Source organism: Thamnophis elegans, chromosome 1 (assembly GCF_009769535.1).
Source record: "Thamnophis elegans isolate rThaEle1 chromosome 1, rThaEle1.pri, whole genome shotgun sequence".
Lineage (NCBI taxonomy): Eukaryota > Metazoa > Chordata > Lepidosauria > Squamata > Colubridae > Thamnophis > Thamnophis elegans.
The window spans coordinates 171,559,520-171,847,877 of NC_045541.1; the positions used below are offsets into that span (position 1 = coordinate 171,559,520).

A 288,358-nucleotide genomic window follows, 5' to 3' on the forward strand; every position below is an offset into this window, starting at 1 on the left:
TATCCAGATCCACTACCATGTAGGCTTTATGGGTGATTAACAGCACCTTGAAGCGCATCCGGAAATCGACAGGTAGCCAGCGCAGCTCGCGGAGGATAGGTGTAATGTGGGTGAACCGCGGTGCACCCACAATCGCTCGCGCGGCTGCGTTCTGTACCAGCTGAAGACGCCGGATGCTCTTCAAGGGCAGCCCCATGTAGAGCACATTGCAGTATTCCAGCCTAGAGGTCACGAGGGCCCAGTGACTGTTGTGAGTGCCTCCCGATTCAGGTAGGGTCGCAACTGGCGCACAGGCGAACCTGGGCGAATGCCCCCCTAGCCACAGCCGTCAAATGATGGTCGAACGATAGCTGTGGATCTAGGAGGACTCCCAAGTTGCGAACCCTCTGAGGGGTATAGAATTTGACCCCCCAGCCTGAGAGATGGAATATTGGTGGAATCCTTGGAGGGAAACACAACAGCCACTCGGTCTTTTCTGGGTTGAGCACAAGCTTGTTAGCCCTCATCCAGTCCATAACGCCTCCAGGCCCCGGTTCATCACGTCTGCCGCTTCATTGAGTTGGCACGGGGCGGACAGATACAGTTGAGTATCGTCCGCATATTGATGGTATCTGATCCCTGCCTGCGGATGATCTCTCCCAGCGGTTTCATGTAGATGTTGAATAGTAGGGGGGATAAGACCGAACCCTGAGGCACCCCATATGTTAGGGCCTAGGGGACGATCTCTGCCCCCCACTAACACCGACTGCGACCTGTCTGAGAGGTAGGAAGAGAACCACCTCAGCACGGTGCCTCCCACTCCCACCTCTCACAGTCGTCGCAGAAGGATACCATGGTCGATGGTATCGAAAGCCGCTGAGAGGTCAAGGAGAACCAGGATGGAGGGAAATCCTCCATCTCTGGCTCTCCAGAGATCGTCAGTCAATGCGACCAAAGCGGTTTCTGTGCTGTAACCGGGTCTGAAGCCTGACTGGAAGGGGTCGAGATAGTTTGCTTCCTCCAAGGACGCTGGAGCTGAAAGGCCACCACCTTCTCAACAACCTTCCCAAGGAAGGGAAGGTTGGAGACTGGACGATAGTTATTAAGGACAGCTGGATCCAAAGATGGCTTCTTTAGGAGGGGTCTCACCACCGCCGCTTTCAGTGCGGCGGGGAAGTTCCCCTCCCGAAGAAGGCGGTCACGACCGCCTGGATCCAGCCTCGTGTCACCTCACTGCTGCTGGTAACCAGCCATGAGGGACACGGGTCCAGTACGCAGGTGGAGGCACTCACAGCCCTCATGGCCTTGTCCACATCCCCGGGGGTAACATCCTGAAACTCAACCCAGAGATGTTCCATCTGATCCTCTTGTGCCTCGGCTGGAACTGCAGGGGTGGAGTCCAAGTCCGACCCGAAACCGAGCAATTTTGTCCGCTAAGAATAGGGCATAATCCTCAGCTCTGCCCTGCAAGGGTTCCCCCCCTCCCTTTTATTTAATAGGGAGGGTTATCTTAAACAGGGCGGCTGGGCGGGACTCAGCGGACGCAACCAAGGTGGCTATGTGGATCTTTTCGCTGCCCTAAGCGCTCTGGTGTATTCCTTGGTGCAGGTGGTTACCATTGCTCGGTTCGATTCGGACTTATTGGACCTCCATCGGTGCTCTAGGCATCTCCTCCGGCGCTTCATCTCCGGAGTTCCTCGGTGAACCAAGGGGGTCTCCGGGATCCGCCGCCTCGGAGGGGCCGTAGTGGCGCAATCCGGTCGAGGGCCTCTGATGCTGCCGAATGCCAGGCAGCAGCCAAAGTCTCTACCGGATTGTGGGCGAAAGAATCAGGAATGACCCCAAGTTCCGTCTGGAACCTTAATGGTTCCATGAGTCGCCTGGGGCGGAACCACCTGGTCGGTTCCTCCCCCTACAGTGGGGGTTTGGTCTCTGGAAGTCGAGCCTCAGTAGCAATGGTCTGGACCACGACAGGGGTATGATGTCGTTACCCCTCAGACCAAGATCACAAATCCACTGCTCCGAGAGGAATACGAGGTCGAGCATGTGACCCGCCGATGGGTTGGGCCCCGAATTACTTGGGCCAAGCCCTGGCTGTCATGGAAGCCAGGAACTCCTGCGCCCCATCAGAAGTTTTCATCCGAAGCGAAGGCAAATTGAAGTCCCCCAGGACCATCAACCTAGGGAACTCAATTGCCAGCTCGGCTTACCGACTCGAGGAGCGAGGATGAGGGCTGCTGCAGACGCTGTTGGGAGGCAGGTACTGTTAACCGCAACCCACCTTGACCCTTGAGGTCCAACTTTATCAGCAGAGACTCACACCCGACAAGCTCCGGAGCAAGGGACCCCTACGAGGAACTAACGACTCCCGGATGACAGCGGCCACACCCCCACCCCTTCCCTGGGCTCTCGGCTGGTGCAGCACCTGAAATCCTTCTGGCACAGTTCTACAAGGGGGGACTCCTCCCTCTGGGCCCAGCCAGGTTTCAGTAAATACATGCCAGGTCTGCCTTCTCGTCTAAAATTAAGTCCCGGACGAGAGGAGCCTTATGTACCACAGACCTGGCATTTAGCGACAGCAGCCTGAGTCCAGGGTCCTGATTACTTTGCGCCATCTGGTCTCGGAGTGGGACTCACAGGGCCGGAAGGAGGGATCTCTGTAATGTAGCGAACCCTCCTTCCCCGTAATGGCCTGCCCTGAAGTCCCCGCCGTATCTGCCCCTCCCTGTTACGACCGTAATACCCCGACCCTCTCCCGTGTCTCTAGTTCCCTCAACCACCCCCATGGCCCCCGCTTCTCCCGGCAAGGTCCTCCGAATCAGACATACTCATTCATTCACCCAAGCAGTCCCCACAGAAAGTTAAAACACATAAAAATACAATGATAATGAATAATAAAAGTGGGATCATTCACTCAAGCACATACAATCCCATGCACTCATCATACCAGATAAAAATTGCGCGGTTTAAACGGTTGTGCGAATTGGTGAAGGCAGGATCTTAGGATTGGCCTTTCTCGTTAATAAGGTCTAATGGGAGTCCGATAGAACGCTGTAATGGTCCAGAAAAGTATATGTCCAAAAAGAAATACTAACAACTGGAGAAATACTACTCCAGTGTGTTTATTTATTAAAGTTATCTGCTATTCATCTCACTATCAAAGCTGCCCCATCGGTGATTATTCTCATGAAGCACCCATAAATTTGAAGGCAACTTCTGGTTTGATTGGTTGATTGCTCTCACTGTCAGAAAATTTCTCCTTATTTCTAGTTGAACCTCTCCTTGATCAGTTTTCCATGGGAATGTCTGGTTGCTAGGAGATTGACAGTGCAGACAAATAACAGGGTTAAGATTAAAGATTAAAGAACAGGACTCTATCAAGCTACTATATCTTGCTTTTCCAGGAATAGATCTGCAATGCTTTTCATGTCCCAGTTTTTTTCTTTGTGGTTACCTTGATTTTTTGTATTTATTTTTTTTACATTTTAAAATTACCAAGTTTGAAAGCATTGGTCTGGGTAGCCAAAGTCAGAACTGGGGTCGTGCATTAAAGCTTATACCATTTTAATAAAAATTGATCACCACACTCCAAAATAGATGTTGGGACTCTAGAAAGAGTGCAGAGAAGAGCAACAATGATTAGAGGCCTGGAAGCTAAAATATATGAAGACGGTTGTAGAACTGGGCCTAGATAGTCTAGTGAAGAGAAGGACCAGGGGTGACATAATAGCAGTGTTTTCAATATTTGAGGGGCTGCCACAGAGAGGAGGGGGACAACCTGTTTTCCAAGCACCGAAGGTCAAACAAGGGATAATGGATGGAAACTGATCAAGGGGAGATTCAAGCTAGAATAAGAAAAATTTTCTGACAGTGAGAGCAATCAACCAGTGGACAGAAGTTGCCTTCAAATTTGTGGGTGCTTCATCACTGGACAGCTTTCAAGAAGAGAGTGGACAGCCATCTGTCAGAAATGGCGTAGAGTCTCCTGCTTGAGCAGGGGGTTGGATTAGATGACCTCCAAGGTCCCTTCCAACTCTCTATTCCATTCCATTCGTTTGCCACTTCTGGGTTTTTGTTCTGTACCTTTTAGTCACTAAGCATAAATTGGCACAAGAATAAAAATGCCACTTCTTAAGGAAGGACATCTTTGTCTGTAAGAAACATATGTAGTACTATATTTATGTAAGTAAGTAAACAAGACATTACACAATTGATTCAATCAGAGTTCTCAGCCCCAACCCTCTACAGTCCGGGAGTATGACTCCCCCACCCATGAGGCCTAGGCAACACACGAGTCCAGTTAATAAGATCCATAAGCCATAGGTACAAGGGTGGTTTAAGAAACTACACCATCAGAGGTGGGTTCCTACCAGTTCGCACCTATTCAGTAGAACCGGTTCGTCAAATCTACCGAACCGGTTAGAAGAGATTCCACCAGTGGACCCGGAAAGCAGGCCACACCTACAGAAGAGGTTTCAAAAATTTTTTGAAACCCACCACTGTACCCCATTACTTACTGCCTTCCCCTTTACATATATTAACTATTGACCCAGACTGGGTCTGGTTTTCTCTTCCCATAATGCCAATTAATTCAGAAGCTATTATTGGGATAATATCAAAATCATAGAATTTGTCAGAAAAGTAAAGATGGGAAATGGCGAATCTCTTGCAATTGCAGTGGGGTAGCGGCATCCACAGTCACTGCTTGCTGGCATTTGTTACTCTCTGATTAAAAGGGAAACTGGGTAATCTAACAATCAACAGCTGTAGATGGATACCAAGAAGTTCCATGTGGAAGGAAGGGAGGGAGGGAGGGAGGAAGGAAGGAAGGAAGAGGAAGGAAGGTAGTAAAGAAAGAAAGAAACGAAGGAATAGAAAGAGGAAGAGTAGAGTAGGGTGGAGGGAGGGAGGGAGGAAGGACGGAAGGAAAGAATAGAAAGAGGAAGAATAGGGTAAAGTAGGGAGGAAGGAAGGAAAGAAGGAACTGAAAGGAAGAGTAGGGTAAGGTAGGGAGGGAGGAAGGAAGGACAGAAGAAAGGAAGGAAGGAATAGAAAGAGGAAGAGTAGGGTAAAGTAGGGAGGGAGGAAGGAAGGAAAGAAGGAATTGAAATAGGAAGAGTATGATAAGGTAGGGTACGAGGAAAGGAGGAAGGAGGGAAGGAAGGAAGGAAGGACAGGCGGAAGGAAGAATAGAAAGAGGAACAGTATGGTAGGGTGGGTGGAAGGAGGAAAGAAAGAAGAAGGAACTGAAAAGAAGAGTAGGGTAAGGTAGGAAGGGAGAAGGAAGGAAGGACAGAAGAAAGGAAAGGAAGGAATAGAAAGAGGAAGAGTAGGGTAAGGTAGGGTGGGAGGAAGGAAGGAAAGAAGGAAGGAATAGAAAGAGGAACAGTAGGGTAGGGTGGGTGGGTGGAAGGAAGGAAGGAAGAAGGAATCAAAATAGGAAGAGTAGGGTAAGGTAGGGTAGGGTGGGAGGAAGGAAGGAAGGAATGAAAGAAGAATAGAAAAGGGAAGGGAAGGAGGAAGGGAAGGAGGGAATTTCATATTTAATTTTCAGATTGCAAGTGTCCCACCTGGTTGTTCCTCTGCCTCAAGCCGACCTATTTACATCTGCAAAACTATTTTTGAGACTGCCAGAGAGAGAGAGAAAAGAGAGAGAGAGAGAGAGAGAGAGAGAGAGAGAAAGAGAAAGAGAGAGAGAGAGAGAAGATAAATTTTACTGAGCACAACAAACATTCACATTTTGAAAAGTTACATCCAACTTAGGACTTCTGAAACATTCGGCTATTTTTTAGACATCATATCCCACGTTTTGGAGTCCTTAGGATGGTAAGTAGCTCCTGTTGCTGGATACCAAGAAGACATTTTCACCACTTTGAGATTCCCCAGATGAGCACAGTGTTTCTTCAGGATCTTTTGGAATAGAGTTGGGGGGGGTTTCTGCAAAGACAGGCTGGGGCAATCCAGACTGGAGCAAGTTGTTGCTAAGAAGGCCGACGGTTTGGAAAACACATCCGTATCCTGTCCTTCCCCGGGATCTGAAAGCTTCAGTCCGTACCTGTTCTTTATTGAGCTACAACTGCTTTCCGACAGGTGAGCTTGGCTAACCCCCTGAGCACTGTGGTCCCTCAGGCTGATGTGTCTACAACCTGCCTGCACATTGTCAACATCCCTGTGGAATCGGTGTCCTCCTGGTGGATCCAAATCTCTCTTTGGCTTGGAAGCCAAACCAAACTGGAAGAAAAGGGCCTCTTCCTTGGTCACCTGAGGGCTTTGCCCCAGTGACACAAAGCCGTAGGGAGTGACGATCTTTGGCAAGTGGGGCAGAGACAACGCAGCTCGGGTGACAGAATCGGCAGGTATATCGTTCAGCCCCAGATCCACCTCGACTCTGGAGTAGCAGGTCAGAAAGGACCCGGTGGGAAGCAGCGACAGCCCTTGATGTTGACGTTGTCCCTCGGTGCCTCCAGCTCTTGGGGCATCCCCTGTGCCAAAGCCTTCGCCTTGCCCAAGCGCCGATGCTCTTCCAGAAGACCCAAGGAAGGGATGATGAATTCAGGGATACGGTCTGGAGTCACCATATACCTGAAATAGTCCCCAGACTGTGGCTCTCTGGGAGAGCTGCTGATGGATCGCGCGGGGTGGTTCTGAAAGGCCATTTTTGTTTCCTCTTCAAAAATTACAAATCGCTCCCAGCCATCCCTTTTGAGTCATCAGGCGGCTCCACAGCCCATTTTGGCTATCTCTCTGCGATGCTCAGCCTCTTTTTATACACTTGGCTTCAAATCTCCTCGCTCCAGTGACGTCTGCAGCCAATGGGTGAGAGACACACGGGTGCCGGAGTTGTCATGCTCTTCATTTAGGGATGGTGCACCCTGCAGCCAGCAGCTGAGTCCTATCATCCTATATGCTCCAAACTGCTGAGTTGCAGCGTTCATGCTTTCTCAAGAAAAATCATTTACAAGGGGTGCTATACTGTGAGTTATACAGAGTTTATAGGCCAGCCTATATTCTCCCCTTACTAGAGAGATTGTCAGGGAGGGCAGACAATTTTATGTAGGCTTTCTCCTCCAGGACTCAAACTCATCTACCACACATGCAGTGGGGCAAAATTCTGTGTTGCTGCAATGTCCACGAGAAAAAAAAAATTGGGTACAGAATTATAGCTGTCAGTTTGTACCAAGTTTTTGAAGATATCTTTAACAATTTCTGGAACAGTATATTTACTCACACACTTATTGGCTTTTCACCCACGTAAACTAGGGAGTGACTCTAACAGTTTGTATTTTCCTATCAGGGATGTTATTATCCACTATTAATGTCATTATTATTAGTGGTTAATCTTTGGTGAGATTCACAGCCTTTGGGGCTGGTTGGTAGCTCATCAGCTCGAGTCCTAACCAAGGACCTAGGAACTGTTAAGGTAACGTCGGAGGATATAAGTTGTTCCAAGTAGGGTAGTTTTTTGTAGAGGCAGAATGTTCAAGTCAGGTAAATTTAGAATTTCCAAATAGCGAGGTAGCCCTTTAGGTATTGCTCCAAGGGCTCCAATTACAATTGGGACAACACATGATTTCTTTTTCCACAGTCGTTCAACCTTAATTTGCAAGTCCTGGTATTTTGTGATTTTTTTCTCGCTGTTTATCTTCAATTCATGCATCACCAGGTATTGCAATGTCAATGAACCATACTTTTTTCTTTTCAATTATTGTTATGTCAGGTGTGTTGTGGGCCAGGTTCCTGTCAGTCTGGATTCTGAAGTTCCACAGGATCTTGACTTTCTCAGTCTAAAACCTTCTCAACCTGATGGTCCCAGTGTTTTTTGCTGTACTCAATCCAAACTTTTGGCACAATTTCCAGTGAATAATCTTAGCAACATGGTCATGGCATTGTAGGTAGTCAGTTTGTGAAATTTTGCTGCACCCACTGATCAAGTGGTTGACTGTCTCATCTTTCTCATTACAGAGGCAACATTTGCTGTTGGTGGTAACATGTTGAATTTTTGCCTTCATGCAGTTTATGGCTAAGGCTTGTTCTCGAGCTGTTCATTATTATTATTATACAATTGTATCACAGCGGCCAGTTGTTTTGCCGGATTTGGCATTGGTTACTAGTCGGGCCCCACGTCGTAACGTATTTCGCAATATGCGTGCAGATCCAAGCAGTGCGGCTTTTTGCATTTGACTGATGGTGATTTTGTCAATTTTTAACTGTTTTAAATGTAATTCCAGAGCTTTTGGAATAGCACCAGTGTGCCAATTGCCACTGGAATTGCCAATGCTGGTTTGTGCCATAATCGTTGAATTTCATTTTTAAGTCCTGGTATTTTGTGATTTTTCATATTCCTTCTCATCGACCCTGCTATCACCTGGTATGTCTATGATTGTAACCTTATTTTTCTCAACCAGTGTGATGTCTGGTGTATTATGTGCCAGTATTTTGTCCGTTTGTATGCGAAAATCCCACAAGATCTTGACCATCTGATTTTCAGTGACTTTTTCAGGCTTTTGTTCCCACTAGTTTGTTGCTGTTTTAATATTATAATTTTTGCACAACAGTTAAAAATTGAAAAAATCACCATCAGTCAAATGCAAAAAGCCGCACTGCTTGGATCTGCACGCACATTACAAAAATACGTTATGACGTCCTAGGCCCCTGGGTGGGGCCCGACTAGTAACCAATGCCAAATCCGGCGAAACAACTGGCCGCTGTGATACAATTGTATAATAATATAAAATAATAATAATAAACAAAATAATAATAATAATATAGTGTAATAAGTGATGTCTATTGCTGATCTATGACTAATATATATATGTGTGTGTGTGTTTGTCTGTGTGTCTGTGTGTGTCTGTGTGTGTATAGACACACACACACACACACACACACACACACACATATTACAAGGGGTGCTTAAGCAGTTGGACACTGAGAAGGATGGTGGGAGAAAAAGGTGCGAAGAGACCAACAGTTGCATTGTGAAACATGTGGTAGAGAAACCCGGATGAAACATCGGCAAAGAAAAGATGAGTCAGGCTGAGCCTTTGAAAAGCAGAAAAGATTAGAAAAGGATCGGTGATCCCCCCCCCCCTTGCACCATCAAACTTCTTTTCACCAGGAAATCAACTTGAGCAAATTTGAAGGAGGACATGAAACCATTTTTCAAATACCTAAATGGAAATCACACAAAAGGTCACAAAACACAACCTCTTTTCTATTGTTCCAAAGCTCAAGAAATGGAGGAATTGATTTTATGTAACAAGAAGGTGGATTATTCTTAAAGGTCAGGAAACATTCCTAACCAAAAACCGGTTCCCAGCTAAACTGGACCTTGTGAATGATGGAGGAGGAGGAGGAGGAGGAGGAGGAGGAGGGAGGAGGAGAGGAGGAGAGACAGCTACTCAAATGAGTAAGAATTTGTTCTGGACAAGGAAAAATAAATCCTACAAGGATAAATGGAGAGGTAATGTGAGTCTTTCAAGGGAGCCCAGAAGAAGAAAACCAAAAATGCCAATACGGTTAGTCCTTTACCTATGACCACAATTGAACCCAAAATTTCTGTTGGTAAGCAAGAAAGTAGCTAAGTGAATTTTGCCCCACTTTAGGACCCTTTCTTTCCACAGTTAAGGGAATCACTGCAGTTGTTAGTAACCTAGTATTAAATGAATCTGGCCTCCTCTTTGACTTGTCAGAAGGCTGCAAAATGGGATTATGTGATCTCGGGACATCATATATATGAGTTGCCAAGCAGCCGAATTTGATTATGTGACCATGGAGATGCTACGTGGGTCGTGTGGAAAATGATCATAAGCCACCTTTTTCAGTGCCACTGTAACTTCGAACGGTCACTAAATGAACTATTGTAAACCAAGAACGACCTATATCCATCTCTGTGTTAATATCTTTGGTTGGTTCCACCACAAAACTGCGAAGCCCTTATCCGCGCCGACATAAGTGCAAAGGCAAATCCGCGCCGTCCGAAGCGCTAAGGAAAACGCGACTCTAGCGCGATGACATAACCGCGGAGGGCAAATCTGCGCCTCCCGAAGCACTCAGCACCCTAAACCTAACCCTAAACCTAACCCTACCCTAACCCTAAACCTAACCCTAAACCTAACCCTAACCCTAACCCTAAACCTAACCCTAAACCTAATCCTAACCCTAACCCTAACCCTAACCCTAAACCGGTGATGACGTTGCGGCTTTAGCGACACGGTTTTATCACCACTATTTTGACGAGCACGGTTTTGTCGTGCCATGCCTTTGGTTCACATTGTATGCCCGTTCTAATCTTGCATGCCACTCAAGAGTCGCTGTGAGATTGTTATCCTAGAAATTAGATTTCTAAATAAAAGGATGCTTTTATTGGTTTTTATTTTTGCAAACTGTCCAGAGTCCTGAAGGCTAGACATTCCTTAGATTTATAAATCAGTGTAATGAATGAATAATGAAGAAGTATTTGATTAGGAACAATCTTCAAAACCTATTGTTTCTTTTAATGGGCTCTGTTCCAAGGGTGGGCTGCTGGGGGTTCGCAGGGGTTCGGGAGAACCTCTAGCTAAGATTCTGTGCCGTTCAGAGAACCCCCAAATCCCACTCCTGGCTGGCCCCGCCCACCCTACCCCTCCCAAGAGTCCCTGCACTTACCTGGATGCAGGTAAGTGCAGGGTATGCAGAAGCTCAGAGAGGGTGGAAAACAGGCCTATCAGAAGTTCGGGAGGGCTGAAAATGGACCCGTTTCTGGCCTCCAAAGCCTGGAGTGGCTGTTTTCATCCTCCTGGAGGCTTGATGAAAACCTCCGAAGTCCGGGGAGGGCAAAAACAGCCACCACCACCCATGGTGCAGGAGACTAACTAGGCCACACCCACCATAGCCACACCCACCCAGCCACTGGGCAGAGAACCTCTTGTTAAAATTTTTGAAGCCCACCCCTGCTCTGTTCCTATAAGAACTCAGCAAGTGAAAAGCCCCTGGCTGATTCATGTAGGCCAGTGATGGCAAACCTTTTTTGGCTCCTGTGCCAAAAGTGGAGGGGAGCGCAATGTGGGGGTCATGCATGGGCATGCCATACCCATAATGCTATGCGTGCAACCAGCAACAAACCCCCTCTCCCGCATTTGGTATGGTTTTTTTCGCCCTCCCCAGACTCCAGAGGCTTTCTAGGAGCCTGGGGAGGGCAAAAACAGACTCCTCTGCCTGAACGCCCTCCGAAGGCCTCAGGAACTCCCTGAAGGCTCCGGAGGGCGAAAAACGGATCTACAAGGAACCCGGAAGTTCAGGAATTGTGACTTCTGGTTTGTCCGTAGGGACTCCAGAGGGTGAAAAACGGCCTCAAAGAAGGCCGAAGTCAGCTGACAGGGCAGCACCTCGCGTGCCCTAACAAATGGCTCCATGTGCCATAGATTCACCATCCCGGATCTAGGCTTAGAAATAAAGCAGGATGAGGCTACTAACTGATTAAGTTTCTGAGTGGGATATCAAGCAACTGAGAAGTAGGATTAAAATATGTCCCACAAAAGCTGCAAACGATTGCTTTCCAAAGCAGGAGTTGAGTTCAACCAAAAGGATTCCTCACCTTTTTTTTTTTTTCAAAGAATAATATTCAGTTCTAAATTAGCCAAACTCTTTTAACCCAGTCCATCAATGCAGTTGAGATAGTTAAGGTCTAGAATACTACCTTTGAATTAAGAAGCCTGGATTGAGTAAAGGACAAATAATAAAAGCCAAGCAAACCACAAAATTGTGAGTTCTTGTCCTGCCTTAGACAGAAAGCCAGCTGGGTGATCCTAATTCTTCCCTCTCAGTCCTAGGCAAGAGACAATAGCAAGTCACTTCCAAAACCAAAAAATAAACCTAAAGGAATTTGTCCAGGAGTCAAAAACTGACTGAAATGCACACACAAAATATGTCCATGCAAACATACCCACTGTCTTTAGTCTTTCATGTGAGCAACAGGCAATTACAACAATCTGCATGCAACTACTGCCAACTGCTCCCAGCATGTAATAATCCCACAAAGACTTAGATTCCGTCCCTTTTAAGCCCCTATTTTCTCCTACACCTCGCTCTATCCAAAGGATATCCCACTGCTGCCCAACTCCTAAATGCACCAGTTAGAACAATTAATCAGTGGAACAATTTGCCTCCAGAAGTTGTGAATGCTCCAACACTGGAAGTTTTTAAGAAGATGTTGGATAGCCATTTGTCTGAAGTGGTGTAAGGTGTCAGGCATGCCTCCCTTCAATATCCAAGAAGAAAAAAACACAACTGCGTTTGATAGAGATAAAGTGCTTTTACTAGATATGAATCGATAGCAGTGAAAGAAAAGCAAGATCTGAGCCAAAAAGGAACAAACATGTACATATCAAACATTCCCAGCACCCCCCCCCATTACCCCCAACCCATGTCCAATCTGCAACTCCCTAAGGTGTCATGTGGGGTGCATCTTCAAAGCCCTCATCCAGTTGGTATGCAAAGATGGTTGACCTTGTCCAAGACCAAACACAAGCCATCAGCATGTGCAGAAGATGGTGAGAAACGAAACTCCTTTCTTGATAACTCCTCCAGCACCAGTAATTCCCCCTCCCAAATCCCTCAAACCCCCACCCTCCCCGTTTCTATGGCAGCCGATAGCAAGCAAGCAAAGTAGAGGCTGACATAGGGTTTCCTGCCTAAGGGGGGGGAAGGGGTTGGACTAGAAGACCTCCAAGATCTCTCCTCAATTACACAGTTGCTTAACTAAGCCAGTTCAAGATCTCCCAGCTGCATTCACATATAGCCTGTTGTGGTTGGTGAGTTTAACAAAGGTTAGCATTTCAGAGTTTAGCACCTGGTATACAGCTAAACCCTTATTTGCAGCACCGTTATTACCACCCATCCTTAAGTTTCTGAGGATCAGGATCAAAGGCACCCTTTGGTGAGGAGGGAAGCTGGCTAGTTAAAGCTAGAAGGATTGCAGCTGGGGCTGAGTCTATTTAAACCTAATCGAAAGGTTCAACTTGGCTTATTTCTTTTTTTACTCACCATGGAGCAGAAAGGAGGAAAAATCCGTGCCCCAGGTATTGTTATTGCATTTATACTATTGGGGAGGAGAATAGACTGAAGGAGGGTATGAATCAATATGAATCAATAGTGGCTATTTGCTTTTATTATGAATTGCTTGTGTTACTATATAATGTTACTGATTAAACCAATATTTCCTATTGCTTCTGATATGATATACTGCTAGAAATCATTTACTAAGAATTAAGCTTTGTTATTGGCTTCTACTTATATTATTGTATGCTGTCAGAAATTAGTTGTTTTCTAACAAATTGCAACCTTAATACTGGACTGCAAATGTTATCTCACTGCTGCGTCTCAGCTTCTATTCTTGGCTTCAAACCTAGGCACATTCTTGAAAACATAGAATGAATTGTTACACGGGAATATGAGGCCCCATAGATAAAGGAACCAAACTAGGGAATTTTCCTGGCTCATAAATCCTTAAAGCATTCTGCCCGAAACACAATTTTGACAAAGGGGGCTGCCATCCCCATACAAGGCTATAGGAATACTCCACAGATAAGGTAGACAGAGATAGGAGCTTGAACAAAAAAATGCTTTAAAGATCACATTGGTAATTTGTCTCTGATTGGATAAACTTTGTATTTGCCTAAAATGTATATAATAACTCTGAGCAACTCTTGCAGGGGATGGCTATTTCCTTACATGTATTTGTTTGTATGTTTTTTGGATACAGTTGGTCACCCAGCTTTTGCTATGGCCATAAATAAAAGCTGATATTTTTGCAAGCCTTGTGGAGATCTCAGTGGCTCGGGGAAACTGCTGGAACCTTACAATACAATAGGAACAAGTTTGTAAGAGGCATTTCAGCAAGTAATGATGCTGTTGGTCTATGCTTAGAACTTGAGTTGAAAGGGAAAAGGTTATTTATTGGGAGAAGGGTTTGAGCCAGTCCTTCCCTCTCAACCCCAAAGCCAGGTGTTGTTTGAGTTGGAGGAAGAACGTCTATATTCTCCTCTTTTTTTGGTGGTGGTGGGGAATTCCCTCTCTAAACCAATGTTTCTCAACTTTGGCAATGTTAAGTGGTATGGACTTCATTTCCCAGAGTTCTCCAGCCAGTATGCTGGCTGGGGAATTCTGGGAGTTGAAGTCTATGCATCTTAAGCTGTTGTGGCCCAGGTGGCGGCAGAGCACTGCATCAGAGGGAGTGTTCAAGGAAACAATTGGGAGTTGTTGGGGAAGGAACAACTGAGTACATTTTGGTGTGAGTTATAGGACTTTCTGCCAGAGCTAATTGTCTTTGTTTATTTGGGCTTGCAGCCAACAGAGCTTTGACTGATTAAAAGAAACCTTTTAGGTTTCGGCTTTGGCTTTTGGCTTTCATTCCTGGACGGAGAAGGAGGGTCAGAACATTAAACTATTCAAGAAGAATGGCATCTTTCCTGGGATAATTTGTCTCACAAAGTAGCTTGCAATGGCCCCGTTGACCAGTTAGCGGGTATTCTGCTGTTGAAAGAAATGTCCTTCTGGGTTCAGCTCCAAGTGGGGAAAAGACACTGGAGACATGGAGGCTGCTTGGAAAGATGGTTTATTGGTGGACAGGACCACATGGCTTGAGCCCTGAACAGAAAAGGTGGATCACTTGCTTCAATGTTGGTGGAGAAGAGAAGGGAAGGCAGGAAGAGAAGCCGAGTCCCTGGTTTTATGCCCTCTCTGGCCTTTGATCTGAGCTTGTATTCTGATTGGTTGTCAGACTCCCATGGAGCCATGCAGGGACAACTCTCTAGGCTGTGTTTTGAATCCAGGTTTGGTTGAGTTCTCAGATGCCATATGGCGAGTTGGGTAAAGGGCCAATATTATCATGCCTTAATCCCATCACTCTGGAGCTGAAGGGGAGAACTCTTTATTATGTAAAGTGGACTAGCTCAGGCTTTGATGGCTCAAAGTACATTGAGTACATACTTCAAAGTACATTGAAGTACAAAGTACAATGTCCTTCTGGGTTCAGCTCCAAGTGGGGAAAAGACACTGGAGACATGGAGGCTGCTTGGAAAGATGGTTTATTGGTGGACAGGACCACATGGCTTGAGCCCTGTACAGAAAAGGTGATCACATGTTTCAATGTTGGTGGAGAAGAAGAGAGAAGGGCTGAGGAAGGGGCTGCTAGGCTTTTATACCCTGTTCAGTCCCACCTCTCTGTTTCCTGTTCCTGTGTAAGAAATGTATTCTGATTGGTTGTCAGACTCTCATGGTGCTATGCAGGGGGCTACTCTCTAGGCTGTGATGAGTTCTCAGTTGCCTTGTGGTCAGTTGAGTAATATCCCTTCCCCTACAGCTGCAGTGAGGAGAAGTCTTTATTATGTAAAGTGGGCTAGCCTGGCCATCTTAATGGCCCATTAGCTGGGAATGGGCAGAAAGCTATAGGCAACTATTCTGTCTTTTAAAACATGTTTCTTTTCACATCCAGAGAAATATTCTGCCTTTTCAATATTTCCTAGGATATTTCATTTTTCTGGGAGAGGGCTGGATGATAACTTCCCACACTGCATCATCCTACCTGGTTGCTTGCAAGCTTCTTAAATGGTTTTAAGGTGTTGGAAGCTGATTTCTGTCTTTCTACACCTCCCTTCTAGGAGATTTCTACACTTCCCCTCAAAGAAAGTCCAGAGGTCGCCTGGAAAGTATGTTTTAAAATAATAGACTGGATCTGGCCATTGAGGTTTCTGGTAAGTTGCCCTCCTCCCCTTGGGTTTGATGGCGGGGGGAGTAGAATTGCTCTGGAAAATAGGGAGGGGTTGAAATTTTGGTCAAAAAAACCATCTCCAGTCAGGCTTGTATTTTCAGTCAAGTCTCCTAGGTGGTGATTTGGAAAATGAGTAAAAAATGACTTTAGTTTTATTTCAGGGTTTCCTGCATGTTTGCTTCCGTTACTGGAAGCCAGGCTCCTTGGCAAAAAAAAAAAGGGGGGGGGCTGTCCTACTGTGCCTTTTAGATTATCTTGCTTTCTCCAAGTTGGGCATGTTTTGGGAATGGCTAACATGCATGTGCAAGGGGAAGTTTTACCTTTATGCCAATTGGCTTTCATATTTCCCCACTGCCTTGATCACCACAGCTCACTTGCACTTAAACGCACATACTAGTCCTTACGTTGGATTGCAACTGCTCTTCCCGTTTGCAACTAGGATGGAGATGGTTGGGGAAAGGAGAAATGGGATATTTTTTGAATGGATTGTGCAAAGAAACCAAAACTTGTTTTTTATTGTCCCAAGTGCAGGACACAGAACGATAGGTTTAAATTAGAGAAAGGTCCAGCTGAATTCTGGGGGAAAAGAATTGTAATAGTAATAAACTTTGGTAATGTAACTCTTGTAGAAGTGTCAAGAGAGCCGAGGTGGTGCAGTGGTTAGAGTGCAGTACTGCAGGCCACTTCAGCTGACTGCTATCTGCAGTTCAGCCGGTTCAAATCTCACCGGCTCAAGGTTGACTCAGCTTCCATCCTTCCGAGGTGGGTGAAATGAGGCCCAGACTGTGGGGGCGATATGCTGACTCTGTAAACCGCTTAGAGAGGGCTGAAAGCCCTATGAAGCGGTATATAAGTCTAACTGCTATTGCTATTGCTATGTACTGAATTCTAAGGGAAATGGTAAATCTCCTTCCTTGCCTGTTTTCAAACGAAGTGTTGAAAGAAATGTCCTTCTGGGTTCGGCTCCAAGTGGGGAAAAAGACACTGGAGACATGGAGGCTGCTTGGAAAGATGGTTTTAATGGTGGACAGGACCACATAGCTTGAGCCCTGAACAGAAAAAGGTGGATCACTTGCTTCAATGTTGGTGGAGAAGAGAAGGGAAGGCAGGAAGAGAAGCCGAGTCCCTGGTTTTATGCCCTCTCTGGCCTTTGATCTTGAGCTTGTATTCTGATTGGTTGTCAGACTCCCATGGAGCCATGCAGGGACAACTCTCTAGGCTGTGTTTTGAATCCAGGTTTGGTTGAGTTCTCAGATGCCATGTGGCGAGTTGGGTAAAGGGCCAATATTATCATGCCTTAATCCCATCACTCTGGAGCTGAAGGGGAGAACTCTTATTATGTAAAGTGGACTAGCTCAGGCTTTGATGGCTCATTGAGAAAGGGGGATGGGCAGGTAGCTGCAGGCAGCTATTCTGTCTTTTAAAACATGTTTCTTCCTTTTCACATCCAGAGAAATATTCTGCCTTTTCAATATTTCCTAGGATATTTCGTTTTTCTGGGAAAGAGCTGGGTGATAACTTCCTACAGAAGGTTTCTCAAGATATTTTCATTTATATCTCTGTTCCTTGCAGATGCAGGACAGCTGCTGGAAGAAATAGCTTGGTGTTTTGTTTTTTTTAACACATTAGACAAAAAGGATGGATTGTTTGGGTTTGCACATTTTGCTAAATGATAACATTGCTTTGGCTGGGTGATGGTTTGTGAACACAGCTTCTGCGGCTTATAAAATGTGTTGATCTAGCCTGCTGTGAAGTCAGGCAACAAGGTTTATTTAGTGCAGCCTGAATAAGCAGGGTTTGAACACAGCCATTGATCTCTGAGTGCCAATTAATGGATTTCACAGAGGAACTGTTGCTGTCCCTTTGTAAACTTCCTAGACCTAAGGGTACTTTCTAAAGATGTGCTCGTAATATTTTGCAAATCACCAAAGCTGCATTCACACATCAAACCCTGCTTATTCAGGCTATACTCCTTCACAGGACCATTGGAATTAAGGTTGACAAAATGTCATCTTGCTTATTCAGACACCACAGCTGTGATTCAATGCTCAAGATGAGCCATGGAAAACTGGCTTGGAGAATGTGCAGATATACCTGCTGAACCAAGGAGGCTTCTGGGATCAGAAATTCCCCCTTGGCCTAATTTTGTGTTACTTCTTGTGGTCACCTAGGGAGGAGGACTGGTGTATATTCACACACATGTTTCCTTCTTTACTGTTCCAGCTACAGTGGCTACACAGGGGATGTTCCTGGCTTCGTTGCCTGTTTATAGTGAAACCTCGTGATGGCAACAAGCGCCAGCCTGCCATGAAGCGCCTGGGGACAGTGGCTCAGATCCTCTTCGCCATCATCCCAATCCGACTTCAGTTGGCCCTTGGCTTTTTACATAGCATGTGCCAGAGCATTGAAATTGAAGGTAAGTCAGGGAAAAACCGGTAGGGGGAATGGGATGAAGTTTTTTTCCCCCCCTTCTTGTTTTTCCAAACTCTGGAAATGTTAAAAGTATAACTAATACCATGTTCCCCAAAATAGGATCAAGTTGTATATTAATTTTGCTCCAAAAGACGCATTAGATCTTATTTGGGAGGGGGGAATACAGTACTAAATATTTCTGGCTGATGATCTTAACTGGGGCCTGTTTTTAGGGCAGTGCTTATATTAGGAGCATCCTGAACAGATTGTTGTTGTTTATTAGGTTTATATGCCACCCACATCCCGAAGGACTCCAGGCGGCCTAAAATCATGCTAGGGCTTATTTTCTGGTTAGTTCTTATTTCAGAGAAACACAGTAAGGTATATTTTGTAAGGTACCATATTTTTGGACTATAAGATGCACCGGAGTTAAAGACTCCCCATGATTTGAAGAGGTAAATAAAAAGGGTTTTGCACTCTGCAGGCTTCCCAACCCACTGCACGCCTCATTTTTTCAAAAAAAAAAAGGGGGGGCATGCAAAGCTTTAGGAGGTTTCTAGAGTGTTCTAGGAGCTGGGGGGGGGGGCAAAAACGAGCAAAAAACGGGCTCATTCTTTGCTGGTTTTCCCCCTCCCCAGCCCTCAGAAGCACTTTGCAAGCCTCCCAAACCCTCTGCATATCCTTTTTTGCCAAGGGGCCAAAGGGGTTTTTGGTAGGCCAAAAATGCTGTATTCAATGTATAAGAACTCATCCAGATTTTCACCCCTTTTTTGGGGGGGGGAGGTGTATCTTATAATCCCAAAATACAGTATATTAGGCTGGGATAGTCTGCAACACTACATAAGCAGCTTGTTTTTTCTCCCCTCCTTTGAAGGTACGCACTCCTGGTGTTGCAGAAAATGACAGGCTTTAGACTTCTCAGGATACAGGAAAAGTTTATTTGGCAGCCAGGTTCAGAAAGCTAGCCCATGGCTTAGCATTGCAAGTTCTGAACAACCTTCATATCGACGCACACATCTTATCATTCTCAAAAGCATTGCAACACGGAAATATTTAACATTTCTTAGTGGCTACCTTGAGGAGAAAGCCTTATAAGGAGATGGGGTCTTACCTCTCCTTTTGTTTAGGGAGTACGTGTCATTAACAAACTTTAATTGAACATTGGACTTTTGATATAGGCTTGTGGTTAGGCACTGGCTTCCTGTTTCTTTGCAAGCTCCAACTCTGTCTATGTGGCTTTAATATAGAAGTAAAGGGGCTCTAAGAGGCTGTCCAGCCTGGACCCAGTAGGTTTCATACTTAGTGTCCAAATCTCACTTTACGTCTGCTTTATGGGTGGCTGCTTGGAGTAGGCCTAGCAATTTTATTTATTTATTTAGTTTGTCAAACATGTAAAAGATAACAGGTATATGTATAAACGTAAATATGAACACAGTGAATGGGTACAAATAAATGGAAACATTGGATAGGGGCGGTAGGAACACTGGTGTGTTTAGGCACACCCCCTTACAGACCTCTTAGGAAGGGGTGAGGTCAACAGTAGAGAGTCTTAGGTTAAAATTATGGGGGTTTGGGGGTTCTTGGCAATGTTTTTGGAACTGATTTCCATTGCCTTCCTTCTCCGGACTGAGATAAATGAGTGCCCCAAGGTCATCCAATCTTCTTTCTGCCTAGGCAGGATACTCCAATATTTGAGAGGCTGCCAGAAAGAAGAAGGGGGTCAACCTATTTTCCAAAGCACCTGAAAGGTGGAATGTAATCAAGGAGAGAAACATCCTAGAAAATAAGGAATCCCCCCCCCCCCCAGTACAATTAATCAGTTGAAACAATTGCCTCCAGAAGTTGTGGGTTCTCTAATACTGGAAGTTTTCAAGAGGAGATTAGACAACAATTTTTCCTTTGCTGGACCCCACTCTTCTGAAAGGTGGAGTAACAGAGTCTGTGCCCAATTGTTTTTGACCCAGTGTGACACGCTTTCTGTTTTATCCAGTAGGTTCTTTCCTCAGCTTTCCTTTGGGATAATCAGTGGGTGGCAGAAATCACCCCTGTGTTTTCCAGCCCCACGGCACTCTCTTCTTCCCTTGCAGAGAAATCGCCTGTCACCCCTTCTATGAGAGGGATCAAAAGGAAGAAGGAAGAAGATACTGTTCTGGATGAGCCCCAGTGCTGGATAGAAACACTTCTGAATAAGACCTTCCAGATAATGATGATTCAGAGGATATCACCTATGAGGTACTGTGACCCCAAAAGTCCTCCTGCTACCAACATCCTTTGCTTCTAGGGACCTTCTGAGAGTCTCCAGGAAGGTGGCACTAGTGTTGAAAGCCTCAGCCCTTTTCTCCTCAGACTCCCTGGCAAAATGTGATAGTAGGTAGCCCTTCAGTCCTTCATCAGCCTATCTTACACTTCAGAATTAGATTGCAATAAAAATGTTTGTTTCACAGGTGTAATCATCGGTGGAGGGATGTGGTGGTTCAGTGGCTAAGACACCGAGCTTGTTGATCAGAAAGGTTGGCAGTTCAGCGGTTCGAATCCCTAGCGCCGTTTAATGGAGTGAGCTCCCATTACTTGTCCCAGCTTCTGCCAACCTAGCAGTTCAAAATCACATTAAAAATGCAAGTAGAAATAATAGAGACCACCTTTGGTGGGAAGGTAACAGTGTTCCATGGGCCTTTGGTGTTTAGTCATGCCGGCCACATGACCACCGAGAACATCTTTGGACAAGCGTTGGCTCTTTGGCTTTGTAACAGAGATGAGCACCACCTCCTAGCCTCCAGGAGCACTCTATAAGCCTTCTAAAGGCTCATGCTTGAAAAGGGGGGGGGGTGTTTTTGCAAAAAAACAGGCTGTTTTGGGGAGGCCTGCAGAGTGCAAAAACTTTTTTTTTTAATTTGCCTCTTCAAAACCTTGGTGCTTCTTATACTCCAAAAAATACAGTAATTCATGCCTGGTTTATAAATTGCTCTGAGTGTTTCACATGTTTTTTAATATTTTGGCTTAGCACTGTATACAGAACAGCCAACTCTGATTTCTGAGATAGCAGAATGTTTGAATCCTAACGGAGACACCTTATTTTCTTGAAGAGAAATACCGTATTTTCAGAGTATAAAACACACCTTTCTTCCTCAAAAAAGAGGCTGAAAATTTGGGTGCATCTTATACACTGAAAGCAGCATTTTGGCCTCCTGAAACCCCCCCTCACCAAAATAGTCGTGCATAGCCTTTAGGAGGCTTGTAGAGTGCTCCTGGGAGCTGGGGAGGGCAGAAATGAGCGAAAAATGGACTGTTTTTGCTCATTTTTGCCCCCCCTGGCCCTCAGAAGTACTCTACAAGCCTCCTAAAGGCTATGCATGCCCCCTTTTTTTGACAGAAAAACGGGCCATTTTTGGGAGGTCTGCAGAGTGCAAAACCTTTTTTTTATTTGCCTCTTCAAAATCTTGGTGCGTCTTATACTCCAAAAAATACGGTAGATACATATACAGTTTGGACATTGTGAATTGGTGACAGAAATAGTATGTTGTTACTAAAAGAAGAGAATGTCTGTAGTTCAAGGTTGATGCTATCTAGCTGGGTAATGAAATATCCCCAACCAACCAAGTTCACATAGCACCAAAAATCCCACATGTTCCTACTTAGTTACTACGCTCTGCTTTCTTGTGTAATTGAACGATTTGGACTTTTTTTTAAATTATTCCAGGTCTTATAAATATATTTCTTTTCTTACCAGCCCACCAAATCAGAATCGGACAGTGAGGAGTATAAGTCGCAGAACGACACCGAAGGTGACCTGGAATACGAGGAGAAGGATGGTTTGGTGATGCTGAAGGAATTCCACCCGATTCCACCACAACTTTTTGTAAGCATTTTGTCTTATCTTGTCTTAGCAACATGTGTGATTCGGCTCATATCCTGCACAGCAGGGGTGGCTTCCTGCCAGTTCTAACCTCTTCTATAGAAGAGGTTCCACAAATCTACAGTGCCGTTTAGAACCGGTTCCAGCTCCCTCCCCCCGCCCATCCGCACATCATCAAGATGAAGAGCGAGAGGAGGAATTCTGGGAGTTGAAGTCCACAAGTCTTAAAGCTGTCAAGTTTGAACACCCCTGGGGTTTTTTTTTCCTAAAAGGTTAGGGGTACAAGGGTCTTGTAACTTGACAGCTTTAAGACTTGCGTGCTTCAAATGCCAGAGTTTCTGAGCCAACATTTGGTTGCTAAGCAAGAGCGTTATTAAGTAAGTTTCACCACATTTTACAAGTTGGCCACACCCACCCAGTCACATGTCTGGCAAGCCACTCCCACAAAGCAGGCCACACCTACAGAAGAGGTTCTAAAATAAATTTTAAACCCACCACTGCTGCACAGCACTATTTGTTGTTCTGACCAAGGCTTCCCAAGAGCATGAAACAAACTCCTTGTCCTGGCAAAAAAAAAACCTTGTATTAATTGACTGTGAATTCTGCTCATTCACCTCCAACAAAGTCTTTCGAGGGAGGATTTACAGTCACAGACCTTATCTGGCTTGGAGAGCTGACGTATGACCCCTTATGTGTTTCAATTCTTACAGCAGAGCCAAAGTGAAGAATTCACTGTAGCAGAAACACCCCAAACAACAGATGCTAAGAAGAAATTGATGGCATCACAAACATCTGGGGATGACAACAAATACCCAGAGCGCTGTCTTTTGGCAAGCAGTGGCATCTGCTCCCTAATGAGCTTGCAAAGTCCAGAAATCATAGCCACCTCCATCCAAGGCAGTGACATAGTTGATAGCAATGACTCTGAAGATGATTGGACAGAAGCCGGTTGCCCCGGTAAGGATTTTCTCTTTGCTTACTATATTCAAAGGCCCCCTTCATTCGTGGAGACCGCATGGAGTGACTTTCAGCCAGTCATCGTTTCTCAGCTCAGAGTATGCTTTGGGCACAGAAAACTTGGAAGAGAGAATAATGAAAGTACTTAACAATAGCACTTTGACATATACAGCTTTACAGAAGTTTTACAGCCCTCTCTAAGATTCCTGCTTAAGCAGGGGGTTGGACTAGAAGACCTCAAAGGTTCCTTCCAACCCTTCTGAATTCATTTCCGATCTACAACTCTGATCTCCTGGAGGAAAAGTGGGTTACAAATCTTAACATAAAATCTAACATCTTTCTTTCTGAAATGAAGGCCATATTTTCATGGAAATGATGTATAGGTAGAAGAGAACATTTGTAGCACAGAGTTGAACTGTGGAGTCCTTAGTGCTCTCTGAGCTTAGTGGCTTTCTTGCAGATTTTCATTACCAAACTAGGTAACATAAACATCAGTCCTAACATTGATGATGTTACCTAGTTTGGTAATGAAATGTCTGCAAGAAAACCACCACTAAGATCACAGGACCCCACAATGATGAAAAGCCTTGTTTTAGAAAATCTATTAGCAAAAATAGGCAATATGGCAAAATGCAAAATGCAATAGCAACAGCAGTTAGACTTATATACCGCTTCATAGGGCTTTCAGCCCTCTCTAAGCGGTTTACAGAGTCAGCATATTGCCCCCAACAACAATCCGGGTCCTCATTTTACCCACCTCGGAAGGATGGAAGGCTGAGTCAACCCTGAGCTGGTGAGATTTGAACAGCTGAACTGCAGAACTGCAGTCAGCTGAAGTAACCTGCAGTGCTGCATTTAACCACTGTGCCACCTCGGCTCTTAAAAATGCACCTGCAGAGAAATATGTGATAGAAATGTTAGGGCAAAGTTTGCGGTGTGGGGTAGAGGGAAAATCCTACAATTTGAACTAAAGTTGACAATGCAGAAACAAATAGGATGTTAAGTAAAGGTTCCCCTCACATATATGTGCTAGTCATCCCGACTCTAGGGGGCAGTGCTCATCTCCGTTTCAAAGCTGAAGAGCTAACGCTGTCCGAAGACATCTCCGTGGTCATGTAAAAACAGCATGACTAAACGCCGAAAGTGCACAGAGCACTGTTACCTTCCCACCAAAGGTGGTCCCTATTTTTCTACTTGCATTTTTATATGCTTTCGAACTGCTAGGATGGCAGAAGCTGGGACAAGTAACGGGAGCTTACTCCGTTACATGGATCTAGGGATTCGAACCGCTGAACCGCTGACTTTTCTGATCGATAAGTTCAGCGTCTTAGCCACCGAGCCACCACATCCCTAAGATGTTAAGAGCACCCTAATTTAATATATCCATCCACCCCTTGGCCAATCTTAGACTCCCATAGCATTTTTTTAAAATCCAGCTGTTCCCCTTAGCTCAAGTCAGCCCTCCAATTCTAAGTTAAAAGCAATGTGTTTTTTTCTCTCATTCCTGCATCTGTCTCCTATCCATGTTTTAGAAAATACACTCCTGATCCTACAGGTGTTATCTTTGACACACATCACAGAGTCACCATCAGTGACCTAGAACTAAAAAACTTTCTGTGTGAAATGCCCATGGATGTGACAGATTTGCTTTTCTCCAAATGGGCCAGAGACATATTACCTCCTAATTTGTTTGTCTCTTTATAAAAAAACCTTGAAATGTTATACAATAAATTAATCCACCTATAATTTTTTTCTCTTTCTAGAATAATAACGACTGTCAATGACTGGCTGAAAAATTTCAGCTTCCTTTTCTGTGCTGCTGTTACATGGACAAGCTATTTCATAATTTGTTTGTTTTAGAATTGTTCAATAAAGCTTTGTTTCATATTTGTATATTTGACAATTTGCCTGATTTTTTTTCAAAGATAATTTCATGAAACTTAAGGGCCAGAAATTCTGAACCACATCTTTCTGTCTCTTTGGACCATCTTCTCATATTCCGCCGACTGCAACAAAAGATGATATAAATTATTTTCACAGTTTTTATTCTCCTGATGAAGATTTTCTTTCTGGAAAGAGCCAAAATTTCTCTTAAGGCAACATTACCTGCTCTTTACCTGGTGCAAATTTTGGCATACAAATTGCAGATAGTCCTTGACTTGTGACTGTTCATTTAACGATGTTTTAAAGTTAGGATGATCTCAGAAAAAGGGCTGAATGCCTATGGAAATTCTCAATCATCCAGGTCATAGCAATAGCAATAGCAATAGCAGTTAGACTTATATACCGCTTCATAGGGCTTTCAGCCCTCTCTAAGCGGTTTACAGAGTCAGCATATCGCCCCCACAGTCTGGGTCCTCATTTCACCCACCTCGGAAGGATGGAAGGCTGAGTCAACCTTGAGCCGGTGAGATTGGAACTGCTGAACTGCAGATAACAGTCAGCTGAATTGGCCTGCAAAACTGCACCCTAACCACTTGCGCCACCTCGGCTCTTATCGTCATGGTTATTCCAAAGGTTCTTTCAAAAGGCATCTGGACTTTCTTGGTTTTTTCCTTGAAAATGTTTCACTTCTCATCCAAGAAGCTTCTTCAGTTCTCTTCAAACTGAACTTGCATTTACAACCATCACACTACCCTGCAACCATGTGATTGCAATTCAGGCATTGGCAACTGGCTCACAACTTACATCCAGATGCAGCACCTGCAACCACATGATCATGGTTTGCAACATGCAAACATGTACATGCGAAGCAAAAACACAAATGAAACAACACCTATTTGGCTTAATAAAGTCTTCTGTTCCCCAGCAACTTAGCTGGGAAGTTCTCGGAGTTGAAGTCGATATATCTTAAAATTGCTGAAGTTGGGAAGGACTGTGTTAATCCAAAAGTTGGTGTAAGTAAAGGTAAAGATTCCCCTTGCAGATATGTGCTAGTCGTTCCCGACTCTAGGGGGCGGTGCTCATCTCCGTTTCAAAGCTGAAGAGCCAGCGCTGTCTGAAGACGTCTTGGTGGTTTCTACTTGCATTTTTTATGTGCTTTCAAACTGCTAGGTTGGCAGAAGCTGGGACAAGTAACGGAAGCTCACTCCGTCACGTGGCGCTAGGGATTTAAAACGCTGAACTGCAAGATCTTAAAGCACATGATTGCACTTGTATACTGTGGCTTTTTAATGTTAGTGTAAAAATAGGACAAGCTGAACATATTGGTAGACAATAGAGGTACACCGAAGGGAGGAGTAGAGTGAAAGAAGAGGGAGGGGTGGAGAGGGTGGGGAGAGAGGATTGGAGGCAGGAGGAGAAGGAAGGGAGGGAATGTATTGAGAGAGAGGAGTGATAGAGGGGGAGGGGAAGTAGGAAGTAGAGGGGTATGTTGGAAGGAAGAATGAAAGTTGGAGGGGGGTGAAAGAGGGTGTATGGTGGGTCAAGGTGGTATATTGGGTTCGTATTGTGGGGGGTATTGTCTATAAAAGCGAGGGCTGTGTTTATTATTCAATGTTATATGCCCCGGTTATGCACAGTATACATGTGATTGTATGGAATGAAATGGAAATAAATGTATTTTCAGGAAAAAAAAAAAAACTAAAAAAAAAAACGCTGAACTGCTGAACTTTTCTGATCGACAAGCTCAGCATCTTAGCCACTGAGCCACCGTGTCCCTCTGCCAATTGGCATAGGAAAGGACAAATCTGGTTGGTTTTCCATCTCTCTCGTGACACATTTTGACTTCTCCTTCATATGAAGAAATGTCTAAAGGTTGTAGGAAGTTATCACCCAGCCCTCTCTCGGAAAAATGAAATATTCTAGGAAATATTGAAAAGGCAGAATATTTCTCTGGATGTGAAAAGAAAGAAACATGTTTTAAAAGACAGAATAGCTGCCGGCCCATCCCCACTTTGTCAATGGGCCATTAAGAAGGCCAAGCTAGTCCCTTTACATAATAAAGAGTTCTCCACTTCAGCTCCAGAGTGATGGGATTAAGGCGTAATATTCGCCCTTTACCCAGCTCACCACATGGCATCTGAGAACTCAACCAAACCTGGATTCAAAACGCAGCCTAGAGAGTTGCCCTGCATGGCCCCATGGGAGTCTGACAACCAATCAGAAACAAGCTCAAGATCAAAGGCCAGAGAGGGCATAAAACCAGGGACTTTTAGCATCTCAGCCCTTCTCTCTTCTTCTCCACCAACATGAAGCATGTGATCCCCCTTTTCTGTCCAGGGCTCAAGCCATGTGGTCCTGTCCACCAATAAACTACCTTTCCAAGCAGCCTCCATGTCTCCAGTGTCTTTTCCCCCACTTGGAGCCGAACCCAGAAGGACATTTCTTTCATCAAGGTCTAGAGCTCATTCTGAGCCTGGCCTGCTTGTTTTTCACTCTTTATTGCTGAACGAAGAAGGGTGGTGGGAAGCACAGGGTGGGAGGTCTGACAAACTGTCAGGTTTCTGGCCTTCTGGAGCCTCCAGGAGGTCTGTTTTCCCCCCTCCCCAAGCCTCCGTCCAGGCCCTGCACTTACCTTACATCCAAAATGGGCCACGTGGAGACCCCTGGGAGGGGAGGGGCATGGTGGGCGGGGCAGGGTCAGACAGGAGTGGGATTTGGGGGTTTGCTGAACAGTGCAGAATCTTCATTAGAGGATTGCCCGAACCTGGGCAAACTCGGAGCAGCCCACCCCTGATCCTCAACTTACGACCGCAATTGAGCCCAACATTTACGTATGTTGCTAAGTGAGAAATTTGTTAAGTTTCACCCCCATTTTACGACTTTTCTTGCCACGTTTGTTAAGTGGATCCCTGCGGTTGTTAAATGAGCTATCCAGTTGTTAAGGGAATCTGGCTTCCCCGTCAACTTTGCTTGTCAGGAGGTCTCAAAAGATGATCACTGCAACCGTCATAAATGTGAGTCAGCTGTCAAGCATCTGAATGTCAATCAAGTAACCATGGGGGATGTTGCAACGGTCATAAGTCTGAAAAATTACTTTTTTCAGTACCGTTGTAACTTTGAATGGTCACTAAGTGAACTGTTGTAAGTAGAGGTCTAGCTGTATAGGGTTGTTGGTTGGGAGCTTCTCCCTGGGAGCTAGTACTGGATACTGTGAAAATTGGCCACCCTTGGGGTATCTCTGATGTCCTTAATAACGAGCTCTTGACAGCCTGTAAGAGATTTAGCTATCATGTTGCTTGGTATGCATGCTATTTGTGTTATGCTTTTAAATCTGTTTCTTGAACTAATGGTAAAGTGTAAAATTCTTTCATTCACTGGTGTGTTCCTTGTCTCTAGATCCAGATCCAGATTAACAGAGTTGAAAGGAACCTTGTAGGTCATCTAGTCCAACCCCCGAACAGGAGACCCTATACCAGTGTTTCTCAACCTTGGTGACTTTAAGTCCTTTGGACTTCAGCTCCCAGAATCCCCCAGCCAAGGAATTCTGGGAGTTGATGTCCACAGCAGAGGTGGGTTCCTACCAGTTCGCACCTATTCGGTAGAACCGTTCGTCCAATCTACCGAACCGGTTAGAAGAGGTTCCACCAGTGGACCCGGAAAGCAGGCCACACCTACAGAAGAAGTTCCAAATATTTTTGAAACCCACCACTGGTCCTTGGATATGATTACTCTACACTATCATGCTCCTATTTATAAAACTCAGTGCCTCTGTGAAAGGTAAGGATGACTACTGCGTTTGTGGTGCAATCAGAACATTGCGTGTGTTGAAGTTGTTTTAACGCAAACCAAAGATGCCTTTTAAAAAACAATTTACATCATATTCTTATGCGTGCCAGTGCTGTGTGTGAGGTAATTTAAGGTGGTTCTGACAAGTGTCGTCGGCATCTTCATATCGAGGTGGCGCAGTGGTTAAATGCAGCACTGCAGGCTACTGCTAGATCAGCAGTTCAGCGGTTCAAATCTCACCGGCTCAGGGTTGACTCAGCCTTCCATCCTTCCGAGGTGGGTAAAATGAGGACCCAGATTGTTGGGGGCAATATGCTGACTCTCTGTAAACCGCTTAGAGAGGGCTGAAAGCCCTATGAAGCGGTATATAAGTCTACTGCTATTGCTATTGCTATTGAAACCCACCATTGGCACACAGTCACTAGAAACCAAAATGGTGGCGGCCCAGCAGCAGCTAGGCTAGGGAACCAGTTCAGGGGCGTGGCAAGCCTGGGTTGCTGCCAGTTTTGCGACCCAGGCCTGAATTCTACTACCAGTTCAGCAGAAACAGGAGAAACTCGCCTCTGGTTTTAGTCTCCAGTCCCCTAATCATCCTGGTTGCTCTTCTCTTCAATCTTTCTAGCGTCTCAACATCTTTTTTATAGTGTGATGACCAAAACTGGATGCAGTACTCTAAGTGTGGTCTTACTAAGGTTTTATAGAGTGGTAATTAGTACCTCCCTTGATCTCGATTGTATCCCTCTGAAGAGCCATTTGCCTGGGCATCTCATCATTGCCCTGATATATGGGCAAAACGGTGCTCCAAACGGAGAATATGTAAACACAACAACGGATAGAGTGGATGGAGGGAGGAGTAGAAGGAAAGATAGGAAGGAGAGGAGAAAGGAGAGGAATAGGAGAAAGGGAAAGGCAGAGGAAGAATGGGAGGGAATGTAAGAGTAGGAAAGAGGGGAGGAATGGGAAGAAGAGGGGAAGGGTAAAGGGGAGGAAGGGGAAGGAGAGAAGGGAAAGGAGAGGAGGAAGGAAGGAGAGAAGAAAGAAGAAAGGGGGTAGGAAGGAGGGAGGGAAGGAGGGAGGGAAGCAAGGAGGGAAGGAAGGAGAGAAGGAGAGAAGAAAGGAGGGAAGGAAGGAGGGAAGGAGAGAAGAAAGGAGGGAAGGAAGGAGGGAATGTAGGAGAGAAGGAAGGGGGAAGGAAGGAGGAAAGGAAGGGGGAAAGGAAGGAGAGAAGGAGAAAAGAAAGGAGGGAAGGAAGGAAGGAGGGAAGGAAGGAGGGAAGGGGAGGGAGGGAAGGAAGGAGGGAAGGAAGGGGAATAGGAGAGAAGAAACGAGGGAAGGAAAGAGGGAGGGAGGGAAGAAGTAGGACCGTTGTAAGATAAGATGGATCTATGGGATGTTAAGAAAGCAAACTTCAAGTATATTGTCAACTGTAGGGAAAAATTGTTATAAATACATATTATTAATAACAGTTATGAGATCATATAATTGTGAATGTATATATGAAATTGATAAAATAAACAAAACAAAAAACAAAAAAACGGTGCTTTGCGAAGGATGGGTTGATCAACAGCCACTTTGCTGCAACCGGTTTCGATTCTCCCCAGTTCCTGCCAGGAAGGGACGCCCTTTCCAGACTGTGACTGTCCTTGCTAGCTCCTTCTTGGGGCTTCCGTAACTAACACAAGGAGAGGGTGACAGCTGTTGCAGAAACATCTCGGTGACATTTCTTCCTTTGTATGTGGATGGAACTCTGTCATGGGGTTGGCGTCAGCCTCCTATTTCAAGTGTGCTAGGGGGGACTGGCAGTCCTGCCCTACATCCTGCAAGATAAATAAAGCTGCTTAAAAATATTCCAGAAACACGACGGTGACATTGGGATGTGTGTATTTCAATGCTATGCGTTCCATTCATGTTTCATACTGAATCTCTCCTATGATGTCAGTGAATATCTGCGGACAAACTGCACATCCTCTAATTAGGTTGTTGATGAGACGAGAGATGCGTTTGTAATTCTACTAACCCAATTTTTTTTTTAACAATCTGAACCTTCTGGAAGATTTACAGCTGAGAACTGGAGTCTTCCAATATCTTTTAGGTGACAAAGGAGGGAAGAAATCTTAAATACAGGGGGAGATGCTTATTGGGGGCTGAATTGGAGGAGGGATAATGGGGAAACAACCACTGAGCATTTCCACTTCTCCGGTTAAAGGAAAACTCCATCCTTCAATCAAGTTTAATTCCGTTCCTGTAATTTTCTTGTCAACAGTATAAAGCCAGATAGTTATTGTTGTCTTTTCGGATGTTGTCTCAATGTCCTGGTTCAGTGATCTCCCGTACAAATATTTACCAGGCCTGAAATTGCTTACCTTTTTCAAAATCAATCCAGGAGATGACATGCTGCCATGTCATCGGAGGACAAGAAACGGCCCTGAACTGAACTGAAGGCTCTGAAGGGCTTAAACCGGCCCTATCAGCAAACCGGAAATCTATTCCCAAACTTCCAGAGCTTCCCTGAACTCTCGGAGGTCCTCCGGGAGGGGGCGGCGGCGGAGGCTGATTTCGCCCTCCCCGGGCTCCTATAAAGCCTCCGGAGCCTGGGGAGGGCGAAAAAAGCATGCAAAAAATGGGGGGTCGTGCCTGTCATGCGTGCATGCGCGCTGGGGGTGTGTCACACATTGCATTATGGGTGTGGCACCCCCACGCACCACCACACTGCGCTCCCCCTGCTTGTGGCACGCAAGCCAAAAAAGGTTTGCCATCGCTGGTTTAGGGACTACTCAAAGTTACCACGGCACTGAAAAAAGTTACATATGACCGTTTTTCACACTTATGACCAATGCAGCATCCCCATGGTCACCTGATCAAAATTTGGATACCTTGGTAACTTGCTCATTTTTATGACAGTTGCAGCCTCTTTGGGGGGGGGGGGGTCATGTGATCCTCTTTTGTGACCTTCTGACAAGCAAAGTCCATGGGAAGCGAGATTTACTTACCAATTGTGTTGCTAACCAGAGGTGGATTGCTGCCGATTCGGCCCAGATCGGGCAAGCTAGTAGTAGCGGTGGCAAGAGGCTCCGCCCACCTGCCTAGACACTTCTGCGCACGAGCGCGTGTCCACGAGCAAACCGGTAGTAAAAATAATAGAAACTCATCACTATTACTAACTTAACAACTGCAGTGACTCGCTTAACAAATGCGGCAAGAAAGATTGCAAAATGGGCCAAAACTCACTGAACAAATACCTCGCTTAGCCACATAAATTTTGGCCACAGTTGTGGTTGCAAGTCGAGGACTGCATGAACTATCACAATCCTAAGATTCTGCTAATATTTAATTCGGAGCCCCTGAAATGATGTTTGTTAGCTAGTCATTTCTTCTTCTTTTGTGATACCGTACCAGTCTCTAATCTATGCCTAAAGGAAGACGTTAAGTCTGAGGAAAACCAGATTAGTGTATCAAGGCCTCGGTTCTTAAGCACCGTTCCCTGGGTGTTTACTGGCAGCAGCTGTTCTCTGCTTAGTATGCATTACTCCAGATTCTATTTTGGACAGAGTGAGAGCGAAAGTTATCCTAATTATAAACCCGGCACAGGCCAAAGAAATGAGGCCGACGCTGAAAATCGGGGTTAGGTTGTCTCATGGTACCAGTTTAGATAGCTGAGTAATTGTCATGAAATGCCCAAGGGATGAGTTAAATTCTTTACTGCAGGAAGCATCACATCAAAAATATTCCAGCGAGGTGAGAATAAAAGGGAGCCGAATCCCGGAGGCAGAGCATACAGCAGCTGTCTGCATACAAAGACACACCGGGCTCAGATCATTCAGAAGAGAGACCAAGATGCTGTGCAGACTACACCTTGCAGGCCCTCAAATTCCCCTGCGAAGCCGAGGTTTATGGCCCCGGACCAGTTCGCTCTTTGAAGAGCTGGAGCGCGAGATGGACTCTATGTGGGAGCTCCTGACCAGCAACTGCCGGCCTACGGCGAGCAGCATGGTCAGTCGCGAAACCATCCACAGCTTGGAGACACCCAGCGCCAATGACACCTTTGCAGTGACTCAAGACATGACTGGATTTGACCCCCAGGAACTGGTGGTCAAGCTGGTAGGGGAGAAAGTGGTCCTGACGGGAAGGAAGGCCAGCGAGATGCCCAATGGGCCGTTCCGCTACGAGGTCTTCCGGAGGGCGTGGGACGTGCCTCAGAGCGTGGACCGAGATCGGCTCAGTTGCTCCATCTCCAGCGACGGGCAGCTCCGCATCGAAGGTCCTGTGACGGAATCGGCCATGAGGACGGTGCCCATCGCGGTCAACCGAGTGAGAAACGAGCCTCAACCAGCAGCTGATGAAGAATCCACACGCACAAAAGACAGCCGGGCTCAAGGATGAAGGACGCTTGGATGGGAGAGACTTTTTAAGAACTACATGCTGGAAAGCATGAAGACATGTGCACTGCTAATAAATATTTTAGATATGGAATTATACGCCCTGGTGGGGGATAATTCAGTTTTCAAAGGAACTGGGGGGGGGAAGGGTGGGTAGCAAGCTTGGAGAGAATTATTTCATTTACCAGAATTCTCATGGAAAGAATTTGTGATGTAGAATAGTTAAAGGTGGGATAAAGTGATGTGGCAAGTTGGTCAGTCTTGAAAAAAAGGGTTTGGTTCTCAATCCAATATTTATATTTTTGCTGCTCAGATAAAAGGTTGCCAGCTTTTTTAAAAAAAGTTTTTTATCAGTTTTGTAAGCAGTTTTGCCTCCTGAATCAATCAATCCCAATGTCTATTCAATTCAATTTAATTTGCTATTGTGATAAGAACTTGATAAGAAAGCCTTTTCAGAAAGAGGATGGGAAGAAGTCAAAAAGAGGTTTGCTTTTAGTTAATGAGGGGTGGGAAAATCTGAATTGTCCCATTTCTTCATCCCAACATCCTTCCTTTGCCAACATAGACAATACAGTACTTGGAGCAGTTAGCAATGGATAACATTTCCCTGAAGGGTAAATTGGGAAGTAGATTTATATACCACAAGTTTGCATCCTAGGTCTCAGATGAATATTGGAGAGTGTCTGAATGTGAAGTGGGGGATTCTCTGTTTGTTTAAGCAGGACTTTGCCAAGGGGAATCCATTTCCTGAAAAAGGAAATAAATAAATATCTATATCTATATCTATATATTTCTCGTCTTTGTTCTACTCGTTTCTCAGCCTCAGTGTTCCTCATCTGTAACACGGGAATATCAAATTAAGGCATTTGACTAGGTGTTTCTCCAGGTATTTGGGCCAGTTTTATTTTTAGAATTTGAATTCTTGCCCTGTAGAAACGCAAACATTGAGCACTCTTAAAACTATTAAGATGAGTAATAAAGGTGACTCATTCCTTTATGCAAGAGGTAATCACTACAAGATAAATCGGCCACCTCAAATTCCACAGCCCTTTTCCAAGCACAATAGCTATGGTAACAGGAACTAAAATTATTCAGCACAATTGAGCAACTATTGTTTTTCAGCATAATCTTTTTCTTATATAGCACGCTAGCTCCTTTGCTGATCTTCCACTATACATGTATTTGAATTCTAAAATTCCAGTGAAATATTCCACAGCTTCAGCAAGCATGAAACCTGTCCACATAAATGGCCATTATAAGTTTCAAATTAGCCAGGAACTCATAAACTTTGCTGCTGAAAATTTAAAGGTTTTGTACATTCAGAACAGAATTAGGCTAACAGGATCTTCTCGGTGGTAGCCCCTCTGTGCTTCCAAAATGAGGTAAAAACCTGACTATAAAGGGAATATTTGGGCTATGTTAGGTTTCCTTTCACGATTTACTTCGGCATCCCCATAGTCACATGTTCAAAATTCAGGTGCTTGGCAAGTGACTCGTATTTATGACGGTTGCACAGTCCCCTGGTCATGTCATCACTTTTTGCAACCTTCTAACACTCAAAGTCAGTGGGGAAGTCAGATTCAATTAACAACCCTGTTACTAACTTAACAACTCACTGATTCACTTAACAACCGTGGCAAGAAAGGTTGTTAAATGGGGCAACATTTATTTAACAACTGTCCCGTCTAACAACAGAAATTCTGGGCTCAGTTAAGACCGTAAGAGGAGAACTGCCTGTACCAGTAATTACACAATTCAATTAATAACATTCCACAGTCTTTGACCAGGTGACAATGAAGGGAGTCTGTAATTCAGATATTTGGAGGAATACAAATTGTTTTGCTTACTTCTTGTTTAGAAATCTTCTGCATGGAGAAGCCTGCATGTCTCTATTACAGAAGCTAGGGTTTTAAATGCCTTAAAATAGACCAGTGATGGCTAACCTTTTTGTTGTCACATGCCGAAAAGTGTGCATACACCCACAATGTAGTGGTGGTACCTTGCTCAATGGTAGTAACTTTGAGAGGGATCTTGGAGTCCTAGTGGACAACCATTTAAATAGGAGCCAGCCGTGTGCAGCAGCTGCCAAAAAAGCCAACACGCTTCTAGGCTGTATAAACAGAGGGATAGAATCAAGATCCCGTGAAGTGTTAATACAACTTTACAATTCCTTGGTAAGGCCACACTTGGAATACTGCATTCAATTTTGGTTGCCACAATGTAGAAAAGATGTGGAGACTCTAGAAAGAGTGCAGAGAAGAGCAACAAAGATGATCAGGGGACTGGAGACTAAAACATATGAAGAACGGTTGCAGGAACTGGGTATGTCTAGTTTAATAGAAAGAAGGACTAGGGGAGACATGATAGCAATCTTCCAATATCTCAGGGGTTGCCACAAAGAAGAGGGAGTCAAACTATTCTCCAAGGCACCTGAGGGTAGAACAAGAAGCAATGGGTGGAAACTAATCAAGGAGAGAAGCAACTTAGAACTGAGGAGAAATTTCCTGACAGTTAGAAGAATTAATCAGTGGAACAGCTTGCCTCCAGAAGTTGTGAATGCCCCAACACTGGAAGTCTTTAAGAAGACGTTGGATAGCCATTTGTTTGGAACGGTATAGGGTTTCCTGCCTAGGCAGGGGGTTGGACTAGATGACCTCCAAGGTCCCTTCCAACTCTGCTATTGTATATTGTGCAATGCAGGTGTGACCCCCACATGCACCCACCCCACCCATGTGTGCATGACTACCCTCTTCCATGTATGCATAGAACCCCCTGTGCCTAGTACGCCCCCTGCGCATGCAAGTGTCTCTTGCGTGTGCCCCACACAGCAGAGACCCGAAAACCAGCCGGCTGGCAGGAGGTGCATGTGCAGTGCAACTGAACTGGGGCAATGGCTCGTGTGCCAACAAAGCGGGCTATCCATGCCACCCGTGACCCGTCAAAAGCGCGTTCCACAAAAGCGCGGTCGACGAAATCGCGTATGTGACGTCATCACAACGCGACGAAAAAGATCGAAAAATTGAAATAAAAATTAAATTGCAGCAAGCCGATTCACATAAAGGTAAGGGTTAGGTTAAGGGTTAGGCTAAGGGTTAGGGTTAGGGTTAGAGCGTTAGCGTTACGTTTAGCGTTAGGTTAAGGGTTAGCGTTAGGTTTTTCGTTACGTTAAGGGTTAGGTTTAGGGTTAGGTTTAGGGTTAGGTTTGGGGGGGTTAGGGGAAGGTTTTAGCTTTATTTTTACATTTTTCGATCTTTTTCGATCTTTTTCGTCGCGCTGTGATGATGTCACATATGCGCTTTCGTCGACCGCGATTTTGTCGTCCGCGGTTTTGTGGTAGAACCCATGCCACCTACCATAGGTTAACCATCATGGTAATAGACTGTCTTGCTAGTGATAAATATAGGTGGTCCTTGATTTACAACTGTAATTGACCCCAGAATTACTCTTGTAAGTCCAGGTGGTCATTTAGTGGATCATTGCAGGAGCACCTCTGATGTTACAACCTTTTTTATGGCGGCCATTAAATGAACACTAACTGTATGTGGCGGTTTTTAAACAAACCTGTTTTCTCCAATGGGCGTTTCCCCACCCCCACCCCCCCAAAACCAGAAATAAATGCTGGAAACCCTCAAAAAACACTGAAAATCAGTCATGGAGAACAGCCATAAGTGTGAAAGTAGATATAGTTCATACCTTTTTTAAATGAAAATTATCAGTACTTTTGGTCAGTGACGTCATCAAAGTAAACAAACCCACGTGCTGATTACGTCACCAGATCATGCCCCCTAAGCGGAAGTGACGTGCACAGCCCCCACCCTCCAGATGTGACGTGCATACCCCTCCTCCCCGGCTAGGGTGTGCATAATTGACCCCATGTGGTGCAGGTTTCACAAGATCATAACCCTAGCCGGACATGTGTAATGGCCTAAGCCTATCATGATGAGTAGCCCTAACAGATAAGTTGTTGTGCAATATCCTAACCCTATTTTTCAGATAAGACGTGTTGAAACTTACCCCATCAAGAAAGATGCCAAGACTCTGTGTACATGATTAGTTTAACCCTAGATTAATTCTATGGACATTCAAGGGTGGTGGGAGTGGGGTTGTGAAATAAAAAAATGTTTTTTATTTGTAATCAATCTCCTAAGGGCTGCATTTAAACCCACTTTTTTCCCTAGAAGGGATTTATTTCTAGGCAATGTTGGTTTTAATTTTTGCTGAGACATGGGGGTCTGCATTTAACCATTTTTTCTCTAAAAGGTATTTATTTCTAGGTAGATTGAAGTCCGCCAACAGGAAAAGACAAGGAATATTAACAGGAATTAAAATGTTCACAATAGGCAACCCCGCCAGGTTGCATGCAGTGGATAAGCCTGTTCATTCATGCCTGGGATCCACTGCATGCAACCTGGCGGGGTTGCCTATTGTGAACATTTTAATTCCTGTTAATATTCCTTGTCTTTTCCTGTTGGCGGGCTTCAATTTACCTAGAAATAAATACCTTTTAGAGAAAAAATGGTTAAATGCAGACCCCCATGTCTCAGCAAAAATTAAAACCAACATTGCCTAGAAATAAATTCCTTCTAGGGAAAAAGTGGGTTTAAATGCAGCCCTTAGGAGATTGGTTACAAATAAAAAACATTTTTTTATTTCACAACCCCACTCCCACCACCCTTGAATGTCCATAGAATTAATCTAGGGTTAAATTAATCATGTACACAGAGCCTTGGCATCTTTCTTGATGGGGTAAGTTTCAACACGTCTTATCTGAAAAATAGGGTTAGGATATTGCACAACAACTTATCTGTTAGGGCTACTCATCATGATAGGCTTAGGCCATTATACATATCTGGCTAGGGTTATGATCTTGTGAAACCTGCACCATGTGGGGTCAATTATGCACACCCCAGCCGGGGAGGAGTGGTATGCACATCACATCTGGAGGGTGGGGGCTGTGCACGTTACTTCCGCTTTGGGGGCATGATCTGGTGACGTAATCAGCATGTGGGTTTGTTTACTTTGATGACGTCACTGATCAAAAGTACTGATAATTTTCATTAAAAAAAGGTATGAACTCTATCTACTTGTGAAGCTATTGCCAAGCACCCAAAATGTGATCACGTAACCACGAGGGGAGGGGGAGGCAGCCGTCAGAACTTTGAAATCGGGTCCTAAATAGCTCTGGGAAGGTCCATTGTAATTTAGGAACAACCATTAAGTGAGGATTACCTGTAATTTCAGTATTATCCCCACTGTAAATGGATCGGTTTAAGAATGCTCAGCAGCTGTCTGTGATTGTGTTCAGTTCTATAACTTGTCCTGACTTTAAATTATTTTAAAAAGTTTAGCAACTTTGCCACCTGCTGGAGATTGAGGAAAAAAGACATGCACAAAAATCACTCCTACTGTTATCTGGAAACAGGCCAAGATTCCTGAATGATGCAAGGGAGTGTAAGAGGTTCCAGCACTTTCTCCCTCTGCCTAGCTTTCTCCAGATCATTCAGAACGTGAGGATTTGATGTTAGCCACCTAGAAAACTAGAAAATGGCTATTTAATGCTTGCTATGGGCATGTTTTCCTCACTATGAATAACCAGCCAACTGGAGCTTACGGTAATTAAACCACTACTAGGTAAAGGTTCCCCTCGCACGTATGTACTAGTTGTTCCTGACTCTAGGGGGCGGTGCTCATCTCCATTTCAAAGCCAAAGAGCCAGCACTGTCCAAAGACGTCTCTGTGGTCATGTGGCTGGCATGACTAAAGGCAGAAGACGCACAGAATGCTGTTACTTTCCCACCAAAGATGGTCCCTATTTTTCTACTTGCATTTTTTACGTGCTTTTGAACTGCTAGGTTGGCAGAAGTTGGAACAAGTAACAGGAGCTCACTCCGTTACGCGGCACTAGGGATTCAAACCACCAAACTACCGACCTCTCTGATCAACAAGCTCAGCATCTTAGCCACTGAGCCACTGCGTCCCACCAAGAAAAATAGAAAATGGCTATTTAATGCCTGCTATGGGCATGTTTTCCTCACTATGAAAAGTCAGCCAACTGGGGGTTAATTAAACCACCATTGGCAAATATTAATTAAATTTATATAGCCACGCATCTCACCACTGTGACACTGGGTGACATTCGGAGTTAAATATCCCCCCCCCTCCCAAAATATAAAAAACCAACACAAAATAAACACAAAAATCATTAAAACAACGTTAGGGAAAATAAGCAGCATAAACATTAAATAGATAAATAAAAATTAAAAACTATTAAACCATTAAAAAGTATAATCTGTAGGAGAGTGCCATTCATTTTCTTATATTGGAAGAAAAGTCCTTCTGGGTTCGGTTCCAAGTGATGAAAAAGACACTGGAAACATGGAAAGATGGTTTTAATGGTGGACAGGATCACATGGCTTGAGCTCCTGAACAGAAAAGGGGGATCACATGCTTCCAGATGTTGGGTGAAGAAGAAAAAGAGACTAAGATGCTGAAAGTTCCTGGTTTTATGCCCTCTCTGGCCTTTGATCTTGATCTTGTATTCTGATTGGTTGTCAGACTCCCATGGGGCCATGCAGGGGCAACTCTCTAGGCTGTGTTTTGAGTCCATGTTTGATTGAGCCTTGCTTCTTCCCAGGTGCCCTGTGGTGAGATGGGTAAAGGGCTAATACACGCATGCCTTAATCCCATCACCCTGGAGCTGAATGGGGGAGATCTTTGCTATGTAGAATAGACTGCCCCAAGCTTTTTTAATGGCCCATTGACAAAGGTGGGGGCTATTAAGAGTCAGTCTGCTTCCTGCCTAAAAACATGTTTCTCCATTTCTGATCCAGGGAAATATAATATTCTCCCTTTCCAATATTTCCCAGGATATTTCATTTTTCTAAGAGAGAGAAGGGTTTTAACTCCCTACACTTAAAAATACACCCATTTTAACAGGCCCTCCAACAATGTCACCAGATCCCCAGGCCAGACGGCAAGCCCACGGCTTGGGATTCTTCCCAACGGTTGTTGTTTTGTCTCTGTTGTTTTCCAAGAACACTGTGGGCTTCTGTATCAGAGGCTCAGGAAAATCACCTTTGGGACAATCATGACCTCGATGACTGAGGATCTCCATAAAGGGGGGGGGGGAATTACGTTTGATGTTATTATTGTATTTTGATTAGAAGACATGTTAAGAAGGAAATGAAGAGCATTACAATGTTTTAACTGTTCAATGGTATTATAATTTGTGGAAGGTTGTTGCACAGAAATATTTGTGCTCAGATGATACACTGCTTAAGGAAAGATGGAATGTTTATATTTATAAAATTGGGGGGAAAACTTTATTTTAAAAAAACAGAGTTAAAATTATGGCAGCAAAAATAAGCCTGGATGGTTTTTGTCTTCTTTTTTTGCAGTGATTTTAAAGATGGGGGGGTGCCTCTCTCTCTAAGGCTTTCTAATCCTTAAATCCACCTGCTTCTATGATATTATTGAGAATTTGCTGTCTCTCTCTCCAGAAGTCAAATTATCACTCCAAAGCTTTGCTCACCTCAACTTAGTCTTTGCCTCCCTTCCAGTTACCAACCTTTGTACATATAGTCTTAACTTCTCAGCCCCCTCCCATCTCCCACACTTCCAGGATGAAGGGAAGTTTTTATGCCCCGTTTCCTTCTTAGAATTCCCTCAAAGAAAAGCAACTCTGACTCTCCTTTGCAGGGTTGTTGTACAAAACATCTGGAATGGAAGAAGAGGGGAAAGGGTGGGTTTTGAAACTGAAGCCACTGTGAACGTTTTTTTTTTCCTGGACACCCATTCTCAAAAGCAGGAGGCCAATTCCTGGCAATATGGACACCGTTAGCCTTGGGGAGAGCAGTTGGTAGCTTTGTGGGTATGTGTGAATAGAAAAGGAATAGGAATAGGAATGGAATAGAATAGAATAAGGAATGGGAATGTAATAGGAATATAATGGAATATAATGATAGGGATAGGGATAGGGATAGGAGTGGAATAGGAATATAATATAATATAATATAATATAATATAATATAATATAATATAATATAATATAATATAATATAATATAATATAATATAATATAATATAATAGGAATAGGAATAGAATAGGAATATAATGGAATGGAATAGAATAGAATAGAACAGGAATAGAATGGAATAGGAATATAATATAATATAATATAATATAATATAATATAATATAATATAATATAATATAATATAATTAATATAATATAATATAATATAATATAATATAATATAATATATAATATATAGGAATAGGAATGGAATAGGAATATAATAGAATGGAATGTATGGAATAGAATAGGAATAGGAATGTAATAAGAATGGGATAGGAATATAATATAATATAATGGAATAGGAAAGGAATGGAATAGAATGGAATAGGAATGGAATAGGAATGGAATAGGAATAGAATTGGAATATAATAATATAATATAATATAATATAATGGAATAGGAATGGAATAGGAATATAATGGAATGAAATGGAATAGAATAGGAATAGGAATAGGAATGGAATGGGAATGAGAATGGAATATAATATAATATAATAATATAATATAATATATAGGAATAAGAACGGAATAGGAATAGGAATGGAATAGGAATGGAATAGAAATGGAATAGGAATATAATAGAATGGAATGGGAATAGAATAGAATCAATAGAATAGAATAGGAATGGAATAGAATACAATAGAATGGAATAGGATTGGAACGGAACAGAACAGAATAGAATTCTTTATTGGCCAAGTATGATTGGACACACAAGGAATTTGTCTTTGGTGTGTAGGCTCTCAGTGTACATAAAGAAAAAATAGATTACATTCATCAATCATAAGATAATAAAAGACAATCATAAGATATAACACTTAGTGATAGTGATAAATTACTAATAAGCAATCAAATCGTACTAGGAAACAAATAAAGCAATGCGACTGAGCAGCCTTGTCCCGCGTCTAGGACAAACTGGATTTTTTTCTAGAAGCTGCTGGAGCACAAAAGCGTCTCGCTTGGTTTGCCCTTCAAGGCACATTAAGGAGAAAGCGGTGCTGGCACGAATTTTACTTTTTCCTTCTAGGCGCCTCTGGAGTCGCCGCCGGCTTTCCAGACTTGTTTGGAAACCTCTTACACGCCGTTGCATCATAAAAACAACCCAGGCCATGCTGCTTAACCACTTGAAGGGGCGGGGCCTACGGGGACTATAAAAGGCGGCACCGGGCTGTCAGGCCAGCCAGAAATAGACAGAGCGAGCGCGGGGAAAGTCGCTTTATTTGGGAAGCTCCTGCTGCGCTGCCAACCATGGCGAGCTACTCTCGCGTCCTGCTTCGGATGCTCCCTCTGCGGCGTTGGCCTCTGCCCGGGCTGGGCCCCGTCTGGCTGAGCGAGCCGCAGTCGGCAGGCAGGTCCCTCTGGCCGGCCGGCCCCAGCTTCGTGGACCGCGTGATGGGCGACATGGAGAGGCAATTCCAAGAGATGGAGAAGATGAGCCGCGCCTTCTTCCAGGCGACGCCGCTGCCCTTTATGGGGGAGCGCGAAAGCCACAAGGAAGCCTCGGAGGAGAACGCCGGCCCGGCCGAGGTGGACAGAAGAAAGCATTACCGCGTCTCGGTGGACGTGGCCGGCTTTACCCCCGAGGAGATGACGGTGAACCTGGAGGGGAGGAAAGTGACGGTGACCGCCAAGCGCCAACGGGAGAGCCAGAGCAAAGACAGCGGCTACTGGGTGGAGCACCAAGAGCTGCGCCGGGAGACCCTCCTGCCTCCAGATGTGGACCTTCAGGCCATCGCTTGCTCCCTCAACCCGGATGGGCAGCTGTGCATCGAGGCCCCGCGGCTGGCTTCGGACGAGTCCCCGCAACACACCATCCCCATCGACGTGAAAGCAGCCGATCCGCGTCCCGGCGAGGAGGACAAGCCCAAGGAGCGCTGATCGTGTGGATAACGATGCTCCTGCCGCGCACATAGAATCGCCCTATGAAAATGAGCAGGCTCAGCTTCCTAACTTTAGAAAAGGCTCTGCGGCCTTGACTCTCTCCTCTTTCCTTGTCTACAATAAAGCTTCTTTTCAATGTACCCGTGGACGTATTATTCTGAATGTTGTGTTCTGTGGGTCTGACAGCAACTGGGATAAACTTAAGAGGATCTGCTTGGGGAAAAAAGACTGTGTAAAGGGAAGAAATGGGTGGAGACGGAGGTTGTGGTTCTACTGTACAAGGTTGAATTCTTAAATGATGGTAAAAGTCTGACTAAAATGTGGGTGTTCTGTATGACACCAAAGTGGACATTGTGCTTTTTATTTTAAAAGAATAAAGTTACATTTATTTTTAAAAATATCTGACTGCCTGAAACCAGATTCTTAAGTGGCTTACAGAGTATTAAAAAAAAGGGAACAGGTTAAAAGGTTAAAGCGTTTAAAATAGTAACTAAGAATACGAAACTGGGATTGTAATAAGTGACATCACTGCAATTAATTTGTAAGGACCCTTTGGGGGTGTGGGGCGGGGGGAAACAAATCCATTTTTACCTGGAAGGCTGTGAGGATGGGAAGAAGCTAATACGAAAGTTGTGTTGGCTCTTTGTTTGGAGCCTGGCATTATTCTGAATGGGAAAGTTGGTGACTTGTTCAAACTTCACAAAGGGGTTACTGCAGAGGTAGTACGGGCTATGTTAACAGTTTGGTATGTCAGTGGTATTTTGATACTGTCCATGGGGTTTTCTTGACAAGGATAAAGGAGTAGGTTGCCAGGAAAGGAGGACAGAAGATGAGATGGTTAGATAATGTCATCAACACAATGAATTTGGGGCAAACTCTGAGCCAGTGGAGGATGGTGGGCTGGGGTAAAATAGTCTATGGCATAGGTGTCAAACTCAAATTTAATTGAAGGCCACATCGGGGTTATGTTTGACCTCTGAGGGCCAGGATGGGCGTGAGGATGTCAAACTTGCGGCTGGCAGGCCGGATGCATCACATGATGGCCCTGTCCCAGCCCGGTTTAGCGAAGGGGGGGGAAAGTCCCCATACGTTACATGACCATGCCGGGACGACGTAGGTTTGACACCCCTGACCTAAGAGATACAAATACTGTGTTTTCCCCAAAATAAGACAGGGTCTTATTTCCTTTTTACCCACAAAATACGGCTTGGGCCTTATGAGGGGAGGGTTTATTGTTTTGGGGTTGCCGGGCGGCTGCTCTTTTCCGAGTGGGCTCCCAAAGAGCCGGGCACAACCTCATGGGCAAATGGCTGTGTTGTGCTGTCGCAGCAGCTCAACACAACAGCCATGAAGCGACCACACTCACGAGCAGCCACCTGGCAAACCTTTCCAGCCAGGCACAGAGCCATTCACTGACCTAGGGGTATCACCAAGCCGTGTGAGCGCCTGTTCACCGCCACTCGGCTCCCGCGGCTTGGCGCCTTCAAAATGCCACTGAACGGTGCTCTGCATGACCGAAGAGGGGGGTTGCACGAGCGGCTGTTCTGCTCTTTCCTATTTTCGGGGAAACACGGTAGACTTACTTGACTTACAACCACACTTGGGACCAGAACTTTAATTGCTAAGTAAGATGGTTGCTGAGTGAGTTGCGACTGATTTTGCAACCTCTTGCCACAACCGAGAAGCAAATCGCTGTCATTAAGTGAACCATGCTGTCCCAAAGCAAATCTGGCTCCCCCCATTGGCTTTGTCAGAAACCCAGCTGGGAAAGTCACATGATGATCACGTGACTCCAGGATGCGGCTAGCATTGTAAATTAACAGATTGACAGCATTGGAGGGGACCTTGTAGGTCATCTAGTCCAACACCAACAGGTGTTGGACTAGAAAGGCCCGTGGGCCAGATCCGGCCTGCGGGCCTCGAGTTTAACACCCCAGTTCTAGGTGGTGTGTTTAGCTTAAAGAGCCCTCTGGGAACTTTTGTGTAGGTTTGTTTAATGTTGCGATACTGCCAAGAATAACGGAGCATGGGGGGAATTTATCTTCCACACTGCCTTTAGGTTCCAGTGTTGACCGTCATTTGTGGGGTTCTGATAATATAATTTCCAAGGAATGTTTGCTCTCTTAGCAATGTGAGAATGAGATGGGTGGTATATAAATCTGACAAAAAAAATCTAATAAAATTTAAGAGTATACTGAAAAGAGGGATCCAACGGACTAACACCCCCCCCCCGTTTAAATTGCACACTTTGTATTCTGCTTATTTCAAGAAAAGATTGTAACCCCTTCCCCAAACTGCCCACCAAGATGGGGGTGGGAATGAGTGTAGGCAGGCATGTGAGCACATATATGCCAGTGTGTGTGTGTGTGTGTGTGTGTGTGTGTGTGTGTGTGTGTGTGTGTGTCTGTGTGTGTTCCAGAAAACACATCTTCCCACCCATAGTGGTATTTGAGGGGGCAAAATTGCTTCCGCTTGCTTTGGGCTGCTCTAAATTTATCAGTTGTAACTACTTCATCCCAAAGTGAAACTGAACAACTGTTTCCTTGCTAGTCAGTTTCCTGAGTGGGCTAGAGGCATCTGATCCGGCAGGACACCTATATTTATAGAAATTTTCAGGTGTCTCTGAGGTAGCCTAACTATATTTGTGTATCACCGGATTGAGAAAAGCCTTTATATCTTTTTTTCTGGGGAGGGGGGATGTGTAGTAAAAGTTTGCTATAACCAACAAGGTGATAGCTTCCCTTTATGGAAGGAGTGGGGAACTATGGACCTTTTATGATCCATGGACTTCAACTCCCAGAATTCCTGAGCCAGCCATACTAGCTCAGGAATTATGGGAGTCGAAGTCCACAAGTCATAAAAGGGGCATAGTTCCTCACCTCTGCGGCTTATGGGAACAGGTGCCAATCACTGCTTAGAAGATGGTCTTGTAGGAATTCCAGAAGGACTCCCATTAATCTGTGGGATCCGCTATAAAAATATAGGATAGCGGTTTCATTAAGCTTTCAAGAGGGAGGGGTGGGTTTCTTGAACAACTTCAGAGTTGATCACGTGACATGACATGCGCAATGTTTTTTGCCTTTGTGGAGCTGGGGTGGGCGTGGCCTGCGTCAGTGGTGGGTTTCAAATTTTTTTACAATCTCTTCTGTAGGTGTGGCCTGCTTTGTGGGAGTGGCTTGCTGGCCATGAGACTGGGTGGGTGTGGCCAATTTCTAAAATGTGGTGAAATTCACTTAACAACGCTCTTGCTTAGCAACCAAAATGTTGGCTCAGAAACTGTGGCATTTGAAACATGCGAGTCTTAAAGCTGTCAAGTGTTACAAGACCCTCGCACCCCTAATCCTTTAGAAAAAAAACCCCAGGGGTGTTCAAACTTGACAGCTTTAAGACTTGTGGACTTCAACTCCCAGAATTCCTCTTCCAGTCATGTTGGCTCCGGAACTCTGCCATTGAAGTGTACAAGTCTTAAAGCTGTCAAGTGACAAGACCCTTGCACCCCTAACCCTTCAGGAAAAAAAACCCCAGGGGTCTTCAAACTTGACAGCTTTAAGACTTGTGGACTTCAACTCCCAGAATTCCTCTTCCAGTCATGTTGGCTCAGGAACTCTGGCATTGAAGTGTGCAAGTCTTAAAGCTGTCAAGTGACAAGACACTTGCACCCCTAACCCTTCAGGAAAAAAAAACCCCAGGGGTCTTCAAACTTGACAGCTTTAAGACTTGTGGACTTCAACTCCCAGAATTCCTCCTCTCGCTCTTCATCTTGATGATGTGCGGACGGGCAGGGGGAGGGAGCTGGAACCGGTTCTAAACGGCACTGTAGATTTGTGGAACGTCTTTTATAGAAGAGGTTAGAACTGGCAGGAACCCACCCCTGGCCTGCGTGTGGCGCATCTAGCCTGCCAGTCACCAGTTTGACATTGTGCTATATAAGGCCTTTCACAGATTGTTAAAGCAATATGTTCACTGAGGTGAAGGCCAGAGTTTGGAAAACATAAAAGTGTCAGACCTGGAAGCCATTTTTTACACTGGGTCTTCAGGCCTGCTGCTGTGGGAAAATGGGAGGGGGGAATTATATGGAGTATGGGAGATATATAGTCTAAATAACATTCCTTTCTCAGAGAGTCAAGGACAGCTTGCCCTGCACTTGGAGTGGTGTGACTGGGAGGCATCTCCAGTTGGGACAGTGCCTGGTTGGACCATGTGATGGACATGTGGGTGCTGGGCAGGGTCTTAGACTTTCCTTTGGGTGGGGAAAGCTGGAAACTTTCAGATTCGGGTTTCCCCAGATGTGCCAATATGACATCTCTAATAAAATGGAATTTTTGAGGAAACTCAATCCTCAAGTCTTCTTTCGTTGGGGGTGTTACTTGGAACGCTGACAATAAGACTCTATCATGGGCTTTTTCAAAAGGTCTCCTCAAATTTGTTGGCAAGATAACAACAGAACCTCTGAACCAGTGGCTCTTAATCTTAATTTTGAGATATCTGGACTTCAACTCCCTGGATTTCATTCATTCATTCACATTCCTCCATATTAATATAGCTGCTCATCTCACAATCAAGTGACATGCTAGCTAGGGAATTCTGTTGGAGTTGGAGTCCATAGATAAAAATTGCTGTGATTGAGAAATATTATAGATCCAACAGATCTACCTGGCAGGTATTTACGACTTGGGTTCAAAGTTCAGTGGTTGCCTCCCCAGTCATATGATCACACTTCAAGAGTTTAGCAACCAGGCTTATGGCCATTTGCCATGTCCTGAGATCACATGACTGCATTTTTACGATGGTTTTGCTGAAAACTGGAATTCACTTTTGGTTTTCGGCAAAACTGCAACCACTGGTTTCCTTAACAACTGCAGTGTTTAATCTGTGATTTCACAGATTAACAGAGTTGGAAGGGACCTTGTAGGTCATCTAGTCCAACCCACCCTCCAACAGGAGACCCTACACCAATTCTGACAAATGGCAGTCCAATCTCTTCTTGAAAATCTCAAGTGATGAAGCTCCCACACTTTTTGAAGGCAAACTGTTCTGGTTTGCTCAACCATTACAAAAAAAAAAGGTAAAATTGAGTTGGACACCTTTATAACTGTCATGACTTTTGACTATGATGGATGGGCAAGTTCCATTATGGTCGTTACTCAAGGACTACCTGTACAGGTAGTCCCCGGCTTACAACAGTTCACTTAGTGACTGTTCAAAGTTAACATCACTGAAAAATGTGACTCATGACCATCTTTCACACTTACTACTGTTGCAGCATCCCCATAGTCTTGTGTTCAAAATTCAGAAGCGTGGCAACCGATTCACATTTATGACGATTGCAATGTCACATGATCACCTTTTGCAACTCTCTGACAAGCACAGCCAATGGGGAAGCCAGATTCATTTAACAATCGTGTAACTAACTTAACAATTGCAATGATTCACTTAGCAACAGTGCAAAGGTAGGTCGTAAAATGGGGCAAAGGTCACAAATGTCTCACTTAGCGAGATATATTTTGGGCTCAATTGTGGTTGTCTGTTGAGGGCTACCTGTACTCTAAATCAAATGCGGTGGGGGGGGGATTCTGCAGGTTATACCATAGTAATACAGGCCGGGCTTGGGTAGTTACAGGAAATCTGGTTTTTCAGTGGTAGAATATTTCCCTCTCTCCCTGTAAGACACACGCAGACACACAAACGGGATCCTGATTGTGGAATTTGGGGAGTGGTTATTGCCTGCTTAGTTTGGGAAGGAATATACCAAAAGCTGTTCCTTCCTCACTTTACTTCCCTGTTCTTGTTCCATTACTTTATGGAAGCTTTTTTTCTTCTCAAGCTTTTGGTTCTATGACTTTCCAAAGTTAAATGAAGATAAATGGACTATCTATCTATCTATCTATCTATCTATCTATCTATCTATCTATCTATCTATCTATCTATCTATCTATCTATCTATCTATCTTCTGTGTATGTGTGTGTTTGTGAGTTCCAGCATAACTTTGGAACGCCTTGAGCAATTTCAACCAAACCTGGCACACAGATGACTTACTCTCTGGAAAAACTACTGTGCGTGGGTAAGACACCCCTCACACTCCTTGTGGGGGAGGGGGGAGTGTTCTGTTAAGATACAGCCTGTTGGCCTTAAAATGGCTTCTACTGTACTGCTGTAAAATGGCTTCTACTCTACAGCACAACAGAGTTGTCATGGTAATGCTTCACAGTACTCTACAAGGGGGATCCCTCTGGTAAGGGAGAAAATCCAACATTAGAAATTACGTTTGGTCCGGACATTTTCCCTCTATAAATGCTCGCCAGGTTATCCGCTAGTGAGTGAATAAATAATGATTCCACGGCCCTCAGAATAAAGGAATGGCTAGGAAATCTGCTGAGAGATGTTGCTTTATTAGAACATGAGGATGTCGCAGCTGTTCACAGTTTTAAAATGTAGAGAGTGAGAAAAACTGTACCAAAGAAAAACAGCGCCGGGTTCGAGTGGCACCCGGTGCTGCAAACTGAAAAGTTGGGTGGCTTAAAAAGGAGACAGTCAGGGGGTGGAAAAGCCACCAGTAAAGTTTGAAAGCAGATTTTGAGCAACGATGGAGAAGTTCCTTGGCTCCCGATTTGGCTTCCTGAAGACGATCAAAAGAAAGCAATCCAGGTCATTTTTTACCCAGACATGTTCCCTGCAGGCATGTTTTCAACACCTGGAACAAACCAAAATGAAATCTAGAGAAACCCCTGAGGTTCTCCAAGGAAGCTTTCACGGAAGGCGGTTGGACAAACCAAAATCCCTCTGACCCCCACCCAAACCAATCCTGAGCACTAAAGGAGTTATCTTCACAGTCCTGGCCTCTTCTACCTGGCCTAAGGCCAGGTCTAAACAGTTTCTAAACTTCTCCTCCTAAATCTGTTCTAAAACCAATGCAACTCTTTTTTATTTTTATTTTTATTTTTGCAGTCCCTTCGTTTCTTCCCCCTGCCCGGCGGACCCCAGAAATATCCTTCCTTCATTTTGACGGATCTTTTGCGGGGCCAGCTATAGCGCAAGGATAAGAAAAACCCACACGAGCGAGAAAGAGAGAGAGAGAAAGAAAGAAAGAAAGAGAGAAGTGAATGGTAGCCATTGAGCCAAGGCCTGTTTTCCTGCCCTCTCCTGCAAAATATACCCAGACCCTTTGGGTTTCTTCTCACTTCTGCAGCTCCAGATGGTGCAAGAATCTCTCTTGCCACCCCGGGCATCTCCTGCAAAAGGGTTTCATTGATGTTCTGATCAACTCTGGAGGCTGGGAAGTCTTTCTGCTGGGCAGGAGAGCCAAGTCTGCTGTGCCCACCCCCCCACTCAGTCAACCTACAGTCCAGAGGGGAGGACACCGGTGCAAAGTCGTATGCCAGTCCTTGAGGGGGCCAGGTGGTGGAAGAGGGGCAGGAGCTGGGAGGAAGGAAGGGCCAAATCTCCAAGCCTGATTCCTCAAAAGTCATCAACCGCAGGTCGGCCTTAGTTTCTGGCTGCTATGATGACTGACAGGGCTACGCCCCCCAGCGCTACAGCAGTGGCACCGAACAGCCACTTCCACGGAATTGTCTGGGAAGGAGAAAAAAATAAACATATAAGTGACTGTCAAAATTCAGAAGACACATGGCTCAGGAACTGGCATATCCCGAGCAGCCTCAAAGAAACAATTAGAAAACAAATGAGAGAAAAAGACCCAGCGGTCCATCGATCCTGCTCTTTAGAGTTTGTCTCTTGTTTTTAATTTATTATTTTTATAGTTTCTTTATTTTTATTTTTAATTTCGGTCAGACGGTGGGCCTGTGCAGGGGTGGGCTTCGAAAATTTCAGCAACGGGTTTTCTAGGTGGGCGTGGCCAAGGTGAGTGTGGTCCTTGACCCAACAAATGCGCGAACGACAAAAACGTGCCGACAAAACCGCGGCAAGAACACCACGATGTCATACATGCGCCCACAACAACGTGCCGACAAAACCGCCCCCACAAAAGCGCGATTTAAGTTAAGGTAAGGGTTAGGGGTTAGGTTCAGGGTTAGGGTTATTAGGTTGTTATTAGTTGTTTCTTGAAGGCCCACTTTTGTCGGCGCGCTTCTCCGCGCATTCGTCGGCGTGATTTCAACCTTGCGGTTTTCTCAGCGCGGTTTTGTCGGCGCGCTTTTGTTGAGCGCGCATTTGTCGGTGAACCAACGTGGCCTAGTCGGCCTCCTGCACCATGGTGTGTGGGTGGGGCATTTTTGCCTTCCCCAGGCTCCGGAGGCTTTCCTCGAGCCTCTGAGAGGGTGAAAACTGCCTCCCCAGGCTCCGGAGGCCGGAAACGGACCCATTTCTGGCCTTCTGGAAGGCCTGTTTTTCCTTATCCCTGAGCCTCCGTGCAGGCCCTGCACTTACCTCACATCCAAAACAGACCACATGGAGACTCCGGGGAGGGGCGGGGCTAGCCAAGGGTGGGATTCGGAGGTTTTCTGAACCAGCCACAATGTTAGCTAGGGGTTCTCCCGAACCTGGGCAAAACCATAGCAGCCACCCCTGGATCCGTGTTTATCCCAAGCATGTTTAAACCCAGTTCCTGATGAATTTGCTCAATCAAGAGGACTAAAAATCACAACTTTTACATCAGGGGGCCCCCAACCCCTGGCTTGTAGCTCATTACCCAGGCCATGGCCCATTTGGAAGTGGGCTGTGCAAGCCCGCCTCTCACACAAATGGAGCTGCACATGCATGCACTCATCTACCACCTGCGGGGAACATCCCCTCTTCCCCCACCGCCCCCTGGGTTGCCAAGCTGGGACCTCTGTTTTATATAACCTTGCATGGCTCCTTATGTTTTTGTCCTTATTTTGCTGCTCCAGAGCTCCAACTTGCAAATTTGAGTTTTTCCAACACTACCTTCTCATATCATTTGCCCAAAATTAAGGTAGGTCCAGTTTGGAGTATGCTGCCTACCAAGCAACTCTTGTTAAGCATTTTGGGAAAATTCCGCAAATGCTTTCCGACTCCTCAATTAAGAGATCCACTCTTGAGTCCCAGGCCTTGGAATATGGAGATTTTACACCCCACTACCTCTCCCAGAGGCATGCATGGGGGTATTTTTCTGATTTTCACCTGATCCAACCCATTATTCAGACATGGGAAGTTGAAGCGATGTGGACTTCAACTCCCAGAATTCCTGACGATTTAATGATTTAAATCCTGGGAGGTTGGTGGCCACAAAGGGTATTTAAAGGAGTATGTGGGTGTTAGTGGTGAAGAAAAGGTTAAGAACCATTGCCTTAGACCATGGGTGTCAAACTCAAGACCCACGGGCCAGATCCAGTCCATGGGGTACTTAGATCTGGCCCGCGGGGCAACCTTGGAAACAGCAAAGGAACGGCCTGTGGAGCCTCTGCCAGTGAAAATAGGTTCTTCCTGAGACTCAATTTCTCGCTGCGACGGCCTCTTGCAACCCTCTGCCAGCAAAAATGGAGCTGGGGAGGGCTGGCAGAGGGTTACAGGAGGTCGTCGCAGCCAGAAATGGAGCTTAGGAACCTGTTTTCGCTGGCAGAGCACTCGGGCCGCCACAGGTGCCGACATGAATGACATCAAGCAGGCCACACCCACTCTGGCCACACCCACCCCAGCTCCCTGAGGTCAAATACAACCCTGATGCGGCCCTCAATGAAATCGAGTTTGACACCCATGCCGTAGACAAACAGGCCCTAACCTGTTTAGCCTTTGAAGGTAGAAAGCAACATCTTACATTGAGCACGGAAAGCAAGTGGCAATTTTTATAGGCCGCTGTGTCGGTTCTAAGGGCAAAAGACACAAGGGCCTGCAGAAGTTTCTACGCTCATCCTACAGCTGTTAGTACGCAAGGCATCCCATCCATTTCCCTTTTTCTCCCTACCTCTCTTGCTCAGCGAATACTCCTTTCTGGCCACTTACCCAGGAGGATTTATCTTTGCACTTCGCTGGGGGGCTGGTGGACCCAGGGTTCCCCAGCATCTTGCGGTACATCTCTGCCTCGATGCTCTTTTGGTCAGCGTGCTTCTTGGCCAGTTTCGAGAGCTCGGTGTGAATGGTCTGGAGGCCGATGGAGAACAGAATACAGCATGATTGGGGGTACCGTTAAGAAGGTGAGAAGAACACTTCTACATCAGAGTGCCTGGGTTATTTATTTATTTAAATCCCGCCTTTATCATTTTTTATAAACACTTCAAGGTGGTAAATATAGCTGATATTCCTTCCTCGTCCTATTTTTCCCACAACAGCGACCCTGTGAAGGTGGGTTGGGCTAAGAAAGAGAGACTGGCCCCAAATCAACCAACCAGCTTCTCTTTTTTTTTTTTAAATTAAAAAGTTTTATTTCATTTTCATTTTATACAATCACATATATACTGTGCATGATTAAGCCCATATAACATTAAGCAATAAATACAACTCTTCTTATATTCCGAAATACAAAACCAACATAGCGCTTCAACCCTCCATACACCCTTTCTTTCTCCACCTTCCAAATTTCTTTTCTCCCCTTCAGCATTCCCCTCTTCTACTTCCCCTCCCCCTCTAACGTTCCTTTCTCCCCCTCCCTTCCATCTCACCCTCTTTCCATTCCCCTCTCACTCCCTCTCTACCCCTCTCTCTTCTTTCCCTCTACTCCTCACTTCGGTGTATTTCTACTATCCATTGATGTATTCGGCTTCTTATTTTATACTAAAATTAGAAAAAGGAAAAGAAAAAGGCAACAGTATACAAGTGCCTTCTTGTTGTTCTAAAGATTAACATAAACTATATTACCCCCCTCCCCCCCCTCCCCCCCTATAATCCCCCCTCCCTTCCCCCCTTCCGACTTCCCAAATCCCGTACCCGGTATAGCTTTTTATCAAACACAGTCTCGAGTATATTAAAACCAAGTAAGTGAAAAGTGAAAAGAAAAAGGAAAAGAATAGAAGAAAAAAGTACTAAAAAAAAAGAAAGAAAATCAATAAACTCTCTACATTGAGCTCAGCTTCAACCAACCAGCTTCTCATGCCCAAGGTAGGGCTAGAACTCACAGAACTTAAATTCCTTGTGTGTCCAATCACACTTGGCCAATAAAGAATTCTATTCTATTCTATTCTATTCTATTCTATTTTCTATTCTATTCTATTGTACTCTACTCTTCTTTGGTTTCTAGTCTGGTGCCTTAACCACTAAACCAAGTTGTCTGTTGCAAAGTTGGCCAACACAATTCCAGGAAAACATCTTGGCAGGCTGTAACATTCCTTTTTCTGCATAGGCGGCCTTAGAACAGGAGAAGGCTCATCTGAGCCAGATTTTGACTTATTCCCCTCCCAATGGTGGTGGTGGGTTTAGTTCTGACATTTTTCTTGCCCATCTCAACTGCTTACAGACCTTCTTCCCAAAGATGGTCACAGAGTCACCGTTTGTAAGAGGGAATATGGATAAAGATGTTCTCCAATGTCAGGCCTTCCAAGTGTCTTCTATCACTCCTTGGTGTTCTCTGAGCTTGATTGTTCACTGTCAGTTATTCTTCTCTATATATAAAAGTGTGTGTGTGTGTTTTCCAGCATAACACTGGAACTTGAGCAATTTCAACCAAACTTGGTACACAGATGACTTACTCTCTGGAGAAAAATACTGTGGGGTAAGACACCCCTAATACTCTTTGGTGTGTGTGTTCTGTTAAGATACAGCCTGTTGTGCCTTAAAATGGATTCTACTGTACTGCCATAAAATGGCTTCTGCTGTACAGCGTAGTGGAGTTGCCATGATAACAGCTTCACAATGCTCCACAGGGGGCCTCCTACTGGTAAGGCGGGAAATCCAACATTAGAAATTACATTTGGTCCGGACATTTCCCTCCCTTTAAATAAATACCCGGGCAACGCTGGGTTATCAGCTACTTGTATATAAATAGGGAGCAAAAACAAGTTTACTCACCAGCACTGATGATGTTACCTAGTCTGGTAACGAAATGTCTGCAAGCAAACAACCAAGCTCAGAGAGCACTAAGGACTCCCCTGTTCAACTGAGTTACAGAGATTCTTTTACTGTCCTCTTATCAGTCTGGGGTTCATGAAATCACCTTCCCAGCTGGATTTTGACAAGCATAGTCAATAGGGGAAGGAGCCTATAGGCTGTTTGGTGCTCATAAGCCCCTGCTTGTTTTCCCTGCCCCAGTTACGATCAGATTCCAAGGCTTACCTTATTTGATGGTTCCAGCTTCAGAGCAGTCTTTAAGATAGGGATGGCCCCACTGTATTCCCCTTGCTGTGCCAGAACCTAGATTAGCAGACAAGAGAAAAATGCTGGGCAATCTCTGGTTTAACGCAGCTCTTTTGAAAGCCTCTGCCAGACCTATCTGATGGCATCCATTCAAAGTTACAACAGACCCGCACAAAGCTACTTACCACCCAACTTATAATGGCCACACACACACACACACACACAGGCACGATCATGTGATCGTATTTTGGGTGCTTGGCAACTGGCTCACCTTTACAGCTGTTTGCAGCTTCCTGTGATGATGTGACCACAATTAGTAATGCTTTTTTTTGGGGGGGCCAATTTCCAATAGTTACTTCCGGTTTCCGGCAAAAGACACTCATGGAAAAAATGGATTTGCTTAACAACCACTGTGTTTGCTTAACGACTACAGAGTTCGTTTAACGACCCCCACAATAAAGCTCCTGAAATTGCATGTGGTCACATGGTGACCCACTTAACGACTGCGATGACTTGCAATCGTAATCCTGGGTTCAACTCTAGAAAGAGTGCAGAGAAGGACAACCAAGATGATTAGGGGACTGGAGGTTAAAACATACGATGAACGGTTGCAGGATCTGGGCATGGCTAGTCTAGTGAAGAGAAGGACCAAGGGGAGACATGATAGCAGTCTTCCAATATTTGAGGGGCTGCGACAGAGAGGAAGGGATCAAGCTATTTGCCAAGGCACCTGAAGGCCAGGCAAGGAATAATGGATGGAAACTGAACAAAGAGAGATTCAACCTGAAAATATGGAGAAATTTTATGACCGTGAGAGCAATCAACGCATGGAACAGAAGTTGCCTTCGGACGTTGTGGGAGCTTCATCACTGGAGGCTTTCAAGAGGAGATTGGACTGCCATTTGTCAGAAATGGTGTAGGGTCTCCTGCCTGGGAGGGGGGTTGGACTAGATGACCTATAAGGTCCCTTCCAACTCTGTTAATCTGCAATTATAGTTGGAAGCCAAGGATCGCCTGATCCGGAATATAACCTGTGAGGAGGTGCCAAGTGCTGTCATCCTTTGACGGGCAGTTCCACCAGCCAATAACTGAGTGCATGTTGTGTTTTCCTGTTTTAAATTGTATTGTTTTGTGTTTTTAATCTTCTTAATATTTTGATTGTTTTTATGTAAGCTGCCCAGAGTCCTTTGGGATTGGGCGGCATACAAATCTATTAAAATTAAAATTAAAATTCAATCATCCTCAGACCTTGAGCTCATTGTTAAACCCTCTGTTACCTTTCCCTTTCGGAACAGCGCCTTGATGTTATCTGGCTGTTGCTCCAACACTTGATTGCAGGCTCGCAGGGCAGCCTCAAAATGGTCCAGCTTAAGATGGGACGCTGCTAAATTATTCAAACATTTTATCTTCACTTCCACCAGCTCTGCCTCTTCTTCCTCACTGAAATCCACTGCAGGGAGAGAAATGAAACGGAGTTAGGACTGGGAAAAATCCTGTGATTCAGGACAGGGGACAGGACTCTGATTCATTGAACAGTCCTGTTACTTTTTAAAAAAAAATATTTACAAACATGTAAAATACACATACACAAAACTTAGACGTACCTCACATTTACACAATACAAAACGAACAGGAGCTTCCTGTTCTTTCTAATAGTAATTGCCAATCGATATCGCTCACCTTATATTGTTTCCCCTTCTATTATATTTCATTTGTATTTCACCATTCTTAGCCCTCTTATCTTACTCCTCTGTCTGCTATATTGGCTGATTACCTCTAGTAAGTTTAAACCACTTGGATACATATATATGTGTTAATTCTCCTTAACTACTATTTTTGGGCTTTGTTGTCTTCCTTCATTGATCCTTGTTTCTTTCCTCCATCCACCTATATCGTTTATCCCATATCTGGTAGTATTCTGATTCTTCTTTTCCCTGGATTTCTTTAGTTAGTTTGTCCATTTCAGCGCAATCCATAACCTTTCTTATTATTTCATCTTGGCTTGGAATTAATTTGTTTTTCCATTTCTGGGCAAAGGCAATCCTTGCTGCCGTAATTATATGTAATATTAAATACTGAATTTATTTTTTATATTTCACAGTCATTATTCCTAATAAAAAAAACTTCAGTTTCCATTCTATTTTAACACCTGTTATTACCTCTAGCCACTTTTTGATCCTTTTCCCAAAAAAATTAGCCTCCTCACAGGGCCACCATAAGTGGTAGTATGTTCCATGTATTGATTCACATTTCCAGCATTTTGGGGTTGAGATTTTAGCTAACCTTGTTGGTGCCAGAGTCAGGACTGGGAAAAAGCCTGTGATTCAGGACAAGGGGCAGGACTCAGATTCACTGAACAATCCTGTTACTAACTTGACAACTGCGGTGATTCACTTAACAACTGTGGCAAGAAAGGTTGTAAAATGGGGCAAAACTCAACACAAATGTCTCACTTAACAAAATTTTGGGCTGAATTGTGGTTGTAGGTCAAGAACTGCCTGTATCTATAGTACCCGCTCCATATTGTAGAGTTCAAGAGGCATTTTAAAAAAAATAAGGATTATGCTGCTAGTTCCCAATTATTGAGCAGCACTTTGGTACAAAACAAATTGCTCCTTGTTCTGACCGAGGCTTCCCAAGAGCATGAAGCAAACTCCTTGTCCCAACAAAAACCACTTTTATTAACTATGAATTCTGCTCATTGGCATCCAGCAAACTCTTTCAAGGGAGGATTTATAGTCACAGAACTTATCTGGCTTAGAGAAATGACAGGCCAATATCTGCAAAACTTGGAAAGAAGTCTCGGAGAGTCACGAACCAATGAAGCGAACTAATTGTCTCCTGCAAACTCCACTCCCCTTTCGCTCCTCTTTTATTTCTTCTGGGAGGGGCCATTCACCGTCCATCTGTGGCCTTACTCCCAAGACAACCCCTGTTCTTTAGCATGCGCACACTTGGAACAGGCTCCAACTGTTCGTCTGCCTCACTGACGTCTGACTCTGAAGGCAGTTGAAAACTGGCCCTGGTCCTGCCTCGGACGCAGAGCCCTCATCAGAGCCTTCCCCAGACTCCAGGACTGGCCCATGATCCACCCCAACATCTTCACTGTCCAAATCTACTGCCAGGGTCCACTGGCTGCTGACGGGCCACAACACTCCCCTAGGCGGGGCTCTGGGTAGAAGCCAGGCTTCCTGGGGGGCTAAGGGGGGGAGGGGGGAATCAGATACCTTTAGTATTGGAGTTGATGACCTTGAGAGCAATGTCATAGGAATTGGCGGCCAGAACGTAATTTAATTGCTGGTAGTGAACATTGCCATATTCTCTCTTCCGGTTAGCCAGTGAGACTTTCTCTTTCCCGCTGAGGAGTTCCAAATCAGGAGCATCCTGGGCTGTCAACAATTCCACCTCGAGAGTTAAGGAAGCACAGGGAGGAATGTCGGGAATCCTGTTCGGAAGAAATCAGCAGGTGCATTCAGATCAGGTGAGATCCAAGGTTCAATCAACACAACGTTCTGTTGCCAAGAAGGGCCCATTTCATTGAGCCACTAAGTTTGCTAAACTAAACCCGAGTTTCTCAACCTTTGCAACGTGTGTGGACTTCAACTCCCAGAATTCTCCAGCCTATTCTGGGAGTTGGAAGTCCACAAGCCTTAAAGTTGTAAAGGTTGGGAAACACTGTACGAGACCAAAATCTCCTAAAACTGTGCACGTTTACGGATTCAAGCGACAAAATGTGTGTTGTGTCGCAGAGCATGTGGGCACACACAGATGATCTGCTGGAAACATTAAAGCAGCTAAGCTAGGAGTATCAAACAGACAATTCCATGAAGGATTTCAAGGTTGACTCAGCCTTCCTTCCTTCCAAGGTGCGTAAAACGAGGACCCCAGACTGTTGGGGGGCAATAGGCTGACTCTGTAAAGCGCTTAGAGAGGCCTGTAAAAGCACTGTGAAGTGGTATATAAGTCTGTGTGCTGTTGCTATTTCTTCCCAATACTTCACAGGTCAATTGCTGAAGCAGAAACTCCATTTCTGACCTTCGTGGCTGGACTGATCCAAGTATTATAGCAATAGCAATAGCAGTTAGACTTATATACCGCTTCATAGGGCTTTCAGCCCTCTCTATGCGGTTTACAGAGTCAGCATATCTCCCGCAACAACAATCCGGGTCCTCATTTTACCCACCTCGGAAGGATGGAAGGCTGCGTCAACCCTGAGATGGTGAGATTTGAACAGCCGAACTGCAGAACTGCAGTCAGCTGAAGTAGCCTGCAGTGCTGCATTTAACCACTGCGCCACCTCGGCTCTTTATTATGGGCTAGGTTAAGTCGAAAGGATTGTTACTAAGAACCTGGGTCCAACAAAATACCTCCAGGACATTCCACAGGTAGAGTCCGAAGACTCCACCCTCTGTTGCCTCTTAATGATCCTGTTTTCTGAAGTGGGCTGTTTCTACGCATAAGGTGGTAAGCAGAAGATCTATTTAATCCTCTTTAGAACAGCACAAGTGGATCAGAGATCCACCTAGCCCAACTTTTAGCTAACAACCCCCCCCCCCCCCCACACACACACATTATTGTTTAAGGAGCAATAACTTTTTCTGGATTTTCTGTCTGCCAGCTGGAAATTAGCAATAGCAATAGCAGTTAGACTTATATACCGCTTCATAGGGCTTTCAGCCCTCTCTAAGCGGTTTACAGAGTCAGCATATTGCCCCCAACAACAATCCAGGTCCTCATTTTACCCACCTCGGAAGGATGGAAGGCTGAGTCAACCCTGAGCCGGTGAGATCTGAACCGCCGAACTGCAGAACTGCAGTCAGCTGAAGTAGCCTGCAGTGCTGCATTTAACCACTGCACCACCTCGGCTCTATAATTCAGAGAGACTTCCTCTAAATAGATACTCTCTGTAGCTAGCTGCTAAAACACCCCATTCTTGCCAACAACCCAGCTTCTGTCCACTTCCTCATGTACCTCCCCAGTGGGCCGAAGCAGTAATTCCCATCTGAAGTGATGAGCGCTGTCTCCCCCATGTCCATCAGCTGCACACAGAGATCCAGGGCCTGTGAAGAGGAAGAGGGCAGAAAAGGAAAATTATTTGGGGAGCAAGGAGGGTGTGCGGGGAAGACAAATAGTCATTCAGACACCCCATTTGAACAGTGTTTCCCAACCTTCACACATTGGAAACCTGTGGTCTTCAACTCCCAGAATTCCCCAACCAGCATGGCTGATTGGGGAATTCTGGGAGTTGAAGTCCACGCATCTTAAAAGTTGCCAGGGTTGACTTGGTGCTTACAGTATCTATCACCCTGTTAGATGTATTCCCTTGGTTCCTGTTTATTTGCTGCTTATAACAATTCAGGACATCAGCTACCAATTTATTCTCAAAAGGAATCTTCCCAGAATCCCAATGGATGGAGCTGCAGTCCTTCAACTAAAGGCTATATAGTAAAAGTGCGGATGATGGTAACTTTTCCAAACCAATATAAGAAAAGTGATTCTAACCTTCCATTCTCTCCGGCTTGCCTTTAAATATCTAAAGGTAAAAAGGTTTTCCCAATCCACATCATGAAAATCTCCAGAGGGCAGGGCTCATGTGTGTTTCTTAGACGAGGGAATCAACATTGTATGAAGACCCTTCCCATGGTCATGTGGCCAGCAGAATTATACGCCGAGGCGCATGGAACTCTGTTACCTGGTTTCCCCCAAAATAAGCCCTCCCTGGATAATAAACCCAATCGGGCCTTTGAGCGCATGCGCAAATAAGCCCTCCCCGAAAATATTGCAACACAGCAGGTGACCACACTTGCTGCCTCCTGCACCTCAAAAATAATAAGACCTCCCCAAAAATAAGGTCAAACACTTAGTTTTTTTTGGGGGGGGGGAATCAAAAGAAAATAAGATCCTGTCTTATTTTCGTGGAAACACGGTACCTTCCCACCAAAGTGCTACCTATATATCTACTCACATTTGCATGTTTTCGAACTGCTAGGTGGGCAGGAGCTGGGGCAAGGAACAGGAGCTCACCCTGTCACATAGCACTCAGGTCTCGAACCTGGGCTCCCTGCTTTGCAGCTGGCAAGCTAAGCATGTTTAACTGCTGACCCCCTTTAAATATCTACTCCACAGGGAAATAAGTTTCTAGTCCCCATTTTTTCCCCAGGCAGACACGCACCTGGATGCCATCAAAATCCCCCAGCGTGAAGGTGAGTCTGGGGTTTTCCTCCACCACTGTCCCATCCTCCAGCATTGCTTTAAACCGGATGGTCACATCCTGGCCCCTGAATGGCCGGGTCTCCTGGCCTTGCCCTGGTAAGAGGACTTTCTTCTTCAGTAAGCCATTCCCTGGAGATGAGATTGAGAGAAGAGTAACTTATTAGAATTAGAATCCTCAACTTAGAGGTACAGATAGTTCTTGACTTACAACCCGAACTAAGACCTGTTGTGGTCTGCCAGTGGAGGTGGCAGCAGATTAGGACAGTGAGGAGGTTGGGGAGGAACTTGGGCCAGTCCTGGAGTCCGGGGAAGGCTCAGACAAGGGCTCTATGTCTGAGGAAGAGAGGGGGCCAGGGCCATCTGAGAGTTATCAGCTGCCTTCAGAGTCAGACATCAGTGAGGCAGACAAAGAGCTGGAGCCTGTTCCCAGTATGCGCATGCACACAGTTGCCAGACGAAGGGAACAGCTAAATAACAGGGGTCGACTTGGGAATAAGGCCACAGGTGGATGGTGAGGCCCCTCCCAGAGGAAATAAAAGAGGAGCAAAAGGGGAGTGGAGTTTGCAGGAGACAATTAGTTCACTTCATTGGTTTGTGACTCTCCAAGACTCCTTGCCAAATTTTGTACATATTGGCCTGACATCTCTCCAAGCCAGATAAGGTCCGTGACTGTAAATCCTCCCTTGAAAGACTTTGCTGGATGTGAATGAGCAGAATTCACAGTCAGTTAATAAAAGGGGGTTTTGTTGGGACAAGGAGTTTGCTTCATGCTCTTGGGAAGCCTCGGTCAGAACAAGGAGCAATTTTTTTTGTACCAAAGTGCTGCTCAATAGTTGAGAACTAACAGCGTAATCCTTATTTTAAAAAAATGCCTCTTGAACTCTACAATATGGAGAAGGTGCTAATATAGATACAGGTAGTCCTTGACTTACGACCACAACTGAGTCCAAAGTCTCTGTTGTTAAGTGAGACATTTGTGAAGTGAGTTTTGCCCCATTTTACAACCTTTTTTTGCCACAGTTGTTAAGTGAATCACCGCAGTTGTCAAGTTAGTAAAAGGACTGTTCAATGAATCTGAATCCTGCCCCCTGTCCTGAATCACAGGCTTTTTCCCAGTCCTAACTCTGTTTCATTTCTCTCCCTGCAGTGGATTTCAGTGAGGAAGAAGAGGCAGAGCTGGTGGTTGCTAAATGAGTCGTACCCAATTTTACTATTTTTTTCCCCATGGTTGTTAAGCGAATCACTGCAGTTAAATGACGCACATGGCTGCTAAGTGAATCCAGCTTTCCCCACTGACTTTGCTCGTCAGATGCCAGCTAGGAAGGTGGCAAATAGCAATCACATGACCACAGAACACTGCAACCATCCTAAATACAGAGTTCCCAAATTTTGATCTACATGACTGTGGAGATGCTGTGACGGTCATAAGTTCAAGGAGCAGTTGTCAGTCACTTTTTTGAGTGCTGTTGTAACTTTGAGCTAACAAAATGGTTGTTAAGTTGAGGATTACAAATACCATATTTTTCAGACTATAAGACACACCGGTATATAAGACGCACCAAGATTTCGAAGAGGTAAGTTAGAAAAAAAGGTTTTTGTCCTTCCTGGTCCCCAGGAGCATTCTGTAAGCTTCAGCAAGGCTGGGGGGGGAGACAAAAATGCCTCCATTTTTTTGAAAAACGGGTGGAAAACGGGCCATTTTCCGCAAACACAGGCATTTTTGCTTTCCCTCAGCCCTGCTGAAGCCTGCAGAGTGTTTCTGGGGGCTGGGGGAAAGGCAAAAATGCCTCAGTTTTTGCGAAAAACAGCCCGTTTTTTACAAAAATGGGGTGTGGGGGCGGGGCTTCAGGAGACCCAAAAGGGCTGTATTTGGTGTATAAGATGCACCAACATTTCCACACTCTTTTTTTTGGGGGGGGGGTACGTCTTATACTCTGAAAAATACGGTATGTAGAACAGAAAGACATCCTTAATAAAGACTATAAGTCCCACAATACCTGCTCTGAGAATCCTGAATCCCATCACATCCGCAGAGAAGGAGTTTGATACAAATCTAGAGGTACCTGCCCCAAGGAACATACAATACAGGTAGTCCTCAATTTACAACCAGACCCTTAAAAACTGTCCAAAGCAATAATGGACCTTCCTGAGGGTACTTACAAGATGGCTCCAAAGTCCCAATGGTGGTTCCCCCATCCTGAGGTCACATGGCTTCATATATATATATAAACTTGGGTATGGCTAGCTGATGAGAGCTAAATAGCTTGAAATAGATCTATACTAGTCTCCCTTTATTTATTTATCAGCATAAATATAACAAATGTAACAAAAAAGGCAACAGTAAAAAATATTGGGTTTCTGTCTGGATGGTCTCTTGTGACGAGCCTAATGACAGAGAGTGGAAGTGTGACCTTCCTCCCATACTTGGGCATACCAGGGGTTGTGACTTTAAGTATATACCTCCCACCCTGGCTGGCTGATAAAGGAGTCGTTCTCTGTAGCTCAAATGGTTAACTCCCTGCCTGGGAAGGCAATGGAGCACAGGTTCGATTCCCAAACTTGGGTATGGCTAGCTGATGAGAGCTAAATAGCTTGAAATAGATCTATACTAGTCTCCCTTTATTTATTTATCAGCATAAATATAACAAATGTAACAAAAAAGGCAACAGTAAAAAATATTGGGTTTCTGTCTGGATGGTCTCTTGTGATGAGCCGAAGGACAGAGAATGGAAGTGTGACCTTCCTCCCATATTTGGGCATACCAGGGGTTGTGACTTTAAATATATACATACATACATACATACATATATATGATATGAGATATATATATGGCTGTTTGCAGCATCCCCTCGTCACGTCATCGCATTTTACAAGGGCTTTGCTGAAAAACGGCATTTACTTTTGATTTTCAGCAAAAACAGCCCGCAGTGAAGCATTGGCTGGCTTAACGACTGCGGTGTTGGTTTAACATGGGTGAGCCAATTTACAATTTTCATGACTTACGACTGTGATGTGCAGGCTCCATTATGGTCATACGTCTACGGACTACCTGTACACGCCAGATGATGTGGGGCAGCGCGTGTGAATAAAGACGGGTCATAAATGCAGTGAGAGTTCTTCCCCAGCACCTAGATAAGGACCCAGGGAACATGGGGGACTAGAAAAGCAGCAGAGAAGGGGACAAAAGCTATGGTACCACCTAAAACATCAAGCCATTCCTGGCTCGCCTCCGACTCTTCCTTAGATGGATGTTCCACTTTCGCTTCTTGGTTGTCTTTTTTGGCAGAGCTGGTTGGGACATCCTCCAGTGGTGGGAGACCACTTAAATCCCCGTCGTCTGTACTATCCAGGACTTCAAAATCTTCCCCGTTGTCAATCATGGAACCCTGGGTGGATGCCAGTTCAGATGAGGTCAAGTCGACTAGACTGGTGCCCGCCCAGTCGTCCAGGTCTTCCCCTCCAGAAGCCATGGCGCCGCTGCGCTTCTGATCAGCTGAGCTGCAAGAAGGTGGGACAGAGAAAGAGGTCAAGAGTAAGGCTCGACATTTAGGCAAGAAAAACAAAATGCACAGGTACAGTGCAGGTGATACCTTGCTCAATAACAGTAACTGTGAGAGGGATCTTGGGAGTCCTAGTGGACAACCATTTAAATAGGAGCCAGCCGTGTACAGCAGCTGCCAAAAAAGCCAACACAGTTCTAGGCTGCATAAACAGAGGGATAGAATCAAGATCATGTGAAGTGTTAATACCACTTTATAATGCCTTGGTAAGGCCACACTTGGAATACTGCATTCAGTTTTGGTCACCATGATGTAGAAAAGATGTGGAAACTCTAGAAAGAGTGCAGAGAAGAGCAACAAAGATGATTAGGGGACTGGAGCCTAAAACATATGAAGAACGGTTGCAGGAACTGGGTATGTCTAGTTTAATGAAAAGAAGGACTAGGGGAAACATGATAGCAGTCTTCCAATATCTCAGGGAGATATTTGCCACAAAGAAGAGGGAGTCAAACTATTCTCCAGGGCACCTGAGGGTAGAACAAGAAGCAATGGGTGGAAACTAATCAAGGAGAGAAGCAATTTAGAACTGAGGAGAAATTTCCTGACAGAAAAATTAAGCAATGGAACAACTGGAAGTTGTGAATGCTCCAACACTGGAATTTTTAAAGAAGATGTTGGATAACCATTTGTCTGTAGTGGTGTAGGGTTTCCTGCCTAAGCAGGGGGTTGGACTAGAAGACCTCCAAGGTCCCTTCCTATTCTTCTATTCTATTCTATCCTATCCCATCCCTATTCTATTGAGGACACTTGGCTGAGTTTTTTGATTCTTTGCTCCAGTTCCAGGAAATCCACCTCCCATTCTTAACAGACGTGGATAATTCCACAGCCTTCTGGGGTCCTTGGTGCTTTCTAAGCTTGTTTTCTTGCAAACCGTTTCATTACCAAACCAGGTGACATCATCAGTGTGCTGATGGTGTACCTAGTTTGGTAATGAAATATCTGCAAGAAAACCCCCAAGCTCAGAGAGCACCAAAACCCCACAGTTCGATCCTGAGCTACGAATATTTTATATAAAATATTTTTTCTTCCTTCTCCCTCCCCCCCACCCCCCAAAAAGAAGCATCCAAGCACACAACTAACAAAAAAATGTGTTCATTTAATGAACAATGAAAATTCGATGAGAAGATTTAAAAATACTAATGCTATTAATTAAAACATTAATTCAAAAGGGTGAAAATCACTCAGGAAACCAATTAAACTAGTTAAAGATATGGGAAGAAAAGGCAACATTTGCTCTGCAACCAAAAACTGTGTGTGTCTGTGTGTATCTGACAACCCTCAGATACAGAGGAATTTCATAAAATGTGATCAGCTACCCAAAAACTCGCCTGGCCCCAGAGATAAGGGAAATCCACCTTCGCATGGAGTTGTTCTCCAGCAGACAGAATGATACAGAGTCATGCAGCCATTATGTTGATTGCTAACAATGCATTTAGCTCCTGTTGTGAAATTCACTCATCCTTATTAATTAATTAATTACACTTATAGGCCACCCATTTTACCTCAAGGTAACTGTTGTGGCCCAGCAGGAGCTGTTGGAGCTGCCACCAGACTCCGACAGCAAAGGGCCCTATGAGTTGGCTCTGAAGGACCCTGGACAGGGTTCCGATTCCGAGCAGGGCGCAGAGAGGCTGGTTGGCCACCAGGAGGCACCTGAGCCTTGGACCATTGGGGAGGAGACAAGGGAGAGTGAGCCGGACGCCAGCAGTGAGTTATTCCTGGATGCCCGGCACCGAAGAGCTAATAGGCGTCAGGAACAGTTGTGCAGTTACAGGAGGTAATTGCACTCAGCTGATGGTCATTAGGCTCCTCTCCAGACTATAAAAGGACTGCTTGTGCATACGCCCCTCTTGCAGAAGTCAACACAGGAACTAATGTTGGAGAACATTATGGTGAGCTTGGCAGGCTGGATTGCTGCCAGGGCTTATCTGTGCTGGATTGCTGCCCAAGCTTGTCTGTGCTGGTTTGCTGCCAAGGACCTGTCTGTCTGTTAATTAAATGCCGTAACTTATCTTTGGCTCTGAGTGTGTGTTGTGTGGGACGATAGGGGTCAGAACAGGTAACTATTACAAATCGTATGAATTGGCACATCTTGTGATCTGGAGTTCCACAAGCTAAGGAACTCCTTTGGCAAGCTACCCATCCTTGCCATGACCCAAATTCCATTACAAGTATCTTTCCGATGTGCTATTTGGCCCATGGATGTGAGGTAACAAACTGAACACTCTATGGTGTGAACGAAGAACACAGCAACAGCATAATATATTACTGTATTTCTGCGTACATGAGTAAAGTGTGGTCCTATATAAAATAACGATAAGAACACAAATGTTTGCAATCTGAAAGCTGTCACAAAAGAGAGGCCAATGGGAGGTAATGCTTACAGTAATCGCCCATGTGCTTCTATAGCATGATCTTGCTTCTGGTTTTAATATCCTTTTTACTGCTTTATAGCTATCAAAGTATAGATGGGAGGGAAGAAGAGAGGAAGTAGCAATAGCAATAGCAGTTAGACTTATATACCGCTTCATAGGGCTTTCAGCCCTCTTTAAGCGGTTTACAGAGTCAGCATATTGCCCCCACAGTCTGGGTCCACATTTTACCCACCTTGGAAGGATGGAAGGCTGAGTCAACCCTGAGCCGGTGAGATTTGAACTGCCGAACTGCAGTTAGCAGTCAGCTGAAGTGGCTGCAGTACTGCACTCTTAACCACTGCGCCACCTCGGCTCTGAGTGAAGTGGAGAGGGAGGAAAGAAGAAAGAAAGAAAGAAGGAAGGAAAGAAGAAAAGGATGGAAGGAAAAGAAAGGAAGGGGGAGAAAGGAAGGGAAAGAAGGGAAAGAAAGGAGAAGAGAGGAGAGGAAAGAAAAGGAGACAGGCAACTCACAGCTTTAAAACCTATGTAAAAATGTAGTAGAGATTGAGCAAACATTCCTTAAAATCTGAACCAATTTGATAATTGCTGGTGCATCCAAATAAATGATTAAAATCGAATCTTGGTTTCAAACTTCAAATAGTTAGAGATATCGAAATTGCTAACAACAGAAACAACACTGTATACTGCCGCAGCAGAGGCGGTACTAATGCAATATATTTTCTCTTGCTTTCTCCCGCATCACTCTAGGGAAAAATAAACATCCTACGTTTATCCCGAGGGAGTTGAAATTACAGTGACCTCAGCAACTCCTCTGAACTCCAAATCTGTTACCAGTTAGTTTGTATGGGGTGTTTTCGACCAAAGTATTTTGCACATATTTCATCCATTCTAAATACCAAATAAGACAGAATAAATGACAAAAGCCCAGAAAACCGCAAAAGATTCCATGACCCGAACAGAGATTTGACAAAGTTATGTTTACTTGGCTTATATTTCAGTGTTTCATATGTGTACACATGTACCCAACTGTGTGAATTTTACATTATTTTATATGAATTTTATATACAGTTTTATATCATTGCAATGGGCCTATTTCAGTGTTGTTTTTTTCCCCAATCTTGGCAACATTTATAAGGTATGTGGACTTCAACTCCCAGAATTCCCCAGCCGGCATGAATTCTGGGAGTTGGTCTACCCATCTTAAAGTTTGAAAAACCCAGTCAATAAGCAAAGTCAGGTGAACTGAAATGCCGGCTTATAATATGGTCCTAGGAATATCTATCCAAAAACATAAGATGAATTCAGAAAAGCTTGCTTGTTAAACCTGTACAGAATTAATGCTTTACTTATAAATCAAGGTTGGCTCAGCCTTCCATCCTTCCATGGTCGATAAAATGAGGACCCAAATTGTTGAGGGGCAATATGCTGACTCTGTAAACCGCTTAAAGAGGGCTGTAAAGCACTGTAAAGTGGTATATAAGTCCAAGACTGAAATGCTATTGCTATTTACATATATAAATATTAAATGTAAAGGAACTCAAACTTCATTTGGGCAAGTAAACAAAGGTGCTGAAATACCAACATGCTCATTTCAGATTGAAACACTGAGCAGGTTAGGAATCTCACGTTTTTAGGGAAGATCTGAAAAAAGTTAGTCTCAGTTGCCTAGAAGAGAATAACATCCATTCCAGCTGCTGTGCTGTAGCACCAATTTTGTAAAACTGAGAATTCCTTCAAGGGAAATGATTTTCCACCAGAGAAATATTTTTGGGAGAAATTTCCTAACTTGGGGCACTGGAAAAACAACTTCCCCAACCCAGATGTGTGTGTGTGTGTGTGTTTTACAGATGTCTTCAGTATAGTCGTAGTCTTCAATTTATAATCATGGAGCCTTGCCTGTCAAAAGCACGATCTTCGTAAAATGGGACCTACGGTACCCAATTCTACAAACTTTGTTTTGTGGTAGTTGTTAAGCAAGCACTGCGGTCGTTAAGGGGAACCAATGGTTTGCTATAGGTGCAGTTTTGCTGAAAATCAGAAGTAACTTCTGGTTTTCAGCAAAACCTTTGTAAAACGCAGCCGTATACCCACAGGGCACTCCAAGCAGCTGTAAATGTGGCCCGGTGGCCGAGCACCCAAAATTCAGTCACGTGACTGTGAGGGGGAGACCCCGCTTCCATCCGTTGGAACTCTTGAGTCTGGGTCATAAGTATCATTGTGATAGATCCACTCTAAAGTCAAATGTTCATAAGTCAAGGACTACCTATACAACTCCAGGATGTTCTCTAAACCCAATAGAGCCGTGACTGAGAACCTGTGGCAGGCACGTGTGCCAGAGCTGGCACGCAGAGCCCTCTCTGTGAGCGTGGGCGCTGTCGCCAGCTGGACTTTGTGGGCACTGGAGCGCTGGAAAATGGCCTGAAAATGCCCCCCCCCCCCCAAACAGACCATTTTCTAGGCCGTTTTCTGGGGCGTTGTTGGCCTGAAAAATGGCACCAAAAAACAGGCATGCGTGCGCCAGCAGTCGGTCTTCGGGTTTCTGGCGCACACATTTGTATGCACATGCACACACGTTCCTGATTGGGCACTGGGTGGCGAAAAGGTTTGCCATCACTGCAATAGGGAATCGTTACTCCGTCTGAAACATTTCAAGTTTCAGATTCATGAAATACAAGATTTTCCCCTCACATTTCAGACCACGAGCATTGATGCTAGGAGATAAAAACAAGATGAAGAGGCCATCTTTGTTGCAGTTATATACAGTAACTCTAAGTTTGAAAAACCATATCCATTTTTCCGGTTTTTCTTCTGGAATCAAGATATTCGATAAAGCCATTTTAAAACACATCAAATCATGACGTTCACCGTCCATCTTCTTAGCATGCTGTTCTTCCAACTATATAGTCTGAAATTAACTTTAAGAAGATGGTCTAAAATGAATTTTAAAAGGCTGAGGTCCTCATTTAACTTCTCACCAGTAGGGAATATGGTCACCAAAATCCTTGCAACTTAGCTTCAAATATGTGAGGATTTGAAAATCACCACTAGTCAACAATCCTATCTCTGGGGAAACAGATCTATATAGATGGAGCAGAATCTTTGCCAACAACTGGTTTAACAAGTTGAAAAATATCTGTAGTTTTTACATTTATGAGATCTTTGTCCTTTGTGCCCTGAGTCTGGAGGAAAGGGAGTGCACCTTGTCCTCATTTTAAGTATTAATTCAAAATGGCACTGCAGGGTAGGGTAGGCTAGGCTAAGAGAAAGCAAGTTTTGAGAAGAAAGTGGAACTTATATTTCTAGCCAACACAAAGCAGAGTTTCCAGCACCACAAACCGAGATTCCCATGAAGGCGTGTTTCAGTTTGTCATATTAATTTAACATAATTTAATATTCCATATATTGCCCGACACTGCATTGGGATGTATTGGGGAGAACTACACTGAAATCCACCCCTCCCAGCCACTGAAACTCTGGCCCATTTATTAACTCACCCGAACCTACTTCACAGGGTCGTTGTGGGTAAAAGTAGGAGGGAGCATACAACGTATGCTGCCTTGAGCTCCTGTATAAAAGGCAGGTTACATGGCTACTAAATAAATTCCCAGGGATGAGACTTATCACTAGCTCAACAACTCCACCCTGAGACACGTATCTATTCCTTTGAAATCTACATTCAGACACAAATACAGAGATTTCTTCCAGCTCACCCCAGTGAGAAATCCTCCAAGCTATTCCTCCATCTCCTCGGCCATGAAAACTCCAGTGTCAACAGGATTCAGGTTGCAAACAACAGGAAGTGCTTCCACAACGTGTCATTAAGCTTATGGAACTCCCTGCTGCAAGACTCAGTCATAGTGCAATAACTATGTGGCTTAGGAGAGATGTATCAATAGCCACAAAATACTTTGGTTTTGACAATCAAGGTTTCTAAATTCCAAATAACAGGTGACTGGCGACAGAGAAAAAGACAAGGGACGCCTTGGCACCAATTACAGCTCTATAAAACCACCCTGTTTAAACCCCAAAACACACAATAAGGACAAATGGACAAACATTGCAGACTTATTGGTTTTATGGAAGCCTATTTTAACATCTAATGGTTGGCTTTATTTATGCAATTATTACTGGCTCATCCCCGACCAGCAAGTTGTGAGGAATAATTAATATGAGAAACAACAGAGCTAATTGCTCAAGAACAGATTAAAACCTGCCAGACAGGTCCTGCATTTTTTTCTAGGCAAAGGAGAGAGAAAAAAAACAAGTAAGATGGTAAGTTGCCTTTCATTTGTGATGAGCATCATTTTCCGGGAAAGGAGAAAGATTTTAATCCAGCACATGACATAACTGCAGTATCATGTGGACTAGCAACTTACGAAATGGTTTTGAAAGGCAGAAGAATGTCACCTGATTTTAAGGACTCTTTGGGGCGCCAACAAAAGCAGTGGAAACTATCACATTAAAAAAAAAAACTGCATGGAAGGCATCGCCACTGAACTACAATCAAGAAAAACCTTCAGTTAAACCCAACTTTCTGCCATGGAGAAACTCGCAAAATGGTCTCATCTAACCAATATGTTCCTTCTCCCTATCTTGCTGGCCTTCATATGTGTTGGAACTTAGTTCCTCATTGTGGTCAAGGGTTATGAAGGATGGCAGATAAAATGCAGACAAATTGTTTTGGATAACAGCTTGGCTTATCCCAACAGATCCTTGACTATGAAATCTACCGCATGTAAAGTTAATCAACACGGAACTATTATAAAAAACTAATATGATCACACACACACCCCATCTATATAATAATTCTCCCCTTCTTTCACCTTGAGTTAGAACTGAAGAAGCTTCTTGGATGAAAAGCAAAATGTTTTCAAAGAGAAAAACAACAACAAGAAAGTCCAGTTGCCTTTTGGAAAAGCACCCATGGGACAACCATGACCTGGATAATTGAGAATTTCCATAGACGTTTCACATTAAGAACTACAATTTGCGGTCTCTGCACTTCTGGGACTGTAGTTGTAAATTTTTAAACAAAGAGACCAATTTCACTAACTCGCCTTGTATTGTACGAATTAGCACTTTGTATACTCTCATTGGCTCAGTTACATTTTTCCTTGTTATTTAATATGATCCTATTTTTTTTTTCAGCTTCAGCTTTAACTAAGATCATGGCATCCGGCCCTCTCAATTCCTGGCAAATAGATGGGACAGAGATGGAGGTAGTGACATATTTTGTTTTCCTGGGCTCCAAGATCATCACAGATGGGGACTGCAGCCAAGAAATTAAAAGGCGCTTGCTCCTGGGGAGGAAAGCTAGGGCAAAAACTAAAAAAATGTTTTTAAAAAATACTAAAAAGCAGAGACATCACCCTGACAACAAAAGTGTGTGTAGTCAAGGCTATGGTTTTCCCAGTTGCAATGGATGGCTGTAAAGGTTGCACCATAAGAAAGGCTGAGCACCAAAGAATGGAGGCCTTTGAACTCTGGTGCTGGAGAAGGCTCCTGTGAGTCCCTTGGATTGCAAGGCAATCCAACCGGTCAGTCCTAGAGATCAACCCTGATTGCTCTTTAGGAGGCCAGATCCTAAAGAGGAAACTCAAATACTTTGGCCACCGAATGAGAAGGAAGGACTCACTGGAGAAGAGCCTAATGCTGGGAAAGATTGAGGGCAAAAGAAGAAGAGAATGAGGTGGTATAGGTATAGGTATTTTATTTGTATGCAGCCCTTTTCCCTGGGGGGACTCAGGGTGGCTCACAGTTCAGGGGGAAGGGAGGACAAACCAGGTTAAACACATAAGAGGTTAAAAGCACAACATTCATACAATTCGGGTGGGGTTGAGGTCTTTAGCCCCAGGCCTGTCGGGACAGCCAGGTTTTAAGGGCTATGCGGGAGGTCTGGAGGGTGGTGAGGGTAGGAATGTCCACGGGGAGTTCGTTCCATAGGGTCGGTGGCTGGATGGAGTCACTGAAGCAGTCGGCCTGAGCTTAAATAGACTCCAAAGGATGGCAGAGGATAGGAAGGCCTGGAGGAACGTTGTCCATGGGGTCGCGATGGATCGGACACCATTTCTAACAACAACAATTATTTTTTTAATTCTATATGCATACTTATGTATTACACAAAGCGCACAATGGGTTAAGAGCTAAATCCAGATGCCGATTGACTGTGAAGTAAATCCTCACGAATCCAAGCCTCTTCGAGTCTTAAGTAAAAAGTTGCACAAATCTATAAACTAGGGTGCGCTAGCTAACATTAAATCCCCACGGGAAGTGGGGTCATGCCAGAGGCCACACAGCAGCAAAATAATCTGAAGGGCTGCAAATTCAGCATTGAAAAGTCTCATGGAAATCAAAATCTGTTAATACCAATAGTATTAGGTAGTTCTCGACTTACAACCACTTGTTTAGTGACTGCTCAAAGTTACAGCAGTACTGAAAAAAGTGACTTATGACCGTTTTTCACTCTTACAGCCATTGCGGCCTCCACATGGTCGCTTGAATAAAATTCAGATGCCAACACCTGGCTCGTATTTATGACGATTGTAGTGTCCAGGGCCCATGGGATCACCTTTTACGACCTTCGGACGAGCAAAGTTAATGGGGATGGCTGATTCACTTAACAACTGTGTTACTAACTTAACAACTACAGTGGTTCCCTCAACAACGGTGGCAAGAAAAGCCGCAAAATAAGGCAAAACTCACTTAACATCCATCTTGCTTAGCAACAGAAATTTTGGACTCGATTGTGGTTGCAAGTCGAAGGCTACAAGTATTAAAACTGCTGCAGCCTCAAACACCCCCGCGTTTCTTGTTGTACACTGTAGGACAGCCATGTTAGAGGATGGGACAAAAGCTAGAAGTGTAATACCATTACAGGAAGTTAAAAACCCACCCCTCTCCTAGAAAAATGAAATATCCTGGGAAATATTGAAAGGGCAGAATATTATATTTCCCTGGATCAGAAATGGAGAAACATGTTTTTAGGCAGGAAACAGGCTCACTCTTAACAGCCCCCACCTTTGTCAATGGGGCATTTTAAAAAAAGCCTGGGCCAGTCTATTCTACATAACAAAGATACCCCCTCTTCAACTCCAGGATGATGGGATTAAGGCATGAGTGTATTAGCCCTTTACACATCTCACCACAGGACACCTGGGAAGAAGCAAGGCTCAACCAAACATGGGCTCAAGGCAGCCTAAAGAGTTGCCTCTGCATGGCCCCATGGGAGTCTGACAACCAATCAGAATACAAGTTCAAAACCAGAGAGAGCATAAAACCAGGAACTTTCAGCATCTCGGGTCTCTTTTCTTCTTCAACCAAAATCTGGAAGCATGTGATCCCCCTTTTCTGTTCAGGAGTTCAAGCCACGTGATCCTGTCCACCATTAAAACCATCTTTCCAAGCAGCCTCCATGTCTCCTTTTTCCCCACTTGGAGCCGAACCCAGAAGGACATTTCTTCCAACACCATTTTGTCCAACTCGCACCTTGTATTAAAAATACTGGCTTTCATGACCTACGTCTGAAGAAGGGAGCTGCGGCTCATAACAGAGGATGCCTTTGAATACAAATTTGGAAGTTAGAAAAGGTGCTTATCTGGCTGATTTTTGGGGGGTGGGGAGGGGGGCAAAACAACTAAGAATCTCTTCAAATCCTCTTCAAACATGGGGAAACTGAGCTTTGCAGCTACAGCTACACCAATTAATTTATCCACCCCAAGCAGCCACACCACAATACTGGCGTTTGTTTGTCTTAACAATCAATGTATGGAGGGAGAAAAGGCCAGGCTCTCACGCCAAAGAAAAGAGAAAGGAAGGAACATCAGTACGATTAAAAAAAAAAAAAAGCTTCTGGAGAGGGGGGAAGGAAGCAGAGGGGAAACAACAGGGACTGGCCATAAATAACAACCCACACACTTTTCTTGCTCGGATTTTAACCTGATAACCCAAAGGAGGGAAAAGTTAAAATTATGCATGTCTACTGCCAGCCTCGAAGGTCTTTTCCCCCTTCTCTGCCTGTCTCCAAAATGCATAGAAAGATGGTTAAAGATGGTTTCAACTTAAGAAAATCAACCTTACCCCTCTCACCACCCTGAAATGATCTGAAAGTTTAAAACTGAAAGTGGGGGGGGAGGAAAACAGGACCAGTTTTTCACAGCTCGCAAAATCTAAGCAGCTGCTAATGCCATTTGCAACCTCCACCCAAGCTCTGCATTAATTATGTTCTTATAGCATTTCTCTCTCGCCCCTCTCTCTCTGCCCCCCCTTTCAATACACTCACCTGGGCTCAGGAATTATCCAATTTAGGCCCCACCCCTTCAGTTCCCCAGAGTGCCTCCAGTGCCCACAGGAAATCAATGCTATTGGCCTTCCCAGCTGTTACTCAAAGGCTGAAAGTCACAGCCTCCCATTCCTTCTGCCACCTACGCCTATTAAAGGGACAGGAACGGGCAGAGAAAAAAAGTAGGAAATTTTAGTGGAAAGTTCATTATTTTATCAGAATCCTACCTTGGTCAGACCAAAGCATGAGAAGAAGTGGGGGAGGGGGATTTGCTAAAGCATTTGCTACTTTTAAGCTTCAATGTTTTGTTTCCATCTTTGATTTTTGTATTACTCAGCTGGGATGTGTAATATATTCTTTTTTCATTTCTGACCTAAATGCACTTTTGTTTTATTTGCAAGGGTGTCTATCGTCATCATTTCAAAAGCCACTATGATTACGTTCCCCGGGCAGAAGAAACACTGGACTATTTTAAAATCAGTCAGAGCCACTCAACTTACAATTTTAAGAGTTTTATGAAATGCAAAGGGGAAAGGACAACGAAGGGCAGGGATGGATTTATTTACTTTTTAGGTTCAAGGTTCGAGGTTCATTTTATTTATATGCCGCCCTATTCCCAGCGGGACTCAGGGCGGCACACAAACCCAAGAGGGGAAGGGAAACACAAAAACTACAACAAAAAAATACAGGGCATTTAAAACAACCAACAGCCACACAATTTGAGAGGGGAAGGGAACTCATCGACCCCAGGCCTGCCGACATAGCCAGGTTTTAACGGCTTTTCGGAAGGCCTGGAGAGAGGTGAGGGTCCGAATCTCTGCGGGGAGTTCGGTCCAAAGGGCTGAAGCCGCCACAGATGCAGCTTTAGGTCTTCTGAAAACTACATGAACTGTAGGAATGTATAACTTATTTATTAAATTTATATAGCCACCCATCTCACATGGAGGCTAAAACATACGGAGAAATAGTTGCAGGATTTGGGTATGACTAATGAAAAGAAGGACTAAGGGTGACATGATAGCTGTGTTCCAAAATCTCAGGGGTTGCCTCAAAGAAGAGGGGGACAAGCTATTCTCCAAACCACCTGAAGGCAGGATAAGAAGCAATGGGTGGAAACTAATCTAACTTAGAACTAAGGAGAAATTTCCTGACAGAACAATTAACCAATGGAACAGCTTGCCTTCGGGAGTTGTGGGTACTCCATTATTGGAGGCTTTTAAGAAGAGACTGGACAGTCACTTGTATGCAATGGTATAAGGTTTCCTGCTTGAGCAGGGGATTGGACTAGAAGACCTCCAAGGTCCCTTCCAACAATATTGTTATTAATAGTGAAATGTGGCTCTGAGAAGCTCACAGTGATTAAAAACGAGAGAGTACAATACAAATATAAATAAAAACATCATATAACTATTAAAACTATTATTAAACACAAAACATAAGCAGAGTTAGCAGGCAAATAAAAGGCAATGGATCCATTTAATATAATAGAGCATCATGTCTGACTACTATCACCAGACCTCAAGCGTCATGGCACAGCCATGTTTTCAGGCCCTTCTTAAAGCCCAAAAGGATAGGAACCAATCTAAGTTCTGGGTGAATGATGTTCTAAAGGAGGGGTGCCACAGCAGAACATGGTTTCTTCTTGGGCTTCATCAAATGATATTCCTTACTAGGCAATATCCCTAACATACCTCTCCTGCTGGATCTGATAGAATGGTCCTATCCTCCTACCTTACAGGGTTGCTGTGAAGGCATCATCATGAATTCTAGCCAAATCTGGACAAATAGGGAAGGCAGAAGGACTCCATGTTAGAAAAAGAAAAGAGAAGGTAGAGAAACCAGTCTTTTCTGGATGAAAGAAATTATATCCTAAACCAAAGATGCCTTTAATAATTAACTTTCAAAACAATGGGGAAAATCTCATATACAGTGGGGAAAAAAATAATAAATCACATAATTCCACATTAGACTCTAAATATCTCCAGCAACCCAATCTTTATTTTAAATTGCTACCAATGACTCACAATGGAGTCTTCCCAGAGATATCTTACTTTCAAGGATAACTACTTGGAGAGAGGGGAGATTGTTTTCATGCCTTTAGGGAATTATACTTGACAAGATTAACTTGTTCTGCTTTTGAAAATTAATATTTTAGCACCTAGCCAGTCTTCCAGATACACACTCAGGATTAGTCAGCACAAAGTTAAGCATTAACTCTTAACAGTTATTGTCCAACTGTCCAACTCTATGCCTATTCTCACTGTGTAAATTTAAAAATACATACATGAATTTATTGGCCCAAAACAAGCATTTGGAAATGGTCAAATACTGTCAAATAGTAACTTTACTCTCATGTGGGAAGAGAAATGTCACAAAACTGTAAATGATTACTGCCGTAATAGAAAAGGGGGACTCTGAATTTCACTATATTTATTTATTGTAAGCATGTTTATAACTTCAATATTTTTAGGATATACTTCAGTGATATTCCTAGGAAAGGATTGCAAAAATAATAAAAGTTGAAATGAAAGCACATATAGACACCAACCCCCCCACCCCCACCCAATCTTCCTTAAAACTAGGATTTTTAATAGTGGCATAATATAACCAGTGAAATAAACATTGCAATTGAAAAACTCAAGAAAACAAACAGTCTTCTCACTGGAAAGGCAATGAATTAGTCACCAAGCAAATGTGTTTAGGGAGAACATTCCAGAACTAGGCATCATCAGTAAGAAGGCTCTTTTTAAAGGAGATAGTGAGAGGAGGGTTTGTTGAAGGTAATAAATAATGACGGGGTAGCTGGATTTACACATCTGTGTGCGTGACACATCTGTCACAATGCAGTTTGATTGTACATATGGCTTAGCGTCCTGTTATCCAAACCTGAGGATCACAAACTAAGGCCAGCAAGGATAATGTTGCAGGATCCGATCTGGATCCAGAGGTTTTGTTTCCTGAGCTTTCAGAGATGAAGCCCACCTTCAGGGAACTTCTCTCTAGCTAGCAATTAGGCTCCAGGAGGAGTCCAAAAGCTGGGAAGACAAAAGCTCTCTGGCCCCGGGTTACTAACCCAGATCAGATCCTGCCAACCTGATGTTATCTACTTTGGGTAATGAAACATATGCAAGAAAGGACCCTTATTTCAAACATTCTCCTTTATTGGTTCACCAAACCACAGCCGACTATATCTAATGCACGACTCCTGTTGCAAGATTTGATAGAAGATTCCTGATAGAAAAAAAATCTACTGGACATCCTTACACGCACACCTACCAGATCTTCAACAGATACTTTTTTATTATTTGGAAAACAAGCCTTGGTTTGAGTAAACACAGTCAGGCCCGCTGCAGCTCCAACTGCTGGTGGAACACAATTGCAAGGATCTGCAGGAGAGACACAGCCATCTTGCTGCCTGAGAAGCAAGCCTACTTTCTGTACATGCCCAGAAACCTGCAACAAAAGCAGCCATGTTTACTGCATACAAAGCATGCCCCTGTGCATATTTCTAAGTCTACGCGTCCTGTCCTGCTATCTGGTAAGAGAAAAAGACCCTTTGCTGAATTCCTGGGGAAAAAAAACACCCTTGCGGCTTGCCTTGCCCTCTGCAGCGAAACTATAGCGTGCTTGCATGCCACCTGCTGCACCCCCCCTCCCCACGAGCCTTCAAGAAGCCCTGCACAGGCCGAGCTCCCCTCTTTTCTGCCTGGCTTCACGAGAAATGCATTCTGCGTCCTGTATATTCCCAAATCATGGGCGTCTGTAATTTATTGCACAGGATTTATTGCTCTGCACATGCGTAACAAGCTCATGCTCGATGGACGGGGGTGGGGAGATCGGGAGGAAGAAAAACCCCGAGACCAAGTTGTGCCTACCTTGCTGTCTACGCAGAAATGCACTCTGCCCATTCCCAGAGGCACGCTTCTCCCGCTGCCACTCTTTAAAGGGCCCCTCCGGCCTTTCAATCTCTCTCCGTTCAAGAATTCAGGCAGCTGTGTGGGTGTTTGGGGGGGGGGCGGGTCCCCGCTGGCAACGTTTCGCCCAATGAAAAGAGAGGAAGGGCGGGGCCGGCGGGGCAGGAGGCGGGGCCGAACTGGCTCCTTCGTTACCCCGCCCTCACTCGGTGAGGAACGATGGAGCCAGTTGGGCCCCGCCCGCCCTCCCTCGCTCCGTACGGCACGCAAGACGCCAGCGAGGTCGCGCGTCACGTGATCCCCAGCCCAACCCGGAAGTGAGCTTGCTGCTCTGGGTCTATGGCCGGAGTTAACAATCGGTGGTGGGCTTGAGAGAGGGGAAACTTTTTTTTCGGTCTCTCCCTCCTCGCTCGCTCCGGCTCCCGTCCGCGGATCCCCTTTAAGTGTCCGACATGTGATCCGTTGGCTGGTTCCACTCCTCCAGGTAGGGACAATAGGCGTGGTCGCACCTGCTCCCGGGCAGAGGATAACTGCGCGTAGGGGGGGGGGAGGAGAGGAGGGATCTGGCGGGAAAAGGGGCGGAGCCACGAAGCTACTTCGCTTCTAACTCAGGAGAGCAGCTACTACCCCCCATCTGGTAATACTTGGATAATAAAGTAAACTACAATTCCCATCATCTTGGTGCAAATTGAAAATTGCAAATGTTGGTGCAAATTGCAAATGTTGGTGCAAATTGCAAATGTTGGTGCAAATTGCAAATGTTGGTGCAAATTGCAGATCTTGATTCAAATTGCAAATTTTGCTACAAAAAGTGCAAATTGGATTATACTTCCTACTCTCTGCACAAGCGCTGGCTGGGGATTGTACCTATTGGTGGAGCTGTACTACACCTGGGAGGTCTGGTTCCCATGGTTCAAGGGCAGCGTTTCTCAACCTTACAAGTTAAGTGGACTTCAACTCCATGCCCGCTGGGGAATTCTAGGAGTTGGAAGCCCGCCCATCATCGAGTTGGCTGAAGTTGAGAAACGCTGCCCTTAAAGAGTTGGGGATAGGGTCAGAATCGTTTATTGCAAGAAGGGAGATTTTGAATTGAATATTGCAAAGATTCCTGAAGTGTAAGAATAAAAAACCAGAGTTGCTGGGATTTGGATGGCGTATAATAAATGTAATGAATTATGGTTGGTCGAACAGTCAGCTAGATGTTCAGACTGAATTTGGCGTATTGTTCTGTCGAGTTTTTGGGACGTGGTGGCTCAATGGCTAAGACGCTGAGCTTGTCAATGAGAAAAGTCAATGGTTTGAATCCCTAGTACCACATAACCGAGTGAGCTCCCATTACTTGTCCCAGCTTCTGCCAATCTAGCAATTCAAAAGCATGTAAAAATGCAAGTAGAAAAAATAAGAACCACCTTTGGTGGGAAGATAACAGCGTTCTGTGCACCTTCGGCATTTAGTCATGATGGCCACATGACCACAGAGACGTCTTCGGACAGTGCTGGCTCTTCGGCTTTGAAACGGAGATGAGTACTGCCCCCTAGAGTCGGAACAACTAGCACATATATGCGACCTTTACCTTTGTGTTCCTCACTGGTATTTCCTTTGAGGATGCCTATACTGAGGGATGGTCTTAAAAGGACAGCTTGTGGAGACTGAAAATATTTCAAAGATCTGATGTTCTAACTGGTTGTGGAAATGAATGAACCCCACCCAGTGGGACATTTTGTAAACCTAGTAAAGCAAATGATCCCTATTCTAGGAACATAACCCCATACCAGAAAATCCAGGTGTAGAAAGGACCAACTGTGCAGGGCACAGAGCAGAGGAGCAGAGGAAGATGCTTCATGCAAAATCAAGTTTATCTAGACCAGGTTAAAGTGTCTTACTCGCCACAGGAACAAAATCTCATGGGGTGTGGTGACCAGTCTGGACAGCAGCATTTGCTTTTCTCACCCTTGAAGGCAAGAGGTGAGGGACAAGAATGCACACTTTTCCCACTGACATTTCCCTGCAAGGTTCTACATCAATACATTATTTATGGCATAGGAAAAAAATGTGAGTTCTTGAAGAGTTGGTGATTAAGTCAGAATCTGGGAAAAGGCTTGTCACCTCTGCCATCTTCGCTAAGCTTGCTGGCATCCTGCCATAAACAAAGCGAGGGGGCAGGGGAAGCTAAGGAAGTTGTACAGGGTGATGTGAAGAGGGGTGTAAGGGGGGAGGGGAGACATTGACAGGAACCAGAGGTGCCAAGTGGCCAGATTCCACCACCTTAAGGATGCCTGACCTGGGAAAGAATGTGAAGCCCTACCATCAAAGATATTCTCAAAACATCAAGCCGGGATGCCATTGGACACTGACGGATCAGTCAAGTGGGAAGGCCACAAGTAAGGGGAAAACTCTGTATCTTTGTGGAGGAATACTCAGATCTTGCCTTGCTTTTGCTGCCCCTCAGTAGCAGAACCTATCACTTCAGCCAAATGGAGTCGTGGGTCTTCCTTTCCTAGGGATCTAGTTGGGGCAGGCCTGACAAGCTTTTTCTGCTTCGGCTTTTGAAGCAATGTAATGGACATAGGTGGCTCAGTGGCTAAGACGCTGAGCTTGTCGATCAGAAAGGTTGGCAGTTCGGCAGTTCAAATCCCTAGTGCCGCATAACAGAGTGAGCTCCCATTACTTGTCCCAGCTTCTGCCAACCTAGCAGTTCAAAAGCATGTAAAAAATGCAAGTAGAAAAAATAAGGACCACCTTTGGTGGGAAGGTAACAGCGTTCCATCTGCCTTCGGCATTTAAGTCATGCCAGCTACATGACCACGGAGACATCTACAGGAGCCGAGGTGGCGCAGTGGTTAAATGCAGCACTGCAGGCTACTTCAGCTGACTGCAGTTCTGCAGTTCGGCTGTTCAAATCTCACCGGCTCAAGGTTGACTCAGCCTTCCATCCTTCTGAGGTAGGTAAAATGAGGACCCGGATTGTTGTTGGGGGCAATATGCTGACTCTGTAAACCGCTTAGAGAGGGCTGAAAGCCCTATGAAGCGGTATATAAGTCTAACTGCTATTGCTATTGCTATTGTCTTCGGACAGCGTTGGCTGTTTGGGTTTGAAACGGAGATGAGCACCGCTACCTAGCGTCGGGAACGACCAGCAAATATGTGTGCCCATATAATTTATGTTCCCCACTGGTATTATTTCCTTTGAGGATGCTTTTCTTCTTTCTTATAGATAATAGAAAGCTTTTCCCCCTCAAATCATATGAGGTTGTATACCTCTCTAAGCCCAGAGGAAGTTTTCTTACTCATCGTGTATCTTTCTTTCCTCTTTTGTGTTTGGCAGATTTCAGTGTCTGTCTAAGATGGAACCTACTGCCTCGGGCGTCTTCTGCAACCGTGTGCTCAGCATGGTGAACTCAGAAGATGTGAACGCCATCATCTTGGCTCAGAAGAACATGTGAGTGCTATACTTGTTTTCCACAGCGTTGTATTACTTTGATCTTAGTAAACTTTCCTGTCTGTCATTAATCTCTCTCTCTCGTTTTGCCAGCTGATAATTTACTTCTTTCATCACTTATTCTTTTCTCTTGATGTTTTCATCTAGCAGAAAAAGAGGGTAGGACATACTGGTATATCTTTTCTTTCATTTTCTATCCTGCCAGTTGTCATACCACTAGGTACTCACTGAAAAGCTTATTGAAAACAAATCCATGTGCCAATATCATCTATAAGCAACTCAGTCCATAGGTCCCACAAGGAAGGGGAACCATTTGTAGGATGAGTTCAGTGTGGAAACTGCTTGGGGCTGCTTGCCACACTCCATGAAACCACAGCATGATGCAAATACTGTAAGAATGCCATCCAATGGAGAAGGCAGGAAGGGCAAAAAAGCAGGAAGTGAGCTGGCAAAAGCAAACTCCTTGGCACTTTCCCATTGGACAATACTATTGGGAAGCATTGCAAAGCACTTGAGGAATGGGTTGCCGGCATTCTCCAAATAAAGGTAGTCCTCAAACTTACAACCATTTGTTTAGCGACCACTCAAAGTCACAGCAGCACCATTTTTTCACACAACCGTTGCAGCAAACCCAGGTGATCGAAATTTGGATGCCTGGCAACTGACTCATATTTATGACGGTTGCAGTTGTCAGGCCTGCAGTGATTCCTTTAAAAATCTTTGGCCTGCCACACTCGCATTAGGGTGGGGGTGGGTGGGTGGGATAGCAAGGGGTAGAATGTGTTGTTTTCAAAATAAAAAATTCCTTTCTAGAAGCTCAAGGTCATCTTTTGTCTCCGCACCTTTGCACCTGACCGGAAGCAGCTGGGCGTAGGTGCTAGCATGGAAGAAGAAGATTGGACCATGTGATGGATTGTGGGTGTGGGGACAAGATCATGAACTTTTAACTGGGTGGGATTCTAATGTAATTTCCAGAATTGGGATTCCACAGCAATGTGCTAAGATGTCTGCTTTATTAAATTGGAACTTTAAGGATCGTTTTGCCTTGGACTCTGATTTAATTCTACATGATACTTGGAACGCTGACAGCAGTGTCCCGAGGTCATGCAATCCCCCTTTTCCCCCTTCTGACAAGCAGAGTCAATGGGGGAAGCCAGATTCACTTAAGAACCATGTTAGTCACTTAAAAAGTACAGTGATTCACTTAACGACCGTGGCAAGGAAGGTCGTAAAATGGGATGAAACTCACTGAACTGTCTCAGCAACAGATACATTGGGCTCAATTAGGGTCATAAGTCAAGGACTATCTGTCATGTGCCTGTTCATGCAAGACCTAGGGAACAGTTCGGAAGCTTTCTGAAGTATTGCAGCCCTGGGAAGGAGTCTCAGCCAGCAGCTGCCTTGCATATGTAGGTCAAGCCAGGTGTGTCTCAGCAATGGGAGAAAATGATGGTCGCTTAAGCACAGCAGGGCCTATAAGAGCCTAGGACAGTGATGACGAACCTTTTTGTCATTGGAAGAAAACCTGGAATGTCTGTGCATGTGCTGGAGCACCAGAAGACCAGCTGGCTAGCCCACGCGTGCCTGTTTTTTGGCCATTTTGGGGGCTGTTTTCAGGTGGTTTCCAGGCTGTTTTTCGGGGCATTTTCCGGGCTTTTTTCCAAGCCTTGGCTCAAAAAACATGAACATATGAATATATATGAATGTACCGTGTTTAATGCATACATTGTTGATAGATTATGGGAATGCTGTGGATATATCTGTATTTCAGCAAAGTATTTGTATGTATGGGATACTAGGTAAAATATTAGTTAAGTGTGGACTAGAGGGAGGAGAGGGGGGGAGAGGGGGAGAGAGAGATTTTATGGAGGCCAGAAGATTGTGAAGGCTGCCTTTCTGAGGCCATCATAATTTTGAACGATTTTTAAACCCTCACTCATAAATTAAAAGCTATTTGTATCCCATTTGTTCACCCAGAGAAATGTACTGGTTTTTGGCTCAAAAAACAGCCTGAAAACAGCCCAGAAAACGGCCACATGCACACTGGAAACCAGAAGAGCAGCTGACGACTGTGCGTGCCCACAGAGAGGGCTCTGCTTCCCACAGGCTCGCCATCACGGGCCTAGGGTGATAGGGGTAACTGGTGCTTTGCACAGTGGTGCTGCAATGTGAGGTTTGAGGTGTATTTCTCGGGGGCAGCTCTGGGGCTAAAGTAGAGAGTGATGGCAGCGGCAGCTGGCTGACACTGCTGATGGCTCTGGGTCTCTATTTCAGCCTCAGCTCTTACATTGCCTCTGAGTGCCACTATGCCAGGTGGCCAAAAGGGCAAACGTTGGTGGGGGAGAGATCAGAGAATGAGGGAAGTTGTGGCGCCCCTGCAGTCATAAGTGTCCTCGGACTGCAAAATGCCCAAATGTTGATCATGTGACCTTGGAGGGGTTGCAAAGGGCCATAACGTAGGCCATGGCTCCTAAGTCAATTGAACGTTGTTGGAACTGGTTCCACCACAAAACCGCGCTCGACTAAACCGCATCGCTGACGTCATCAACAGGGCGACAACAGCGCGGAGACAGAAGCACGCTGTAAACCCTAAACTTAAAATTAACCCCTAAACTTAAAATTAACCCCTAAACCTAAACCTAACCCCCCTAAACCTAATCCTAAACCTAACCCTAAACCTAACCCTTAACCTAACCCTAAACCTAACCCTTAACCTAACCCTAAACCTAATCCTAACCCTTAACCTAACCCTAAACCTAACCCTAACCCTTAACCTAACCCTAAACCTAACCCTTACCTTAAGTTGAATCGGCTTGCTTTCAAAGCGCTATTTAAAGCGCCCTTCTTTCTCCGCGCTGGCTGTTGTCACCCTGTTGATGACGTCAGCGACGCGGTTTAATCGGGCGCGGCTTAGTCGAGCGCGGTTTTGACAGGTCACGGTTGGAACTTCAAATGGTCATTGAACAAATAGTTGCAAATTACCTGTAGTGTTTTTGTTTGAAGATCCTCGTCATGATCACAGAATTACTTGTGCCATTCTCATTCAACCCCTTGCCTTTCTGTTCAGGCTTGACCGATTTGAGAAAACCAACGAGATGTTGCTCAACTTCAACAACCTATCTGGGGTCCCGAATGCAGCAGATGAACGAGCGCTTCCTTCACCACACCCGGACATTGGTGAGATGAAGAAAGATTTGGATAGTATTTTTCGGGAGGATCAGGTACATATACCGCCTCTTCAGTCATCCAGCCCTTCTCTTGCCCCAGGAGCTCCTCTTGTCCCTCTGAAATTCCCATCAACAATTTCTGACTTCTCTTCAGAACACGGGATCCTGGGAAAGTCCGTATAGATTGAAGGGGAGTTGCAACATAACTTTTTGGGGGCAGGGGGAGATGGCTTTGGAGATTCTTAGACATCAAGTCATAGTTGTCTCACAAAAGTGCTTTTTTCAAAAGGCAACTGGACTGTTTTTTTTCCCTTGAGGATGAAGAAGATGTTTTGCTTCTTATCTGAGAAGCTTCATCGGTTTTGGCAGGATGGTGGGGGTGATGGAAGGATTAATTCTGACCGGATGGGGTGTGGTGGAAGGATCATATTCTTTGCAGTCCTCTGGTTGTTGGCCCTTCCCTCAGAGCTCCCTGAGAATTCTTGAGGCGATTTGGGGTTTTATCTGTGCCCTAGAGCCAAGGTGGCGCAGTGGTTAAATGCAGCACTGCAGGCTACTGCTAGATCAGCAGTTCGGCTGTTCAAATCTCACCGGCTCAGGGTTGACTCAGCCTTCCATCCTTCCGAGGTGGGTAAAATGAGGACCCAGATTGTTGGGGGCAATATGCTGACTCCCTGTAAACCGCTTAGAGAGGGCTGAAAGGCCTATGAAGCGGTATATAAGTCTACTGCTATTGCTAAACGCCTCAAGAACTCTCAGGGAGAGTACTAATGGCCAGAGGACTGCAAAGAAATATGATCCTTCCACCCCGTCTCCCCCATCCAGTCAGAACTAATCCTTCCATACCTTCACTATCTTGCCAGAACTAATGAAGCAGCAGCAGCTGTTGCTGCTGCTTCCTCTTCTCCTCCTCCTCCTCTTCTTCTTCTTCTTCTCCTTCTCCTTCTTCGTCTTCTTCTTCTTCTTCTTCTCCTTCTCCTTCTCCTACTCCTCCCCTTCCTCTTCTTCCTCCTTCTCTTTCTTTTCTCCTCCTCCTCCTCCTCCTCCTCCTCTTCAGACAGACTTCTGAAAAAAGTTCACATATTGCTTTCTTTTCCTTGCACTTTGGTCACTCCTGTTTCCTCCCCCCTCCCTTTGAAACAACTGTAATGTCTTTTCTTTTTCTTGCAGAACTCTGAAAGGAAAGCTAGCAAAACAGTATCCAGAAGCATTTAGCAGTAAGTAGACTTAACTTCAATACAAAGTTTTTCCAATGACGCTGTTAAATAATGAACAATACTGTATACCTTAATGCTATTTAACAGTATTTGGGACAGCATGAAGTGGTCCTTGCTTAACTCTAAATGGGGTTTATTTAGTTTTGACTTACTCTGATGGAGACACTGCTTATTATGGCTTAATGTGTGAACCAATCCACAATGCCCTGATTAACAGAAATTTTGGAGAAAAAGCCAGGCTACAAGAAAGGAGTTCAGTACTGTGTAAGATGAGTAAAAGTTTCTTGCAGTTTATTATTATTATATATGAATGTACCGTGTTTAATGCATACATTGTTGATAGATTATGGGAATGCTGTGGATATATCTTTATTTCAGCAAAGTATTTATATGTATGAGATGCTAGGTAAAATATTAGTTAAGTGTGGACTGGAGGGAGGGAGGGAGTGGGAGATATATAGATATAGATATATACAGAGAGAGAGAAAGAAAGAGAGATTTTATGGAAGCCAGAAGATTGTGAAGGCTGCCTTTCTGAGGCCATCATAATTTTGAACGATTTTTAAACCATCACTAATAAATTGAAAGCTATTTGTATCCCATTTGTTCACCCAGAGAAATGTACCGGGTTTTTTTATTACCAGTCAAGGATGCTGTTCTTTTCCAAGCCTTTTAAATTTTTCGGCTTTTTGTTTCAGTGCTGCAGTTAATATTGTCTGTTTTTTATGAACATTAAATATAAAAGTCCAGTTACAATTTCTATGTGGTAGACTGCTTTACTTTCATTTTCTTAATCACTTTTAACAGCTGTTCTGTTCAATAAGCCAGGACATATGTCAAATGGGGACTGAGATTTAAGGGCCAAAAAGCAGTTTACTGTATTTTTCGGAGAATAGAGGCACTGGAGTATAGGACGCACCAAGATTTTGAAGAGGCAAATTTAAAAAAAGTTTTTGCATTCTGCAAACCTCCCAAAAACGGTCTGTGTTTTGCAAAAGCGGGCCCATTTTTTGTCAAAAAAAGGGCATGAATAGCCTTTAGGAGACTTGTAGAGTGCTCCTGGGTGCTGGAGGGAGGGGGGGATGAGCAAAACAAGGCCTATTTGTCAGTCATTTCTGCCCTCCACAGCAGCGCACTGGAAGCCTCCTAAAGGCTCTGCATGGCCATTTTGCAAAGGGTTTCAGGAGGCCAAAAATGCTGTATTCAGTGTATAAGACGCGCCCAAATTTTCACCCTCTTTTTTGAGGAAAAAAGGCCCATCTTATACTCCGAAAAATACGGTAGTTCCGCTGTCAGGTCTGTACTAAAGGCTGAACAAAGTCAGTGCATCCGATGCCTATTCGCGCCTTCCTGATAATTCCGTAACAAATGTTCCTTCTCCCCTTTTCCAGATGTACATGAATCCCCCATTCTGGAAGATGATGACTTTGATCCTGTCCCAAAAGTACCCGCCACGACCATTGCTACCTCAGAGCAGACCACCGAGTCCTGTGACACCAGTCCAGACATCATCTCCCCTGCCACCAGCCACGACTTTGAAGACCTGTCCCAGGGCCCGTACGACTCCATGGCTATGAATGGGCAGAGCATAACAGATGAGGACAATGAGACAGACTAGTCTCTATGGACATTGTCATAGGAGCAGAGGTGGACTTTCTTCCCACTCACCGCCCACCTGCTAACAGACCTGCAAACTTCTTTTTTTAAAAACAAAACCAACAATCTATGTTATCTGTATTGTTCTGGCTAAGTGTTTCTGTCTGGGAAGAGAGGGCTAAGCATGGGTGATGGGCCTTTTGCATGAAGCACCATCATCCACAGGGTGCTGATCGGTGTCTGATGCCAAATAAACTTAACCTTGTGTTCTAGGCCACAGTGTTTCTCAACCTCGACAACCTTTTAAAGAGGTGTGAACTTTTAACTCCCAGAATTTCTCCAGCCGGCATGCCCGGCTGGGGAAATTCTGGGACTTAAAAGAGTCCACGCATCTTTAAAAAAATGTCAAGGTTGAGAAACACCAGTTTAGGCAGTGCACAGTTGTCAAGGCAGCAAATCAGGAGTGGCGGCAGAGAAGTGGTTGCCTCTGCGAGCTTCAGCCCAAACTACTTCCTTCTCTTGGACAGACTGATTAGTTACGGGAGGCTTCCTCTCAGTAAAGACCTTGCATCCCAGCTCTTATAGACAACAGTAGATTGAGCTGAACATCTTGCAATTCCTGACCCCATTAATTATGCAACAGACAAGAATCTAAAATCTTTTGGCGTCCATAGGAAATGCTATGCTAATAGCCAGCTACAGTTTACTCAAAAGCAGGCAAGGATGCCTTCAGGAACACAAGTTCCTGTGTTTTCCCCTCTCTTTGTTAGGCATAAGACCCCATTGCTGAGTCTTCCCATTGGCCTCTCTATGCAGAATACAGATGATTAGAATCAAAATCTGCTTGGTGGGGTGGGGGATGGGGTTTAAAGCAAGCTACAATCTCTGTTCACTTCAGAGGGACTGGCATGGGTGAGATTTCCAGGGGATTGTGCCTCTTAGTAATTGCTGCTACCACCGTCCTCTCGAGCTATTACTCATCTTTGGTTGTAGAGCTGATAAGTCAACAGTGGTGGAAGTGTTCGGTATTCCCCATTCCCAAAACTCTCAAAGCTGACTTTGTACAACCTCCATCATCTGATGATGCACCTTATAAAAAAGATGAGGGCCATATGCTGCATTGCACTTGCCTTGTGCTATTTTTCTTACGTTTGTCAGCCACACTCACTGTTACATGTCATATCTAATATTTCAATAATTTTCCTGTGTGTTTAAACATCTCACCCCCCCACCCCCCTTACCACACTTTCAGTTGCTATAATGCTAATGAATGTTTTTGTTTGATTTTTGATAGTTCCCTGCGCTGGAACTTAGCAAAACTAGATGTGTTGCTTAGAGGATGGGGTGAACTGGCCTCTTTCCTCTAATGTAATCTTGTGAAATGTGTTCTAATTCAAAGGAAAAAAAATATTTTTGTACTGCTGTAAGTTTACAGAGGTTAATAAGATAATAACCAATAAACAAATTACCCAAGAGCTCACTTGCTTGAAAGTAAGTGGAGTTGTAGTTTTTGATGTTTTTAAAACTACCCAATAAACAAAATCTTCTGATAGCAAGTTATAAAAGGGCTGGGGAAGGGTCAACTTTTAGTTTAACTAGCCAGTGAAGCAAAATGAATTTGCTGCTTTTAAAAGCAGACTGAAGGAACTAATGACACCAATGTTATTAACCAGATTGGTGCATATTGCTGACAGAGAGTGCGGCCCGTGCCTCTCTAAATTTGCCATGTAATCATCTTATTTGTATCAGATAAGATAGTTGGCTGGTTTAGATGCCCACCTTAATTCCAACTCAGTCTGGAAGATAAAGCCTTTCATTCATCCCGAGGATATGTTACATTCAGAAGTACTATGTGTCTGTAAGGGACATATATAATTTAATTCTACACTGTAATAATTGTGGCAGTACCCTTGCTATGATCAACAAAAGTGATGTTTTTATATTCCCTTCTGCCATTTTATTTATATTATTGAGTGTGAATGCCTAGGTTGTGCTATTTCGTACCATTAGATAAAATACATGTATTTTAGGAAACCTACACTTCAAACAAAAAGTTACAAACAAATGTGAAATATTTTGATTTGTATTTACAGACATCCTAATTTTTCAGTTTTCAGGATGTCTACCACTGAAAAATAGTTTTTGAATTTGTAGATCTGACAGCCACACAATGTATTTGCCAGAGCCTCAACTTTGGACGCTATAAGATGAGTGGACTTCAACTCCCAGCTTTCCTCAGCCAGCATGGCTGATTGTGGAATGTTGGGAGTTGAAGTCCATCTTTTATAAAGTTGCCAATGTTGCAAAATAGTGTATTATATCATAGCTAGCAGTGTTCTGATTCTCTACCGAATGCACATCAATACAGCAGAAAAAGTAAAATATTGTGCTGTATGAGGTCCCGTCTTTCCAGAATTTATTAACACCCAATATTCGTTATTGTTATTGCAATAGTCTTTCCCAGTCTGACAGGAAAGCTTATTCTCAGCTACTTAGATCTACAATTCTCGAGGGCGGAAGTTTGGTGTAGTATTTTCATCTCTATGATCAACAACTTGCCTCCTCGAGACCGCGATTTCCTTCTGCGCCTGCGCACGATTGAGGAGGCGGGTGTGTGTCGGGGCGGTCCGGCGTGTCGGCCAAGATGGCGGTCGCCGGCGGAGGTCTAGGGGGCCCCGTGGAAGTGGCAGTGGTGGCGGCGGCGGGTGAGACCTCTTTGGGACCCGGGAGCGGCGGCTCCTCCTCGAACTCCTCGAGTAGCGGTTGCTGCTCGGTGTGGGAAGTGGGCTCAGGGGCATCGGTAGCCGGCTACCGCGGGGGTTGCTGCGCTCCTCGTGGGCTGACGCTGCTAAGCGGGGAGCATCTTCTCGGGGCGCAGCTGGGCAAGGCCTGCGTGGGAGCCTGGGAGCTCCAGAGGAAGGTAAGGCGGAGGATGTGGAGTGACTTTCGGTAGGCAGATATTATTCCGGGAAGTATTTGACTTCCCTAGCGCTCGTTATACTTTTCTATACTATCGTATACTATAGTCGTGTGTAAGTATTAATACGCATTATGTTGAGTAGAAGAAGAAAAACAGAGTTGGAAGGGGCCTTGGAGGTCTTCTAGTCCAACCCCCTGCCTAGGCAGGAAATTCTACACCACCTCAGACAAATAGTTATCCAACATCTTTTTAAAGACAAATAGGCAATTTGTTCCACTGATTAATTGTTCTAACTGTCAGGAAATTTCTCCTCAGTTCTAAGTTGCTTCTTTCCTTGATTAGTTTCCACCCATTGCTTTGGAGAATAGTTTGACTCCCTCTTCCTTGTGGCAGTCCCTGAGATATTGAAAACTGCTATCATGTCTCTCCTAGCCCTTTTCATTAAACTAGACATACCCAGTTCCTTCAACCGATCCTCATATGTTTTGGCCTCTAGTCCCCTAATCATCTTTGTTGCTCTTTTCTGTATACTTTCTAGAGTCTCCACATCTTTTTTTGCGTCGGGGCGACCAAAAATGGATGCAATATTCCAAGTGTGGCCTTACCAAGGCATTATAAAGTGGTATTAACACTTCACGGGATCTTGATAGATCTTGAAAGAGGGCAAGTCAGTTGGCAACCTAAAGGATAGATAATAAAATAGTGGATGCACAATATATATGATATAAATATACATGTATGTGTGCATGCATAACTACAGGTAGTCCTTGACTTACAACAGTTCATTTAGAGACTGTTGAAGGTTACCAGGGCACTGAAAAATGTGACTTATAGCCGTTTTTCCCAGTTATGATCTTTGCAGCATCTCCATGGTCATGTGATCAAAATTCAGATACTTGGCAACTGGCTCATACTTATGACCATTGCTGTTTCCCAAGGTCATGTGATCACCTTTGGCGATTTTCTCACAAGCAAAGTTAATGGGGAAGCCAGATTTACTTAACAACCGGGTTACTATTTCATTGACTACAGTGATTTACTTAACAACTGTGGTAAAAAAGGTCATAAAATGGGGCAAAACTTACTTAACAAATGTTTCACTTAACATAAATTTTGAGCTCAATTGTGGTCGTAAGTCGAGTACCACCTGTATACATCCGCATGTATTTATATGCTTTATTTTTATTGTCTACCTTTTTCTCTAGAGTTCAAGATGACAGTCATTTCCCTGTATAATAGGAATAATAATATAATCCTGAAAGTTTTTTTTCCAAAATATAACCTTGTCTAGTAGGCTGAATCAAAAGAGAGAGACGGATCCAAAGTTTGTGAAAACTTTTGGAGGATGAGAGGAAATTTGAACCTGAGGGCCTGAGATATAAGCCTTCCACAGTAACCTTTTTAAGAGTTGCTGTATGGTTCCTTCACTGAAGATGCTAAAGCTCCATGTGTAGAAATACCCCATTAAAATATCTCTCTTTGGGAAATTGTTCTAATGTTCCCGGAGTACTCTCCACAGAGATCTTTATTCTGAAGACAACTTCAAGAACAAAAATTTTGTTAGAAAAGTTTAATTATATACTCCATGTGGGAGTTTCTCCCCTTGTGCAAGTATTTTCAGAAAGAATCACTAGCATAAAGTTTTTTCAGTAGGAACCTCTTTTCCTAGCACCTCTCTGATTCAAATTTCTTCGTAGGGTGGCCCATATAAGAAGACTCCAGTAATAATTCCCTTCCTCATTTGCCCCCAAGCTATTCCAATTTCTGATGTGAAAAAGTTCCTCAAGATTCAGAGTCTCATATACAGTTGCAAGAAAAAGTATGTGAACCCCTTGGGATTACGTGGAGTTTTGCATGAATTGGTCATAAAATGTGCTCTGAACTTCATCTAAGTCACAACAATAGACAAACACAGTCTGCTGAAAATAATACTACACAAACATTAGATGTTGCCGTGGTTTAATTGCACATAACATGTAAACATTCACAGTGCAAGGAGGAAAAAGTTTGTGAGCCCCTAGCCTAATGATGTCTCCAAGAGCTAATTGGAGCCAGGAGTGAGCCAACCTTGACTCCAATCAGTGTGATGATATTGAAATGTGTTGCTGACAGCTGTTCTGCCCTTTAAAATACACACTTGTGGGTTTACTGGTTTCAAGAAGCACTGTCTGATGTGAACCATGCCTCGCAGAAAAGAGCTCTCAGAAGACCTACAATCAAGAATTGTTGACTTGCATGAAGCTGGAAAGGGTTACAAAAGTATCTCCAAAAGCCTTGATGTTCATGTGTCCACGGTAGGACAGACTGTCTACAAATGGAGAAAGTTTAGCACTCTTGCTATTCTCCCTAGGTGTGGTCGTTCTGTAAAAATGACTGCAAGAGCACAGCGCAGAATGCTTCATGAGGTAAAGAAGACTTACAGAAATCTCTGGCACATGCTAACATTTTTGTTGACACATCTACAATAAGGAAAACATTAAGAATGGAGTACATGGGAGGACACCACAGAGGAAGCCATTGCTGTCCAAAAAAAATATTGCAGCACGTTTGAAGTTTGAAAAAAAGGCACAGCACACCAACATCAAAACCTCATCCCCACTGTAAAACATGGCGGAGGGAGCATCATGGTTTGTGGCTGCTTTGTTGCCTCAGGGCCTGGACGGATTGTTCTCATTGATGGGAAAATGAATTCCAGAGTTTATCAAGACATTTTGCAGGAAAACGTACGACCATCTGTCCGCCAACTGAAGCTCTGCAGAGGATGGATGATGTAACAGGACAATGACCCAAAGCATACAAATAAGTCAACACCAACACAAAAATGGCTTCAACAGCACAGAATATGCCCTCTGGAGTGGCCCAGTCAGAGTCCTGACCTAAACCCGATTGAAATACTGTGGCGTGACCTTAAGAGAGCGATTCACACCAAAAATCCCAAGAATATTGCTACACTGAAACAGTTTTGTGAAGAGGAGTGGTCCAAAATTACTCCAGATCGTTGTGCAGGTCTGATCTGCAACTACAAGAAACATTTGGTTGAGGTTATTGGTGGCAAAGGTGGGTCAACCAGTTATTAAGTCCAAGGGTTCACATACTTTTTCCTCCCTGCACTGTGAATGTTTATATGTTATGTGCAATTGAACCATGTCAACATCTAATGTTTGTGTAGTATTATTTTCAGCAGACTGTGTTTTTCTATTGTGACTTACATGAAGTTCAGAGCACATTTTATGACCAATTCATGCAAAACCCCATGTAATCCCAAGGGGTTCACATACTTTTTCTTGCAACTGTATGTGAGACATACATACATACATACATACATACATACACACACACACACACACACACACACACACACACATACATATGAGCTGTGGCTCAGTGGCTAAGACGCTGAGCATGTCGATCAGAAAGGTCGGTAGGTCAGCAGTTTGAATCCCTAGTGCCACATAACGGAGTGAGCTCCCGTTACTTGTCCCAGCTTCTGCCAACCTATCAGTTCAAAAGCACCTAAAAATACAAATAGGAAAATAGGAACCAACTTTGGTGGGAAGGTAACAGTGTTCCGTGCACCTTCGGCATTTAGTCATGCCAGCCACCTGACCACATCTTTGGACAGCGCTGACTCTTCGGCTTTGAAATGGAGATGAGCACCACCCGCTAGAGCTGGGAATGACTAGCACATATGTGCGAGGGGACCTTATATGTATACCTTATATGTGTGCATATATGCAGAAGTTGTTTCTACATATGAATTCTAAATGTATACATCCCATAAGAAACACTTGAAATAGAATCTAGACATTCATCCATCTAGTTCATTAGTTGTCTAATGTGTTAACAACTGTCCAAGATACAGTAGGAGTTTTTCACAGTTCTGCTGACCAGGGATTAGAATTTTGTACCTGCAAAGCAGAAACACTGAATTGCAACCTCTTTCCAAGTGAGATGGACAGTCTCACTTGGAAATGCTTCCCTCAGCCTGGTTTTGATTGAATCTGGTAAAAGCTAGTGTTCTCTGCTTCACAGCTTGAATTTTTTTTCCCATTGGGAAAAAGAGATTTATTTATTTTATGAGCTCAGCACCACCTGACTCCAGAATAACAGGTTGCTCATACATTATATTCATAGGATACCTTAACTCATGATTAATCTAGTCATCATTTATTGACTTATTTATGAATAGAAGAAAAGAAGTAGTCATCAGCTTATAACCACAATTGGGATCTGTTGCTAAACAAGGCAGTTGTTAAATGAATCATGCACAATTTAAAAACCTTTCTGGCCACGGTCGTTACACAAATCACTGCAATTGTTAAATGAATCACATAGTCATTGAACAAATTTGACTTCCCCTATTGACTTTGCTCGTCAGAAGCCAGCTGTGAAGGTTGCAAATGGCAATCATACTGTATGACCCCTAGGAGGCTGCAACTGTCATAGATACAATCCAGTTGCCGAGAACCAGAATTTTGATCATTTGACTACAGAGACATTGGGATGGTCGTAAGTTCAAGTACTGGTTGCAAGTCACTTGTTTTCTGTGTCACTAAAACTTCCATCACTAAATAAATGATTGTAAGTCGTAGGACTACCTATATCAAGCAGGGAGAAGAAGGTGTATCAGGCTCAGAATGTATTGTCCACTGCCAGTGTTTCCCTCTTCTGGCCTCATCTACTTCTTGTTTCAGCCTTCCTCACCATAAACTTAAAATTGATTACTTTCAAATGTGATAATAACCTTCCCAGCTAGCAGTACCTACATATTTGGTTGCCTGTGGTGTACAGTAAAATAATGGCTATGATCCTGTTCATATTCTTCATTGTTCCATGTGCCTCTGTCCAGATTGTAAGATGCTTAAAAAAGGACGTTCTCTCTCTTGCAGTGGTATATTTGGTAAGAGTATAAGAACATCCACCCAAATGTTGCCTGTAGTCTTTGAAAGTCATGGAACCCTATGCTAATACTTTTATCCCTCTGTGACAAACAGAACTTCTCTTTATATAAACAGATTGGCTGCTAGTACTCATTTTTATATATTGAGTTTTGTTAATTCTTTCTGATGTAATGTCAGCCTCAAGTAATGTCAACCTCAATCTGGATGTTCTGCAAAATGTCTAGATTTAAACTCCCAGAATTCTCCAGCCAGCATGTTCACTGCTGAGAATTTTGGAAAATGAAGGTTTTGCAGAAGCTGTGTTTCACTATAATTTGGTCATTTTATTTATGATTAAAGCCTACTTCATAGTCAGTTACCAATTGATTCCGCTTCTCACAAGGTGGTACATGTTTTTTATTATTATTATGATTATCTCTACCTTCCGTCCCCCCTTCATTTTATCCATTCCCACTGCTGTGAGTCCTCAAAATGTGAAATGGTTGGGACCATTACTGTAAAGCAGGGGTGTCAAACGTCACAGTGGCATTACGTGACATATTGCGACTCCCCCCCCCCCAAATTCGCTAAACCTGCTGCAAAGCATAGGACAATAGACACCCCCCCTCACAGTATCCAGAAAACTATCTGGTGCTGACTTTGTAATGTCTTGGGGGACATCTCACTGGTCCTAAACAGGGGTCAGCAACCCGTGGATCTGGAGCCACATGTGGCTCTTTCATCCCTCTGCTGCGGCTCAGTCACTCAAAATATTTTTCATAACCGCCAATGTGCGACATGTGATTTATTGAGCTTTTTGACCCCTGGTAGGTTTTGTGGCTCCCGGTCTTTTCTTTTCTGTGGGAAACGGATCCAAATGGCTCTTTGAGTGTTTAAGGTTGCCGACCCCTGTCCTAAACAGTAGGGGGAATAGAGTTGAAACTGATGGATGGATGATGGAAATTGAAATCCAGAATTTCCAAAAATCCTTTCCCCCAAAAAGAATTTCTTTCTTTCTTTCTTTCCAAGAAATACCTTCTGAAAAAGAAGCAGAGGCAAAGTGATGCCATCCCAGTAAAAAGTCTCTTCTGTCTCCATTGCTTAGGAAGGATTGTGTTAGAGCCGAAAGAATGGGGCTTATACAGTAGTTTCACCCAGGGCCAAAATCCTCACCTTCTGTTTATTACAGGAATGGCAAGTGAATGCCTTAAAGCAGGGGTAACTTCCTTTCTTGGGCTGACATCTGCTTTTCTTGAGGGTTGTCTGTTACAACTTACCTGTGATAATAAGGAGAAAGATGGTCGGGAACAGGGAAGAATCAGATATTAACAGATGTAACCCTTTTCTTCTCAACAGTTTAATTATTGAGAATTTATTTTCCCATCATTTCGTTTGTGCCAGACGTTTGAAGCAGCGATGTGTGCAAAATAAATACACATTTGCTGCCAGAGCAAAACAATGATTACCCAGGTTAATTCAGATTTTAGCCAAGACAAATCTGAGAGAAAGGCAAATAATCTGCCATGCAGATGTGTGTCCCCTTCCATGTGGCCTGCATACCAGCCCATCTGTCAGTGTTCTTGGCATAGGTCTGTAGATATTCACAGCCATCCAGGTCATGGCTGTCTCAAAGGTGCTTTTTTCAGGAGGCAACTGGACTTTTTGAAGACGTTTCGCTTCTCATCCAAGAAGTCGGCATAGTAGGGCGGCATACTTGAGAGACCGCCTCCTGCCAATCACCTCCCTACGACCAATTAGATCCCACAGATTAGGCCTCCTCCGAATACCATCTGCTAGCCAATGTCAACTGTCGATCCCTCGGGGAAGAGCCTTCTCTGTGGTTGCTCCGGCCCTCTGGAACGATCTCCCCGTGGAGATCCGGACCCTCACCATCCTTCCGGCTTTCCGCAAAACCACTAAGACCTGGCTGTTCCGGCAGGCCTGGGGCTGATGAGTTCCCGGCCCCACTTAAACTGTTGTGACTGTTGCTTTGTTTTAACTTGCTTGTTTTTTTGTTTGTATTCCCCTTCTCCCCTGCTGTAAGCCGACCTGAGTCTCTCGGGAATAGGGTGGTATACAAATGGAATAAACATAAACAACAAACATAAACAAGTCAGAGCTGAAGAAGCTTCTTGGATGAGAAGCGAAAGGTCTTCAAAGAAAAAACAAGGAAGTCCAGTTGCCTCCTGAAAAAGCACCCTTGGGTTGTTCTCAGCATCTTTTCCTTAGGTTCCTTCATTTCTATCACACAGATTCAACTGTTGCTTACCCATCTGGGCTCGTCCACTCTTCCCAAACCTGCCTTCTCTGCACCACCTACACCTGTCCATTTACTCTACCTCTCGATTGCATCTTCCTTTCTCATGATATCTGCCTTCTGTCTCTGCTGTCCCCTCTGTTTTTAGGACTTTAAAGGTAAAGGTTCCCCTCGCACATATGTGCTAGTCCTTCCTGACTCTAGGAGGTGGTGCTCATCTCCGTTTCAAAGCCAAAGAGCCAGCGCTGTCCGAAAACATCTCCGTGGTCATGTGGCTGGCATGACTAAAAGCCGAAGGCCCATGGAACTCTGTTACCTTCCCACCAAAGTGGTCCCTATTTTTCTACTTGCATTTTTTAACTGCTAGGTTGGCAGAAGTTGGAACAAGTAACAGGAGCTCACTCTATTATGTGGCGCTAGGGATTTGAACCGCCGACCTTTCTGATCGACAAGTTCAGCATCTTAGCCACTGAGCTACCACGTCCCTTTTTAGGACTTTACAACAGTGTATATTTTCATGAAGTGCTATTCTGGTGATTTTATTTATCCCTTTTCTGCACAAATGCTGTGGGATCCAGCTGGTTTGAAGTAATTATTTCTTTGTCGCATAAGCTGTAATCGAAGATCTAATGAGATGTTTGATATTGAGGTTAAAACATTTTCTTTCTGGTGTGAGCAAATTGGGAGTCCGTTCCTTATTGCATTCTCACTTTAAAGTTTTCATATCAGATTGATTTGATAACAGCTATTTATAAAGTCTGGACTTTCATGGTCTTATAGGATTTAATGATCCCATCTAATTCCTTAGATGCCTTTGAGGCTGAAAATGCCTCTGGTGCAAATTGAGATGGCAGTTAATGTAATTGTAGATGCTGCCACAGGATGGCAGCTGACACATGATATTTACTACCGTATATCTCATAACATAGAAATTAAAACTCTTTGTTATCAACTGCCAGTTGAGCTAATATGAGGTTCGCAGCATTAATTGATACCTTCCGTAAAGTCATTTTTAAATCAGTTTTGAGATCTGGGCTATTGTAGCATCATGCCTCAATTTAGCCCGAGGAAAAGGATTAAATCCACTGTTCCAGAAATAGGATAGTATGAAATCCAACAGTAATGGAGAATTTATATAAACAAATTTTAAAATATCTTGATTTTGAAATTGTCCAATTACTTAAGCCATCATACAGGCAGTCTTCAACTTACAACCATTGGTTCAGTGACCATACGAAGTTACAATGGCACTAAAAAAAATGACTTCTGACTGGTTTTCACAGTTATAGCCATCACAGCATCCCCACAACTACAAGATCAAAATTAGGGTGCTTGGTAACTAGCATGAATTGTACTGTCCTGGAGTGATGCAATTTTTAACCTTCCTAGCCAGATTCTATTCTATTCTATTCTATTCATCATCTATTCATTAAATGACCAAATTTTTCATTTAACAACTGCAGTGATTCGCTTAGCGACTGTGGCAAAAAGTCTATAAAATGGGGCAAAACTCACTTAACAACTTCCTTTCTTAGCAATGGAAATTCTGGGCTCAATTGCGGTCATAAGTTGAGGACTTTCTGTATACTGTACAGATATTGCAAAAGTGCCCAGGATGAAGAATTTGTGCTGCCTGAAATGAGCAGAATTTGGTGCCAGTTGAAAGGCATGCATAGTACTCACGATTTGGAAAAATGAAACCCTCATCTTGAATTGACAATTGCATCTTCTTCAAAGATAACTGGAATTAGAAAACCACATAGAAATATATGAAACACTACAGAGTTTTCAAAACGTGTCTATAAGGAATTCTATACAAAATATAAAGTACCCTGCAATTTCAATTTAAAAATTGTTTTTCCTACCTCAAGAGGTAAGATTTAATGATTCCCATCTAGCAGTATCCATAGAAACATTCTTTCAACCCTTTTATCTTAAGCCTAAATTATGTTAAATGAATTCTGATGGTCCATAAATAAATATCATTCCAATATCAATTTTTGTAAGAGCTGAAGTATATCATAATGTGTATTATAAAGTAGTCTTGTAGTAAAAAAAATAACATCATCTTGCTGTGAGTAGCACTTTAGTAATTGTTAACTGTCTGAATAGAAATTAGCTAAATGCAAGCCAACAATAAAGAAAAAAACCAATAGAACGAAAAAAGTAAAATTGGATGCGATAGAATATGATAAAACAGGAAAGAAAAACAACACGAGAAAAGAAACGTTTCATTTCCAATTGAGATGACTGCAGCTCTCAAAATATTGTATAATATTCTTAAAAGGAGAGGAAAAAAGTGTGGAACAAAGAGAAAAAGTAGAAGAAAAATCAGAAGACATTTTGGCAATCTGTCCAGACACTGAATAAGATATGGTTATAATCAAGAATCAAGCTCACATGAAGTGTTAATACCACTTTATAATGCCTTGGTAAGGCCACACTTGGAATACTGCATCCAGTTTTGGTCGCCACGAAGTAAAAAAGATGTGGAGACTCTAGAAAGTGTACAGAGAAGAGCAACAAAGATGATTAGGGGACTGGAGGCTAAAACATATGAAGAACGGATGCAGGAACTGGGTATATCTAGTCTGATGAAAAGAAGAACTAGGGGAGACATGATAGCAGTGTTCCAATATCTCAGGAGCTGCCATAGAAAATAGGGAGTCAAGCTATTCTCCAAGGCACCTGAGGGTAGAACAAGAAGCAATGGGTGGAAACTAATCAAGGAGAGAAGCAACCTAGAACTAAGGAGAAATTTCCTGACAGTTAGAACAATTTATCAGTGGGACAACTTGCCTCCAGAATTTGTGAATTCTCCAACACTGGAAGTTTTTAAGAAGAGATTGGATAATCATTTGTCTGAAATGGTATAGGGTTTCCTGCCTCAGCAGGAGGTTGGACTAGAAGACCTCCAAGATCCCTTCCAACTCTTCTATTCTATAAACCAAAAGTGAATCACATTAGAAAGTCCTTTTTTGAAGAAGCAATTTATGAAAGGGTTTTTTCCTTTTGAAAAATTGATGTTCCTTATATATTTGTACACTCCTTATCGCTGAAGGCTCTCAGCAGCTAAAGATCAGAAACATCATTTAAAAAAAACCCTTCATATGTAATATACACACCGGTATCATTCCAAAAACAAACTCAGGAACACTTTAAAGAATAAAGCATCTTGACATTCAAAGCACAACTTCTTGCTGAGCTAGATGGGAAAACCACATCGCAATTGATTTGATTTAAACCAAATCCACTCGGATACAGCCAAAAACTTTAATGCATTTCTGGGTCTCCATTCATTTTAAAGACAAATAACATATTGGCCCCAGTGTTAAATATGTATTTAATGCAGCTCATCAACATTACCTCTTATTTTAAAAATACTAAAATGTTTCTATGCCTCAACAGGGACAGAGTTAGGTATTGCTAACATTCCGCTGCTGTGCCTTTTATGAACATAAAAATTGCTTTGTTGGATCTCGGGGATGAAGAAATCCCAATGTTCTACTTAGTCGCTACCTTGGCCTCTGATAATTAAGATTTACCTTCTGTGAATTTACCTCTCTCTTTAAATGGCCCATCACCCAAATCTGGAGTATTTACACCTGGAAGATTTAGAGTTGACAATCTTTAGATTGTGTGGAAGGCACAGAACACTTGCAATCCTGTTTGTATGAGTTCTGGTTTAGGTGCAATTTAGCGTTGGCATTTGGTCAAGCATAAAGACTAAGAAACAAGCAGAGAGATATTTTTGCTCCTTTTAATGCTGCAGCTTGATTATTTAGGGGTTCATTCAACAAGAAATTAATTGGGACAAGGTGTGTCTAATGCAAGAATGGTTTTAAATAGAGGAGTCCTAAGAAAGGGGAATTTCCATCCGCGCTAATGACTGCATTTGGATTAACTCTGCAGCTCCAAGGTTGAAAATAATTACTCTCCAAATGCAGGGGAGCAGCAGCAGGAGAGAGTCACTGACTTAGTATCTCATTTGTGGACTTCCTTAATGCATCTCCAAGCCTATGTTGTAAATAGGAAACAGATGGGTTATTTTGGATGCCTCTAGTCTTACTACAGCGTCCTAATTGTACATGTTTATCTTATATTCTTCGCTTAGCATCTATAGATCAGACAGAGCGGGTTTTCTGTCACCTTCTGCCTGGTCCTTTTTTTAACCGGATGATTGAATCTGGAATATTCTGCATGCAACTCAAGTGTGCGTTCTACCCGTGAATGACAATTTCTCCCTCTCAAGCCTGGCACACACTCTGTCTTCTCCTTTTGTTTGTCAGGTAGGGCTTGCTCCCTCTGATCTCTGTCGAAACCCTTTTCAGGTCACGCGTGTATCCGTGCTCATCGGCATTTTTTTCTGTGTCTCTAGGATCAACTCCAGCAGAAGATAATATGCCCAGGCCCAGTGGCTTGCCTGACAGCTGCTCCCAATGGTCTCTACATCTTGGCAGGTATTGCTGAAAGCATCTACCTCTGGGAGGTAAGGGAGTTGGTAGCATTGGCCTGGAATGCAGTCTGATTGTTTTGGCTGCTCAAGGAGAGAGCGGGCTGAAAGTTTAAGAAGCCGAAACAAGACTAGTGGAAGAATTGGACTTGATGTTCTCCCCTCTGTTAAGAGTACATTTGCTAAAGTTAAAGATCTTCAACCATACACAGTGAGATCCTGGAGGTTTTCTTTAATGTAGTAACAGCAGGAACTAGGGTGCGTGCGTGTTTGTATCTGGTAACAATATATATAAATATAAGAAGGTCTTATTTTCAGGGAAACACAATATATATATATATATATATATATATATATATATATATATATATATATATATATGTGTGTGTGTGTGTGTGTGTGTGTGTATGTGTGTATGTGTGTATGTATGTATGTATGTATGTATATATATATATACATACACACACACACACACACACACATATACATACACACACACACACATACACACTGTGTTTCCCTGAAAATAAGACCTTCTTATATTTTTGTTGCCACCAAAAAAGGCACCAGGTCTTATTTTCAGGGGGATGTCTTCCACTGACTCTCCTCACTTGCACGTGTTGCCCACGGCCTCCTTTTCACTGTCAGAAGCCTTCAGGAACTTCTTCTGCAGCCAGCAAGGTGGCGCAGTGGTTAAATGCAGCACTGCAGGCTACTGCTAGATCAGCAGGTCAGCGGTTCAAATCTCACCGGCTCAGGGTTGACTCAGCCTTCCATCCTTCCGAGGTGGGTAAAATGAGGACCCAGATTGTTGGGGGCAATATGCTGACTCTCTGTAAACCGCTTAGAGAGGCCTGAAAGGCCTATGAAGCGGTATATAAGTCTACTGCTATTGCTATTGCTATTTCCTGAAGGCCTCTGGATTGTCGGGGTGTGCAAGGTCTGGCTGCAGCTGTCCAAAGGTAAGTAGTAGGGCAGTTTCCCCCCCATCCCCACCCTAACTTAATTTTTACCCCTGCACCCTGGAGTGGATGGGGTCAAAATTAGGGCTTATTTTGAGGGTAGGTCTTATATTGGATGCACGTGTAAAAATCAAGCTAAGGCTTACTTTCGGGGTAGGTCGTATTTTCAGGGAAACACTATGTATGTGTGTGTGTGTGTGTTGTGTGTGTGTGTGTTTATCTCCTGCCTTCATTATTTTTATAAATAATTCATGATGTGCACATGCCTAATAATGCCTTCCTCCTCCTATTTTCCCCAAAACAACAACCCTCTGAAGTCTGTTGGCCTGAGAGAGTGACTGGATTTCATCATGGGTGGGACTAGAGCATCATGTTTTCTAGTCTGATGCCTTAATCTCCAGTTTGATTTTGTATTAATCTGTTTTATTTAGAACTCACTTATTTCCACCAAAGTCAGCTCTTGACTATTAACCGCTTTTGTTAACAACAAATGGATGAATCCGTAAATAACAATCCTTATAACACCATTCTTAAAACAGCCATCAAAAATGGCATGAAGTACACACTGAAAAGTCAGCTTACAGTAGTTTTTCAAAATTCATAGAATTGGGATGGGATGGGATAGAATATAGAATATAGAATAGGAATAGGATAGAATAGAATAATAGGATAGAATAGAATACTTTCTCAGCTCTGGTGTATAGATTTATTTCATAATCAGTGAAGTTGATCCAGGACTGGTGTTGCATGTCCCCAGTGAGGAATATGTCACAGGAGCCTGACTGCTGCATTCTGGACCTGCAGCTTCTGAATTTTTTTTCAAAGACAAAAGGCAAATAGAAACTATAACAGTAATCTATTGGAGGGAACCAGTATAGACCAGAAAGGCCAGGTCATAGAGATCAAAAAAGCTCAGAAATCAACTCATCCAATCCACTCGGTGCAAGATATGCTAAAGTAGTTTGGGCAGATTAGCTATCCAGCGTTTGCTTGAAGATCTCTGGTAAAAAAGACTGTGCCACTTCGTGAAGCATCCTATTTCCCTGTGGTTTCAACTCATTAGTTATGATCTCTTGGACAGTAAAGAACAAGTGCCAGGGTTCCAAGTAAACCCACTAACGAAAGAAGACTTTGAGGCTTGAGTTTCCCCAAAAGTTCCATTAGAGATGTCATATTGGCACATCTGGGAAAGCCCGAATCTGAAAGCTTCCAGGTTTTCCCCATTCAAAAAAAAGTCCAAGCCCCTGCCTAGCACCCACATGTCAGTCACATGGCCCAATCAGGAATTGTCCCAGCTTGAGATGTCTCATAGTCACGCCACTCCAGATGAGTCAGGTATCCTTGACTTTCTGAGAAAGGAATGTTATTTAGACTATATATCTCCCATACTCCATATCATCCCCCTTCATATTTTCCCACAGTATTAAATGTGGCAGGCCTGAAGGCCCAATGCAAAAGATGGCTTTCAGGCCTCACAGTATGCCACCTCCCTTCATCAGAAGATCATGTCCTTTATACAGAAGATTAAAGTTAAAACCTTAACTACCTCTCCCCCACTCCCCACCCCCGGGTGGGACCCTTTGGCTTATCAGCAAGCCAATGCAAAAGGTGGCGTCTAGGCCTGACAACAAATCCATGCCCTTCTTTATTGAAACTCTTTTTTTAGTTTTGGAAGATTGCCGTCGTGCCCATCCTCTGTCTTCTTGTTTGCAGGATAAACACATTTAGTCTCTCTAGCCATTCTTTGCAGGACTTAATTTCCAGTCCCCTTGCTGTCTCTGAACGTCTTCCACTTTGCTAATGACTGCAGTGCGCCGTTGAACTGGAGTGATGGTGTTATGTGGGATCTGAATATAGCAAAGCAGAGTAGGGCAATTATTTTTCGCAATCATCAGGATTGTGTATTCCTGGTGCTACTTTCCAACATCGTGTTTTCTTTTTTAGCAGCCGTTTCATTTTGTTGGCTCGTGTTCAACTTGTGATCTTTTAAAAAGCCTAGTTCTTTTTCACATACAGTACAGCCAAATCCCTTCCCATCCAACAGCCTTCCTTTTTTCTTGCCAAATTCAAGACTTTGCGTTTCTCCCTGTTACATTTCATCGTATTGATTTCAACCCACTGCTAAAGTCTAATCCTTTTTTAATCTTCTTTCTTTCTTAAAGTATAAGCAAGTCCCTTAATTTAATGTCATCTGCAGATGATCAGTCCCTCAACTCTTTTAATCGAATCTCTCTATATAAAAGTGAAAACCACTCATGCTGCATCATGAAATCTCCAGAACCGTAAAGCCTACAAACTTGAAATGTGGCACGTATTTTCCTCTTGGCTTCTAGGTGCTCGCTTAGAAAGGATTTTTTCAAAATGACTATCACAGCATTAGTATTTCTTATATTATTATTATTATTAACACGCTCTGATGCTAAGGAGTTAGATGTTCTACTCTACTTTTGCTCTATTTTACAACCTTTCTTGCCACAGTTGTTAAGGGAATCACTACAGTTAAGGTAGAAACACTTAGGTTAATAAGTGAATCTAGCTTTCCTGTTGATTTTGCTTGACAGAAGGTCATAATAGGTGATCACAGAGATACTGCAATTGTCATAAATATGAATCACTTGCCAAGTGTCTGAATTTTGATCACGTGACCATGGGGATGCTGCAATGGTCGTAAGTGTGAAAAACAGTAATGGGTCACTTTTTTTCCTATGCTGCTGTAACTTTGAACGGTCGCTAAATGAAACATTGTAAATCAAGTATCTGTAAAAGTATAATGAGAAGTTTTCTTAAATGTGCAAGTTAGCCCTATCCAGTGTTGGATAAATTGGGCAAAGTTGATAAATGCAACTGATAGAAATCATTCCTTGCTATCGTACTCAACTACCGTGTTTCCCTGAAAATAAAACAGGGTCTTATTTTCTTCCCCCCCCGCCCCTCCACACACATTTTGCTTGGTCCTTATCGGTGGTGGGGCTTATTGGTTTGGGGTTGCCGGGTGGCTGCTCTCTTGCGAGCAGGTGCCTGAAGAGCCAGGCACAGCCTCGGGGGCAAACGGCTGTGTTGCGCTGTTGCAGCAGCACCACAAAGCCGCCATGAAGTGACCATGCTCAGCAGCCGCCCGGCAACGCCCCTTTCCAGCCGGGCAAAGTGCCACTCACCGACCCAGTAATATCCCAAAGGCGCTAAGCTGCGTGGTGCTCTGCCCGGCTGGAAACAGAGCACTTGTTCTGCCTCCAGCTCGTGTGCCTCCCAGCCTCACCATGCCCAGCTCTCCCTGCAGGGCTGGGCCAGGGCGACGCCGCTGCAGCCCCACTGCCGCCACCATGCTCCGAACATAACTGGCTTCCAAACTCCGGAAATCTGCTGCCGAGTCTTCCGGCAGTGGCTGCTCTGGGACTACGCTCTATGGTTGTGGGCTGACTGCAGGAAGACTCTTCCAACAGCCAGCCCACAACCATAGAGCGTAGTCCCAGAGCGGCTGCTGCCGGAAGACTCGGCAACGGATTTCTGGAGTTTGGAAGCCGGTTATGCTCAGAGCATGGCAGTGGCACCCTGGCCCAGCCCTACAGGGAGAGTTGGGCATGGTGAGGCTGGGAGGCATGCGAGCTGGAGGCAGGATAGTCCATGTTCTGGCAATCTGGTTGAAATGGCTTGTGGGTTCTTTTTTTTCTAGAGCTGAGAGTAACTGGCCCAATGTCATTCTGCTGGCTTCAGGGTCTAGAACAGGACTAAAATTTCCTGACCGTTAGAACAATTAATCAGTGGAACAGCTTGCCTCCAGAGGTTGTGAATGCCCCAATACTTGAAGTCTTTAAGAAGATGTTGGGTAGCCATTTGTCTGAAATGGTGTAGGGTTTCCTGCCTACGCAGGGGGTTGGACTAGAAGACTTCCAAGGTCCCTTCCAACTCTGTTCTATTCTATTCCAAAAAGTAGGCTGATGTGATAATCCATGTTGAATGTTACATACTAATAAAGCTACAGGAAGTACAATACAATACAATAGCAGAGTTGGAAGAGACCTTGGAAGTCTTCTAGTCCAACCCTCTGCCTAGGCAGGAAATCCTATCCCATTTCAGACAAATGGCTATCCAACATCTTCTTAAAGACTTAAAGAAGTAAGTCATCTTACCCTCATCCCACGTGGGCCTCCTCTTTCTCTTGGAATGCATCTTAATGGGAAATTATCAAAACCAAGAGTCAAGTGATTAAAATTGCAACTGTACATTTAATTCTATGGAGTAGTCAACAGCCAGGACTTGGTAAACAGACTTGCTGAGTCAGACTTTTATGTAGATGTTTGTTTAAAAGATTTATAAAGCTGCCACTCTCCCAGTTTAAGTGGCACACACCAATAAAAATCAAAGAGGAAATCACGATCAAAGAGGAAAATACTGTACAGCACCAAAATAAATGGCACTTAATCGAGGCTGCTAATAATAACATATAGTCTCACTGCAGAACTGGCTTATATACCATCCTGGTCTTGGATGGGAGAGAAGCCGGGTGTTTTATGTCTCTCTGTGAGACCGCTAGAGTCCAGCTATCTTGGTCAGTGATGAGGAGGAGCACTTCAAAGGGCAGATTTGACAACGAGGAAAACACATGTTTTAAGCCACCTTTGGAGGTGTTGCTTGGAGGATGCCAACCCCAGTGCCACGGATAGCTTTATGGGTGATAACTTGCTGGGAGTCATGTGGCATACGCTATACAATTCATAAATTATTATTGGTTGGTCGCACACAGATTTGGCTTTTTTAGAGGTTTAGAGGTTTTAGAGGTTTTATTTGCATTTGTAGGCCGCCCTTTTCCCTGAGGGGACTCAGGGCGGCTCACAGAAAACCAGGGAAAGGGGAAATACAACATTGAGACAACAACACATAATAAAATAATGAGCAACATGCATACAACATTCGGGCGGGGTAGAAATCCTTATCCCCAGGCCTGACGGGCGAGCCAGTTCTTCAAGGCAGTGCGGAAGGCCTGGACGGTGGAGAGGGTACGAATCTCCACGGGGAGCTCGTTCCAAAGGGTCGGGGCTACTGCTGAGAAGGCCCTCCTCCTTGTGGTTGCCAGCCGACACTGGCTGGCCGATGGAATGCGGAGGAGGCCTAATCTATGGGATCTTATAGGTCGTAGGGAGGTAATTGGCAGAAGGCGGTCTCTCAAGTATCCAGATCCACTGCCATGTTGGGCTTTATGGGTGATCAATAGCACCTTGAAGCGCATCCGGAGATCGACAGGTAGCCAGCGCAACTCGCGGAGGATAGGTGTAATGCGGGTGAATCGGGGTGCACCCGCAATCACTCGCGCGGCTGCGTTCTGTACTAGCTGAAGTCGCCGGATGCTCCTCAAGGGCAGCCCCATGTAGAGCACGTTGCAGTATTCCAGCCTAGAGGTCACAAGGGCCCGAGTGACTGTTGTGAGGGCCTCCCGGTTCAGGTAGGGTCGCAACTGGCGCACCAGGCGTACCTGGGCGAATGCCCCCCTGGTCACAGCCGCTATATGATGGTCGAATGACAGCTGTGGATCCAGGAGGACTCCCAAGTTGCGGACCCTCTCTGAGGGGTGTAAAATTTGACCCCCCAGCCTGAGTGTTGGATTATTGGCCAAATCTTTGGGAGGAAAACACAACAGCCACTCGGTCTTTTCCGGGTTGAGCACAAGCTTGTTAATCCTCATCCAGTCCATGACGGCTTCAAGCCCCCGGTCCATCACGTCAACCGCTTCATTGATTTGGCACGGGGCGGACAGATACAATTGAGTATCGTCCGCATATTGATGGTATCTGATCCCGTGCCTACGGATGATCTCTCCCAGCGGTTTCATGTAGATGTTAAATAGTAGGGGGGATAAGACCGAACCCTGCGGCACCCCATATTTTAGGGGCCTTGGGGACGATCTCTGCCCTCCCACTAACACTGACTGCGACCTGTCCGAGAGGTAGGAGGAGAACCACCGTAACACGGTGCCCCCCACTCCCACCTCCCGCAGTCGTCGCAGAAGGATACCATGGTCGATGGTATCGAAAGCCGCTGAGAGGTCAAGGAGGACCAGGATGGAGGGATGTCCTTCATCTCTGGCTCTCCAAAGATCATCCATCAATGCGACCAAAGCGGTTTCCGTGCTGTAACCGGGTCTGAAGCCTGACTGGAAGGGGTCTAGATAGTCTGCTTCCTCCAAGGACCGTTGGAGCTGGAAGGCCACCACCTTCTCAACAACCTTCCCCAGAAAGGGGAGGTTGGAGACCGGGCGATAGTTGTTAAGGACAGCTGGATCCAAGGATGGTTTCTTCAGGAGGGGTCTCACCACCGCCGCTTTCAGTGCGGCGGGGAAGTTCCCCTCCCGAAGGGAGGCGGTTACAACCGCCTGGATCCAGCCTCGTGTCACCTCACTGCAGTTAGAAACCAGCCATGAGGGACACGGATCCAGGACACAGGTGGAGGAACTCACAGCTCTCATGGCCTTGTCCACATCCCCGGGGGTAACCTCCTGAAACTCAACCCAGAGCTGTTCTACTTGGTCCCCCTGTGCCTCGGCTGGAACTGCAGGTGTGGAGTCCAAGTCCGTCCGAAACCGAGCAATTTTGTCCGCTAAGAATTTTTGTCCACCTATCGGGCCCTTTCCTGGTTTAGATGAATGTTGCTCTTTAAGTAAGTAAATAAATAAATACTACCACAAGGATCTTACACCTGGACGTTTACACTGACTGCCTGGAATCACAATGGAATCATAAAAGAAGGAAGGCCAGGAAGAGCCACAAATTGCATATCAGAGAGGAACCGCAATCCTACTCAGAGCCAGCATGAAAGAACCTAAGTTGCACAGCCATTCAGTCTTGAGTGGAGTGGAATAGAATAGAATAGTTGAAAGGGACCTTGGAGGTCTTCTAGTCCAACCCCCCTGCTTAGGCAGAAAGCCCTAGACCCATGATGGCTAACCTATGGCACAGGTGCCACTCAGAGCCCTCTCTTGCGGGCACATGAGCTATCGTCCCAGCCTAGCTCCACCGCGCCTCCTGCCGGTCAGCTGATTTTCAGGTCTCCGCCGCGCATGTGCAGGGCACATGTGGGAGACGTGCATGCATGCGAGAGGTGGGGGAGCGCCTGGGGGGTGCACCCACCCGCAGCCCATTTTTGGTGCCAGGAGGCTGCAGGGAGGCCTACTAGGCCTAAAATTGGGGGGGGGGTGCATGCGTTGGTCGGGTTGCACTTGGGGGTCACAGGCACATGCTCAGGGGATGAGTGTGAATGAGGGGGGCGCATTGCATTGTGGATGTGGGCACACACACTTTTATCACGCAACAACAAAAAGGTTCGCCGTCAGTGCCCTACACCACTTCAGACAAATGGCTATCCAACATCTTCTTAAAGACTTCCAGTGTTGAAGCAATCACAACTTCTGGAGGCAAATTCTGTTCCACTGATTAATTGTTCTAACTGTCAGGAAATTTCTCCTCAGTTGTAAGTTGCTTCTCTCCTTGATTAGTTTCCACCTAATATAGTTGACATAGAGGCACTAGGAGAAAAGTAAGACAGCATCTTTAGTTCAGTTTAGGCAAAGGAATATAACCGTATCATCAATATGAGCCATGGTGGTGCAGTGGTTAGAATGCAGTACAGGTAGTCCTCAACTTATGACCACAATTGAGCCCAAAATTTATGTTGTTAAGTGAGACATTTGTTAAGTGAGCTTGCTCCATTTTATGACCTTTCTTGCCACATTTATTAAGTGAATCACTGCGGTTCTTAAATTAGTAACACAGTTGTTAAGCGAATCTGGTTTTCCCCATTGACTTTGCTTGTCAGGAAGTCACTAAAGGAGATTGACTCCGGGATGCTGCAACCGTCGTAAATGTGAGTCCGTTGTCAAGCATCCGAATGTAAATCACATGACTGTGGGGAGGCTGCAACGGGTGTGAAATGTGAAAAATGGTCATAAATCACTTTTTCCACTGGCGTTGTAACTTTCAACCAGTCACTAAATGAACTGTTGTAAGTCAAGGACTACCTGTATTGCAGACTGCCAGGAGTTTGTTTTTCACAGGCTCAAGGTTGACTCAGCCTTCCATCCTTCCAAGGTCAGTAAAATGAGGACCCAGATTGTTGGGGGCAAGAGGCTGACTCTGTAAACTGCTTTAGAGAGAGCTGTAAAGCAGGGCTCTTCAACCTTGGCAGGGCTGGCTGAGGAACTCAGGGAGTTGAAGTCCACAAGTCTTAAAGTTGCCAAGGTTGGAGACCCCTGCTGTAAAGCCCTGTGAAGCAGTACTTAAGTCTAAGTTCTATTATTATTGCTATATGTTGATGTTATTTGATCCCATACCGCGTGAATGACCCTACAAATGGCTTCTTGGAGGTTTCAAGTGCAAAACACGGGGCCTAAACCAGCGTGACCTGACAAATGCGCACCTGACAAATGTGCGCCCGACAACAGCGCGCCGACAAAACCGCGCCGATAAAACCGCAACGTCGACAGCACACCCACAAAGGCGCGCCGACAGAAGCGCAATTAGGGTTAAGGTACGGGTAAGGGTTAGGGTTCTTACGTTTTCACATTGTTTGTTGATGGCGCGCTTCTATTGGCGCTCTTTTATCGGCGCGCCTATTTGGGCGCGATTTTGACATCGTGGTTTTCTCGCTGCGCTTTTGTCGTGAGTGCATTTGTCGGTGAACCCTAAATCAGAGATGGATTGCTCCCGGTTTGGTCCAGATCTGGCAAACCGGTAGTGGTGGCGGCAGGAAGCTCTGTCTACCCGCCTGGATGCTTCTGCGCATGTGCAGAAGCGTCACGAGTGCATGCTCACGCACGAGCAAACTGGTAGTAAAAAAATTATAAACCCACCACTGACCCAAACACATTACACCAATACCAAATGGTTTTGCCTTTGGTAACCAAGCACAGTCTTCTGAACTGGCCTGGAAGGCCACCATGGTTTGTTGCTCAGTAATCTCCCCCCCCCACCTTTAGATGGAGCTACAAATGCCATTTCTCCTCCCCCCACCACTCTTTATAACTATTTTATTTTACTTAATACATTTCAGCAAGGTTCACTGCTCTTCCCCAGTCTCTCTTCTCTCTGGATTTGCTCTCTGCAAACGTAAAGCTGCCGTGCTTTTTGGCTCTGTACTCCTTAACATCCTGGAGAAATATGAAATCAGGTTTTATTTGAGTTGGAGGATTTGAAAATTTGTGTAGAATGTGGGGTGTTATTTTTAAGATCCATGAATTGGGAAGTACATTAAAATCCCTCTAATCAACTCCCTAATCCCTAATTGAGTGCAACAGCTGCAAATATAGTGGGTCCCAAAAAGAGAGTAGTTAAGTAAAAAAGAGACCATCACCTCTGGAAGCAATCTACTCTGCTGTTAGAAAAATCAAGATCCAGTCAAAAGATTGGCATGTGGAATTCCATGTTCTATCCCTGGAACTTTCTGGAACACTATCCAAGGCTTCCTGTTTTGGAAGAGTCACTTCCAAAGAAAATGATGGACCTTATTATCCCTGGAATGATCAAATTGGCACATTCCCAGAGTAAAATGAGGGAGACCCAAACTATATACCGTAACTAATGAAGATGTTCTTCTAGTTTATTTAAAATCTATTCATGATCTGGAACTGTTTTTAGAATAGCTTTACGCCTTCAGATGCTGGTGCTGCTAATATGCTTTTAACCGTCTCTGAAGCTTCTTGTGGGGATAGCACTGTTGACACGACACCATGTTAATTTCTGTAAAACGGAGTCTGGAAGAGTGGTGTATAGGATTGCTAATGAATGGCCTTCCCTGCTAATTCTAGACGGCCCCTTAGTGTTTGGAGGGGCTCCAGGAAATAAAACTGCAAATTGTTGTTGCTAAGTTTTCCCCTATTTTATGACCCTTTTTGACCCAGTTGTTAAGCAAATTGCTGCAGTTACAGTAATTACGCAAATCTGATTTTTCCCCCCATTGGCTTTGCTTGTCATAGGCCATCTGGAAAGGATTTAAATGGCAGTCACATGACCTCAGGACATTGTAAACTGTCATAAGTACATGCCAGTTGCCAAGTATCCCTGAATTTTGATCACTTGACCCATGGGGATGCTACAATGGTCATAAATGTGAAAAACCATCATTTTTTCAGTGCTGTTGTAACTTTGAACGGTCACTAAACAAATGGTTCTAAGTCGAGAACTCCCTGTACAACTCTGTATTGTGCAGTAACACTAATTACTAGAGTCGCCTCTAGGTGGAATGGGCGGCATACAAACCAGATAGATAGGTACGGTAGGTATTTAGGTAAGTAGATATTTTATAGCATCTAGCTCCAAACTCTTTGGTTCCTTATTTAGTGGACAAGTTTACTACAACATCTATAGAATTCTTCCAAAGGGACACAAAGATTATTCAGAAATCTTTCCAAGAAATAACTGATATAGGAATTGCATAGCTCCTTTATTTATAGCACAGGTGTCAAACTCACTGAGTCACATTTTGCGATGTTTTCCCCATTCACGGAGCTGGGGTGGGCGTGGCCTGCGTGTAACAGTTTGATATCCCTGATCTATAGGAAGGAAGTGTCATTTACAGCTCAGTCATGGAACTAATAGATAACATATTGAACAGAACAGAATTACATTGTTGGAAGGGACCTTGTAGGTCTTCTAGGCCAGCAGTCACCAACTGGTGGTCCATGAGAAAGTTTTGGTGGTCCGCAGAAAAATTATTTGCATTTTTTATATTGCACTAAATCAGAGGTCCTGAAACTACGGCCCCTGAGCTGGATAAGTGCAATGAACATTTGTGTTGCTGCAGAGGGTCTCGCTCTTTGGGGTCTTTTTGTGCGGGTCAGAGGGGGAAACAAATTCCGACTTGGGGTCTCCTTCAGCCTCCTGGTGTGGGGCTTTGGGCGAAGTCTGGAGGGAAGCGCCGGTGGTGACAAAGAGCCAGAGGGCCTCATTCCAGTGGGACTGCATCATGGTCTGGAACTGGCTGATCATTTCAGCCCGCTGAGCATCCTGGCCTTGCACTCCCGCAGGTCTTCTCTCTGCTTGGAAAGCCTATGCTCAGTGAGGTGCTTCTGCTGAGCCTCCTTCTCCGTCAGATCCAATTTGAACAGCTAGCTGTTTTGCCAACTCTTTCTCATGGTGGCTGCTTAGCTCCAACAACTGCTTCCTGTTGGGGCCCTAAGAGCCCGGGTGGGCAGACGAGGAGTGGCTGGGAGGGTAAGGGTAAGTAGAGGCTGGTGAGGTGCCCCTTGTCGTGAGTGACATTGAGTTGGCCATGCCCACCCAGTCATATGACCACCTAGCCATGCCCAGCCAGCCAGTCATTAGGCAGATCATATTAGTGGTCCCCGGATTTAACATTATTAATTTAGTGGTCCCTGATTAACAGGTGAGCCCCGTTCTAGGCCAAGGCCCTGCTCAGGTAGGAAACCCTATACCATTTCAGACAAATAATTGTCAGGAGAAGAGAAGATAGAGCTCAAAATCATCAAGAATTCCAGCCTCTTAAAACTTCCAGGAATGGAGAATCGACAGCCTTTGCTAAAAGGATTGTTCCATTGTTGTGAAGAATCTGCCATCAAGAAGTTTTCCCCTGACATAAGCAGAAAAATCCTGCGAATGCCAAGTGTGCTGGTCTCTCTATAAAAATTGCACTTACTCGCTCCACGTTTGGTGGACAAGTTGAGGTGGGAGACAGTGCCACTTTGATGCTATTTGTGAGGTGTGCGGTCTTGAAAAGATTGCTGGTTGATCCACTTCTCAAAAGGCCTGCCCTAGAGATTTCAGCATGAGGCAAGCGTCAACTTCTCTTCAGCTGCCCCTGTTTTTCGGGAAAAGTGTTGAGAAAGCGAAGGTGTGACAACCGCAAAGGGACTTTGAAAGGCCCCGCTTCTCTTAAGAAGACACGATAAGAAACGATGTGGGTTTTTTTCTCCCTCTCCATGCTGGAGAGTTGCTATCAGATCAGTAGATAATCCTTGGCACGTGACAGCTCCTTATATTACCCTCATATTTTTCTACCCCATAAATTTAATGCCACATTTTATTACCCCATTCAAGATTCTGTTCCACTTGGCTACATATTCCTTCTTTACTTCACGGACTGTTTTTTGAAAGGCATTTTTCCATTCTTTTCTCTCTCTCTCTCTTTTTTTTTTTAATATCTGGATGCTGGGTGGGCAAGAGAGGATGAATAATTTAAATGCAAAGTCTTCCCAGGATTGCAGATGTCTTCTTTTTCATTGTTTTTTTCATTTTTTTTTTTGTCTGCACCAAATAATGCTCTCTCTTCTACAGCCTCTCACCCAGGGTTAATTAGAATACCACAGCCTTCCATCCGCTGTGAAAAGAGTGCAAATGTTATTTTTATAACAGCAATATTTAGAGTGCTTTCAAATTCAGATCCGTCCTGGGTGAACAATAGGTAATGAAAACGTTGCCATGCTTCCTTTCAACCTCTTTGAGCATGTTGTGATTGAATACTTCAAGTATGTTCTAATTGGGGAAGAAATTGGGGAGTGGCCATCCTCCGAGGCTCTCTGTGCTTGCTCTTCCTCCTGTTACACCCCAAACTTTTAGAATTAAGACACTATATCTCTTGCTTTGTTAGCACAATGATAGCTAGTCCTTGACTTACAACTTGCAATTGAGCCCAAAATTTCTGGCCTCAAGCACAAAGACAGTTGTTAAGTGTAGTTTTACCCCATTTTACAATTTTTTTAACCACAATTATTAAGCGAATCATTGCAGGTGTTAAGTTAGTAACACAGTCATTAAGGTACTAACACAGTTGTTCAGTGAATCTGGCCTCCCCATTGAGTTTGCTTGTCAGAAGGTCACAAAAGGTGATCACATGACTCTGGGACACTGCAACGGCAACAAACACATGTCAGTTGCCCAGCGTCCAAATTTGGGTCAGGTAACTATGAGAACGCTGCAACGGTCATCAGTGTGAAAAACAGCCATAAGAAAAACAGTTATAACAGTCATATGTCATAAGATACTTTTTTCAGTGCTATTGGTCACTAAATGAATGGTTGTAAGTCGAGGGCTACCTGTACTACAAGACTTGTGGTTAACATCCCTGTAATGTCCACTTCAAACTACCAGCTATATTTTATTAAATGTATATGCCATTCATTTCACTGTCAGAGACAAAGACATCACCCTGCCAACAAAAGTGTGTCTAGCCAAGGCTGTGGTTTTCCCAGTTGCAATGGATGGCTGTGAAAGTTGGACCGTAAGAAAGGCTGAGCAACAGAGAATGGAGTCCTTTGAACTATGGTGCTGGAGAAGACTCCGCGAGTCCCTTGGACTGCATGGCGATCCAACCGGTCAGTCCTAGAGGAGATCAACCCTGACTGCTCTTTAGAAGGCCAGATCCTGAAGAAGAAACTCAAAGACTTTGGCCACCGAATGAGAAGGAAGGACTCACTGGAGAAGAGCCTCATGCTGGGAACGATGGAGGGCAAAAGAAGAAGGGGACGACAGAGAATGAGGTAGTTGGATGGAGTCACCGAAGCAGTAGGCATGAGTTTAAATGGACTCCAGAGGATGGTAGAGGACAGGAAGGCCTGGAGGAACGTTGTCCATAGGGTCGTGATGGGTCAGACACAATTTCGCAACTAACAACAACAGCTCACTGTCAAGCAAATTCTGGGTGGCTTACAACAGTATAAAAATACAATATAGAAACAATTAGAACATGAAAAGCCTTCAGCATTAAGAATTAAAACATTTAAAATGAACTAAGGCTAGATAAAAGAGGCCAATACAAAAACAGAATGGAATTGGAATCTTGTAATCTATTAACCACCTCCAAAGGGGGATGCTTCCATTAGGCCAGGTTTTCGGGCCCTTTCGGAAGGCCAAGCAGGTGGGGGGGCAGATCTCACCTCGAGGGGCACAAAGTTTCATGTAGCCACAGCGGAAGAGACAAAGGCCACTCTTTTGAAGAAAGCAAAGTTTGACTCAGCCTTCCATCCTTCTGAGGTTGATACAATGAGGACCCAGAATGTTGGGGGCAATATGTTGACTCTGTAAACTGCTTAGAGAGGGTTGTAAAGCACTACGAAGCTGTATATAAGTGCTATTGCTAATTTGGACAGGGAGGACCACTGGTATGAAAGAGGCGTCAAAGAGGCTGTCTATGTCAAAATTGAGCAGCCATCTCAACAGAGGGGGAGGAATACAACATCATCTATCTCCAATCTGCAACACAGTCCTTTCAACAGTTCCAAGAACTATTTGCACTACTCAGCTGACCCAGAGGACATAGATAAATCTCCAAGTGGCCTCAAGGACTCTTTAAAAGAATAGAAATGACCAGCTGTCTGCAAGGAGTATAAATCCTTCCATTCCCCCACCATCCAGTCAGAACTGAAGAAGCTTCTTAGATGAGAAGCAAAATGTCTTCAAAGAAAAAAACCAGAAAGTCCAGTGGCCACTTGAAAAAGCATCCTTGAGGCCACCATGACCTTGATGACTGAGAGTCTCCATAGACATGGCAGAAAAGGCTCTTCTGGACTTTGCCAACCAAATTATTTTGGCTGGTAGGGTCCAAAATACACCTCTTCTGCCAGAGTGGGTGGGGCAGACTAATCCCATTGGGGCGAGACGGATCCTTATGCCATAAAAGGGAAAACCCAACACCTTAAATTGGACCTGGAAGCAAACCAGCAACCAGGGCAGTTTATTGACTTAATCATAACTTACTATCTGGCACAACCCACGCGATTCCAAAACCAGAACAAAACAAAGCATTTATTTATTTAAAGCATTTTTTTTTTTGTATTCTGTACTCTGCCTGCAATGGCTCTCAGAGCATCTTATGCAAGATTGAGACCACTTAGGATTGTTTGTTTCCTTTTGTTTGTCTACGAAGCATTTTTGTGTTCTGTGGGCTAATCAAGAAGAGAAGCAACTTAGACCCAAGGAGAAATTTCCTGCTAGTGTAACAATTAACAATTAATTTACCACTTGCCTCCAGAAGTCATAAATGTTCCAGCACTGGAATTTCTAAAGAAGAGATTGGATAACCATTTGTCTGAAATGGTATAGGTTTTCCTGCCTGAGCAGGGGGTTGGACTAGAAGACCTCCAAGGTCCCTTCCAACTCTGTTATTCTATTCTAAGGAGGGAGATGGAGTTAAACAGGTTTCTTTTCCCTGGCTTCAGACTTTATATCAGCCTATATGGAGGTGTTCCTTTGCAAAGATTAGCTGTCCCGTGATTCTTTGTTTCCATGCAACACCCCGGTTCATGTTTTAAGGAAGCCTGCAAACAAGGTGCAGAATAATGCCCTTCGTACCATTCTTTGACAGCTCTCTCTCTGACAAGGTCGTCTCTTTTGTCGTCTTCAGAGCTTTAGAAGAAGCCCATCCATCCTGAACCAGATGCATCAGAGGGGGGAGGGGAGGTGGTCCTACTCTACCAACCTTCTCATTTTTTTGCAACTGAGACAAGACTTCCCCACTTTCCTTTGGCAAAACTCAGGCTATCGTGTGTTTCCTTTGGAACATAGAATCATAGTCCTGATAAAGGAGAATATTTGCAGCTGAGGGTTGAAATGAGGGATCCTTGGTGCTCTCTGAGCTTGTTTGTTTTCTTGCAGGCGTTTCATTACCCAAACGAGGTAACACCATCATGTTACCTCGTTTGGGTAATGAAACATCTGTAAGAAAACAAACAAGCTCAGAAAGCGCTCGCAGCTTGCCTTTGGAAGTTGTGGGAGCTTCATCCCTGGAGGCTCTCAATAAGAGTTTGGACTGCCATTGGTCAGAAATGGTGTAGAGTCTCCTGCTTGGGCGGGGGGGTTGGACTAGATGACCTACAAGGTCCCTTTTAAACTCTGGTAATCTGTAATTGTAGGGTTGGAAGGGATTAGGAGGTCTTCTAGTCCAACCCCCTGCTTTCTTTACTTGCTTCCATATGGCTGCATCAGAAGGAGCCTGCCTCTCCTTACTCTTTAGCTGGAAGCAGTTGCGATCATTAAATTCTGGAATAGGTGGAAACCTGGAAACTATTGTTGGACGGTCGAAGGCTATAGCTCAGTGATGGCAAACCTTTTCGGCACCGAATACCCCAAACTGGACCGTGCGGGTGCGCACAAGCCCCAGAAACTCGAAGACCAGGTGCATGCGCATGCTGGCCAGCTGGTGTTCGCACATACTGGAGCACAGGAAACCCGAAGACCAGGTGGCCGCCACACGCAGGCGCACCAGCCAGCTAGTCCAGGTTTCCGGGCCTGTGGCGCATACAAAGATCAGCTGTCCAGCGCACAGCGGAAACCAGAAGAGCAGCTGGTGACGGTGCGTGCTCCGTTAGAGAGGGCTCTGCGTGCCACCTCTGACATGCGTGCCATGGATTCGCCATCACGGCTATAGGTCTAACACCTCATCTTCTGAAAGGTTCATAGAAGGCAGTGTCTCCAGAACACTGCTGTAGCCGGAGGCATTAGAGGATTTTCTCTTGGCTCTCCTTTCTCATTTCTACCTTTGGATTATGTCTGCTAAATTGTTAGTCATTGTTTTAAGCTGAGCCACTTGAAGCGATTTCTACCTGGAAGGAAGCTGCTCAGGTAAAAAAAGTAGCAGGTGGCAAGACCACTCTCATTAATTTCCCTATTGCCACATTGTCTTTATGGCTGTGATTCCTTCAATTAATTGTTAGCACAAACCGTGGTTTGCAAAGAATAAGAGCTTTGCAGTCAGAATATTATGATTCGAAGTAGCTCGTCAGTCAAAAAAAAAAAAAGGCTTTGTCTGCAGCTATAACAGAACCAGAGTTAAACCTCATTAGCATTCGAGTGGCCTGATTTTGGAAAGGAAAAGAGTTGTAAGAGTTCAAAAGCTTCTCTTTTTTTCTGTGTGGATATGGTTGTACATGAGTTAACCTTTCCAGTCGGATCAGGATGTTGGTTAGCACTCGTAATACAAAGTACAGGGAATTTATCGGAGGTTCTTAAATGAAAAACTCAGCCATGAGAATGAGCTTGCTGTCCATCATCTTGTTGTTCCTTTGCAGGTCACAACAGGTCTCAGGCAAATAAATCAGTCCACAAATAGTTTCATCCCTATAACAGCAATCTCACTATTTGAAGAGATAAAATTTGGAGAAAAGACTATATATCATACCGGCCCTCAAACTGACCTTCCCACAAAAGTAAATCAGTGTCGAAAGTTCCTGAAAAGCCAATTACTATACAGTGCTGTATTGCAGATTAATATGTAATGCAGCAGACACTGATTATGTTGGATAGCTACAGCTTTCCACTCAATTTACCCAAACGGGGCCTGAAAGCAAGTTTCCTTGTGTTTAATTTGTTATTTAACAAAAATAATAAACAAGTGTTTGGATTTTTCAGATTTTTTGTCAGGCTCCATGTAAAATGGGACAGTAAAGGGTTTCAGTGATATCCCCAGGGACTGTCAAAGCTGCTGTGACTGTCTCCTGTCATGCAAGGATCCTCTCTTGCAAAGTAGGTCGGAGAGATGACATCCACACAGTTACTTCCAAATCTGACCACGATCATTTTATGGCCTGTTAAATCAACCAGGGGTGAAATGCTATGGTTCTCTCAGGCTGGTTCGCCCAAACCGGTAGTAAAAAATGCTTTTAAAAAGTTTTTTAAAAGTTCCAATGATCAGCCGTGCAACAATCAGCCATGCCGCGTGATCGGCAGAACTTTTAAAAAACTTTTAAAAGCATTTTTAAACTACTGGTTCTCTTGAACCAGTAGTAAAAAAAAATGCTTTAAAAAGTTTAAAAATACCAACAATCAGCTATGCGACAATCAGCTGTGTCGCACAATTTATATTTCCTAGAAAACAGGAAATCCTGCTTTCTAGTGAATCTAAATCACACGGCACAGCTGTTTCCCCCCCACGTTCTACTTACCTTTGCAGACTCAGAAAAGGCTTCTTAGCACCTGAAATGCACCTGTTCGTGGAAACGAATCAGTAGCAGACTTAAGAGCATTTCACTTCTGCAATTGACCCTATTAGGTACATTGCTACGATAAGTTTTGTTGCTTTCTGTAACTGCATGCTTGTTCATGCTAGGCAACCTGTGAGTCACTGTGTTGTGGCCCATAGGCTGCCAGTAAAGCTAGCAGCAGAGTCAGAGGAGGATGGGGTGGAGGGAGAACCTGGGGCAGCTTCAGAGCTGGGGCCTTCTGTCCTCCCCCAGGTAGAGAGGCAGCTTTCTTCGGGGCCTGAGCTAAATGAGGAGGAGGAATAGATGGGGCCCATCCCAGATGGTATGTGCAGAGGGGAAAGGAGAGGAGAGCAAAGGAGAATAATCAGCTGGCTCTCAGGGAAAAGCAGACATGGACACTAGCCAGCCTCTCCCTGGCTGGGAAATAAATAGGGGTTTGGGAGTGGCCAGTTGTCATAGACAACCATTTGTTTTCTAGTATACAGCAAACTTGGATTCCTTGGCCAGAACTAGGTTTGTTAGGACTGTTTGGTTTTTGTATATCCACATGAATAAAAGACTTGCTGCCTGCCCTGTTTTGAAAAAGGGGTTGTTTTACTTGCCGAGTAAGCAGCTTACTCATGGTGGCTCAGTGGCTAAGACGCTGAGCTTGTCGATCAGAAAGGTTGGCAGTTTGGCGGTTCGAATCCCTAGTGCCGGGTAATGGAATGAGCTCCCGTTACTTGTCCCCACTGCTGCCAACTTAGCAGTTCAAAAGCATGTAACAGTGCAAGTAGAAAAACAGGAACCATCTTTGGTGGGAAGGTAAAATAGCGTTCCGTGTGCCTTCGGCGTTTAGTCATGCTGGCCACATGACCACGGAGACGTCTTTGGACAGCGTGGCTCTTCGGCTTTGAAACGGAGATGAGCACCGCCCCCTAGAGTCAGGAACAACTAGCACATATGTGCGAGGGGAACCATTACCTTTACCTTTAAAGCTTATTACATGTGAAGACTGGGTCAGAACACACTGGTCTTCTTTTCAGAAATATTTCCTTACTGGATTCCACAGTGCCTTCAAAAAAGCAGAGCTTCTAATGTATTGCCTTCCCTGGAAAAGTTTTTTTTTTTTTTTTAAATCTGGCTTTTCCCCCAAGGCCTGGGAGAAGGCCAGAAAAATGCATGTTAGAAGTTTGATTTGGTGCCAGGTTTTTGTTGTTTTAAGGGAAACACAGAAAACTGATGGCAGGGAAAGACCCAGTGGTCCATTTAGCCTGCCCTTTGAGCTTTTGTTTTTGTTTTCTTTTTAATTAATTAACTAATTAATTTTAATTATTAATTTTATGGTCCAGAGCACAGTCAGCCAGATATTCAGGCTGGATTTGACATTTCTGTCTGCCCTTTGTGTCTTTCCCAAAGACCTGTGATTGGCAGATATGGATGTTTGATGGTGTTACAGATGTATTATTTATTTTACTATTGTTTATTTGTTTGTTTAGTTTTGTGGGATGATGGACCTGTGTTTATCCCAAGCATGTTTAAATTCAGGTACTGATGTTTGACCCACTACCTCCTCTGGGATTTGCTTCCAACTTTCCACTATTCTTTCTGTGAAGTAAAAGTTCCTAACATTACTGTTAATGTTTTATTAATCAGTCATTTTATAGTTTTGATATGATTTTATATGTTAACTTTTGATTGGGAGCCATCCAAAGTTAAGCTGAAAGATGGGCAGCTATATAAATGTTTTAAATAAAAATTTTTTGGAGAATATTCAGAGGTGTCTGTGCCTTGAAGACAACCCATGTTGAGCAGTCTGTTTCCTCACTAGATTCCTCAAAGCCTTCAGCACTGGCAGAGCTTCTAATATACCGACTTCACTGGAAAAATTCTTTAAAATTTTGGGATATATCCAGAGATGTCTCTGCCTTGAAAACAGCCATGTGTTTATCTATCTATCTATCTATCTATCTATCTATCTATCTATCTATCTATCTATCTATCTATCTATCTATCTATCTATCTATCTACCTACCTACCTACCTACCTACCTACCTACCTACCTACCTACCTACCCACCCACCCACCCACCCACCCACCCACCTATCTATCTATCTATCTGTCATCTATCGTGTTTCCCCGAAAATAAGCCAGGGTCTTATTTTCTTTTGAGCTCCAAAATAAGCACTTGGCCTTATTTTCGAGGAGGTCTTACTATTTTGAAGTGCAGGAGACGGTGAGCGTGGTCATCTCATGGCTGCTGCTGTGTTGCAATATTTTCAGGGAGGGCTTATTTTCAGGGGAGGGCTTATTTTACTGCAAGCACTCAAAAGTCCAATTGGGCTTATTATCCGGGCAGGGCTTATTTTTGGGAAAACAGGTTGTCTGTCTGTCTATCTATATCTATCTATCTATCTATCTATCTATCTATCTATCTATCTATTTATCATCTATCTATCTATTTATCTTTTATTTACACACACACGTCAGCACAGAAAATGTTAATATGACATTTTGTGTTATCTTACTTTTTTTGTGATCATTTTTATGTTATAAAATATTTTATAAAATTTGCCGAATTTCAAGTCCACTTGAGTCATGGGCCGCGGATTTTGGATGCATTCTGTAGGTTAGCCCTTTTGAGGTACTTTCGGTTGAAATACTTTTGCCCTCTGGTGCAAAATTCCACGCGGTTAAATGTTACGGAATCAGAATTGTAGAGATACCTGTCCACTTTCAGGAGAAGTTCTATTTCATCTCTTTATTTCTACTACTGCTCTTTTTTCTTTTTTTTTTGCTGCAGGTATCTAGTGGGAATCTACTTGCTATTCTGAATCGACATTATCAGGACTTAAGCTGCCTGGCCTTCACAGACGATAGCAGCCATTTTCTCTCTGGAGCCAAAGACAGTCTTGTCATAGTCTGGAGCCTGTACAGGTATGAATTGAAATGGCCTCCCAATTTCCCGATTCTGCCCACGAGAACAGCACCACTGCATTTACCAGTGCTCCAGCATGAGAATATTATTTTGGGTACCAACTTTTTAACATATTGAGAGTGTCCTGAGCTTTAGAGGAGGTATGTTCCACTTTTATGCAGAAAGAAATTCTTTTGTATTATCTTCACAAATATGCCCAGCCAAACAATGTCCTAGTTAAGCTTTAAATTAAATTACTTTTAATTATAGACTATTTAATTATTAATATTTGTTTTGAAGAAGTACCTTTAAGTTTGGATTCATCACATCACATCACATCACATCACATTCTCTCCTTGGTAGTTTAAACAATAAGGCCACGTATAGTTTGATCTATAAACTTAGCAGAATTAAAAAAGTTTTGCAAAAGGACAAGAATGCCTTCTTTATACTGATATTTAGGGAGAGAGTTATGGGCCAGGATTTAGGAGTTACCTCTACAGAATCCTCTCTTTAGTTAGCATCCTCCGTGGCATGTGTCATAGATAAAAGTAAGGCTGCTTGCTTAAGCTACTGTAAAAAGCTTAACATAAAAGCCTGTAAAGGTCAGGAAAAAAAGGAAAGATTCTTGTGGATGGGAAAAATTTCCCCAAGCACACCCTAGTGCTGTGATGGCAAACCTATGGCACACATGCCAGAGGTGGCACGCAGCACCCTCTCTTACGGCATGTGAGCCATCACCCCAGTTCAGCATTCATGCACGCATGCCTCCCACTGGCCAGCTGGTCTTTGGGTCTCTGCCGCACATCCATGGGGCGTGTGGGGGGACCACGTGTGCATGTGCAGGGGGCGGGGCACATCCGGGGAGACACACATCTGAGGGGCACGCACATGCACATTGCATTTTGGGGGTTCGGGAGCATGCTTGCGCTTTGGCCACTTGCTCTGGAAAAGGTTAGCCATCACTGCCCTAGTGCATGAATTCTGAGATTATTCAGTGTCTGCAGGAAGATGACAAACATTATTTTTCTCATTTAGTCAGATTTGTTCATGTTAATCTAAAACGGAAGGTAGAGATAACTAGAAGAAGCAGCTTAAAAGATTTAGTCTTTATAAAAAAAAACAAGCTGCAGATAAAACGGGCAGGCTGTAATTACCTGCTCAATTGATTTCCACCTGAATTCCCTAACACTCATTTTTAGCATTATTGCTTTACCGGTTAAATGGAGTGCATGTTTGCAGCTCCAAATCCATCCTTGCGTACAACTTTCCTATTTATTGTGTTAAAACCAATTCATTTCTCAGCGTGCTACAGGTGGAACATGGCCAAAGCCCTGAGCCTCGCCACGTGTGGTCACGGCACAGCCTCCCCATCACAGATCTCTGCTGCGGTGTTGGTGGTCCCTTGGCCAGAGCTGCCACAGCCTCTTTGGACCAAACAGCAAAGGTAAGAATATTCCATTTGGAAGCAGCATAGATAGTTCTCAACCTGGTGGTGGTGCGGTGGCCTAGGAGGTGGAGTTCTCACTTCACAATCCGGAGGCTGTGAGTTCGATCCTGGATAGAGGCTGATATTTCTCTTTCTGGGCACACTGAGAGTATATCTGATGAATTGCATTGGTGCCAGGAAGGGCATCCGGCCATTAAAACACACTGCTAGCTCCATTCAGTTGCCCAGACTCCATCCTGCGAGGAATTATGGGCTCGTTAAAAGAAGGTTCATAATGATAGGTAGTTCTCAACCCATAACCATTAGTTTAGTGCCCGTTAAAAGTTATGGCTGTCAGGATCCCAAGTAACATACCTACAGCAAACAAAACATCCAAGGCAGGTAGATTCCTCAAATAATACTTTTATTGGATATGTCATGTTGCCACAGAACTGATGAAAACCGACTCTGAAGATTCCCACGATTTTCACCTAATTAAAAGTAAAAGTTTTCCACCTCCCCAAACAATCAGTCACATGGTCCAATCAAGGCGTTGCCTGGTGACATCGCTCCGCCTTCCTCTGACCAGGTATGAGAATGTCCTTGGTTCCTAAGGGAAAAGTATTTTATTTTGGCTACAAAACCCCAGCTATCTCTAATCCCCCACTCCCTATCCCTCATCTCCAGTGTGGCAACACTGAGGCCTCTAAGATGGCTTTGGTCAGGTCAGCTTCAGGGTTGACAACGGCATTGAAAAAAGTGACTTATGACTGTTTTTCCCACTTATGACCATTGCAGCATCCCCTCAGTCAGAAGATCAGAATTTTGATGTTTGACAACTGGTTCATATTTATTTGTGACTTTTTAACAAATAAAGTCAATGGGGGAAGCCAGATTTACTTAACAACTGTATTCCTAGCTTAATAACTGCAGTGATTCACTCTAACAACCAGGGCAAGAAAGGTTGTAAAATGAGGCAAGACTCATTTAACAACCGTCTCGCTTAACCACAGAAATGTTGGGCTCAATTGTGGTCATAAGTGGAGGATTAGCTGCATTATAGTTTTGTGCAAGATATCGTATTCCTTGGGACGTTCTGATTTCTCCAAAAATTCTCCAGTTAAACTGTTAGTATTTCTCTGCAATTGAATTTGATGAGGAGAGCACAAATAAAGTACTGTTCCTAAAGAGCCATTTTTCAAGAAGAGCAAAGTATATGCAGGAAAAGGCAGTTCAATCTCTTTTGGGAGCAAAATGGAATGTTCCAGAACTGGATTGCATAATTTTGCGCACAGCTAGGGAATTGAATTGCTTTGTTCATGCCGAATCCTTTTTAAGGTAAGAAATCACAACCTCTGCTTGGCAAATATGTACATATGCATATTCATTTCTGCTGGTATACTTGGTAGGTTTTGGAAACGGAAACCTTTTGCTTACATGCAACAAATTCTTTTCTAAAGCTTTTCTAAAGGTTTCTGGAAGCGCACCCTGCTGGGGAGGGAGGGGCAATATACCCCCCCCACCCCACCCCCGTTTTCAGCATGGATTTTTTTTTCTGTCCTATGTATAACACAGTTCAGAAATGGGTCGTGGAACTGAACGTATTGTAAAATAACCTCACCATATATTCTAATTAGTCTCAGGATACCAGGAGGGGGGGAAATTGGGGAAAGAGACAAATGAGGTAAATGCTGGATGTTCCCGATTCAAGGACCGAAAAAACAGCACCATCTCTTTGGCATTTAGCTGGAGTGTAGGAAAAATGAACCCCTGAGCTTGAAGTTGGGAATCTTTCACAGTCAAGGTGCCTTTTACTGTTTTGTGTAACAGAGAGTCCACAACTGTCTATGGAGATTTTCTGTCATCCAGGTCATGGTTGTCTCAAAGGTGCTTTTTTCAAGAGGCAACTGGACTTTCTGGTTTTTCTCTGAAGACGTTTCACTTCTCATCCAAGAAGCTTGGATGGGGGGAGGGGGGGACTTACCATCCAGTCAGGTTTTTTTTCTCCACCCTCCAGCCAGAGCTGAAGAAGCTTCTTGGATGAGAAGCAAAACGTCTTCGAAGAAAAACCAGAAAGCCCAGTTGCCTCTTGAAAAAAAAAAGCACCTTTGTTGCAGCAGATTGAGGTTTTTAATCTACTTACGAAAGATCAGGACTTGAGACCACGAAGGAAGAGAAACAGGTTTATTGGATGCATCGAGTTCAGCGTGTTCACACACCAACATCTGAACTGGCCTGGCTATGTCCAGGGCAGTGATTTTATACCTTTAATCAAACTTCATCAATCAGAGGGCGTTTAAAGAGGCGTATTCATACAAAACGTAAAAACCCCTGTTCACAACAGGGAAGTACATCTTGGAAAAATACAAAAGCAGATATTCATACCAACAGTTTTCTGCAACTTCTCTGTACTATCTCTCCCCCACGCCTGGCTTCCTGTGCCCCTCCTTTACAGAGTCTTGCCACACTGTCAGCCCTATTTGTAATATGAGGAAGTTAAAAGTCAACTTTGGGACTCCAGGGCACTGGAGTAAAAGGCCAAACTAAAATGAATCTATAAGGTCCATTCTATTAAGACCACCTAACCTGGCCAGCCACTGGTGGGTTTACCTGTGCAACCCATGCTATATCATTCCCCCCTATTGAAACGTCACCCAATCCTAAGATTACTGTGTAGTTTCATAAATGGCAGGTTCCTCTCCATTAAGCATGAGCCCAACATATTTGCTCGAGCGTCCTTCTTCTGAGCGTCCCACCAGGGCCAGGACCTTTGCAGTGGCCCATTTCTCCATCAAGAGGGGTGAAACCCTGGCAATTTCGGGAACCAGGAGTTAGAAGTGGAGGTTAAATCAAATCCTTTCCATTCCTGCCCTGGGACATGAGTGAGTTGCCTCATTTCTGTGGTGAGCTGCTTAATGACACGTCCAGTCTCATCAATGTGAAGGCAGCAATTAAACAAGTTGAACTTCCCACAGACCCTCCTTCCCTTGCGTGGAGGTAATCAAGAGCCAATCGATTTTTGTACACTGCAGTACAGAGTTTGCCAGTGGCACTGGAGAGGATATTCAAAGATTTATCAATCCTCTCCCCAGCCAAGTCCAATACTGCCTGCAAATGCATGATCCAATTGATCATGTAAATGGGGGTGCGGTAACCCCAAGACCCATCCTCTGCCCTAGTGGCCCTCCCATAGGTGCATACGATTCTCTCTGAGTTCCACATGTCGGATTTCTCGTATTCAGCCAGTTCCTTACAAGGAAAGTTAAAGAAGGCTGTGTCCACCTTCCTCTTCTGACGGATGGGGCCTACTGAGCCATACACCAGGACCCCTAGCACCTGTCGTGATTGGATGGGCAACAGAAAGAACCCAAAGTTTTATCCATCCAAGAACACAGGGAGGACTTCGCAGGCCAATGTGCCACGAATCCAATACATGTTCTCCGGGGCTTCCCAAGTGCTAGATGGGGTTTTTGTGGCTTTTTTTCCTTTTTTGTCCTTCTGTGGATCCTGCAGGCATTGAGTGCATTCCAAGGGAGAGTGGGTAATGGCCTCCCTTGTGGCCCTGGGTTCCCTTGGGGCTCCCTTCTCCTTCCCTTGTGGGCCGCCCCTCCCACCCTTCTGAGGGGTCCATGTGGGATGGGGGTTCCTACCCTGTTGTAGGAGTGGCTCCAGAACCACCATTCCCTTTCCCTGTGTGTTTAGGGTGGCTATAGCTGTTCTGCTGAGGTTCTTGTCAAGTGTCCCCGCATGGCATTGATATGTTTCCAAGTAGTTGGATTGGGTTATCCAGACCTCCAGGCGACTGGCTTTAGCACTAGTGTTGCACGTTACACCTATGCGCCAGTACTTACTCAGGTCTTGTGCATCCATGCTCGACAGATTTTCATTCTCTGACCACCATTGTAGAAACCACTGATTCCCTATATCCCCAATAAGCTGATAAGTTATTTCCACTATTATGGGAATCTGGTCATAAGTTATGTCATATTCCATTTTCAGACTGAAATCAAGGGGGGCCCATTTCACCTGAGCCCTTGTCCTTTCTGGAAAGGGGTCTGGGAAGGGTCTCTGAATGGGCTTTTTGCGATGGCACCTAATCGTTGAATTGTATCATTTGTTTGGTGCCCAAGTTGTGACATTGGGGTCCACTCGACACTGCCAATAGTTCCCTGTCTCCTCTGAACAGGGAGATGGCCCCTCCTCCGGATGGCAATTTAATAACCAGCGTTCAGTATACACAAAATGCAGTCCCTGTTCACCCTGATAAAAGCAGTCTTTGCAAAGGGGGAAAGGCCCTGAACCCATTTCTTCTAGCATTGGCTCAGAAGTTACCTGCGGAGGGGAGTCATTTGTAGAGGTGAGGGGCCTAGCTTCTGTTTGTTGGGGAGTACCCTCATTATCCTCATTCCCCCCTATAGGAAAGGATGGAGCGGGGGTCCCCGTAATCATTCGGAACTTCCCACACCACCAATGGGCCTCACCCTTTGCTCTGGCCAAGATTGCCTGATAGAGATAAAGAGAGTCAATGAGAATAGAAATGAATAGGAGATAACCACGATCAGAACTGCCGGCATCAGGCCTCTCCTAATGCACGCAGCTTGGCGTAGGCGCTAGTCAGTCTCCATGGCTGTGCCTGGGCATTGGACAGGGCGGAGTTTCCATGGTAGACGCGATACGTTGCCTGTGCAATGGGTGTCGATGGCACCTGGAGCGACACCTGCAGAGGGCGCTGGTTCTTCACCACCTGTTCGTAGAGCGACAGCTTCCCGTGTGTCCGCAGAAGAGGTGGCGTTCCTCCTGGTGTTTCTAAAACATGAGGTATAGAGGCTTGGCAGGGTCACTGGAGGCCTTCCAGTAAGCTTTCGCAGCCAATTTAAAACGGGTCCAGTGAATCCAAGGCCTAATTTCAGCTACCTTAACAACAAGGGGAGAAAAAACAACAACAGTATACGGCCCACACCATTTGGGGCCCAATAGTTCCTTCTACCAGTCCTTCACCCAGACTTCTTGTCCTGGGTGGAAGTTGTGGACTGGAGTTACATTTCATGAGAACGACAAGACAAAACATATTTTTGCAATTTGTGGACTATGGCATTCAGGGCTGGCAACTGTTTGAGCTTCACCATGTCTGTAACTTGGGGTTGGGCAACACCTGTGGGCCACGCAAATTAGGAACCCTCCCATACAACAATTCAAATGGCGAGACACCCAACTCCTCGGTGAGAGTGCACCTCTTTGCCAGCAATGCCATGCTGTGGGCATCATCCGGCCATTTGAGATGGGTTTCCTGACAAATTTTTGGCCAACTTATCCCTTATGGTGTGATCTGCCCTCTTGACCCTCCCACCTGAACTGGGCCTTGACGGAGGGTTATTAGCAGCACATACCTAACATTGAGAGCAAACAGCAGCTGCCAGGCTAGACCTCCCTGAGCCAAGGCTTTTTTCCAAAGCCGTTTTTCCTAAGTGCAAATGCTTATGCAGGGAGGAGACAGCATCCCATGCCAACTGCTGGGAAACAAACACCTTTTTGTCCGGCAGAACCCACCACCCATCTAGTAGTTCCACCCCTATTGCTTCAGCTTGCTGGGTTCCTGAGTGACTATACAATGGGGGTTGTTCTTCCTGGGCCGGGGTCCACAGTGTAAGGCATGTGGCCTGTAAAGAAGGGGGATCCAAGGCTACTGCTCTGGCAACTTGATCAGCTTTGTTGTTTCCCCTTTCAGTTGTTGAAACCCCTTTCTGATGACCCATACATGCATAATGGCAACTTGTTTGGGGGCCCTCACACTGTCCAATAAACGCATAATTTGGGGTCATATCTGATGTCCTTTCCTCCAGGTGTGATGAGGCCCTTTTCCTGTGAAGAGCTTTTTCCTAAAGCTCCATGGTCTTGGATGGTTAGGAAGGCCTATTTGGAGTCTGTGCAAATGTTGACTCGTAGATCTCATGCCAATTCCAAAGCCTTGTGAGGGCATGTAGTTCTGTCAAGTGGGCACTGGTCTCTGGTGGTAGGGGCATGGCTTCCCACACATCATCAAGGGTGACTACAGCATAAGCTGCTTTTCGCACGCCCTCATGTAGAAAGCTGGTTCCATCTGTACAAAGAGTTGCATCTTTGTGCGATGGGGGTTTATCCTTCAAATCTGGGTGACTGGCATAGGTTTCTTCAATGGTTTGCAAACAATCATGAGTAATTTCAGAGTCTGGTTCAGGCCACAGGGTTGCTGGATTCAAAGCATAGATTGGACAAACTTGATGAGGGGGTTATGTGTAATAAGCCCCTGATACTTCAACATTCGTGGATTGGTAAGCCACAAATGACCTTTCTGGTCTAGGACAGCTTGAAGAGCATGGGGGGTGTAGATATTTAATTGCTGTCCAAAAGTGAGCTTATTGGCTTCCCGGGTAAGTAGGGCAGTTCCTGTCACAGCCTTGAGACAGGCTGGCCACCCTTTGGCCACCTGATCCAGCTGTTTGGACAAATATGCAACCGGACGATACCATGTTCCCAACTATTGGGTCAGTATCCCAATGGCCATATTCTGCTCAATGTCCACAAACAACTGAAAAGGCTGTCAAGTCAGAAAACTAGGAGTCTGAGTCACAGCATGCTTCAATTCCAAAAAGCTGTTCTGTTCCTCTTCCTCCTAACTCAAGGGTTCCTTTTCCATTCCCCTTGGTAGCTTCATAGAGTGGCTTTGCTAACAATGCAAAATTGAGAATCCAAATGCGACAAAATTCTGCTGCCCCCAAAAAGCTCCTTAATTCCTTCCTATTTCATGGGGCCGGCAATTGGCAAATGGCTTCCTTCCTCTCATGGCCCAAAGTTCTTTGTCCCTGTTGGATGTTGTAACCCAAATATCTAACTTCCAATTGGACTAATTGGGCTTTGGTCCGAGAGGCCTCGTAGCAGGAGCAGTAGGGCTGCTGCAGTGGCATGACAAGCTTCCTCCGTCTGGCCTGTGACCAACAAGTCAGCTACATCTTGCAAAACCACATCAGGTGGGGCAATGTCTAAAAGTTTCAAATCCATGGCTAATGCAGCTCCAAATAAGGTGGATAAGCCTTGATGCAAGCGTGTCCAAGCATATTGCTGCTTTCTGCCTGTGACTGGGCATTCGAAGGCAAACAAGAAAGCATCTTTTGAATCAATGACTGAAAACCATTTTCCTCTGCATGCCATTGAAGGGCCTCCTGTGAGATTCACGTCTCCTGGGGCAGCTTGGTAGGGGGGATCCCTTGGCATCCTAGGGCGATTATCTTCCCTTTCCTCAGGGGGTGGAGCCCAGTCCCGGTTGAGGCACTCCCCTCCTCAGTGGCCATGTTCGTAACAGATGGCACATCGGTTCCGTCCCAAGGGTGGGGCCCTGTTCCCCTCCCTAATTGCTGCCGCGAGCACTTCTGCTTTTTTCTGCATCTTTTGATTTTTTTTCTTTTCCTCCAACAAGTCTCTATTGACGAGAGTTTTTCTAGCTACTTCCATAAGCTCATTGAGGGGCTTCCCCAGTGCCCCTTCCAGCTTCTACAGCTTGTGTCGGATGACTGAGAAATAAAGGCCATAGCTAGCATCCGAGCATTTTCAGGAAGGTTAGTGGTTACCATAAATAAAAACCTCAGGGCTTTCGGCAGAGTTCAGACATTTTAGTGGCTGGCTTTCCTCCCAGCCAGACAGCCCTTACAATTAACTGTTGATGATTACGTAGCAGAGTCAACTGGTGGGGGTCATAGGGGCTCCATCTCGGGTCCCTTGAAGGGAAGCGTTGCTCAATAAAGTCAGCTAGATTGGTGTCAGCAGGAACATCAGGTTCTAGAATGTCAGACACTGCAATTCTAATCTTCTCCCTCTCTTCAGACTGCTCTATCTCCTCTTCCTTCTTCTCCCAAAATTCTGGTGAGCTCAGAGGGTCCCCATCCCCTGTCCCTCTGACAGGACTTTCTTCTGACATCATAGAGGTCACACCGTCCAGCCCTCACTCTATCCACTCCACAGATGCTCGGCTTGTTGATGCCCTCAAGTCTCTTGAGCTACTAGGTGTAGCCCCCCTTTGGCATGGTCGTGGTGAGGGTCGTGGTGATCCTCTTCCTGTTCTGGCAAGTCTTCTGGGGCACTAGCTAGGATTGGTGGTCTCTGCTTGGGACATTTGGGGTGTGCAACCCGAACAGCCATAAGAATACACTGTTGGTCTTTTGCATTTGTTTTTTAGCCAAGCTGTCTCCTCAACAAATTGTACTACACGTCAATATACGGATCCTGTTTGAACAGGATCAAACACTAACCTATGGATATTCAAAGCTATGTTGGGATCAAAAATTGCCTTTGTTAGGCCTCCCAAAACCAAAAGTGGGCCATTCAGATTCACAAAACTTTTTAAGCTCATGCCTGCTTCACTCAATGCCATAGTCCTGAGTCACATATCCTTCTTTAAAATGATTTAACATACATTGTAAGTGGTCAAGGGAACACTGCTGCCCCCCCCAACTCCTCCCAGGGTACCAGACAACAAGGATTTAGCAATCACCCCTCACAGGCTTCTGACCCAGGATACCGGATGGACACGGCTATCTTAGGGAAATGCAGTAGCCCCCCCTCAATCACACACACACATACACTAGACAATCCTCCCCAAAACCTTTCACCTAGTGAGGGAGATCAGGCCTCACCTCCGGCTCAACAAGGAGTCCGGGTCTAAAAAGGGTTCCCACAGTACTTGCCTCATGTATTTGGCTTCCCTCCTGCGATGCTGGCCAGCCTTTTAGATGCCTGGTCTCTGGTCCTTCTCTGGTGGTTCTTGGAATCGCCAAACGCTGCTGCCAGAGCCCTCTGTCGCTGGGAAGTCCCTCGGATCAAACGGGTCCGTTGGCGCCAGGGAGGTTCCCCCTGACAAGATGAGCTCTGACACCAGGATGGACGTTCCAGAGGGTCCCAAAGACCCCTCAACTCCTGGCTGGCTCGCCAAAAATGTTGCAGCAGATTGAGGTTTTTAATCTACTTACGAAAGATCAGGACTTGAGACCACGAAGGAAGAGAAACAGGTTTATTGGATGCATCGAGTTCAGCGTGTTCACACACCAACATCTGAACTGGCCTGGCTATGTCCAGGGCAGTGATTTTATACCTTTAATCAAACTTCATCAATCAGAGGGCGTTTAAAGAGGCGTATTCATACAAAACGTAAAAACCCCTGTTCACAACAGGGAAGTACATCTTGGAAAAATACAAAAGCAGATATTCATACCAACAGTTTTCTGCAACTTCTCTGTACTATCTCTCCCCCACGCCTGGCTTCCTGTGCCCCTCCTTTACAGAGTCTTGCCACACTGTCAGCCCTATTTGTAATATGAGGAAGTTAAAAGTCAACTTTGGGACTCCAGGGCACTGGAGTAAAAGGCCAAACTAAAATGAATCTATAAGGTCCATTCTATTAAGACCACCTAACCTGGCCAGCCACTGGTGGGTTTACCTGTGCAACCCATGCTATATCACCTTGAGACAGTCTACAACTTTCAACAACTACAATTTTCAAGGGGCAGCAGGTCCTCGTTTAACCACAGTCATTGGGATTGGGAACCCTGTCCCTAAGCAACACAGTTGTACAGCACAGCTTCATGTGACTGTGGCCAGCTTATGGTGGTAGTTCCAGCCATCCCATCATTAAACAAATCCCACAGCATTTCCTGGAGGTGTGATCATCATTTCTAACCTCCCGCTGGCTCCCCTGTTGACTTTACTTGATGGAAGCTGGGAGCGAAGGTTTCACAAATGACAAGTAACGTGACTGTTGGACACTGCAATGTCATAATCTCAAGCCGGTTCGCCAAGAGCCTAACTTGGAATGAGGGACGCTACAAACAGCCGCAACTATGAGGATTTGAGAGACCGCCTACTGCCAATTACCTCCACTAGACCAATTAGATCCCACAGACTAGGCCTCCTCCGAATTCCATCAGCCGGCCAGTGTCGACTGGCGACTACCCGGAGGAGGGCCTTCTCTGTGGCTGCTCCGACCCTCTGGAACGAACTCCCCGTGGAGATTCGTACCCTCACCACCCTCCAGGCCTTCCGCACAGCCCTTAAAACCTGGCTGTTCCGACAGGCCTGGGGCTAAAGACTCGCTGCCCCACTTCGAATGGTATGATTGTTGTGCTTTTAACTATGTATGGTTTTATGTCTTGTGTTACTCTGTTTGTATTTCCCCTCCCTTTTGAGTTGTGAGCCGCCCTGAGTCCCCTTAGGGAAAAGGGCGGCATACAAATAAATTAAAATGAAATGAAATGAAATTTGTCATAGATACCTCTCATTCAGCACCATTTCAACTTGGAATTGTCACCAAACTAGTGGCCTTTCAACAAGGACTATTGTCAGGGTTTATTACCCACAGCAATAAGTATGGTAGGCCTGATGGCCTAATGCCATGATGTCGAACCAGTGGTGGGATTCAAATAATTCAACAATCGGTTCTCTGTCCTAATGACCAGCTGGGTAGGTGTGGCTCGGTGGTCATGTGACTGGGTGGACGTGGCCAACTATGTCACTCATGTCAATGGGCGCGTTGCCTCAGCTGTTACAATGTCATAAGGGTTAACTGGAGAGGCAGTTTCTGTAAGCAGGGCAGTAAAGATCAGGCTAGAAACAACACCAGAATGTTTCCTTCCTGCCTTCCTTACAGGATTAGCCCTGTAAAGTGGGGAAAAAACAAAATGAGATTTCTTCCAACAACCAGTTCTCTGAACTGCTTAGAAAGTTAACAACCGGTTCTCCTGAATAGGTACGAACTGGCTGAATCCCACCACTGTGGCAAACCTATGCCATGCGTGCCACAGGTGGCACACGGAGGCTTCCCTGCCTCTTCTGAACTCCACTGCACATGCGCCTCCCGCCAGCCAGCTGACTTGGGTCTCCAGCACGTATTGTTTAATCAAAATGCAGTTAAAACACTATACAAGCTATCAAGAATATAACTATAGATCCAACAGGAACATGAAGTGCCTCATAGGAGCAGATAGAGGTAAATCCTAGAGAGGCAGGAAATGCATCACTGAATAATGGAGATGAATGCTAGAGACAAATGAAGCTGCATACAAGGCAGACATAACACCTGTAAGGAGCATACACTTGCACGGGGTGGGAGTGCGGGGGGTGCGGTGTGCCCCCTGCACCCCGTTTTTGGTCCCAGGTAGTTTCAGGGAGGCCTGCTATGTTCAAAATGGGGTGGGAGGTGGCGCACACATTGTATTATGGGTGTGGGCATGCACATGTGCGCACTTTCGGCATGCGAGAACAAAAAGGTTAGCCATCTCTGGCCTAATGCGAAAGATGGCTTCCAGGCCTGACAGACTGCCTATGTGCAAAGTAGCCTGGACCACAAAATTGCCGCTGTGTGTGCTTCTTGATGCTTCTTTGGATATCCCAGATTTCCTTCCAAGCTTTTATACAATTGGCAGGACCAGTGAGCCTCAGCCTGTCTAATTGAAGCTTCGGCTGCCTTCCCTGAGGTAACTTGGGTTACATAAAATTCCATCTGGATTATAAGGCACAAGCGAGGACAAAGAACAGCAGAAAGCTCCGTGCTCAACACGTGGGCTTAATCTCAGGGGAAGGAATGAAGCGTGCATCAGTGCCAGGTTGGGGAAGATGCATTTATAAGAATTCATCTCCTTTTGTTCTTGCTTCCCGAATCTCTGAAAAGAAGAATTTTCTCTCCTTATGTAAAAATCCCACTGTACTGTTATTGATATGTAATGCATGTCCTATTCATAGACTGGCACCCGGTTTAATTTTGTAGCATTACAACTAAAACCTGGATTTTAATCTGCACCGTTTTCCCATTCTCAGTTGTGGGAGATCTCCTCTGGGAACCTTCTCCTCTCTGTCGTCTTCGATGTGAGCATCATGTCAGTGACCCTTGACCTTGCAGAATACCGCATGTTCTGTGGCGGACTGGATGGTTCCATCTTCCAGGTTGACCTCTGCTCCTGGGTAGGTCCCATTTTGCGCAGTATCTAGTAAGCATCCCAGGTACCTTGGGCAAGGCAGTGGGGTGGAATTTCAGACCTGTTAGGATTATTGTGTTCTATAGAAATCTTTTTTAGAATGGAATAGAATAGAACAGAATTCTTTATTGGCCAAGTGTGGACACGCAAGGAATTTGTCTTTGGTGCATATGCTCTCAGTGTACATAAAAGAAAAGATACATTCATCACAAATCATAAGGTGCAACACTTAGTGATAGTCAAGGTTACTAATAAGCAATCAAATCATACTAGGAAACAATCAATATTAACCGTAAGGATACAAGGAACAAAGTTACAGCCACACAGTCATAAGTGGGAGGAGATGGGTGATAGGAACGAAGAGAAGATTAATAGTAATAGTAATGCAGACTTAGTAGTTTGACGGTGTTGAGGGAGTTATTTGTTTAGCAGAGTGATGGCGTTCGGGGAAACACTTTTGCCCTTCAGGACAGATATTCAGGGGGGTCTGCCAATGCATGGATGCAAAAATATAAAAAAGGAAAATTAAATGAACAAATGGCCCAAACCTCACAGGATTCCCATATCTTGTGAAGTCATCCCCCACCCCCAATTCTTGCTTTATAAATCTCATGATACAGATAGCCCTTAACTTGAGGCTGATTTCAAAGTTACAATGGACCTTCCCAGAGTGACTTATGATCCATTTTTGAAATTATGATGGACACACACGGACACACACACATACCAGTCATATGATCCCATTTTTGGGTGATTGGCAACCAGCTCATCTTTACAGTGGTTTGCAGCATCCTGAAAATTACCATTTGCAACATTTTTAGCTATTTGCCAGCAGTTACATTCCAGCAAAAAAAAAAATAATAAGTACATTAGGGGAACTAGATTTGCTTAACAACCATGTGTTCACTTAATGACCATAAAAATGGTTATAATGTCGAATCCAGTCACACAATGCTTTGAACTATGATCACAATGACTTAGCACTGTTAATTTCATGATCATTTATGATCGTAAGCCAAGGTCTACTTGAACCTGAGGTGAGGAGTAACATGATTTATACCTTTGCCAGGTTTCAAGCACTTTTAATTTTTTTTAAAAAAAATATTAATGATTTCTAAGGTCCTGAGGCAACCGTACAAACATTCTCCTACATCTTTGCATTCATGAATAAGCATATTCGTAGCTACTGATTTACACAGCAGTCCAAAAAAGCTTTCCATGGTAAGATAAGCTGTGGTGGTGCAGTGGTTAGAATGCTGTATTGCAGGCTAACTCTGCCCACTGCCGGGAGTTTGATCCTGAATGGCTCAAGGTTGACTCAGCCTTCCATCCTTCAGAGGTCGATAAAATGAAAACCCAGATTGTTGGGGACAATATGCTGACTCTGTAAACCAGTGTTTTTCAACCTTTTTTGTGCAAAGGCACACTTTTTTCATGAAAAAAATCACGAGGCACACCACCATTAGAAAATGTTAAAAAAATTTAACTCTGTGCCTATATTGACTATATATAAAGTGTTTTTCCCACGGCACACCTTACACTATGTCACGGCACACTAGTGTGCCGCGGCACAGTGGTTGAAAAACACTGCTGTAAACCACTTAGAGCGGACTTATGAATGGTATATATCAGCGTTTGTTGCAAAAATCAAATCCAGAAAGCACAAACAGATAAGTGATTCAGCAGGATTCATTTAAATAAGAAACTTCTTTATATACATAATGACACTTGAGTAAATGTATAATACCATAACTCCAACATGGTAGTAGTTAGAGGCAAAGCACAGGTAGAGGAGAATTGGTTTCAGTTCAGAGTTCAGAGCTTAATACAGATTAATTCTCTTGCACAGACACAGAGCTACATAGGTAAGCCACGCCCAGGCTCTAAGCCATCTGGCATGGCTCTCAGTCACCAAATAGTTCCCATTGGCTGACCCAGTTGCCATGCCTATACATTGGCTGACCTTGTTACCCTGTCCTATTCCAGCCAGTCCCCAATGGCTGACCTGTTGCTATGTCCTATTCAAGTTCATGAATATTCTGACAATATATATAAGTGCTATTGCTATAAAGGAAACCGTTAGAAGGTCCTTCCTTGCATTGTGAATAAAAAATGCCACTTTTTGTCTGCTGAATCTGTTAAGTCAGGAATGGAAAGTCAGATCTGTATGACCCATGGTTTCTTCCCATTAGTTTCTTATGCCCAACTGAAGCTCTAAGCAGGCCACAAAAGAAAAGTAGAAAGAAAGCCATAATTAACCAATAATGAGTATACCTCATTAAAATGTGACTGGAGTGTAGCAGTGTTGCCTTTTGGACTTTGGGTTCCTGCAGATCAGCTCAACAGCACAAGCCACCCCCAAATCCGACTTTTTCCTAATTGGGTTAAGAAAGAAAACCACCTCCTGGTTTTGTTTTGCTTTTAATGGCCATTGCTTCTTCCGTAGTCTGCTACTTTTCGTTTCCCAGAGACTACCTTAATTCTGTCTTGACAGAACACTTTCCTTCTCCTACTTGGCCGGAATATAAATTGATTTTCAGGGAGGGAATCAATGTTGGAGGTGGGCAGCCTTAAGGTTACAGTACCTGAAATGCCAAAGACCTGGGTGAGAATTTCAGCAGCAAATCTCTGCTTCCTTCTAGCAACCATAGTTTCTTCTAGTAACCATAGCTCAGTAGAAGATCCTGAGTACTTCCAGTTTAAAAGTATTAGATGGCTGATAAAGGGAAGGTCTGGCTACCAAAGTAGTACAGCCTGAGAAAAATATACGGAATAAAGTGAGTTATTAACTTGGAAGGAGCTTCCTCAATCTTTTATCATTGTTTAATTTTAATCCATAATGGTGCATTAAAATATAATGTTCTCCCTTCTCTCAGCCTGTGCAAAGAGAAAGAGGTTTTCAGTCTGAGCAGGAGAATGGAAAGATCTTCAAAGGACATAGGTGAGTGTCTAATTTTTCTGTTCCTTTCTTGAACTAGCACGACTTAAATATTTAGCCTGGGCCAGCACAGCTTCCACGTGCTGCAGGAATGAATGTCTGTGTCAGATCCGGAAGCCATCTTTTGGGCTTCAGGCCTGCCATATTTTTCTACTGTGGGAAAATGGGAGGGGAGATTATACAGAGTGTGGATGATATATAGCCATAATAACATTCTTTCTCCGAAAGTCAAGGTCATCTGGCCCTGCAGTTGTGATGAGGTGACTAGGAGGCATCTCCTGTTTTGGATGGTACTTGATTGGGCCATGTGACGGACATGGGTGCTTGGCAGGGACTTGAACTTTCTTTTGGGTGGGGAAAACTTAGAAACTTTCAGTTTCGGGTTCATGTCAGGGTTCCAAATAACACCCTCAAAGAAAGACGACTCCAAGACTTGAGTTTCCTCAAAGTTCCATTTCATTAGAGATGCCATTTGGCACATCTGGGAAAACCCGATTCTGAAAGTTTCCTTTGCGTGTTTAAGGTTGCAGACCCCTGGGTTAAAGGGACCTGGGTGAGTGGGAGCATAGACATCTCAAGCACCATTTCAACCACTTTCTTAATAAAAATATTACAGTAATGACATTGATAGATAAAATCGAACTACCAATAAAGAGGAATATTTGTAGCTCAGGATTGAAATGAGGGGCCCTTGGGGCTCTCTGGGTTTAGTTGTTTTCTTGCAGGCTGTCATTGCCTGCAAGATGATATTACCTAGTTTGGGTAATGAAACATCTGCAAGAAAACAAGCAAGACCACTGAGGACTTTTCAAAATCAAAGTTAGCACTTTTAGACTGGTTGCCTTCTTTAATAACCAAATCACAACTGGCAACTCAGTTATTAAGCATTGCGGTTGGTAATCCACCCAGAGTGGCTTTGGTTAGTGAGATGGGCGGCTTATAAATTTAGTAAACAAATAGCTAAGGGAAACCACAACTGTGCTTACAACCTTACTTCAGCTTTCTTTCGCTTTGCAGACCTGCAAAGTTACTTCTTCCTCACTGTTGCAACTGCAGACAGTTACTGAATGAGACAGTCTTTAATTGAGGACTACCTGTAAGACCATTCAGGAAGAGGGGTGCTCTTCAGAGTGTAGTATGATTTGTTTTTCAACTTACCGCAGATGTTGAAAAAGTAGGACCCCTCCTCTTGTTCTGCCGAGCAAGAGCATGGACATCTGGACCCCAATTTTCTCTTGATTGCGCCACTTGCGAAAACACTGAAGATCCTCAAGTAAAGCCGCAGTCTTGTTCTTTCCGTAGGAATCAGGTGACGTGTCTCTCTGTCTCCACTGATGGAAGCCTTCTGCTGTCTGGCTCTCATGATGAAACAGTTCGGCTGTGGGACATCCAGAGCAAACAATGTCTCCGCACTGTGAATTACAAAGGTCTGTACATGTCGGTATAGATATTTAACTTACTGTATTTTTCGGACTATAAGACGCACCTTAGTTTTTGGGGAGGAAAATAGTGGAGGGGGGGAATTCTGCCTACCAGGTATTCATCTGACTAGCATCCTTAGCCTTGTCAGCTTCGGCACATTAGTTCGCTGGTTGTGAGCGAGCGAGGGCTCTCGTTGGGGCTGAGAGGCAGCTTCCAAAGCACAGCTGATCATCGCATGTGGCTCCATTTAGTAGAGCAGGCGAAGGGCGGAAGCGGTAAGACAAGGCAGCGTCTTAGTCACTGAGCCACTGCATCCCTAGCATTAATATAGAAGTAGCTTAATCTTTTAACCTATTATTGAATCTGGATAGCCTTTTGGTAAGCCTTTTGTGTACACCTGGAGAATTAACTTTGATGGTTCTTCTGAAGATAGGTTTGAGAAATTCCGGTTGAATTTGATTGGACATTTTCCTTGGGGAATTTTCTCTACTTTGAGCTGGGTGGGGCTGGGCAGGGATCCAAGTCGCTGTTTTATTTTGCATCAGAGCTCTGTTGTTGCATAAAACCTTCATCTCTATGAATTTCCCATGAAAGCAGACTGGTTTTTTTCAGTTCATTACCATCGCAATATGATTTACAACTCCTCTTTACTTTGAATGTTCTGAACGGCCTAAGCAAGGCTTAAAACATTAAGTTAGCAAAAAGGGATATAAAATTTGCATGGCTGAATCTTAAATATCATAATGAGACTTGGTATCATAAATTCTTCATCGTGCTGAATGACTTGGTAGTTAACTAAACACACAATGTAAGCTGCGGCAGGAGTTCTGTTTGTATAAAAGGACCATATCGCACGCTTGAAGTCGTAAGGCTGCCTGCCCCCCATAATATTACTTCCAGGGCAGTAGTTCTCAATCTTGGCAACTTTAAGAAGGGTGAACCAAATTACAGGTAGTTCTTGACTTACAACAGTTCCTTTAGCGACCATTCAGAGTTACAACAGCACTGAAAAAAGTGACTTAATTTTTTATTACACTTCTCAGCATCCCCATGGTCACCTGATCAAAATTCACAAATGCTTGGCAATTGGCCCATACGTACGACAGTTGCAGTGTGCCAAGGTCATGTGATCCTCTTTTGCGACAATGGCAAAGCCAGATTCACTTAACAACCATCTTACGAAATTAATAATTGCAGTGAAAATCAACAAATCAACTCTGATTTGTTGTGGTTAGTTGCGAAGTCGCGTCCGACCCATCACAACCCCATGGACAACGTTCCTCCAGGCCTTCCTGTCTTCTACCATCCTCTGGAGTCCATTTAAGCTCACGCCTACTGCATCAGTGACTCCATCCAGCCACCTCATTTTCTGTCGTCCCCTTCTTCTTTTGCCCTCCATCGTTCCCAGCATTAGGCTCATCTCCAGTGAGTCCTTCCTTCTTATTTGGTGGCCATTAGGTAATATAACAACTGGGATAAGAAAGTTCGTAAAATGGGGCAAAACCCACTTAACAATGTCTCACCAGCAGAAAACGTTTGGCTCTATTGAAGTTGTAAGTCAAGAACTATCTGTCCTTGAGAAAACACTGTTCTAGGATGTAGTTTTGGAATGCTTTTATGGTGGTTGTTAAGAGAGTTGCGTCCCATTTATGACCTTTTTGCCATTAAGTGAATCTTGCAGTTATTAAGTAAATCTGGCTTCCCCCATTGAGTTTGCTTTTTCAGAAGCCAGCAAGCAAGGGAGAGATAGTAGAGCTGGGGATGGGAGGGAGAGATCCAGAATGATCTACAACCAATAATATTTTTTGTGAAAATTGAGCATTTGATATTTTTTTTTCCCGTCCATATAAAAAATGACAAAAATCAGTTAACGCGATAAAGGTTTTTATATATCTGCCATGGAGAACATTTTTCTGATGCGCTCTACTAAATTTATGTTCGCCGTTCTCAGATTCAGATGTTTCTAAGGTGGGTTACAAATGAGGAAAGTGGAAGCACATTTATAAAATCGCCACAAAAAAACCAAAAACCAGATACGGAGTTCAAAGCTAATCCCTAGAGCGGCGATGGCTAACCTTTTTTAAAGATGTTCCAAAGCTATGTGCATGCGCACTAGTGCACGCACACGCATGCCCACCCACCTGCGCATGCACGAGCAACCCCCCCACCTGCAAATGCGCGAGCAACCTCCCATCGCACATGCGCAAGTGACCCACCCCGCGCATGTGTGAGCGACTCACGTCGCGGGAAATGAACTTCCGGTTGACCCATTGGGCATGTTTTTCACCCTCCGGAGGTTTTCCTGAAGCCTGGGGAGGGAGAAAATGGCCTTCAGAGAGCTGCTGTGCTGGCAAATATGGCTACGCTTGCCACCTGTGGCACACGTGCCATAGGTTCGCCATCACGGCCCTAGAGGGTACAGATAGTCCTCGACAGATGGCCACAACTGAGCCCAAACTTTCTGTGGCTCAGACAGTTGTTAATTGGATTTTACAACCTTTCTTGCCACGGTTATTAATTGAATCAGTGCAGTTGTTAAGTGAGTGACACGGTTGTTAAGTCAATCCAGCCTCCCCATTGACTGCTTGTCAGAAGGTTGCAAAAGGGGATCACGTAACCCCTGGGATACTGCAACCGTCATAAATATGAATCAGTTGCCAAGCGTCTGAATTTTGATCATGCGACCGTAAGGATACTGCAATGGTCGTAAGTGTGAAAAATGGTCATAAGTCCCTTTTTTCAGTGCCATTGTAACTTCAGTCACTAAATTGACCGTTGTAAGTTGAGGACTACCTGCATTTAATAGGTATTTCTTTTGATTGGTAAACAGCTTCAGAATCAGTGGGGAAAAAACAAGCTCTCTTTGCAGCTATAGCAGCTTCAACTCTTCAGGGAAGGCTATCCACAAGGTTCAGGAGTTTGTTTATGGGAATTTTTGACCATTCTCCCAGAAGCGCATTTGTGAGGTCACACACTGATATTGGACGAGTTTACGTGGCCTACCACTTCGTGTTTACGTGGCCTACCACTACCCTTACTGGGATTTGAACCTGGGCTGTATTACATATTAGGCAGTTGTGTTAGCCACTAAGCCACAGGCTCTCCTCCTAATTTATCAGCCCAGGTTCAAATCCCAGTAAGGGTATGGCTAGCTGATGAGACCTAAATAGCTTGAAATAGATCTACACTAGTCTCCCTTTATTTATTTATCAGCACAAATGCAACACAAATGTAACAAAAAGGCAACATTAAAAATAATGGCTTTCTGTCTGGATGGTCTCTTGAGATGAGCCAATAGACAGAAAAGGAAGCAGTGTGCTCTTTCCCATATTTGGGCATCCCAGGGCTTGTGACACAATAAATCTATCTATCTATCTATCTATCTATCTATCTATCTATCTATCTATCTATCTATCTATCATCTATCTATCTATCTATCTATCTATCTATCTATCTATCTATCTATCTATCTATCTATCTATCATCTATCATATATATATATATAAAATAATCTGTAGCCTTCCTTCCAGCACAGAGCTACTTTTATACTGGCGGGGACGTCCTTCAGCTCAGAAGCAGATAACAGACTCAGCACATAATGGAACTTTAGTTCATTTTCCGATTCAAAACAAGATGAAAAGATAGCTGCTGCGGTGGTATAAATTGAATGTGTACTTGTGTCCTGGCTTGTCCCTCCAGTGAATTACTTCCCTACCCCTTCCATTTATTTATTGCCTTTACTTTGGCTGGGCCCAGCCTCCTAACAGCTGGCGTGGGTCACTCCCTCCCTGACCTTCCGAGTGGGAATCTACAAACTTGCTGTGAGGTTTTGCTCCAGTGCGAAGCAGGTCGTGCTGTTTTGAACCAAGCTAGTTAACTGCCTCTTAGGGATATATGTTTTTTAATTTAATGGGGTCAAGGAAGCTTTGCTTCCCCTGGTTCATAACAAAATTGTTTCCCTGTTGCAGTGTCTAATTACTTCCCTCCACTCCCGCAGAAGACTCTTCCACCCGGCTGGCAATGGCTTGCTATTGTCACTCCCCTTGGGAAGTAACGCTGTTAACATTCTTTATCTCAACCTAGCAGAACACGAGATAAGAAGCTGCCAGTGACAGCTCAGGCAGTGATATCTCTTTCCTTGGAGATCTGCGTGCCTTCTTGGAAATCCCTCCCACCCTGTCCCTCAAAAGAGCCACTTGGCTGCTTCTGCTTCACATTTCCTGAATGCCTCCCAGGCTTCTCCAGCATCGGCTTTGGGTCTTAGAGGCTGTTCTTGCAGGACAGGAGTCAAAAAAAAAAAATCCTCTTAAGCAGGGGGAAAAAAAAAGACAACGATCCAGACAGTGCTAATAAGATGCCTCGAAGCTGAGCTGCAAGGCCTGTCAGTTTAATACATATAACTCTCAGGTCTGACAGTATTTTCTTCCACCAGGCTCCTAACAGATCTATCTTAAGGTTTATTTAATAAGCACATTTGAGCATTTGCTTGCGGGGGGGGGGGATAAATACATTTAGATTCATATCAAATCAATTTCTTAATTTATGATCCCGGATCAGCGGTAGAAACGGCCAAATGAAATCAGACAAAAGGAAAGAGAAAGGGCTGTCGGATGAGATTTGATGTCAGGGGTTGCCTCGTTTTAACTGCTGCAGCAGCAACTAAAATTGGCTCCTCGTGAATAGTGATTTCGCTATTTCGAGCCGGGAGGTAAAACGTGGGTGTAAAAACCATCTGTTCTACGAAGTGTACTTAGTAAAAGAGGAGTTAGGATGCCCTTTTGAAGATCCTTATAAAGGTCATCGTAAAATAAAGACACGTTGAAGTGATTTGTTTTCCCCAGAATCACAAGGGCAAATGATGTTGAGATTGGGAAATATTGGCAACCCTGCCAAATACTAGCGCAGGTGGAAGAATGTTCTGTCTGGCACTGATCAATCCTTTCCTAAAGCTGGGGGGAGACAAGGATGTACAGAGGCCAAACAGGTTCTCGGGAGCCTAAGTCTTGGCGTACATCAGGAGTGTTGAAAGACTGAATGAGTTGACTTCAGATTGGTAATTCAGTTATCCAGTCTTTGGAAGACTAACTTTTTGGCCTGGACATAATATGAATACAGAATTTACAGCTGGGGTGGGCAACACTGGAAGTTTTTAAGAAGATGTTGGATAGCCATTTTTCTGTAGTGGCGTAGTTTCCTGCCTAAGCAGGGGGCTGGACTAGAAGATTTCCAAAGTCCCTTCCAACTCTGTTATTCTATTGTATTGTAATTACGGTAATTTTCCCAAGGGGTCACCTAAGAAACGGGGGGAGAGGGGTTGTGTAGGGTATTGCCACTGTCCCCTCCCCATGCACCGCTGCCATCCCACCAACCCTGTAGCCGGACAGGGACAGGAAAAAGACTGGATGTGACCTGCAGACTGTAAAATGCCTCTGGCCTTAATTTTTGCTCTACAACTACCTTTGTCCATAATGAAAAATAATTGTCAGCTAAGACTAGCAGTAGCAAAACTGTAGGATTTCTAATTGGTTGCTATCAATAGTCACCATGCCCTGTGTTCAATTTAGGGCAAATATTTCTATTCATTTCTATGGAGTGGTGTGGTGGCCTAGTGGTGGAGCTCTCACCTCACCATCAGGAGTTTGATCCTGGAGAGAGGCAGATATTTCTCTCTCTGAACACACTGAGAATATAACTGCTGAACAAAACTCTGCATTGGCGACAGGAAGGGCAACCAGCCATAAAAACTCTCTGCCAGCTCCATTCAGTTGCACAGACTTTACCCCGCAAGGGATTATGAGGTTGTTAAAAGAAGATGACTTGTATTCATTTCTACCATGTTTCCCCGAAAATACGACATGTCCTCATAATATAGTGATGCCATATTTTTCTGATGGGCAAAAATATAAGCCCCCCCTCCATCACATATAAGCCGCCTGGCCAGGCAGAGCGCCGCTCACCAACCTAGCAGTATCCCAAAGGTGCCAAGCCGCGGGAACCTGGGGGGAGGCAAAGGTGATCGCGTTGCTTAGCACCCTCTGTCCCCTTAGGGACAGTTTGGTGTAGTGGTTCGGGTGCTGACCAAGAAACCAGGTGACAGTGAGTTCTAGTTTTGTCTTAGACATGAAAGCCGGCTGGTTGACTTTGGAACGGTCACTCGCTCTCAGTCCTACCCACCTCATAGGGTTGTTATTGTGTGGAAAATAGGAGGAGGAAGGAGTATTATGCATCATCACGAAATCTCCAGAACCATAAAGCCTACAAACTTGAAATTTGGCACGTATGTTCCTCTTGGCTTCTAGGTGCTTGCTAAGAAAGGACTTTTTGAAATGACCATCAGATCTTCAGTATTTCACATATTATTAAGACACTCTGATGCTAAGGAGTTAGACATTCTACTACCCCTCCCCACCTGAAAAGGACTGTTCCAACGGCCACTTGGGTATGGGCGTGGCCAGCAAGTGACACATCCGGCCTGTGGGCTGGGAGTTTAGAAATTCTACTCTCCCTCCCCACCTGAAAAATGTTCTGATGCTAAAGGAAAGAAGGGGATAAGATAGGAGAGGCCTCTGTGGGGCAAGCCTGAGGGAGAGAAGGGGATAGGAGAGGATCAATGGGGCCAGCCTGAGGGAGAGAAGGGGATAGGATAGGAGAGGTGAAATGCAGTATTACAGGCAAATTCTTCCCACAATCTGAAATTCATTCCTGATGGGGCTTGACTCAACCTTCCATCCTTCCCAGGTCAGTAAAATGAGGGGCCAGATTTTGGACAGCAATATGCAAACAATGTTGACATTTTAAACTGCCCAGAGACGGCTGTAAAAGTATATAGGTGGTATATAAGCTGAAATGCTTTTGCTATAAAAGTCAATTAAATTATTCTCCCACATCTCTACGTAGTTCAGTCGCTTCCAGGATATAGGTACTGCCCTACAAGAATGCAGAACAATCTCCCCATAGTCCTCTTACTTAAGTCAATGCTCTGGATTATTCTCTTTCCAAACAGGCAGTTTACTTAAAAATCAGGAGGGGTCCTCAGCATTGCATTTTTTCAGCCTCCGAAGGTTGCTGGGGCTCCTGCTGATTTATTCATTTTTTATTCATTACACTTAGAAGCCTGCCTAATGCCATAAAGCCACAGAGAGGCATACAGCATTAAAACTAGTATGAATAGGGAAAAAATGTCTCCTGAAAAAGACATTCAGTGCTACTACAGGTCAAATCCTATATAGCAGAGTCCCCAACACCCAGTCCGCAGCCCAGTACCAATCCATGGCTCATTGGGAACTGGCACACGCGAAACCATCCCCTGCCACTGCCACCACTGCCGGTCCATGGAGCCAGAAAAATTAGGGACCACTGCTCTAAGGGGTCATCTTCAGAGATGATATTCAGCCGGTTCAGACCAGTTCACCTGAACCCCTAGCAGAAATCGTAGGTGGGCCCGCCAACCTGTCCGGGCTCTGCTGTCCTATTTAGACAAGTTTTTGAGGCCGGGCACATGCATGGAAGGCGCATGCATGAGCAAAATGCACGGAAGTCCAGGCGCATGCATGAAAGGGGGAAGGCGCATGTGCGGGGAACCAGTGGTAACAAAATGTGAAACCCACCGTTGGTCATCTTACCCAATATGGTAAGAGCCTTTTGGAGCTTGGCAAGGTGCCCATGGTCCTCAGTTGTTGGGACTACATTTGCTATCTTCCCCAAGCACTGTGCTCAAGATGGATGAGAATTATACTTTGGGGGTCCAAGGCAGGAATCAAATGGAATGGAATGAAATAGAATATTAATGAATCGGGTATAGAACATTTCCAGGGGTGGGGGAGGCATTTGTTCACAGTCTAATGGATAAGATAAAGATTTGGGGGAAGAAAAGAGCCCTAGAGCCAAATTAAATATCTTTATGCGAAACCTATTCAGGTATCTAGTGTCACCTTATCCAAAAATTTCTAGTGCCAGGAAGAGCTGTAATTTGGCGTATTAAAGTCATAAGTTACTGCTGATTCTTAAAGTCATAAAATCAGACTTGGATTGATCATAGAGGTGATCCAGATCTGTATTTCTTGACCTCGGCAACTTTAAAACCTCAACTTCCAAAATTCCCCAGTCGCTCCACCCAAGTTGCTGAGGTTGAGAAATGCTGATCTACTCCACCTTCCTGCTCAGCACAGCATCTCTGACAGACAACCAGCTTCTGCCTGAAGACCTCTAATGAAGAAGAAACAGCCATGGCATGTGGGCAGCGTGTTTCACTGGCTGGCAGCTGAAAGCCAGGAGGTTGGTCCTGATGTCCAGCTTGAATTCTCTTCCTTGTGGTTATCATCAATTAGTTCTGATCTTGCCTGCTGGGCCCATAAGGAATGAGTCCACTCTTCCTTCAGTGTGACAGCCTTTCAGATATATAAAGGCTGCCATCATATTTCCTCTTAGTCATCTTTTCTGTAGGCCAAACTTTCCCAGTTCTTTTAATTGTCCCTCCAAGCGCTTGGTTTCCAGATCCTTCTCCATCTTGGTAGCCCTCATCTGAACTTGCATCCCTTGTTGAAACATGTTGGCCAGAATTGTTGTTATGTCCCTTGTTGAACTGTGTTGGCCAGAATCGAGTACAATTCTCCAAAACATCTAACCAAATCAGGACAATTTATTTTCCTTGATTGGGTCTCTGCATTCCTATTAACGTGTTCCTGTTAATGGCAAGATTGGCTTTGTCTTTTTAGAGATTCCACTGGTAGCTCAGGTTTAATTTGCAGTAAACAAAAGCACCCCAAACATTTTCCACATATTTTACTACTTAGTTAGGTCTTCCCATCCTAGGTGCCTTGCCTTTCCCCCCTTTCAGATGTAGATTCATTTCTCCTTGTTAAATTCTCTTCGTTTTAGCCCACTAGACCCCCTCTCTCTTATTTAAAGTATTGGCCACCGTTTGCATTTTTTGTCATCTGCAAACTTTATCAGTGCCTGCTAAACTTCGAGGTCAAAGTCATTGATAAGATTGGGTGGGAGCATTACTTTTATGTAAACATATCACAAAAAAATAAGCCTTGATAAGAAATAATGTTTTAGGATTTGAAAGAGAAGGTAGGTTTGTCTCAGATTATCAGCTCATAAATATCAATGCAATAGAAGTATAATAAGGGTACCAAGAAGTTCAAATGCAGTTTTAGGATGTATCAGCATAACTTTAATCCCCAGATCAGGAGAAATGATCATTCCACTTTCTTTGGACTTGGTCAGATCCCACTTTGACTACTCCGACTTCCAGACCCCACATTTTATTCAAGAAACTGGAAAAGGAATAGGAACAGGAAGGCAACCTGGAAAATTAAACCCTATGAGGAATGCGTCAGACCTGGAAGCCATATTTTACATTGGGCCTTCCCACATCACCTCCCAAAGACCTATTAGATCCCACAGGTCTCCTCCAAATTCCATCTGCCGGCCAATGTTGGCTGGCGACTCCCCGGGGGAGGGCCTTCTCTGTGGCTGCTCCGGCCCTATGGAATGATCTCCCCGTTGAGATCCGGACCCTGACTACCCTTCCGGCCTTCCGCAAAGCAACTAAGACCTGGCTGTTCCGGCAGGCCTAGGGCTGTTGAACTATCCATCCCCATTCGATGTTACGACTGTTGTTGAATTTTTAAATTGTTGTTTTTTTATTTTTGTACCCCCCCCTTCCCTTTTTATTGTTAGCCGCCCTGAGTCTTCCGGGAATAGGGCGGCATACAAGCCAAATAAATCAAATCAAATCAAATCAAATTTTCTACTGTGGGAAGAGGGGAGGGGGATTATATAAACCGATGATAGCTAACCTTTTTGTTGTTGCATGCCAAAAGCATGTGTGCATGTGCAACAGCACTTGTACACATGCACCTGCACCCATAATGCAATGTGCATGCACCCACTCCCCCTGCTCATATGCATGTGACCTCCCCAAGCCTCCCTGCGCCCCGTTTTGGACCCAGTAGGCCTCTCTGCAGCCTCCAGGGATGAAAAATGGGCTGTGGGGGGCACACCACCACCACTGCTCCCATGCATGTGCGTGCAACCCCCCCCCTCCTCACACATGTACGTGCATCTCCTTCATGCACTCCCCCCATGGATGCGTGGCAGAGACCCGAAAACAAGCTGGCCAGTGGGAGGTGCATGAGCAGTGCAGCTGAGCTGGGGTGACGGCTCGCGTGCCCGCTGAGAGGGCTCTGTGTGCCACCTGTGGCACACGTGCTATAGGTTCACTATCATGGATATAGATTATGGGTGATATATAGTCAAAATAACATTCTTTTCTCAGAGAGTCAAGGACACTTTGCCCTGCAGATGCGATGGTGTAACTGGGAGGCATCTCCAATTGGGACGGTGCCTGGTTGGGCCATGTGATGGACATGTGGGTGCTGGACAGGGGCTTGAATTTTCTTTTGGGTGGGGAAAACCTGGAAGCTTTCAGATTCGGGTTTTCCCAGATGTGCCAATATGACATCTCTAATAAAATGGAGCTTTGAGGAAACTCACACTTCGGAGTCTTCTTTTGTTGGGGGTGTTAATTGGATCCCTGACATTAACCCGAATCCTCTTTAACAACTCCTACCAGCTCCCCCCGAACTCCGGGGTGCTGACCCGATCCTGGGCGGTGCAAAGACTCAGGGAAGGTGGAGGGACAAAATGATTAAAAGAGCAGAGTAGGTTCGGTCTTGAGAAAGGACAACGGAGACGAGAGATGAGTGATTGGCAGTTTTCAACCACTATGAATAAGCGCTGGAACTGGCATTCTGAGACATTTTCTTTAGAATTGGCGGGGGGGGGGATCATTCTGGTGTTTATCCCAGTTGCTGGCTGGGAGGGAAGTGGGGCAGGCAGAAGTGAAGAAACTGTTTACTTGACAAAGCATCTTCTCAGGGCTAAATTCTTCCAGTACTGACCCCATTCTGCTCGCCCACCAGGCCATTCCTGGATCTTCCTTATCACCCGTTGCCTTGAGTGTACTTGTGCATGAGAGTGAGTGTGAATTAAAGCTAAGGGAAATGCTAACAGCAGCCAACAGCTGTGTGGGTAAATGCTGTAATTAAAGCATTCATTAACTCTGGTGAAAGGGGGGGGAAGGCATCATTACCGTGGGCAGCTACAAAAGTCGCAATGATGGATGTCTTGCTCAGGGAATGGTAGCAAGGCCATAATTCAGTATTACATCCAGATGCTCCAGGGAGATTGTAGGGAGATCTTTCCTCCTGTTTAGCTTTGGGCACCTAACTGAACAATCAATTGGGAAGAAAATAACACTCATATAGGCAGGAGGGAGTCGTGGCTTTGGATCGCTCAACCCAGTTGCAATTTGGGACCATCAATCCTGGCAGAGCTTGTAGAACCCATTAGTCCTTATATAATTGGCTATTCTGCTTTGTCAGCGGGTGCTCCGGCTTCAAAATTCAATTGCAGAATTGGGCAGGCGCAAATTATGGTCGGGGTAAGTGTGCCGCCTAGTCATCTTGTTAGCAGCAGGATTGTCTTTTAATCTTGCTCTTCCATTGTAAAGAGAGAAAAAAAATGCATTCAATTTGTGACAATTTTGAAAGAGGGCCACTTCCTGACAGCTCAGTCTGAACTGAGCGATTGTTCCAATACCTGATTAAAAGGAGAGGCAAGCTGACAGATGAAAATCTTGACGTAGAACTATTTTTGGCTCCTGTATAAAACAGGAGGGAGCATGACTTGAGCAGGAGAGAGTTAGATTCAAATCCTTTTATACCAACAGAAGAGAATATTTGTCTCTCGGGGTTCAACAGTGGAGTCCTTGGTGCTCTCTGAGCTTAGTTGTTTTCCTTGCAGATGTTTCGCTGCCCAACTAGATAACATCATCAGTGCTAGGAAGGAGAGGGATTTGTTCTCTGTTTATATACAGTGTAGTGCCCACTTTCAGTGTCAGCTGGAGTGTTGTTTTCTTCTTGGAAGTTCCTTGATTGGCTAGTTCCTTGATTGGCCTTAATCCCTGCATACCTGAGTGCTGGTTGCTGGCGAGGAGGTGTTTAGGTTTTTTGGTTTCTTTCTTAGCTTTTCAATTTCTCTATTGAATGGTGTGTAAGTGTAGTTTATCTCTATGTGCCTATTGATGGCTTATTTGTCTGAATACCAAGCTTCCAGGAATAAGCTAGTGTTTTTCAACTTATCTAGGTCTAGGATACTGACAGGGCAAGCCCCTGTAAATAAACAGATTAAACCCCACTCTTGTCTAGCACAGAAGACATTGTCTAGTTGGGTAATGAAACGTCTGCAAGAAAACAACCAATCACTCCACAGATCCTTACAGTTGACCACGGAGCTCTCTTAGATATCGTGCAAGGCTGCTATGGAAATAAAAATTTATTTTGCTCTCTTAGAGCATGGTCTCCCAACCTTGGCAACCTTAAGATGTGTAGACTTCAACGTGGCTGGCTGGGGAATTCTGGGAATTGAAGTCCACACATCTTAAGGTTGCCAAGTTGGAGAACAATACAGTGAGCAGGTCTTTTGATTCACACTGCAAGGCAGCTAACCTCGGTTTGGACTCTTCCAGGTTTGCTGGACTACAGCTCCCATCTTCAAGTCATTATGGGGAAGAGAGGGAGCTTTAGTCCACAGCAGTTCTCTTGACTTCTGTGTAAAATGCCTCCCAAAACGTGGATCAAACAGCCCTCTTCCGTTTTCCGCCCTCAATCCATTATGCAGCCTTTAAAAATAAGAGTTTGGTATTTAAATGCCCATATGTGGCCTGTAGGGGACCTTAGTGATAAAACCATAACAGGCGAATTCACTTGTTTGCTAAATTGAAAACAAACAGCACACTGTTTGAACACAAGGTACAATAATGTGTACGAGCAATGTGGCACAACAATTGTTTTTTTAAAGGTAGCAATAGCAAGAATAATTTTTTAAAAAGCACAGTACTAAATACCAGGACAATCTTACAGGGCATTTTCAGACATTCATAAAACTTTCGTTCCGAAAGGCCGAGCAGGTAAGAAGAATTTTAGGTGAATAAGCATACCTGTGTGTTGTCTCGAGGTTCTATTTCCAATTTCCACAAGACTCTGTTTTCTGGACCTTTCAAAACTTTTGTCATTTTGTGCCTAACAAGTCAAGCTGTCTGCTTCACTCTTGTGAATGACTGAATATCCTGTGGGCCCTAAACACGAATAGATAGGTGAGTCTCTTGAGTATTGACATCCAAGTCTGTGGATGTCTGTAGCAGAATTTTACTCTGAGACAGTGAAACACTGAAAAACACCTACTCTGCATGCAGGAAGATGTACATTAAAAGATTTGGGGAAGAATCCTTGGGAAGGATTCTTTTTTTGAGCTGAAAGAAAGGTAAAAATCTCAGAATCAAGCTTGATTCCTCTTGAATCAAGGCATGTCATTTTCTTGGCAGCTGTCCAAAATTGTTTGCCACTGACTTCTTTTTAGTTGCTTATTTGGTGTTTTCTTTCTTTTCTTTTTTTTAAATTTTATTTTAAACACATATGCACATAAACAAAACAGAACGTAGATTAAAACAACAAAGGAACCAAAAGTTCCATCATACAGCAGTTCCATATTGGTAGGTATATACAATTGATCGTTCGCCTCCTATCTTACATTCGTGGTCCCCTTATTCTATACTTATTTATATATACTATTCCACATTTATTTGTACTTAACTGTTTATATCAGAATATCATATTACCTATATTGTACTTTGTGTTCTAACTTTTAACTACTGTCTTAATTTATCTTAACTGTATCTTATCCCCCTCTCCTAATACTTCTGTTACATCACTGTTTCAGGTTTCCTTATTTCTTATTTCTGTCCTCTAGCCATTTGTACCATTTGTTCCAAGTTAGATAATATTCTGATTCCTCCTTTCCTTGTATTTCTTTCGTCAGTTTGTCCATCTCCTCACATTATAAAATTTTTCTTATCAACCTCATCTCCCTTTGATACTAGATTGTTTTTCCAATTTTGGGCATACGTTATTTTAGCCGCAGTTATAATATGCAGGATTAGGTATTTTTTTCAACTTGCTCATCCACCTAAGATTTCTGGAGTTTCCTGTAAATTTCCCAACTGGTATTTTAGGTTTGAGCCCAAATAAATTTGGCTTTAGGTCAGCCAGAGATCTTTTAACCTCTTTTATAAGCCTTAATTGCTTAATAGCAGCTACTTCTTTTTTGCGGGGAGAGAGATCAGACAAGATCACTAAATTAGCGAAGCAAATTAATCCTTCCCTGTAAATGGCTCCTTTTGTAAGAGACGCTTACGAGTCCAGTTGCATGCTATGGTTTGTTTGGAGCGCAAGAATGTAAGTACCGCAATGGAAGGATATCGAGTTGTGTTAATCATTTCTTTCCTAAAGGGCAGCCATGTGAATCGTCTGCAGCAGAAACAACAGTCTCTTGGGCTGTCTCAGGCTAACCATTTATTATCGCACAAGGTTTTAGGTCCCACAAAAGCTGCTGTTCTTACTAGCTGCATATGCCTGCTACATGTAACCATTCCTTCTGCTCCGGTAGGTCCGATCACAAATGCTTTCATCACCCTGGCACCTGCCAACATGCTGAATCCAGACAGCAAGCCTCGCATCCCACTGCCAAAATTCAGCCGGCATCTTCACAGCACAGAGAGCATGGAGAACTCTGCCAGCGAGGGGCTGACCCTGTGTCTGGGGCTGCACCAGAAGGTAAGGGAACGAAGCAGAAGGAATTGGCGAGAGACGAATTGGCCAGCCATATGTGTGTGGGGGTGAGACATTCATCCTTTCAGCCAAAGCGGGAGCAGCCTCAGCAGATGGCTAGTCCCTGGTGTTGCGATGCGGATCTGAAACAGGCCTAGCTAAATGTTCTGGTGTCGTTCTTCATCTGGGGACAAGGGAAGGGCTGTGAGCATCACTGTGAGTTATATCCTCTTGACGGGCATTAAAGCAGTAATCAGCTGAAACTTCCCCCTCCGCCACACCTGCGTTTCTTGGGATTTGAAAGGAACCTCTTGCTCCCTGCCCTGGGAAGGATCATAAATGTTCGGAATTGAATTTGGCAGGCACGCACTTGATCGCAGGTCTGTGTTTTAGGATGAGCTGTAAATGGAAATCAGGTGGCACCGAGGAGGGAACCGTTTAATCCAGAGCCTGTGATAAATAAGTGGCGCTTTCTCACTCAGCAAACGGGGTGTCCGCAAGGAGCAAATAATTGTCTCCATGCTGGGCTTACAGGGGAATTCCCTAGAATTTATTTGACCTGCCACGGAGGGTTTCCTGGTGCTGGGCTAGATCAGAGGCAGCAAGACGGTTCTCACTTGTTCTAAATTTCATCTAAATTGGAAGTAATCAGAATAGCTCTTTAAAGCTAAGTCTCTCAACTAGCCCGGGGCTATGGAAGAGATTTTTGAGGCTTTTGTCTCTGGAAATTGCCAGCAGAGAGCTTTCCGGCAAACAGTGCCTCGTGGCAACGGCCGTTGGAGATCCCACTCTGCGCTGCTACCTCTGCTGGGCTATATGCCACCCCCTCGGGCCGCGGCCGCTCCAGCCGCCTCCAAAAGCCACCAAGGATCTTGGCGAGTCCTCCAGCAAGTTCTCCCTTCTTCAAGCTCCTAGCTCAGTCTCAATCCCACCCGGGGACAAGCCCAGCTCTGGTACATCCCATGCATGACCGCTGTCTCCACCAATGTTGGAGAATGGGGTGTTGGTTCTTACCTGATACACCCCTTCTTTAGGCAGGTGGAGACAGCGGTCATCTCCACCCTTGGATCCTAGTAACAGTCGGCATTATGGAGCTAAGGGGGGAACTTTTTTTCCCCGGAGGATTGAAAGCAGTCAACTAACGCACAGCAGTCTACTTATCTCCTTTGTCACAAAAGCGGGAGGACACTCCCGCGAGGCGATGACATCACTTTGGTAGCCTCAGTTCTATTGGTTACTGACTGAGTTAACCCATGCATGACCGCTGTCTCCACCTGCCTAAAGAGGGGGCGCATCAGGTAAGAACCAATGCCCCATTTTCCATCCAAGGGATGCTGAAATAGGATCTTTTGGATCTTCCCATAGTACAGCAGTTCTCAACCTTTGAGGGTCGAACAACCTTTTCACAGGGGTCGCCAAGGAGCCTCCCGCAGAGAGGCTGGCAAGAAGCCAGCCTGAAGGGAAGGAGCGGCTCAAATTCCCCGCGCGGCGGAAGGAGAGGTGCCAGCAGCCTGGCGGGGCTGCTGCTCCTCTCACTCTGTCTGTGTGTGTCTGTGTGTGTCTGTGTGTGTCTGTGTGTGTGTGGTGGGTGTGCCAGGTGGGGGGAAAAGTAGGAGCCAGAATGGCCAGGGGGAAAAGAGAGACGCGCGCAGCACAGTGGACGCTGGGAAAGGAAGACTCAGGAAGGAGGAGAATGGGGAGCAGCAGCAGCAGCTGGTTTGGATGCAGGGAGGGAAGAGCTCCAGTTCTCCTGTGCTGCACAGGGCTCTCCTTGCGCAGGGCTCTGAAACTCTTCCCTCTCTGCATCCAGAGATGGCAGTTCGGTTCTTTCCTGAGCCAACACGAAGGGGACGCGGCTGGCGCTGACCTGAGTCTGGCGCGTGGCTCTCCTGTGCAGCACAGCCAACTACTCACTTCTCAGTGGCGGCAGCGGAAGGAGTCGCTGTCCCCGCTGCTGTGATCCCAGCCTAGGAGGTGATTTTGCTTGCACGCGCAAGAAAGAGATGAAAGAGAAAAGGGAAGAAAAAGAGAGAGATAGCAATAGCAATAGCAGTAGACTTATATACCGCTTCATAGGGCTTTCAGCCCTCTCTAAGCGGTTTACAGAGAGTCAGCATATTGCCCCCAACAATCTGGGTCCTCATTTTACCCACCTCGGAAGGATGGAAGGCTGAGTCAACCCTGAGCCGGTGAGATTTGAACCGCTGAACTGCTGATCTAGCAGTAGCCTGCAGTGCTGCATTTAACCACTGTGCCACCTCGGCTCAGAGAGAGATAGAGAGAGAAATGAAAGAGAGCCGGAAGGAGAGAATAGGAGAGAGGGAAAATAGAGGGAAACAAATTAAAGGTAGAAGGGGGAGAGGGAGAAAGAAATGAAAGAGAGCTGAAGGGAGAGAATGAGAGAGAGGAAAAAGAGAGGGAAACAAATCAGGGGAAAGAATGGAAGAGACAAGAAAGAAAGAAAGAAAGAAAGAAAGAAAGAAAGAAAGAAAGAAAGAAAGAAAGAAAGAAAGAAAGAAAGAAAGAAAGAAAGAAGCTAGCTAGCTAACTAGCTAACTAACTAACTTCCTCAGACCTATGACGAAAGCAATGGCAAGCTAGATCTCTTGCCAAGAAAACTACAGTTTGCCAGAAGGCAAAAATTGGAAGCAAGTCTGATTTTTTTTTAAAGAAAATAACAGAGATGGCAAAAAATGCATCTGAAAATAAGATTATTTGTAATTTTGGATAACATATTGTCAAACACAAAAGACAAAAAAATCCTGTTGCTGTTAGTACAATCTTGCCAGCTTCTATCAATTTAGAGTTCACTATGAAAAGATTACAGAGAAGCAATTTCCTACAATTAATAACTTTATTTTGGATTTGCTATCAATGAGAAAGAAAGAAAAAGAAAGAGGGGAAGGGAAGAAAGAAAGGAAGAGAAAGGGAGAGGAAAAATAGAGAAAAACAGAAATGAGATGGAGGGGGAGAGAAAAGAGACAGACCCTATTCCCACAGAAAACACTGAGCCATGAAACCTGGGTAGGCATGTCTGGGGTGTGTGGGTGGGTGTCATGTGACTGGGTGGGAGTGATGTTGAGTTGGCCACACCCAGCCAGATTTTATGGCTCCCGGTGTTTTCTGTGGGAAACGGATCCAAATGGCTCTTTGAGTATTTTAAGATTGCTGACCCCTATGCTACACCATGCTTCAAGACAAAAGTTCATTTATTTGTGATTAGAAATAAATATTTCACAATATATAATTACATATTGTTTTTGTGATTAATCACTAGGCTTTAATTATGTTCAATTTATAACAATAAAAATACATCCTGCATATCAGATATTTACATTACGATTCATAACAGTAGCAAAATTACAGTTACGTAGTAGCAACGAAAATAATTTTATGGTTGGGGGGGGTCACCACAACATGAGGAACTGTATTAAAGGGTCGTGGCGTTAGGAAGGTTGAGAACCACTGCCATAGTAGGAAGGAAGAGCTCAAGAAGAAATCAGGATTTTTCCATTCTTCATTCCAAGCCACTGGAAAGCATCGTTTTCCAGTCCTGTTTCTCAGCGCTCTCTCTGTTTCTGACAGGGAGAAAAGACCAATGTAGATAGCAAAGAGCAGATACCCTATATTTATATTTAACTCTCACTTAACTGCTCTTCTGGTGGAGTTGCAAGGACTCGAGAGATTTATGGGAGGATGTCAGACGTGCCTCCTTCAAAATTCAAGAAAGGAAACCCCCCAACTCCCATTGTTTTAGAGAAAAGGTACTTTTACTGAATATGAAGTGAAAGCAACAAAAGTAAAGCAAGATCTGAGGCTAAAGGTGCGAAATTTTACATATCAAAAGTTTACCCAAATCCCTCCCCCCCCAACAACCCCAAGCTGAATGTCCAATCTCCAGCTCCCAAGGATGTCATGTGGGGTGCATTTCAGGGGCTTCATCCCTCTGGTATGTAGAGATGGTTGACCTTGACCAGACCTAAACAAGACCATTCAGCATGTGCAGAAGATGGTAAGAACAGAACTCCCTCTTCATCCCGAGATATCTCCTCCAGCACAATTCTCCTCTCAAATACCGAAACCCCCGCCCTCCCCGTTACTATGGCAGCCAATAGCAAGCAAGCGATATAGAGGCTGACAGAGGGATTTTCAAACTTGTAAAAGCCCCAGAACCTGTTAGTTAAAAACAAAACAAAAATCTCCCTTGTCAAAAGACTAAAGTACAAGGGATAGAAAATTAATTGGATCTGAGTGGGTTTGGTTTTTTGTTTTTTGGTCCTTAGCGAAACACAGCTTGAAAAACTCGGATGTGTATATTTGTTTTGTCGTTCTGTATCAACAAACGCTCCAGGCAGAGTGCAGCAAATCTGCATTCACCAATACAGAAAAATCACAACAGTGGTGGAGCTTCAGGTTTGCTTGTCCAGAATTTGAAGCGATAGCATCGACAGCCCATGGCTATGCACGAAAGCAGGGTCTCTAATGTTAAACAACAAAGTCGGCATTATCTTGATCTTGAAATCAATGCTACAGTCTTTTTGAAGAGCAGGCTTTGAAAAGGAGATGGAACAAACTACACCGTTAGCACTAAAAGGCAAAGCACAATAAGTACATATTATCTCTGATTAGGACAGCTAGAGGATCTAAAAAAACAGCCTCAACAATTCTGTAGTGGCCAATTCTCTGAAACCCCCCCCCCCCTTTTCTCTTTCATTTTTGCATCGGTCTTTAAAGTGGGTGACTCCACAGAGGAAAACTCTCTCTGCCACTGTTTTTGTAGCTTCAGAATCTATAAAGAGGGAAGAGCAATAGCAATAGTAGTTAGACTTATATACCGCTTCATAGGGCTTTCAGCCCTCTCTAAGCGGTTTACAGAGTCAGCATATTGCCCCCAACAACAATCCAGGTCCTCATTTTACCCACCTCGGAAGGATGGAAGGCTGAGTCAACCCTGAGCGGTGAGATTTGAACAGCCGAACTGCAGAACTGCAGTCAGCTGAAGTAGCCTGCAGGGCTGCATTTAACCACTGTGCCACCTCGGCTCAGATCGCTGACCAGCAAGTGCCTGGTTGCTGGGGCTCATGCCAGTGGTGAGTTCTGGATCCTCCACATGAACGCGTGCAGCGCATGTGTCTTACCATCCAGCAGTGCCTCCGCAACGCTCCAGCTGCTCGGCGGAGTGTCAAGCAGGTGCTGTACGCGGTATGCGTGGAAGTGCCAAAGGGTTTAAAGACAGGTAAGGAGTGCAGGTGGGCCATCCGGAGCACTGTACCAGAACAGTACCCGGTGCTCCGGGCAGGCTCCGATACGCCCATACCGGGTCGTACAACCTGCAACCCACCACTGGCCCATTCCCCTCTTGAGGACTTCATAGAAGCCTCTAGCTGGCTGCTGTGAGATTCCTAATGCCAGATTATAGGAGTTTGTGACATCCTATAATATCTCTTTTGTCACAGTGCGCACAGTGTGACTACTTTTAGGAGGCAACCCAGGAGCAAAATACAGGACACAGAGGTTTGTCTTACAAACAGTGGTTTATATACAAGGACTTTAAATACAAGGCATACAGGATATACATACATACATACATGTGTTATACCAGGCACAGCTAGGCTATCAATCAATCTCCAGCTCTAAAAGGAGAACTACTATGGAGATAGAACACCACTAGGAGAGATACACAAGGAGAGAGATACATGAGGAGAGATAACACAAGGAAAGAGAGATGCGCCCTCTCATGGCCTCCTTTATATAGATAGCTTCTTAAAGTGGCAATAACCCCTGTAAACTCATTTGTGATTTAGGAGCCAAGGTGGCGCAGTGGTTAAATGCAGCACTGCAGGCTACTGCTAGATCAGCAGGTCAGCAGTTCAAATCTCACCGGCTCAGGGTTGACTCAGCCTTCCATCCTTCCGAGGTGGGTAAAATGAGGACCCAGATTGTTGGGGGCAATATGCTGACTCTCTGTAAACCGCTTAGAGAGGCCTGAAAGGCCTATGAAGCGGTATATAAGTCCACTGCTATTGCTATTGCTATTTCATCATCTTAAGTTACAGCCTTACATTGGCTGGTCAGCTTTAAATCCCCATTACCCTGACATCTTTCTTTGGAACTGCTGCTCTGTGCTGTGGCCTTTGGTGAAATCTGCCCAGTAGGAAGCAGTGGAATAGATTTCTTCCTCTTGAGCCTGAGGATGAAGGAGGAAAGAGCCACCACGAAGAGGGGATAGTCCATCCTTCTTTGTCTAGATCTACTCAATACCACTCCCTGCAAAGGCCTCTTGTCCATCCATCTGCCTTTCTCCCCCTTCAAGGGAATTTCCATCTGATCTCTCTTCTATCTGTCTCTTGCCCTCCCCCACCCCCATGTGATTGATGGAGCCAACTCTCATGGGTGAGAGTGGAGGACACAAGGACTCTAAAGCCAGTTTGAAGCATTAACTTAAGGACACGCAGTTGTTTGGGCTGGAAATCAAAAAGGTGCACACTGTACCTCTCGGGTTGTTCCTGGGGTCTCCTGGTGCCACATAATCCCAGGAAAAAAATAGTACATTTGAATAAAGCAGATGCCCATAGGATGGAAGAAGGTTGCGTTACAGTGGGCATTGGTACGTCCGTAACTCAAATGTGCATTTTCCTCGGTTCACATGCATTGATTTGTTTGTTTGTTTGTTTATCAAATTTATTGGCAGCCCGTCTTACCACATGGCTATAGTGTCTATGGAGATTCTCAGTCATCCAGGTCATGCAGACAATACAGACTCATCCCCAAAAGCCTACCCTTGTCTTCAACAGTGAAGGGACACTGGGCAGAATGTCGACTCATAAAGTTGCCATGGTGAAGAAAGGGGTGTGTGCATTCCACGCATACCTTTGGCTAGAGTCGTATCTCAGATAACCCCAGCAGGCTTGTGATGGGTGCCCCTCATTGGTGAATGTGATTTATGACACAGACTGAGGGGGTGGGGGAGGAACAGGGATAAAGTTCAGCCATGATTCAAATGAGGCTTAGATCTGACTGCAAAGTGGTATTGCTGAAATGGTGCTCCTAATAAATGACTGGATTTCTTTTGAAACTTGGCTTGAGGCTAATTAATTAATTAGGGCATCTTTCCGAAACCTGACATAGAAAACACCCTGCAGCCAAAAAGCCTCCGCACCCATTTGCACTACTCAGGTGACCCCGAAAACACAGATAAACCTCCAAGTGGCCTCAGCAACTCTCCAAAAGGATGAAAATGACCAGCTGTCTGCAAGGAGTATCGATCCTTCCGTTCCCCACCATCCAGTCAGAGCTGAAGAAGCTTCTTGAGAAGTGAAACATCTTCAAAAGAAAAACAAGAAAGTCCAGTTGCCTCCTGAAAAAGCACCTTTGGGACATGACTATAGTACACGTTTAGCAAAAGAAGCACCTCCTGTTTTAAAGGCTGCTGACAGATGACTCTGGAGCTTCTCAGTCATCCGGACCATGGCTGTCCCAAAAGCGCTTTTTCAAAAGGCAACTGGACTTTGTTTTTCTCTTGAAGACGTTTCGCTTCTCATCCAAGAAGCTTCTTCAGCTGGGACGGAATGGTGGAAAATGGAAGGATTTATATTCCTGGCAGTCATCAAGCCGCAACTGCTGACAGATGTGGCAAGCCTCTGTATGTCAGCTTCAAAGTTAGATGAATAAAAACCTTCACTTTGAGGCTTTACGTATGTGGGTCATCATAGCAAAGAGACCCCTAAAAGAGGTTGAAAAAGGATTTCTCTTCAGTCTTGATCTTGGCGTACAGGAGGGCTTTGGGGAAGAGGGAAAATCCCTTGGCTGCCAAGATCTTTAGCAACTACCTCAAGTGTTTCTCAACCTTGGAAACGTTAAGATGTGTCCATGTGTGTACTGGGAGTTGAAGTCCTCCCATCCTAAGGTTGCCAAGGTTAAGAGAAAAAATATGCACTGGCTCAGTTAAGAGCAGATTTCATTATGGCAGAAGGTAGACCGGAAGCAGCCAATCCTTTACCCAAAGGTGCTTTTTCCAAAAGACAACAGGACTTCCTTGGGTTTTTTTCTCCCTTGAAGATGTTTCGCTTCTCCTCCAAGAAGCTTCTTCAGCTCTGACTGGATGGTGGGGAATGAAAGGATTGATACTCCTTGCAGACAGCTGGTCATTTGCATCCTTTTAGAGAGTCGCTGAGGCCACTTGGAGGTTTATCTGTGTCCTCGGGGTCACCTGAGTAGTGCAAATGGGTGTGGAGGCTTCTTGGCTGCAGGATGCTTTCTGCCCTGGGTCCCTTCACTGAAGACAAGGGTTGGCTGTTGGGGATGAATCTGTATTGTCTGCATGACCTCGATGACTGAGAATCTCCATAGCCATGTACGAGACGTTTTCAAGGAGAAGGAAAAAAAAAAAACTAAAAAAATCCTGTTGCCTTTTGGGAAGAAACACCTTTGGGACAACCATGAGCTGGATAGTTGAGAATCTCCACAGACAGTCAAGTCTTTCGCACATCATCCAGGTGCTTTCTCAACACCCAGTCCCAGGTGGCATCTGCGTGGCTCTTTCGGGGCCCATCAACCATCTCCAGAGCAGACTTAGATGCCAGTTGTGGCAATCAAGTGGCCTTCCAACCTGGAGAAGTTTAGGATGGCCCTTTATACCAGTGGTCACCAACTGGTGGTCCGTGAGAAAATTTGGGTGGTCCGCAGAGAAATCTTGGCATTTTTGCATTTTTTTTATATTGCACTAAATCAGGAATCCTCAAACTACAGCCCCTGGGTCGAATACGGCCCGTCGAAGCAATTACTTCCGTTTGCTGACGGGATGGGGTCCTTCAGGCACTTAGCTTGGCTTCCTGTTTAGTAGCTTCAGCACTTCCCTCCTTCCCTGGGAATCCAGGCGCTTCAGTGAGCGGTGCGCAAAACTTTGGGCAGGCTCCTCGAAAGACAGAGTTTTCAGGGGGCCGATCTAGCGCCCGGGCTGGCTACAAGAGAAACATTCATTCTTGGCCATATTTGAGATTCCTAGTTGCAATGGACAGCAAACTTAGGGTTGACCCCGGGCGCTTCTCTCCGCTAACAGGCAGCCAAGCTGAATGCCTGAAGGACCCCATCCCATCACGGGATTTAAAATTATGAATTTAGTGATCCCTGGTGTGCGAAAGGTTGGTGACCCCTGCTTTACACCATCTATATGTCCCAGGTCCTGAATGCACGAGACTTTCTGATTTTTCCAATCAAGAGAATCTCAGAGAGAGGCGTGACCTCAAAACCCCCAGATTGCCTGGGGCTCCCAAAGAGGCCATTGTGCTGCCACCCCCCATCTGCTCTGTGCTCAAGCCCGATATTAAAAATCTGTTCTTTTCCAAAATGTGAGGACTTCCCCCTCCCCTTTCTAGCCTTCCCTCTGCATTCATAAGTGATAGCTCCTAATTTAATAATGCTCCTCACACACCAGATCTGATGCCACCGATACGATGTTTTAAGAAAGAAAAAGAGACTGTTTCGGGGGTTGGGGACCGAAAGTTAGGGTTAATAGAGCATTTTATAGAAGAAAGTACGTTCCTTGCAGCCAAGGACAGCGGCAGCCGGTGTATTTTCAATATCGAGAGGCATAGGACTGACAGAAAGCACTGGGCAATCCCCCTCCGGCAGTCCTTGGGTTACTGCGCTATCCTTCAGCTCCCGTCATCCCCAGCCCACAGAGCTGGGGATGATGGGAACTGAATCCAGCCCATTGTTTCAGGAGAGAACCAGGGAGACAAAAGGCTGGCTTAAACTAGAGGATTATATATTGAATTACTGCAGCCTATAAATAAGTTTATGAATAAATGTATGTATTATTATGATTTATTTATGGTACAATTATGCATGGTGCGGGAAGAAGTAGAAGTAGGTAGGGTTCTCTGTGGGTTTTTTATTTCCCTCCCCCTCTCTCGTATAACTAGAATCGGAGGGAAGGGGGAGATCGTAAAATCAAATCCATGGATTGTAGGTTAGGGAAGAGACGAAAGAGCCCTTTGTCGTTGCACAAACGGCAATTAATTTGTGAGACTCGTTGCCTTGAGACGCTAGGTAGACATCTTTGAAAGAGGATTAGCGTGTCCCCTGGGAGGTGGCGAAGTCGGCTAGGCAATCTCTGTTGTGAGGGCAAGGGAGAATTGTAACAAACAGGCTGAAGGTTCAGCCTGCAGAGTCAGGCAGGTAGCTAAACTCCCGGGATACTGGAGCCTCTAAAACAGAGGTGGGTTCCTACCAGTTCGCACCTATTCGGTAGAACTGGTTCGTCAAATCTACCGGTTAGAAGAGGTTTCACCAGTGGACCCGGAAAGCAGGCCACACCTACAGAAGAGGTTCCAAAATTTTTTGAAACCCACCACTGTCTAAAACTAAATGGATGAGCATCCAATGGATGAGCTGCCTCCCCTCCCAGGAAAAAGGAGAAGACCCCCTACCCAGAAGTAGATGAACAAACAACATTCATACTAATTTCCATCACATAAACAGGTATTTAAAGGCCAGTGTTCTGACTAATGAGCACAAGTCAAAGCGCACTGATGCTGTCTCCTCAAATGGTGATGAAATGTTTGCAACCAAATTGCCAAACTCGGAGCTCAAACCGACAACCTAAGACCCTTTTCACTACGAGCAATTAAGACTTGTGAACTTCAACTCCCAGAATTGCCCAGCCAAATCTTAAAGTTGCCACGGTTCACTATCCCTGGCCTAACTCCTATAACAATCGTGTGAAGATAAAAGTTCATAGATGACTCAAATCTCTTTCAAGGCTAGGCTGATGAATTACATCACATACAGTTGTGCAGCAGCTGCCAAAAAGCCATAAACAGCTGCATAAACAGAGGGATAGAATCAAGATCACGTGAAGTGTTGATACCACTTTATAATGCCTTGGTAAGGCCACGCTTGGAATACTGCATTCAGTTTTGGTCGCCACAATGTAGAAAAGATGTGGAGACTCTAGAAAGAGTGCAGAGAAGAGCAACAAAGGTGATTAGGAGACTGGAGACTAAAACATATGAAGAACGGTTGCAGGAACTGGGTATGTCTAGTTTAATGAAAAGAAGGACTAGGGGAGACATGATAGCAGTCTTCCAATATCTCAGGGGTTGCCACAAAGAAGAGGGAGTCAAGCTATTCTCCAAAGCACCTGAGGGTAGAACAAGAAGCAATGGGTGGAAACTAATCAAGGAGAGAAGCAACTTAGAACAAAGGAGAAATGTCCTGACAGTGAGAACAATTAATCAGTGGAACAGCTTGCCTCCAGAAGTTGTGAATGCCCCAACACTGGAAGTCTTTAAGATGTTGGATAGCCATTTGTCTGAAGTGGTGTAGGGTTTCCTGCCTAAGCTTCCTGCTTCCTAGTTGGACTAGAAGATCTCCAGGGTCCCTTCCTACTCTGTTATTCTATTCAAGTTACCAACCGACCACATTTATTAAACAACCAAGTAGGGAGGACTCAGAAATGGTCCATTGCTTTTTAAAAACAAATAAATAAATCATAGCAAGCTAAATGGAACAAGAATTACAACACCTTACCAGACAAACTTGCAAGGGCCTTCCACAGCATTTGCCGGACAAGCAAAGATGCATTTGTCACCAGCAAAAAGGACGTGGTTCAAGGGGTACAAAAGCATTTTTTAAAAGGAAATATAGGCATTTTTAAAATTGCACATCCAACTCAAAGTTTCTTGGGCACAACTTAATTAATTTATGAATGTTACTATTGTTGTGCAGTACTTTTTGTACCTCAGCATAAGGCTGAGTCATGAGGGGTGTCGTCTGAGGTATGCATTGAGGTGTGTAATGTGGATCCAGGAGGGGCATGTTTCACTTTATGGCTTCATCATAAATCTCTCTCAGCAAGAGGCAAGGAGAGGCCAGATAAGGGTGGGTTTCTTGCCCACTGGGGTCAATACAGGTAGTCCTTGACTTATGACTACCACTGGGACCAGAAATTCTGTTGTTAAGTGAGTCAGGTCTGCTTTTACAACCTTTCTGCCACAATCGTTGAGTGAATCAGGCAGTCATTAAGTGAATCCTGCTTCCTTCATTGATTTTGCTTGTGGAAAGCCAGCTGGGAGGATCGGAAATGGTGAACTCATGATCCCTGGACGCTGCAATCATTGTAAATACATGCCCGTTGCCGAGCACCTGAATTTTGATCATGTGACCGTGGGTTGCTGTGATGGTCATAAGTGCGAGGACTGTCTTAAACCACTTTTTTTCTCAGTGCCAGTTTAACTTCGAGCAATTGCGAAACAAATGGCTAACTATGGCTCTCTGTAAATTCCCAACCATGTATCAATCGAACCCTTTTGCAAGGCAATCCTGAGATTGAGTCCTTTGGCATGGGGATCAATCCGAATAGAGCTGGGAGGAACCTTGGAGGCCTTCTAGTCCATCCCCCTGCTCAAGCAGGAGATCCTGTACCATTATCAGACAAGTGGCTGTCCAGTCTCTTCTTAAAAACCTCCAGTGAAGAAGCACCCACAACTTCTGAAGGCAACTTCTGTTCCGCTGGTTAATTGTCCCCCCTGTTAGGAAGTTTCGCCTTAGTTCCAGCTTGCTTCTCTCCTTGATTAGCTTCCATCCATTGTTTCTTGTCCTGCCCTCTTTGGTGCTTTGGTAAATAAATTGACCTCCCTCCTCTTTGTGGCGGCCGCTCAAATACTGGAACACTGCTATCATGTCCCCCCTAGTCCTTTTCTCTAGACTAGCCAAATCCTGCAGCCGTTCTTCCTATGTTTTACGAAGCCTTTAATCATCTTAATTGTTGCTCTTTGCACTTTTTTTTTAAAACCAAAGCCTCAACATCTTCTTTGTAATCTGGTGACCAAAACTGGATGCAGTATTCTAGGTGTGGTCTTAAAGTAAGCCTTAATAAAGAGGTGCTAATACTTCATGTGATTTTGATCCTATACCTCTGTTTATATAACCCAGGATTGTACTCGCTTTTTTGGCTGCAGATAATGGAAAGAATAGAATAGAATAGAATAGAATAGAATTCTTTTTTTTTTTAAACAAAGTTTTTTTTTGTTTGTTACATATTTTAACTTCTTTTACAAAGTGTCGGTTTTCCCCTTTTACATCTTCTCTTATGCGTAGTTCATTTTACATCATATTTCCATTTCAAATTTCAGCCTTCTTCTTTTCTTTCCACATTTTCCAATTTAACTTTAATTTCTTCTTAATATATAAACAGTATCATTATTTGCCCCTCCAAGTTAATCAAATCTTAACATTTCATTTCCATCGATTATTCTGTTCTACTATCGATAACATATATCAGCGATGGCGAAGCTTTTTTGGCTTGTGTGCTATTAAGGGGGGGGAGCGCAGGGGAGTCATGCGTGGGCGTGCCGCACCCATAATGCAATGCGTGACCTCCCCAATGCGCATGCGCGCATGAGAGGCGCGACCCCCCATTTTTGCATGCTTTTTTGCCCTCCCCAGGCTCCAGAGGCTTTATAGGGGCCTGAGGGAAGAGGCTTCAGGGACCTGAGGGAAGCCTCCTGAAGGTCCCTGAAGCCTCTGGAGGGCTTAAACCAACCCTGCAAGCAAACTGGAAGTCTGTTCCTGAACTTCCGGTTTGCCTGTAGGGCTGGTTTTTTGCGCTCCAGAGGCTTTAGGGAAGCTCCTGAAGCCCCTCCGTGTGTGTGTGTGTGTGTGTGTGTTTGTGTGTGTTTGTGAGGTGGCTCTTTTCGCCCTCCCCAGGCTCCTATAAAGCCTCTGGAGCCTGGGGAGGGCGAAAAATGGCTTTAAAAAAGGGTGAACTCAGCTGGCCAGCTGACAGGGCAATGCCTCGCGTGCCACAGGTTAACCATCCCGGACATATATCCTCAAATTTAATTTTGTATAGTAAACATTTCACTTGGTTAATTATCCACAATTTATAGTATTAATCTGCTTCCCTCACGTCATATTAGCTATATACCATTGGCAATATTACCGTATTTCATTCTATGAATAGAATAGAATTCTTTGTTGGCCAAGTGTGATTGGATTCCCCCCCCCCCCCCCTTCAAGGAATTTGTCTTCGGTGCCTAAGGTCTCCCGTGTACATAAAAGATACAAGTAGTCATCATGATCACAGTCATCATAAATACATTCATCATGGATCACGAAAAGGTTTTGAAAAAACAGGGAGTGGGGGGGGGGGACTCTACCTGCTTGTTTTTGTCCATAAAGTGTTGATTGCTGCGAAGTTGCTCATTCTCCCCCCCCCCCCCATGGCTCATAAGAGAGATGGGGGGAGGGAGAGAGAGAGAGAGAGTCCTCGGTGGCGTTCTGTCTTCATCTCGGAAGACACAGCAATAATACCAATTGCTAGGCCTTCTAAGGGGGGGTGGAGGTGGGGGGGGGTGTTGTGGCTGGAGGGCCCGATTGCTTCTGCAGATCCCAGGAGCCGGCCTGCCAGAGATAAAGATCGGCTGTCTCCTTTTATCAGCGCCATGTCGGCTCCCAAACTAGAACGGCAGCAGCTCTCAAGGTTGCGTGTCTGGAGTTCCTGATGAATTGCTGTCGTTCATTGGGGTGCAAAGGGGGGTGGGGGTGGGAATGGGGGGGTGTCCTTCTCTCCTTCTCAGGGATGTCGACTTTCTTTGGTCTCAAATACTGCAAATATGGAAGGCGGCTTGAAGGGCAGCCTCTTTCCTTCTGGACCCCTCCTTCTTCCCACTTGCAGTGGAGGAGAATTCAAACTATCCGCAATCTGGACAATACAAGGTTGTCCTTGACTTAACAACGGTTCACTTAGTGACCGTTTGACGTTACAGGGGCATTCAGGGGAAAAAAGCGACTTATGGCTCTTTAGAGGCGACATTCCCATGGTCACCTGTATCAAAATTGAAACGCTTAGCAGTGGACTCATATTTATGACGGCTGCAGTATCCCGGGGTCCTGTGATCCCCTTTTGCCACTTTCTGACTAGCAGACCCCCATGGGGGAAGCCAGATTCACTTAACGGCTGTGTTACTGACTTAGCATCTGCAGTGGTTCATTTAACAGCTGCGGCTAGAAAATGAGGTCGTAAAATGAGGCAAAAACTTGCTTAGCTGACGTCTCACTCAGCAACAGAAATTTTGGGCTCAGTTGCGGTCGTAATATCGAGGACTACCTGTAGCTGTTTGGGTTTAGCAGCAGGAAAAGTCTTCCAAAGTCTTAAGGAAGAGCCTTGGCTTGCTGGATCAGATCCCACCCAACTCATGATTTCCCCTTTCTTTGTCAATCTGTCTGAGGTTATATAATAAAGGCTGTGCTGGTGGTGTGGTCTTTTCAGCAGAAATGTCATTATCGGGTAAAATAACATCACCATTTGAAACAACCCCCCCCCCCCTCTCCTTCACACTAATCTTCCCCCAGTGTGAGACATCGGCAAGAAAACAACTAAGCTCAGAAGGTACCAGGAACCCAATAGTTCAGCCCTGAATGTCTATGGAGATCCTCAGTCATCTGGGTCATGGTTGCCCCAAAGGTGCTTTTTCAAGAGGCAACTGGACTGTCTGATTTTTCTTTGAAGACGTTTCACTTCTCATCCAAGAAGCTTCTTCAGCTCTAACTGGATGGTCCTTGCCTTCCCCCCAATCCAGTCAGAACTGAAGAAGCTTCTTGGATGAGAAGCAAAACGTCTCCAAAGAAAAAACAGAAAGTCCAGTTGCCTCTTGAAAAAAGCACCTATTAATTGGCCAGTTCAGCCCTGAGCTAAAGATCTTCCATTCTGTTGTTTTGGGTTGGCCATACAGATTACCATTGAGGTCAAAATATCTGTGGCTAAGCAATACAGCTGTGAGGTGAGCCCTATTTTACAACCTTTCTTGCCACAGCTAAAGGTTAAGCGAATCACTGCGGTTAGTAACCCGGGTTGTTAAGTGAATCTGGCTTTGCTTGTCAGAAGGTTGTGAAAAGGGGATCACATGACCCCAGGACACGGCAACCGTCATAAATTTGAGTCAGATGCCAAGCGTCTGAATTTCAATCATGTGACTATGGGGATGCTGCAATGATCAAGCATGATTGCCCCGTGCTGGGTAAGAGGAAAGAAAAGGGATTTTTTTGTTGTTCTAGCAGTGCTGCTGTTGGCATTCTGGTAGGCATTGGTCAAAATCTGGGGAGGTTGGTCAGGGTTGTTAAAAGCTACCCTTAGTCTGGTCTCAATGGAGGGAGAATGTTTGTAGCTCAGGGTTGAAATGAAGGGTCCTTGGTGCTCTCTGAGCTTGCTCGTTGTCTTGCAAACGTTTCATTACCCTAGCAATAGCAAAAGAGTAGAATAAAGTAGAGTAGAATAGAATAGATGATAATAGCCGTTATATATTACTTCACCGTGCTTTATAGCCCTCTCTAAGCGGCTTACAGAGTCAGCCTACTTCCCCCAACAATCTGTGTCCTCATTTTACCCACCTCGGAAGGATGGAAGGCTGAGTCAACCTTGAGCCTGGCTTGATTCGAACTGCCAAATTGCAGGCAGCTGGCAGTCAACAGAATTAGCCTGCAGCACTGCTCTTTAACCACTGCACCATGGCTCTTAGCGTGATGTTATCTAGTTGGTTCCACCACAAAACCGCGTTCGACTAAAGCCCACTCGACGAAACCGCGTAGCTGACGTCATCACAGCGCGACGAAAAAAGCACGCTGTGAACGCTAAAGCTAAAATTAACCCCTAAACCTAATCCCCCTAAACCTAACCCTTAACGCTAACCCTAACCCTTAACCTAACCCTAAACCTAAACCTAACCCTTACCTTAACTTGAATCGGCTTGCTTTCAAAGCGCTTTTTAAAGCGCCCTTTTTTCTCCGCGGTCGCTGTTGTCGCGCTGTTGATGACATCAGCAACGCGGTTTAATCGGGCACGCTTTAGTGGAGCGCGGTTTTGTCGTGCCACGACCTAGTTAGGATAATGAAATATTTATAAGGGAAAAAAGCAAGCTCAGAGAGCACCAAGGACCCTCTCATTAGCCTGGTCTGTTTTGTCCAGTCCCACTTACCCTGTGAGCTCATTCTGAAGAAGGCCTTCTTGGTAAAAACCCATCTGTGACTTTTTCTCCTGGCTAATCTTTCTTTCCTTTCCCGAATTCTAAACCCAGCCGTCCATTAAGAGATGATCCATTCCTTAGTTTCACCGTTTTGTCAAGAGCTACTTAGAGATCACTTGTTCCTTTCACCAGGCTTCATTGTAAAACAAGTGTGCAGCTTTGACTTAAGGCTCCCTTCAGCACCACTCAGTTGAAGTATCTCTAAGGAGGCTTAACCCTTTGGTGCCTCTCTTCTTCTTTTCATGTCTTCCACAGGGCTCGGGAGAGAGTTACCTGGAGAGAACAGAGCGCTTATATCTGCAGATGTGCTCAACGAGAGAAAAGGTGAGGCACCCGGGCACCCACCTTCCTGCCTGCAATCCCACAGAAGTGTCGGGACCCAGGATAGTTAGTCCAAACCTGGTGTGCAATGCAAGTAGTCCTCAATTTATGACCAGTCGCTTAGCAACTTGTCAAAGGTCCCACGGACCTCCCCGGGAACAGTTACAACAGAACTGGATCATGCACATCACAGAAGTCACATGACTGTATGGCACGCACTCGACAATCAGCTGTTCGCAGCGTCCTGCGACCGCATGTCCACATTTCGTGGTGTTTTTTTGCTGAAAATCGGCATTTCTGTCTTCCTGTTGGCAGAAACTTAGTCCTGCAGGATTCATTTAATGACCGCCATACAACGATTGCAACATTGGGTCAGTCATTGGGACCAACCTGATTTACGACCGTAACGGGCAGGCTCCATTACAGTCGTCAGTTGAGGACTACTTGTATCTGTGTCACAAAAGAGCACTCAAGTACATTGGGAAAAGTCATTCGTCTTAACCTACGCTTTAGCCTTAGCAGGTGGCTGCAGAATTCCCTCACCTGTTTTGTTGCCCTTACAGATCCCAAAACTCCTGAGGCGAGAAAAGCCGTAAAATGGCATAAATTCACTTAAGAAATTTCTCATTTAGCAACATAAAGTTTGGGCTCAATTGTGGTTGTAAGTTGTTTATACTACCTGTATAAACAGTTGCTTTCTCTTCCCTCGACCACACAAGAGAAGGCTTTTTTTTTTTTACCATTAAAAGTCTGGTGATTTTCTTGGCCTTAAAATAGCAAAATCGACCCAATTCTTCCAGATCTTAATCGTACCGCTGATAAGTCATTCCTTTTCCATCTCATTCACTTTTAAGATGGATGGACTTCGAAGCCCAGAATCTCCCAGAATTTTGAGAATTGAAGTCCACCCGTCTTAAAGTTGCTGAGAGGCAGAAGGACCCAAGATAGGTGGGTAGGCTGGTCCCTTATGCCCCCTTTCGAGATTCTTATCATGGTTTGTTCTCTTGTCATAGAATTTGATGGACGACCAAGAGCAACTGAAAATCCAGGTGACAGAACTGGAGGAGGAAGTCAACACCCTGATGAAGATCAACAAGAGTCTTTTCGACTTCTCCAGCTCTATCATCACCTCCACCAAATAGAGCAGCTTCTGAAGCCTGGTTAGAGATGGAAGGAGAGACAAGCCAGTCGGGGTTCATGTTGGACACAGCCATTTCCTCCATGACAACGCTTGATGGGAACTTATACGGTTGCAGAGATACCCTCTCATAACCATGTCTAACTGCAGGGCTGGACATGGAAGTCTGTAGCATCTAGATGTTCTGGGAGGAGCCCTACCCCCCCCCCCCCCCCAAAAAAAAATCTAACAGCAGACAGTATGGAAGGAGAATAGCCCAGCTAGGGGAAAGAGATGAGCCCTTTTCTTTTACAGTGCAACTTCCTTACATCCTACAAGATCCTACAAGAGCCGAGGTGGCGCAGTGGTTAAATGCAGCACTGCAGGCTACTTCAGCTGACTGCAGTTCTGCAGTTCAGCTGTTCAAATCTCACCGGCTCAGGGTTGACTCAGCCTTCCATCCTTCCGAGGTGGGTAAAATGAGGACCCGGATTGTTGTTGGGGGCAATATGCTGACTCTGTAAACCGCTTAGAGAGGGCTGAAAGCCCTATGAAGCGGTATATAAGTTTAACTGCTATTGCTATTGCTATCCTTTCATTCCTCAAACAGAACCAACTGTAGATGTTCTTGAAGATGCCACCATCCCCTTTTCTCCAGTCAGAAACCACGTGGCCACTTTAGAACTCCTCTTGTACCTGAGAACTTCCGGGGGGGTTGAGGACAACCACGGGCTTCGAACGCATCGCGCACAATAGGCGGAACTGCCCTCGTTGTAATGGGCCAGGGAGAGAGACAATTATAGCAATAGCAGTAGACTTATATACCGCTTCATAGGGCTTTCAGCCCTCTCTAAGCGGTTTACAGAGAGTCAGCATATTGCCCCCAACAATCTGGGTCCTCATTTTACCCACCTCGGAAGGATGGAAGGCTGAGTCAACCCTGAGCCGGTGAGATTTGAACCGCTGAACTGCTGATCTAGCAGTAGCCTGCAGTGCTGCATTTAACCACTGCGCCACCTCGGCTCTTGATCAGCAAGAAGAATGACCCGTGTAGCTGGACTGAGCACAGAGGCTTCCTGCCCTCAAGCTCTTGCTCTGGGGCGGGGGAAGAGAATGGAGAGATGGGGAAGATCATATTTCATCCTTTTTTCCCTCATTTGGAAAAGGTGGAGAAACCTTCCCTGCAAGGACAACCTGGCATGATAAGAGGAAAAAAAAACAACAATCTTTTTACGGTCAGAGATCAGCAGGAAAAAAAAAGGGGGGGGGTTAACTGAACTGCTACTCTTCCTGCAGAATAAATTGTGGATTTTTTGTCTGGTCCATCATTCTACCAACTTACGGCCAGGGTGTTTAGCCAACCGGATGTTTAGTTAGGCTTCTTTGAAGACGGCTCCAATGGCTTCTGTACAGTTGCTGGTTTAAGCACCAACCTCAAGATGCCTTTGCCATGTAGCAGGTTTACTTTCATTGGGTTATCTTGTTTAATTCTCTTTCTTTAGGGGGGGGGGAAACCCCTCCGGTTCTGTCTTCAGCCAAATTGTTCTTTTTTGTATTACACATTTTTTTAAAAAACAAACGCAAAAACTGTTAACACAAGTGTTTGATTTCCCCACCACCCCATCCCCTTTTAATGTTATTGTCTGTGTCTCCTAGCAAATTGGCTCTACCGCTGCGTCCTGTTTGGGAGATTTCCAGAGCATCTGCCGAACACCAGTGGAAAGGAGGATGCTGGGCTTAAGTGGATTGACAATTTAAGCGAAATGTTCACCTTCAGGAACAGGGCCCATCTCAGGACCCCAATTGCAAGTCACAAATAAAAGGAGCGTAGCTGCTCAAGCCCTGGTTACAGACTTCTTAGAGACTATCGAGTGGGTAATTCTGGATGGCGATAATTGATCCAGCGAGCTGCTTTTCGCGCTCTTATTAATGGGGCCTAAAACGAGAGCAAACAATGTAAGGCCACATGTTCAGGAGCAGCATTGCTCCATGGAGAAAAAGCAAAATCGTTTTTCTTCACCATATGGCCCTGTGGCTGAATTTTCCCAGCAACATCTGGCTGGAAAGAAGTTGGGTCCTGCCAAGCACGGACTGCATCCATAAATCGTTGCCCAAGAACAATTGGCTTTATTTTATTTTATCCCCCTCACCCCACCCCTAAACTGAAGAAAAGGCAGGGATTTCTCTCAATTGCACAGAAAGTGGAATCAGCTTTGACGCTCTGCGTGGGAGGGAGAGGAGAAGCAGAAAGTTGTCCTTAGCAAGCCCTTGGTGGGGAGGGAGGGGGGGAAACCCCTGGTCCTCAGCTTGTTTCTCCCAGATCCAGATGATGACTTTACCCTTTTCAAGGCTCAATTGCTCCAAATTGGCAGCCCGTGATATTGAGGGAGACATCTGGCATAAGGAAGGCAACATAATTCCATTTGTTTTGAACTGCAGCTATTCGTTCTGCTTAGCAGAGCCAGCTTTCTTGTCCCCCTTCATTTCCTAGCCATGTATAAAAGGAAGTCTAGGCCTCCGGAGGAGACAAGAAGCTCTCCTTTTTGGACTTTTAAACAGAGCAGGGAATACCAATACCAATAGCACTTAGACATATCCACTTCTAAGCACCATATTTTTGGACTATAAGACGCACCGGTGTATAGGATGCACAAGATTTCAAAGAGGTAAGTAAGAAGAAAAAGGGTTTTGCCTCCCCTCAGCCCCTAGCAGCACTCTGCAGACTTCAGCAGGGCTGGGACAAGGCAAAAAAAAACCTGTTTCTGCCTTGCCCCAGCCCTGCTGAAGCCTGCAGAGTGCTGCTGGGGGCTGAGGGAAGGCAAAAAAGCATTCCCTCAGCCCCCCAAAAGGATGAAAGGCTGAGTCAACCTTGAGCCTGGTGAGATTTGAACTGCCAAATTGCAGGCAGCAGAAGTAGGCTGCAGTATTGCACTCTTAATCACTGTGCCACCGTGGTTCTTATGGCTCTTACTGAGAGCTGTGGGGGAATGAAACCCCCACAGCTCTTGGTCAAGACAGCAGGGTCCCTTTTTCAGTCATAGCTGCCTGTTCTGACCCCCCTCTTTGTTCGTTCACAAACGACAGTCAGACAGAACTTCAAAGGAAATATCTTTATCAGTCCTGGCTCAAGCTGGCTGCGAGCCCAAAAATAAACGTAGATAAAGTCTCTGGCAAAAAGTTACAATGCAAAAACAAAAAGCTCTTTCAGCAAACCAGGTTTACAGAAAGCAAATCACTTATCCAAGTGCCTCTTTGAATCACGAAACTGAACTCACAAATGAACGATGAACCACGAACGACGTTGACTTCTGCAATTAAGGCGTGGCACCATCCATCTTTTATTTGCAGAAGACGACCCTAACGAGCAACAGCTGCTCATTATTCCTGCATCCCGACGCAACTCACAGCAAGCTTCTGCTGAGTCACAACAGCTGCCTGTTTCCCACCCACCCCCCTTCCCACCCCAGTGCCATGTTTTTATTTTATCAAGGCAGGGGATTTAGTGTCATGGTGCTGTTAGATCCTGGTTCAGTGGATGAGGAGGAATTGGAACCAGAATCCGAAGGGGAGGACGTAGTCTCAAGAGTCGAGGGTCCAAGGGCTGAGGACAAAAGCAGTCCCAGGGCCAGTGGGCAGGGGAAGCTTACCTGATGGAGGTGCGTCCTTTGTGACTGCAATAAGGGAGCCATAAACAGACCCTTGACCAGCATGGCTTGGATCAGAAGACTGGGAATGGGACAGCTTGCTGCCGCCAACTTCCCAGAGCCAACTCACCATGACCAGCTTGCTGCAGGACAACTCGTCACCGCCAACTCGCCGCGGGACAGTTTTAACAATTCCATTTAATTCTTCTAAACAAAATTCATTTTAATTGTTGCCATTCGCATCCGTCCTTCCTTTTACATCCTTCGATGATCCTATTCCACCATTTCTTTGATATGAATGTAACTCTCATCCTGCGGTCAGTTGCCCTGCGGCGATGGCTGTGGCGAGTGGTCCATGGCGAATTGTCACAGACACACAGACACACACACGGACGACTTACCAGGCAGCTAAGAATGGCATCTCTTGCCTTCCATTTTTAATGGAATGATGGAACCCGCATTTTCACTTGGGGTTTCTGTGATAATACTGCAATTTGTCTGCCTCGTGTCTTGAGAAAGTGACAACGGTGACCCTGACTCAGAATTCCTGCTCCCTTCCCCATCCCTACCCCTCCATCCCTTGGGATATTCTACATCAGTGTTTCTCAACCTTGGCAACTTGAAGATGTCCGGACTTTACCTCCCAGAATTCCCCAGCCAGCCATGCTGGCTGGGGAATTCTGAGAGTTGAAGTCCGGACATCTTCAAGTTGCCAAGGTTGAGAAACACTGTTCTACATGCAAAGCAGAGCTCTGTCTTTATCAGAATGCCCCCTTAGAGCTTTTCAAACTATTTACCCGGGTAGCTCAATGTTATTCACCCGACTTGCAACAATAATTCTGAGATGGAGAGAGAAATTTCTTCTCGATCATTACAAAGCCTTGTAAGAAACTCGGAGATTGACACTAGCCAATCACAGAGCATGATCTTCCTCCTCCCACCTATTTCACTTTACTTCCTGTGAAAATTAATGCTGCTTTGTCATTTGATTTTTCCCCCCCATGAATATTCCTGTTGTTTTCAACTTTGGAGCCCTCTTGTTTCTCTTAACTCCTTGAATATTTTTTTTAACACATTGATTGGGAGAGGAAGGCATCGGGCAATGATGGCTAATGTATGAAGGCTCCATGTTTAGAGGCAGTGTACCCCCTGGATATCGGTTGTTTGAAGACAGCTAAGTCATTTTATTAATAGACCTTTCTAGAACAGGGATCTCCAATCTTGGCCACTTTTAAGACTTTTGGACTTCAATTCTCAAGAGTTCCTCCAAAAGTCTTAAAGTGGCCAAGGTTGGAGACCCCTGTTCTAGAATGTCTATTAGTCCCTGCTGAAAAGTGTGAGGGGCTCGATGAAGGACAGCCACCCTTTAATTTGGGCACATTCTGGAATTGCAGTTACTTTCTCAAGGTTGCTATACATTTGGAATGGGGTTTTTCTAGTTTTATAAATATTGGGGAGTGTGTGTGTGATCCGGCCACTCAAAACACAGTTAACAGCAGGGAAGCCTGTGAGGTTGATTTCCACCCATTCAAGTTTATTTCTTGATAGAAGAGAAGATTATTTGAACTTCAGGGTTGTACTGGGGCCCTCGCTGCTCTCTGCGCTTGTTTTTTGCAGACCTTTCATTACCAAAGTAGGTAGCGTCATCAGGTGGGTGGGTGGATAAATAGATAGGCCACACTTGGATTTGGTCGCCATGATGTAAAAAAGATGTTGAGCCTTTAGAAAGAGTGCAGAGAAGAGCAACAAAGATGATTAGGGGACTGGAGGCTAAAACATAAAGAACAGTTGCAGGAACTGGGTACTGTATGTCTAGTTTAATGAAAAGAAGGACATGGGGAGACATGATAGCAGTGTTCCAATATCTCAGGGGTTGCCACAAGGAAGAGGGAGTCAAGCTATTCTCCAAGGCACCTGAGGGCAGGACAAGAAGCAATGGGTGGAAACTAATCCAGAAGAGAAGCAACTTAGAACTAAGGAGAAATTTCCTGACAATTAGAACAATTCATCAGTGGAACACATTGCCTCCAGAAGTTGTGATTGCTGCAACACTGGAGTTTTTTAAGATGATGTTGGATAGCCATTTCGTCTGAAGTGGTGTAGGGTTTCCTGCCTGAGCAGGGGGTTGGACTAGAAGACCTCCAAGATCCCTTCCAAATCTCTTATTCTATTCTATTCTATTCTATTCAAGCAGAAGATTCGTTGATATTCACTTGTGTTACAAGAATCTCTCCAGATTGACTGGATTCCTTTGGGAAGGGAATAAGACTTCAAGGATTCTGGGGAGGTCTGGCCTCTGCAATGCAAGTACTCTAAGCTAGGCCCCCATTTAACACCTCCCTCCAGTCTAGCTGGAGATTTCACCAGAGGAAGTCAGCTGGGTGACCTTGGACCCATCACTCAGCACAAATCATTGTGGGATTCTGCAACAAGCCAGCTGTCAGCATTCCAAGTATCATGTAGGATTAAATCAGAGTCCAAGGCAAAATGATCCTTAAAGTTCCAATTTAATAAACCAGACATCTTAGCACATCTGTGGAATCCCAATTCTGGAAGTTACATCAGATTCCCACCCAGTTGAAAGTTCATGATCTTGTCCCCACACCCACAAATCCATCACATGGTCCAATCTTCTTCCACGCTGGCAACTCCACCCAGCTGGTTCCGGTCAGGTGCAGAGGTGCAGAGACAAAAGATAACCTTGGCTTCTAGAAAAGAATGACAACAACACATTCCACAATTTACTCCTTTCTATTCCCCCCTCCCAACTACTGCACTAATGAAACAGGATAACGAAATAAGAGAGTGTGTGGCAGGCCAAAGATACTAAAAGGGATATAACTGTAGGCCTGACACCAGCTTTTTTTTAAAAAGGGGGGGGACTTTATTGCATCATGCATGGATATGCTTGACGGTAAGGATAAACAAGTGCAGCTAGCATCACACAGCTAAGCAGGACAAACACTAAGAAAGGCCACGTCAGCGTTCCGGAAAACCACAACTCCAAGATAGGCATTTCCTCAAAATTCCCATTTATTAGAGTAGGTATACAGGCACATCTGGGAAAACCCAAATCTGAGATTTCCGGGCTTTCCCTCAGTAAATCAAAAGTCCAGACCCACCCCCTGCACCCATCAGTCCATCACCTTGTCCAATCCCAATCCATCCCAATTTGAGACATCACTCCAACCACTCCTCCAGGTGCAGGAACACCATGACCTTGACCGAACAGAAGAATGCTATTGTCAGCATGTTCCAAATATCATCCAAAACTAAATCAGAGTCCAAGGCCGAGCTTTCCTCAAAATTCCAATTTATTGAGAGACATGTTGGCACATCTGTGGAAAACCCGAATCTGAAAGCTTCCTGGGTTTTCCACCCAGTTGAAAGTTCATGATCTTGCCCCCACACCAGTGGTGGGATTCAGCCGGTTCGCACCTATTTGGGAGAACCGGTTGGTCACTTTCCAGGCAGTTCGGAGAACTCGTTGTTGGAAGAAATCTCCTTTCCTCCCCCCCCCCCCAACTTTACAAGGCTAATCCTGTAAGGAAGGCAGGAAGAAAACTTTCTGGTGTTGTTTCTAGCCTCATCTTTGTTCCAGGTTGAACTTATTTTATTTTCATTTTCATTTCATACAGTCACATATATACTGTGCATGACCGGGGCCATATAACATTGAGCAATAAACACAGCCATCCTTGTCAAAAATACTCCCCAAAATACAAACCCAATATACCACTTCAACCCTCCATACACCCTTTCTTTCACCCCCCTCCAACTTTCCTTTCTCCCCTCCAGGGTTGGGTTTCTCACCCCGTTCCAACCGGATCGGTTGGAACGAGGCCGGCGGCGTCCTCACGCACGCACGCGGCGCGCACATGCGTACTAGCGTCTGCGCGATGCTCCAGCTGCTCCTGGAGGATCGCGCAGGCGTTCTGCGCATGCGTGGAAAGCGCGAAATTCAAAAAAACCGGGTAAGGAGCGGGCGCGGGTGTGCGGGCGCGCGCGGGCGTGTGGGGGGGGCTTCGCCGTTCCCGGAAGTTACTTACTTCCGGGTTTGGCGACCAACCGGATCGCAGGGACCGGTGCGAACCGGTCGAAACCCAGCCCTGCTCCCCTCCAACATTCCCCTCTCGTACTTCCCCTCCCCCTCTATCACTCCTTTCTCCCAATACACTCCCTCCCTTCCATCTCACCCTCCTTCCGATCCTCTCTCCCACCCTCTCTACCCCTCTTTCTTCTTTCCCTCTGCTCCTCCTATCAATATATTCAGCTTCTTATTTTTACACTAGAATTAAGAAGGCAACAGTATACAAGTGCAATCATGTTACTTTAAAATCTGGCACATACTATATTTCCCCCCTCCCTCCCTCCCCCCTATGACCCCACCTCCCTTCCCCCCCCCACTTCCCAGAGCCCGTACACGGTATAGCTTTTTATCAAGCACAGTCTAAGATATATTAAAGCCAAAGAAATTTAAAAAAAAAGAAAAAAGAAAGAGAAGAAAAAAAAAATCAGTAAAATCTCTGCCTTGAACTCAGCTTCTTGCCATTACACAAACTTTAAGCAGTTTACATTGTTCCTAATCTTAGTTGTTTGATTACCTGCAGGATTTCCCCAGAAGTTATTTGTTGGTTCAACTTTTGCCTGTACTCTTCTCTAACTAGGGGTATTATCTCTTTATCTAAGTATCTGTCTATATCTAAACCCTTAATTTTGTCCCCTTTGTACCTCCTTCCCTGTATAACACAATTTGGATACATTTCAAATTTTTCTTTTGATTTCCTCTTCCAATTCTTTTCGCTTTTGCCCTTGTTTATGTCTATGTATTTTGTTTATATTCATCAGTACTCCTCTCATATATGCTTTACTTACATCCCCTACAAATTCCATGAATATACCCTTATTCGTATTCAGAACAAAGTATTCAGATGGCAATTTTTTACAATCATTAATATACTTTTCATATCTAAATAAACTCTCATTCGACCTCCAAGACCTTCTTGCCTGCACTACCCTTCCCAATTCCGTCCAGACTGGGTTATGATCCAAGAGGACCCTCACCACAATCTTTGTCTTCTTCACCCTAGAAAATAAATCATTAGTGATTTGTATAAAATCAATCCTTGAAAGGGATTGATGTCCATCAGAAAAAGGGAGAACTCATTGTTGGAAGAAATCTCCTTTCCTCCCCCCCCCCCCCCACTTTACAAGGCTAATCCTGTAAGGAAGGCAGGAAGAAAACTTTCTAGTGTTGTTTCTAGCCTCATCTTTGTTGACCTGCTTACAGAAACTCTCCGGTTAACCCTGATTACATTGCAAGAGCTAAGGCGAAGTACCCATCGATGGGAGTGACGTTGAGTTGGCCACACCCACCCAGTCACGTGACCACTGAGCCCTGCCTACCCAGCTGGCCATTAGGACAGACAACCGGTTGTTAAATTATTTGAATCCCACCACTGCCCCACACCCACAAGTCCATCACATGGTCCAAACTTCCACTGCCACGCTGGCATTTCCACCCATCTAGTTCCGGTCAGGTGCAGAGGTGCGGAGACAAAGGATGACCTTGGGCTTCTAGAAAGGAATGTTTTATTTTGACAACAACACAGTCTACTCCTTACTATTCCCCCTCCCAATTACCCCACTAATTAAACAGCATAGTAAAATAATAAAGAGAGTGTGGCAGGCCAAAGATCCTAAAAGGAATAGGACTGCAGGCCTGGCGGCTATTTTGTCTAACTACATTCCCTCTATTAAATCCTCTCCTCCTATCTTCCCAGGCAGAAGAATGTGGTAGCGTGGAAGTTTCCAATGTTAATATGGCTTCCAAAGCTGACAGCCCATTTTTCAGTTAAATGAAATATTCAGGCCTGTTTTATACTGTGGGAAAATGGGAAGGTTGGGGGACAGGCCTGAAGGCCCAAATTTAAAAGATGGCTTCCAGGTCTGACATGAAATCCTGAACCACGGCTAACCCTTTTTAGAAAAATAAAGAAATAAATTCTAAGATCTCAGAGAGGTCCTTGAAAGCAAAGATGTTGCCTGAAGCATTTACTCTGCTTTGCACTTTCAAAATGAGATCTGAACAGGGTTATGGAGGCAGGCTATCCATGACACCTCAGCTGAGCTCCCCTATGCAGGAATATAGAAGGAGGGAGCGGAGGTGACAAGACTTCTTGCTATAACTAAGAACCAGACCTATCCCCAAATCAGGGGTGGGTTTCAACCGGTTCGCGGCGGTCCCTGCGAACCGGTTGGTCGGCAAACCCGGAAGTAAGTAACTTCTGGGAACGGCGAAGGGCCCACCTGCTCGTCCGTGCTCCTTACCCGGTTCTGACGAGTTCCGTGCTTCCACGCATGCGCAGGATGCATACAGCGCCTGCGCGATCCTCCAGGAGCAGCTGGAGCATCGCACAGACGCTAGTACGCATGCGTGTGCCGCGCGCGTGCACGAGGACGCCGCCGGCCCCGTTCCAACCGAACCAGTTGGAACGGGGCGAGAAACCCACCCCCAAATCCTCTCTCTTCTTCTGCAAGCAGAACCTGAGGGGACAGTGGCATCCCCTGGGAAAGGAGGGGGACACGATGTGCGTCCCAAGGGAAAAGAGGAAGACGAGGAAAGAATAGGGATAGTCTGAGAGGAGGGAAGCCCACCTTAAGAAGCAAGGAATTCAGATCTCTGTAAGGAGAAAAAAAGGGATGCAAACCAACATCTAACAAGGAATAAGAGTTAAAAACAGGGTACTTCTGCTGACTGCCGGCTGCCTGACAGGCTCAAAGTTGACTCAGCCTTCCATCCTTCCGAGGTGGGTCAAATGAGGACACAGATTGTTGGGGGCAATAAGCTGACTCTGTAAACCGCTTAGAGAGGGCTGTAAGGCACTGTGAAGCGGTATATAAGTCTAAGTCCTATTGCTATTGGGCAGAGGGCAGTGGCTGCCTAAGACAGGAAATCTGGTGGGGCTTAACTTAAGCAGTTATTGTGAAGGAAGGCAGAGCTAATCTTGCAAATGGAAGGAATCAGCAAGAGTTAAGGGGCATTTTAAAGGGAAGCAGTGGCTCAACGGATAAGACACTGAGCTTGTCGATCAGAAAGGTCGGCAGTTCGACGGTTCGAATCCCTAGTGCTGCGTAACAGAGTGAGCTCCCTTTACTTGTCCCAGCTTCTGCCAGCCTAGCAGATCGAAAGCACGTAAAAAATGCAAGTAGAAAAATAGGAACCACCTTTGGTGGGAAGGTAACAGCGTTCCGTGCTCCTTCGGCATTTAGTCATGCCGGCCACATGACCACGGAGACGTCTTCAGACAGCGCTGGCTCTTCGGCCTTGAAACACAGATGAGCACCGCCCCCTAGAGTCAGGAACGACTAGCACATATGGGCGAGGGGAACCCGTACCTTTACTAAGGGGCATTTGTAGAAATGGAAGCAATCAAAAGACACTTAATCCTACCTTGATTTGTTTAGGACAATGTTTCTCAACCTTGGGCACTTGAGGAGTAGACCTCAACTCCCAGAATCCCCCAGACAACAAAGTTCACCCCTCTTAAAGTTATCAAGGTTGAGAGACTCTTGATTCAGACAGAAACTGGGCTAGGCAGCCTCTGAGCAATTCCGTCACCCACAAGGGAATTGTGTTCCCCAACACACCCAGACCAGGGGTGAAATTCAGGCAGGTTCTGGAGAACCAGTAGCAGAAAGTTTGAGTAGTTTGGAGAACCGGCAAATGCCATCTCCGGCTGGCCCCAGAGTGGGGAGGGAATGGAGATTTTTGCCAATTACCTCCACTAGACCGATTAGATCCCACAGATTAGGCCCCCTCCGAATTCCATCCGCCGGCCAGTGTCGACTGGCGACTACCCAGAGGAGAGCGTTCTCTGTGGCTGCTCCGACCCTCTGGAACGAACTCCCCGTGGAGATTCGAACCCTCACCACCCTCCAGGCCTTCTGCAAAGCCCTTAAAACCTGGCTGTTCCGACAGGCCTGGGGCTAAAGAACTGTTGCCCCCCGTCTCGAATGGTATGACTGTCGCGTGTTTTAAATTATGTATTGTTTTGTGTCGTTTTAATTTTTTGTTTGTATCCCCCTTCCCTGGTTTGAGTTGTGAGCCGCCCTGAGTCCCCTTCGGGGGAAAAGGGTGGCATATAAATAAAATAAACATTCAACAACATTCAGTATCCTTCCCCTGCCACGCCCACCAAGACACGCCCACAGAACCGGTAGTAAAAAAAAATTGAATTTCACCACTGATCCAGTTTCTCAGCCGCACTTTTAAGGCAAAGCAGCAGAGCTGTCCAGATTACAGCCCCAAAGGAAAACCCGTTTGATTTAAAGTGTCGTTTAATAACCCAAAATGTCTGAGCCGCAAGCCCTGCCTGAAAGCCAAGATCTTTAGATAATGCTTTTAGCTTAATAACTGTCGCTTCTCCTTTGTTGTGTGTTCCGTCTAAGGGAGCCTGGTGTGGGAGGCTCTTTAACATCTATATAAAATATAAATCCAGGCACCCTGGATCCGAAATAGCCACAGAAACAAACTTTTAAAAGTGATGGTCTAGCATAGTGTTTTTCAACCTTTGGAACTTTTAAGAGGCTGGGCATGAACTTCCAGAATTCCCCCATCAACCCAACTGCCAGGGGAATTCTGGGAATTAGGTTGGGGGGGTGGGAATTCTGGGAATTGAAGTCCACACCTCTTAAAGCTGCCAAGGTTGAGAAATACTCCTTTAGCAAAATAAAAAAAGAAAAGGCCTTATCCATCTTCAGATCTGTGCAAATAGCAGAGTCCTTGTCTAGTTTGGTCGGAAGGAACTCTAGAGGTCATCTAGTCCAACGCTCTTGCCAGTGTGGCCATCCATTACTATAATATTTCTGGTGGAAGGCTGTCTAGCCTCCATTTAAATCTTTTCAGTGGAGGAATACCCACATTTCCCAAGACAATCTGTTTCATTATAGATAGTCCTCACCTTATGACTCCAAATTTCCTTTGCTAAGCAAGGCAGTTGTGAAGTGAGCTTTGCTCCTTTTTAGGGTCTTTCTCGTCACAGTTGTTAAGTGAATCACTGACAGTTGTTACGTTAGTAAGATGGTTGTTAAAGGAATCTGGCTTTCACATTGAATTTGCTTGTCAGACGATCACAAAGGGTGATCACACAACTCCAGGACACTGCAACCACAATAAAAAAATTTGTTGTTGTTGTTAGTTGCGAAGTCGTGTCCGACCCATCACGACCCCATGGACAACATTCCTCCAGGCCTTCCTGTCCTCTACCATCCTCTGGAGTCCATCTAAGCTCACGCCTACTGCTTCAGTGACTCCATCCAGCTATCTCATTCTCTGTCGTCCCCTTCTTCTTCCTTTGCCCTCTATCTATCGTTCCCAGCATGAGGCTCTTCTCCAGTGAGTCCTTCCTTCTCATTAGGTGGCTGTTGTGGCCCAGTAGGAGCCGTTGGAGCTGCCACCAGACTCCGACAGCGAGGGGCCCTATGAGTCGCCTCTGGAGGATGTGGGGACCCTGGACAGGGTTCTGACTCTGAGCAGGGCGCAGAGAGGCTGGTTGGCCACCAGGAGGTACCTGAGCCTTGGATCAGTGGGGAGGAGACAAGGGAGTGTGATTGTGATGTCATGCATTGGAGCAGTGTTGAGGAGACAAGGGAGTTGTTCCTGGATGCCCGGCAATGGAGAGCTAATAGGTGTAAGGAACGGTTACGCAGTTACAGGAGATAATTGCACTCAGCTGGAGGTAATTAGGCTCCTCTCAAGACTATAAAAGGAATGATTGTGCACACGCCCTTTGCAGGAGTCAACATATTCACTAGAGCTGGAGAACTCTCATGGCTAGCTTGGCAGGCTGGATTGCTGCCAAGGTTAGCCTGTGCTGGATTGCTGCCAACGTCTAGTCTGTGCTGGATTGCTGCCAAGGCCTGGACTGTGCTGGATTGCTGCCAAAGTCCTGTCTGTGTGTTAATAAATCCTTGAAGTGTCTTTGTCTCAGCGTGCTTTGGTGTAGGACGAGGGGGGTCAGAACAGGTGGCCAAAATATTTGAGTTTCCTCCTCAGGATCTGGCCTTCTAAAGAGCAGTCAGGGTTGATCTCCTCTAGGACTGACCGGTTGGATCATCTTGCAGTCCAAGGGACTCGCAGGAGTCTTCTCCAGCACCAGAGTTCAAAGGCCTCCATTCTTTGGCACTCAGCCTTCCTTATGGTCCAACTTTCACAGCCATCCCAACTGGGAAAACCATACCCTTGACTATATACACTTTTGTTGGCAGGGGGATGTCTCTGCTTTTTAGTATGCTGTCTAGATTTGCCATAACTTTCCTCCCCAGGAGCAAGCGTCTTTCAGTTTCTGGGCTGCAGTAAATAAATGCAATAAAAACATGCCAGTTGCCAATCATCCAAACTTTGATCAGGTGACCATGGGGATGCTGCAACAATCACAAGTCACTTTTTCAGTGCCGTTGTAACTTCAAACAGTCCCTAAACAACTGTTTGTAAACCAAGGACTTCCTGTATTAAACAACTCTTAAGTTTTAGGATTTTTTTTTCCTGATGTCCAATCTGTCTGTTTTCTTATGCAGTAAATTGAAACATCCTGCTTCTTTTCTTGTCTTCTGGAACAACTCTGAATGGTTTTGCCCTGTCTGCTACATGATGGACACTTGGAGACAGCTGTCATTTTTCTCCGCAGTCTTCTCTTTTACTGGACTAAACATCAAGCCTATATATTGGTTTGCACCAATTCCCTGCTGTAATCTCTAAAGTCTAGGTTTCACAATTTCTGCCCTAGATTGAAAACAGCCAGTCCACAGCAGGGAGAGAATACTGGCACACATATTCCTTGAGATTTAGCAGGTCACGTTTCTTTGGGCAGCATGCAATTTGCGGGCAAAAAATACCCTTCTCATAGAGCGAATGGATGGATGGAATGGAAGGCTGCTGTATTGCCTTTCCAACCAGCATGTTAGCTTCCTAAAAGGCATGAAGCTGGGCATTGATTTAGTGGGTTTTTATTAAAAGGAGGATCATAGAAGTGGATGGACATATGTAGCCACTGGAGGGCAGCAGAGAGTTTAAATCTCCCTTCCAATCTGATGTTCTGCCATCTGTGTTGTTCTAAGCGAATAGAGGGCATACACCAGTGGTGGGTTTCAAAATTGCCAGCCACGTGACCAGGTGGGAGTGGCTTGCCAGCCATGTGACTGGGTGGGCGTGGCCAACTTGTAAAATGTGGTGAAACTCACTTAACAACACTCTTGCTTAGCAACCAAAATGTTGGCTCAGAAACTCTGGCATTTGAAGCACGCGAGTCTTAAAGCTGTCAGGTTACAAGACCCTCGAACCCCTAACCCTTTAGAAAAAAACCCCAGGGGTGTTCAAACTTGACAGCTTTAAGACTTGTGGACTTCAACTCCCAGAATTCCTCTGCTCGCTCTTCATCTTGATGATGTGCGGACTGAAGGGGGGAGGGAGCTGGAACTGGTTCTAAACGGCACGGTAGATTTGTGGAACCTCTTCTATAGAAGAGCTTAGAACTGGCAGGAACCCACCCCTCGCATACACAAATATGTGACATAATTATATGTTCTCCAGTGGCTTGATTAGAATATCCAACTTTGGAAAATCAACGACTCCCAAGTTTTAAGAAATGCAAACATATATCTCGTAGTTTAACAATGAAGTCAATACATCAGAAAATAACCTTAAAGAATATTTTTAAAAAGTTGGATATTAAATAACCTTTTTGGCATTGCAAAAAATGGCAGGACTCTGATTCATACGCTTTGGTCTCGTCTAGCCATTGTCCCATTTTGGCTTACTTTAGTACCTAAGGATGTAAGTGCAATATTGCTTTACAGTCCTAAAATATGGAGTATGAAATGTGATGAAGAACTTGGCACTCAGCGAAGAGAATTATTGGATATAGATAGAAATAAATTTATTCCCCCCGAGTTAAAAAAATTGATTCAAATATGATTTTGTTATGAAGTTCTGATGTTTTTATATTCCACAAATGAGAGGGAACATTTTTCCATATAGTATCTATTTAATAAGCTTAAGGATTTAATTAATCCTATAGTGATATTATGCAGCTCTTCTTTCCTCTTTTTTTCTTACTTTCCTTTTCGACTCTTTATGTTTTCACTTTAATCACTAGCATATATAGGGGTTGTTTTTCTGCACAACTGCTGTTGTGTCATTTGTATTGTACTGTATACCACAAATCACACTTCATACATATAAATGTACTGTATATCCATACATATATTTATGCATATACAAACGGAAGAGGCCTTCATCCTACAGTAGGATAGATAATGGCTAAAATGAAGAGGAGGAGGATATATATAAATATGTAAAAGGAATTGATGTAACTGGTCAATACCCCAATTGCAGTTCTACCTAGAGCAAGGAGTAAGTGTAATTACTACAGCTAGTAGTCTCTCTCTCTCTCTCCCCCCCTCTCTCTCTCCCTCTCTCTCTCTCTCTCCCCTCTCTCCTCTCCTCTCCTGATATACAATAGCTACAATTTTAAAAGGTGTGTGTATATCAGAGAAAGAGAGAGAGAGAGAGAGAATACAGATAATAACTAGATGGCAGCAGACATAAAGCTACAAATCTTTGCTGCCAACTACTGGTCATGTATATGTTTGCAGCCCTAGCACAGTCAAAATAATTACCCAGTTTTTCTGTATCATTTTGCAGGTGTGTAAGGATTAACCTGATTGCTGCAACCTTGATCTGGTAGCTGGGGTTTAGGTGTGTGGTTTGTGTCTGCTGGAAATGGTTGTTTATTTACCTGTTGCATTTTGGAGATGACTCATCCGTGGCTTCTCCGCCTCTTGCCACATACCTCCCAGTGTCCGATAAGATCTCACAGGATGGGCCTTCTCCGGGTGCCGTTGACCACACAGTGTCGACTGGCGGCTCCTCGGGGGAGAGCCTTCTCTGTAGCTGCCCCGGCCCTATGGAACGATCTACCCCCTGAGATCCGGACCCTCCCCACTCTCTCGGCCTTCCGAAAGTCTACCAAGACCTGGCTGTTCCGGCAGACCTGGGGCTGTTGATCCTTGATTGAGTTCCAGCCCCACTAAGAACTGAGTGCATGTTGTGTTCTGTTAACTGCTTTGTCTTTGTATTTTAAATTTCTTAGTATTTTAAATTGTGTTTATGTAAGCCGCCCAGAGTCCTTCGGGATTGGGCGGCATACAAATCCATTAAATCTTAATCTAATCATCCTTTGTGGACATTTATGGGGTTTTGTGGGGCTGAAGTAGGTGGGAGCAAGGAGAGGCAAATTATGAAACATAATAGCATATCATGAATCACAAATCAGAATGGAAGAACAAGGGTGGAGTTTACCCTTTGGTATCACTCTGCACACATCATTTTGGCACCGTGGTTTGCTGCAGGTGCCAGATAAGGTGGAGAGGATTCTAAAAAGGGCGTGCAAAATTCACCCTGCCTCGAGAGGGGTTGTGAAAACCTGCAACATGGGTGTAGAATTGCAGTCAATTACCTCCAATAGACCGATTAGATCCCACAGACTAGGCTTCCTCCGAATTCCATCCACTGGCCAATGCCGACTGGCGACCACCCGGAGGAGGGCCTCCTCTGTGGCTGCTCCGGCCCTCTGGAACGAGCTCCCCATGGAGATTCGAACCCTCACCACCCTCCAGGCCTTCCGCAAAGCCCTTAAAACCTGGCTGTTCCGACAGGCCTGGGGCTAATGAGCTTTTGTCCCCACTCGAATGGTATGGTTGCTGTGTGTTTTTAAATTGTGGTATTGTTTTGTTCGTGCTTTTTTTCCTTATTTGTACCCCCCCCCCCTTTTGACTTGGGTTGTGAGCTGCCCTGAGTCCCCTTCGGGGAAAAGGGCGTCATAGAAATATAATAAATTCAATTCCATTCAATTCAATTCAGTCCAAGCCCTACCCTTTTGGCATGCAGAAAAAGAGCAGGACTTGGCTTGTAACAACACACAACTTGAACATCTTGAAGGTGTCCATTGCACCTACTTTAATGTTTTCTCCCTGCTGTGTGCAGGGAACTTTAGGCTAATTTGATGTGTTCCTCGTGGCAGTTCAGTGCATCATTTATGTGCAAATGCGCACATGTGTGGAGCCAGCGAGTGCAAAATGTTTGCACGCACCGAACCGGCAGTAATGCCGGCAGCAACTCACCCCTGCCCCCTTTCTCTTGGACGTTTCTCAAAACACGCAGCTCCTATCAACACGAGTTCAACTGACAATGTTTGCAAACTTCCAACCTACATCTCTGCAAATAGCAATAGCAATAGCAGTTAGACTTATATACCGCTTCATAGGGCGTCACCTTGGCCAAATTTGTCATTTGTGACAGTCATCAACTGTACTTGCAGATTATTTCTGCATTATTTCTGATGAGCCGAGGGGACGCAGAGGTTAGAGTGCAGTAGTGCAGGCTATTTCAGCTGACTGCTAGCTGCAGTTCGGCAGTTCAAATCTCACCAGGCTCAAGGTTGATTCAGCCTTCCATCCTTCCAAGGTGGGTCAAATGAGGACCCAGATTGTTGGGGGAAAGAGGCTGACTCTGTAAACCGCTTAGAAGGGGCTGTAAAAGCACTGTGAAGCGGTACGTAAGTCTAAGGGCTATTGCTATTGCTACTTCTCCAAGTCATGAAACTAGATACAGTTCAAAAAGGAAAGCATGGGGGGGAAATATCCAAAATACAAAGCTCTCTACCAATCTTTTCATCCATGACCGCTATTGTAATGATTTTACATCTATGTTCAGAAGAAAGTGTTTACCAGATCAGGCACAAACCTAGCATTCTTGCCGTTCTTGTAAACTTGGTCAGGTTTTAAACTTGCCTTTGTTTTCCGGTGCCAATATTTATATGAACCTGTTGTGGCCCGGCAGGAGACGTTGGAGCTGCCACCAGACTCCGACAGCGAGGGGCTTATGAGTCGGCCCTGGAGGATGTGGAGGACCCTGGACAGGGTTCCGACTCCGAGCAGGGCGCAGAGAGACTGGTTGGCCACCAGGTGGCGCCTGAGCCTTGGATCAGTGGGGAGGAGACAAGAGAGAGTGATCCAGAAAACACCTGTGAGTTGTTCCGGGATGCACGCCGTCGAAGGGCTACTCGGCGTCAAGAACAACTACGTAATTACAGGAGGTAATTACACTCAGCTGATGCTCATTAAGCTCCTCTCCCCATTATAAAAGAGACTGCTTGTGCCACGCCCTTCTTGCAGAAGTCAACGTTAGGGACTAACGAGAAACAAACTTGGCAGGCTGGATTGCTGCCAGAGTTTGTTTGCATTGCTGCCAAGGTTTGTAGGACTTGCTGCCAAAGTGCTTATCTCTTGGTTGATTTGGCTTTCAGCCAACAAGAGTCTGGACTTATTAAAAAACATTCTCATTTACGTTTGTCTCGGCTTTCGTTCCTGGAGGGGGGTCAGAACATGAACCCAAGTAATTGGATTAATTCATGATTCAGTGCAATATTTCTACCAAGTGAGTAACCAAAGTGGGATGGGAACATTGGGAGGATTAATGCATTCAGCCCTTTTCAAGTTTGTGTCTGATCCCAGAGACCCAGATTGCCAGCTGGAAGGTAAAGCAGCCTACTAAACCATCTGATCCTATAATTTAACTATAGGGCCAAGGTGAAGCTCCCCTAACATCATGTGTACGATTTAGAACCATGATGGCGAACCCATGGCATGCATGCCAGAAGTGGCACGGAGAGCCCCCTCCGTGGGCATGTGTGCCATCACCAGCTGCTCTACTGGATTTCAGCGTGCCGGCCAGCTGGCCTTTGCAGGCACTGGAGTGCCAGAAAAACTGCCTGAAAATGGCCTGGAAACAGCCCGAAAACAGCCATACAGGTCAAAAATCACCAAAAAACAGGCATGCACACGCCGGCCAGCTGGTATTCGGGTTTCTGGCACTCCAGCGTGCGCGCATGCATGCACGCGCATTCCGGTTTGGGCAATTGGTGCCGAAAAGGTTCGCTATCCCTGGTAGGAACCCACCTCTATTTAGAATATAAATCTCTCCTTGAAAGTTTGCATTTATAGGGAATGGGACACCCCTTTGCCAAAGGCCCTTGAAGCTACCCCACAATAGCAATAGCAATAGCAGTTAGACTTATATACCGCTTCATAGGGCTTTCAACCCTCTCTAAGCGGTTTACAGAGTCAGCATATCGCCCCCACAGTCTGGGTCCTCATTTCACCCACCTTGGAACGATGGAAGGCTGAGTCAACCCTGAGCCGGTGAGATTTGAACAGCCGAACTGCAGAACTGCAGTCAGCTGAAGTAGCCTGCAGTGCTGCATTTAACCACTGCGCCACCTTGGCTCCACAATGTCTTGCAATCAAACACTTAGATGAAAGCACAGTTTAAACTAAATTTACTTACCTGCCAATCACATCATTCCCTTGAGCGGGTAAGCAGTGTGATGTGATGTGCATCAACAAAGACCTCCAAAGCTCCCTTCCCCAAAAGAAAAAATCTGAATTAAAGGAAAGGAACTGAGCTCAAAGTAATTTATAGCAATCCTGTTCGTCCTCTTTCTCTATACCTTTTTATCCTTGAAAACCACTCTTTTCTCTCATTTCCATATTGTACTTCTGTCAAAGCAAAGATAGTTGACAACTTCATACATTGCTTTTCTACAAACACACACAAACACACACTCACACACACACATATATATATATGTTGTTGTATTTGTGCTGATAAATAAATAAAGGGAGACTAGTATATATACATACATACATACATACATACATACATACATACATACATACATACATATATATATATGCACGGCCATCAGAAATTCAAAACTGTATCATAGGTACTTCTGAGGAAGTCTGTCATAACTTCAAGATATGCTAGGTGATGGTCATAAGTTGAAGACTACTTGTATCTAGCCTTAGAAGCTATGAAAAGTCAGGATATTTTTAACGGGGGACTACAAAGGCTGTGGTTTTCCCAGTTGCAATGGATGGCTGTGAAAGTTGGACCATAAGAAAAGCTGAACGCCAAAGAATGGAGGCCTTTGAACTCTGGTGCTGGAGAAGACTCCTGCGAGGCCCTTGGACTGCGAGGTGATCAAAATGGTCAATCCTAGAGGAGATCAACCCTGACTGCTCTTTAGACCCGAGGTGGCGCAGTGGTTAGGGTGCAGTACTGCAGGCCACTTCAGCTGACTGTTATCTGCAGTTCAGCGGTTCAGCGGTTCTAATCTCACCGGCTCAAGGTTAACTCAGCCTTCCATCCATTCCAAGGTGGCGCAGTGGTTAAATGCAGCACTGCAGGCTACTGCTAGATCAGCAGGTCAGCGGTTCAAATCCCACCGGCTCAGGGTTGACTCAGCCTTCCATCCTTCCGAGGTGGGTAAAATGAGGACCCAGATTGTTGGGGGCAATATGCTGACTCTCTGTAAACCGCTTAGAGAGGCCTGAAAGGCCTATGAAGCGGTATATAAGCCTACTGCTATTGCTATTGCTATTGCTTCCGAGGTGGGTGAAATGAGGACCCAGACTGTGGGGGCGATATGCTGACTCTGTAAACCACTTAGAGAGGGCTGAAAGCCCTATGAAGTGGTATATAAGTCTAACTGCTATTGCTATTGCTAGAAGGCCAAATCCTGAAGAGGAAACTCAAACACTTTGGCCACCTAATGAAAATGAAGGACTCCCTGGAGAAGAGCCTAATGCTGGGAAAGACTGAGGGCAAAAGAAGAAGGGGACGACAGAGAATGAGGTGGCTGGATGGAGTCACCAGAGCAGTAGGCCTGAGCTTAAATGGACTCCAGAGGATGGTAGAGGACAGGAAGGCTGGAGGAACGTTATCCATGGGGTCGTGATGGGTCGGACACGATTTCGCAACGAACAACAACAACAAAGCCTAAATGGCAAGCCACCTTGTCCAAAAGGTTGCACAAGGTTCCACAATTCCCTGGGCTGGGGAATTCTGGGAGTTGAAGTCCACCCATCTTAAGAGTTGCCAAGGTTGTGGCGTAGAGGAAGCAGGGACCAAGCTTGAGCCGAAGGTGCCTTTCCTTCTATTTTCTACAGCATCATTTACTTCTATAATAACTTCCCTTCAGCTGACAGGACTTGAGAAATGATGCTCTGTCTTCGTACACCGGAGACAGGAAAGGCCGGAATCTCTAAGGGAGACACACTCCCCTAGTCCCTCTTCTTTCCATGCAACTCAAGGATACCTGATCAATCTCACTTTAGGATGCCGAGGCAGTAAAGGTGAAGGATACACCACGCATTGCAGCTCGGAGGGGGTGAGGCCTTCATTTCGGCTGACGTGAAGCCTTCATTGCCTGACGAGGGACACTCAATAATCCTAGCGTCCCTCCTTCCTTCTTTCTCCCCACCCCAAAAAAAACACTCCCGATAAACCTGAGTCATTTTTAGTGGTTTGCACGGTATTTTCCTGGCTTATTTAAAGGGGCCAAGAAAGCTGAAGGGGGGGATCCGTCGCTTGAATCCGGCTGTAATCGATTTCCTTAATTAACTGTCAGCCCCTGGGTAGATAAACTATCCATCTTGAGAATTTGCTTAATAGCTTATTTGGCCTCGTTGCTAATTTTTGGTTAAGGCAAATTCCCAGGGCTGCTGAACCAACATTGTGTCTTTTTTTGGGGGGGGGGAAGCGGGTGAGTCAGGATGAAAGATACCTCAAAGATCATCCAATCCAACCCCCTGCCATTCCTCTAGGGAATGTCAGGTCGCATAGTATCACCTACCTAGTCCGTATTTAAAAATGTTCTAAGGGAGCTGGAAGATTTTTGTGGAAGGATTAACTTGCCACCTGGAATGAACAAGCTGTTTTTTTTTCTCCTGGGATCCAGAATTTCGGTGCTACCTGGGAAGAGGGTTGAAATAGTCTCACTCTCTTCTTTATTAAATGTAAAGGTTTCCCTCTCACATGTGTGTTAGTTATTCCCGACTCTAGGGGGCGGTGCTCATCTCTGTTTCAAAGCCAAAGAGCCAGCGCTGTCTGAAGACGTCTCTGTGATCATGTGGCTGGCATGACTAAATGCCGAAGGAGCACGAAAGGCTGTTACCTTCCCACCAAAGGTGGTCCCTATTTTTCTACTTGCATTTTTACGGGCTTTCGAACTGCTAGGTTGGCAGAAGCTGGGACAAATAACGGGAGCTCACTCCATTACACGGCACTAGGGATTCAAACCGCCAAACCTGGGATGTATTACAGTTATATTAGGCAGTTATATTAGCCACTAAGCCACAGGCTCTCCTCCTTTATCAGCTAAGCAAGGGAAATAGGTATGTATTGTGTCACAACCCCTGGTATGCCCATTTATCTATATCGAGAGAGAGGGGGGGGGAGGGAGAGAGGGAGGGAGAGAGAGAGAGACTGATTTGTAGTTGCGAAGTCGTGTCCAACCCATCGTGACTCCATGGACAACGTTCCTCCATGCCTTCCTGTCCTCCACCATCCTCTGGAGTCCATTTCTCCAGGGAGTCCTTCCTTCTCATTAGGTGGCCAAAGTATTTGAGTTTCCTCTTCAGGATCTGGCCTTCTAAAGAGCAGTCAGGGTTGATCTCTTCTAAGACTGACCGGTTTGATCACCTTGCAGTCCAAGGGACTCGCAGGAGTCTTCTCCAGCACCAGAGTTCAAAGGCCTCCATTCTTTGGCGCTCAGCCTTTCAACTGGGAAAACCTGTGTTTTGTACCATATTTTTTTTTTAAATCCTAACACCTTTTTCAAGACTGCTCCACTGAGGAAAAGACCATTAGGCTAGGAAATTTTCCCTAACACTTACATGTAATTCTTATTTTTATCACGGGAAGTTGTTGGGTTTTGGTCTTATCTTAAGAAGAGAAGATAAAATTAAAAATAAAATTAAGATCCTCTTTAATCTCACTTCTGCCTTTGGGTTATTTATGCATGTGAGGCTATAATCTATTGTAATGCTCTAATCTAATCAGACTTCCTGCCAGTTAAAACAGTTTACTGTAATGTAATTAAAACCTCCATTATAAATTTTCATATCAATTATTCCCTAAATAAATTAATAAAAGATGAAGACTTGAAATAAGTGGAGTTAGGAAAAAAGTAATCACAGCAGCACAAAGCACAACAAAAATACACATTGCCCATCAAATACATCAAATCCAGAAGAGATTATTATTTTTATTAATAACTCAAGGTGACCATCACACACAGTGCTCCTTCTCACAACAATCCTGTGAGGTGAGTTGGACTGAGAAGTTGGATGGACCCAGTCTTACTGCAAATGACAGTTCTGAAGGTACTTAAGTGTCAAAGGATTTATCAGAATAACAGAAGAGTTGAAAGGTGAAATAACAGAAGAGTTGAAAGAGAGCCGAGGTGGCGCAGTGGTTAAATGCAGCACTGCAGGCTACTGCTAGATCAGCAGTTCAGCGGTTCAAATCTCACCGGCTCAGGGTTGACTCAGCCTTCCATCCTTCCGAGGTGGGTAAAATGAGGACCCAGATTGTTGTTGGGGGCAATATGCTGACTCTCTGTAAACCGCTTAGAGAGGCCTGAAAGGCCTATGAAGCGGTATATAAGTCTACTGCTATTGCTATTGCTATAAAAAAGGGAACTTGGAGGTCTTCTAGTCCAACCCTGCTCAGGCAAGAAACCCTATACGAATTTAGAGAATTGGTTGTCCAACCTCTTCTTAAAAACTTCTAGTGTTAGAGAATTCACAACTTCTTGAGGCAAATTGTTCCACTGGTTAATTAGTCAGGAAATTTCTTAGTTTTCGGTTGCTTCTCTCCTTAATTGGTTTCTATCCAATGCTTCTTGTCCTGCCTTCAGGTGCTTTGGAGAATAGCTTGACTCTCTCTTCTATGTGGCAACCCCTGGAATATCGGAACACTGCTATCATGTCACCCCTAGTCAGAGGTGAGGTCCTACCGTTTTGGACCATTTCAGGAGAACCGGTAGTGGTTTGGTAGCCTGGGTTGCTGGAACTGGCAGTGACCCAGGCTGGCCACGCCCCCAAACCAGTTCTCCAGTTTTCCGAAGGTGGCGCCATCTTGTTTTTGCTTCTGCGCATGTGCAGTGCAATTTTTATTGCACTCTGCATGCGCGCACAATGTGCATCAAGTGTGCGCGCAGCATGACCACGAGCGAACTGGCAGTAGTAGCTGCCGGAACCGACCCCTGTCCCTAGTCCTTCTTTTCATTATAGACATACCCAGTTCCTGCAACCGTTCTTCATATGTTTTAGTCTCCAGTCCCCTAATCATCTTTGTTGCTCTTCTCTGCACTCTTTCTAGAGTCTCCGCATCTTTTCTACATCGTGGCGACCAAAACTGGATGCCGTATTCCAAGTGTGGCCTTACCAAGGCATTATAAAGGCATTACCAGCCTGCCCTTTGCATTGTCCCCAGAAGCTGGCAGAAACCATGAAGCACTCACATTTGCCCTGACTATTCCTTGGAGATGGGCTTCACCTGCAGCCCCAGGTCAGTACAGTGGTACTTCTGTGTAATAGTGCTGTCCAACAACATAGGTGGTCCTTGACTTACATACGTAATGGGCGTATGTCATGATGGTTGTAAAATGGATTGATTAACCTGACCGATTATCACGTGTGGATAACCAAGAATGACAATTTCTTTCTTGTTGCTCAACCTATAGACAGCAATCGTGCCAGCGTAAAGCACAATCTGCATCACTATTAAACATTATCCTGCAAACTAAGGTTAGGGAGGATCCATTCTACATACCAAGGATTTCAGACTGATTTTGCTCCTTGGGAAACAGCCTGTAGGAGTTGTCCAGGCTGAGCCTGAAGCGGGGGGGTGGGGGTGTGTCAAACAAGTCATAAGTCCCGAGTCCCTTCCCGCCCGCAGGAGATCTAAGTCCATCCCAACTTGAATTCCTTTCTATTCTTAATTCTGGCACATTTTTCTTCACAGTCACTTGGCTAGATTCCTGTAGAGAACTTAAGCTTACAATAAATCTTTACACTTATTTGAACTCCCTGAATCACCAGATTTCTCGGACGCTGGATACAGCCCAGGGGATGTCAAACTCACGTTGTCACATCATCGTCACATGATGTATCCCGACTTTTTCCCCCTTCACTAAGCTGGGAGTGGGCGTGGCCAGCATGTGATGCATCCGGCCTGCGGGCAGCTAGTTTGACACCCTGATATAGTCCCTCACTCCTACAACTCCACGACTTTTTTTTTTTTAATCGGGCGGTCATTAAGCAAATGCCCCAGTTGTTAAGTGGTTTGCTATGGGCATGGTTTTGCTGAAAACCAGAATTAACTGACGAAAAATCTTGTGAAACGCAGCCATATGACTGCAAGACACTGCAAACAGCTGCAAATACAGCCCAATGGCCAAAGTTCAGTCGTGTGTGTGTGTGTGTGTGTGTGTGTGATCATCAGAACTTTGAATCTGGGTCATAAATAAGCCCCATTAGGTCCATTATACCTTCGAATGGTCGCTAAGCAACTGCTCATAAGTTAAAGCCTATCTGTAGTAATTACACTTACTCCTTGCTCTAGGTAGAGTTGCAATTGGTGTATTGGCCAGTTACATCAATTCCTTTTACATACATATACATATACATATACATATACATATACATATACATATACATATACATATACATATACATATACATATACATATACATATACATATACATATACATATACATATACATATATATATATATATATATATATATATATATATATCCTCCTCCTCCTCTTCATTTTAGCCATTATCTATCCTACTGCAGGATGAAGGCCTCTTCCGTTCATATATGCATAAATATATGTACGGATATACAGTACATTTGTATGTATGAAGTGTGATTTGTGGTGTACAGTACAATAAAAATGACACAGCAGCAATTGTGCAGAAAAACAACCCCTATATATGCTAGTGATTAAAGTGAAAACATAAAGAGTCGAAAAGGAAAGTAAGAAAAAAAGAGGAAAGAAGAGCTGCATAATATCACTATAGGATTAATTAAATCCTTAAATCCTTATTAAATAGATACTATATGGAAAAATGTTCCCTCTCATTTGTGGAATATAAAAACACCAGAGCTTCATAACAAAAACATATTTTGAATCAATTTTTTTTAACTCAAGGGGAATAAATTTATTTCTATCTATATCCAATAATTCTCTTCGCTGAGTGCCAAGTTCTTCATCACATTTCATACTCCATATTTTAGGACTGTAAAGCAATATTGCACTTACATCTTTAGGTACTAAAGTAAGCCAAAATGGGACAATGGCTAGACGAGACCAAAGCGTATGAGTCAGAGTCCTGCCATTTTTTTGCAATGCCAAGAAAGTTATTTAATATCCAACCTTTTAAAAATATTCTTTAAGATTATTTTCTGATGTATTGACTTCATTGTTAAACTACGAGATATATGTTTGCATTTCTTAAAACTTGGGAGTTGTTGATTTTCCAAAGTTGGATACTCTAATCAAGCTACTGGAGAAAATATAATTATGTCACATATTTGTGTATGCCAGGGGTCGGTTCCTGCCAGTTCTAACCTCTTCTATAGAAGAGGCTCCACAAATCTACAGTGCCGTTTAGAACCAGTTCCAGCTCCCTCCCCCCACCCGTCCGCACATCATCAAGATGAAGAGCGAGAGGAGGAATTCTGGGAGTTGAAGTCCACAAGTCTTAAAGCTGTCAAGTTTGAACACCCCTGGGTTTTTTTTCCCTAAAGGGTGAGGGGTTCGAGGGTCTTGTAACTTGACAGCTTTAAGACTTGCGTGCTTCAAATGCCAGAGTTTCTGAGCCAACATTTTGGTTGCTAAGTAAGAACGTTGTTAAGTGAGTTTCACCACATTTTACATGTTGGCCACACCCACCCAGTCACACGGCTGGCAATTTTGAAACCCATCACTGTGTATGCCCTCTATTCACTTAGAACAACATAGAACGCAGAACATCATCAGATTGCATGTGGCACAACAAAACCGCGCTCGTCAAAATAGCGGTGATAAAACCGTGTCGCTAAAGCCGCGACGTCATCACCGCGACATCATCACCACCGCAACAACAGCGCAGCGACAGAAGGGCGCTTTAAAACAGCGCAGCGGCAGAAAGCCAATTTAAATTAAGGTAAGGGTTAGGATTAGGTTTAGGGTTAGGTTTAGGGTTGGGTTTAGAGTTAGGTTTAGGGTTAGGTTTAGGGTTAGGGTTAGGTTTAGGGTTAGGGTTAGGTTTAGGGTTAGGGTTAGGTTTAGGGTGCTGAGTGCTGAGTGCTTCGGAAGGCGCGGATTTGCCCTCCGCGGTTATGTCATCGCGGTAGGGTCGCGGTTTTCCTTAGCGCTTCGGACGGCACGGATTTGCCCTCCGCACTTATGTTGGCGCGGATAAGGGCTTCACGGTTTTGTGGTGGAACCCAGATTGCAAGGGACCTTGGATGTATTCTAGACCAGGGGTCACCAATCTTTCAGACCTCAGGGATCACTAAATTGATAATGACTAAACACCAAAGGTGCACGGAGCGCACTGTTACCTTCCCACCAAAGGTGGTTCCTATTTTTTCTACTTGCATTTTTACATGCTTTTGTACTGCTAGGTTGGCAGACGCTGGGACAAGTAACGGGAGCTCACTCCATTACGCGGTGCTAGGGATTCAAACCGCCGAACTGCCGACCTTTCTGATCGACAAGCTCAGTGTCTTAGCCACTGAGCCACCACATTGCCAAATAGTATTTAGTGCAATATACAAAATTCAAATAATTTTTCTGTGGACCACCAAAATTTTCTCACGGACGACCAGTGGTCCGTGGACCACTATTCTAGACAATCCCTTAAATATGAGCCAGCTGTATGCAGCAGCTGCCAAAAACACCCAACACAGTCCTAGGCTGCATAAACAGAGGGATAGAATCAGGATCACATGAAATGTTAATACCATTTTATAATGCCATCATCGCTTGGAATACGGCATCCAGTTTTGGTTGCCACGATGTAAAAAAGATGTTGAGATGTTGGAAACAATGCAGAGAAGAGCAACGGAGATGATTAGGGGCAGTGGTGGGTTTCAATTTTTTTTTAGAACCTCTTCTGTAGGTGTGGCCCGCTGTGTGGGAGTGGCTTGCCGGCCGTGTGATTGGTGGGAGTGGCCTGCCGGCCATGTGACCAGGTGGGCGTGGCCAACTTGTAAAATGTGTGAAACTCATTTAACAACGCTCTTGCTTAGCAACCAAAACGTTGGCTCAGAAACTCTGGCATTTGAAGCACACAAGTCTTAAAGCTGTCAAGTCCCAAGACCCTTGCACACTTAACCCTTTAGAAAAAAAAAACCCAGGGGTGTTCAAACTTGAGAGCTTTAAGACTTGTGGACTTCAACTCCCAGAATTCCTCCTCTCGCTCTTCATCTTGATGATGTGCAGATGGGGGGGGGGGGGGCGGGAGGGAGCTGGAACCGGTTCTAAACGGCACTGTAGATTTGTGGAATCTCTTCTATAGAAGAGGGTAGAACTAGCAGGAACCTACCTCTGATTAGGGGACTGAAGGTTAAAACATACTGTATGAAGAACGGTTACAGGAACTGGGTATGTCTAGTCTGATGAAAAGGAGGACTAGGGGAGACATGATAGTAGTCTTCCAATATCTCAGGGGCTGCCACAAAGAAGAGGGAGTCAATCTATTCTCCAAAGCACCTGAAGGCGATGGATGGCCACTAATCAAGGAGAGAGCGGGTTGGACTAGAAGACGTCCAAGGTCCTTTCCAACTCTGTTATCTATTCTATTCAATTCTATTCTATTTGATTCTTTTATTCTAACCCTCAGGTAGGAAACCCTATACCAGTGATGGCGAACCTTTTTCTGACGGCGTGCCAAAATTGCCCATGCACGCGTCCCCACTCAATCTCCCAGCCCACCAGCGCATGCGCATGCGACGGCTTCCCAGGTTCCAGAGGCTTTCCTGAAGTCTGGGGAGGGCAAAAACGGCCTCCTCCGGCCCTCTTGAAGGGGGAAAAAATCATCTGACCGGAGGTAAAGGCTGGTGTGCCGCCAAAGATGGCTCCGTGTTCCTCCTGTGGCATAGGTTCGCCATCACGGCCCTATATCATTTCAAACAAATGGTTGTCCACTCTCTTCTTAAAAACTTCCTGTGTTGGAGCAGTCACAACTTCTGAAAACAAGTCGTTCCATTGTTTAATTGTTCTCATTGTCAGGTTATTTCTCCTTAGTTCTAGGTTACTTCTCTCCTTGGTTAGTTTCCATCCATTGTTTCTTGTTTTGCCTTCTGGTGCTTTGGAGAATAGGTTGACCCTTTATAAAGACATTTTAGCAGTCCTGGCCTTTGTTTGTTAGTTTATCAAAGTTAACGCCCACTCCTAATCAAGCAGAACACAGAACAGCCCCCTTGTTAAAGTTTTCCAGCTTAATGAGGACTCATCAATGGAACAGATCAAGCGCCACCTTAATTAAGAAATGTTCTAGCCTACTGTACTTCTAAAGGAGCTCTTCAAAGTGGCATTTAAAGTATCCACTGTGCTCTTCTTCTTCTAAACAGGGCTTTATTCAAAGTTGGCATTCAGAATACGGGAAGGACAAAAACAAACTTTTAAAAATATTGTAAACTTTTCTTGACGCGGGAAAGAGCCAGCATGCATCTTTTAAAAACAGCTAAAAGCAAGACTCTAGATCTCATTGCAAAGGGAAATTTGCAATTTCGTGGACGCTGCTGCCACTAAAATTATTGAGCATACTGTAAATTCAGCATCTTTAAAAAAATTTCTTCTCTCCAAATCAATTGCAAAAAAATGGTGCCTTTTGCAGTTTTTTTTTTTCATTTGCAGTGGGCACCTTACGTCAAGCCACAGGTGGCAAGATGGGGCAAGGGGAATAAAATAGTGGCTGTAGCTAACGAAATGAAAATCCACCTCTTTTGCACATGTACATGTAGCCATCTTGACTTTTTTGACATGGACACTTGTCTTGCCTCCAGAAGTTGTGAATGCTCCAACACTGAAAGTTTTTAAGAAGATCTTGGATAACCAAGTGGTTTGCTGCCTAAGCAGGGGGTTGGACTAGAAGATCTCCAAGGTCCCTTCCAACTCTGCTATTCTATTCTGTTCAGATGCTGACGACTGTGAATTCTTCTCCCGCCATAAGCATGAATGCCATTTGGGTGACTTTGGGCCAATCACCAAGAGACGCTAAGTTCTAGTCCCGCCTGGAACACAAAAACTGAGTGTCTTTGCGCCAATCACAGGAGACTGTGAATTCTACTCCTGCCTTATACATGAAAGCTGACTGGATGACTTTAGGCCAACCATCAAGAGCCGGTAAGTTCTAGTCCCACCTGGGGCATGAAAACTGAGTGTTTTTTGGCCAATCACCAGGAGACTGTGAGTTCTACACCCGCCTTAGGTATGAAAGCCGACTGGGTGACTTTGGACCAATCATCAAGAGACTGACGTCTACCCTGCTATAGGTATGAATGCCAGCTGGGTCAGTCCCTCTCTTATAGAGCCGAGGTGGCACAATGGTTAAATGCAGCACTGCAGGCTACTTCAGCTGACTGCAGTTCTGCAGCTCGGCTGTTCAAATCTCACCGGCTCAGGGTTGACTCAGCCTTCCATCCTTCCGAGGTGGGTAAAATGAGGACCCGGATTGTTGTTGGGGGTGATATGCTGACTCTGTAAACCGCTTAGAGAGGGCTGAAAGCCCTATGAAGCGGTATATAAGTCTAACTGCTATTGCTATTGCTCTTCTCAAAACATTAGGCATCTTCACTGTCTTCTACGTGAATAATAAATACTGGATAGAAGTAAATAATAAGAATAATAAACAGCTCTATGAGGTTGGCTGAACACATAGATTGGCCCAGGACCACCCATTCAGTTTCATGGGTCAGAAATTTGGGATTTGCACCTCCCTCCAAAGTCAGTAGAGTTTTCCCTCTTTCTAATTTATTTTACCACCCTTGAGATGTTTAGGAACCTCTGAAAGGGCCTCTCCGTTTCATCTCCCTTCAGGCTTCTTCCCTCCACGACTTTTGGATCTCTGCCATCCCCGATGTCTGAAAAACAATTTGGGATGCTTTCAAGGTAAACACCAGAAAGCTGAAAAATGCTGTCCTTCACGGACGTTAATTCTTCAAATGGCAATTGGTTCCCACTAGCTTTTGTTCGCCTCTGTTTAAATAAAACCGAAGGGCTTTATATATAAATATAAAAAAGAGGACTGTTAATATAAAAATAAATGGGGCCTACATCTAATACAATTGATGAGTTCATAATAGATAGAAAAATAGACCAGAAGCTCTAACAGCAAATGCTGAATGCGTTTATACAATCATACAGTGAGAAGGAAACTCTAAAGGTCATCTAGTCCAGCTATTTCCTGACATAGGGCACTTGCTGCCCGAGCGTTGGTGGTTGGTGGACATCCAAACTCTGGTTAAAGATCTTCAAGAAAAAAGAATCCGCTACTTTCTACTTCAAAAGAATTCATACTATGCACCAGTAGTGGGTTCCGGATCCCATCGCAACCGGTACACTGCACACGGGACCGGGCATCCTAGTCGGGCACGTGTGCTGAGCACGCATGCGCATCCCACCACCCTGTGACACTCAGCTGTTTGGCGAAGGTCGCACAGGGGCTGCACACTTGCACACATGCGCAGTTGGGCCATTTGCTTCAAAAACTGGTAAGGAACGCGCGCGAGGGGAGGGGGGAAACAAGCTACCGTACCGGTACAGTGGCAGCTGCTCTCGGCTACCAGTACAGCCGTACCGGGCCGTACCGCTTGGAACCCACCCCTGCTATGCACGCAATTGCAGCTCTTCACCTCACAAAGAAATTCCTTCTGCTATTTAACCCAAATTCTCTTTCATCAGCTAGCATGTTTTTTGCTCAACAATTCCACGTATATTCCAGTTCAGGATAAAAATGTATGGAAATCCCAATTTCAAAAGAATTTAGCTTACAAACAAATTAAGGTTTCTAACCCCTGTAAGAATATTTTTATGATACGGAATTAGAATATTTTATTTGAGCATTTACACTTTTATCAAGGCTCGGAAAGCATCTCTTCTTTTGTTTTACTGTAGAAATTAGTTGCCTGTCTTATACTTCATTGTTCACAGAACTTGAAAATATTTTATCCAGGGAAGTGAGATACGGATTCTCCTTAGATAATTATTCTCAGAAAACCTAAAGGCCATAACAAGTAAGGAAATTCGTTATAGAATCACAATCATTATTTTAGCAACCATTCAAAGTTACAACGGCGCTGAAATGAATTACTTGCAGTCCTCACACTAATGACCATTACAACAACCCCAGGATCACAGGATAAAAATTCAGGCAGTTAGCAACCTGTATTTATAAGGGTTGCAGCATCCTAAGGTCATGTGAGCCACATATGTGACTTTCCCAGCTATATGTGACTTTCTCAGCTTCCCAACAAAATTAGGTACAATTCACTTAACCACCACTGTGCTTAGCATCAGAAATGTTTTTCCCAATTGTAGTTGTAAGTTGAGAACTATGTTTATATTACAGGACATCACCATCACCTTTTCTAAGCTGGTGATAAAGGATGCTAAATAGCTTTTATGCTTCCTCCTATAGGCTGCATTTTATTTTCCTCCCTTTTCTTCCTCTAATGCAAATATTTAAGATTGGCGTGCATGAAAGCACGTAGAAGGAAAGATGTGAAATAAAGATAATAAGTAAAGGAATGAAAAAATGTGGCAAAGTGTATGAAACGCAAGCACAAGAAAAAAAATACATTAGCAAAAGGTAAAGGAATGCTGTGGATATAATTTACTTGGACTTCAGTAAAGCATTTGATAAAGTAGACCATAACCTATTACTTGATAAGATAGAAAAAGGGGGATGGATTCGTAACTGGCTGATCAACCTCAATGAACATGTAGTCCTCAAGGGAACTGCATCTACAGGGAGGGAAATATGTAGTGGGATCCCCCAAGACTCTGTTTTAATTAAGCCCAGTATTCTTCAACATCTTCATCAATGATTTGGACGAGAGGATAGATGGGGAACACATCAAATTTGCAGATAACACTAAGTTAGCAGGAATAGCCAACAATCCAGAAGATAGGCTTAAGATACAGAAAGATCTTTGCAGACTTGAACATTGGTGCTATCTAAAAAGATGATATTCAATGGTGAAAAAAGTAAGCTTTTACATTTAGGCAAGAAAAACAAAATGCACAGATATAGTATAGGTGGTACCTGGCTCAATAGTAATTACTGTGAGAGGGATCTTGGAGTCCTAGTGGATAATCACTTAAACATGAGCCAGCAGTGGACTGCAGCTGTCAAAAAACCAACACAGTTCTAAGCTGCATACCTCCTTAGTTCTAGGTTGTGTCAACTTCTCAAGTTGCCATAGTGAGGGAAGGGGAGGGGAGCGCATTCCGCGCATACTTCAGCTAGAGTCGGATCTCAGATTACTGCAGCAGGCTTGGGAGGGGTGCACCTCATTGGGAAATGTGATTGATGACACAGACTGAGAGGAGGGAAGAAAACACAGCTATAATTCAAACAAAGCTCAGAGCTGACTGCAAAAAAAGGCCTTGCCTAAGGGCGCTCCTAATAAATGACTAGTTTTGAATTGAAATTTGGCTTGATACTCATGAATGACTTAGGCATTTTTAGGAAACCTGACAGGTTGCTTCTCTCCTTGATTAGTTTCCATCCATTGATTCTTCTCCTGCAAAATTCAGCAATAAGACAATTGGGATGGTCTTTCTCTGGCTTTCTAGCCTTTAAGATGATGAAGAAAATTATATGTGTTCGCTTTTTGAGAAACCTGCCCTTAGTTGAGAAATTTTGGCATTAACCAGAAGAATTTATGAAATCATATTCAGGCTTAACTTGCCAGCATGTGATTAGCAACATTTGACTTTGCCATATTTTTCTCCTCAGCCTTATACTGTCAAAGAGGCAAGCAATGAAAAATGTTGTTTAAGATTCCTTTTGTAGGTTGATGAAGGAATTGGCTTTGATAATCTCCAGGAGCTCTCCAGGTATTATCTATTAACTGAAGTAATTTGAAAGCATTTCTAAAATATTTAAAAGTGGTAGAGAAAAATCAGAATTCTCCATATGCTGCCTCCAGGCTTCCAGGAAGTTCCATAAATCAGAGGAGCAAAGCAACAGCCGCCGCCACCACCCCCCGCAGGTGCTCGCATTCAGAAGTAGATATTGTAACTGTGTCCTAAACTAAGGTGACCAGTTTTCCAGATTGGTAAAGAGGGACACCTTTGATCGGGGGGGGGGGGGCTTGATTAAAAATTTTATACGGAGCAACAAAATTTTCATACAACGCAAAAATAGTATTGTAATATTTTTTTTTATTTCGACATAACTACAATTTACAAATATAAATTGTAACTGTTGCCAAACATCAAAATTTTGATCACGTGACCATGAGGATGCTGCAACCGTCGCTAAGTGTGAAAATGGTCGCTAAGTGTGAAAAATGGTCACCAGTCACTTTTTTTCAATGCCATTGTAACTTTGGTCACTAAGCCCACTATACCACCTTTCTTGCCACAGTTCTTAAGTGAATAACTGCAGCTGGTATTTTGTATTTTGGATAGAATCTTTTTTTAAATAGTCTAAGACAATTTGTGATTGTCACGCTGAAATCGGGACGTCTGGTCACCTTATCCTAAACAGAGGGATAGAATCCAGATCACGTGAAGTGTTAATACCACTTTATAATGCCTTGGTAAGGCCACACTTGGAATACAGCATTCAGTTTTGGTCGCCACAATGTGGAAACGATGTGGAGACTCTAGAAAGAGTGCAGAGAAGAGCAACAAAGATGATTAGGGGACTGGAGACTAAAACATATGAAGAACGGTTGCAGGAACTGAGTATGTCTAGTTTAATAGAAAGAAGGACTAGGGGAGACATGATAGCAGTCTTCCAATATCTCAGGGGCTGCCACAAAGAAGAGGGAGCACGGGTGAAATCCAACAGGTGCTGAGAGGTTCTGGAGAACAGGTAGCGGAAATTGTGAGTAGTTCAGAGAACTGGCAAATGCCATCTCTGGCTGGCCCCAGAGTGGGAAGGGAAGGGAGATTTTGCAGTATCCTTCCTCTGCCACGCCCACCAAGCCATGCCACGTCCATAGAACCGGTAGTAAACAAAGTGAATTTCATCGCTAAGAGGGACTCGAGTTATTCTCCAAAGCACCTGAAGGCAATGGATGGACATTAATCAAGGAGAGAAGCAACATAATACTAAAGAGAATTTTCCTGACAGTTAGGAGAATGAATCAGTGGAACAAGTTGCCTCCAGAAGTTGTGAATGCCCCAACACTGGAAGTTTTTAAGAAGATGTTGGATTTGTCTGAAGTGGTGTAGGGTTTCCTGCCTAAGCAGTGGGTTGGACTAGAAGACCTCCAAGGTCCCTTCCAACTCTGTGATTCTAAACTCTATTCTTGGTGTCCCAAGCCTGTTTAGTGGTAGTGAGTCAAAGCATTGGACTGGAAGCTGAGAGATTGCAAGTTTTAATCCTGCCTTAGCACAACAGCCTGCTCTGGGTGACCTTGAGCCTGTCCTTCTCTCCCAGCCCTAGAAAGACGACAGCAAGGGCAAGTCTCTTCCGGAAACGTGCCTAGAAAACATCACCGTTATCCATGTACTCACCAAGACTCATTTAAAAACACACACACTGAGTTTCATTTGCAAGATTAAACCCAATTTAATTTAGCAACTGGTCAATCACCTACTTCTCAACCCCACAGAGGGAAGCAGATGGGAAGTCTCAGCACTGCTCTTACAATGGTAGTTCTCAAAATATGGGGAATGGGGACCCCTGGAAGCCCCCGAAACTCTTTCAGGGTATTCACAAAGTCAATTTTTTTTAAAAATCCATGTAATCCTCAATTTACTTCTGGATGCTTAGTGGCGATTCAGAGCAGGGGTTGTTTTCACTTCCGCTCATGCATTTTTGGTGAAAAAAGAAGCCTAAATGGGATGCCATAGAGCCTGGGTGGGTGGGCGGGGCCACCGGTGGTATTCTACCGGTCCGAGCCAGTAGAATACCATTTGTGGTTCAGAGTTAGAATGGACCTACCCAGGGGGTAAGTATGACACTCACAATTCTGAAGTTCCAATGGCCGCCCCAACCACCTACATAGTCTCATGACTGCATGCTGGGCGCTCAGCAGCCTGGCCCAGATGTTTACAGATATTTGCAACCTTCCCATGGTCTGGTGACCATATTTTATGATGGGTTTACCCCAGTGGTGGGTTTCAAAAATTGTTCGAACCTACTCTATGGGTGTGGCCTCCTTTGTGGGAGTGGCTTGCCACCCATGTGACCGGATATGAAGATGCCGACGACACTTGTCAGAACCACCTTAAATTACCTCACACACAGCACTGGCATGCATCAGAATATGATGTAAACTTGTTTTTTAAAAGGCATCTTTGGTTTGTGTTAAAACAACTTCAACACACGCAATGTTCTGTTGCACCACAAACGCAGTAGTCATCCTTACCTTTCACAGAGGCCCTGAGTTTTATAAATATGAGCATGATAGTGTAGAGTAATCATATCCAAGGACCAGTGGTGGGTTTCAAAAAAATTTGGAACCTCTTCTGTAGGTGTGGCCTGCTTTCCGGGTCCACTGGTGGAACCTCTTCTAACCGGTTCGGTAGATTTGACGAACCGGTTCTACCGAATAGGTGCGAACTGGTAGGAACCCACCTCTGGTTTACCCCAAACTGGCATTTACTTCCAGCTTTCAGCTAAACCAATCCACAGTAAACCATTTTGTGTGCTTAACGACTGCCGCAAAAAAAAGGTTGTAAAATTGGGTGGGCCGCATGGCTGACCGAGCATTTATGAATGTCACAACTTAACAGCCATGATGGGCAGGCTCCGTTACAGCCATAAGTTGAGGACTCTCTGTATTTTAACGTATCTCCATTTCATTTCTAATACGATAAACACTGAGAGATAAAAACCATTGAGGTCCTCAGTCATTTTTAAGGAGATAAAAGCATCCTGAGGTAAAAATGTCTGAGGACTGCTGAGGACTACGGTACTGCTTTACAGTAACCAGTGCACTAAGGTAGACTGCCTCTGAACTTGATGTTTCTATTTAGTTATCCCATTTAACAAGTGCTGCCAAGCTCATTCTCTCCTCCATCCATTTACTGGGAGTTTTGTTTTGGTCCCCTCCTCCCCGCTGCTAGTCATCAAAGCTAATTTAGAAAGGCTTTCATCTTTTAGTGGCATGTTCACTCAGCCGCCACCCGTTTTAAAAGAAAAGCAAATTTTTCCATGCTGAAACGGAAGAAATTCATTAGCTCATTGTAACTCTCATTACATTTGCCTGTGGGATGATCAATAGTTTTCAGCAGTTGGTACTTGGCAATTTTTATTAATTTCCCTCTTCCCTCCCCAAGCAGCTATTATTGTAATTGATTTTCCTTTTGCAGGAGCAGCTGGTGGTTTATTTTTATTTATTTTTCCCCCGCAATGATAGCAGGACAGACGGGGAAGAGTTAGGGAGGGAAGGGAATATCCTATATATTTATGCCCTCTACTCAAAAACCCTGCATTGAAAAATGATGCATAGTCGTCATCAGCTCTTGGACCTCACCAGATGGGCATCCCTAATCTATGAAACTCACTGCAAGTCAGAGATTTTCGTGACTAGGCTCTGTATAAAAAGGCAAAGGCAAATTTGTTGGCCCTAATTTATATTAGGGGAACGCAGTGGCTCAGTGGCTAAAATGCTGAGCTTGTCGATCAGAAAGGTCGGCAGTTCGGCGGTTCAAATCCCTAACGCCCTAGAGCTCCCATTACTTGTCCCAGCCAACCTAGCAGTTTGAAAGCATGTAAAGAGTAACAATGTCTAGTAGTTTGTATGTATACATGTACATGGCGAGAAACCAGAGGTGGGTTGCTCCCAATTCGGCCTGGTTCGGCCGAACCGGTAGTGGAATTCAGTCCTGGGTTGCAGAACCGGCAGCAAACCAGGCCTGCCACGCTCCTAAACCGGTTCCCTCACTGCCACTGGGCCACCACAATTTTGGATTTTGGTGATTGCACGTGCGCAGTTCACTGTAAATTGTTCTGCGCATGCACGAAGAACAATTTACATTGAATAGTGCACGTGTGCGTCTGACACGCGTGGGTTGTGAACCAGTAGTAAAACCGGCAGCAACCCACTCCTGCAAGAAAAACGAATCTTATGAGTTTACCAGATGGATGGCATATGGAACAAAGTTGTTACAGACTCTGGTAGTCCTGCTAGATATACCTCAAAACCTCCTCCCAGAGGGGAGCAACAGAAACAGACTGTAAAGTGGGTGTATGGGGTCTCTAACAATGCTTTCAGCTGTAAGCACATAGCACTTATAAGCAGGATCCTGGATAATGGGAAGTCAGCTTCCTATAATCTTCTCAGTTGTCCTTACCACTCTCTGTATGGACTTTCTATCTGAGGAGAGAATAGTTTTGTTGTTGTTCAGTTGCTAAGTCTTGCCCTACTCTTTGCAACCCCATGGATCAAAGCACACCAGGCCTTCCTATCCTCCACTGCCTGGGAAAGAGAGCCGAGGTGGCGCAGTGGTTAGGGTGCAGTACTGCCGGCCACTTCAGCTGACTGTTATCTGCAGTTCAGCGGTTCTAATCTCACCAGCTCAAGGTTGACTCAGCCTTCCATCCTTCCGAGGTGGGTGAAATGAGGACCCAGATTGTGGGGGCACATGACTCTGTAAACCGCTTAGAGAGGGCTGAAAGCCCTATGAAGCGGTATATAAGTCTAACTGCTATTGCTATTGCTATCTTGGAGTTTGCCCAAATTCATGTTCATTGCATTGACACTAGAGGGACACTAGAGGGACACAGTGGCTAAGCTTGTGGATCAGAAAGGTCGACAGTTGGGCGGTTCGAAACCCCTAGCGCTACATAATGGAGTGAGCTCCCGTTAGTTGTCCCAGCTTCCACCAACCCAGCAGTTCTAAAGCACGTAAAAATGCAAGGAGAAAAATAGGAACCACCTTTGGTGGGAGGTAACAGCGTTCCGTGCGCATTCGGCATTTAGTCATGCCGGCCACATGGCCACGGAGACATCTTTGGACAGCGCTGGCTCTTCAGCTTTGAAACAGAGATGAGCACCGCCCCCTAGAGTCGGGAACGACTAGCACATATGTGCAAGGGGGAGCTTTCCCTTTCCCTATACTTTATTGTAAACATTAACAGAAACTTGCGAGTCTAAATGTACAATTCTCCTTCCCACAGCCTCATCCCGTGACTTGGTTGGCTATATAAATGTGATAAATAAATAATGATTTGTCCTTAGGCAGCATTTTGCCTTGTGTTCCCAAGATGCTAAAGGCAAGTGAGGCAGGAAGAGAAGTTGGTAGATTTCCAAATGGCATCTACCTAGCCACTGGAATTCAAGTGTTGGGCTCAATTAAACTTTCTTTGATCCCAACAGGCCATTTCTTAGGTTCTAAGGTGGAGAAACAGTAACATTGGCTTGCCTCAGCCATTACTTTGAGCTACACTAAAATAGGGTTACGTCACCATGAATCAACACGAGAACTCAGCCAGTCCTTCTGTCTCAGTCCAAATAATGGTGTGATGGTGAAAATGATGGACTAAGAGCAGGGAAAGGAATTCCCTGGGGGATTCTGGGCCAGGCCTCCTCTCTCAGCTCTCAGCCCACAATTTGGTCTAGAGTAGAAGAGCATAGAATAGAATGATAGGGATGGAAGGGACCTTAGAGGTCTTCTAGTCCAACCTCAAGGAGAGCCTATACCATGCTGGACAAAAGACAGTCCAGTCTTTTCTTGAAAATCTCCAATGATAGGGCACTCACAGGTTCTACCACAAATGCGCGAACGACAAAAGCGCGTCTGACTAAACCGCGGTGACAAAACCGCGCCGACAAAACTGCGCCGATGAATGAGCGCTGAAGCGCGCCGACAACAGCGCACCAACAGAAGCGTGCTGTAACATAACCCTAACCCTAACCCTAACCTTAAACCTAACCCTAAACCTAACCCTAAACCTAACCCTAAACCTAACTCTAAACCTTACCTTAACTTAAATCGCGCTGTTGTCGGCGCGCTGTTGTCGGCGCGCTTTTGACATCACGGTTTTAGCGCCGCGGTTTTGTCGGCACGCTTTTGACGTTTGCGCTTTTGTCGTGCCACGCACTCACAACTTCTGGATGCAAGCCGTTCCACTGGTTGATTGTTCTGTCAGGAAATTTCTCCTTCCTTCTAGGTTGGATCATTTTTTCATTATGTTCTACCCAGGACTTTCTGTCCTATTTTGGGGTGCTTTGGAGAATAAATTGACTCCTCTTCTCTGTGGCAGCCCCTCTAGTACTGGAAGATTGCTATCATGTTACTCCTAGTCCTTCTCCTAGTCCTAGACTTCCTCAATTCCTGCAACTGTTCCTCCAGTCCCCTAATCATCTTTGTTGCTCTTCTCTGCACTCTTTCTAGAGTCTCCACATCTTTTTTAGCATTCTGATGACCAGAACTGGGTGCAGAATTGGTACCTGCTTCAGCTACAGTAACTGTGAGAGGAATCAAACAGTCCTAGTACACAACCACACATGAATGCACCAGGTACTGCAGCTGCCAAAAAAGCCAACCCAGTCGTAGGCGGCATTAACAGAGATAGTTTCAAGATCACATGAAGTCTTGATACCATTATATGCTGCTTTCCTAAGACCATGCCTGGAATACTGCATCCAGTTTTGATCATCCCCAATACCCAAAAGATGTTGAGATTCTAGAAAGAGTACAAAGAAGAGCAACAAAGATAGGAGATTGGAGGATAAAATATACACATGGTTGCAGGAATTAGGTATGTGTAATCCAGTGTTTCTCAACCTTGGCAACTTGAAGATGTCTGGACTTCAACTCCCAGAATTCCCCAGCCAGCGAATGCTGGCTGGGGAATTCTGGGAGTTGAAGTCCGGACATCTTCAAGTTGCTAAGGTTGAGAAACACTGGTTTAATCTAATAAAGAGAAGGACTAGGGGCGACTTAATAGCAGTCTTGCAATATTTGAGGGGCTGCCACAGAGAGATGGGGGGGGGTCTACCTATTCTCCAAAGTATCTAAAGGTAGCACAAGAAGCAAGGGATAGAAACTTATTCTGACCCCCCTCTTTCCACACTAAAGCACACTACGAGCCAGAGATAAATTACGGCATTTAATTAACAGACAAACAGGTCCTTGGCAGCAACCCAACACAGACAAGCTTGGGCAGCAATAAACACAGATAAGGCTTGGCAGCAATCCAGCCTGCCAAGCTCACACAAAGTTCTCCGACATTCGATTCTGTGTTGACTTCTGCAAAGAGGGGCGTGAGTACAAGTAGCCTTTTTATAGTCTGGAGAGGAGCCTAATGACCACCAGCTGAGTACAATTACCTCCTTTAATTGCGTAATTGTTCCTGACACCTAGTAGCTTTTCGATGGCGTGCATCCAGGAATAACTCACTACTGGCCTCCGGCTCACTCTCCCTTGTTTCCTCCCCACTAGTCCAAGGCTCAGGTGCCTCCTGGTGGCCAACCAGCCTCTCTGTGCCCTGCTCGGAGTCGGAACAGGGTCCTCCACATCCTCCGGAACCGACTCAGAGGGCCCCTCGCTGTCAGAGTCTGGTGGCAGCTCCAACGGCACCTGCTGGGCTACAACAGAAACTTATCACAGAAAGATCCAGTCTAGAACTAAGGAGAAATTTCCTGACAGTGAGAACAATTAATCAGTGGAATGTGTTGCATTCAGAAGTTGTGGGTGCTCCAACACTGGAGATTTTTTAAGAAGAGATTGGACAGCCGTTTGTCTAGAATGGGGTCTCCTCTTTTAGTAGGGGGTTGGACTAGAAGACCTCCAAGGTTCCTTCCCACTGAAAACTGGACTTGAGGGGGGGGGGGTTAAACATATTTCAAGGAGTTTTGGAATGAAACTTAGCAGCCAGGTATGTCATTGTGGGGGATGTGGTGGCTCAGTGGCTAAGACGCTGAACTTGTTGATCAGAAAGGTCAGCAGTTTGGCGGTTCGAATCCCTAGCTCTGTGTAACTTGTCCCAGCTTCTGCCAACCTAGCAATTCGAAAGCATATAAAAATGCAAGTAGAAAAATAGGAACCACGTTTGGTGGGAAGGTAACAGCGTTCCATGCGCCTTTGGTGTTTAGTCATGCCGGCCACATGACCACAGAGACGTCTTCCGACACCACTGGCTCTTTGGCTTTGAAACAGAGTTGAGCCCCGCCTCCTAGAGTTGGGAATGACTAGCACATATGTGTGAAGGGAACCTTTACCTTTACCTTATGTCATTATTGATTTTTCCTGGCCAATGAGCAGGCTGAAAAATGGGCACCAAAACTGTTGAAGGGAAGCATGTTGGCCACCACCCAAAATAGCTAAGGGTCAAAAGAAATAACTCACACATGCAACGCCCCTGCATGTTGCAAACCTCAAGGGGAATCGAGCATCAGTGAAGAACATAACTTAGCCCATACTCAGAGATGCCCTTTTAACTCCCACAATTGCCAAGACTATGCAATTAAAACAGAGGATGGGTTTGAATTGCAATGAGCTTTTAAATTAAGCTCTTTTCCCCAGCAAATCATTATGCACAAAAGAGGCCTGCAATGTTATTTTGGGATTGAGTTCTTTGGCTACAGTCAAGGGGATAAATCCTCTCCCCCCCCCCACTTTCCTTTTATAGGAGCCGGGACTTAAATAGATAACAGTTTGTGAAAGGTTTATCGATCCCCCAGGCGGGGTACAACAAAAAAGGAAACTTCTTTTATTCTCGAAAATTAACTTATACATAAAGCGTCCCTCTGACTCACAGGCAAGACTCCCCTTTGGCAGCTACTTAAAAGGGACTGGCGAGACCAAAGAAAAGCTACACTGGTTGGATTTCTGCCTGCTGGAATTATAAATATTGCTCCCTCTGTCAGGAGAGAATTTGGTCTTCTATGGAAAAGCAAGAAGGATATGCAAAGAGAGGAAGAAACACAGACACACAGACACACAGACACACACACACACAATCTTTGGGGCAGGCAGGTATATTTTGAATTTGGAGCAGATGGTCATTTTCAACAAATATGGATTGAACTTGTCCCAAAGACACCTGTATCAGAAGGGAAGATCCTGAAGAGGAAACTCAAATACTTTGGCCACCGAATGAGAAGGAAGGACTCACTGGAGAAGAGCCTCATGCTGGGAATGATAGATAGAGGGCAAAAGAAGAAGAAGGGGACGACAGAGAATGAGGTGGCTGGATGGAGTCACTGAAGCAGTCGGCATGAGCTTAAATGGACTCCAGAGGATGGTAGAGGACAGGAAGGCCTGGAGGAACGTTGTCCATGGGGTTGCGATGGGTCGGACACGACTTCGCAACTAAAAACAACAACAAGCTACTCCCCTCTGAGAGAAGGAAGAAAGAGGAAAGGAGAGGAAGGAGGGAAGGGATAGAAAGAGGAGAGAGGTAGGAGGAGGAAGAGGAAGAGAGGAGTAGGGGAGAGGCAAGGGAAGAAGGAAAGGGTAAGGAGAGGAGGAAGAAAGTAGTGAAGGGAGGGAGGGTGAAAAGAAAAGAAAAAAATTGGGTGGCGATAATACAGAACAGGTGTACGGGATGGTAAGCAAAGCAACCGAGAATGTATATTTTAAAATTTTATATGGAAAAACATGCATATGTAAAAGTGATAAAGGTAAATCAGAACAATAACTATGTGAATGTATACCTGTAAATGTATGTAAGAGAATAAAAATAAAAATATATTTTAAAAAAGCTACTACCCCCTTACAAGCTGCCTGGGTGCCCCTCACTCCCGCTGAGTCTGTTTCAAAGGTGGGTTGCTGGTGGTTTGGCCTGGATCGGGCGAAACGGTAGTAATGGCGACGGGAAGATCCGCCCACCCGCCTGGATGCTTCTGTGCATGGGCAGAAGCATTGCGAGAGAGAGAGGGAGGGAGGGAGGGAGGGAGGGAGAGGAAGGAAGAGAGAGAGAGGGAGAGGGAGGGAGAGGGAGAGAGAGAGAGGAAGAGGGAGGGAGGGGAGAGGGAGGGAGAGAGAGAGGGGGGAGGGAGGAGGGAGGGGAGGGGGAGAGAGAGTGAGGGAGAGGGAGAGGGAGGGAGAGAGAGAGGGAGGGGGAGAGGGAGGGGGAGAGAGAGAGGGAGAGACAGAGGGAGAGACAGAGGGAGGGAGAGACAGAGAGGGAGGGAGGGCGGGAGGGAGAGAGAGAGGGGGGAGGGAGAGGGAGAGAGAGGAAGAGAGAGGGAGGGCGGGAGGGAGAGAGAGAGGGAGGGAGAGGGAGAGAGAGGGAGGGACGGAAGGAGGGAGAGAAAGAGAGAGAGAGGGAGAGAGAGAGGGAGGGAGAGGGAGGGAGGGCGAGAGAGGGAGAGGGAGAGAGGGGGGAAGGAGAGAGAGAGGGAGAGGGAGGGAGAGAGGGAGAGAGAGAGAGAGAGAGAGAGAGAGAGAGGAGAGAGAGAGAGAGAGTCAGTCAGTCAGTCCGCGGAAGCGTGCCCGAATTGGTAGTAAGAAAATTGGCAACCCACCACTGGTCTGTTTCCATTTTCTTTCTGAGGAAGAGAATTCACTTCCAATGCAATAAAAATCTGAAATTACTACAGGCAATCCTCGGCTTGCAACAGTTTGTTTAGTAACCCTTCAAAGTTACAACAGCACAGAAAAAAAAGTGACATGACCATTTTTCACACTTACGACCGTGGCAGCTTCCCCAGGATCAGAATTCAGATGCTTGGCAACTGGTTCATATTTATGACGGTTGCAGTGCCCCCGTGGTCATTTGTTCCCCTTTTGCGACCTTCTAACAAGCAAAGTCAATGGGGAAGCCAGATTCACTTAACAACCGGGTTACTAAGTTATCAACCGCAGGGATTCCCTTAACAGCTGTGGCAAGGATAGTTGTAAAATGGGGACAAAACTCATTTAAAAGATGTCTCACTTAACTGCAGAAGTTTCGGGCTCAATTGTGGGCGTACATCAAGGACTACCTGTACACTGTAGGTAGTCCTTGACTTACAACAATTCATTTAGTGACTGTTCAAAGTTGCAGCAGCACTGAAAAAAGGGACCTATGACTGTTTTTCACACTTACAACTGTTGCAGCTCCCCCAAGGGATCAAAATGTGGGGGCTTGGCAACTGGCATGTATTCACGACTGTTGCCTATCTCAGTGTCATGTGACCACCATTAGAACCTTCTGCCAGCCTCTGCTTCGCTTGCTTGCTATCGGCTGCCATAGAAACGGGGAGGGTGGGGGCATGATGCTGGGAAAGGAAGTTTTGTTCTCACCATCCTCTGCGCATGCTGATGGCTGATGTTTAGACTTGGTCAAGGCCAACTTGCTCGCATACCAACCTGATGAGGCCCTTAGAACAGTGTTTCTCAACCTTGGCAACTTGAAGATGTCCGGACTTCAACTCCCAGAATTCCCCATGCTGGCTGGGGAATTCTGGGAGTTGAAGTCCGGACATCTTCAAGTTGCCAAGGTTGAGAAACACTGCCTTAGAAGATCCATCCCACATGATACCTTAGGGATTTGCAGATTGGACACTTGGCTGGGGTAACTGGAGGGAGGGGGCTGCGTAAACGTTTGATATGTACTTGTTCGCACCTTTTTGGCTCAGATCTTGCTTTCCTTTTCGCTGCTTTCAATTCATAACCTAGTAAAAGTACTTTTATCTCTATTCAAATGGAGTTGAGGTTTTTCTTTCTTGGATATTGAAGGAGGCACTTTATAGAATAAGAGAGTTAGAAGGAACCTTGGAGGTCTTCTGGTCCAAACCCCTGATCAGGCAGGAAACCCTACAGCATTTCAGACAAATGAATGATTGACTTCACAACTTGCAGTGACCCCGCTTAAAAGCTGTGGCCAAAAAGGTCGTAAAATGAGGCGCAACTCACTTAACAATTGCCTTACTTGGGAACAAATATTTTGGGGTCAGTGGAGGATTTTTAAGCACCTTAAAATTGTTAATTGATAAAGGCACCTGTTATCTTTCTTATATGGAACCTGCATAATCACTCTGTGACCTACCTACCTACCTACCTACCTACCTACCTACCTACCTACCTACCTTCCTTCCTTCCTTCCTTCCTTCCGAGGTGGCGCAGTGGTTAAATGCAACACTGCAGGCTACTTCAGCTGACTGCAGTTCTGCAGTTCGGCTGTTCAAATCTCACCAGCTCAAGGTTGACTCAGCCTTCCATCCTTCCGAGGTGGGTAAAATGAGGACCCAGATTGTTGGGGGAAGTAGGCTGACTCTGTAAAACCGCTTAGAGAGGGCAGAAAGCCCTATGAAGCGGTATATAAGTCTAACTGCTATTGCTATTCCTTCCTTCTTTCCTTCCTTTCTTCCTTCCTCCCACCCCACCCCTACCGCTCCAACTTCATCCCTATTTAAATTTTACCTCAAATTAACAACAGGCACAGTAGTCCACAACTTACAACCACTTGTTCAACAACAGTTTGAAATGATAACAATGCTGAACAAAGGAATTAAAAACTATATCTGAACATATACTGTACCTGCTACCATGTTTCCCCGAAAATAAGACAGGGTCTAATTTTCTTTTGACCACCGAAATAAGTACTTGGCCTAATTTTGGGGAAGTCTTATTATTTTTGAGGTGCAGGAGGCGGCGAGCGTGATCACCTCATGGCCGCTGCTGTGTTGCGATATTTTCAGGGAGGGCTTATTTTAGCGCATGCGCTCAAAAGCCCGAATGGGCTTCTTATCTGGGAAGGTCTTATTTTCAGGGGAAAGGGTATACCCATGGTCATGTGATCACAATTTGGGGCACTTGGGAATCCACTCAACTTCCAATATCTAAGGGGCAGCCACAAAGAAGAGGGGGTCAAGCTATACTCCAGAGCTCCTGAAGGCAGGAGAAGAAGCATTGGATGGAAACTAATCAAGGAGAGAAGCAACTTAGAACTAAGGGGAAATTTCCTGACAGTAAGAACAATTAATCAGTGGAATGATTTGCCTGCAGAAGTTGTGAATGCCCCAACACTGGAAGTCTTTAAGAATAGACTGGACTACCCATTTGTCTGAAATAGTATAAGGTTTACAACTTTGTGGACAATGCTACCACTAAGATAATCCACCATATTTTTATCCAAAATGCCTTAACCTTTTGGCAAGTCCACCATATATGGAAGTATGTAGCACCAAGAGAACCACATCTCCAACATTTGGGTTGTAAATTCGAATACATAGAAGCCAACTTTTTAGGATCTAAATGCCATCTATAGAACATCTTGTAAAAATTTTCTCTCAGGTTTTGGGCTTGTGTAAATTTCACATTTCTTACCCAAATTCTTTCCCATGTATCCAACATTATTGGTTCTTCAATATTTTGAGCCCACTTTATCATACAATCTTTAACTAATTCTGTTTCGGAATCCATCTGTACTAATACATTGTATATCCTCTTTATATGCATTAAACTTTGATCTCTTATTTGTTTAAATAAATTATCCTCAACTTGGATAAAACCAATTTTTTGATCTATTTTCCACCTGGCCTGTTAACTGCCCATACTGGAACCATGTTTGAATTACCTTTTCCTCTTTTAGTACCTCTAAGGATGCTACCACTAAGATGATCAAGCATCAATTCAACATCTTTGGAATTTTCTTCTCTCCAAATCAATTGCAAAAAAAGTTGCCTTTTGCAATTTTTTTGTTTTGTGTCATTTGGAGTGAGCACCGTACATTAAGCCAGGAGCTGCAAGATGGGTCAGGGGAAGTAAAATGGCGGCTGCAGCCAACGAAGTGAAGATCCATCATTTTTGCACATGTACATGCAGCCATCTTGACTTTTTTTGACATGGACACATGTAGATGAAATGAGTTGCCTCCAGAAATTGTGGTTGCTCCAACACTGGATGTTTTTGAGAAGAAATTGGGCAACCATTTGTCTGAAATGGCATAGGGTCTCCTGCTTGAGCAGGGGGTTGGACTAGAAGATCTCCAAGGTCCCTTCCAACTCTGCTATTCTGTTACTTTACTGGATTGAGGTTATGAAGATAAAATTAGATCATTATTAAGTGCGTAAACTACTTAGACTGGTTGAAGAAAAGTGGGATATAAATGTTACAAAAGGAAAACATTATTACTGTTAACAGAACCCCACTGATTGTGGAGTTAGATAACATCCCATAAATAAATCGCAAATTCTAATTTATTCCTTGTCTCTTTTTCGCACCCTGAAATGTCAAATCGGAGTTTGACAAGTCATAAATTGAAAAAGCCAAATCTTTTGGCTTGAACCGGTTGGACCAATTCAAACTATGCAAATCTGCTTTTGTGAGTGATAAATTGTTAAAAGTTTATCTTTCTTTCAATCTGTGTCGTATCAATCTAACCCCCAGGAACCATAAATTCTTCCACTCCTATGATTTCCTTTTTTTGATTTAGATTTGTTTTTACAGTTTTTAATGCTTTTTAATAATTAATGGTTTTATACAAGGACTGTGTTATATTTTTACTCTTTTACTGGAATATGGTACGCCACCCAAGGTCACTTCCTGCGAGAAAGACGGCCATATAAAATTGATTAATTAATAAATAACAAAATAACAATATTATACAGGCCCTGTCATAGCATGCAGGATTAATTCTCCCCCTAACTTGGATTCCTCTCATTAAATATTTTATTGCCACAGGAAACATCTTTCTCACACAGCATTAGCTAATGTAGCGTAATGTACTTTATTATTACTAAGAAGGCTTCACCAGGTATTTTAATACACGGTTATGGATTTTTGAGACAGATGAATGGCTAAGGAGCCCTTCGGGATTGGGCGGCCTATAAATTTAATAAATAGAATAGAATAGAATAATGATTCATATAGAGAAGAATGCAGGTAGTCCTTGAATTACGACCACAATTGGCCCCAAGATTTCTGTTACTAAGTGAGACATTTGTTAAGTGAGTTTTGCCCCACTTTATGACCTTTCTTGCCACAATAGTGAAGCAGACAAAAGCAGTTGTTTAAGTTAGTAACCCCGTTGTTAAGTTGTGTGTACCCCTCCCTCCCTCCACCCCCCCATCCCCCCTCCTCCTTCCCCCCCCGACTTCCCAGAACCCGTACACGGTATGGATTTTTAACTAACACAGTCTAAAATCTATTCAGAAAAAAGAAATAAAGAAATTAATGACATTCTAGATTGAACTTAGCTTCTTCTTACTGAACTAACTTTTAACAGTTTAAATCATTTCTGATCTTAAGCATAGGCTAACTGGAATTTCTTAGTCCCGTATTTATTTTGTATATAGTCAATCCATTTTTTCCAGTCTCGTTTATATCTCTCATTTGAATGATCTTTAAGATATGCCGATATTTTAGCCATTTCAGCTAAGTTTGTTACTTTCAATGTCCATTCTTGGATTGTAGGCAAGTCTTCCTTCTTCCAATATTGCGCCACCAACAGTCTTGCTGCAGTTATCAGGTGCAGAATCAAATTGGTCTCTACCACTGTAAAATCAGTACATATACCTAGTAAAAATAACTGAGGAATAAACTTTATCCTTTTTTTAAAAACATTTTGCATGACCCACCATATTTTTATCCAAAATGCCTTAACCTTTTGACAGGTCCACCATATATGATAATATGTAGCATCGAGAGAACCACACCTCCAACATTTAGGCTGTACATTCGGATACATAGAAGCCAACTTTTTAGGATCTAAATGCCATCTATAAAACATCTTGTAAAAATTTTCTCTCAGATTTTGAGCTTGTGTAAATTTCACATTTCTTACCCAAATTCTTTCCCATGTATCCAACATTATTGGTTCCTCAATATTTTGAGCCCATTTTATCATACAATCTTTAACTAATTCTGTTTCCGAATCCATCTGTATTAATACATTATATATCCTCTTTATATGCATTAAGCTTTGATCTCTTATTTGTTTAAACAGATTATCCTCAACTTGAATAAAGCCAATTTTTTGATCTATTTTCCACCTAGCCTGTAATTGCCCATACTGGAACCATGTTTGAACTACCTTCTCCTCTTTTAATACCTCTAAAGATTTTAATTGTAATACCCCCCTTTCCGAGGTAAGAAGCTGTCTGTAAGTAAATCTATCCTGTTTTTGTGCTGTATTCATATTTTCAATTGCATGTCTAGGAATTGCCCACATGGGTATCTTGTCATTTAATTTATATTGGTATTTCTTCCAAACCCGCAATAAAGCATTTCTCAAAATATGACTTTTAAAGTTCTTATCCAATTTTTTGTTGAATAACAGGTAAGCATGCCAACCAAATACCAGATCGTGTCCCTCAATGTTCAATATTCTATCATTGGTTAAATGAATCCAATCACTAATTACAGATAATGCCACTGCATCATAATATAGTTTTAAATTAGGTAGTTTCAATCCTCCTCTCTCACGTACATCTTGCATTATTTTCATCTTTACCCTCGGCTTCTTTCCTGCCCACACAAATTTGTTGATACCCTTCTGCCATTCTAAAAGGTTCGCATCTTTTTTAAGTATAGGTAACATTTGGAAAAGAAATAAAAATTTTGGTAAAATGTTCATTTTCACTGCCGCTATCCTGCCCAGCAAAGATAAGTGCAATTTCTCCCATTTTTTCATCTCTGTCTGTATGCTATGCCAAAGTGGTTCATAATTATGCTTATATAATTTCCCATTTGAAGTTAAAATGTTAACTCCAAGATATTTGACTTTTTTAACTACCTCACATCCTAGCATCACTCCTAATTCTTCCTTTTGTTTAATATTCATATTTATAGCTAATATTTTGGTTTTTCCTAAGTTTATTTTAAACCCCGTTGTTAAGTGAATCTGGCTTCCCCATCGACTTTGCTTGTCAGAAGGTCATCAAAGGTGATCGTGTGACCTTGCGATACAGGAACGGTCATAATAGCAATAGCAGTTACACTTATATACCGCTTCATAGGGCTTTCAGCCCTCTCTAAGCGGTTTACAGAGTCAGCATATTGCCCCCACAGTCCGGGTCCTCATTTCACCCACCTCGGAAGGATGGAAGGCTGAGTCAACCTTGAGCCGGTGAGATTAGAACCGCTGAACTGCAGATGACAGTCAGCTGATGTGGCCTGCAGTACTGCACCCTAACCACTGCGCCACCAAGGTTTATATAAGTATAAACCAGTTGCCAAGCATCTGAATTTTGATCACATGATTGGGGGGGGGGGTGCTACAAAGGTTGTAATTGTGAAAAATGGCCACAAGTAACTTTTTGAACAGTCATTAAATTTTGAACAGTCACTAAATCAGAGGAGGGTTGCTGTCGGTTCGGCCCTGTTCGGCCGATCCGTAGTAGAATTCAGGCCTGGGTCGCAGAACCGGCAGCAACCCAGGCCTGACACCAGGGGTGGGTTCTGGCTGCTGCTACTGCCAGTTCGCTCAGGGACGCGACACAAAAATTGCTCTGCGCATGCGCAGAAGGCAAAACCAAGATTGCATCGTCTATGGCGCCGCTGAGTGATCCAGTTCAGAGGCGTGGCAAGCCTGGGTCACTGCCAGTTCTAGCGACCCAGGCTGCCAAGTTACTACCGGTTCGGCTGAACCGGTCTCAGCCGGTAGGAACCTACCTCTGCCTGACACACCTCCGAACCGATTCTCCGGTGTCCTCTGCCATTGCCGACATGGTTCTGTTGCGCAAAGCGTGCGTGCAGCGAACCAGTACTAACCGGTTCAGGAACCCATCCCTGTATTAAATGAACTGTTGTAAATCGAGGGCTACCAAGTCTCATTGATTAGACAAATTGAAATTATTTTTTGTGATACTCACTGTGATCAATTCCACTTTATAGGGGTATGTGTACACACACACACACACACACACTCTTTGATTTTGGGTTAAGCAGCATTAAGCAAAGTGATGAAAATAAGAAGTAAGGATTAGGAAGCTAAAGAAATTAGACTTTGAGATGAGAAAAAGAAATAGAATGAAACCTTAATTTAATAGATAACCCACAGAACAGACTTTGCCAGTGGATCCAATTTTGTTCCAGACATTTCCATAAAGTGGCAAACAGAAGCCATCCAGTTAAATGGTGTTATGGTAATTTTGCATTAATTTTCACATCCTTTGTATAATAGCATCGTTACATAAAACATACACACAAAGTTACATCGGTCCCAGGGATTGGAGCTATTTGCCTATGCCGCCGATGGACAACGATGGAAAACGATGCCATTTACATCCCTTGAGAAACCGCCTCATTATGCAAAGGAAATACATTAACTGCAGATGACAAAATTTGCAATTTAACAGGCACTGGCTTGCACCCCTTCCCCCCCCCCAAGCGGTCTCTTCAACTGAGGCTTCCAGGTAGTTCGACTGACACCGAAGGGACTGTCCTTTCTGTCAATCCAAGCTTGCTTCCACCCACTTCTTCCCAAGCTGCCTTCCCACGCATACATTTCTCTTTCTCCAGCATCTCATTAACTCCATCCATCCATGTCTGTCTCGCTTCTTCAGGCCCCCCTGTCAGATCAGTCACTTTTCCTTCGTATGTTTGTTTTCCAATTACATGACTAAACTGCACGATGCTCTTTGTTCCCCCTGGTCACTTGTTTTTTGCATTTGAGGCACGTCCGTTCAGCACCCTTTCATTCTCGCCCTTCGTTCTTCTTTTCATCACGCAGCGCCTCTTAAGTACCCATTATCCACACGGCACTCAATTTCCATATAAAACAGGAGGCCAACTCTTCCACGCAGCCTTTTCGACTTCTGGCAACAACTACAGAGAGTCCTCCGTGTGTGACCACAATCGAGCCCCAGATGCATGTTGTTAAGTGCCACATTTGTTCAGTGAGTTTTGCTTTATTTTATGACCTTTCTTGCCATTGTACAGGAGTCAGCAAACTGCGGCTCTGGAGCCACAAGTGGCACTTTCCTCCCTCTGCTGCGGCTCCGTCACCGTTCGGCACCACAATTTTGAGAGGAGCTTCCGGGGGGCGGGGAGGAGAGAAGCACAGTGCGCCAGGAGAAGACTCTATGGCAAGGGGAGGGTTTTTCAGTTGTCGCCACAATTGATAGGGCTTTCGGTTAGGACAGGTAGAGGAAAAACTACGCCGCGCTAGGAGGAGACTCTATGATGGGGGAACTGAACTTCCAGTCAGCTCCAGAACTGAACAGGGGGCTTCCGGTTAGGACCTTTGTGGCTCCCGGTGTTTTGTTTTCTGTGGGAAACAGGTCAAATGGCTCTTTGAGTGTTTAAGTTTGCCAACTCCTGCCTTAGTGAATCACTGCGGTTGATAAATTAGTAACCCCGTTGTTCAATGAATCTGGCTTCCCCATTGACTTTGTTAATCAGAAAGTTGCAAAAATTGATCACATGACCCTGGGACACACAATGGTTGTAAGTATGAACCAGTTTTTGCACAAACAGACGATGAGCAGCATACCGGTAGCGATGGTAAAAGCAACCCACCACTGCCGGTTATACAATGTGAAAAAAAAGTTTGCACATTGAGAAAAAGGGGAAAAAGTTTCCCTTTCAAACAAGGTAGCAATAGCAGCAGTAGCAGTTAGACTTATATACCGCTTCATAGGGCTTTCAGCCCTCTCTAAGCAGTTTACAGAGTCAGCATATTGCCCCCACAGTCTGGGTCCTCATTTCACTCACCTCGGAAGGATGGAAGGCTGAGTCAACCTTGAGCCAGTGAGATTAGAACCGCTGAACTGCAGATAACAGTCAGCTGAAGTGGCCTGCAGTACTGCACCCTAACCACTGCACCACCTCGGCTCATCAAGGTAGTTATCTACAACCCAGAGGTGGGTTGCAGGCGGTACGCCCCGGTCCGGGGTACCAGTGCCTGCCGAGAGCACCGTATACCGTTCCAGTACAGTGCTCCCAAGGGCCCGCCCGCCCACCCGCCTTCCTGTATTTGAGCTCTTTGGCACTTCGACGTACGCGCACGGAGTGTACGGTGCCTGTGCGAGCAGCTGGAGCATCACGGAGCGTTGCAGGAGGTAAGAACGTATATGCACGCTGCACACCTTCATGTGGTAGCCGCTGGGCCCCGTTGCACCGTACCGGTTGCAACGGCATCCGGAACCCACCACTGCTACAACCCACTACTGTCCTCCACTTATATCACCTACAGCAGTGGTTCCCAAACTTGGCAACTTTAAGACTTGTGGACTTCAACTCCCAGAATTCTCCAGCCAGCAGAGCAGAGCTGGCTGGAGAATTCTGGGAGTTGAAGTCCACAAGTCTTAAAGTTGCCACATTTTGGAACCACTGACCTACAGGTATCCTTGACTTAAAACCATTCATTTCGTGGCCGTTCAAACTTACGACGGCATCAAAAAAATGGGACTTACCACCATTTTTCACACAACTATTGCAGCAGCCCTGTGATCACACGATCCAAATTCGGACGCTTGGCAACTGGCATGTATTCGTGACGGTTGCCGTGTCCTGGGATCACGTGATCGCCTTTTGCGACCCTCTGACAAGCAAAATCAATGGGGAAGCCAGATTCACTTAATAACCGTGTAACTAATTTAAGAACCGCAGTGATTCACTTACCAAATATGGCGGAAATAGTCCTAAAATGGGGCAAAATTAACAAATAAATTTTGGGCTCACTTGTGGTTGTAAGTTCAGGACGGCTCTGTATAGTCCGTGTTAACTAATTCAACAACTGCGGGGATTCACTTAACAACTGTGGCAAGAAAGGTCGTATAATGGGACAAAGCTCATTTAACAACGCCTCTTGCTTAGCAATGGAAATTTGAGGCTCATTGTGGCCATACGTTGAGGACTACCTGCATTTGTGTCCCATCTCTGATCTGTTTCTTAAATTCTTTCTTACAACGTACACTTTCTTGTTGGTTGCAGCTAAGCCATTTGGACGGTCATTGTTATGATTACAGCATTAGCCGAAAGATAACTTTTATTGGGTTGTAATATATGACTCATCATTATGGGTTCCCTTAGGGGGGGAAAACTGTATACAAATATACACTTACTGCCATCAGTGGCTATTTTCTCTTCTCCAGCTATCTCTATCTTATGACCCCTGCAGGGGGATTAAATGCCACTTTATTCTCAAGGTCAATTTGACTCCCCGGAGTAATTATTCCTAGAAATTGATTTGGAAATGTAGTCATTATGCAACCGCTTGCTCCTAACGTTACTGCGTGGGACCCAACAAAGTTGCCAAGAGTGTCACAGGCTTATCTGCACGCATTGCGTGTGCGCAATTTGGAGAAAAATCACTCCCTCCCCCTGTGCCTATCATCTTAAGTAACAATCAAATTCTTCTCCAAGTGGATTCTAAATAAGCCAAATGGCCCTGCAATGGATTGATATAGCTATCATGAGATGCTGCAATTTTTAAGGAAGAATTGCTTGGAGTGGGGAGACCGGGGAGAGCAGCCAGAAACAATGATAAATGGGGAGTGGAAAACCCTGAAATTCAAAACGCTCAGCTTGTCAGCTGGAAAGTTGGCAGTCTGGGTTTGAGACCCTAGCACCAGGGTGAGCTCCCCACAGCCTGGGTTTGAGACCCCAGCACTATGCACCAGGGTGAGCTCCGGGGTGAGATTGAAAAAATTTAGCAACTGGTTCTCTGCCAGGTTGCTGGTGGGTATGGCCATGGGGGCATGGCCTAGTCCACTTCCTGCACCACAGGGAGGAGGTTCAACCTCTCCAGGCTCCGGGGGCTTTTGTTGAGCCTCCGGGAGGGCAGAAATGGCCTTCCCCCAGGCTCTAGAAGCCCCCCAGAGGCTCATTTCCGGACTTCTGGTAGGCCCGTTTTTTGCCCTCCCAGAGTCTGTGCGTGGGCCCGGCACTTACCTGGATCCAAAAAAGGCCATGCGGAGACTCCTGGGAGGGAAGGGGTGGCCGGGGTCAGCCAGTCCTTTCAACTACCGGTTCAGCGAACCAGATTTAAATTAACATCTGGTTCATCCGAACCGGCTGAATCTCACCCCTGGTGAGCTCCCATTCCTTGCTGTTCCTTGCTGCAGCTCCTGCCCATCTAGCATTTCAAAAGCATGCAAATGGAAGTCGATTAATTTTAAAGTACCACTTCAGTGGGGAAATAACAGTGTTCTGTGTGCCTCTCTGGCATACAGTCATCCTGGCTACATGACCACGGAAAATGTCTTTTGACAATGCTGGCTCCCTTGGCCAAGAAACAGAGATGACCACCGCGCCCTCAAAGTCAGACATGATTGACAGGGAAACCTTTACCTTTACCATAATGTTTGACCATTCTTTTTTGCTTGCCTATAAAATTTAATTGGAAATTCAGCAGCAGTAGTGGTTAACCTATGCTCTTTTCATCCACAAATCTCTGGCTGAAATAGTTCTGACAAGTGTCCAAGGGTACTCACACCTGTCAAGATCGCAACTACAACTGCTAGATCAAAGCTCTCCCTTTTTTTACGTCCCCTGTAATCCCTGAATTCGGGGTAGAGTCGGGGTGACTGGATGGGGCTGAGCGTTTACTGGCCAGGTGCCCTTCCTGATGCCTATGTAGTAGTTCACAGTGCTAGATCTAAATTCTGCCCCTTTTATTTTAGGTTTCGGGTAGGGTAGAACTTTGAAGGCATAGACACAACTCTCGTCTTGAATTTTTTTGACCTTCACCAAACAATGCTTCTGCTTGTCACTCCTTTTTCTGTTTTCTTGGCACAGCTGCAAGCTGTAAGAAGGAGATTACATGGAGGACTAAGCACATTCATTCATTCATTCTTTCTTTCTTTCTTTCTTTCTTTCTTTCTTTCTTTCTTTATATTTATAGTTTGCCTTTCCTCCATTTAAGCAGCATACAAAGCACTTCCTCCTCCAATTTTCCCATCAACCCTGTGAGTTCAGTTAGGTTACAGGAAAATTTAGTTGGCTCCCATATCTCCACAACACACTTCTATGACTTGTTTAGAGGAATTAAAAGATTAGGAGAAATAGAGGAATGGAATTTGAACCCAAGAAAAAATGTGGATATGCAAAGGGTGTGAAAAATAAGGACACCACCATAACAACTCTGGATACCAGCTCTCAAAGGGAAGAACTGACTTCTTCTTAGCTTAGAGACTAACTTGATCCTGCACTTAATAACGGCAGCAAGACTGTTGGTGGCGCAATACTGGAAGAAGGAAGACCTGCCTACAACTCAAGAATGGACATTGAAAGTCACAAATTTAGCCGAGATGGCTAAAATATCGGCATATCTTAAAGATCACTCAAATGAGAGATATAAACGAGACTGGGGAAAAATGGATTGACTATATATTAAATAAATACGGGACCAAGAAATTCCAGTTAGCCTATGCTTAAGATCAGGAATGATTTAAATTGTTTAAAGTTAGCTTAGCAAGAAGAAGCTAAGATCAATGTAGAGATGTTATTAATTTCTTTATTTCTTTTTTCTCAATAGATTTTAGACTGTGTTTGTTAAAAATCTATACCGTGTATGGGTTCTGGGAAGTCAGGGGGGGGAAGTGGGGGGTCGGGGGGGAGGGAGGGATATATCTTAGGCTAGACACGATGTGTTAGATCTCAATGCAATGTGACTTCACATGTATACTGGGTGGCGCAGTGGGTGGGAGCACTATAGGTGCTCCCCCCCCCATTTTTGCATGCTTTTTTTTGCCCTCCCCAGGCTCCAGAGGCTTTATAGGAGCCTGGGGAGGACGAAAACAGCCTCCCCTGCCCCCCCAGAAGCCCTCCGGAGGCTTCAGGGACCTTCAGGAGGCTTCCCTGAAGCCTTCGGAGCAGTCAAAATGACTCTCCAAGCAAACCGGAAGTCCGTTCCTGAACTTCCTGTTTGCCCGTAGGGCCGTTTTTTTGCACTCCGCAGGCTTCATGGAAGCTCATGAAGCCTCCCGAGGGCCTCCCGGGGGCGGGGGAGGCTCTTTTCACCCTCTCCAGGCTCCTGTAAAGCCTCTGGAGCCTGGGGAGGGTGAAAAATGGCTTTAAAAAGGGGTGAACACATGAGCGCTGGCCAGCTGACAGGGCAACGCCTCGCGTGCCCTGACAAATGGCTCCGCGTGCCACCTGTGGCACGCGTGCCATAAGTTTGCCATCACTGGTATATAACATATCTGTATGTGTGTTATGCATGTGTAGTGTACACTGTTAAGAGCAGGCAACACAATTTCATTTTTAGTGTGTGTCAGAGTCCCCACAGAAAAAAAAATGACAACATAACTCATTTATAAGATAAGGTATCTTAAATTTAAAAACAAACCCCATGTATTGTACCCAGAAGCATACTGGTAGCCCACGCAGCTGATGGTGCAGAAATCTTCCAAGTGGCTGCTCGCCATAACTATCAATGCCACCAAATTCTGCATTGAGCTGAAGCTTCCAACTACTCTTCAAGGGCAGCCTTATGTAGAGTAAATTGCAGTAATACAAGCCAGAGAAGATTAAGGCATGATTGATTGAGAGCACAGCCTCCCAGTCCAGGAACAGGGACTATGAAGCTGTGCAAGGCCATGGCTACCTCCTTCTCTTTGGGAACAAGCCATGAATCCAGAGGACCCCGAAATTTCTCATGGTACAACCCAGTGGTGCGATTCAATATTTTTTTACTACCGGTTTTATGGGCATGGCTTGGCTTAGTGGGCGTGGCAGGGGAAGGATATCAGGGCTGGGTGGCAACGCCTACAGTGCCGCCCGGAGAGCAGATTCAGGGGCATGGCAGGCCTGGTTTGCTGCCAGTTCCAGCGACCCAAACAGCCAGACCACTCTGGTTTGGCCGAACCGGTCCAAACCAGTAGGAACCCAACACTGAAGGATACTCCTCTCCCCGCTCCTGGAGGAAGGATACTGTAAAATTCCCATTCCCACCCCACTCCAGGGAAAGGATACTGTAAAATCCCCATTCCTCCCCACTCCTGGGAGGAGGATACTGTAAAATCCCCATTCCTACCCCACTCCAGGGAAAGGATACTGTAAAATCCCCATTCCCACCCCACTCCAGGGAAAGGATACTGTAAAATCCCCATTCCCACCCCACTCCTGGGTGGAGGATACTGTAAAATTCCCATTCCCACCCCACTCCTGGGAGAAGGATACTGCAAAATCCCCATTCCCTCCTCACCCCACTAACCTACTTTCCAGCTCCATTCTCCTATGTAGGGCCACAGAAGAAGACCCAGCTGGGACTCGAGAGGCAGTGAATAGATGGGGGCAGAACCAGCCAGAGGTGGTATTTGCTGGTTCTCCGAACTACTCAAAATTTCTGCTACCAGTTCACTAGAACTGGTCAGAACTGACTGAATATCACCTCTGGTACAACCCCATTCAGAACAAGAGATGGGAGGTCCACAGAACCAGGGTTTCCAAAACTCAGAGCCAGTTGGCTTTACTAGGAATGCCTCAAAGTCTGTTGGTCCCAATCCAGACCCATAGCTTCAAGATGCAGATAGTCCTCAACTTATGACCACAATTGAGCTGAAAATTTATGTTGCTAAGCAGTGGTGGGCTACAAATTTTTTAACAACTGGTTCTCTGCCCTAATGATTAGCTGGGTGGGCATGACTGGGTAGGTGTAGCTGAGTGGGCATGGCCAGGACTGTGGCTGGTGTGTGTGACAGCACTGAGTCTCCTGCAGCACTCTGCCAGTCAAAATGGGGCACTGGGAGTTAATTAAAAAATGTGGGCTTTGCTTTATGACATCCAGATTCAGCGAGCAAGGGGTGTGAACTGCACAGAAAATATTCTTTTGTTTTGTTATGCAGAAATATCCCCAAAGTCAGATGTACACTAAATGTTGACAGTTTTACCTACACATCTTCCCAGCAAACAGCAAATTTTGAAGCTCCAGGTAAAGAGTCATTTTTTGACTCCTGAAACCCCCTTCACCAAAATGGTTGTGCATAGCTTGTCCCCCCCCGCCCCCAGCCTCCAGGAGCACTCTATAAGCTTCTAATGCCCTCTTTTTTGGACAAAAAACGGGGCCATTTTTGCAAAAAATGGGCCGATTTTTGCTCATTGCCCCCCCTCCCAGGAACACTCTACAAGCGTCCTAAGGGCTATACATGCCCTTTAAAAAAAAACAAAACAGGCCAGTTTTCACGAAAAACGGGCCGTTTTGGGAAGGTTTGCAGAGTACAAAAACTTCTTTTTTTTTCATTTGCCTCTTCAAAACCTTGGTGCGTCTTATACTCCGGTGCATCTTATACTCTGAAAAATACAGTAGTTATATAAGATTTACGTGTATTGACAAAGGAAACACGATGGATATGTAAAAGAAGTATAATGTGTTGCAAAGATGTTATATTTATATGAACAAAAGAAAAAAGAAAACGGGCTCCCAAGCTCCATTTTCAGCCATTCTCGCAATGGCCGCCTGCAACCCTCTGCCAGTGAAAACGGAGCTTGAGAGGGGCACCTGCCATCCTCACAAGCTCTGTTTTCGGCCATGACGGCCTCCTGCAACCCTCTGCCAGCAAAAACAGAGCTAGGAGAGCCGCATGCATCCTTCCCAAGGTTTGTTTTTACAGGCAGAGGCACCACAGGGCGGGATTTCGCTGTTTCCAGGGTAGCCCCATGGGCCAGATCTAACCCCCCCCCCCCCTTGCAGGCCGGATCCAGCCCGCAGGCCTTGAGTTTGACACCCCTGCAATAGGCGCTGTAGGCTGGATCTCTCCTCCCCTATCCGCTCCAATTATTTATGTACCAAAAAGGTAAAGAATTTTTTTTAAAAAACAGCTCAATAAAGAACATTTAAAGTGGTTTCATTTGGGGGGAAAAAAAGAGGTCCATAATTCAGAATTCTAAATTCCTGGGAGAAATCTCCCAAATATCCGCAGTTGTCGATGGGCAAAGCTACATGTATAATTGTTTGTATTATCTAATTTCCAAAACACAATCCAAGACAATCTAAGCTTTATTATTTCTAGCAATAATGAAACGCTCGAAGGCTTTCTGGAGCAAACATCATCTCTTAAACCTTCCTTCCTTTTTACGCTTCCATTGCTTGTTCCTTCCCACTCCCTCTGCCCCCTTCCCCCAAAAAATTGGAAAGGAAAAGAAAGAATCTTGGTGCTTAAATTTTGAATTCTGGTCACACATACAGGGAAGCATGACTGGGGGAAAAAAACAGTAGAGGGTGATAATAACATAACGCCTCGTTCTGGTTACTAAAAAGGCAGCAGGAATTGATCTAGATTTCACATTGGTCTACTTCTTGTACACTTCTCTTCCTGGCTGCCTTCCTCCTTTCTCTCCCTCTCCTTTTCCTTTCTTCTTTTTCCTTTCCTCTCTCCCTTTCTTTTTCCTTTTCTTTCCTCCCTCCCTCTTTTCCTTCCCTTCCCTTCCCTCCCTTTTCCTTCTTTCCCTCCTTCCTTCTTTTCCCTCCTTCCTTTCTTCCTTCCTCTTCCTGCCTCCCTCCTTCCTTCTTCCTTCTTTCCCTTCCTTCCCCTTCCTTCCTTCTTTTCCCTCCTTCCTTTCTTCCTTCCTCTTCCTCCCTCCCTCCTTCCTTCTTCCTTCTTTCCCTTCCTTCCCCTTCCTTCCTTCTTTTCCCTCCTTCCTTCCTTCCTTCCTTTCCCCCCCTCCTTCCTTCTTTTCTTCTTTCCTTCTTCCTTCCTGCCTTCCCCTCCCTCCCTTCCTTCTCCTCCTTCCCTCCTTCTTTTCCCTCCTTCCTTCCTTTCCCTCCCTCCCTCCTTCCTTTCTTCCTCCCTTCCTCCCTTAATAGATGCAGTTTTAAAATCACATGGATTAAAGCTGTGCAAACATTCGGGACCTGGCAATGGAACCAGGATGGGGAATCATCTTTTGCTTCATGAAACCCCCGACTCGGCTGGCTGCCTCCCCTCAACCCTCCCCCCACTCTCTCTGCAGGACATGATTGAGATGTATGGTGTTTGCATTAGCAGCGGGCAGCCCTAGGCACCCCTGTTCTAGACCCCAATGGGCTGAGGAAGAGAGGCAGGTAGAACGGAGAAATATAATCGAAGGCAGCCGTTAACCTCTAGACTGTTTAAGGGCATGCATCCTGCCGTTTATTTCGAGGATTAACTAATGTGCAACAGTGTGTCTGCTTCCCATGCAAATTCCTGGATTTAGTCACTGGCAGTGAAAAAAGGCACATGGAGGAGGTGAGTTAGGAACTGTTTCTAGTGGCCTCTTGGAAGGGGTGGGGGTACTGGTGTCCCTCCATAACTGTCTGGTTTGGCTCTGCAACCAAACAAGACAGACACAGATTCAACGGATAATTAGAACTGCAGAAGAAACAATGGCTACCAAATCTGCCTTCCATTGAGGACCTATATAATGCACGAGTCAAAAAGAGGGCTGTGAAAATACCTACAGACCCCTCACATCCTGGACATAAGTTGTTTCACCCTCTACCCTCAAAACGACACTATAGAGCACTGCACACCAGAACAACTAGACACAAGGACAGTTTTTTTTCCCCTGAATGCCATAACACTGCTAAACAACTAATCCCCACAACACTGTCAATAATTTACTGTATTACTATTATTCTTCTCTTCCTTGCTAGTATCTATCTCTTCCCACTTTTGACTATAACCATGTTGCTCGTATCTTTCATTTATATTGTTTTATTTGTTTTCCTAGTACGATTTGATAGCTTATTAGTAACCTTGACTATCACTAAGTGTTGTATCTTTTTGGCCTTGATGAATGTATTATTGAATTATTATATAAACCATAAGGATACAGTGTACATAAGAATAATACATTCTCCTTATGTACACTGTATACTTACAATTTATATTGATTGTTTCCTAGTATGATTTGATTGCTTATTTGTACCCTATGACTATCATTAAGTGTTGTGCCTTTTGATTCCTGATGAATGTTTCTTTTATCGTTTCTTTTATGTACACGGAGAGCATTTGCACCAAAGACAAATTCCTTGTGTGTCCAATCACACTTGGCCAATAAAGAATTCTGTTCTATTCTTGATGTGCCAATACTACAATGGTTTAGCGGTTAAAGCACCAGACTAGAAACTAGAAGTCAGGGAGTTCTAGTCCCATTTTAGAGATGAAAAATCACCTGGGTGACCTTGGGCAAGTCACTCTCTCTCTCTCAGCCCAATTCACCTCACAGAGCTGTTCTTGTGAGGAAAATAGGAGGAGGAAGATGTATCAGGTATCCTCACCTCAAAAATAATATGGGTAGGATTTTTTAAAAAATCTAATAAATAAATAATCCTCACATATAGCTAGGTGTGACCCGACAAATGCGCGCCCGACAAATGCGGGCCGACAAAACCATGCCGACAAAACCGTGCCGCAACGAAACAAACAACATAGTGGGACGCGAAAAACGTTAGAGGTTAGGGTTAGGGTTATAATGTTGTTTTCGCGTCCCATTATGTTGTTTGTTTCGTCACGGCACGGTTTCGTTGGTGCGGTTTTGTCGGCATGCATTTGTCGGGCGCGCACTTGTCAGTGAACCATAGCTAGGCTAGCAGGAGATGCAGTTTATTTCACCACATTGGGAAAGCCCCTGGTTCTCCTTTTTTTTTGGCACCTACGCAGAGCCTCAAGGCTTTTCTATGGCTTTTGGAACTTCATCTTCGCACACCTGGCCAAAACCTATTCTGGGGATGGTAACGCTCTAAATGAATGGGATAAATCCTAAAACAGTTCAGTTTTAAACTATTTTTAAGGAGTATCGGACAATTTCCACCCAAAAACCTTAAAGACAGAAACAGAAAACCATGCTTTAATACATACCCTTGGCCTCATAAAAACCAAGCCAAAACCAAAGGTTCCCAATCTTGGCTACTTTTAGACATGCGGACTTCAACTCCCAGAATTCTCCAGCCAGCCATACTAGCTAGGGCATTCTGGGATTTGAGGTCCACTCCACACATCTTAAAGTTGCCAAGATTGGGAACTCCTGAAGTAGACTCTCCATCTTTGAAAACATGGTCCATTGTTGCTAGAGAAACAGAGTCTGGAACAAATTTCAAGAGCAGTATCCGTTTTGTTTAAAGTGACTCATTCTACAGAACTGTAAAGTCTCGAACCTTACTTGGTCATCAACTGAAGATACAGAGAGGTAAAGCATACCTTGATATCAAGCCATTTTAGTCCCCAGTAACTCCAAGATACATGAGGAACATTTCTTAACATTCAGTTCCCGAGAAACACATTCTGAAAATGTTGGTGTTCTATAGAATGGAATGGAGTGGAGTGGAGTGGAATAGAATAGAAAAGAATAGAATAGAATAGAATAGAATAGAATAGAATAGAATAACAGAGTTGGAAGGGACCTTGGAGGTCTTCTAGTCAAACCCCCTGCTTAGGCAGGAAACCCTATACCATTTCAGACAAATGGTTATCCAATCTCTTCTTTAAAACTTCCAGTGTTGGAGCATTTACAACGTCTGGCAGCAAGTCTTTCCAATGATTAATTGTTCTAACTGTCAGGAAATTTCCTCAGTTCTAAATTGCTTCTCTCCTTGATTAGTTTCTACTCATTGCATCTTGTCCTGCCCTCAGGTGCTTTGGAGAATAGCTTGACTCCCTCTTCTTTGGGGCAGCCCATGAGATATTGAAAGGCTGCTATCATGTCTCCCCTAGGCCTTCTTTTCATTAAACTAGACATCCCCAATTCCAGCAAACCTTCTTTATATGTTTTAGCCTCCAGTCCCCTAATCATCTCTGTTGCTCTTCTCTGCATTCCTTCTAGAGTCTGAACATTTTCTTTACAGTGTGGAGACCAAAACTGGATGCCGTATTCCAAGTATGGCCTTACCAAGGCATTATAAAATGGTATTAACACTTCACGTGCACCCACCCACCCCAAATAAAAGAGGATTAAGTCTTAAGTCACCTGCCTGGACAACTCTATGACATAAAGTAAAGGACAGACAGTGAAATGGGGCAGAGATGACGTTGCGACGATACGACGTGTGATCTTGGAGCTCCAAGATCACCGTTGATATCTCTGCTGCTGGACGGTCCCTTTGGACCTAAACTGTCCCATAGAGACGGTGGTAGAGAATGGCACATCTTGCTGATCCCAGGGACATCGCAAAGTCCCTGGTAGATCCAGGAGAAGCTCTTTTTTCTGGCCACAGAGAAGCAGCCATTGAAGCTGCTGAAAGTAGGGACAGCTCCAGAACGGAAGAAAAGCGGGAGAGAAAGTATGTTGAATTGGTGAGAGAAATTTTATTATTAGGGAAGAGAACACCCAAAAAGATCAAAAGTAAAAGTAAAATCGAAGACAGAAGAGGTTAAGCAACAAGATTAAGCCTGAATCAGAATTAGTGTGTTATCTTTCTTTAACTTTTTTTTGAGATGGAACTTTTACAAATGCTTTTACTTTTTAAACTGGACCGGTTTTTATTTTCTTCTTCTATTTTTTTTAATATTTATTGATTAAGACTTTCTCTCTTTTTTTCTTTTCAATGCTCTATTGAATTTTTTTTATCTAAGAACTTTTCTCCTTAAGTTTGGAATATAAAAAGGGGAGTAAGAGCAGAGGAAAATAAGTAACACTACAACTTAGAGGCTTGGAAACAATGTTTTTCTTGTTTTCTTTGAACATTTGATCTACATTTCAAGGTTTCTGAGCTTGTTTATTGAAAATGATAGCGGGAAGAGCATGGACTGTTTATACAGGTGCTCCTCTGGGGTACTATCAGTAGCTGGATTGGAGTGGAAAGAAAGCCTTGACTTGAAAGAATACAGTGAACTTGTCTGGAATTTAATAAAAAAGCTTTGGATGATATAGTGGCAGTTTTTACTATCTGGAGGAATGGCACAACATGAAAAAGAAAAGGAAGTAACATTACAAATGATTATGCAAGAAATTCAAAAAATACAAGTAAGAACAGAGAGCATTGAAAAGAGAATGGAAAATATTGAACAAAGAACAGAAAAAATACATGAAAAAATTGAGAATATTTACCAAATGTTGATGAAATTTGAGGATAGAGTTCAAAAAAATTGAAGAAAAAGAAAATTGAAAAACAAGTTGCCAAGAGAAGTCCATATAAGATTTACCAAGAAAGCAACACAAATACTACAAATGGCAAGAGATATAAGATTGCACTACTATTGGAAGAATACAGGATGATGTAATGAAATACTATAATAAAAACTAATTTAAATTTAGTTAAATTTAGAATTGTACGCATAAAATGAAGTAATAATAGTTATAGTCATATATATATATATATATATATATATATATATATATATGCATATGCATGCATATATACATACATACATACATACATACATACATATATATCCCCCGGTATGCCCCAATTATGGGAGGAAGCTAACTGCTTCCATTAAAAATATGTTAAATACGTTATACAAATATAACACACACACACACACACACATATACACACACACACACACACGATTGATAATATGAAATTTTACATAAATTTTAAGTGAGGACTATGGAGAGGATGCTCAAAAGTTTTGTAACCAAAGATAAACAATTTTATATAGAATATAATATAAAGATGTAATATTACTGGATAGTTTTATGGTGATGAAATGAAATGCCAGGAGGAAGTTATTCATAAAATAATGGAATGTGCTGAAATGAGTAAATTGACATTTGAAATTAGAGAAGAGAAACAATTTTATAATACATGGGATTTATTTTATCAATGGTTAGATAAAAAAACATGGAAATAGCAATAGCAATAGCAGTAGACTTATATACCGCTTCATAGGCCTTTCAGGCCTCTCTAAGCGGTTTACAGAGAGTCAGCATATTGCCCCCAACAATCTGGGTCCTCATTTTACTCACCTCGGAAGGATGGAAGGCTGAGTCAACCCTGAGCCGGTGAGATTTGAACCGCTGACCTGCTGATCTAGCAGTAGCCTGCAGTGCTGCATTTAACCACTGCGCCACCTTGGCTCTTGAAAGATACTAGAGAATGTTATTAATACAAGAATAATAGAATGATACTGAATATAACATAAAGATATATTATTATTGGATAGATTGAAGATGATGTAATGAATTGTTATAATATAAATGAACCCAATATTTAGTATGTCTCATTTAAAATGAAGGAATAATAGTGATAGTCAAACAAACGAGGTATAATAATAATAAGGTATAAACATATTCGATTTGCTATTATGTTATTTATATAAATTGCAAATGATGACTATGGAAAGAGTGCACAAAAACCTTATAACCAATTGACACACTGTATGTAATGGAAGATGGTTTTATTTTTATGTCTTGTTTGTCTGTCTAAAAATATATTTTTTTTTTATAAAAAGGACAGTCAGTGAATGTAGAAACCACCTATAAAAATGCAATTTGAGCAGTTCAGTTGTCAAAAAATGCTATTTGGGCATTTCAAGACATTCTACATCACATATTTCATTACAACACACATCTTTTTAATGGCTTCCTTTTCAAACCACTGTTTAGAGCAGTATTTCTCAAGCTTGGGAAAAAGTAAGATGTTTGGACAGGCAAATTCTGGGAGTTGAAGTCCACCCACATCTTAAAATTACCTAGGTTGAGAAACCTTGGTTTACAGCAGGAGTGTCAAACTCAAACCCTGAGGACTGGATTCTGCCCATGGGGTACTTAGATCTGGCCCACAGGGCCGCCCTGGAAACAGTGAACGACTGGCCCGTGGTGCTTCTGCCAGAGAAAGCAGGCTCCCAAACTCCGTTTTCGGCTGCCACGGCCTCCTGCAACCTTCTGCCAGTGAAAAGGGAGTTTGGGAGCCTGATTTCACTGGCAGAGTGCTCAGGACACCACAAGCGCCCCCCCCCCCCGGACAGGAGTGACGTTGATTTGGCCACGCCCCTGGCCACACCCACTCAAGGTCAAACACAAACCTGATGCGGCCCTCAATGAAATTGAGCTTGACATCCTGTCAGCCTCTGTTTCGCTACTTGCTTTCGGCTGCCATTGAAACGGGGACGGGGAGGCATGGTATTTGGGAGGGGAGGTTTTCAGTACTGGAGTGATTGTAAAAAGAGAGTTTTGTTCTCACCACCTACTGAGCATGCTGCAGATAGTGGATTTGCCGCCAAGGCCAACTGTCCGGCATACCAACCTGATGATGCTTTTTGAAGATGAAACCCACATGACACCTGAGGGGTGTGCGGATGGGGTTAGCAGGGGGAGGGAGTTGAGTCACATATTGATATCTGTGATTACGCGCACTTTTGCCTCAGATCTTGCTTTGCTTAGTTGCTATCTACTCATAACCAGCAAAAGTACTCTTAATTCTTAATTAAGAGCCGAGGTGGCGTAGTGGTTAGGGTGCAGTACTGCAGGGCACTTCAGCTGACTGTGATCTGCAGTTCAGCGGTTCAAATCTCACCGGCTCAAGGTCGACTCAGCCTTCCATCCTTCCGAGGTGGGTGAAATGAGGACACAGACTGTGGGGGCAAGTTGCTGACTCAATTTGCTAAAAAATCTGTAAACCGCTTAGAGAGGGCTGAAAGCCCTATGAAGCGGTATGTAAGTCTAATAAATAAATAAATAAATAAATAAATAAATAAATAAATAAATAAATCTGCAAAATGGAGTTGAGTGGTTTCTTTCTTGGTTACTGATGGAGGCTGCCCTGACACATCCCTTGTTTAGAGCTTTCTAGTCAACCTCAAACCTAGACAGCAGAGTAAAAACATAGAATGTGCAGAAATGGATAGTAATGTTTACTATTAAGGATAAACAAAAAACTGAATATTTTTTGATATGGGACATTTTATCAATGGGTAGACAACCGAAATAGAAGTTAGAAATGGGGAAACAGAAAATGTGGAAATGGAGTGTTCTTAAATAGCAATAGCAATAGCAGTAGACTTATATACCGCTTCATAGGCCTTTCAGGCCTCTCTAAGCGGTTTACAGAGAGTCAGCATATTGCCCCCAACAATCTGGGTCCTCATTTTACCCACCTCGGAAGGATGGAAGGCTGAGTCAACCCTGAGCCGGTGAGATTTGAACCGCTGACCTGCTGATCTAGCAGTAGCCTGCAGTGCTGCATTTAACCACTGCGCCACCTTGGCTCTTAAGTAGATAATGTTAAATATTATTGTTATTATATTACCTATGTTATTGTGATGAATACTATTGCAAACTTTTGGATTATTACTGCTTAAAAACAATTGTACCCAGATCACACACTCTTTGATGGAAATTGAATTTTTATATGTGAAACAAATAAAACAAATAAAGCATGAAAAAAATCAGAGACCTCACCTTGTCAACAAAAGTAAGTGTAGTCAAAGCTATGGTTTTTTCCCAGTAGTGATACAGTAGGACCTCTGATCATAAATGCTCATATCCTGGATATAAATTGTTTCAATTCCTATCCTCAAAACGACGCTATAGGGTACTGCACACCAGAACAACTAGACACAAGAACAGTTTTTTCCTGAATGTCATCACTCTGCTTAACAACTAATTCCCTCAACACTGTCAAACTATTTACTAAGGCTGCATTACTATTACTATTAATCTTCTCATTGTTCCTATCACCCGTCTCCTCCCACGTATGACTGTAACTTCGTTGCTTGTATCCTTACAATTTATATTGATTGTTTCCTAGTATGATGTGATTGTTTATTTGTACCCTATGACTATCATTAAGTGTTGTGCCTTATGATTCGTGACAAATGTATCTTTTCTTTTTATGTACACTGAGCGCATATGCACCAAAGACAAATTCCTTGTGTGTCCAATCACCCTTGGCAAATAAAGAATTCTATTCTATTCTATTCTATTTATTCTATTCTATTTATTCTATTCTGTTTATTCTATTCTATTTATTCTATTCTATTTATTCTATTCTATTCTATTCCATTCCATTCCATTCTTCTGACCATGACCAAATTGGGTTCCGACCAAAAAATTCACCACTTTCTTTACTCGCAGCCTATTTTGGCGCCATTTTTTTTTGTAAGCACCAAATTTCCAAAATTCGGTTTGGGTCACGACCAAATCGAGGTGGCGCAGTGGTTAAATGCAGCACTGCAGGCTACTGCTAGATCAGCAGTTCAGCGGTTCAAATCTCACCGGCTCAGGGTTGACTCAGCCTTCCATCCTTCCAAGGTGGGTAAAATGAGGACCCAGATTGTTGGGGGCAATATGCTGACTCTCTGTAAACCGCTTAGAGAGGGCTGAAAGCCCTATGAAGCGGTATATAAGTCTACTGCTATTGCTATATAAATCAGGTTGTGACCAAAGTTGTGGAACGAATTTTGGTTGTGACCAGAGGTTCTACTGTATATGGCTGTGAGAATTGAACCTTACGGAAGGCTGAACACAAAGAATTTAGGCTTTCAAATTATGGTGCTGAAGAAGACTCTTGAGAGTCCCTTGGACTGCAAGGACATCAGATCAGTCAATCCCAAAAGAAACCAACCCTGACTGTCCTTTGGATACTGAAGGTGAAGCTCAGATACTTTGGCCACCAGATGAGAAGAGAGGATTCATTGGAAAAGACTCTGATGTTGGGAAAGATGGAAGGGAAACAGAGAAGGAGATGGAAGGGGATGAGACAGTTAGATAGGGTCATTGACAAGAGTGGGTTGCTACAGGTTCACCAGGTTCGGGAGAACCCGTAGCTAACGTTATGGCTGGTTCGGAGAACCTCCAAATCCCACCCCTGGCTGGCCCCTACCGCCCTTCCCCTCCCATCCCAAGAGTATCCATGCAGCCCGTTTTGGATGCGAGGTAATTGTAGGGCCTGCACGGAGGTTTGGGGAGGGGGGAAATGGGCTTCCCGGAAGACCTCTGGAGCCCAGGGGAGGCAGTTTTCGCCCTCCTAGAGGCTCAAAGAAAGCCTCGGGAGCCTCGGGAAGGCGCAAGCACCCACCCCTGCCGTGGTGCTGGAGGCCAACTAGGCCATGCCCATCATGGCCATGCCCACCCAGCAACCGGGCAGAAAACCTGTTGCTGAAATTTTTGAAGCCCAACCCTGGTCATTGATGCAATGAACATGAATTTGGACAGACTCTGGGAGGTAGTGAAGGACCGGGGCGGGGAGGGGGGAGCAGTTTCCTGGCATGTTATGGACCATAGGGATGCAAAGAGTCAAACACAATATATCGACTGAACAACAATAAGTCAATCCCAACCCCTAAATCTACCCACTGTTATTTCACTCTGCCCATTTCTTCCGTTTCTCTGAGAAGAATCTTCTTTCTATTCCCTATTCCGGGATCAAAGTCTCCTGGGTTTTGAGGAATCCCTTCCCTTTTTATGTTCTCTCTTGTGAAAGTTTTATGGTCTTTAAAAGAGGTTTAAATACTTTTATATTGAATGAGCAGGTTGGCGTAAGGACTGACAATCCCAATATATCTCATTCCTATTGGCAGTTCCTAAATTAGTAGCTCTTTTTATTTTAATTATGGAGTTATACATGGTTGGGAACAGTTTAGGGACTGATATTTACAGAGAAAATCTATGTGGTCTGCAACTTGATGGCAGATAATCACTGTACAACAACAACAACAACAACAACAACAACGACAATGAACAACCACCCTACTTGGAACAGCTTATATCCTCTGACGTTACCTTAACAGTTCCTAGGTCCTTGGTTAGGACTCAAGCTGCTGAGCTACCAACCAGCCCCAAGGGCTGTGAATCTCACCAAAGATTAACCACATCATCATCATCATCATCATCACAACAACAACAACAGTTCCTAGGTCCTTGGTTACGAGCTGTTGAGCTACCAACCAGCCCCAAAGGCTGTGAATCTCACCAAAGATTAACCACGTAATAATAATAACCCCCATATTTCATTATAATTGTTTGCTTTAATCATCCCTTTTTAAAATTTAATTTCTATTGTTAATTTATCGTTTGTTGCCATACTCCAAATTCCATTATACCACTCATTTCTTTGAACATCCCAATTTCATCCCCAATACTTAGTCACCCACTAATTTAGCTGCCATTATCAAATTTACAATCAATTCCTCTTCTTTTTTCTTTCATTTATATCCTCCGATGTCTTAACAGTTCCTAGGTTAGGACTCGAGCTGTTGAGCTACCAACCAGCCCCAAAGGCTGTGAATCTCACCAAAGATTAATCAAATAATAATAATAATAATAATAATAATAATAATAATAATAATAATATAAACTGTAGCAAACTGCAAGGCATTGCTTTAAAAATGTAGAGCAGTGGCTGCATCTAGTTTGTCTTAATTATTAATGTGTTTATTGGTTTGGCTGTTAAGGTGGAAACTAATTTTGTTGAGTGGACTTTAGTGCTTTTTTTTTCTTATTTGCACCATGCCTTGCTAAATACCATGTTTCCCCGAAAATAAGACAGGGTTTTATTTTCTTTTGACACCCCCCCCCCAAAATAAGCGTTTGGCTTTATTTTCAGGGAGGTCTTATTATTTTTGAGGTGCAGGAGGCGGCGAGCGTGGTCACCTCATGGCTGCTGCTGTGTTGCGCATCGCTGGGCCTGCCGCTCTTTTTGCAGTGACCATTAGCGTGACAGAAGGCGTGCGGTGGTGCGGTGACCTGGTTCCCTGGTTGCGGGAACGGCCGTTAGGTAAGGGCGTGTGGGGTGCCTGGGGCATGTTCCCCCCTCCCTTCTCAACCCCTCCGGCTTTGCCGCTTCATCTCATGTTGTTTGTGCAGTAAGCAACCAGAGAAAATGGTGGGGACCGTTTGTGCATGCGTTTAAATATTTTTAGGGAGGGCTTATTTTGGGGAGAGGGCTTATTTTAGCACGTGTGCTCAAGAGCCTGATTGAGTTTATTATCCGGGGAAGTCTGATTCTCAGGGAAACAGGGTATAATATTAGACGGAGTATTAATAACAATAGGTCCTATTGTTTTTCCAAGTATCCAAAACACTTTGGACAGCACCTCGGGCCATAAGAAAAATATGCAAACTGCTTCTATTCTCACTGCAGTAATTGAACCCGGGGCATGAATTTAAACAGATGTTTCTCTTGCTCCAGCTCTGGAGAAATGAATGACAGCATTGGGAGTTTCTGCTAAGGGTTGCTGTGAAGACAAACCACAGGCAATGAACAGTATTCCCTGGAGCCTGTTGGAAAATGGGTGGAATAAAAATTGGGTGTTTAAAAAAAACAACAATTCAAGGTGAGTTAAGGATACAAATCTACATTTATCCACAGGAAATAGGTTGCTTAAAAAAAAGTGTGTTTATAGAAGAAGCAGTGTGTTCTGATCGCTGATATAGAAAACCAAAGAATCTAGTAGAAATTTGAAGGAATTTAAATTTGGAAGGGGTTTCTCCTTAAATGTTTCCCGCGTGCAATTCGTCTTCTTCCTGGATTATTCATTAGCAATACCGCTGCACAGAGCAATGCTACTTAAGGTCCCCATTTCTCACACTCAACAATGCAAATCACATTCCAGGGATTGTATGTACACTGGATGAATAAAGAAATCTTTGTGGAGTCCTTGGTGCTCTCCGAGCTTGGTTGTTTTCTTGCAGATATTTCATTAGTTGACTTGGAAACGTCTTTACTGTACTGAAGATGTAACAGGTAGTCCTTGACTTATAACGATTTGTTTAGTGGCCGTTTGAAATTGAAATTACAAGGCCACTTGGGGGGGGGAAGTGATTTATGACCATTACTTGCATTTACAATTATCGCCGTGTCCCCAGGGTCACATGATCAAAATTCAGGGTCTTGGCAATGGCATGAATTTACAAGAATTGCAGCATCACCAATTATAATCTTCCCTGCTGGCTTCCAACAAGCAAAGTCAATGGGGAAAGCTTAACAGCTGTATACGATTCATATAATTATTTGCTTAACAACCATGGCAAATCTCTCTATATATAAATGAGTGTGTGTGTGTGTGTGTGTGTTCCAGCATAACTCTGGAACGTCTTCAGCAATTTCAACCAAACTTGGTACACAAATGACTTACTCTCTTGAAATAAATACTGTGGGGGAAAGACACCCCTAACTACCCTCGGGGTGTGTGTTCTGTTACGATACAGCCTGTTGTGCCTTCAAATGGCTTCTACTGTACTGCCATAAAATGGCTTTACTGTACAGCGCAATAGAGTTGCCATGGTGACAGCTACACAGTACTCCAGAAGGGGGACTCCACCCTCTGCTAAGGGGGGGAAATCCAACATTAGAAATTACATTTGATCCGGACATTTTCCCCCTATAAATAAATATCAGCTAATAAGATCATAAAATTGGGTGCAATTTGCTAAACAACTGCCTTGCTTAGCAATGGAAATTCTGGTCCCAACTGTGGTCACAAGTCAAGGACTACTTATACCAGATTGGAGTCCATACTCCATACAAATAAAATAAATCTAAAATAAATCATACTAGCCATGGTGGATATAGTGGTCAGAAAGCAGTATTGCAGGTAAAGGTACTGCCCACTGCCAGCAGTTCGAGTCTCACCGGCTCAAGTTTGACTCGGACTTCCATCCTTCCAAGGTCGGTAAAACGAGGATCCAGATTGTTGGGGGCAGTATTGTGATGCTGCAAATGGCTTAGAGAGGGTTGTAAAGCACTGCGAAGCAGTATATAAGTCTGAGTGCTATTGATATTCCTATAATGTCTGCAAGAAAATAACCATGTTCAGAGAGCAACAAGGATTTCCAATTCAACCCTGAGCTACAAATATTATCTTCTGAAGACACTATTATCATCAAAAATAGCTTCATGATTCTTTAAAAAATCAACATTTCCACAATCTCTGGATAAAGGTTGTTCAGTACAACAGGAAGAAGGGGGATTTCACTCGAATTTGGCAGTATTTTGGCTGCAGGAAGACTGGTTCTCTCTTTTTCTGCTATTCAATTATTTTTTATTGTCTGCCAAAGGCCCAATAAAACAGAAATATGTTGGGAAATGTAAAATATGTCCACTGGAAACACTAAGGAATGTATTCTAATTGATTCGTTTTACCAATCCAAATGAAAAACAGTAACTTCTCTGATCATTTCAAATACTGAAGTATACACTAGATCAGTGATTCTCAACGTTGGCAACTTGAAGATGTCTGGACTTCAACTCCCAGAATTCCCCAGCCTGCATTCGCTGGCTGGGGAATTCTGGGAGTTGAAGTCCAGACATCTTCAAGTTGCCAACGTTGAGAAACACTGCACTAGATAGAGATGTGGTAGCTCAGTGACTAAGATGCTGAGCTTGTCGATCAGAAAGGTTGGAAGTTCGGTAGTTCGAATCCCTAGCACCGCGTAACAGAGAGCTCCCGTTACTTGTCCCAGCTTCTGGCAACCTAGCAGTTCGAAAGCATGTAAAAATGCAAGTAGAAAAATAGGGGCCTCCTTTGGTGGGAAGGTAACAGCGTTCCATGCGCCTTCGGCGTTTAGTCATGCCGGCCACATGACCACGGAGACGTCTTCGGAGAGCGCTGGCTTTTTGGCTTTGAAACGGGGAAGAGCACCGCTCCCTAGAGTCAGGAACGACTAGCACATGGGTTCAAGGGGAACCTTTACCTTTACACTAGGTAGGAATTCCTTCACGACAGCTTTCACCAGTTCAGAGAATAGCTTATTTCAGCCATCACATTAAACATCTGTGATGAACACATCTATTTTAAACCTTAATTTACTTTTTTTCCCAAAGTGCCAAGACTGAGATCCAGTCCTATCCACACAAAAAAAGCTAAAACTACTAACCTATTTTTTAAATAGCTTATTGATTGTTTCAAAAAACCAACTGTGCAGGCATTCTACAGTGTTAAAAAGGTGCTAGTTTAGTGTTGTGGCCCAGCAGGAGCCGTTGGAGCTGCCACCAGACTCCGACAGCGAGGGGCCCTATGAGTCGGCCCTGGAGGATGTGGAGGACCCTGCACAGGGTCCTCCAATCCACCTGACTCCGAGCAGGGCGCAGAGAGACTGGTTGGCTACCAGGTGGCACCTAAGCCTTGGACCAGTGGGTAGGAGATAAGGGAGAGTGATCCAGAAACCAACAGTGAGTTGTTCCGGGATGCACGCCGTCGAAGAGCTACTCGGCGTCAAGAACAACTATGTAATTACAGAGGTAATTACGCTCAGCTGATGGTCATTAGGCTCCTCTCCAGACTATAAAAAAGACTGCTGGTGCCACGCCCTTCTTGCAGAAGTCAACGCTTGGACTAAAGAGAAACTAACTTGGCAGGCTGGCCAGAGTTTGTCCGAACTGCTGCCAAGGTTTGTCGGACTTGCTGTCAAGGTCCTTATCTGTTTGTTTATTTGGCTTTCAGCCACCGAGAGTTTGGACTTGCTATTAAAGGACATTCTCATTAAGAGTGTCTCGGCTTTCATTACTGGACGGAGGAGGAGGGGGTCAGAACATTTAGGTATAGGGAGAAACTGAGTTCTCATCTTTCTTTAGATACAAATGCCAGCTAGGTGGTTTTGGGCCATCTACAGGCAGTCCTCGACTTACGATCACAATTAAGCCCCAAATGTATGCTGTTAAGTGAATTTTGCCCCATTTTACGATCTTTCTAGCTACAATTGCTAAGTGGATCACTTGCAGGTGTTAAGTTAGTAACTCGACTTTTAAGTGAATCTGGCTTCCCCATTGACTTTGCCTGTCAGAAGGTCGCAAAAGGGGATCGTGTGACCCCAGGACTTTGCAATCATCATAAATATGAACCAGCGGCCAAGCGTCTGAATTTTGATCATGTGACCATGGGGTTGCTGCAATGGTCGTAAGTGTGTGAAAAATGGTCATAAGTGACGCAGTGGTTAGAATGCAGAATTGCAGGCAACTTCTGACTGCCGGCTGCCTGAAATTTGGCTGATTGAATCTCACCAGGCTCAAGGTTGACTCAGCCTTCCATCCTTTCCGAGGTGGGTAAAATGAGGACCCAAATTTGTTGAGGGCAATAGGCTGGCTCTGTAAAATCACTTAGAGAGGGCTGTAAAGCACTGTAAAGCGGTATATAAGTCTAAGTGCTTTTGCTATGTCACTTTTTTCAGTGCCGTTGTAACTTTGAACCAGTGGTGAAATTCAATTTTTTTTGCTACCGGTTCTGTGGGGGTGGTGTGGCTTGGTGGCCGTGGTGGGGGAAGGATACTGCAAAATCTCCATTCCCACCCCACTCTGGGGCCAGCCAGAGGTGGCATTTGCCGGTTGTCCGAACTACTCAAAATTTCCGCTACCGGTTCTCCGGAACCTGTCAGAACCTGCTGGATTTCACCCATGCTTTGAACGGTCACTAAATGAACTGTTGTTGTAAGTTGAGGACCATCTTGTACTCTTTACTGAGGCAGGGAAGTAAAAAAAAAAAAAACTATCCCAGAAGAAGATATTGGCAAATCCCTTCAGAAAATGTTGCCAATGAAACAGCATAGTCCTGTTATTACCGACCTCTGATTGATAAAAACAGAATGCTGTTACATAATACTATTATTTATAGGTTACAGGATTTAGTACTCATTATTAATTCCCAGCTTTGAATGCTCTGACTAATGTGGAGCACGCAAATAGTATTTAGTAAAACCAGCAGTCCGTACCTGTCATGCTTTCTTCAGGCTGGGAATCTGTATAGAAATATGCTGGCAGTTGTTGACTTATGACCACAAATGGCGCTGAAGTGACCCTGGAACATTGCACACGTCATAAATACGCTCTGGTTGCCAAGTGCCAGAATTTTGATCATGTGACCATGGAGATGCTGCAGCAGTCGTAAGTGCAAGGACCAGTCATAAGTCACTTTCTTCAGTGCCTTTGTAATTTTGAACATCCTCTAAACAAGTGGTTGTAAGTCAAGGACTGCCTAGATAGGATATTCTTCTTATACAGGTAGTCCTGAACTTATGACCACAATTGAGCCCAAAACGTACATTAAGTGAGAAATGTGTTAATTTTGTCCCATTTTAGGACTGTTCCCGCCACGTTTGTTAAGCGAGTCACTGCAGTTCTTAAATTAGTAACATGGTTGTTAAGTGAATCTGGCTTCCCCATTGGCTTTGCTTGTCAGAGAGTCACAAAAGGGGATCGCGTGACCTTGGGACACAGCAACGGTCATAAATGTGAGTTACCTGCCAAGCATGTAATAGCAATAGCAATAGCAGTAGCAGTAGACTTATATACCGCTTCATGGGCCTTTCAGGTCTCTCTAAGCGGTTTACAGAGAGTCAGCATATTGCCCCCAACAATCTGGGTCCTCATTTTGCCCACCTCGGAAGGATGGAAGGCTGAGTCAACCCTGAGCCGGTGAGATTTGAACCGCTGACCTGCTGATCTAGCAGTAGCCTGCAGTGCTGCATTTAACCACTGCGCCACCTTGGCTCATGTAAATCTTGACAAGTGACGAACGTAAATCATGTGACCCTGGGGATGCCGCAACGGTTGTTAAGTGTGAAAAATGGTCATAAGTGACTTATTTTCAGTGCCGTTGTAACAGTCACTAAATGAACTCTTGTAAGCCGGGGACTGTCTGCAGTGTCATCCCTGACACTGATTGGCTCAGTTGCTGTGACATCATGGAGCAATCAAACCCTTCCTGTAAGAATATTTATAGTCTAATCTTCTGAAACAGAAGCAATAAATATCAATTGGGCTGGAATTAAAACCTCCTGATGAACCTGTAATTTGAAAAACTGGGGGGAAAAAATGCCTGTAATGAGTTTTCTAAGATTTCATTTTACAGGGCAGTGAAAAAGACAGATGCTTGGGAGGGAAAAATGGCTGCACAAACTTTAAAAAAGAAACCCAAAAAATAAATAGATTGCATTTCATTTCACTCAGCTTTGGGATTCTCCTAGCATTTTAATATTTTTTTTCCCTGGTGCCGAAAAATCTCTTGTTTGGTTCCTGAAGGGCTTTCATGACAGCAAAGGGTACCCACGTTGAAAATACAATTACTGTACCACCTTAAGTGAATTGATTTCCAAATAAAATGGCTTGGTTGATAGGGGAGATGGGAATTTCAACACTGATCGCTTATTAAAAGAAGAATGTGGTGTGAAAATAGATTTGTGTGTGCCAGGGAGATGTATATATTTCCTCGGCGTGAGTGCTCCAGTTATTTACAAGTCTTAATTCCACCCCTCACCTCTTGTGGTAAAACAACTCTTACCTGGTATTCAGAGGTAGACTGCATCTAAATAAGAAGGGTTTTTTTTAATATTCTTTCCATGACCAATGCTCCCTCTAGACCAGTGGTCCCCAACATGGGGTCCACGCCCTACAGGGGGGCAATTTGATTTGGAATTGGAATTTATTGCACTTATATGCCGCCTTTTTCCCCGAAGGGGACTCAGGGCGGCTCACAATCCAAGTCAGGGAAGGGGATACAAATAAGGGATAAAAAAGACAAACAAAACAATACACAATTTAAAAGCACACAACAACCATACCATTCGAGGAGGGGGGCAAAAGCTCTTTAGCCCCAGGCCTGTCGGAACAGCCAGGTTTTAAGGGCTTTGCGGAAGGCCTGGAGGGTGGTGAGGGTTCGAATCTCCACGGGGAGCTCGTTCCAGAGGGTCAGAGCAGCCACAGAGAAGGCTCTCCTCCGGGTAGTCGCCAGCCGGCATTGGCTGGCGGATGGAATTCGGAGGAGGCCTAATCTGTGGGATCTAATCGGTCTATTGGAGGTAATTGGCAGCAGGCGGTCTCTCAAGTACCCAGGTCCAATACCATGAAGGGCTTTTAATGGGGGCAATTTGAACCTTGTTTAAACCAAGTTAATGGCCTTTTCGGCTTCCTCAGCATGAGTAGAGTTCACTTTTTGAGTAAAGTAAAAATTATATGTCACAAGGGGAGGGAGGAATCGGGATTTTAGAGATGCTTAGGTGGGGCATGGCCCCAAAAATGGTTGGAAACCACTGCTCTAGACCCAGTATCCATGATCCTCAGCATTGGTGTAATTGGATCTTGCACTGAATGACAAACTATCGATCCATAGAAGAAGAATGCTTTAAAAATCATTTTATTGGTTAACACCAAATGATGTTCACTTTTGGTTAAAGCAGTTTCTTTGGAAGCCGGAAACAATCCTGAAGACTTAACAGAAACTCCCTTCTCAACTTAATTAAGTTTGGCTTGGATAAAACATGTATTTAGTTCATTGTTTTGTTTCCAGCAATGAGAAAATCGAAGGAATCAACCTTCTTTATTTGTCCTTGGCGTTTACCGCTTAGAGATAGACTGCCTCTGAACAAGGGAGATCCGTTTTGTTGCGGCAGGCTATAAAGCTCTTGGCTAAATCGATATTTTTCGCCAAGCCCGTATCGAATGCCGTTTGAAATCTCCCTCTTTCGCCCGCTTTCTTTCCACTCTGCCTATGTTTAGAGGTGCTTTTCTTTTTTTCCCCCCCCCGATTGCTCATATCAATGGACAGCGGCCCATCCTCTCCCTCCCTCCCCTGGCATCCTGGGTCGCCCTTTCCTGCACTCTGCACACGCTCAGAGACGCTCTGCACCGGCTCCGTGCGCCGGAACCCGATCTCTCCTCCGATTTCCATGCTGCACGGAGCTCCGGCTCCTACCCGGCAGAAGATCCAAGCCACTACTGTAACCAGAGTGCAAGGCCAGAAACAATGGATGGAAACTAATCAAGGAGAGAAGCAAGCTGGAATGAAGGAGAAACTTCCTAACAGTTTAAGACAATGAACCAGTGGAACAGAAGTTGCCTTCAGACGTTGTGGGTGCCCCATCACTGGAGGTTTTTAGGAAGACTGGACAGCCACTTGTCTGAAAATCGAGGGGGTTGGACTAGAAGACCTCCAAGGTCCCTTCCACCTCTATTCTGATAGATTGATTCATTCATTGATTAATGAATTGATTGATTGACTACTTCCTCCGACCCGTCCCGATCGCCCTTCTCGCCTCACCTCGTCCATCCTCGTTCCCTGGCCCTCGTTCCTCCTCCGCCCTCTGTGCGTGCCCAGGGGCCACGTGCTTGGAGCTGAACCCGTCGCCTTTTCCGCTTTCTCTCTCCCGCTCGCCTTCCGACGCGTCCTGTATTCCCATCGCCCCTCTCGCCTCGTTCCGTCGAGAGTCGTTTGAAGAGCCCCGCAAGGCAGGCAGCGATGCCACCCCTGCCCAGGGGTCTGCCAGCAGCCGGCTCCTTCGGCCCCACCGGCCCGCCCTCTTTTGGCGGGTCCCCGCCGCCTTCCAGCGCCCCCAGCGGCCCAACGGCGCCAAGGCAAGCCCTATCCCGCCTTCGCCCGGGAAAGCGAGCGCCAGGCAGAGCGCAGAGAGCGCCCGGCCACTGGATCGGCTGCAGCTCCGGCTTCCTTCCTCCGCCCCCGAGGCTCCCATGGGCGGGCCCTGCCCGGCCCCTTCCCTCCCCTCCTAGGCGCCCCCAGCCCTCCTGCCCACCTAGGGGCTGGGGAGGGGGGCGGAGGGGCCGGGCGCCCCAAACTTTGCCCGCCCCCGCCGCGCAGGCTTCCTCTATGGAGTTGCGCCGGGCGCTCCTCTGCTGCTGGTGCCTGGCGCTCCCCTGCAGCCTTTTGCTGCTGCTCCCCGCGCCGGGCCGGGGCCACCCGCAGCCCTGCCACATCCTGGCGCGGATCGGGCACACGGTGAAGCTGGGCGCCTTGCTGCCCCGTGGAGGAGGCGCGCAGAGCCGGGTGCGCAACGCCCTGGCTCGGGCCAGCCGCGCCGCCGCCGCCGTCCTGCCTTACAACCTCAGCCTGGAGGTCTTGCCCGGGGCTCCCCTCTACCGGGACCCGGCCTCGCTGGCCCGCTGGCTGTGCCAGGTGCTGGTGGTGCGAGGGGTCGCCGCCGTGCTCGCCTTTCCCGCCACCCGTCGGGAGCTGCTCCAGGTGGATTTCGCCGCCGCCTTCCTGGACATCCCCTTCATCAGCATCAGGCAGGAGCCGGAGGAGCAGGAGGGCCAGCCGGGCGACGATGCCGACGAGCCCCCGATGCCCTTCAGGACCTGGGTAAGCCTCCTTCGCCCTCTTCCTCTTCTAGAGCCTCCACAGCCAGGGGCAGCCTATCTTCCAATCCAGGGGCCGCTGCCGAGGAGAAAAGAGCAGGAGAAAACCCTGGTCCCCTTTGAAGCCTCCCTATGCCTGTGCAGTCTATCTTAGGGGAGGTAGATTCCTTAGGGGAGAGGAGATTGGGCAGTTTGGGATGGCTGTGGCCCTTTGATTGACTCGTGTGGTGCCCTGCTATTGTAAAATGGAGCGTTGTGATGATTACTATTGATTTCCACATCCGAGGAGCCTTCATTCTTCAGGTTACTGAATGCTAGAAAAATACCAGCAGGAGAATTCTGTTGCCAGGGTTGTTTATCTTTAAACCATTATTTACTACTCCCGTGAATTTCCGTAGACACCAACTGTCGACTTTCATCTGTTGGATGCAGGAAACACCCGTCGTAGATCATCCTCCTATATTTAGGACAAACTTAAGGTACCAATTGTCACCCAGCTCATGCACTGTGGTTCTAGTCCCACAGCAGATGAGCTACCCTTAGATGTGGAAGCTGGCTAGAATTTGCCCATTAGCAAACCTCAATATATTCTAGAGTCAGAAAGAGACGCTGGAGCAAAGGAACAGGTTGCCCTCCAGATGTTTTGGGTGTCAACTCTCAGCACCCTTTGCCAGTACACATCTGGGGAGCATCAGGTTGGGAAGGATGCAATAGCCATTTCTTGCGATGAATCCCATTTGGCAAAGAATAAATTATACGTGTCCTCATGTGGCTTTCCCCATCGTCTGCTAGGTGTGGTAATGAAATGAAGCCTAGGAATACAGTGGCAATCTTCCTCTGCCGTTCCTGGGGACGAAACAAGATCTGTTGTCGCTTTCATCCCTTGCTTGTGCCATTCTTGGAGTCTTCGTCACTACACAGTGTAGAGAAGGGAATGTTAAGAATTTATTCATTAGATGTTTTTTTTTTTTCTGTTTCAAACCAAGAAAAGCTCTTCTTCAGCCGTCGTGCTCGGTGGAGCTTCCTTATTCAGAGGCAATCTATCCCTAAATGTTAAGAGGCTAGAAACTGGGGAGCCACCATGTTGGAAGGTTATCTACCCATAAATAATGGGTCAAAGAAACTAGGGCACAGGTAAGAAAAATTATTGCAAGAATACCATTAGCTCTGGAATTTGTGAGAACTGGACAGAAATCAATAAGATTTTCTGGAAGAACATCTCACGGTAGGTAGAAACGCAGGAAAGATTTGAATTTTGAGTCCTGTCGCTCAATACTGCTCTGTGAGATATTTGATGCACACAATGGATTTCTCAGCCTTCCTTGGAAACACTGGGATTTAAACCAGGAGATTTTTCCCAATGGGAAGCTGATGCTTTGATCTCAAAGCACAGGTTGCTTGTTGTAGTCTTAACTCTTCTCTTGATGCCCCTACTCACTTAACATTTCAGGAGGGGACAAGAAGGCAGATTTTGAGTTAGCTCCAATACCTGTTCCAGCACGTAAATCTCCCCTGGTATAAAACGAGGCGCTTTGAGCCATAAGCTGCCTTCCTCTCTGTTCTTGAATCACATCCACAGCTGTTGCAATAGGAATAGGATAAATAACTTTCCAGCCTAATAATAGACACAGACAGACAGACAGACACACACACACTAACAGGTTCTAAACCTTCTGTTTAGAAGCGATGATATCTCTGTTATTTTCATATTTGTTTCAGGCAGTTTCTATTTTGTAGAACGGAGAGAGTTTTCAAAAAAAAAAAGTGGAAGTTTTGGTTCTCTGCCACTTACGGGAAGATGGGTTGCAGTAGATCGTTGCTCCTGTGAGCGATTGCTATTCCATGCAGGGATCTAGGGATCCTTTTTGGGGGGGGGGGGAAGGCTGTGCCTTCTGCCTTCCTTCCTCAACGTAGGGCTGCTCCAAGTCAGGTGTCCCAGAAAATTGGATCCTCACTAGGTGCTTCCTATATTTAGATTTAGGTTTGTTTAAAAAGAAAGCATATACATTTGTAAGACCTTTGTAAAGGAAAGCTGTTTATTTTTTTCTATGTCACGTAATTATTCTATGTAATGGCTGAGAATATAAATGGCGTGGGATTTAACGGTGGAGACCTTGGTGTTTGATGAGCTTGGCTATTGGCTTGCAAATGTTTCATTATCCATCTAGGCAACATCATCAGTGTGAATGAGTGTATGCATAAATAGTACACTCTTTCCTGTTTATATACAGTAGTTTGTCTTGCTAGTGTTTTTTTTTCCCCTGGTGGTTCTTAGGTTGGGGTATTATTTTCTGTTCAATTGTTTGTCTGGTGTCAATCCTTGTTTATCTGGTGTTGGAGAGGACATTTAAGTGGTCTTTTTCTTCCCTTCCGAGCTGTTTTATTGCCTCTTGAATGGTATGTAAATGTGATTTATCTCTGTGTGTCTGTTGATGGCTATTTAACATAGTATGGACTGACAGCCGCTTCTGAGATATTTTAGGGACAGAAATAGGTTTCTTCTGCAGATGTGCAGATGCTGGTGTGTAGATGTAGGTGTATGCCATTCTTACAGCCCTTTCCCACCTGTGAACCCTCCCCTGCCTCCAAATAGATCAGACCACTCCTCTTTTATCTTCACAACAACCTTGCAAGGTAGCTTAATCACTGGCTCTTGTCCAATCAATGAAATTGATTTCACGGGTGGGATTTTAGCCTTTTTTTTTTTAATCTGCTCTGCCTCTCAAAGAGAGTTACCATCTAGGTCAGGAGTGTCCAACCTTAGCAACTTTAAGACTTGTGGACTTCCCCTGCTGGCTGGGGAATTCTGGGAGTTGAAGTCCACAGGTCTTAAAGTGGGCAAGGCTGGGCACATCTCATCGAGGTGTCATTCTGCAGTGGCATACAATAATCCCTCCTTGTGGCCCAGGGCTGGCTCAAGCCATTCACCCCTGGAGCATTCCCCAAGGCTAGAAATAAAGCTTCTCAGGGATCAAGGTTCTATGGGAGAAAAAATGGGATTGGTAGTAAAGCCCACCTTTATTGGCACATGGCCACTTTGCTTTAGCCCTGCTGGTGTTTGTGTAACACTCCCCGTCCGCTGCCGTTCTGCAGTAGCCTGCAGATGATAGTTAAGAAATGGGTTGGGTTTGTAAAGCCAATGAGGGCGGGGTGCTGCTCAGGAACAGAGGAGAACCAGGTACACAAAGCTGGGGGTCATTGGTACCCACACCTGGTACCTGGGTTATCTTGGAACAATGAGATCAAGCGTGCATAGTTTTGCCCATTCCATGGTGTGCCATCTAGCTAAAACACGATTTGGGGAACAAGCAGACTTTCTGGAATCTCCAATGTCCCTTTTCTCCCCCTTCAGGAAATTATTTACAGAATAAACGAGCTTACAAGGTCATGTCGCGATTCCGAAGGGGGATATTCCCCCCTCCCTTCCTTGGTTTTTTTCCTTTCAAATCACACCCTATCGATCAGATCGAAAGCATCTTTTGCTCCTTGTCTCCCGGCAAGTAATTTCCCCGGCAGGCCATCTGTATTTCATATACAGGCTTGGCAAAAACCAATTTCCTGCCAGCACATCGGTGAAAGAAAGAAAGAAGGGAGGTGGGAAAGGCACAGTCAGAAGCGAAAAGCTTGTGTGGAGTTTACATTTAAAACCTGAGGGCATTTCACTTGTTCCCAGCGTGCTGGTCTTTACAGCTGGACATCTCCGAGGATCAGAAGATGCGGCTATAATAGTAGCCAGAAATCCCTGGGGATTTGACTCATCCCTGTGAAACGATTGGCGTCTCTAAGAGCAGGAGAAATCCTCTGGAAAGCGAACTGATCTAGGAAATTGTCAGTAGTTGCCGAGAACGGGATAGTTTCATCTTGGTTTAAATTAATGCTCCAGGCTTGGAGCACTTTACACCTTAATTCCAGTTGAGAGACTGGAATCGCGAGCGGAGAATTGGTGGGAGAGGTATGAAATATAAATAGAGCATGAAAAGAGATTGGAACAGCTGTACTCAACTATAGAAAGCGGCTGGGTCAACTTTCTCAGTCTGATGAGCTCTAGGTAGGTTAGCACTGTAACTCCCACTATTCCCTACCTGGCACAGACACTGGGGATTCTGGGTGTTGCAGTTCCACTACTACTCCTAGGATGCTGGGGTGTGAAAAGCTCAGATTGGACCATCAAGGGATACATCATGTTATTTAATCTGCATCTTTGGAATTCTATAGATTGGGAGAGTGGCTCTATACAGGTAGTCAGAATCAGAATAAAGCTGGAAGGGACCTTGGAGGTCTTCTAGTCCAGCCCCTGCTCAAGAAAGAGCTCCTGTACTATATAATCCTTGACTTACGACCACAATTGATCCCAAAATTTAGGTTGTTCAGTGAGACGTTTCTTTAGTGAGTTTTGCCCCATTTTAAAACATTCCTTGCGGCAGTTGTTAAAGTAAGCCACTGCAGGTGATAAGCCAGTAACTGGCTGTTAAGTGAATCTGGCTTCCCCATTGGCTTTGCTTGTCAGAAGGTCGCAAAAAAGGGGATCCTATGACCCTGGGACGCTGCAATGGTCATAAGTATGAACCAGTTGCCAAGCCCCTGAATTCTGATCACGTGATCAGGGCTGGAGGCTGCAAAGGTTGTGACTGTGAAAAAGTCACTTTTTTCAGTGCCGTCGTAACTTAGAACGGTCACTAAATGAACTGTTGCAAGTCGAGGACAACCTGTGCTATCATGCTATCACCACCATGCGAGGAAGTCCTTGCGGTATTGGGGACAGGAATCGTGCAATGCAAGGGATTTGGGGTAATCCATTATGAGTTTCACCCACTCTTGGAGGCAGTTCACTCTGCCTGTGTCAATATCAGGGATCCAGATCACGTAGGACAGCCTAGTTGCTCAACCTTGGCAACTTTAAGGGGTGTGGACTTAGAGCCGAGGTGGCGCAGTGGGTAGAGTGCAGTACTGCAGGCCACTTCAGCTGACTGTTATCTGCAGTTCAGCGGTTCAAATCTCACCAGCTCAAGGTTGACTCAGCCTTCCATCCTTCCGAGGTGGGTGAAATGAGGACCCAGACTGTGGGGGCGATATGCTGACTCTGTAAACCCTATGAAGCGGTATATAAGTCTAACTGCCAACTGCTAGCTCCCAGAATTCCCCAGCCATCATGTTCACATTTGGGGAATTCTGGGGAATTGAAGTCAACACTTCTTAAAGTGTCCAAAGTAAAAGCATTGACCTAGAGATATCTTGAATATTATTATTAGCCCTAATAAAGCCCACTGTCTTTACATGGTCGGAGATTCTTTGCCTCTAGTTATCAATTATCAATCCGAATAGAGCTGGAGGGGACCCTTGGAGGTCTTCTAGTCCAACCCCCTGCCGAAGCAGGAGATCGTATACTAGTTCAGACAAGTGATTGTCCAGTCTCTTCTTAAAAACCTCCAGTGATGAAGCACCCACAACATCTGAAATCAAGCTGCTCCACTGGTTAAGTGTCCTCCCTGTTAGGAAGTTTCTCCTCAATTCCAGGTTGCTTCCCTCCTTGATTAGTTTCCATCCATTGTTTTCTTGTCCTGCCCTCATTGGTGCTTTGGAAAAATTTGTGGCAGCCTCTCAAATACTGAAATGCTGCTATCATGTCACCCCTAATCCTTCTTTCCCCTAGACTAGCCAAACCCAAACCCTGCAACCTGTTCTTCATATGTTTTAGTCTCCAGGCCTTTAATCATCTTAGTTGCTCTTCTTTGCACTTTTTCCAAAGTCTCAACATCTTTTTTTTTGTAATGTGGTGACCAAAACTGGATGCATTATTCCAGGTGTGGCCTTACTAAGGATTTATAAAGCGGTACTAACACTTCACGTGATTTTGATTCCATGCCTCTGTTTATGCACCCAAGGATTGTGTTAGCTTTTTTGGCTGCTGCTACACACTAAAGTTATGGTGTCAGCTTGACTAAAGGTTTAAACAGTGAAGAATTACATTCTGAAAGTGATAAATGGATCCTCCAGGTATAATAGCAGTATATACCCAAGTGACGAAAAAGAAGAGCAAGTTGCAATTTTTATATCCTGGGAGAAACTGTGCTGCTCTATGGATCTTTGATCTGGTTAAGAAAGGATTTGCTAGATTCCTAGTGACCTCCAGAAATATTCTGATGTGTTCATTATTTGTTGATATGAAACAAGCAACAACAACAACAGCCACAACGACAACAAAAGTTAAAGTCCTTGCCTTTCTCTTTTGAAAGTAACCGGCTGAAAAATGCAACACAAATGGAGATACAAAATGGACATTGGCACTTGAGAATGACCAAGTGTTCTGATTGTTGTGCGATCTTAGCACATTTACAACAACCTTCTAAAACTGGCCAACAGTATAATAATCCCCCTATTGTGAAAGGGCCCCAATTTCTTTGGAAAACCGAAGATGGGAAGGTTTCTGATTTGCAGATTTGACAGGCAAGACGGAGATTGCATCGAGTTTCTTCGGGCTGCGTTTTTCCTGATGCTTCTTTTGCAATTGTATTGTCCTAGGTTCAGTTTGAAAAATTGAATTAAATCAAGTAACGGGGAATCTCTGACACCCGCCAGAGAGATGGAACGCATTCACACGTTGAGCTCAACCCACATTTTCTGGGTTTGAGTTTGAGTTTGAGTTTGAAGTTTATTTATATGCCGCCCTTTTCCCTGGGGGGACTCAGGGCGGCTTACAACTCGAAAAGGGAGGGGGGGAAACAAACATTTAACACGTAAGACAATACATCATTTAAAAACACAACATTCATACCATTCGGGCGGGCTACAGTCTTTAGCCCCAGGCCTGACGAGATAGCCAGGTTTTGAGGGCTGTGCGGAAGGTCTGGAGGGTGGTGAGGGTACGAATCTCTACGGGGAGATCGTTCCATAGGGTCGGAGCAGCCACCAAAAAGGCTCTCCTCCACGTAGTTGCCAGTCGACATTGACCGGCAGATGGGACTCGGAGGAGGCCTAATCGATGGGATCTAATAGGTCGAGTGGAGGTAATTGGCAGTAGGCAGTCTCTCAAGTACCCAGATCCACTACCATGAAGGGCTTTATGGGTGACAAGTAGCACCTTGAAGCGTACCCGGAGATCGACAGGTAGCCAGTGCAGCTCGCGGAGGATAGGTGTTATGTGGGTGAAGCGAGGTGCACCCACAATTGCTCGCGCATAATTTAGTGCATAACAAGCAACCGAACAATAGACTGGGTTATGCAGCATGCTGAGCCATGTGCATTCGAATTGATCCTGGTTTAATACTGTACCTACTTCCATGCCTCGTGCCAATGCCATCTCTCCGAGTCTTCAGCTGACTTGGTGAAGCGTGTTGTACCAACACAGCTACTGCTGGTTAAAGCGGGCAAACAGTGTACCAGATTGTAAAGATGAATGCTCATACTCTAAATTAGCTTGCGATGTTCCTGTCTAGCATGATGAAGAAAAATAGAGCCTCTCCCATTGTGTGGGCATCCTTCATCTCTTACAAATCAGCATGAAGCAGATGGTTGGTATTGGTTTCATATGGAAAATAGCCCAGCAAGATTTCTAAATGCCATTGATTACATTTCGGATAGTCCTCAACTTACAACCAGTTTAACGATGGTTCAAAGTTACAACGGCACTCCAAAAAGTGACTTATGACCAGGGCTGAGATTCAGCCGGTTCGGACCAGTTCGGGCGAATTGGTAGCTCTGACGATCAGCTGGGGAGTGAACTGTTTTGCTCCCAACAATCAGCTGGGCCTGCCTGGCCGCTTTACTTACCTATATCCTCTCAGCTGATTCACGCGGCAAAGCGGATTGCCATGCCTCAGTTGTGTTACTCCATAGCAATAGCAATAGCAGTTAGACTTATATACCGCTTCATAGGGCTTTCAGCCCTCTCTAAGCGGTTTACAGAGTCAGCATATCGCCCCCAACAACAATCCGGGTCCTCATTTCACCCACCTCGGAAGGATGGAAGGCTGAGTCAACCTTGAGCCGGTGAGATTAGAACCGCTGAACTGCAGATAGCAGTCAGCTGAAGTGGCCTGCAATACTGCACCCTAACCACTGCACCACCTAGAAGTAACGTGGAAGGTAAGTTTGGTTAAAACTGCACATGCGTGCGGAGTGCACGTCAGGTGCGGGGGCGCAGGGAGTGCGCAATCCCTGAACCGGTTGTTAAACTTGGGGGGCGGGGTGTCCCACCACTGCTTATGACCCTTTTTCACTTATGCCCGTTGCAGCATCTCCACAGTCACGTGGTCAAAATTTGGTTGCTTGGCAACTGGCATGTATTTATGACAGTTGCATTGTCCTGGGGTCATGTGATCACCTTTTGTAACCTTTCCAGCTGGCTTCTGACAAGCAAAGTCAATGAGGGGAGCCAGATTTGCTTAACAACCGTCTGATTCGCTTAACAACTGCAGTGGTCACTTAACATCTGTGGCCCAGGTGTCAAAGTCATCGTGTCACAATGTCACATGACGTTTCGTAATGCGGGTTTTTTTTGCCATTGTGGAGCTAGGTTGGGCGTGGCCTGTGCGTGACACAGATCCGGCCTGCAGGCCGCCAGTTTGACACCCCTGATCTATGGCAAAAAAATGGTCACAAAATGAGGCACAAAATCACTTAACAACTTTCTTGCTTAGCAATGGAAATTCTGGGCAGAATTGTCGTCATAAGCTGAGGAAACCTGCCTCAAAGAAATAGCCAAGAACTGCCTTTTGTTTTAAGCCACATTTAAGGAGTCAAAGGTTTTGCGAAGGGACGTTTGCATAGCCGATTTAGCTGAGATTATTTGAGTGAAATTAGATCATTAAAAGTGTTTAGCCGTTTCCTTCTCTCCCCCCCCCCCCCCCCGCGCCCACTCTTTGGAGCTGTCATATGTCATAAATAAAGCAGTAGACATTAGATGTTAGGGGTTTGGGGTTTTTTTTTTGCTTCTGTTAGTAGAAACAAAATTATAATCCACAATTTTGAGGGTTTTTCCCTTGTGTCGTGAAAAATATCTCCATTGCAGAAGAGATAACTTCTGGCTACAAGGTAAAGCAATGCTATAGATTTCTTCCCTAGCAGCAAATGAAAAATGAGTCAAAACCTTATTAGGCTGGGAGGAGAGCAGAGATGGTATTCAGCCAGTTCCAGTTTGGGCAAACCGGTTGCGGGATGCTCCACCCACCCACCCCCACGTAATGCGCGAGCACTGCACATGCGCAGAAGGCAGTGTGCAGATGCACCACAAACGCTCACATTTGCAAATCGGTAGGGAAGGTAAGTGAATCCCACCACTGGAGGAGACCCAGAACCAGTGCAATTAAGGGAAGGTGGTGGTGGGGGATTCTGCATTAAATTTAGATCAAATGCAGGGGTTCTGCAGGGGTGAGGTCAAAAAAGTCAAAATGTCAGCCCAAACCATGACCTTTTTAAATGTGCATTCTGACAGGCACCTACAGTTTCCAGAAGCTTATCCCCACCCCCACCTCCAATTCAAATCAACTCTCTTTCTCCTAGCTTTTACACAGGCGTCATATTTTTGTTCCACCTTCCCTTTGATGGCATTTGATCAGGAACAGTGATACCTCAATTCTTCATTTTCCCTCTCTTGTTCTTTAAGAACCCTTTACCAACGTTGTCAGTTTGATTTCCAGCGAGTTCAGGCTGAAAATGTCCCCGTTTGTCAACATAAATCAGCTCCACTTCATTTGCAAAATGCTCGTGGGATTCCATCCTTTATTGCGTTGATATTCCATTCTTCCTCCTGAGACTTAAAGCAATAGTGGCAAATATCTGTAGCTCGGGTATAGGATAAGGGTGAAGGTTCATTCTCTGAGCTTGTGGATTAGTTTCCAAACATTTCATTATCAGGCTAGGCAGTGGTGGGATCTTACCAGTTTAACAACCGATTTGGTGATCGTGCGCTTCACAAACGTATGCTCCACCTGCGCCTGACGAACGCTGCACATGAGTGCACAGTTTTATCAAAACTTACTTTCCACGTTACTTGTGGGTAGTAATACAGCTGAGGAGCAGCAATCAGCTCTGCCGCGTGAATCAGCTGAGAGGATATAAGTAAGTAAAGCGCGTGAGTGGGTGGGCCCACATGATCGTTGGAGCGAACTGTTTCGCTCCCAGCTGATCGTCGGAGGTACCCAAACCGGTCCGAACCGGCTGGATCCCATCCTGGCTAGTAACATATTCAGTGGAGTTTAGGGGATGTCAGTGTTCTTCTGTTTATTAGGACTCCAGGATGTGGTGGCTCAGTGGCTAAGACGCTGAGCTTGTTAATCAGAAAGGTTTGCAGTTCGGCGGTTCGAATCCCTAGCGCCACGTAACAAAGTGAGCTCCCGTTACTTGTCCCAGCTTCTGCAAACCTAGCAGTTCGAGAGCATGTAAAAATGCAAGTAGAAAAATAGGGACCACCTTTGGTGGGAAGGTAACAGTATTCTGTGTGCCTTCGGTGTTTAGTCATTCCGGCCATATGACCACAGAGACATCTTCGGACAGCGCTAGCTCTTCGGCTTTGAAACAGAGATGAGCACTGCCCCCTGGAGTCGGGAACGACTAGCACATATGTGTGAGGGGAACCTTTACCTTTTAAGTGGTTTTACAGAGTCAGCATATTTCCCCCCAACAATCTGGGTCCCCATTTTATCAACCAAATCCTTAATCTCCAACCACATGGACATCAAACAGCACCAGTTCAATTGGAGCAACACAAAAATCATCGGCCACAATATCACCCCCTATGCCCCCCACCCACCCTTACTTAAAACAATGTCCCAGAGTGGGACATCTCTTATTCATTCCCATCACAACAAATGTTATGAGGTACATAGGACTTCACAGCTGTGGATGGACTTGAAAGTTGGTTCTCCACTTAACCATTGTTACACATTGTCTTTTAAAACACTGGGCTTTAAAACATGAGCCGCGGTGGCGCAGTGGTTAGAACGCAGTCCTGCAGTCTACTTCTTCTGACTGCCAGCTGCCTGCCAATTTGGCAGTTCGAACCTCACCAGGCTCAAGTTTGACTCAGCCTTCCATCCTTCCGAGGTGGGTCAAATAAGGACCCAGATTGTTAGGGGGAAATAGGCTGACTCTGTAAACCACTTAGAGAGGGCTGTAAAGCATTGTGAAGCGGTACATAAGTCGAAGTGCTATTGCTATTGGGGTGAAGGGAGGTGAATGGAATGAGAGGAATAAATGTTTTTAGTTGGTCAAGGTCTGTGCCTTTTTTTTTATTAAAAGAAAATGCATAATTTTCTAAACTTGGCAGAAAGGTAATAGTGGCTGAGTAACCCCTGAGTTTAGTAGGTTATTTTCTTATACAAGATTTCAGCTTCCATTAGTTATCTCTTCCCTTTTCCACTGCATCTTCGCAAAACTCCCCACAGCATCATACATGGTGAAATTGAAATTGCACAGAGATACATTTCTAAGTGGGAAAAGACTGATTGCGCAGCTGAGCCATGGGTCTCCTCTTTTGATCTGCTTTCAGAAAGACTATAATAATTTCATGATTTTCAGGCAAGGATCTGGGCACCCGAAAGATTTCCTGGGTTCTTTTACGTGGCGTTTCAATTAAACATTGCTGTCTTGTGTGCTGATAGGCAGAAGGGATACAGGTAGTCCTCGACTTACAACAGTTCATTTAGAGACCCTTCGAAGTTACAGTGGCATTGAAAAAGTGACTTAGGACTGTGGCGCAGTGGTTAAATGCAGCACTGCAGGCTACTGCTAGATCAGCAGGTCAGCGGTTCAAATCTCACCGGCTCAGGGTTGACTCAGCCTTCCATCCTTCCGAGGTGGGTAAAATGAGGACCCAGATTGTTGGGGGCAATATGCTGACTCTCTGTAAACCGCTTAGAGAGGCCTGAAAGGCCTATGAAGCGGTATATAAGTCTACTGCTAAGTCTACTGCTATTTTCATACTTAAAACCGTTACAACATTCCCATGGTCACGTGATCAAAATTCAGCGGCTTGGCGGCTGATTCATATTTATGACGGTTGCAGTGTCCCGGGGTCATGTCATCCCATTTTGCGACCATCTGACAAGCCAAGTCAACAAGTAATTCATATTCACTAAACAACCATGTTACTAACTTAACAATTACAGTGATTCGCTTAACAACTGTGACAAGAAAGGTGGTGAAATGGGGCAAAACTCACTTAACAGCGGTTTTCCTTTTTTTTGGCTGAATTGTGGTCATAAGCCGAGGACTATTGTCTTGTGTGGTGGAAACAGGTTAGGAATGGAACTGGCCATTAATCACCCCCAGAGATTCTGCATCAAATTAGAGGGCAGAAAAACGAGACAGGAGGTTTTCCTAAATTTCTCCAGGAGAAATTCTTCAACAGAAATTCTTAAGGGTGAAGAAGTTCTCTTGCTGCTTTTTGGAGAAATCTCACTAAAAAGTTTCCTTAGTTCTGTGGGCGTGGCTTGATGGGCGTGGCAGGGGAAGGATACTGCAAAATCCGCATTCCCTCCTGATCAGCTGGGACTCGGGAGGCAGAGAATAGATGGGGGCAGAGCCAGTCAGAGGTGGTATCTACCAGTTCTCCAAACTACTCAAAATTTCCACTACTGGTTCTCCAGAACTGGTCAGAACCTGCTGAATACCACCTCTGGTTGGATTGGATTGGATTGGATTTATTAAATTTATAGGCCGCCCAATCCCAAAGGACTCCGGGCGGTTTACAGAAGATAAAATTTTAAAAGAAGAATTTAAAACAAGCAGAGGAAAACAGATTAAAAGAAGCACATCATGCACCCAGTCTAATCGGGGCTGGACCTCAGTCAAGAGGTCAACAGCCCCAGGCCTGCCGGAATAGCCAGGTTTTGATAGCCTTTCGGAAGGCCATGAGAGTGGGTAGGGTCCGGATCTCTGGGGGTAGTTCATTCCATAGGGTCGGAGCGGCTATGGTTGAGTGGGAGGAAGAGAAATCAGGAACCTGTAACTCTGCAGGTGAAAGAATTTTACAATATAAGATAGACCAACCGCTTACTCATTCACTCACGCATATGCACACAAAACACAAATCCCTTGACTGCCTTATCACACAAGGAATGAAAGAACACCATATTCCATGCGTGAAATCTCTGAAAGCAAATTGGATGGCAAATGCTCTTTCATCTGGCTTAATAAGAACTGATAGGAGAAGCGTGCAACACTGCTTGGCTTTATCTATCTGTGTACTACTAAAACTCTTACGATGACCTTTAACTACGTGAAATAGTGTACTCTAGGGCAACAGTTTTTTGAACCAAGGTACCTAAAATGGGCTGACTTTACAGAATGCATCCAAAATTTGGAGTGTATAATTCCCGAGGGAATGAAATTTGGGGTAGTTGTGCCTGCTTCCGTGCAACTGGCAGCTGCTGTGGTCACGTGATCTTTGCTTTCAACATTCCGTGACAGTTTCCCAGCCAGTCTAGCAATCCTTTACTCCCTTCCCTACCTATCACCAGCTACTTACCTGCCTGCTGGAAAGGCAGAGGGAGCAGCTGTGTAGCTCGTGAAAATAAATGCCTTTAATAAAAGGTGTTAAGTCTGAAAACATGCTTCATCAAAATGCTACTTACAAATATGCTACTTCTGACTACTACTACAAACACGCTCTTTTCGTAAACATGATTCTTGTTATAACTAGACAATTTGTGCCCCGCCTAATAGTCATTTCAGAGTTATTTTCCTATTTAAACAGAGAAACAGAATGACGAAGGGCGGGCAAAAAAAGTCATGGAGGCAGGAATGATTTCCACCTTCCTGCTGCTTCTCCATTAAATTTCCTTGTGGGAATCTGGTAGGGAGCATCAGATTTCCTTCATCCCTCTCTCCCTCCCCTTCCATCCCTTCCTTCTTCGCTCTCTTCATCCTCACTTCCTTTCTTCCTTCTTCTCTTTCCTTCCTTCTTCCTATCCACCCTCCTTTTCTTTCTACCTTCCCTCTTCTTCCTTCCTTCCATCCTTCTCTTTTTCCTATCTTCTTCCCTCCCTCGCTTTTTTTCTTCCCTCTCCTTCCTTCCTTCCTTCCTTCCTTCCTTCCTTCCTTCCTTCCCTAGAGCTTCATCCAATTGTACTTCTGAATTTCCCCAAACCATTGCATATCATTCCACCCTACACATTCCATGATCACCCAGCAACGGGACTAGGAGGCACCAATGTCAGTTCAGAGAGTCACGCAGAGGCCTAGTGGTCAACCTCCTGGCTGGGAGTGTCCTTGGGCCTTTGACACAAGCCTTTAATCAGCTAATTATTTCTGCTGTGAATACCAGCCATTCTCTTTGGCCCACTCACTGGCTTCAGCAAAATGCTTCCAAGCGTACCATCTGCTTTCTGTCTCATCCTTGTTTGCAAAGTGCTTTGTGGGCACAACTGCTTAGTGTGGCTTTGAGTTGTGGTAAATGGCTTAGTCATTCCTATACTACAAACAAGAAGGCTGAGGATCCAAGAGAGGAAACAAAGGAGTTCGGGGTGCAATTTGATGGTACAAAACAGTCCTTTTTTGTATCCAGGTGATGGGGGAGCCTTCTGGCCATAGAAGAAAAAATGTGTTTGCTAAAAAGCAAGAGAGACAGCTGACTTAGTTTTTGACTTTGATGATCACTCTGCTCACTGAGATTTTTTATTTATTTTGTCAAGCATGTATAAGATAACAGATATACCGTATTTTTGGAGTATAAAACGCACCAGAGTATATGACCCACCAAGATTTTGAAGAGGCAAATTTTAAAAAAAAGTTTTTGCACTCTGCAGACCTCCCCCAAATGCCCCCAAAACAGGCCCCCAAATGGTTTTTCACAAAATAGGGCCCGTTTTTCGTGAAATACGGCCCGTTTTTTGCGAAATACGGCCCGTTTTTCACGAAATACGGCCCGTTTTTCACAAAAACTGGCCCGTTTTTTGTCAAAAAAAGGGCATGCATAACCTGTAGGAGGCTTGTAGAGTGCTCTTGGGGGCTGAGGGGGCAAAAATCGGCCTTTTTTCCACTCATTTTCACCCTCCCCAGCCCCCAGAAGCACTCTGGAAGCCTCCTAAAGGCTATGCACAGCCATTTTGGTGAAGGGGCGGGGTTTCAGGAGGTCAAAAATGCTGTATTCAGTGTATAAGACACAGATTTTCACCCTCTTTTTTGAGGGAAAAGGGTGCATCTTATACTCTGAAAAATACGGTAAGTATAAACATGAATATGAAGACAGGAAATGGACACAAATAAGTGGGGACAATAGGACAGGGACGGTGGGTACGCTGATGCATTTGTGGACGCCCCTTACAGACCTCTTAGGAATGGAGTGAGGTCCACAGTAGACGGTCTAAAGTTAAGGTTTGGGGGCGTTTGGGGAAGAAACCAGAGAGTCAGGTAGTGCATTCCAGGCACAGATCACTCAGTTGCTGAAGTCGTATTTTCTGCAATCGAGTTTGGAGTGGTTTACCTTGTTCGTAGCTATTGTGTGCTAGTTTATTGTTGCGGTTGAAGCTGAAGTAGTCGTTGACAGGTAGGACATTGTAGCAGATAATTTTGTGTACTATGGTCAGACCGAAGGCGGCGTAGTTCTAAGTTGTCCAAGCCCCAAAAATTTCAAACCTGGTGGCATAAGGGATTCTGTTGTGAGCAGAGGAGTGGACGACTCTTCTTGTGAAATATCTCTGGACTCACTTGATTTGTATTAATGTCCGATATGCCGTGCAGGTTCCAGACAGATGAGCTGTATTTGAGAATTGGTCTAGCAAAGGTTTTTAAAATGTCTTTTAAAAAAAAAAACCATCAACATGCAAATCCCTTAAGAATGGGTCTAGCACTGCCTCTGATTTCAAACTCAAATTACAAAGTACCAAAAAGAAGAATACAGGAAAAATGCCAAATCGTGACAAACGGGAAAAGAAGAATTGTCACGCTGTGCGGAAGTACAAGAGATCTTGCATGAATAAAAAATAAGGGAGCACCTTTTGCGTTGAAAACATAAGCCCGATAAAGACTCAACACGTGGAATTGTTTAGGGGGAAAATGACAGGTAAAGTTGAATTGTAGAGGAAAGTGTGACTGGTGGAGATCCAAAACAGAACCTCCCAATCCAATGGTCGTCAATCACTGCATTCAATTTCTATTAACATTTCCTTTTGTGTGTGTGTGTGTTCTTGGGAAAAATGGTTCTTCCTTGCAGATCATTGCTGGAGACAAAAGATTGGGCTGGGTGGATCAAATCCAGCCAAGCAATTCATTTGTTTATGGCTGGGCCACAAATCTCTGTCAATTTGTCCTTTTCTTGCCTAACGCCCTGTAGACGGATAGAAACTCCAAGTTATTTTGGCTAATAATTATTTTGGTGGTTTTTTTAAAATGCTGGCTGGGTAACTTGCAATTCTTCTGCCTCACATCAAAAGCAGCCACCATGAGAAAGAGTTGGCAAAACAGCTCAGTTCAAATTGGATCTGACCAACAAGGAGGCTCAGCAGAAGCACCTCACTGAGGACTATAAGCATAGGCTTTCCAAGCAGAGGGAAGACCTGCAGGAGTGCAAGGCCAGGTACTTTCGCCTGGAGGCTCAGCAGGCTGAGATGGTTAGCCAGCTCCAGACTATGATGCAGTCCCACTGGAACAAGAGCTTCCGACTCTTCGCCACCACCGGCGCTTCCCTCCAGCCAGTGGTGGGATTCAAATAATTTAACAACCGGTTCTCTGCCCTAATGACCAGCTGGGTAGGCGGGGATCAGTGGTCATGTGACTGGGTGGGCGTGGCCAACTCAACGTCACTCAGGTCGATGGACGCTTCGCCTTAGCTGTTACAATGGTAATAAGGGTTAACCGGAGAGGCAGTTTCTGTAAGCAGGGTAATAAAGATTAGGCTAAAAGCAACACCAGAATGTTTCCTTCCTGCCTTCTTTACAGGATTAGCTCTGTAAAGTGGGGGGACGGGGGACAAAATGAGATTTCTTCCAACAACTGGTTCCCCGAACTGCTTAGAAAGTTAAGAACCGGCTCTCCCAAATAGGTGCGAACTGGCTGAATCCCACCACTGCCTCCAGCCTTCGCCCAAAGCCCCGCACCAGGAGGCTGAAGCAGAGCCCAAGCAGTCAGAATTTCTGGCCCCCGCCAATCCACACAAAAAGACCCCGAAGGGGGAGACTCTCTGCAGCAACACAAATGTTAATTGCACTTATCCGGCCCAGTTTGCCGTAGTTTGAGGACCCCTGATTTAGTGCAATATAAAAAATGCAAATAATTTTTCTGCAGACTACTAAATATTTCCCGCCGACCACCAGTGGGGGACCACTGTTCTAGTACGTATATACACACACACACACACACACACACACACACACACACACACACACCAAGTAGGAAACCCTGTACTATTTCAAACAAATAGCTATCCAATCTCTATAAAAGCTATACATTAATAAATATTGAGAGGTTTTTCATTAGCTTGTATTTCTTCATCCCATTCTTAGTCAAGCAGATACGACATGATGGAGCCAACCAACAGGTGGTTTCCAGCAGGTTCTTCTTTTTCCATATTTGGACGTGAAATATGAGGTCTTATGACCGCAGCCAAACCCAATGCTAAGCAAGGCAGTTGTTAAGTAAGTTTTGCCACATGTTACGACCTTTCTTGCCACCATTTTCTTTTACTGCAACCACTTCTCGAAAACTTCAGCCAGTTCTGATGCTTGGTTTATCAACAACTAGTTGTTAACCTGGCATTGCCCAGGTATTTGTTTATCCCAACCCTGTATTAGATATTCACAAATATCCGGACCAAACATGATTTCTAATGTTGGATTTTCCCCCTTACCAGAGGGAGCCCCTTTGTGGAGTACTGTGAAACTGTTACCATGGGAACTCTACCGTGCTGTACAGTGGAAGCCATTTTAAGGCAGTACAGTAGAAGATGTTTTAAGGCACAACAGGCTGTATCTTAACAAAACACACATCCCGAGGGTTGTTAGGGGTGTCTTACCCCCACAGTATTTATATCCAGAGAGTAAGTCACCTGTGTACCAAGTTTGGTTGAAATTGCTTGAGGCATTCCAGAGTTATGTTGGAACACACACAGAGAGGGAGACATTTATCAACAATTCAATGGTGAGAAAAGTAAGGCAAGAAAAACCAAGCGGCTTCCCTTCTCCAGAGAAGCTGAATCTTAGCTTAGTTTCTGAGTTAGGGTCATTTCAGCCTGGCCGTTTGTGCCTCAAGTGAAACTCTGGATTGATTTGTTCAATCATCCATCAGTTTGTTTTCCTGTCCGTGCGCATTATTCTCCGGAGTTTTCCCCAACGTCAAAGTTCAAAAGCGTCAATACTCTCCCTTGTCAGGCTTCTTCAGACTCCAACTAGAACGTCACACGGAATATCATGGCGCGCACGATTGTGATGATTGTAGGCACGGACACATCACGATATCTGGTTACCGTTTCCAGGATCTCCATGGCTGTTCTACCAATTGCTCGTCTGCTACCTGTTCCTTGACTGCTTCTTCCTTTCTTGTTGGTGGCTGTACCGAAAAGGCAGAAGCTACCCACCAGTTTAATATCCTCGTTTTGTCAGAATTAACAGGATAACAGAGTTGGAAGGGACCTCGGAGGTCTCGGAGTCTAACCTCAAGCACAAGACCCTATACTGGCGGTGTCAAACTCAAGGCCCATGGGCCAGATATGTCCCACCGGGTGCTTAAATCTGGTCTGCGGGGCCAGCTTGGGAATAGCAAAGGACCGGCCCATGGTCAGTATTGTGCCAGGTGATTGTAGATGGAGGCGGGCAAGGCATAAACGCCAAATGTTAGCGAGCAACAACTTCGCAGTCTCACACCCTCTAGCAGCCAAAACGGGGTGCGGAGGGGCTGCATGGAGACACACACCCCCACAGCGTATTCTTGGTCTGGACAGCATCTTGCAACACTTTACCAGCCAAAATGGCCTTAGGGGGAGGGCGGATGCCGTAGGATGCCATCTAGGCCGAAAACGGGCTGCCGGGGGGGGGGGGGGGGCTGATCCAGCCCTCGAAGAAATTCGATTTGACACCTTATACCTCTTCCGACAAGTGGTTGTCCAATCTTTTCTTAAAAAGCAGTGTTGGAGCACCCACAACTTCTGCGGGCAAGTCATTCAATTGACTAATTGTTCTGACTGTCAGGAAATTTCTCTTTAGTTCTAGGTTGCTTCTCTCCTTGATTAGTTTCCACCAATTGCTTCTTGTTCTACCCTCAGGTGCTTTGGAGAATAGTTTGACTCCCTCTTCTTTGTGGCAGCCTCTGAGACATTGGAACACTGCTATCAGGTCTCTCCTAGTCCTTCTTTTCGTTAAACCCCTAGTCTTTTTTTCATTAAAATTCTTCAATATCTCCCAAATTAGTTGTCTTGTTGAGAACCGGTCAGAAGAATCTGAGGACAGATCTATCCAGTGCAAAGTAGAATTCAATGTGTTTAGACTAGGCCAGGCGGATTAAAGATTGATGTGATCCTAAATTTCTTATTATGATATGATCATAATCTTCTGGACTCTTAGTCTTGCAAAACCTCCCACCTTTCTTTTCAAATTAGCTTTTGTTCAGCATCTTGGCAGCAACCTTTCCCCAAAATTGTGAGAAGAACTAGAAATAAAGCTTAACCACTTCGCGTTAAGACCCTGGCCTAGAAATCAGAAGGCCGTGAGTTCTAGTCCTGCCTTAGGCATGAAAGCTAGTTGGATGACCTTGGACCAATCAAGAGACTGAGAGTCCCACCTTAGACATGAAAGTTGGTTGCATGACTTTGGGCCAATCATCAGGAGACTGAGAATTCTAGTCCCGCCTTAGGGATGAAAGCTCGTTGGATGACCTTGGACCAATCAAGAGACTGAGAATCCCGCCTTAGGCATGAAAGCTGGTTGCATGACTTTGGGCCAATCATCAGGAGACTGAGAGTTCTAGTCCCGCTTTAGGCATGAAAACTCGTTGGATGACCTTGGACCAATCAGGAGACTGAGAGTCCCACCTTAGACATGAAAGCTGGTTGTGTGACTTTAGGACAGTCTCTCTGTCTCAGCCCAGTCCACCTCACAGGGTCGTTGTTGTGAGTAAAATGGGAGGAGTAATAGGAATATTAGGTGTTTGCTACTTTGGGTTATTTATAAAAATAAAGGTGGGATAAAAATCAAATAAATATATAAACAAACTTCATTTCATTCCCATGCATGTTTAATGAGATCTAGTTGCTGCAATAACTTCCACATTATATATTTATTATACCCGCTCCTTCTCCCACATGAAGACACATTGCAATTCGGCAATACCTTTGAGAGGGTTTTTTTAAGCACTTTGTATCAAAGGCTGTTTTGTTTTCCCTGGCTCTGTGTGTATGTTTTGCATTCATCTGTTTTGCAAATTTATTTCCTTTTGCTTGGTGAAGAAGAAAGATGTTGAATTTTAAAGGCAAAAGAGGGAGATTTTGTTTCGAACCAGGCAGGGAAAGAATTCTGACTCTGAAAGAGTTGTCCGTTAGTGGAATAACCTATTTTAGAAAATGAGGATGTTGTCAGGCCTGGGAGCCATCTATTACATTGGGCCTTCAGCAGAGGTGGAATTCAGCAGCTTCTGACCAGTTCTGGAGAACCAGTAGCAGAAATTTTTGAGTAGTTCAGAGAATCGGTAAACACCACCTCTGACTGGCCCTCTCCCCATCTATTCTCTGCCTCCCGAGTCCCAGCTGATCGGGAAGGAATGGGGTTTTTGCAGTATCCTTCTCCTGCCACGCCCACCGAGCCACGCCCACAGAACCGGTAATAAAAAAATTGGATCCCACCGCTGGCCTTCAGGCCTGCCACATTTCTACTATGGGAAAATGGGAGGGGGATTACATGGAGTAGGGGAGATTCAGGATAATGTCAGGATTCCGAGGAACACCCCCAACGAAAGAAGACTCCGAAACTTGAGTTTCCTCAAAGCTCCATTTTATTAGAGGTCATATTGGAACATCTGGGAAAACCAGAATCTGAAAGCTTCCAGGTTTTCCCCACCCAAAAGAAAATTCAAATCCCTGCCCAGCACCCACGTGTCCATCACATGGCCCAATCAAGCACCCTCCAAACTGGAGATGCCTCCCAGTCACACCACTCCAGGTGCAGGGCAAAATGTCCTTGACTCTCTGAGAAAGGAATGTTATTTAGCCGAGGTGGCGCAGTGGTTAGAGTGCTGTACTGCAGCCGCTTCAGCTGACTGTTATCTGCAGTTCGGCGGTTCAAATCTCACCAGCCCAGGGTTGACTCAGCCTTCCATCCTTCCGAGGTGGGTAAAATGAGGACCCAGACTGTGAGGGGGCGATATGCTGACTCTGTAAACCGCTTAGAGAGGGCTGAAAGCCCTATGAAGCGGTATATAAGTCTAACTGCTATTGCTATATATCCCCCCTACTCCATATAATGGAGTTTTCTTTCATTGTGGGCGTTACTTGGAATGCCAGATGTTACACAAAAATTTGAAACGATATAGGAAGATATTTTTTCTGCATGACATGGGATGGATCCAGCGGTGGGATTCACTTACCTTCCCTACCTGCTCGCCAATGTGAGCACGCGCAACACCTCTGCACATGTGCAACGCCTTCTGTACGTACGCAGAGCTCGCACATTACATCGGGGCGGGGGCAGAGCCTCACGCAGCCGCTGCTCCGGTTCGCCCAAACTAGAAAGAAACGGCTGAATATCACCTCTGGATGGATCACTAGATCACTGTTGAGTCTTTTTGAGGTCCGCAGGTAGCCCTCGACTGAATGAAAACCATTCATATAGTGACCGCTCAAAGTTGCAACAGCACTGAGAAAAGTGACTTACCGTATATACACGAGTATAGGCCGACCCGAATATAAGCCGAGGCACCTAATTTTACCACAAAAAACTGAGTATAAGCCTAGGGTGGGAAATGCAGCAGCTACCGGTAATGATGTCCCGTGCAGCCGCGGGAGCGATGTCCCGCCTCCTATGACACACGGCACAGTGATTCCTATCATTGGATCACTGTACCAGAGGAGGTGGGACATCACTATGTGGCTGCTTGCCATAACAAGGAGGAGGTGGGACATCGTTGCAGAGCGGCAGGAGGGGGAGAAAGGGGAATCGTAAGACAGCCCTGCATTACGTTAGAACGTGAGGAGGGGGGATGGTGCGGTGCGCGCTGCGCAGCAAACTGACACAGAGGGAGGGGAAACTCACAGGGGCGCCGGGCCATTCACGAGCGTCACCCAGCGGCATGGCCCCGCCCCTTTTTCTCCTCCATTTCGGGCAAATTTTTCACTGACTCGAGTATAAGCCGAGGCGGCTTTTATCAGCCCAAAAAGTGGGCTGAAAAACTCGGCTTATACTTGAGTATATACGGTATGTCTTTTTTTCCCCACTTAATGACCATTGCAGCATCCCCATAGTCATGTGAACAAAATTCAGAGGCTTGACGACTGACTCATGTTTATGACCGTGGCAGTTTCCCAGGGTGATGTGATCACTTTTTATGACGTTATGGCAAGCAACGTCAAAAAGATTCATTTTACAACTGTGCAGTGATTTCCTTAACAACTGTGGCAAGAAGGGTCGCAACATGGGGCAAAACTCACTTAACTGTCTCGTTTAGCAACTGAAACGTTGGGCTCAATTGTGGTCGTAGGTCGAGGACTACCTGTACTTTCTCAGTCACCCTAAACTTGATTAAATTGCAAGAAATGCTCCCTAAGTGCTCCAGATTTCTTCTCGGATATTTCAGTCCCACACCATCCATGTTGTTAGGTAAGCTCCCCGTTGGGAGAGCGAGTACGTTCAGCGAAGCGTTGTGAGAGTTGTGTTGGAGGACACACAAACCAGCATACAGAGACACTGCAGTTTAAATAGACTTTTACTTTCGAGGAAATAGAGGTATCAGAGTCCATCAAACAGTCCAAGTCATACACGGTTAAGGCAGTCAGTCATCAACGTCTTTCAGTTAAGGGATAATCCAAATAACATAGTCCAGTATCATATAATCAGTTCGGTACTCAAAGTTTGCTAGCAGTTGCAAAACTTACAAGAGCTCACGCCACTTTTTAACAGCCAGCTTCCAAAACACTCAGATCAGATCAGCCCAGCATCTAACGAACAGAGAGCTAACAGTCATTCTGGCTCCCTCTTATGGTCGATTGAGGGAAACAGCAACCAATCACATTTTACAGTATTATTTAAAGAAACAGGTACAGCATTGTTACATGGTTTATATATTGCCAACCCAACCGTTAGATTATATTCCTAACACACATCACATCGCCACAGCTGTCCCTCCCGCTGTGACCATTTCAAAATTCTGTTATGGAGAATGCACCGACTCATCTCCCAGATCAGTTACGCCTCACACACTATGCCTTGTGAAACAATCTTCCCAGGATGCTAACAACTTAATGGAGTAAGATTCATTCTGGTGGGTATTTCTCTCTGTGTATATTTTGCCTGTGTCCCTATTTGTCAGGGGACGTTCTGGTAAATGGAACAGTGCACAAAATAAATCTTGATACAACACTGTGTACGATTCTGTCGATCTTCCTTTTACTCCCTCCAAGATGTGAAGTAGGAGAGAAGAAATGATCAGAAGGATTATGGTCTCATAAAGGGCATAGAGTCCAATTCCAAATTAATTAAATCGAACACCCTCATTAGACTGAAGAAAACAGAGACTTTGTGATAGAGCCCCTTCAGAGAACACAGGAATAATTGGATTGGTTATTATTTGTTTTTTAACATTTTTAGCATATGCTGAGACCATGACAGAACACAGTCCTCATAATCTATATATATAAACATGACTCTGTCTCTCTGTCTGTCTCTCTGTCTGTCTCTGTCTCTCTGTCTGTCTTTGTCTCTCTCTATCTCTCTGTCTGTCTCTGTCTCTCTCTCTGTCTCTCTCTGCCTCTCTCTGTCTCTCTCTGTCTCTCTCTCTGTCTCTTTCCCTCCCTCCCTCCCTCCCTCCCTCCCTCCCTCCCTCTCTCTCTCTCTCTCTCTCTCTCTTCGTGTGTGTGTGTGTGTTTGTGTTTGTGTGTGTGTTCCAGCATAACTCTGGAACGCCTGGAGCAATTTCAACCAAACTTGGTACACAGATGACTTACTCTCTGGAAACAAATACTGGGGGGAGGAGGGGGAGACACCTATAAAACCCCTCAGGAGGTGTGTTCTGTTATGATACAGCCTGTTATGCCTTAAAATGGCTTCTATTGTACTGCTGTAAAATGGCTTCTACTGTGCAGCGCATGGTAACTGCTTCACAGTACTCCCCAAGGGGGCTCCCTCTGATAAGGGGTGGGGAATCCAACATTACAAATTACATTTGGTCTCGACATTTTCCCCCTAAAAATAAATACCCAGGCAACAATCGGGTTGTCAGCTAGTTACAAATAAAACTTCTATGGGGGCATCACAGTGGCCTCATAACCGGATGTCCAATTCAGCCATCCAGGCCAGGGGTGGGTTCCGGCAGCCACTACTGCTGGTTCGCTTGTGCGCACACATGCATAGTACAATAAAAATTGTTCTGCGCATGCACAGAAGCCAAAAACAAAATGGCACCGCCAGGAGAACCCTTTCAGGGGCGTAGCAGGCCTGGGTTCCTGCCGGTTCCAGCGACCCAGGCCGCCAAATCACTACTGGTTCAGCGGCCGCCTCTGGCGTTGCTTCGTGCAAATCTTTTAGGGAGCCAGAGAACACACATCATGGACAATCTTGCCCAATATGTTGAATACAGAAGTTTGCACTACAATCACAACAAGGGGAATTATTTCCACCCCCATTTAATACAGAGCAGAGGCACTTCTTCCATTGTCACACCTAATTCTGTTCCGCTTTGACCAGATAGAGGGAGGCAGGTCAAAACCATTGGTATTTTGGCAAAGGGATCACTAATGGTCAAGCCATAAGAAGGTATCTTGGACCATTCCTCTCTCCAGGCATTCCCAGGTGGATGTTAAGTGAACAGCTGTTTTCCAAGCTGGTCTAAGGCAGTGGTCTCCAACCTTGGCAACTTTAAGACGTGTGGACTTCAATTCCCAGAGTTCCTCAGCCAGCAAAGCTGGCTGAGGAACTCTGGGAGTTGAAGTCCACACGTCTTAAAGTTGCCACGGTTAGAGACCACCGGTCTAAGGAATTTCGATCTGGTGATAAGCTGCACATTGTCTTGGTGAATAGGGAGGCCTTGTTCAGCATCCTTGACAGAGGTGGTATTCAGAAGGTTCTGACCAGTTCTGGAGAACTGGTAAATACCACCTTTGACTGGTTCCACCCCCATCTATTCTCTGCCTCCCAAGTCCCAGCTGATCAGGAGAAAATGGGGATTTTGCAGTATACTTCCCCTGGAGTAGGGAAGGAATGGAGATTTTACAGTATCCTTCCTCTGCTACACCCACCAAGCCATGCCCACCAAGCCACACCATGCCCACCAAGCCACACCCACCAAGCCACACCACACCCACCAAGCCACACCACGCCCACCAAGCTACGCCCACAGAACCGGTAGTAAAAAAAGTTGAATCCCACCACTGATCCTTGACCATAGCCAAATGAGAGCTTATTGTCTTCTAATACGATATTGCTAAGTGTTGGATTGGTTATTTCAATTTCAATCAATCAGAATAGAGCTGGAATGGACCTTGGAGGTCTTCTAGTCCAACCTCTGCTCAAACAGGAGAGACCCCAGCCTCCATCATTTTAGATAGGTGGTTGGCTAGTCTTTTCTTACAAACCTCCAGTGATGAATCACCTACAACTTCTGGAGGCAAGCTGTACCACTGGTTAATTGTCCTCACTGTTAGGAAGTTTCCCCTTAATTCTAGGTTGCTTCTCTTCTTGCTTAGTTTCCATCCATTGTTTCTTGTCTTGCCTTCTGGTGCTTTGGAAAATAAGTTGACCCCTCTTCTTTCAAATAGCAGTAAGACTTATATACTGCTTCACAATGCTTTTACATCCCTCTCTAAGCAGTTAACAGAGTCAGCCTATCGGCCCCAACAATCTGGGTCCTCATTTTACCAACTTTGGAAGGATGGAAGGCTGAGTCAACCTTGAGCCCCTGGTGAGATTTAAAGTGCCAAATTGCAGGCAGCCGGCAGGCAGCAGAGGTTGCCTGCAGTACTGCATTCTAACCACTGCACCACCACAGCTCTTATACTGGAAAATTGCTATCATGTCACTCCCTAGTCCTTCTTTTCTCTACACTGGCCATACCCAAATGCAATCCTAAATTGCATTATCAGAGGAATACAATCAAGATCAAGTGAGGTACTAATACTACTCTATAAAGCCCTAGTAAGACCACACCTAGAGTACTGCATCCAGTTTTGGTCACCATACTATAAAAAAGATGTTGAGACTCTAGAAAAAGTGCAGAGAAGAGCAACCAGGATGATTAGGGGACTGGAGACTAAAACATACGATGAACATTTGCAGGAACTGGTCATGGCTAGTCTAGTGAAGAGAAGGACCAGGGGAGACATGATAGCAGTCTTCCAATATTTGAAAGGCTGCCACAGAGAGGAGGGGGGGTCAAGCTATTTTCCAAGGCACCCAAAGGCCAGAAAAAGAATAACGGATGGAAACTGACCAAGGAGAGATTCAACCTAGAAACAAGGAGGAACTTTCTGACAGTGAGAATAATCAACCAATGGAACAGAAGTTGCCTTTGGAAGTTGTGGGAGCTTCATCACTTGAGACTTCAAAAAGAGACTGGACTGCCATTTGTCAGAAATTGTGTAGGGTCTCCTGCTTGAGCAAGGGGTTGGACTAGATGTAATTGTAATTGTAATTGTAATTGTAATTGTTTATTTGTATGCCGCCCTTTTCCCTGGGGGGACTCAGGGCGGCTCACAATCCAAGGGAGGGAAAAGACAAACTTTTACATATAAGACAATACATGATTAAAACGCAACATTCATACCATTCGGGCGGGTTACAATCTTTAGCCCCAGGCCTGACGGGATAGCCAGATTCTAAGGGCTGTGCGGAAGGTCTGGAGGGTGGTGAGGGTACGAATCTCCACGGGGAGATCGTTCCATTGGGTCGGGGCTACCACCGAGAAGGCTCTCCTCCGCGTGGTGGCCAGTCGGCATTGGCCAGCGGATGGAACTCGGAGGAGGCCTAAACGATGAGATCTAATGGGTCGTATGGAGGTGATCGGCAGTAGGCGGTCTCTCAAGTACCCAGACCCACTACCATGGAGGGCTTTATAGGTGGCGAGTAGCACCTTGAAGCGTATCCGGAGATCGACAGGTAGCCAGTGCAGCTCGCGGAGGATAGGTGTTATGTGGGTGAAACGGGGTGCACCCACAATCGCTCGCGCGGCTGCATTCTGGACTAGCTGAAGTCGCTGAATACTCCTCAAGGGCAGCCCCATGTAGAGCACGTTGCAGTACTCCAGCCTAGAGGTCACAAGGGCACGAGTGCCTGTTGTGAGAGCCTCCCGGTTCAGGTAGGGGCGCAACTGGTGCACCAGGAACTAGATGACCTACAAGGTCCCTTCCAATTCTGTTAACCTGTTAAAATCTGTTAAATCCTGCAATCATTCTTCATATGTTTTTGTCTACAGGGCTTTAATCATCTTAGTTGCTCTTCTTTGTACTTTTTCCAAAGTCTCAACATCTTTTTCGTAATGTGACCAAAACTGAATGCAGTATTCCAGGTGTGGCCTTAGTAAGGATTTATAAAGCGGTACTAATACTTCACATGATTTTGATTCTATACTTCTGTTTATACAACCAAGGATTGTTTTAGATTTTGGGGCTAATTGATTGGATTGATTGTCGAAATGCATTAATCTTTCTTCCATTTGTTCTTTTATTTCTAAAACACCAATGCTTCTCAAGTTCAGTTCAGTTTATTAAATTTATATGCCGCCCTTTTCCCCCGAAGGGGACTCAACCATGGCAGCGTTAACATGTGTGGATTCGAACTCCCAGAATTCCCGAGTCACCACGCTGGCTGGTGAATTCTGGGAGTTAAAGTCCATACAACATCTTAAAATGGCTGAGATGGCACAAAAATATAACAATCCTCTTCTCTCCATACAATACAATAGCAGAGTTGGAAGGGACCTTGGAGGTCTTCTAGTCCAACCCCCTGCTTAGGCAGGAAACCCTATACCGTTTCAGACAAATGGATATCCAACATCTTCTTCCATCTCTTAGATGCTCTGGGAATATGCATCTCAGTTTTCTGCTGAAACCGCATCCCTGGCCAAAATAAACCCTGAATTTATTCATAGCTTATTCGGTTACCTTTTTTTTTTCCTTTCTGTTCTCCTCTATGGAAATTTCACAAGTCTAATTTTAATATGGGAGATCCCTTAGGAGCAAACAACGCTTCGTTGACCCGCTGATGGATCTGTTGATGTTTCCGTCTTGTGTTATGTATATTCCGACTTTTGCTCGCGAGCTCTTGCTGAGAGTGAGACTTTTCAGTCAAATAAGGAGATAGATACCGCTGTGTTAGGAGACTTCTTCATTCCAGGAGGTTGAAAAATATATAATCAAGGTTGGAACTGAATATGCAATGCAGGAGAGCCCTTATCTGCTTGGTAGGCATACGGAATGACCTTGATTTATAACAGGACTTCCCAAAACCTGGGTGAATTACAGGTTTTTCGTGCGCACCAAGATTTTGAAGAGGCAAATTAAGAAAAAAAAGGTTTTGCACTCTGCAGACCTCCCAAAAATGACCTTTTTTTTTGTGAAAACGGGCCTGTTTTTTGTCAAAAAAGGGCATGCATAGCCTTTAGGAGGCTTGTAGAATGCTCCTGAGGGCTGGAGGGAACCAAAAATGAGCAAAAAATGGCCCGTTTTTTGTCAAAAAAAAAGGGCATGCGTAGCCTTTAGGAGGCTTATAGAGTGCTCCTGGGGGCTGGGGGGGGGGGGGGAACGAGCAAAAGATGGGCCATTTTTCGCTCATTTTTGCCCTCCTCAGCCTCCAAGGGCACTCTGGAAGCCTTCTAAAGGCTATGCACAGACATTTTGGTGAAGGGGGCAGGGTTTCAGGAGGCCAAAAATGCTCTATTCAGTGTATAAGATGCACCCAGATTTTCACCCTCTTTTTTGAGGGAAAAAGATGCGTCTTATACTCTGAAAAATACGGTAGTTCTCGATGTACTCATTTAGTGAACGATCAAAGTTACAACGTCACTGAAAAAAGTGACTTCTGTTTTTTACACTTATGACTGTTGCAGCATCCCGTGATCAGAATTCAGATTCTTGGCAATTGGTTCGTGTTTATGATGGTTTCAGTCTCCAACGGTCATGCGATCCACTTTTGCGACCTTTTTAGAAGCAAAATCAATGGAGACTAAAACATAGAATGAACGGTTGCTGGAACTGCACATGGCTAATCTAGGGAAGAGAAAGACCAGGGGAAACATGATAGCAGTATTCCAATATTTGAGGGGCTGCCACAGAGAGGAAGAGGTCAAGGAATTTTCCAAGGCACCTGAAGGCCAGACAACGAATAATGGATGGAAACTGACCAAGGAGAGATTCAGCCTAGAAATAAGGAGGAACTTTCTGACAGTGAGAACAATCAACCCATGGAACAGAAGTTGCCTTCGGAAGTTGTGGGAGCTTCATCATTTGAGACTTTCAAGAAGAGACTGGACTGCCATTTGTCAGAAATGGTGTAGGGTCTCCTGCTTGAGCGGAGGGTTGGACTAGATGACCTATAAGGTCCCTTCCTGTTAATCTGTTAATGGGGAAGCTGAATACAACTGCAATGATTCACTTATCAACTGTGGCAAGAAAGTTTGCAAAACTCACTTAACAATGTCTCGTTT

The 288,358-nt window shown here is 44.7% G+C and overlaps 6 protein-coding genes across 7 annotated transcripts in view; 5 read left to right on the forward strand and 1 right to left on the reverse strand.

Annotated features, from left to right (window-relative positions):
• The first annotated feature begins 32,450 nt into the window (after window positions 1-32,450).
• LOC116506504 (heat shock protein 30C-like) lies at window positions 32,451-32,996 on the forward strand. The gene has a single exon (XM_032214296.1). The coding sequence runs from the start codon at window positions 32,451-32,453 to the stop codon at window positions 32,994-32,996; it is 546 nt and encodes a 181-aa protein (XP_032070187.1).
• A 9,237-nt stretch (window positions 32,997-42,233) lies between these two features.
• On the forward strand, window positions 42,234-43,087 carry LOC116507017 (heat shock protein 30C-like). Its single transcript, XM_032214965.1, has one exon. It carries the CDS (start codon window positions 42,315-42,317, stop codon window positions 42,942-42,944), a length of 630 nt encoding a protein of 209 aa, XP_032070856.1. The 5' UTR covers window positions 42,234-42,314; the 3' UTR covers window positions 42,945-43,087.
• Window positions 43,088-49,316: 6,229 nt separating this feature from the next.
• Window positions 49,317-79,587, reverse strand: FKBP8 (FKBP prolyl isomerase 8). Of its 2 annotated transcripts, none has more exons than XM_032212821.1 (9): window positions 79,448-79,587; window positions 64,559-64,857; window positions 61,319-61,488; window positions 60,118-60,206; window positions 58,374-58,591; window positions 56,424-56,596; window positions 55,126-55,203; window positions 52,864-53,001; window positions 49,317-50,517 (listed from the first exon to the last, which is right to left on the reverse strand). In XM_032212821.1, exons 2-9 carry the CDS (start codon window positions 64,827-64,829, stop codon window positions 50,431-50,433), a joined length of 1,224 nt encoding a protein of 407 aa, XP_032068712.1. In that variant the 5' UTR covers window positions 64,830-64,857; window positions 79,448-79,587; the 3' UTR covers window positions 49,317-50,430. The 2 variants fall into 2 exon arrangements, with proteins under 2 accessions (XP_032068712.1, XP_032068796.1); XM_032212905.1 differs by lacking the exon at window positions 79,448-79,587 and adding an exon at window positions 78,849-78,985.
• Window positions 79,588-79,708: 121 nt separating this feature from the next.
• KXD1 (KxDL motif containing 1) lies at window positions 79,709-90,400 on the forward strand. The gene is given in 6 exon segments (XM_032213020.1): window positions 79,709-79,970; window positions 82,812-82,925; window positions 85,993-86,047; window positions 86,049-86,146; window positions 87,263-87,309; window positions 88,701-90,400. Coding segments are annotated over 5 exon segments (522 nt in total). The 5' UTR covers window positions 79,709-79,970; window positions 82,812-82,830; the 3' UTR covers window positions 88,928-90,400.
• Window positions 90,401-91,503: 1,103 nt separating this feature from the next.
• WDR18 (WD repeat domain 18) lies at window positions 91,504-176,339 on the forward strand. The gene is made up of 10 exons (XM_032213133.1): window positions 91,504-91,825; window positions 103,341-103,451; window positions 125,074-125,207; window positions 126,493-126,634; window positions 138,452-138,595; window positions 141,486-141,550; window positions 142,850-142,974; window positions 157,484-157,650; window positions 174,924-174,992; window positions 176,003-176,339. Exons 1-10 carry the CDS (start codon window positions 91,550-91,552, stop codon window positions 176,129-176,131), a joined length of 1,362 nt encoding a protein of 453 aa, XP_032069024.1. The 5' UTR covers window positions 91,504-91,549; the 3' UTR covers window positions 176,132-176,339.
• An 81,765-nt stretch (window positions 176,340-258,104) lies between these two features.
• The window catches only part of GRIN3B (glutamate ionotropic receptor NMDA type subunit 3B), a 60,658-nt gene continuing 30,404 nt past the window's right edge, over window positions 258,105-288,358 (forward strand). The window contains exon 1 of the mRNA XM_032214305.1: window positions 258,105-258,596. Coding sequence (XP_032070196.1) covers window positions 258,105-258,596 — 492 coding nt within the window. The remainder of the gene's footprint in view (window positions 258,597-288,358) is intronic.

Excerpts from the sequence above, each read along its gene's own strand:
- LOC116506504 (XM_032214296.1), top strand. The coding sequence starts at position 32,451 with ATGCTGTGCAGACTACACCTTGCAGGCCCTCAAATTCCCCTGCGAAGC.
- LOC116507017 (XM_032214965.1), top strand. The coding sequence starts at position 42,315 with ATGGCGAGCTACTCTCGCGTCCTGCTTCGGATGCTCCCTCTGCGGCGT.
- FKBP8 (XM_032212821.1), bottom strand. The coding sequence starts at position 64,829 with ATGGCTTCTGGAGGGGAAGACCTGGACGACTGGGCGGGCACCAGTCTA. Across the intron at positions 61,489-64,558 it reads GGAATGGCTTGATGTTTTAG|GGAATGGCTTACTGAAGAAG; the intron begins GTGGTACCATAG and ends TCTCATCTCCAG. Across the intron at positions 55,204-56,423 it reads CGCTGTTCCGAAAGGGAAAG|GTTCTGGCACAGCAAGGGGA; the intron begins GTAACAGAGGGT and ends CTGCTAATCTAG.
- WDR18 (XM_032213133.1), top strand. The coding sequence starts at position 91,550 with ATGGCGGTCGCCGGCGGAGGTCTAGGGGGCCCCGTGGAAGTGGCAGTG. Across the intron at positions 157,651-174,923 it reads GTCTGGGGCTGCACCAGAAG|GGCTCGGGAGAGAGTTACCT; the intron begins GTAAGGGAACGA and ends TGTCTTCCACAG. Across the intron at positions 174,993-176,002 it reads TGTGCTCAACGAGAGAAAAG|AATTTGATGGACGACCAAGA; the intron begins GTGAGGCACCCG and ends CTCTTGTCATAG.